This window comes from Mirounga angustirostris, unplaced genomic scaffold (genome assembly GCF_029215605.1).
Source record: "Mirounga angustirostris isolate CCGP_5_RB_7025 unplaced genomic scaffold, mMirAng1.0.hap1 SCAF_8, whole genome shotgun sequence".
NCBI classification, from domain to species: Eukaryota; Metazoa; Chordata; class Mammalia; order Carnivora; family Phocidae; genus Mirounga; species Mirounga angustirostris.
In genome coordinates, this window is record NW_026991716.1 from 27,962,993 (window position 1) to 28,238,809 (window position 275,817).

General features: G+C 47.2%; 17 protein-coding genes, 1 long non-coding RNA gene, 2 other non-coding genes and 1 pseudogene across 87 annotated transcripts; 11 read left to right on the top strand and 10 right to left on the bottom strand.

The window, feature by feature from the left end:
• Window positions 1-7,068: 7,068 nt before the first annotated feature.
• GNL1 (G protein nucleolar 1 (putative)) lies at window positions 7,069-80,574 on the bottom strand. Of its 14 annotated transcripts, XR_010413546.1 has the most exons (19): window positions 79,917-80,574; window positions 79,354-79,519; window positions 78,872-79,008; window positions 78,563-78,714; window positions 78,374-78,445; window positions 77,188-77,395; window positions 76,925-77,020; window positions 76,335-76,529; window positions 74,138-74,316; window positions 73,899-74,061; window positions 73,506-73,646; window positions 72,769-73,141; window positions 17,298-17,388; window positions 14,728-15,310; window positions 13,301-13,472; window positions 9,769-10,047; window positions 8,221-8,452; window positions 7,769-7,988; window positions 7,069-7,474 (listed from the first exon to the last, which is right to left on the bottom strand). XR_010413546.1 is itself a non-coding variant. In XM_045866491.3 (12 exons), exons 1-12 carry the CDS (start codon window positions 79,987-79,989, stop codon window positions 72,900-72,902), a joined length of 1,824 nt encoding a protein of 607 aa, XP_045722447.1. In that variant the 5' UTR covers window positions 79,990-80,574; the 3' UTR covers window positions 68,935-72,899. The 14 variants fall into 14 exon arrangements, 1 of the variants encoding a protein (XP_045722447.1); XR_010413549.1 differs by lacking the exon at window positions 13,301-13,472 and having other exon boundaries at window positions 14,728-14,975; XR_010413548.1 differs by lacking the exon at window positions 13,301-13,472 and having other exon boundaries at window positions 14,728-15,240.
• LOC123841733 (patr class I histocompatibility antigen, A-2 alpha chain) lies at window positions 7,390-9,775 on the top strand. The gene is given in 7 exon segments (XM_064597308.1): window positions 7,390-7,482; window positions 7,741-7,942; window positions 7,944-8,008; window positions 8,211-8,486; window positions 9,082-9,144; window positions 9,147-9,350; window positions 9,466-9,775. Coding segments are annotated over 7 exon segments (990 nt in total). The 5' UTR covers window positions 7,390-7,415; the 3' UTR covers window positions 9,579-9,775.
• Window positions 40,362-55,788, top strand: TRIM39 (tripartite motif containing 39). Of its 13 annotated transcripts, none has more exons than XR_010413558.1 (10): window positions 40,362-41,578; window positions 43,089-43,548; window positions 44,592-44,687; window positions 49,477-49,707; window positions 50,876-50,898; window positions 51,503-51,618; window positions 52,329-52,513; window positions 52,812-52,879; window positions 54,683-54,802; window positions 55,712-55,788. XR_010413558.1 is itself a non-coding variant. In XM_054505760.2 (9 exons), exons 2-9 carry the CDS (start codon window positions 43,096-43,098, stop codon window positions 54,378-54,380), a joined length of 1,278 nt encoding a protein of 425 aa, XP_054361735.1. In that variant the 5' UTR covers window positions 40,362-41,578; window positions 43,089-43,095; the 3' UTR covers window positions 54,381-54,802. The 13 variants fall into 13 exon arrangements, 11 of the variants coding, with proteins under 11 accessions (XP_054361735.1, XP_064453375.1, XP_064453376.1 ...); XR_010413557.1 differs by lacking the exon at window positions 55,712-55,788 and adding an exon at window positions 55,409-55,541; XM_054505760.2 differs by lacking the exon at window positions 55,712-55,788 and having other exon boundaries at window positions 54,275-54,802.
• On the top strand, window positions 55,472-57,232 carry RPP21 (ribonuclease P/MRP subunit p21). Its single transcript, XM_045866490.3, has 5 exons — window positions 55,472-55,611; window positions 55,688-55,788; window positions 55,876-55,958; window positions 56,821-56,953; window positions 57,093-57,232. The coding sequence occupies exons 1-5, from the start codon at window positions 55,555-55,557 to the stop codon at window positions 57,151-57,153; spliced, it is 435 nt and encodes a 144-aa protein (XP_045722446.1). The 5' UTR covers window positions 55,472-55,554; the 3' UTR covers window positions 57,154-57,232.
• A 47-nt stretch (window positions 80,575-80,621) lies between the features above and the next one.
• On the top strand, window positions 80,622-86,294 carry PRR3 (proline rich 3). Of its 3 annotated transcripts, XM_045866493.3 has the most exons (5): window positions 80,634-81,239; window positions 81,925-81,987; window positions 83,958-84,140; window positions 84,495-84,785; window positions 84,976-86,294. In XM_045866493.3, the coding sequence occupies exons 1-5, from the start codon at window positions 81,134-81,136 to the stop codon at window positions 85,080-85,082; spliced, it is 750 nt and encodes a 249-aa protein (XP_045722449.1). In that variant the 5' UTR covers window positions 80,634-81,133; the 3' UTR covers window positions 85,083-86,294. The 3 variants fall into 3 exon arrangements, with proteins under 3 accessions (XP_054361737.1, XP_045722449.1, XP_045722450.1); XM_045866494.3 differs by lacking the exon at window positions 83,958-84,140; XM_054505762.2 differs by lacking the exons at window positions 81,925-81,987; window positions 83,958-84,140 and having other exon boundaries at window positions 80,622-81,239.
• A 4,246-nt stretch (window positions 86,295-90,540) lies between these two features.
• ABCF1 (ATP binding cassette subfamily F member 1) lies at window positions 90,541-106,407 on the top strand. 4 transcript variants are annotated; one of them, XM_064597296.1, is made up of 25 exons: window positions 90,553-90,686; window positions 95,768-95,814; window positions 96,230-96,313; window positions 96,438-96,567; window positions 96,719-96,756; window positions 96,841-96,948; window positions 98,279-98,353; window positions 98,439-98,555; window positions 99,624-99,725; window positions 100,091-100,213; window positions 100,853-100,953; window positions 101,051-101,136; window positions 101,439-101,578; window positions 101,664-101,812; window positions 102,100-102,183; window positions 102,376-102,500; window positions 102,702-102,814; window positions 102,952-103,123; window positions 103,276-103,350; window positions 103,442-103,512; window positions 104,587-104,619; window positions 104,703-104,871; window positions 105,272-105,336; window positions 105,423-105,495; window positions 105,638-106,407. In XM_064597296.1, the coding sequence occupies exons 1-25, from the start codon at window positions 90,614-90,616 to the stop codon at window positions 105,802-105,804; spliced, it is 2,520 nt and encodes an 839-aa protein (XP_064453366.1). In that variant the 5' UTR covers window positions 90,553-90,613; the 3' UTR covers window positions 105,805-106,407. The 4 variants fall into 4 exon arrangements, with proteins under 4 accessions (XP_064453368.1, XP_064453369.1, XP_064453366.1 ...); XM_064597297.1 differs by having other exon boundaries at window positions 96,441-96,567; XM_064597298.1 differs by lacking the exon at window positions 95,768-95,814 and having other exon boundaries at window positions 90,541-90,686.
• Window positions 93,397-100,945, bottom strand: LOC135365539 (uncharacterized). Its single transcript, XR_010413560.1, has 3 exons — window positions 100,817-100,945; window positions 95,887-96,045; window positions 93,397-93,514 (listed from the first exon to the last, which is right to left on the bottom strand). It is a non-coding gene; the product is annotated as an uncharacterized LOC135365539 (long non-coding RNA).
• Window positions 106,408-111,569: 5,162 nt separating the features above from the next.
• On the bottom strand, window positions 111,570-128,211 carry PPP1R10 (protein phosphatase 1 regulatory subunit 10). 4 transcript variants are annotated; one of them, XM_045866495.3, is made up of 19 exons: window positions 128,070-128,211; window positions 121,805-121,922; window positions 121,039-121,125; window positions 120,765-120,900; window positions 120,174-120,225; window positions 117,696-117,773; window positions 117,383-117,556; window positions 117,058-117,163; window positions 116,846-116,958; window positions 116,170-116,270; window positions 115,778-115,925; window positions 115,542-115,700; window positions 115,199-115,445; window positions 114,949-115,012; window positions 114,623-114,817; window positions 114,399-114,474; window positions 114,062-114,175; window positions 113,111-113,911; window positions 111,570-112,834 (listed from the first exon to the last, which is right to left on the bottom strand). In XM_045866495.3, exons 2-19 carry the CDS (start codon window positions 121,909-121,911, stop codon window positions 112,725-112,727), a joined length of 2,868 nt encoding a protein of 955 aa, XP_045722451.1. In that variant the 5' UTR covers window positions 121,912-121,922; window positions 128,070-128,211; the 3' UTR covers window positions 111,570-112,724. The 4 variants fall into 4 exon arrangements, with proteins under 4 accessions (XP_045722451.1, XP_064453363.1, XP_064453364.1 ...); XM_064597293.1 differs by having other exon boundaries at window positions 114,342-114,474; XM_064597294.1 differs by lacking the exon at window positions 114,062-114,175 and having other exon boundaries at window positions 114,342-114,474.
• A 1,166-nt stretch (window positions 128,212-129,377) lies between these two features.
• On the top strand, window positions 129,378-136,291 carry MRPS18B (mitochondrial ribosomal protein S18B). The gene is made up of 7 exons (XM_045866497.3): window positions 129,378-129,534; window positions 130,684-130,792; window positions 130,899-130,996; window positions 131,125-131,193; window positions 133,347-133,413; window positions 134,877-134,936; window positions 135,712-136,291. The coding sequence occupies exons 1-7, from the start codon at window positions 129,457-129,459 to the stop codon at window positions 136,002-136,004; spliced, it is 774 nt and encodes a 257-aa protein (XP_045722453.2). The 5' UTR covers window positions 129,378-129,456; the 3' UTR covers window positions 136,005-136,291.
• Window positions 136,292-136,786: 495 nt separating this feature from the next.
• Window positions 136,787-151,160, top strand: ATAT1 (alpha tubulin acetyltransferase 1). Of its 7 annotated transcripts, XM_045866498.3 has the most exons (13): window positions 136,787-136,964; window positions 137,421-137,481; window positions 137,587-137,678; window positions 137,803-137,863; window positions 137,986-138,099; window positions 138,302-138,403; window positions 145,522-145,567; window positions 145,669-145,737; window positions 147,263-147,334; window positions 147,498-147,741; window positions 150,226-150,305; window positions 150,398-150,440; window positions 150,781-151,107. In XM_045866498.3, the coding sequence occupies exons 1-13, from the start codon at window positions 136,858-136,860 to the stop codon at window positions 150,953-150,955; spliced, it is 1,266 nt and encodes a 421-aa protein (XP_045722454.1). In that variant the 5' UTR covers window positions 136,787-136,857; the 3' UTR covers window positions 150,956-151,107. The 7 variants fall into 7 exon arrangements, with proteins under 7 accessions (XP_045722454.1, XP_064453396.1, XP_064453397.1 ...); XM_064597326.1 differs by lacking the exon at window positions 150,398-150,440 and having other exon boundaries at window positions 150,781-151,160; XM_064597329.1 differs by lacking the exon at window positions 150,226-150,305 and having other exon boundaries at window positions 136,789-136,964; window positions 150,781-150,917.
• On the bottom strand, window positions 140,747-170,805 carry DHX16 (DEAH-box helicase 16). 12 transcript variants are annotated; one of them, XR_010413563.1, is made up of 23 exons: window positions 170,363-170,794; window positions 168,734-168,978; window positions 168,481-168,643; window positions 168,105-168,161; window positions 164,122-164,376; window positions 163,731-163,934; window positions 163,462-163,653; window positions 162,482-162,592; window positions 162,195-162,310; window positions 160,507-160,717; window positions 160,218-160,316; window positions 159,955-160,107; window positions 158,354-158,494; window positions 158,011-158,173; window positions 157,792-157,910; window positions 157,630-157,697; window positions 156,789-156,951; window positions 156,534-156,695; window positions 156,069-156,242; window positions 151,692-152,627; window positions 149,545-149,693; window positions 147,237-147,276; window positions 140,747-141,617 (listed from the first exon to the last, which is right to left on the bottom strand). XR_010413563.1 is itself a non-coding variant. In XM_045866503.3 (20 exons), exons 1-20 carry the CDS (start codon window positions 170,567-170,569, stop codon window positions 155,424-155,426), a joined length of 3,132 nt encoding a protein of 1,043 aa, XP_045722459.1. In that variant the 5' UTR covers window positions 170,570-170,805; the 3' UTR covers window positions 155,328-155,423. The 12 variants fall into 12 exon arrangements, 3 of the variants coding, with proteins under 3 accessions (XP_045722459.1, XP_064453382.1, XP_064453383.1); XR_010413568.1 differs by lacking the exon at window positions 149,545-149,693; XR_010413566.1 differs by lacking the exon at window positions 147,237-147,276.
• CUNH6orf136 (chromosome unknown C6orf136 homolog) lies at window positions 151,335-155,133 on the top strand. The gene is made up of 6 exons (XM_045866501.2): window positions 151,335-151,564; window positions 152,880-153,272; window positions 153,565-153,653; window positions 153,839-154,039; window positions 154,678-154,747; window positions 154,825-155,133. The coding sequence occupies exons 1-6, from the start codon at window positions 151,493-151,495 to the stop codon at window positions 154,936-154,938; spliced, it is 939 nt and encodes a 312-aa protein (XP_045722457.1). The 5' UTR covers window positions 151,335-151,492; the 3' UTR covers window positions 154,939-155,133.
• Window positions 170,806-172,751: 1,946 nt separating the features above from the next.
• Window positions 172,752-182,304, bottom strand: PPP1R18 (protein phosphatase 1 regulatory subunit 18). 2 transcript variants are annotated; one of them, XM_045866504.3, is made up of 4 exons: window positions 181,820-182,304; window positions 179,127-180,765; window positions 174,757-174,967; window positions 172,752-174,121 (listed from the first exon to the last, which is right to left on the bottom strand). In XM_045866504.3, exons 2-4 carry the CDS (start codon window positions 180,735-180,737, stop codon window positions 174,102-174,104), a joined length of 1,842 nt encoding a protein of 613 aa, XP_045722460.2. In that variant the 5' UTR covers window positions 180,738-180,765; window positions 181,820-182,304; the 3' UTR covers window positions 172,752-174,101. The 2 variants fall into 2 exon arrangements, with proteins under 2 accessions (XP_045722460.2, XP_054361742.2); XM_054505767.2 differs by lacking the exon at window positions 181,820-182,304 and having other exon boundaries at window positions 179,127-181,813.
• Window positions 182,305-182,772: 468 nt separating this feature from the next.
• Window positions 182,773-187,564, bottom strand: NRM (nurim). 2 transcript variants are annotated; one of them, XM_045866505.3, is made up of 4 exons: window positions 185,533-187,564; window positions 184,768-184,964; window positions 183,982-184,158; window positions 182,773-183,637 (listed from the first exon to the last, which is right to left on the bottom strand). In XM_045866505.3, exons 1-4 carry the CDS (start codon window positions 185,663-185,665, stop codon window positions 183,356-183,358), a joined length of 789 nt encoding a protein of 262 aa, XP_045722461.2. In that variant the 5' UTR covers window positions 185,666-187,564; the 3' UTR covers window positions 182,773-183,355. The 2 variants fall into 2 exon arrangements, with proteins under 2 accessions (XP_045722461.2, XP_045722463.2); XM_045866507.3 differs by lacking the exon at window positions 183,982-184,158.
• Window positions 187,565-188,426: 862 nt separating this feature from the next.
• TRNAK-UUU (transfer RNA lysine (anticodon UUU)) lies at window positions 188,427-188,499 on the top strand. Its single transcript has one exon. It is a non-coding gene; the product is annotated as a tRNA-Lys (tRNA).
• An 81-nt stretch (window positions 188,500-188,580) lies between these two features.
• Window positions 188,581-202,372, bottom strand: MDC1 (mediator of DNA damage checkpoint 1). 6 transcript variants are annotated; one of them, XM_054505766.2, is made up of 15 exons: window positions 202,227-202,371; window positions 199,818-199,956; window positions 198,379-198,759; window positions 198,224-198,293; window positions 196,470-197,911; window positions 195,709-195,774; window positions 195,452-195,541; window positions 194,128-194,892; window positions 193,973-194,016; window positions 191,388-193,517; window positions 191,187-191,306; window positions 190,868-191,050; window positions 190,515-190,640; window positions 190,293-190,403; window positions 188,581-189,333 (listed from the first exon to the last, which is right to left on the bottom strand). In XM_054505766.2, exons 1-15 carry the CDS (start codon window positions 202,227-202,229, stop codon window positions 189,166-189,168), a joined length of 5,838 nt encoding a protein of 1,945 aa, XP_054361741.2. In that variant the 5' UTR covers window positions 202,230-202,371; the 3' UTR covers window positions 188,581-189,165. The 6 variants fall into 6 exon arrangements, with proteins under 6 accessions (XP_054361741.2, XP_054361740.2, XP_045722464.2 ...); XM_054505765.2 differs by having other exon boundaries at window positions 195,452-195,544; XM_045866508.3 differs by lacking the exon at window positions 202,227-202,371 and adding an exon at window positions 201,806-201,961 and having other exon boundaries at window positions 195,452-195,544.
• A 1,790-nt stretch (window positions 202,373-204,162) lies between these two features.
• On the top strand, window positions 204,163-208,591 carry TUBB (tubulin beta class I). Of its 2 annotated transcripts, none has more exons than XM_045866512.3 (4): window positions 204,163-204,400; window positions 205,820-205,928; window positions 206,181-206,291; window positions 206,574-208,591. In XM_045866512.3, the coding sequence occupies exons 1-4, from the start codon at window positions 204,344-204,346 to the stop codon at window positions 207,629-207,631; spliced, it is 1,335 nt and encodes a 444-aa protein (XP_045722468.1). In that variant the 5' UTR covers window positions 204,163-204,343; the 3' UTR covers window positions 207,632-208,591. The 2 variants fall into 2 exon arrangements, with proteins under 2 accessions (XP_045722468.1, XP_064453395.1); XM_064597325.1 differs by lacking the exon at window positions 204,163-204,400 and adding an exon at window positions 205,468-205,732.
• Window positions 208,592-209,497: 906 nt separating this feature from the next.
• FLOT1 (flotillin 1) lies at window positions 209,498-220,529 on the bottom strand. 10 transcript variants are annotated; one of them, XM_064597314.1, is made up of 13 exons: window positions 220,224-220,529; window positions 219,838-219,894; window positions 219,450-219,568; window positions 219,272-219,362; window positions 218,889-219,032; window positions 218,633-218,752; window positions 218,449-218,544; window positions 218,072-218,224; window positions 212,665-212,846; window positions 212,436-212,481; window positions 211,948-212,085; window positions 211,531-211,695; window positions 209,498-209,918 (listed from the first exon to the last, which is right to left on the bottom strand). In XM_064597314.1, the coding sequence occupies exons 1-13, from the start codon at window positions 220,512-220,514 to the stop codon at window positions 209,889-209,891; spliced, it is 1,632 nt and encodes a 543-aa protein (XP_064453384.1). In that variant the 5' UTR covers window positions 220,515-220,529; the 3' UTR covers window positions 209,498-209,888. The 10 variants fall into 10 exon arrangements, with proteins under 10 accessions (XP_064453384.1, XP_064453386.1, XP_064453387.1 ...); XM_064597316.1 differs by having other exon boundaries at window positions 219,450-219,525; window positions 220,224-220,364; XM_064597317.1 differs by having other exon boundaries at window positions 219,450-219,525; window positions 219,838-219,917; window positions 220,224-220,362.
• Window positions 220,530-220,773: 244 nt separating this feature from the next.
• IER3 (immediate early response 3) lies at window positions 220,774-222,088 on the bottom strand. The gene is made up of 2 exons (XM_045865962.3): window positions 221,831-222,088; window positions 220,774-221,735 (listed from the first exon to the last, which is right to left on the bottom strand). Exons 1-2 carry the CDS (start codon window positions 222,038-222,040, stop codon window positions 221,475-221,477), a joined length of 471 nt encoding a protein of 156 aa, XP_045721918.1. The 5' UTR covers window positions 222,041-222,088; the 3' UTR covers window positions 220,774-221,474.
• Window positions 222,089-242,419: 20,331 nt separating this feature from the next.
• Window positions 242,420-242,522, bottom strand: LOC123838093 (small nucleolar RNA U13). Its single transcript, XR_006789427.1, has one exon. It is a non-coding gene; the product is annotated as a small nucleolar RNA U13 (small nucleolar RNA).
• Window positions 242,523-273,751: 31,229 nt separating this feature from the next.
• LOC123836913 (large ribosomal subunit protein eL6-like) lies at window positions 273,752-274,690 on the top strand (annotated as a pseudogene).
• The last annotated feature ends 1,127 nt before the right edge of the window (window positions 274,691-275,817 follow it).

Sequence of the window (275,817 nt, forward strand, 5' to 3'; positions counted from 1 at the left end):
GGACATTGCAATGGAGGACTATCTGGAGGAGGGTGAGCCTGATTGTGGAGGAGGAACCACAATCCTGAGGTTTGGGAGCAGAGAGCCCCTGTACTGAGCCCTGAGCTCTCAGGACTTGGCAAACCTCCCTTCATGACAGCCTCATAGCTGCCCCTGTGGGCTGGGGCTTCTTGCCCATCTCAGTGATGAGTGAAGGGAGGCTGCACTTAGGGCACAGCTTGCGGTGCCCAAGACCGGTGAGGCTGCCTGAATGCAAAGCTGCACCAGGTTTGTCTGAATTGACCTGAGCCTCTACCTCTGAGGTTGCCTGTGGGAGGAGAGTGAAGTCAGGACCCTCCACATCAGCAAGCACTTCAGTAGCCTAGCAGCACCTTCCTACCTGAAGCTTTGGCCTCCCCTTCTCTCATCAGAGAGGGTTGTGCTACAGGGCGCCAGACTGTCCACCCCATATCCTCCTTTTGCTGGACCCCAGAGCCTGGCCTAGGTCCCAGTCCTGTTATCTGTGTATGCACAGCCCCCTCATGTGTCCTGGCCTTAATGCAGCATGAGTAGTGTGGGTATAAGGAGCTAGTAATAACCAGGGGCTTTTTCTGATGGACTTTGATTGTCTGCTTTCCAGGGGAATGAGATCAACCACCAGAAGAAGAATAAGGTGAGCATCTGTATCACTTCCTGTAGGGAAGGGTAACAGAATGGATATCCGATATGTCCCTGGGAAGAACATTCCTTGGCTCCATCCCCTCCATCTCACCTTTACTGGGATAGTTTGATAATAAAGAATGACAGAGATCATGCTGCTCCAGGTAGCTGCAGATAATTACAACCTAGAGTTCGAGGATCCATTTCGGGCCTGATTCCAGTCTATGGAGCGGCTCGGCAAGGAGAGGTGAGGCCCATAAGGAGCTGGTGAGGGTAGGGTGGACTCTTTCTGGTGGCCATTCCAGGGATCCTTCTTCTGTGGCTCCCTGGGCAGCCTCAGGCCTCGCCGGGGGACCAGACTCCAGCTACTGGGAAAACGGTGGGAAGAACTCCTGAACTGAAGCTCCTGGTCAACTCACAGGAGTCACTCTGTCCTTAGCTACATCTTGTCCTGCCAGCTGGAGCCCTGGTCCTAGCTGACCAGCAGCACTCAAGAACAAGTGGCCATAGTCAACCTCAGGGCTGAGCGAATATTCAGTGGCAGTGCAAGGTTTCCTCAGCAGCTGGGGCACTTGTGGTGCATGTGCCCCATCTGTTCGACACCTCTTCCTCCCATCTCTTTACTTATTTGGAGGGGCAATATTTAATTGTCTTAAATAAAGTGATAGGTTTGAATATTATTATATTAAAGCCCTTTTTCTTTTAGAGCCCAGGAGTGTCGTTTGGTTCTTTTACTTCCTACAGTAATTTAAAAGATGTACAGACTCTCATATTCATTCTTGAACTAAGAAATCTTACAGAGTCATCGGCTATTGTATGTGGGAGGAAGGAGAAGAGCCAGTCCTCCTCCCTAGCTACCAAAGGCACCCCAAGACCCCCTTTCTCAGAGGACAGGTTCATTTCAGTATAACGAATTTGGGCAAACAACAGAGACAGCCCCTCAGAACTCCTGAGATTCAGAGGTTGCAGGTCCTTTCACAGGAATATCAACAACCACTGAAATTGGGTGTCTTTAAGAGTAACACTTGCCAGGGGCGCCTGGGTGGTCCAGTCATTGAACGTCTGCCTTCAGCTCAGGTCATAGTCCCAGGGTCCTGGGATCGAGCCCTGCATCGGGCTCCCTGCTCGGCTGGAAGCCTGCTTCTCCCTCTCCCACTCCTCCTGCTCGTGTTCCCTCTCTCGCTGTGTCTCTCTCTGTCAAATAAATAAATTAAATCTTTAAAAAAAAAAAAAAGAGTAACACTGGCCAGAACTATTTCCTGCCCCAGGACCGTGGCTGCCTTTCTACACTTTAAAGGAAGGAGGACTTTTTCGTGCTTCTTTTATTGATGTGGGGTGTTTCTTTTTAATATTTTCTTTATTCATTTGAGACAGAGAGATACAGAGAGAGAGAGCATGAGCAAGGGAAAGGCAGAGGGAGAGGAAGAAGCAGACTCCCCGCTGAGCCGTGAGCCCTATGTGGGGCTTGATTCCAGGACCTGGAGATCATGACCTGAGCTGAAGGCAGACACCCAACCATCTGAGCTACCCAGGCGCCCCTATGTGGGGTGTTTTTGGTTTTGTTTTTGCTTTTGTTTTGACCCAGTATTTGGAATTTGTAGTTTTCTAGTTCAATCTGTGGAATTGCATCAGCATTAAGTGGGAAAAACATGTAAAGAGATCAAATCCTGCATGTGGAAGGGACAAGGCCAAAGGAAGATAATTTGCAGATGGACTAAGGGCACACAGGACTTTCCATCCTCAATCTCCATCTAAGGGCTCCACGTTCACCCTTTACCAAGATGAGAATCCTCCTGGGATGCTTGTCAATGATCTCTGAATTCCTTTTCCTGCTTGTTTTGTATGTAGGGGAAAAGATGTTCAGTGTACCTTTAAGACCACAGCTGGTCCTGTTTCCATTAACATCTATGCTTCCATATGAGCTAAGATTTCCAGCATTCCAGCATTTCCTTATGCAGTTATTTTTTTTTTAAGATTTTATTTATTTACTCATGAGAGACAGAGAGAGAGAGAGAGAGGCAGAGGGAGAAGCAGGCTCCAAAGGAGCAGGGAGCCCGATGTGGGACTCGATCCCAGGACCCTGGGATCATGACCTGAGCCGAAGGCAGACGCTTAACCATCTGAGCCACCCAGGCGCCCTTATGCAGTTATTTTTAAGGCAGAAATTCCCTCAAGGCCTAGCCTCTTGGTCAGATAAATGGTAGAAACTGTTCCCTGGCTGGGACCTGATGGATCAGAGGTTGGTTCTCTTGCCAGGATAATGGTCCATATCCTTGACCAAAGAAACCCCCACACTCTCCTTGCTGGCCAAGGTAACTTTTAAGTCCATGTTGTTCTGATGTCCATAGTCTCAGACATCCACCAAATTACACACTCAGTCTCAGTTTACACACTTACACTGACTTGTCCTAAATTGCTGAGCTTGACCCCACAGATCTTGTAGCCCCTGAGGTAGCTCTACTCTTTTCCACCATCTTGTGCTCTGGTTATGTCATAGGGCTCCTATTAGGAGCTTTGAAAGATGACAAATGAGAGGTGAGGATTCAGGGGGTTCCATCAGGGGAATGCCACCAAACTGATGACCAGAGCAACCAAATAGCAATAAATACATTCCTATCAATAATCACTTTGAATGTAAATGGCCTAAACGCTCTGATTAAAAGACACAGGGTGACAGAGTGAATTAAAAAACAAGACTCATTAAAATAACAACAATAAAGAACAAGAATCATATGATCCTCTCAATAGATGCAGAAAAAGCATTTGACAAAGTACAGCATCCTTTCTTGATCAAAACTCTTCAGAGTATAGGGATAGAGGGTACATACCTCAATATCATAAAAGCCATCTATGAAAAACCTACAGGAAATATCATTCTCAATGGGGAAAAACTGAGAGCTTTCCCCTAAGGTCAGAAACACGGCAGGGATGTCCACTATCACCACTGCTATTCAACATAGTATTACAAGTCCTAGCCACAGCAATCAGACAACAAAAAGAAATCAAAGGCATCCAAATCGGCAAAGAAGAAGTCAAACTCTCACTCTTTGCAGACGATATGATACTTTATGTGGAAAACCCCAAAGACTCCACCCCAAAACTGCTAGAACTCATACAAGAATTTAGTAAAGTGGCAGGATATAAAATCCATACACAGAAATCAGTGGCATTCCTATACACCAACAACAAGACAGAAGAAAGAGAAATTAAGGAGTCAATCCCATTTACAATTGCACCCAAAACCATAAGATACCTAGGAATAAATCTAACCAAAGAGACAAAGGATCTGTACTCAGAAAACTATAAAATACTCATGAAAGAAATTGAGGAAGACACAAAGAAATGGAAAAACGTTCCATGCTCATGGATTGGAAGAACAAATATTGTGAAGATGTCAATGCTACCTAGAGCAATCTACACATTAATGCAATCCCCATCAAAATACCATCCACTTTTTTCAAAGAAATGGAACAAATAATCCTAAAATTTGTATGGAACCAGAAAAGACCCCGCATAGCCAGAGGAATATTGAAAAAGAAAAGCAAAGCTGGCGGCATCACAATTCCGGACTTCAAGCTCTATTACAAAGCTGTCATCATCAAGACAGCATGGTACTGGCACAAAAACAGACACATAGATCAATGGAACAGAATAGAGAGCCCAGAAATGGACCCTCAACTCTATGGTCAACTCATCTTTGACAAAGCAAGAAAGAATGTCCAATGGAAAAAAGTCTCCTCAACAAATGGTTTTGGGAAAATTGGACAGCCACATGCAGAAGAATGAAACTGGACCATTTCCTTACACCACACACAAAAATAGACTCCAAATGGTTGAAAGACCTCAATGTGAGACAGGAGTCCATCAAAATCCTAAAGGAGAACACAAGCAGCAACCTCTTTGACCTCAGCCGCAGCAACTTCTTCCTAGAAACATCACCAAACGCAAGGGAAGCAAAGGCAAAAATGAACTATTGGGACTTCATCAACATAAAAAGCTTTTGCACAGCAAAAGAAACACTCAACAAAACCAAAAGACAACCGACAGAATGGGAGAAGATATTTGCAAATGACATATCAGATAAAGGGCTAGTATCCAAAATCTATAAAGAACTTATCAAACTCAACACCCAAAGAACAAAGAATCCAATCAAGAAATGGGCAGAAGACATGAACAGACATTTTTCCAAAGAAGACATCCAAATGGCCAACAGACACATGAAAAAGTGCTCAACAGCGCTCGGCATCAGGGAAATCCAAATCAAAACCTCAATGAGATACCACCTCACACCAGTCAGAATGGCTAAAATTAACAAGTCAGGAAACGACAGATTTTGGCGAGGATGCGGAGAAAGGGGAACCCTCCTACACTGTTGGTGGGAATACAAGCTGGTGCAGCCACTCTGGAAAACAGTATGGAGGTTCCTCAAAAAGTTGAAAATAGAGCTACCATAGGATCCAGCAATTGCACTACTGGGTATTTACCCCAAAGATACAAATGTAGGGATCCAAAGGGGTGTGTGCACCCCGATGTTTATAGCAGCAATGTCCACAATAGCCAAACTGTGGAAAGAGCCAAGATGTCCATCGACAGATGAATGGATAAAGAAGATGTGGTATGCATATACAATGGAATATTATGCAGCCATCAAAAGGAATGAGATCTTGCCATTTGCAATGATGTGGATGGAACTGGAGGGTGTTATGCTGAGCGAAATAAGTCAATCAGAGAAAGACATGTATCATATGACCTCACTGATATGAGGAATTCTTAATCTCAGGAAACAAACTGAGGGTTGCTGGAGTGGGGGTTGGGATGGGAGGGATGGGGGGGGCTGGGTGATAGACACTGGGGAGGGTATGTGCTATGGTGAGCGCTGTGAATTGTGAGGGACTGTTGAATCACAGATCTGTACCTCTGAAACAAATAATGCAATATATGTTTAAAAAAAAAAAGAAGAAGAAGATAGCAGGAGGGCAACAATGAAGGGGGGGAAATCGGAGGGGGAGACAAACCATGAGAGACAATGGACTCTGAAAAACAAACTGAGGGTTCTAGAGGGGAGGGGGTGGGAGGATGGGTTAGCCTGGTGATGGGTATTAAAGAGGGCACGTTCTGGGCGCCTGGGTGGCTCAGTTGGTTAAGTGACTGCCTTCGGCTCAGGTCATGATCCTGGAGTCCCTGGGTCGAGTCCCGCATAGGGCTCCCTGCTCGGCAGGGAGTCTGCTTCTCCCTCTGACCCTCCCCCCTCTCATGTACTCCCTCTCTCTCATTCTCTCTCTCTCAAATAAAAATAAATAAAATCTTTAAAAATAAAATTAAATTAAATTAAAGAGGGCACGTTCTCCATGGAGCACTGGGTGTTATGCACAATGAATCATGGAACACTACATCAAAAACTAATGATGTGGGGCGCCTGGGTGGCTCAGTCGTTAAGCGTCTGCCTTCAGCTCAGGTCATGATCCCGGGGTCCTGGGATCGAGCCCCGCATCGGGCTCCCTGCTCCACAGGAAGCCTGCTTCTCCCTCTCCTACTCCCCCTGCTTGTGTTCCCTCTCTCGCTGTGTCTCTCTCTTTCAAATAAATAAATAAAATCTTAAAAAAAAAAAAACTAATGATATGATGTATGGTGATTAACATAACAATAAAAAATTTAAAAAATTTAAAATACAACAACAACAATAACAACAAAAATAAAAATAGAGCTACCCTATGACCCAGCAATTGCACTACTAGGTATTTACCCTGAAGATACAGATGTAGTGAAAAGAAGGGGCACATACACCCCAATGTTCATAGCAGCAATGTCCACAATAGCCAAACTGTGGAAGGAGCCGAGATGTCCTTCAAAAGATGAATGGATAAAGAAGATGTGGTCCATATATACTAAGGAATACTACTCAGCCATCAGAAAGGATGAATACCTACCATTTGCATCCACAGGGATGGAACTGGAGGGGGTTATGCTAAGTTCAAGTCAAGCAGAGAAAGACAATATAAGGAATAGCACAGAAGACCATAGCGGAAGGGAGGGAAAACTGGGAAGAAATCAGAGGGAGACAAACCATGAGAGATTCTGGACTCCAGGAAACAAACTGAGGGTTTCAGAAGGGAGGGGAGTTGGGGATGGGGGAAATGGGTGATGGGCATTAAGCACCGAGCACTGGGTGTAATTCGCAACTAATGAATCACTGAACATATTACAATCTAATGATGTTACTATACACTGGCTAATTGAATTTAAATAAAAAAGAAAGCAAATGTGAACATTCCAGCAGTCTTCTAACGTGAGAGACTTCCAACGATGCAATATGTACAAAGATCAATATTCTCACTACCCTGTTTATTTTGGGAAATAGTTATTTTTCACAAAACAATTTTTTTGTCAACATGCAATGGTTTATTAATATCATTCAAATGAGCTCATGAAAAATTTTTAAAACCTCTTTTATTCCTAGTATGGTAAATATTGATACCACTCAGTGCAGGAAAAGAGGGGTTAGGACAAAGTCACAAATCCCTGGGCCCGTCTCTCAGCGACCCCGCGCGAGGGCGGTGCCTTGGGCGGGAAAGCCCAGTGTTAGGGAGTCCGCATCTCCCCTGCTTTCACTTCTCCGTCTCACAGCCCGTCAGGTCCTCCTGCCTGGATCCTCATGACGCGACCCCAGTTCGCACTCCCATTGCGTGTCGGGGTTCCAGAGAAGCCAATCAGCGTTCGGGTGTTTTCACCGGCCGCGGGGCGACTCAGCTTCTCTCCGGAACAGGTGGTTGCCAGTCATGCGTCCCCCAACCCTCCTGCTGCTGCTGCTGTCCGGGGCCCTGGCCGTGACCGAGACCTGGGCGGGTGAGAGCGGGAGAAACGGCTCAGCGTGGGAGGCGGGAGGGGGCTGCCGGACCCAAGCGCTGCTCCGCTCCGCCCCCTGGCACTCGGAGCCCTCACCTCCGCCCCACCCACACCTTGGTCCCGACTCTTCTCCGACCCACTGCCCCTTTTCCGTCGCGCGAACCCCTCGCCCCCTGCCCTCCCGGCCGCCTCCCCCTGGGCCCCGGCCCCGCGCCGGGAGGAGGGTCGCGCGGGGTCTCAGCCCCTCCGCGCCCGCAGGCTCCCACTCCCTGAGGTATTTATTCACTGTCGTGTCCCGGCCCGGCCGCGGGGAGCCCCGCTTCGTCATCGTCGGCTACGTGGACGACACGCAGTTCGTGCGGTTCGACAGCGACGCGGCGAGTCGGAGGATGGAGCCGCGGGCGCCGTGGGTGGAGCAGGAGGGGCCGGAGTACTGGGCCCAGCAGACGCGGGACTCCAGGACGTGCACAGACTCTCCGAGGGAATCTGAACGAAGCGCGCGGCTACTACAACCAGAGCGAGGTAGGTGAGCGACGCGGGCAGGGGACAGATCACGATCCCCATCCCCCCGGACGGCCAGGGTCGCCCCAAGTCCCCGTGTCCGAGCGACACCCCGAGGCTGCGGGACACCGCCGTCCCCCGAACGGGGAAGAACCCTTGGGGAGTCTACTCGGTTTGGTTTTCAGTTTAGGCTTTAATGACGATAGGTCGTGGTGGGCCGGGGCCAGGGTCTCACACCTTCCAGTGGATGTACGGCTGCGACGTGGGGTCCGACGGGAACCTCCTCCGCGGGTACAGGCAGTTCGCCTACGACGGCGCGGATTACATCGCCCTGAACGAGGACCTGCGCTCCTGGACCGCGGCGGACACGGCGGCGCAGATCACCCGGCGCAAGTGGGAGGCGGCCGGTGTGGCAGAGAACCGGAGGAACTACCTGGAGGGCACCTGCGTGGAGTGGCTCGGCAGGTACCTGGAGAACGGGAAGGAGACGCTGCAGCGCGCAGGTACCAGGGGCCGCGGGGCCTCCCCGACCTCCCCTCCGCTGGGGCTGGGTTCCCACCAGGAAGGGAAAATGGACTCGGTGTCAGAACACCGCCCCTCCCACGGGTGGGGAGACGGAGATCCGCCCGGGTGTTCCTGTTCCTACTAGAGAGGGCCTCACCCAGAGGGCCGCTTCTCGCTAAAGGACAATCCAGTCTCTCCCCAGAGGCAGGTGGAGACCATCCCTGAACTAGTCCATCAGCGGTCCCTCCATCCTGGCAATCACCTTGTAAACCATGACTTTCCCTCTCAAGGTCTTGTTCTCCATCTGAGAACATCCTTGGAGATCTGACTCCCGGTTTTCTGAGTCACTGACACTCCACCGCAGTCAGGACCATTAGTGTGTTCCCCACTCTAGACCTGCACTCTCCTGTCCTGGGATCTCTCGCTGCTTCTAAAACATTACTACAGATCCCTGAGTCTAGGCTGTTGTCAGGGTTTTGTGCTTTTCCCTTCTAAACCATTTGTCCTTTCCATCCTCAGGATGGTCACGAGTGCTGCTTATAGTGACCCATGAAGGTAACCCAAAGTGTGGACTTTCTGATTCTTCTTCCTCAGAACCTCCCAACACACACGTGACCCACCACCCCATCTCTGACCATGATGTCACCCTGAGGTGCTGGGCTTCTACCCTGCAGAGATCACCCTAACGTGGCAGCATGATGGGGAGGACCTGACCCAAGACACAGAACTTGTGGAGACCAGGCCTGCAGGAGATGGGACCTTCCAGAAGTGGGAGGCTGTGGTGGTGCCTCCTGGACAGGAGCAGAGATACACGTGCCATGTGCAGTATGAGGGGCTGCCCGAGCCCATCACCTTGAGATGGCGTAAGGAGGGGTTTGGGGTGGAGCCTCTTTGCAGAGAAAGTAGCTCTTCGGCGAAACATCTGCGAGGTTATGACTCAAGCCTGAGGTCTGAGCCCCTCACCTTCCCCCTTCCTAGAGCTGCCACCTGAGCCCACCATCCCCATCATGGGCACCATTGCTGGCCTGGTTCTCCTTGTGGTCACTGGAGCTGTGGTGGTGGGAGCTTTGATGTGGAGGAAGAAGCACTAAGGTAGGGAAGGGAGTGGGAGGGGAATTTGAGTTTTCTCATCCCACTGAGAGGTTTCAAGCCCCAGGTAGAGGTTTGTCCTGCCTTGTTAATGAGAAGTACCATCCACATACCTGTGCTTGCCTACTCTGGAGCCAATTGCTAACATTAACTCTTTAGTAGACTTGTGCAAATGAAGGACAAATTTTTTACCTTTATATTCTGTTGGTGGGGACCTGATCCCCAGCCGTTGAAGGTCAGGGGCAATTCCCTGATGTAGACAGACCTCCAGAAGACAGTTGGTCCAGTGCCCCTACATCCTTTCTTTGTGTTTTTCTGATACAGCCATGAGTCTTCAGTTAACAGTTCTGGAAACCTGATTTTGGTACAGGTCTAGGGTATTCCTCTGGATACCATGACCAGCCTTCTCCCTGGCCTCTAACATGATGTTTTCTTCCCACAGTGTTAAAGGAGGGAGCTACTCACAGCAGACTGAAAGTAAGTATGGAGAGAGTCATCCCTGAGACCCTGGGATAGTGTAGACAGGACCCCATGGGGAGCTCACCCACCCCATAGCTCCTCCTCTAGTCTCATCTCCGGTGGGCTCTGACCATGTCCTGTTTGTTCTACCCCAGGCAATGACAGTGCCCTGCGCTCTGATGTGTCTTTCATGGCTCCTAAATGTGAGACCCTGGAGGGCCTGGGTTATGAGGATTGTTTGAATGGGACAGTATAGCATTTAGTGGGCTGTGGAGATGTCAACATTTACATGATTGACTTGAATTTGTTCATGATTATTTTCTTTCACAGCGTGAACCAGTTGCCTTGTGGGGAACTGAGTGATGCAAGATTTGTTCACACTCCCACTTTTTTTTTTATCTATTTATTCGACAGAGTGAGAGAGTACTAGCAAAAGGAGCAGTAGAGGGAGAGGAAGAAGCAGGCTTCCCGCTGAGCAGGGAGCCTGACGCGTGGCTTGATCCCAGGACCCTGAGATCACGACCTGAGCCAAAGACAGACGCTTAACCCAGGTGCCCCACACTCCCACTTTTTTTTTACATCAAGAGCCCAGGACGTCTCTATCTGCTAATGGTGTCTGAATGTGTCTGTGTTCCTATTAGCATAATGTGAGGAGGTGGGGAAACTGGCCCACCCCTACCCATCATTACCTCTCCCCAAACTGACCTGTGCTCTCTTCCCTGATCTGCTTTCCTGTTCTAGCAGAGATGGGACTGGGTCATCTCCATCCCTGTCTTTACTTCATGTTTGACTGAGAAGTAATATTTTACTTCTCTACTGAATATCTGGATTATGAATTTGTTTTCTATTCTTGTCATATAGGACTAAGGTGGTAATAAAGGTAGTAAAGGAGAAGACTCCTAAAGTTGAGATGGGAAATAAATGGAAGCGGAGAACCTTCCAGAAGCTGCCTGATTGCTGTGCTGTCTGTTGTAGGTGGGGCAGGAGAAGCTGTGAGTAGCCAACTGTGGTCAGAACTGTGCCAGGTTAGTACTCAGTGCATTGTGGGCTTTAACATGGTCACTCCTCAGCTGAGTCATCTTCGCTATTCCCTGGTCCCTTCAGTGGAAACTTGTTCCACCAGGACCTGTGATCACAGGGACTCAGACATCACCTGTCTCTAGGACCATGGGCATCAAGAGCTTCCTTAACCAGGTCAGCCTAGGCTCCAGCTTGGATCAGGCCCTCAGCCCCCAACTTTTGGGTGGTTTATATAGAGAATTAGGCCTATGCTTATTCTTGTGCATGAGTTCTGGTCTCATGTTCCTCTGGTGTCCCCCAGTCTGTGACCACCACAGGGGTCCTATAGCCTCTCCTTGTTCCCACAAGGCCCAGTGAGCCCTGCACACAGGATTCCTGTGGTATTGCAAGATGAATTTTTTCAGACCCATCTCTTCTCCTACAGCTGTTCTGGATCATTCTTTCCATCCTTCCCCCATCTTTTTTAAAAAGCAGATTCTGGAGTTAGAGACAGGATCTGATCGTTTCTCATCCGTATTAAATTTCAGTTTGTCTTCTCTGCTCACTTACCTGCCCCCCTGACCTTAGATCTAGTGATCCTCGTTCTGGTTCCAATCCTAATTCATAGAGTTATAAAGCAGTGTGTAATTTGAATTCACATTTGTCTGGAAAATATGACCCATAAGCCTACGTACAACTTTTCTGAATGGAGAACTGTTAATTGTTTCCTGTGCTGTGCAGGAGGAATGGTGTGGAATAGAGGCAATAGGGGTGGAGCAGGGAGACCAGCAATGGGGAGAAAAGCGGTAGCTGCCACGAACAGCTGTAGCCTGAGGCTCATCTAGAAGAGAGAGGTGCTCTATGCAGATCATTCATTCAACTGGTAATTGTCAGATACAGGAACATTATTTTAGCATCTAGGACACCTCAAGTGAAAAACAGGCAAAATTTGCCTACCTTGTGGGGCATATGTTCTGGAGTGAGGGGCAGACTGTATGCTAGTAACTAAGGGAAGTGTGTGTGTTAGAGGTTGGGGAGTACCTATGGAAAGTGGTCCAGAGAGGTACCTATGCTGGGAAGGGGACGATGGCTACTTCACTACAGCAATCAGAGGGAGCCTCACCGAGGTACCTTTGAGAGGTTTGAAGGTTATGAAGGAATTGCATAAGAGAAGGTCTGGGGGGAGCTCTTTCCAGGCAGGGAACCCCCAGTGCACACGCACTAGGACAGGAGCGTGCCCTGTGTTCACGGAAGGGCGAGGAGGCCACTGGGGCTGCAGCAGAGAGCAGCTGAAATGACATCAGATGTCCAAGCCTTAGGATATTAGAACAGTTTGAGTTTTCTGAGTGACATGTGGAGTTACAAGATGGTTTTAAACAGACGATCCACCCGGTACCACCTCTCCTTAGAAGCATCTGTTTGTAGCTGTGCAGAATCAAGCAGTGCAGGGTGAGTGACCAGTAGAGAATCTGTAGGAAACCAGTGCAGTGTCCCAGGAGGGGGATGTGGGCTGTACATCTGGGGTTGAGGAAGGAAGACAGTAGGAAGTGATTGGGTTCTGGATATATTTAAAGATGGACTCTGCAGCATTTCCTAATGGATTAATTCTAGAGAGAGAGAATGAAGAATCAGGGAGGGCATCCAACATTTCAGACTGCAAGCAGAAATGTGAGTGCCTTCAGTGGAAATGGGGAAGTGTCTGGAAGTAGCATATTTGAGTACGCAGCATCACAAGCATCCAATTTAGGAAATGATTAATCTGAGATGTCTACTAGAAATACAAGTGAGGAGCACCTGGGTGGCTCAGTTGGTTAAGCATCCGACTCTTGATTTTGGCTCAGGTCATGATCTTGGAGTCATAGCATCAAGCCCTGCATCAGACACCCCACCCCCCACCCCACTGCTCAGCAGGGAGTCACTTAGGATTCTCTCTCTCCATCTCCATCTGCCCCTCCACCCTCTCTAAAATAAATAAATAAATCTTAAAAAAAAGAAACGCAGGTGAGGTTGGCAGGTGGATACAGAGTTCAGAAACATCTGGGTTGGAGAAATAGATGTGGGAGGTCATGCCATATAAACCAGGTTTAAAGCCTTTACTAGAGATGAAGAGATGAGGTCCCTAAGGGGGTGAGGGCCATAGAAGAGAAAGGAACAGGACCAAACCCTGGACTCCTCAAGGCTAAGCAAGCTGATCAGAGCACACACCCAGAGTGTACTGCATAGTTTGGTTCTGCACCTAGAAAACACAAAGACCAGGGAGGCCCACCCTTCAGTGTGCACAGAAAATTCCTGGACTATGAACATCTAGACAGTCTGGAGTAGAGCATGAGATTCTGGGTTGATAACAAGGTTGGTGCTGATGCTGCTGGTCTTCGGATCCCACACTGAGTAGCAAGCACATGAAGCAGGATCCCCACATGGCCGTGCATCAGCCTCTCCTGTAGGGATTATTAAGTAAGTGATTCCTGGGCTCACGCCCAACATTCTAAGCTGGTGGGTCTGGGAAGAAGCCTGAGTATTTGGTAACAAAGCCACAAGCCATCATGGGATTCCACAGATAGGGAAGCACTGAAGCCATTGATGAGAGCCCTCATTGTGGGACAGGGTCTTACAGACACATTTAAATAGTTTTTTTGTGGGGTGCCTGGGTGGCTCAGTCGTTAAGTGTCTGCCTTCAGCTCAGGTCATGATCCCGGGGTCCTGGGATCAAGCCCCGCATCGGGCTCCCTGTTCGGCGAGAAGCCTGCTACTCCCTCTCCCACTCCCCCTGCTTATGTTCCCTCTCTCCCTGTCTCTGTGTCAAAAAATAAAATCTTAAAAAATAAATAAATAGTTTTTTTGTAGGAAGAAAAATGCAAGACATGCTGGGAGAAACATATTTTCTCTCCCATGGGGTAAAACCAGATGAAAGATTTAGGAAGTGATTATCAGCTCAACATAAAAACTCTCATTGCTAAGAGTAGATCTTAAATGGTCACACACACACACACACACACACACACACACACACACAAAAGGAACTATGTATCATGATGCAGGTGTTAGCCAAGGCTATGGTGGTAATCAATTTGCAGTATATAAATGTATCAACAGGTTGTACACTTAAACCTACAATGTTTTATGTCAATTATTTCTCAATAAAACTAGAAAAAATTTCTGAATCTCTGCTCTCTGGAAGTATTCCCTCATGGATTTCTTGTTCCTTGTTTTGAACAACAGATTCCAAGTTGTTTTAATTGAAATTACATATATTTATAGAGAAACATGTATCTTATAATATAAATTATAAATACATAATATAAAAATATAAAGTATGAATAATATAAATATTAAAGCATATTTTAAAATATATGAAATATATAAATTACATGAATAGGAAAATATATACTATAGAGAGTACTGGGCCTCATTTTATTTCAAGGAAAGCCACAGAACAGGCCCGAGGCTGCAGAGCCAGGAACAGAATCCACCATCCCACCCTAGGTCAAGGCCCAAATAGGAATCACTGCCCCCGGTGCTGGGCACAGATCCCACTGTTCACATCACCGCACCCTGAGGCCAGGACTGCCGTCGCTGCCGCTCCTGGCAGCTGGATGACACGACGGCCACTCACGCCACCTGTGCCAAATGCAGGCAGCACTGTCCCAGTTTCCGTGTCACCACATCCTGGGTCAGAGTCTGGCTTGTGCTCACCTGACTGGTGGAGCCTCCCTGTCCACCTGCAACAATGTGTGACATCCGACTCTGATCTGGATTCCTGGGGAGTGACCAACACCCTTGGACTTGAACTCTTCATTCAGTCTGGTCTCTGCATTTCTAGCCACAGGCCTGCGAAAGGCCACGCATTCAGGTGGTTCCCAAAGTCACCCCTGTTGTAGGCAGACTCCAAGATGGCTCCAGTGTTCCCATCCTCCAGTATTCATGCGCTTGTGTAATACCCCCTTTCGGAACAGAAGCTGGACATAGTGACTTGCTGGTGACACACAGAATAGGGTGAAGTCATGCAGCGAGTATTTGGGATCACCAGGAGACAAGATGCGAGGGACCTGGAGTCAACTGTCTCAAGGTGCGCCATCCAAGGCAGCCTTGGACGTACAGAAATCTAAGAGCAGATTTCTGATGGAACCCCATGACAAGTGACCCTGCGTTCCTTCTCCATCTGAGGGGATTGATTCTTCTCCAGGTCTCGACCCCCACAGCCACCACCTTCAGACAGGAGGAGGAAGAGGAATCACCAGCAGGGATTCTCATCCTGGCTGCAGTGAACAGAGGAATTCTGGGAAAAGGACGGGAAGGGAAGAAACACAGGTCCCCAAATATAACAGCTGGTGAGCCCCCACATGCCTCCAGGCACCCCCGTGGCTACAAAGATGAGAGAACAGTCTCCAGTCTCTCTGTGCTGCCCCTGGGGCCCAGCTCTCCCTTCCTCCAACACAGAGAATGTCCAGGGAGCCCACAGTGCTGCCCCCGTGTATCTATCTCTCTGCTCATCTCCAGAACAGACCACCATGGCCACCCCATCCTGGAAGTCCTCTCCTCTCCATATGCATTAGTTCAGGGTGTGCAGCAGAAACCCAGCTAACAGTGCTGTAAGCAGGACAGCAGCTTGTGTGTGTGTGTGTCCCATGTGTGAGGCGAGCCGTTCGGGGCTGTAGGGTCGCTCTGCACCACAGGGCTGTCCGGGCACGCTGGTGCCGATGCCCTGGGAAGTTCCCTTATTAGCATGACCCAGGGCACCTAAGACCATGTCTGTGGTCCATGAGCAGGGCAGGGAGAGCAGAAAAAGAGGAAGCTTCTCTCCTTTAAGGGCAACACCTACTACCTCATTCTGCGTCACCATAATGGCCAGAATGTAGTCACACAGACAAGAGTAGCCTCCTGGGAGGCTGGTGAATCAGGCTATTTTTAATCTAAGTGACCATGTGCTCCCATGAAATTCTGTCACTATGGAATGAGGATGATTTTTGCTTCACTTAAAGTTTTGAAAATCATCAGCTACAGAACTGTCATTATCAATATCAAATCTTGAACCAGTTTGTATGTAAATAGTGAGAAAGTCTCACAATATAATATTGAGAAAAAAGATGCAGATAGAAAACTTGGTAAAATACCACCTGCTAGGGGCACCTGGGTGGCTCAGTTGGTTGGGCATCTGCCTTCCACTCAGGTTATGATCCCAGGGTCCTGGGATCGAGCCCCACGAGCTGCTTCTCCCTTTCCCCTGCCCCTGCTCATGCTCGCTCTCTCTCTCTCTCAAATAGAAAAAATAAAATATTAAAAAGCACCACCTGCTAAAATGGAAATCTCTTCCTATAATACTATTGAAACTGGTTAACAGCTGTTATGTCCAGGGAGAGAGTTTGGAAGAATTATGGATGGGATGGAGGATGAAATTTACTTTTCACTCTATACTTTCATGTTATGTAAATTTTTCAAACATTGTGCATGTATCAGTCAGTTGAAAAAAATTTTGAATTGCCAAAGTCGCACTTCCATTTAGCAGACACCTATTAGGCAGTAGTAGATGTCAGGCTCTCTGCTAGGCTCAGTGAGAGAAACATGAAGGAATTCAGAGTTGGGTGAATAACCTGGTAAATGCAACTATTATAATGAGTTTTGGGGAAACAGCCTCCACACAGAAGCTAATTGAGTGCCTACTGTGGGCCAGGTGCTGTACCACATGCTAGGGACAGAAAGAAGATACAGGTACACACCTTTGTGACCTACCTGTCTCACACTGATGAGGATCTGTGCCAACAGCTGGCTCTCCAGGAACCCTACTACTGTCTTGTCCCTGTGTGGGAAGGGGCTGAGACTGGAAAGAGAACTTTTTTTGCCCATTTGGTCCAAAAATTAGTGGAAAGGTTAAGTTAATGTAACTGACTCACGAATACAAGAGGAAATCACTAAGAAATAACCTGGATGAAAGGAAAGAAACCGACAAAGTGGAATCACAAGAAGTGACTTTGCAGGATCTCGTTGGAGGCAAACTGGCAGAGATAGTGGGAGACCAGGATTTCCCTGGGAACATGACACAGGAAAGCAAAAAAATGGTTCAGTTTAGTGATGGTGCTTTCCTAGAGATTTAGAAGGTCTGACAAGGGAAGGGGGAAATATTCAGGGAGGACGACCTCTCAGGTTCCACAAAGTTGAGACAGACCTTCCAAATGACAGCGTGATTCTCGTATCTAGGACCCTGCTTGGATAACACAGCTCAGCCCGCAGATCATCTTGTCCAACATGGAACCCAGAGTGATAATTACCTTGTTCAATGACTGTGCAGCCTGCGTATGAGCATATGCAGTGCAGAGACCTTGCTACCCTCCATTCCTGCCATCTGTCACCTGCAACATCCTGTGAAGACAGAGTTAATAAGTAAATAAGTAAATAATATAAGTAATAAAATTTATAAGTAATAAAATAAGTAAAAAAATAAGTAAATAAGTAAATAAGGCCAATGGTCCCCAACTCCTGGTCCACATGGTCCTGTGGAATCTCCTCCTACTGAGTGTGGGTGGGACCTGGAATATATTCCAACCAATAAAATGTGGCAGTGGTGATCTTGGAATATAAACGATCATGACTTCCATTTTGCCAGCTGGTTTTCTACTATCTTCTCCACTTGCACGCTTTGCTGAAGCAAGAAGCTGTGCTGGAAAGACCAGAAACTGAGGTCTGCCTCCTGCCTACATCCAGCAAGACACTAAGCCTCCAGTCCACCAGCTCACAAGGAACTACTCAGTCCTCCCCATAAGGTCGTCCTTCCCTTTCTTGAAGACATCGTATTTTTTTTTTCAATTTAAATTCAATTTAGTTAACATATAGTGTAATATTAGCTTCAGGGGCAGAACTTAGTGACTGATCAGTTGCATATAACACCCAGTACTCAATACATCAAGTGCCCTCCTTAATGCCCATCACCCAGTTATCCCGTCCCCCCATCCACCTTCCCTCCAGCAACCCTCAGTTTGTTTCCTATAGCTAAGAGTCTCTTATGGTTTGCTCCCTCTGTATTTTTATCTTATTTTTCCTTCCCTTTCCTTTGTTCATCTGTTTTATTTTCTCTTTAAAACATGAATATCAAGGGTGGCTCAGTCATTAAGCATCTGCCTTCGGCTCAGGTCATGATCCCAGGGTCCTGGGATAGAGCCCCACATTGGGCTCCCTGCTCAGTGGGAAGCCTGCTTCTCCCTCTCCCACTCCTCCTGCTTGTGTTCCCTCTGTCACTGTGCCTCTGTCAAATAAAGAAATAAAAAATCTTAAAAAAAAAAAAAATGAATGTCAAGTTCTTACTATCCTACTTCCTTTCCTCTCACTCCAACTGGGAGGCCCGAGGAGGGAGCTATAGGCAGGGTGGGAGGAAGTGCCCTGAGCAGGGGTGAGGCTAGACTTCACGGCAACTCTCACCTTGGAGAGCAGGTATAATCAGGAAGTCAGTCGGAAGAAGGCAAATCAGGGACAGCAGGGATTGGAAGGACATGAGTGGTCACCCTAGTGTCTCTCAGGCCCACACAGGCTGTGCTTTCAGACTGTGAATAAAACAGCGAGGAATGAACTCTGTCACCCACTGCTGGTCTCCCCCTTTCCAAATTCTGGACAGCCCACCTCACACCCCAGATGCAGACACCACTGATTCCCTACAGCCCAGATGTGACCTCCCTTCCTGCCACGTCCAGCAAACACACTCCATCAGCCAATGTACATGCAGCTCTCCTGTCACTTCAGACCCCATGGACTCACCTAGAAGGAGAGTGAGGAATGCCTACTCCTGACAAGACTCACTGCTGGAGAAGGAGAAGCTGCCAGAGCCACAGAATGATGTGACCCTTAATGAGGTGGGTGAACAGTATACAGGAGTCAAAAAAAAAAAAAAAAAAAAAAACAGTGGGCACTTAGGCTCAGCAGCCTGATGATTTTGTTAGAATCATGGCTCAACCAATTAAGTCACTTAGCCTCTGAGTGACCTCACTTTTCCTAACTGTTAAATGGGGTTGACAGCAATCCCTATTTCATAGGGCTATTATAAGGTTTTAAATAATTCAATTCATGTACATCCCTTAAAACAGTCTGACACTTTTATTAAGCAGAACCCAGGAAAGGAAGAGAGTCCCACCAATTTAGCTCCTGTTTTCTTCTTCCTACTATGAAGAGTACCAGCTCCCCATCACTCATCACCCCGAACCCCTCGCTTCCTGCAGATGGAGAGCTGTTCTGTCCCTTATAACCCATGGAGTAGGGGTGGGGCAACCATGAAATGGCCTGAGTAGAGGCAAGGATGAGGAATTCTCAGAGCAACACTCACACACACACACATATACACACACGTACACAGACACACATATACAAACAACCGTACATGCTCCTATGTGTTCAATTACACACATATATACAAACCTCCATACACAAATACCCATACACCAATCTATAGGATTGTGAACCCACCCAGACAGACACACACACACATAACATACTCCTTTTACATTTGCCAATTCAACTGCGGCCCACTTACTCCTACTTCATCTTTTTAAATATTTAGGGGAGGAGTTAAGATGGCATAGGAGTGGAGGACCCTAAGTTTGTCTAGTCCCACAAATACAGCTAGTTAGTTATCAAATCATTCTCAACACCTGAGAAATCATTCGGAAATCTGAGAAAAGAAATGCTACAATTCTACAAATAAAAAGCGACCACTTTTTCAAAGGTAGGAAGTGCAGACACTTGAATCTGGGGTGATATATCTGAGGATACAGCAGAGAGGAGGGAACGTGCTTTAGGAGGATACCACAAAGTGTTATAAGCAGCAGGGTGCAAAACTGGAACTTTTAGAAGTCAGCTACAGTGGCCTAAGTCCCTGACTTAAAGCTGGTCAGGTGGCGAAGTGGCACAGAATCCCAGGTGTGACAGGGTGGTCTCAGGATCCCTGGGGGTCACAAGAAGAATGGGGGGGTGCCTGAGTGTGGCAGATTCCCAGGAATAAGCGTGGGGAAGCTGGCCAAAAACAGCGAGTCTAGGTGCCAGCTTTCTGCTCTGTGTTGCCATGAACTGTGAACTGCAGTACAGTCGTGCATCCACTCTCTGCGCAAGGGCCCAGCAAGCGTCAGAAGCACGGCGAGACCCCCCTCCCTCTGCAGGGAGGAACAGTGCGTGTCCGTGCAGCAGGAGTCCGTAAAATTTAGTGACTTGAAACAGCATGCCTGAGACAAAAACGCTCCATCACATGGTGGGTGAACAGAGTTCTAATGGAAACCGGGAGACAAGAGCGATTGACTGCTTTTCTGTGAGGGCTCACTGAAGAGTGGGGGACACGAACTTTCAGCTCCAGGGCTAAGAGAGAGGGGCACCACCATTTTCATCCTGCGCATGGGTGCTGAAAGCCTTCAGGGAGCAAAACAGTGCCACCTTGTGGAATCTGGAGCCACTTAGACTGAGCCCAGCCTCCAGGCAAAGGAAGCACATTTGTAATAGGAAAAGTACATCTCAAAATCAGCGGACAAATGGCTCGCACCAAGACTGTTGATCACAAAAAGCTGCAAAGGTTCAGCTCTTGGAGAAAACAGTGTATAACGTTGTTTTTCTACCCCTTAGGCTTTCAGTATTATTTTTTCAATTATGTTCTTATTTTTTCAATTTTTTTGTTATTTTTAAATTTTTATTTATTTTTTAAATATTTTATTTATTTATTTGACAGAGAGAGAGAGAGAGAGCACAAGCCCGGGGGTGGGGTAGGAGAGGGAGAAGCAGGTTCCCCGCTGAGCAGGGAGCCTGATGTGGGACTCGATCCCACGACCCTGGGATCATGACCTGAGCTGACGGCAGATGCTTAACCATCTGAGCCACCCAGGCGCCCTAAATTTTTATTTTTATATACACATTATATATATATATATATATATTAGTTTTTGTTTCCTTTTATTGAATTTTATTTTACTTCATTTTTATGTATATGCAAGTTTTCCAAGATAGGAATCTCGTTTCTTTTAATGAGCAGAACAAAACACACCCAGGATCTAGTTTTTTGTTTTGCTTTGTTTTTTGTTGGTTTTTCTTTCGTTTTGGTTTGGTTTTGGGTTTTGTTTTGTTTTTTTTCCATTGTCGTTTTTCTTACTGTTTTTTCTCTTTCTTTCTCCTTTTCTTTTCTAGACAAAATGGCAAGATGGAAAAATTCACCCCCAAAAAAAGAATAGGAGGTAGTACTCACTGTCAGGGATTTAATTGATACAGATATAAGTAAGATGTCTGAACTAGAATTTAAAACAATGATTATAAAGATACTAGCTGGGGGCGCCTGGGTGGCTCAGTTGGTTAAGCGACTGCCTTCGGCTCAGGTCATGATCCTGGAGTCCCGGGATCGAGTCCCGCATTGGGCTCCCTGCTCGGCGGGGAGTCTGCTTCTCCCTCTCCCGCTCCCCCCTCTTGTGCTCTTTCTCTCTCTCACTCACTCTCTCAAATAAATAAATAAAATCTTTAAAAAAAAAAAAAGATACTAGCTGGGCTTGAAAAAAGCATAGAAGACACTAGAGAATCCCATACTGTAGAAATAAAAGAACTAAAATCTAGTCAGGCCGAAATTAAAAATGCTATTACAGAGATGCAGTCTCAAGTGGAGACTATAAAAAAAAAGAGGATGAATGAAACAGAAGAGCAAATCAGTGATATAGAAGATAAAATGATGAAAAATAAGAAAGCTGAAAAGAGAGAAAGGAAACTATTAGATCACAAAGGGAGATTTAGAGAACTCAGCAATTCCATAAAGCAAAATAATATCCGTATAATGGGGTCCCAGATGAGGAGTGGAAGGAAGGGGCAGCTGATACTCATATCAGACAAACTAGGTTTTAAACCAAAGACTGTAAGAAGAGATGAAGAAGGACACTATCATAATAAAGGGGTCTATCCAACAAAAAGATCTAACAATTGTAAATATTTATGCCCCTAACTGGGGGCACCCAAATATATAAACCAATTAATAACAAACTTAAAGAAACACATTGATACTAATACAGTAACAGCAGGGGACTTTAACACCCCACTCACAGCAATGGACAGATCATCTAAGCAGATGAACAAGGAAACAATGGCTTTGAATGACACACTGGACCAGATGGACTTCAAAGATACATTCAGAGTATTTTTTTTCCCTAAAGATTTTATTTATTTGTATGACAGAGAGAGAGATAGCGAGAGCAGGAACACAAGCAGGGGGAGTGTCAGAGGCAGAAGCAGACTTCCGGGTGAGCAGGGAGCCCAATGCAGGGTTCAATCCCAGGACCCTGGGATCACAACCTGAGCCAAAGGCAGACACTTAATGACTGAGCCACCCAGGTGCCCCATTCAGAGTATTTCATCCTAAAGCAACAGAATACACATTCTTCTAAGATTATCGCAACTAATGAATCATTGAACATTATATCAAAAACTAGTGATGTACTATAAGTTGGCAAATTGAATTTAAATTAAAAAGATTGGGCGCCTGGGTGGCTCAGTTGGTTAAGCGACTGCCTTCGGCTCAGGTCATGATCCCGGAGTCCCGCGATCGAGTCCCACATCAGGCTCCCTGCTCAGCGGAGAGTCTGCTTCTCCCTCTAACCCTACCCCCTCTTGCGCTCTCTCTCTCACTCTCTCTCTCAAATAAATAAAATCTTTAAAAAATAATAAAATAAAATAAAATAATAAATTAAAAAGATTATACCATGCATATTTTCAGACCACAATGCTTTAAAACTTGAACTCAATCACAAGAAAAAATTTGGAAGGACCACAAATACATGGATGATAAACAGCATCCTTCTAAAAAATAAATGGGTCAGTAGGATTTAAGATGGCGGAGGAGTAGGGGATCCTAATTTTGTCTGGTCCCTAGAATTCAGCTATATAGTTATCATATCATTCTGAACACCCATGAAATCAATTGGAGATCTGAGAAAAGAATTACTTCAATTCTACAAACAGAAAAAGAAACCACTTTTTGCAAGGTAGGGAGTGCAAAGAAGTGAATCCAGGGCGATATACTGGGAGATAAACCAGGGAGAGGAGGGAGTTTAAGGTGTCTACCGGAAAGTATTATAAGCAGCGGAGTGCAAAATCGTAAGTTTTAGAAGTCTGCTACACTTGGAGGCGTCCCTGGCTTAAAGTTGTTCAGGTGGAGAAGCGGGGTGGATTCCAAGTGGGACAACGTGGTGGCAGGATACCAGGTGTCAGAAAAAGCCGGGGGTGCCTAAGTGCGGCACAGTTTCCAAGCATTGGAGCAGGGAAGCTGGCTAAAACAGCGAGTCTATATGCCAGCTTCCTGCTCCATGTTGCCATAAACCGTGAACTGCTGCGAAATTACGCAACCACTCTCCAAACAGGGGCCTTGCAAAAGGCAGTAACCTGGCAAGACCCCCCTCCCTCACCCGGGAGGAATGGCATGAGTCCACACCACAGGAGTCCATAAAGTTAGGAGACTGGAAATTCAGTCATGTGCCTGAGATAAAAACGCTCAGTCACAGGCTGGGTGAACACAGGACAGAAACCAGGGAGACCAGAGTGATTGACTGCTTTTCTGTGAGGGCTCACTGAAGAGTGGGGGCACAAACTTTCAGCTCTGGGGCTAGAGATGGGGGCACTGCCATTTTTCAAACCCCCAAGTGGTGCTGAAAGCCTTCAGGGAGCAAAACAGTGCCATATAGTGCAATCCAGAGCTGTTTACACTGAGCCCGGGCCCCTGGCAAGGGGGGCAAAATTTCACCAGGGCAAGGACACAGGCCCCTCCCCTAGAAGACCAGCAGGAACAACTGGCTAACACCAAATTTATAGATCATAGAGAACAGCAAAACTTCAGCTCTTGGTAAAAACAGTATATAGCATTTGTGGGGTTTTTTATTACTCTGTAGTCTCTCAGTTTGTTTTTTTTTCCAGCTATTTTCTTAACTTGTCAATTCTTTTTTTTAATTCTTTTTGTATTTTTATTTATATATATATGTTACATATGTTTCTTATTTTTGGTTTCCTTTCATTTTATTTTTAGTGTATATATAAGTTTTTCTTTCTTTCTTCTTTTGGGATCTAGATTCTTTTAACAAACAGACCAAAATACACCCAAGATCTAGTTTATTGTTCTGTTCCATTTTACTTCTTGTTTGATTTTTTTCTTATTTTGTTTTCTTTCTGTTTTCTTCTAGTTCATTTAGTTTGTATTTTTCTGGTATTGTTGTTGCTATTTTTGTATTTTTTTCTCTCTTTCATCTATTATTTGCTGGACATAATGAGACAGAGTAATTCACCCCAAAAGAAAGAACAGGAGGTAGTACTCACTGCCAGGGATTTTATCAATATGGATATAAGTAAAATGTCAGAATTAGTTTTCAAAACAACAGTTATAAAGATACTAGCTAGGTTTAAAAAAGCATAGAAAACACTAGAGAATCCCCTACTGGAGAAATAAAAGAAATAAAATCTAATCAGGCTGAAATTAAAAATGCTATTACTGAGACACAGTAAAAAATGGAGGCCCTAACAGCTAGGATAGATGGGGCAGAAGAGACAGTTCTAGGAGACAAAATGATGGAGATTAAGGAAGCTGAGAAAAAGAGAAAACAACTACTGGCTCATGAAGGAAGGATTCAAGAAATCAGCAATACCATAAAACAAAATAATATTAGCCTAATAGATGTCTCAGAAGAAAAGGAGAGGGACAAGAGGTTTATATAAATAGATTATGGCTGAGAAATTCTCTAATCTGGGGTAGGAAATAGGTAATCAAGTCTAGGAGGCACAGAGAACCCCCCTCAAAATCAATAAAAATAGGTCAACACCTTCACATATTACAGTGAAGCTTGCAAATTTCAGAGAAAATCCTGATAGCAGCTCGGGACTAGAGGTCCTTAACCTACAAGGGTAGAAATATTAGACCGACAGGAGACCATTCACAGAGACCTGGCAGGCCAGAAAGGACTGCCATGATATACTCACTGTGCTAAATGGGGAAAATGCAGCCAAGAATACTTTATCAGGCAAGGCTGTCATTCGGAACAGAAGGAGAGATAGTTTCCAGGACAAACAAAAACTAAAGGAATTCATGAACACTAAAACAGCCCTGCAAGAAATATTAAAGGGGATTTCTTGAATGGAGAAAGAGCCCAAAAGTAACAAGGACCAGAAAAGAACAGAGACAATCTACAGTAACAGTGACTTTACAAGTAATAAAATGGCACTAAATTGATAGCTTTCAATAATTACTCTGAATGTAAATGGACTAAATGCTCTAATCAAAAGACACAGGGTATCAGATTGGATAAAAAACAAGACCCATCAATATCCTGTCTACAAGAGACTCATTTCAGACCCAAAGACACCTCTAGATTGAATGTGAGGTAGCGGAGAACCATTTATCATGCTAATGGACATCAAATGTAAGCAGGGGTAGCAATCCTTGTATTGGACAAATTAGACTTTAAAACAAAGAGTATAATAAGAGATGAAGGGGGACACAATATCATAATAAAAGGATCTATCCAACAAAAAGATCTAATAATTATAAATATTTATGCCCCTAACTTGGGGCACCCAAATATAAACCAATTAATAACAAACTTAAAGAAACACATTGATACTAATACAGTAATAGCAGGGGACTTTAACACCCCATTCACAGCAATGGACAGATCATCTAAGCAGAAGATCAACAAGGAAATAAGGGTTTTGAATGACACTGGATCAGATGGGACTTCAAAGATATATTCAGAGTATTTCATCCTAAAGCAACAGAATACACATTCTTCTCAAGTGCACGTGGAACTTTCTTCAGAAGAGATCACATACTGGGTCACAAATCTGGCCTCAACCAGTATCAAAAGATTGAGTTTATACGATGCATATTTTCAGACCACCTGCTTTAAAAACCTGAACTCAATCACAAAAGAAATTCTGGAAGAAACACAAATACATGGAGGTTAAAGAGCATCCTACTAAAGAAGGAATGGGTCAACCAGGAAATTAAAGAAGAATTTAAAAACAAATGGAGGGTGCCTGGGTGGCTCAGTTGGTAAAGCAACTGCCTTCGGCTTGGGTCATGATCCCGGAATCCTGGGATTGAGTCCCGTATTGGGCTGCCTGCTCAGCGGGGAGTCTGCTTCTCCCTCTGACCGTATTCCCTCTTGTGCTCTCTCTCTCTCAAATAAATAAATAAAATAAAATCTTTAAAAAATAAAAATAAAATAAAAAACATATGGAAAATAAATGAAAATGAAAACACAACATTTCAAAACCTGTGGGATGCAGCAAAGGCAGTCCTAAGAGGAAAGTATATAGCAATACAAGCCTTTCTCAAGAAACAAGAAGTCTCAAATACAAAACATAATCTTACACCTAGCTGGAGAAAGAACAGCAAATAAAGCCTAATCCCAGCAAGAGAAGAAAAATAAAGATTAGAGCAGAAATCAATGATATAGAAATCAAAAGAACTGTAGAAGAGATCAATGAAACTAGGACCTGGTTCTCTGAAAGAATGAATAAGATCAATAAATCCTTAGCCAGACATCAAAAAGAAAAGAGAAAGGACCCAAATAAATAAAATCTTAAATGAAAGAGAGGAAATCACAACCAACATGGAAGAAATACAATTATAAGAACATATTATGAGCAATTATTTGCCAACAAATTAGGCAATCTGGAAGAAATGGATAAATTCCTAGAAACATATAAACTACCAAAACTGAAACAGGAAGGAAAAGAAAACCTGAACAGACCCATAACCACCAAAGAAATTGAAGCAGCAATCAAAAATCTCCCAACAAACAAGAGTCCAGGGCAAGATGACCTCCCAGGGGAATTCTACCAAACATTTAAATAAGAATATCTATTCTTCTGAAGCTGTTCCAAAAAACAGATATGGAAGGAAAACGTCCAAACTCATTCGATGAAGCCAGTATTACCTGGATCCCAAAACCAGACAAAGACCCTATCAAAAAGGAGAATTAGAGACCACTACCCCTGATGAACATGAATGCAAAAATTCTCACCAAGATACTAACCAGTAGGATCCAACAGTACATTAAAAGGATTATTCGCCACAACCCAGTGGGATTTATTCCTGGCCTGCAACAGTGGTTCAACATCCACAAATCAATTAATGTGATACACCACATTAATAAAAAGAACAAGAACTACATGATCATCTCAACAGATGCAGAAAAAGCATTCGACAAAATACAGTATCCATTCTTGATTAAAACTCTCTCTAGTGTAGGGATAACGGGAACATACCTCAATACCATAAAAGCCATATCTGAAAAACCCAAAGCAAATATCATCCTCAATGGGGAAAAACTGACAGCTTTTCCTATAAGGTGAGGAACATGACAGGGATACCCACTCTCATCACTGTTGTTCAACATAGTACTAAAAGTCCTATCCTCGGCAATCAGACAACAAAAAGAAAGTCATCCAAATAGGCAAAGAAGTCAAACTTTTCACTCTTCGCAGATAACATAATACTCTACTAAAAACCCAAAGACTCCACCCAAAAATTGCTAGAACTCATATGGGAATTCAACAGCATGGCAGGATATAAAATCAATGCACAGAAATCAGTTGCATTTCTATACACTAAGAATGAGATAGAAAAAAAGAGAAATCAAGGAATCAATCCCATTTACAATTGTACCAAAAACCATAAGATAACAGGTAATCAACATAACCAAAGAGATAAAGGATCTGTACTCCTGAAAACTACAGAACACTTATGAAAGAAATTGAGGAAGACACAAAGAAGTGGAAAAACATTCCATTCACATGGATTGGAAGAACAAATATTGTTAAAATGTCTATGCTACCTATAGCAATCTATACATTCAACGCAATCCCTATCAAAATACCATCAACACTATTAAAAGAGCTGGAACAAACATTCCTAAAATTTGTACGGAACCAGAAAAGACCCCAAGTAGCCAAAGGAATGTTGAAAAAGAAACCCAAAGCTGGTGGCATCACAATTCCAGGCTTCCAGCTGTATTAGAAGGCTATAATCATCAAGACAGTATGGTACTGGCACAAAAACAGACACATAGATCAATGGAACACAACAGCGAACCCAGAAATGGACCCTCAATTCTATGGTCGACTAATCTTTGGCAAAGCAGGATAAAGAATATCCAATGGGAGGGCGCCTGGGTGGCTCAGTCGTTAAGCGTCTGCCTTCAGCTCAGGTCATGATCCCAGGGTCCTGGGATCGAGTCCCACATTGGGCTCCCTGCTCGGCAGGAAGCCTGCTTCTCGCTCTCCCACTCCCCCTGCTTGTGTTCCTGCTCTCGCTATCTCTCTCTCTGTCAAATAAATAAATAAATCTTAAAAACAAAACAAAAAAAAAAGAATATCCAATGGGAAAAAGACAGTCTCTTCAGTAAATAGTGTTGGGAAATTTTCATGCAGAAGAATGGAACTGGACCACTTTCTTACATCATACACAAAAATAAACTCAAAATGGATAAAAGACCTAAATGTGAAACAGGAATCCATCAAAATCCTAGAGAACACAGGCAGCAACCTCTGATGTTGGCTGCAGCAACTTCTTGCTAGACACGTCTACAAAGGCAAGGGAAATAGAAGCAAAAATGAACTCGTGGGACCTCATCAAGATAAAAAGCTTCTGCAGAGCAAAGGAAATAGTCAACAAAACTAAAAGACAACCTAAAGATTGGGAGAAGTATTTGCAAATGTCTCATCAGATAAATGGCTAGTATCCAAAATCTATATAGAACTTCTCAAACTCAACATCCAAAAAACAAATAATCCAGTCAAGAACTGCACAGAAGACATGAACAGACTTTTCTCCAAAGACATCCAAATGGCCAAGAGACACATGAAAAATGCTCCACATCACTTGGCATCAGGGAAATACAAATCAAAACCACAATGAGATACCACCTTATACCAGTCAGAATGGTGAAAATGAACAACTTAGGAAACAAGAAATGTTGGTGAGGATGTGGAGAAAGAGGAACCCTCTTACAGTGTTGGTGGGAATGTAAACTGTTACAGCCACTCTGGAAAACAGTATGGAGGTTCGTCAAGATGTTAAAAATAGACCTACCCTAGGACCCAGCAATTGCACTACTAGATATTTATCCAAAGGATACAAACATAGTGATTCGAAGGGACACCTGCACCCCAATGTTTACAGCAGCAATGTCCACAATAGCCAAAATATGGAAACAGCCCAGATGTCCATCACTGGATGAACGGATAAAGAAGTCACTTACACACACACACACACACACACACACACACACACAGAGGAATATTACTCAGCCATCAAAAAGAAGGAAATTTTGTGGGCGCCTGGGTGGCTCAGTTAGTTAAGCGACTACCTTTGGCTCAGGTCATGATCCTGGAGTTCCTCGATCAAGTCCCGCATCAGGCTCCCCACTCAGCGGTGAGTCTGCTTCTCCCTCTGACCCTCCCCCCTCTCGTGCTCTCTCTCATTCTCTCTCTCAAATAAATAAAAATCTTTTTTTTTTAAGATTTTATTTATTTATTTGAGACAGAGAGAATGAGATAGAGAGAGAATGAGAGGGAGGAGGGTCAGAGGGAGAAGCAGACTCCCTGCCGAGCAGGGAGCCCGATGCGGGACTCAATCCAGGGACTCCAGGATCATGACCTGAGCCGAAGGCAGTCGCTTAACCAACTGAGCCACCCAGGCGCCCTAAAAATCTTTTTTAAAAAAAGTAAATCTTGCCATTTGCAAGGACATGGATGGAACTAGGGGGTATTCTTTTTTTTTTTTTTTTTTTTTGAGATTTTATTTATTTATTTGAGAGACAGTGCGAGCGAGAGTACAAGCAGGGGGAGAGGGAGAAGCAGACTTCCCACTGAGCAGGGAGTCTAACGCGGGGCTCGATCCCAAGACCCTGGGATCATGACCCAAGCCGAAGGCAGCCCCTTAACTGACTGAGCCACCCAGACGCCCTGGAACTAGAGGGTATTCTAAGCAAAATAAGTCAGTCAGAGAAAGACAAATATCATATGATTTCACAAAATCAGAGAGGGAGACAAACCATAAGAGACTCTTAATCATAGGACACAAACCAAGGGTTGCTGGAGGGGTGGTGGGTGGGGGCATGGGGTAACTGGGTAATGGGCATTGAGGAGGGCTCTTGATATAATGAGCACTGGGTGTTATATACAACTGATGAATCACTAAATTCTACCACTGAAACTAATAACACACCATACGTTAATTAAATTGACTTTAGGAGCGCCTCGGTGGCTCAGTCGTTAAGCGTCTGCTTTTGGCTCAGGTCATGGTCTCAGGGTCCTGAGATAGAGCCTCACATCGGGCTCCCTGCTCGGCGGGAAGCCTGCTCCTCCCTCTCCCACTCCCCTTGCTTGTGTTCCCTCTCTCACTGTCTCTCTCTCAAATAAATAAATAAATAAAATCTTAAAAAGAAAATTTTATTTTAAATTAAAAAAAAAAAAAAGCCCAGGGTGCCTAGGTAGCTCAGTTGATTAAGCATCTGCCTTCAGCTCAGGTCATGATTCCAGGGTCCTGGGATCGAGTCCTGCATCAGACTCCCTGCTTGGTGGGAAGTCTGCTTCTCCCTCTCCCTCTGGTGCTCCCCCTGCTCGTGCTCTCTCTGAATCAGGCTCCCGCTCCATAAGAATCTGCTTCTCCCTCTACCCCTCCCTGCTGTGCACGCACTGGCATGCTCACCCTCTTTCTCACAAAAATAAGTCTTAAAAGAAAAAAGGCCCGATCAGAAAAGCGACCGCTTTCTGGAAGGTAGGACGTGCGGAGAAGTGAATCCGAGGCGATATTCGGGAGGATAGACGGCGGGGGAGGGGCCTCCGTCGGCCGCTTCTGGCAAGTGATAGAACCACGGAGCACAAAATCGGAACTTTTAAAAGTTGGCTCCGCTGAGGGACGTCACTCTGGTGGCTAAGCGGGGGGTGGAACCCTCCAGGACAGTGTGGTCTCAGGACCCTCGGGGCCAGAGAAAGACCGGGGTGCCTGAGTGCGGCAGAGCTCCCAGGTATCGGAGCAGGGAAGCCGGCTGCAGAGGCGGAGCCCAGGTGCGGGCTTTCAGCTCGGGGTGGCCATAAACCGTGATCCGTGGCACAGTCGGACCACTGCTCCTCCAGCAGACACCCAACAAGCGGCAGATCCGGGGAGACTCACCTTCCTCCCCCGGGAGGAGCCGCATGGGAGTGCACCGCAGGGATCTGCTGGGTTTGGAGACTCCACCCGGGGGTCGGGTGCCAGAGATAGAAACGCGCGGTCACAGGCCGGGTGAGCATGGAGTGCGGCCGGAGACCGGGGAGATGGGAGTGACTGACGGCTTTTCTCTGGGGGCGCACTGAGGAGCAGGGCCCGAGTTCTCGGCTCCTTCGAGGCAGAGATTGGGAGGCCGCCATTTTCACTCTCCGACTCCAAAGCTGTACGGAAAGCTCGCAGGGAACAAAAGCACCGGAGAGCAACCCGAGCAGATTACTTAGCCCGGACCAGGCAAGGGCGGGGCACTTCCGCCTCCGGCAAAGATATTTGGGAACCATGGCAAAAGGCCCCTCCTCCAGAAGATCAGCGAGAACAGCCAGCCAAGACCAAGTTTACCCATCAATGAGAACGGCAGAACTCCAGCACTAGGGGAACACTGCACATAGAATTCATGGCTTTTTTACCATGATTCTTTAGTCTTTCAAAGTTAATTTTTTTTTCTTTTTTTTTTCTTTTTTTTGAATTTTTCTTTTTCCCTTTTTCAACCAACATCTTATCAATCTCTTTTCTTAAAAAAACATTTTTATTTTTCATTTTTAGAGTCATATTCTATCCCTTCATAGTAGTTACCCATATTTTTGGCATATATATGTAAGTTGTTCTCTCTTTAAAATTTTGAGATAGTTTCTTCTAACAGATTAAAATATACCCTAAATCTCTAGTATACGGTTTTTTCTACTCCCCTGCCTGATCACATTCTCTCCTTTTTTCTTTTTTTTTTAAATCCTCTTCTTTCTTTTTTCAAACAACTTCTTATCAATTCCTTTTACAAAATTTTTTATAATTTCCATCTTTACAGTCATATTCCATCCCTTCATCATATCAACCCTTATTTTTGTACATATATAAGTTTTTCTTTCTTTAAAATTTTGGGAGGCACTTTCTTCTAAAAGACCAAAATACACCCCAAATCTAGTGTGTGGCACTGATCTATATACCAGGCTGATGATATTTGATCACATTCTGGTTTTTTTTGTTGTTGTTGTTTTGTTTTGTTTGTTTTTATCTTTATCTTTTTCTTTTTTTTCTTTTTCTTTTTTCTCTCTTTCCGTTTCTTTTTCCACTGCTTCAGGTCTTTTCTGATTGGTTTAGAGTATATTTTCTGGGGACGTGGTTACTCTGCTAGCATTTTGTTCTCTCATTAATCTATTCTCTTCTGCACAAAATGACAAGATGGAAAAAATCACCTCAACAAAAAGAACAAGAGGCAGTACCGACTGCCAGGGACCTACTCAATTCAGACATTAGTACGATGTCAGACCTAGAGTTCAGAATCATCACTTTAAAGATACTAGCTGGGCTTGAAAAAAGCATGGAAGTTATTAGAGAAACCCTTTCTAGAGAAATAAAAGAACTAAAATCTAACCAAGTCGAAATCAAAAAGGCTATTAATGAGGTGCAATCAAAAATGGGGCCACTAACTGCTAGGATAAATGAGGCAGAAGAGAGAATCAGTAATATAGAAGACCAAATGATGGAAAATAAAGAAGCTGAGAAAAAGAGAGATAAACAACTACTGGATCATGAGGGCAGAATTCGAGAGATAAGCGATACCATAAGACGAAACAACATTAGAATAATTGGGATACCAGAAGAAGAAGAAAGAGAGAGAGGGGCAGAAGGTATAATGGAGCAAATTCTAGCAGAGAACTTCCCTAATTTGGGGAAAGAAACAGGTATCAAAATCCAGGAAGCACACAGAACTCCTCTCAAAATCAATAAAAATAGGTCAACACCCCGACATCTAATAGTAAACCTTACCAGTCTCATAGACAAAGAGAAAATCCTGAAAGCAGCTCGGGAGAAGAGATATGTAACCTACAATGGTAGAAACATTAGATTGGCAACAGACCTATCCACAGAGACCTGGCAGGCCAGAAAGGACTGGCAGGATATATTCAGAACACTAAATGAGAAAAATATGCAGCCAAGAATACTATATCCAGCTAGGCTGTCATTGAAAATGGAAGGAGAGATAAAAAGCTTCCAGGACAAACAAAAACTAAAGGAATTTGCAAACACAAAACCAGCCCTACAAGAAATCTTGAAAGGGGTCCTCTAAGCAAAGAGAGACCCTAAAAGCAACATAGACCAGAAAGGAACACAGACAATATACAGTAACAGTCACCTTACAGGCAATACAATGGCACTAAATTCCTATCTTTCAATAGTTACGCTGAATGTAAATGGGCTCAATGCCCCAATCAAAAGACACAGGCTATCAGACTGGATTAAAAAACAAGACCCATCGATATGCTGTCTGCAAGAGACTCATTTTAGAACCACAGACACCCCCAGATTGAAAGTGAGAGGGTGGAAAACCATTTACCATGCTAATGGACACCAAAAGAAACCTGGGGTGGCAATCCTTATATCAGACAAATTAGATTTTAAACCAAAGACTGTAATAAGAGATGAGGAAGGACATTATATCCTACTTAAAGGGTCTATCCAACAAGAAGATCTAACAATTGTAAATATCTATGCCCCTAACATGGGAGCAGCCAATTATATAAGGCAATTAATAACAAAAGCAAAGAAATACATCGACAACAATACAGTAATAGTGGGGGACTTTAACACCCCCCTCACTGAAATGGACAGATCGTCTAAGCAAAAGATCAACAAGGAAATAAAGACTTTAAATGACACACTGGACCAAATGGACTTCACAGACATATTCAGAACATTCCATCCCAAAGCAATGGAATGAATACACATTCTTCTCTAGTGCCCATGGAACATTCTCCAGAATAGATCACATCCTAGGTCATAAATCAGGTCTCAACCGGTACCAAAAGATTGGGATCATTCCCTGCCTATTTTCAGACCACAATGCTTTGAAACTAGAACTCAATCACAAGAGGAAAGTTGGAAAGAACTCAAATACATGGAGGCTAAAGAGCATCCTACTGAAGAATGAATGGGTCAGCCAGGAAATTAAAGAAGAATTAAAAAAATACATGGAAACCAATGAAAATGAAAACACAACTATTCAAAATCTTTGGGATGCAGCAAAGGCAGTCCTAAGAGGAAAGTATACAGCAATACAAGCCTTTCTCAAGAAACAAGAAAGGTCTCAAGTACACAACCTAACCCTACACCTAAAGGAGCTGGAGAAAGAACAGCAAATAAAGCCTAAACCCAGCAGAAGAGAAATAATAAAGATCAGAGCAGAAATCAATGAAATAGAAACTAAAAGAACAGTAGAACAGATCAACGAAACTAAGAGCTGGTTCTTTGAAAGAATTAACAAGATTGATAAACCCCTGGCCAGACTTATCAAAAAGAAAAGAGAAATGACCCAAATCAACAAAATCATGAATGAAAGAGATCACAACCAACACCAAAGAAATACAAACAATTATAAGAACATATTATGAACAACTCTGTGCCAGCAAATTAGATAACCTGGAAGAAATGGATGCATTCCTAGAGATGTATCAACTACCAAAACTGAACCAGGAAGAAATAGAAAACCTGAACAGACCTATAACCACTAAGGAAATTGAAGCAGTCATCAAAAATCTCCCAAAAAACAAAAGCCCAGGGCCAGATGGCTTCCCAGAGGAATTCTACCCAATATTTAAAGTAGAATTAATACCCATTCTTCTGAAACTGTTCCAAAAAATAGAAACGGAAGGAAAACTTCCAAGGTCATTTTATGAGGCCAGCATTACCTTGATCCCAAAACCGGACAAAGACCCCATCAAAAAGGAGAATTACAGACCAATATCCCTGATGAACATGGATGCAAAAATTCTCACCAAAATACTAGCCAATAGGATCCAACAGCACATTAAAAGGATTATTCACCACGACCAAGTGGGATTTATCCCTGGGCTGCAAGGTTGGTTCAACATCCACAAATCAATCAATGTGATACAATACATTAACAAAAGAAAGAACAAGAATCATATGATCCTCTCAATAGATGCAGAAAAAGCTTTTGACAAAGTACAGCATCCTTTCTTGATCAAAACTCTTCAGACTATAGGGATAGAGGGTACATACCTCAATATCATAAAAGCCATCTATGAAAAACCTACAGCAAATATCATTCTCAATGGGGAAAAACTGAGAGCTTTCCCCCTAAGGTCAGGAACACGGCAGGGATGTCCACTATCACCACTGCTATTCAACATAGTATTGGAAGTCCTAGCCACAGCAATCAGACAACAAAAAGAAATCAAAGGCATCCAAATTGGCAAAGAAGAAGTCAAACTCTCACTCTTTGCAGATGATATGATACTTTATGTGGAAAACCCCAAAGACTCCACCCCAAAACTGCTAGAACTCATACAGGAATTCAGTAAAGTGGCAGGATATAAAATCAATGCACAGAAGTCAGTGGCATTCCTATACACCAACAACAAGACAGAAGAAAGAGAAATTAAGGAGTCGATCCCATTTACAATTGCACCCAAAACCATAAGATACCTAGGCATAAATCTAACCAAAGAGACAAAGGATCTGTACTCAGAAAACTATAAAATACTCATGAAAGAAATTGAGGAAGACACAAAGAAATGGAAAAACGTTCCATGCTCATGGATTGGAAGAACAAATATTGTGAAGATGTCAATGCTACCTAGAGCAATCTACACATTCAATGCAATCCCCATCAAAATACCATCCACTTTTTTCAAAGAAATGGAACAAATCATCCTAAAATTTGTATGGAACCAGAAAAGACCCCGCATAGCCAGAGGAATGTTGAAAAAGAAAAGCAAACCTGGCGGCATCACAATTCTGGACTTCCAGCTCTATTACAAAGCTGTCATCATCAAGACAGCATGGTACTGGCACAAAAACAGACACATAGATCAATGGAACAGAATAGAGAGCCCAGAAATGGACCCTCAACTCTATCGTCAAATCATCTTTGACAAAGCAGGAAAGAATGTCCAATGGAACAAAGACAGTCTCTTCAACAAATGGTGTTGGGAAAATTGGACAGCCACATGCAGAAGAATGAAACTGGACCATTTCCTTACACCACACACAAAAATAGACTCCAAATGGTTGAAAGACCTCAATGTGAGACAGGAGTCCATCAAAATCCTAAAGGAGAACACAAGCAGCAACCTCTTTGACCTCAGCTGCAGCAACTTCTTCCTAGAAACATCACTAAAGGCAAGGGAAGCAAGGGCAAAAATGAACTATTGGGACTTCATCAAGATAAAAAGCTTTTGCAAAGCAAAGGAAACAGTCAACAAAACCAAAAGACAACCGACAGAATGGGAGAAGATATTTGCAAATGACATATCAGATAAAGGGCTAGTATCCAAAATCTATAAAGAACTCATCAAACTCAACACCCAAAGAACAAAGAATCCAATTAAGAAATGGGCAGAAGACATGAACAGACATTTTTCCAAAGAAGACATCCAAATGGCCAACAGACACATGAAAAAGTGCTCATCGCTTGGCATCAGGGAAATCCAAATCAAAACCTCAATGAGATACCAACTCACACCAGTCAGAATGGCTAAAATTAACAAGTCAGGAAACGACAGATGTTGGCGGGGATGTGGAGAAAGGGGAACCCTCCTACACTGTTGGTGGGAATGCAAGCTGGTGCAGCCACTCTGGAAAACAGTATGGAGGTTCCTCAAAAAGTTGAAAATAGAGCTACCATAGGATCCAGCAATTGCACTACTGGGTATTTACCCCAAAGATACAAATGTAGGGATCCGAAAGGGTACGTGCACCCCGATGTTTATAGCAGCAATGTCCACAATAGCCAAACTGTGGAAAGAGCTAAGATGTCCATCGACAGATGAATGGATAAAGAAGATGTGGTATATATATACAATGGAATATTATGCAGCCATCAAAAGGAATGAGATCTTGCCATTTGCAACGACGTGGATGGAACTGGAGGGTATTATGTTGAGCGAAATAAGTCAAACAGAGAAAGACATGTATCATATGATCTCACTGATATGAGGAATTCTTAATCGCAGGAAACAAACTGAGGGTTGCTGGAATGGGGGGTGGGGTGGGAGGGATGGGGTGACTGGGTGATAGACACTGGGGAGGGTATGTGCTCTGGTAAGCACTGTGAATTGTGCAAGACTGTTGAATCTCAGATCTGTACCTCTGAAACAAATAATGCAGTATATGTTAAGAAAAAAAAAAGAAGAAGGTAGCAGGAGGGGAAGAATGAAGGGGGGGAAATCGGAGGGGTAGACGAACCATGAGAATCGATGGACTCTGAAAAACAAACTGAGGGTTCTAGAGGGGAGGGGGGTGGGAGGATGGGTTAGCCTGGTGGTGGGTATTGAGGAGGGCACATTCTGCATGGAGCACTGAGTGTTATGCACAAACAATGAATCATGGAACACTACATCTAAAACTAATGATGTAATGTAGGGGATTAACATAAGAATAAAAAAAAAAAAGAAAAAAGGCCCAATTTGGCTTTCCACTTATAGAGGGAAAAAAAAGATGTGGTATATATACAGAATGCAATATTACTCTGCCATCAGAAAGAATGAAATCTTGCCATTTGCAACAAAGTGAACTAGAGGGTATTATGCTATGCCAAACAAGTCAATCAGAGAAAGACAAATACCACATGATTTCATTCCTATGTGGAATTTTCTAAACAAACAGATAAACATAGGGGAAGGGAAGGAAAAATAAAATAAGATACAGAGGAAGGCAAACCATAAGAGACTCTTTAACTATAGGGAACAAACTGAGGGTTGCTGCAGGGGAATTAAGCGGGGAATAGGGTAACTGGGTGATGGGCATTAAGGAGGACACTTGATATAATGAGCACTGGGTCTTACATGCAACTGATGAATCACTAAATGCTACTCCTGAAACTAATAATACACTGTATGTTAACTAAGTTGAATTTAAGTATAAATTTTAAAAAATATATTACAATGTATATATATTTTTAATTTTAATTCTCCTTCTTCTCATTACTGTAATGAAATTTTGCATACTCCTGTGGTGGAAATGCCTTGATATAAATAAATCAACATTATAACTCAGCATAATTCCACATCTCCTGAACTACAATCCCTTTCAATTCTGAACAAGGAATACACTTTATTTTAAAGAATGTACTTGTATCCTACTACGTGCATAAATCTCAGCTTACCAAGTTTCACAAGTCATAATAACAAAATGTGAGTTAAGATTTAAGATTTCCTTTATTATTATTTTGTGTATTATTATATAGACAGCTGGAAGTAAGATATCACAGCATTGTGTTCACACTTGTTCCCAATTACTTACTCTCTCTTGAAACATCCTGGGTACTTCATTATTGTTCTATGTCAGGGGTCGGTCTAAGAATGGTTTTTACATTTTTAAATGATTGGGGGTTAAATCAAAAGAAAAATAAATATTTTATGACACATAAAATTCAAATTTCAGCATCCATACAAGAAGTTTTATTGGAACAAAACAATTCTCATTTATTTGGTATTGTCTAACACTGTTTTCACACTACAAATACAGAGGAAAAGTATGAGCCTCAAAGCAGAAAATACAGCTTACCTGGTTCTTTACAGGAAAGGTTTGCCAACCCCTATTCTGTATCATAGTACATGACCTACATAATTTTATATTTTTATCTAAACATTCTCTCACCTTTCCTTCCATATTCAGTATAAAATCTTAATAATCAGTCTCCAGGCAAAAACATTCTTAACAGACCTTTGAAATACACTTCCTCCTCAGAATGGTCACCTACAAACAGGAAGCCAGAATGGAATGCTAGCAACACCTTAAAAGTTACAAATGAACAAATCAAAACCAGAACCAAACCTCACCATCATCACCCACCCTCCAAAGCAAAGCTAAAGTGGATGACCCCCCAGTTAGTGGCTTTCAAACTACCCTATCTTAGAACTGAGGTGTTTTGGGCACCTGGGTGGCTCAGTTGGTTAGGCTTCTGCCTTCCACTGGGGTCATGATCCTGGGGTCCTGGGATCGAGTCCCTCATTGGGCTCCCTGCTCAGCTGGGAGTCTGCTTCTCCCTCTCCCTTTGCCCTGCTCCTGATCTCTCTCTCACACGTGCTCTCTCAAATAAATATATAAAATCTTTAAAAAAAAAAAATTGAGGCGTTTTGTAAACCAAATTTTACCACTGCTAAAATTCCTAACAGTCAAATAACAATGAGAAAAAAAAAAAATAAACGTAATTTTCCCAAGTTTAATCCTCTTCAAATCATTGGCTACCAGAAAAAAAAAAAAAAAGGACAAGGAGACCAATTATATTAGTATGCCTGATCCTAAATCCCTGTACCTCACACATTTGGTATTTTCTGCAAGTAAATAGTTTCTGGCTCCCAGGATGAAAGGTTAAATACTGCATTGTGTTTATAAACAACATCACAACTTACACAGGAACAAGATGGGCCATTGGGCCATTTCCTCCTAGAAATGGGTACACTAAAATCTGCCCATGTCTTTCATTCTGCATGCCAAGTGTTGTGGGAGAGAAGGTGTGGGATAAGCTGCCTTTTCCATGAACAATATCAGACACTCCTAGCACTAACTCCTCCCCAGTCTCATCACACCTCTACCCTGCACTAGGTCCTCCCCAGCTCCATCACCTCTATTCAGCACCACCTCCCTATTTCAACACACTTCTTTGAGCAGGCTCTTCCTCCAAAGTCACAGGCCTGCAAAGCTTCCAGCAGCAGAAGAGGAGAGCAGGGAGGCTATAATGCAAAAGTCTGAGTCCCCACACAAGCATCATCTGTTCTTTGGGACAATCTCAAGTCAGAGCCCGCAAAGTGGGAAGAATGGGCGTTAGCTAGCACCCACTTTAACAGCTTGCCTGCGGCGGGGGCCGGGTGAGAAGTTGAGGATAAACAGGTGAGCAGCAGAATGGCAGGACTTCCACTCCACCGGGGAAGATAAACAATGTCTTTAAGCCCTCTTGGCGAGGGTAGGGCGAGGAGCATTTAAAGCCCACGGCAGGGAGAACTTACCTAATCCTGGAATGTTAAAAGGCTAAAACTCAAACAGTCGGAAGTGACGTGCCAGCTGAGACCCGCAGGTCCGCCACGTAACTGGCCGCCTCAGCTCGCCACCTTCTCTCTGGACTGGCCTGAAGAGAGGATAAGTGTAGCTCAAAGTCCGCAACCGCCCTTGCCCTGCCCCCAGCGGCTCCTGGCCCCAGCCAGGACCAGCAAGCGCGGCCACAGCCGGGCCCCGGAGCCTGGCGGAGCAGCCTCCGTCTCTGGTGCCCGTCGGTGCCCTGCGGGCAAAGGGGCTTCAGCGCTCAACCAGGCGCATGCGCGGCCCTCTTTCTCCAGAGGATTCCTCCGGTCACCTGGACGACCACATTTCAGACACCTGCCCCTCCCGGTCCCTTCTCGCTCTTGACTCCTCCAGCTGGTTCTCACCTCTGGCCCCCCTCCTTCTCCTCCCGCAAGCACCGCTAGGCCTTCCCACGGCAGCGAGCCGACACCCGGGCTTCCACTGACACGAGCTTCTCGGCGCGGCTTCCGCTTCCGGCGAGTATTGTGTGTCGCGCTGCGGGGCGGGGGCGGGGGGAGGAGGAAGGAGGGAGGCAGCGCTCCGGCGGCTCCGCGCCCCGCACTCCCGGACCTGAAGCCGGGAAGGTAGGTGCTGTCCCGCCGCCGCGCCCGGGCCCTGGGGCCTGCCCCTGCCGGCCGGCTCCGCACGCCGCGTCCCAGCGCCCCGCGACTGCGTCACCGGCCCCCCGCACGTAACCACAGCTGCCTCCGCCCGCCTCGGGCCCGGGCGGACGTTTTGCCGCCCCGGCGACGTCAGCGCGTCCGGCGTTGCTTGGCTACCCCGCCGTTCCCCCGTCCCGCTGCCGCTCGCCTCCCCGGGTGAAACTCTGACGCCGTCACCGCGGGCCTCGGCTGCGTCATAGCGGCGGGCATCCCACCTTCACGTCACACCTCCTCCTCACCTGGACACGCATTCCTCCCTCCCTGTCAACCACGACGTTTCCTCTCCCCCTCTCCAATCCCCTTACGCCAGATCTGGCGAGAGAAGATGGAGACGAGGGTGGGACTGAGTTGTGGACGACGCTCAGGAGAGGGTCGCAAGGTGGGACCCCGGACAGTGGTAGAAACAAAATGAGGACGTCCCTGAAGTTTGCCCTTCTACTGAGACACGAGGAATAGAGGGAAAGAAATGACCAACCCAGAGGCACCCGAGGCCTCACTATGGCTGTAAAGTCCTCTCTCTGCTTTCCTAACCTTTTCCCCATTTCTCTTTCACACCACTTCTTTGCCAGTCTAGATCCATCCTGGTCCCTAAATCTGCGTACAGTTCAACTCACCCCAGGTGAGGAGGCCACCTTATTTCTAGAAGAAAGGGGCAGGTTCACTAGTCAAAGTTGGTTTCCCTTCGGTGAAGAAGAATCATCTGACTGAACTTCTCTCCTGGTTGAGGGAAGAGTTCAGGTCCAAATAAATTATGAGCTCCTACTCCAAATTAAAACACTTTTCATGTGTGCCATCAGTATATACAATAATCATTGTTAACCCAACTCATTACATGGCCACTTATCTCATAGCACTTAGACCTACCAAATTTCCTTTCTTCTGTTGGGTCCCTTGGTGTGGAGGGGAAGGGGGGGTGGATAGAGAAATCAACTATTTCATGGATAAAAGTGTGATTTTTTTAAGGAAGGAGTGGGGGACCAGCCTTCTGCTTTATAAATCCCTTTGATGCATTTCCAGTATTTTGAGCCTTCACTTGAGAGAGACTTTGATTGACTCTTTACTTTTTTTTCTCTAAATCCCAACCACTCCAGAACCTATTAGTTGGAGGCACAGTACCTCCAAGGAATTAGTTTTCAGTAGCTATTTCAAAAGACTCCAGTCACTGCTGAATATTTAGAAAAGACTTGTCAGCCCTCTTTTCAAGAGCATATATTTTTCGAGAAGTATATACTAATAAACTTTTTAGTGTAGTTGCCACATATTTATCACTTTTCAGCAGCTCCAAATGTCCAAATGCACACAAAGAAACGGGATGTTGTGTGAATCATTTCATTCCAAGAAGGCACACTTCCTCTAGACTAGTCTGATACAAGAAAGAATAATTTCAAATTTTCCTGAAAAGAGCTTATTACTCTTGCCTAACTTATTCCTTTTCTTACGCTTTGAAAGAGTGACAGAACAGTGGCAGAGAAGCTTATGCTTCAAAGAGCTATTGTAATAAAAATTTTTCTGTAATATTAAACTTTAAAATATACTTAAGAAATCTTAATTAATATTTTGACTTTTATGGCACTTTCCAGTTTCCCAAGCTCCTTTCTTATCTATTAGAAAAATATGTCAAACTAGGGATACATTGGTCTGTTTTTAAGATACATGTGGGATAAGTCTGGATTAGGAAAAGTATGCTGGACTAGAGTTGAAGGAAGCCTCTAATGAGAAAGCAGAGGTAAAGACAAAAGAGATTGGTGGTTGGGTGTCAGTGTGCTGAGGAGAAAAAAAAAAAATAGATTGATGGCTGGGAGTCACAGGTTTTGGAAACAGAAACAAAAAAGAGGTTGAGGGGGACCTGGATGGCTCAGTGGGTTAGGTGTCCAACTCTTGACCTTGGTTCAGGTCTCGATCTCAGGGTCCTGAGTTCAGGCCCTGTTTTGGGCTCCACACTGGGCATGGAGCCTACTTTAAAAAAAAAAAAAAAAAAGTTGAATCTAGTGGAAGAGAAGATGTAAAATACCAAAATAGGGCTAACTGGAGTTAGGATTTATCATGGGAGTAAATGTCAGGCCAGGGGTACAAAAAAATTAAACCTCCAACTAATATTTTTCTCTCTCTGCCCCCTTTCCATCCCTAAGTTAAATAATGGCAGAGACAAGTCTGTTAGATGCTGGGGCCTCTGCAGCCTCCACAGCTGCAGCGCTGGAGAACTTACAGGTGGAGGCGAGTTGCTCTGTGTGCCTGGAGTATCTGAAGGAGCCTGTCATCATTGAGTGTGGACACAACTTCTGCAAAGCTTGCATCACCCGTTGGTGGGAGGACCTAGAGAGGGACTTCCCTTGTCCTGTGTGTCGAAAAACATCCCGCTACCGCAGTCTCCGACCTAATCGACAACTAGGCAGTATGGTGGAAATTGCCAAGCAGCTCCAGGCTGTTAAGCGGAAGATCCGAGATGAAAGCCTCTGTCCCCAGCACCATGAGGCCCTCAGCCTCTTTTGCTATGAGGACCAGGAGGCTGTATGTTTGATATGTGCAATTTCCCACACCCACCGGGCCCACACCGTCGTGCCACTGGATGATGCCACACAGGAGTACAAGGTGGGGAACCAGACACATGATGCCAAGGTGGGGCAAGAGAGAGGAGCACAGAGGATGGCAGACTGCCTGGGTAGAGGATCCTAAGCTGAGGGCAAGACTGTATCTGGTCCTTACTCTCTAGTCACCTCAGAGCTATATACACAGAGGGCACACTACATCTGATCAGTTATCCTCAAGCATGAAGAAGAGCAGTTTTGAGGAGCGCCTCAAAATTGCTTTCTGACTTTTCCTAACATCATTTGAGTCTTATGGGTGAATATTGCTTTGTGTGGTCTTATAATGTATCATTTTTTATAAATGAATGAAACCACTTGGAGATGGTCAAACTTAGGAGGAACTGAAAAGTGGTCTGATTTCGGTCTGTCCCCCGGCTCAGAATGTTCCTTATTTTCCCATCGGTATTGGGAATACATAACATTAGTTTAGACTGATCCCCACCAGACTAAGCTGAACTTGTCTGCCATTTGTATCTGGCTAGATAATAGATAATGTGGCATCGGATTTAATTACTGTTGGGACACAGGGTAAATGTTCGAGTAATAGGAACTAAAGATTTTAATATCTTAGCACTGATCAAGTATTTTGTTTAATTATGTTAATAAAATCTTGGACACAAGATTTAAAGTTGTTTACAGTATAAGTAATAAAGACTTTATTATATTTGTAGGTGCTTTGAGTTGGATGGGAGGATAAGTCTAAAGAAGGATATCTGAGTACAGAAAGTCACTTTGACCATAATAGGCAGTCACTTGAGTAAGAAAATGATAGGATTGGGGAAGGACACGGAGTTGGTGACAGCTGGACAACTGTGAGATTCAGTGAGAGGAAAGTTTGGAGAGCAAGGAAGATGATGGGGACAGGCTGGCAGCAGGAGGAAGGACCAGAAATTGACACCCCAAATGACAGGCAAGGAAGGGAGTGGGATCAAGAGGTGATGAGATGGATAGGAAGCAAATAAATGGTTTAAAATAAATGGGTTAACCTCTGAATGTAGGATGTACAAGGCAACCCTAAATGCCACCTCTCCCACTTCCCACCCTCAGGAAAAATTGCAGAAGTGCCTGGAGCCCCTGGAGCAGAAGCTGCAGGAGATCACCCGCTGCAAGTCCTCTGAGGAGAAGAAGCCTGGAGAGCTCAAGGTAAAGGCAGATGATTCCATTTGGGCTGCTCTGCAGGCAGTTAACCACACATTAACCACACATTCTTTAATCCACCAGTTCTGATTCATTCGAAAAATGCTGTTCTCTCAAAAACAATGGTATTTTATTAGGCTTCTTTGTCATTATACATTGTACTTAAATTATTTGCAATGATTTAAGTATTGAAGAGAAGGATGTAGGAAGTGAAGGAAGGGCAGACAGCATCTTACGTGTGGCAAGTTGAGGGAGTTCACGCCCATTGGTCTCCTTTTTTCTTGTAAAGCAGGGAGAGAGCAGGGATAGGAGTTTCTTAGAGAGACTGAGGAGAGAAGAATTTGGAAAGGTTCACTGGGGAGAAAGAAAGAAGAAGCTAACAAAAGAGCTCCCAGAACTGCCCAGTGACTTTAGGACCACATTCTCTTAAGTAAGTTCAGGTATGCTAGATGATGTTGGTTCTCCTAGACTGTTGCTCTCTCCATCCTACATCTATAGGATCCTATCTATCCTTCATGCAGGATAAAAGCCACTTCCTATACAGCCTTCCTTGACCCTTCAGAAATTAACTTTCTTAATTTGCATATAATTTTGCTTCTCTTTCATAGCATTACCATATTTGTAGCATGAGATTTTGGTATCTGTCTTATTTTATTGGACAGTGAACAATTCTTAATAGTGGCAATAATAACTAAGTATTTATTGAGTCCCATGTATGAATTCATTGGGTGCCATGACATTCCAAACTTACAGGGTTGCATTAGGTTTTAAGGTTCTGCCCAGGTTAGAGTTCTAAGAGTTCAGGCCAATGAACATGTGGGACCTAGAGGAGCTGTAAGACAAAGGAAAGGGAGTCCTGGAGGTCATCTTTAGCAAAGATGAACTTAGATACCTTGTAAAGTGGGTATTATTACCCTCAATTATCACAGGAGGAAACAAAACTTGAATAAGTATCTAGTCCAAGATCACACAGCCAATATGTAGCAAAATCAGGGATACTAGCTCTGCATGAATCCATAAGTATGTATTAAGCTTCCAGTATAGGCCAAATTCTGACACTGGGGAACAATGATGAGCAAGAACACAGTCCCTGTCCTACTTGAGCTTACAGTCCGGTGGAGAAAATAGATAATGACATGGCACGAAAGTACAGTTGCAAATTCATAAGAAGACAACATAGAAATTTGACCTCATTAAAAGCTTCCAGAAGAAATAATGAATTTTTGGAGTTGAGATTTAGGGATCACCAGAAATTAAACACAAGTTTGAAAATAGTAGAAACACTAATTTTTTAACAATAACAACATTTTGATAGAAAGCAAGTATTATTAAGTATTACTAAGTACTACCTTAGTCCTTTATATATTTGAATAAAGCAAGCATTTGAATTTTTTAAAATTATAACTAATTTTGATTGCAAAGGTGAACTTTAAAAAAAAGTTCTTTGTTCTTTTGGAGGGCTCCTGAGAAACTTAAAATATGTGAAAACGAAGCTTATTCCCAGTCATTAACTTTCCTGTTCCTGTTGATCACCTTCTTAAAGGTAAAGGATAAAGAGGGGAATAAAAATTTTTTAAAACCTTCTAAATGCTTGAACAGATCTGTGGTGTTTTTAAAAATTCAGTGGTCTCTGAAACTACCACCAACATTCCTTTTGTGACCATTTAAATTCTCCTTCCTACCTCTCCCTCATCCCTACTTCCAAAATCAGACCCAGTGCCCCTTTTAAACATAATTAGTAATTAAGCATGCTGAAGGGAAAATTATAGATAAAATAACTTCCCTGCATAATTTTAAAAAGAGACTTATGCTCAAATACACACACACACACACACACAACATAAAGGAAAGTGATTTATATAAAATCTGATATGTAAATATTTGGGCACAACTACCCTGAAAGACACCACAATGTAGTTTTATCCTTGTACCTATATGTGACATCATCAACAATGCAACAAATACAAATTCAGACTGAAATAATTGCATAGTAATGTTGACAAGCACCACAAGCAGCTTAGCTCTTGGTGACATAATTTTTCAAAATGATAAGTAACTTTTGGTAAAGTTCTAAGAAAAAAATACAGTCTTAGTTTTATTCAGCCATTTCTGAAAAATTCAGGTATATTAAAACTGGGTACAAATTAACTCTGTTTAAATTACTATGTATAAAATGACATTCAAGTCCAGGCCTATGTTTTTAAATATACAGCAGAACATAGAAAATGGTGCAGGACGGTGCATGTTGCAGAGTCATCTCACATATTGGAGTGCTAGCAGCCTTACTAGAGTACCCCCAGTTATGGCAAACAAAAAAATGCCCCTTGTTTCCAAAATATCCCTAGTGGGAAGTAAGAACCTCATTAAGAACCACTGCCCTACATATATAGAGTGAAAAAAAAAAGAGAAGGGATTATGGGATTATATAAAAGACAGCCCTTTTGCTTCCTATTTACCACAGTTATGAATCCTAAACTCTACCCATACATCACCTCTCAACATACACCAACACACACGTGTGTGTGCACACACACAAGGAAAAAAGTTGTATTTTACTTAGGGGTTAAATAAAATTCAGTTACTTTACCAGCATAAATGAATTTATTCAGGAATAGCAGAGAATTGCAATTCAGGACAAGCAAGCTAAGGCAAATCCATAGGCAAGTGTAGAGAACAAAGGAGAGGACCACTCTTCTAAAGAGGAAAGGAGGTAGTTGGGAGGGGCTCTTATAAATGAAGAGTCCTTGAAGTGACCTGGGAGTTCAGAGTATAGTGACTTTTCATTGGCTGGGTTGTGACAGTTTGTCACTGGCTGGCTTGTTGCCCTGCAAAAAGGAAACCTTCCTTCCTCCTGTTGGGGTGGTTAAGATAGGATGGACTTGCAAGGTACATCTCTTCCAATTGGGTCTACAATTGACCAGGGGTAGGGTGTGAGTGCTCCCCCTGCTGGCGTCCTGACTCCATTTTAGTGAGGTTTCCTTTTATAATTTTCACAGGGTAAATGCTGTAAGAATATATTTTGTTCCAGTGTGCACCTGAGAATGCAGCAGTGGAATGGGAAGCAGCAGCAGCTCCAGAATTAGTGCTAGCCAGCCTCTGCTGAGAACTAGCTTGAAATCCAGAAACACCAGGCTTCGATGGCCCACACTGGCTTTGCAGCCCCTCTCTATTCACCCTCAGCCCTGCCTTTCCGCCCCTATCTACTTTTTACTTCCAGATTCCCTGTCTCTGCTTCTCTTTTACTTCCCTCTTGGGTTTACTTTTCCCCATCAGTCACGTGACACTTGGGAGACTCCATCTGGGCAGATCATTTGTTGCAGTGGAGGTACAAAAGGAAGGACATGCTAGGTGATAACCTTCAGAAAGTATTATGGCTGGTGTTTTAGTACTATATTATCAAATTTCAGGAAGGTTAGAGCTTTAATTCTGTGTGGTAGCTGAGAGAAAACATATTTCAAATTTCAACAATTAATTCACAAACTTTTGGAACTTATTCCTGGGATGGGAACTGTCAGTTCTCTGAAGTGACTTGAAACTATTTAACAGGTTCTTCCCTGAAATCTATATACAGTTGACCCTTGAACAAGGTTAGCAGTGCAATGGAAAATCTGCATATAACTTTCAACTCCCCAAAAACTTAACTCTTTTTTTTATTAGTTTCAGAGATAGAGTTTAGTGATTCATCAGTTGCATATAACACCCAACACTCATTACATCACGTGCTCTCCTTAATGCCCATCACGCAGTTACATCATCCCCCACCCACCCACCTCCCCTCCAGCAACCTTCAGTTTGTTTCCTATAATTAAGAGTCTCTTATGGTTTGTCTCCCTCTCTGATTTCATCTTATTTTATTTTTCCTTCCCTTCCCCTATGCTCCTCTTGATTTGTTTCTTAAATTTCACATAGGAATGAAATCTCATGATATTTGTCTTTCTCTGACTGACTTATTTCACTTAGCATAATACCCTCTAGTTCCATCCATGTCGTTGAAAAACTTAACTCTTAATACCTTACTGTTGACCACAAGCATTAGTGATGACATAAACAGTGATTAACACCTATTTTATATGTTATTTGTATTATATATTGTATTCTCACAAAGTGAACTGGAGAAAAGGAAATGTTATTAAGGAAAGCATAAGGAAAAGAAAATACCTTTATGGTACTATACCCTATTTATGGAAAAAAAATCCTTGTATAAATGGACCCTCACAGTTCAAACCTTTATTGTTCAACAGTCAACTGTATGTATTTTGTAATAACCCATTACTAAAATCTTACTGATTCTGATACTATTCTGGTTGGTTCTCTGGTTTTTAGAGGGTAGATGTCTGGCAATATACAAATGATCACCATCTCATCTCTAACTTCCCAGTACTTATTTCTTTCCTTTTCTTGATAAATTGCATTAGCTAGAACTTTAGAGTTGGAAATAGCAGATATATCTTGTATCCATAATAGTAGATGTCATTATATTATTGAGTTCTTATATCTTGCTTTTTTTTCACTAAACCATAGAAGTACAGCTTTTTTAAGAAGTTAATAAAATTAAAATTTTTTTAAACACTGATTTTTTAAAATTCCCCAGTGGTCTTCATTCCCGAGTAATCAGTAAGGGTGACATTGGGGAAGGAGCCATTACTTACAGAAGGAAATTTCAATGGAGAGAAACATGAGTATCCTGTTAAGCTATTTCCATTGACACTGGAAGTCTGTGTTAATTCATACACATGGTGGGTAGGGTAAGGCCCCACTGGCCCTGCTAAATATAACACCTTCCCACTTTTCTCAGAGACTAGTGGAATGTCGCCGGCAACAGATCTTAAAGGAATTTGAAGAGCTTCATAGGCGGCTGGATGAAGAGCAGCAGATGTTGCTTTCACGACTGGAGGAGGAGGAACAAGACATTCTACAGCGCCTCCGAGAAAATGCTGCTCACCTTGGAGACAAGCGCCGGGACCTGGCCCACTTGGCTGCTGAGGTGGAGGGCAAGTGCTTACAGTCAGGCTTCGAGATGCTTAAGGTTCGACCTTTGCCCCTGTATAGCCCCTCAGATCAAGTGCAGTATAGCTTTGCACAGGCCATTCTGTCAACCTGGGATGCTCACTCTTCTGCTCTGCTTCTCTAATCCAGTTCTTTATTCCAGACATACTCAAAGGATCTTTTTCTATAGAAAGGCTTCTCTGATTTCTCCCATCCCCTTCTAATCATTTCTATGTTCTTATGTCTTGTGAACAATTTTGTGCTTAATTTGTACCAAAGAAAAAAATTCCATTTGAAAGGAGGGAAATCGAGTCTGAATTAGTGAAAAAAACTATACATTAAAAATTATGTAAATGTAGTTGCCATTACTTTTAGGTCCTGGAACTTGATTTACCTACTGCTAAAAAAAAATACAAACCTAGTTTGAAGGACACTTGAAATTATGTATAAATAATATATTAATTTTGATATGTAAATAATGCCTCTAAAATGTTTGAAATAATTTGTTCTTTTAAGCAGATGAATGGTGTTAGCAAGGCTGTAGGAAATATGTCTCTTATTTTAGAGATCAGATTACCAACATTTGAATCAGTGAGGCTTCGTTGTACATTTATCTGCATGTTATGTATTGCTTGGTACTTATTCTTGTGTCCCTTCATGTATGTGTGTTCTGCCTTCCACATTAAACTGGGAAATCCTTGGGGGGCAGAGATTTCTCTTCTTTGTCTGCTGGACCCCAAGTATTCACAAATCAGGATTGGCACACAGTTATTAATATTTATTAACCAGTACCAGACAGGGATAATAAACAACAACAGGAAAGTGTGATTCATTCCTATGCCACCAGTCTATACTGATCCTCAAGGAGACAGGTGTGTGGTTGGTACTTGGGGGACAGAGTAAAGAGCAGACAATGCAAATGTCCTTTGCATTGAGCTCCCAGTGTCCTTAAGGAGCAAGACAAGGACACAAGAAACCATTTGGAAGTGATAAAAATTACCAAGCTTCGTGCTAACCAGAAGTTGAAAATAGGGATCAGGTCGAGAGATGTACTCAGATCCCTCTGTAGCTCTTCCCCTTGCATTGTGACCCTTAGTTTGCCCTATTCCTATTGTATAGATCTAAGACTTTGGGGAGGGGGGAACCTTTTGCCTGTAGGACCCTTGACTACCAGGACCAATATTGCTTTCTTTTCTCCTTCCCTCTAGGATGTCAAAAGTACCCTGGAAAAGTAAGTGATTCTTGCATCTCTTTGAGTGAGTTAGGTCTTAGGTTAGAGACCAGGAGTACAGTAAGGAGTTAGGGGAGAAGGATAGGAAAGTCACGCAGTGTCTGGGTAGGATGTGGGAGAAGATTCATTGCATCCATGAAGCCAGTTAGAGAGCAAATCATTGGGAGTAATAGTCCATTACCTTTTCCCCTTTGAGCATCAGGACTAACCTGGTAAGGAAGATACCAAGGTAATGTAGAACCAGATTCTCCCTGTGCCTGTGGGTGGAAATGTGTCCAAACAAGACAGACAAAGGAAGGGGTTGGGAGAGTGGGGAGAGTGATTACTACTTGCATGAAATATAGTCATACCCCCAGAAAGTTCTGAGACTCATTCTTAAAATAAGGCTCTGTTCAGGGAGCCATATGGCTCTCCATAGATTGGCAAAAGAAAGCGGTAAGTGAGTACTTGTCTTCAGAGAGAAGGGAGAAAGTGGGAGGATGGAGAATTTTAGTTTCTCCCTAAAGAGAGGGACTATCATTCATCTAAAATAGTCTGCATACTCACTCAGCTGGAGCTTCCCCTGACCCTGCCCTTTCTTCCCCTATCTCCCTATCCCTCCTAGATGTGAGAAGGTGAAGACCATGGAGGTGACTTCAGTGTCTATAGAGCTGGAAAAGAACTTCAGCAATTTCCCCCGACAGTACTTTGCCCTAAGGAAAATCCTTAAACAGCTAATTGGTGAGTTGTTCCCAAAAGTAAACTAGCAGAGGGAATCAGCAGAGAAGAAAGTCTTTAGATCCCACTTTATCTGGACTTAACTTATCCCATCTGTCACTTTTTGTGCCTATCCCTTTACCTGGCTTTCAGTTTCACTATGAGTAACAGAGCTTAGGAGTCATCTACTCTTAGGTCCACACTTTTCTAAATAGGCACCCAGAGAGGTTAAATAATATGCCTAAACTTGTCCCCCCGCCCCCCCGGCCTTGAGAGTGAAAGGGAGTATCATTAATATTTACTCAAAGAAAATTGTCGTGAACCAGTTCCAGATACATGGTCACCCTATCCCTAGACCATAATGCTGTCTTGCTGTGTATCCTTCTAAACATTTTCTGTTCTTTCTGGCCCTTAGACTGTGACTTGTGCTTCTTCACATAGTGAGATGATGTCACAGGGTGGTGGAGAAGGGATCAGGCAGGAGCCTAAACCATCAGCCCTTGCAGAATCAAGAGATCATTAGCTGTTTACTTTAGGGCCAGGGTGAGAAGGGAAGCCATTGTTCCCTCCTTTCCCTTAGGTGAGACCATGGATTGAGAAAGTTAACCAAACCCCACGGTGTTCTGGGGACCTTTAAGGAAGCAGGCTCTGTAAAGGCAGGCTGGAAGAGTGAGGCAGGGGCATTTAGCTATTCCCATCCTCATCTAGCTCCCCACTCTGGCTTCTCCCGCCAGCGGATGTGACCCTGGACCCAGAGACTGCTCACCCTAACCTAGTCCTGTCAGAAGATCGTAAGAGCGTCAAGTTTGTGGAGACAAGACTCCGGGATCTCCCTGACACACCACGGCGGTTCACCTTCTACCCTTGTGTCCTGGCTACTGAGGGCTTCACCTCAGGCCGACACTACTGGGAGGTGGAGGTGGGTGATAAGACCCACTGGGCAGTGGGCGTGTGCCGGGACTCCGTGAGCCGAAAGGGCGAGCTGACTCCACTCCCTGAGACTGGCTACTGGCGGGTGCGGCTATGGAATGGGGACAAATATGCAGCCACCACCACGCCTTTTACCCCTTTGCACATCAAGGTGAAACCCAAGCGGGTGGGCATATTCCTAGACTATGAGGCCGGCACACTGTCTTTTTACAACGTCACAGACCGCTCTCATATCTACACTTTTACTGATACTTTTACTGAGAAACTTTGGCCCCTCTTCTATCCAGGCATCCGGGCTGGTCGGAAGAATGCTGCACCACTTACCATCAGGCCCCCAACAGATTGGGAGTGACAGGTAGGGATGTGGGAATAATTGGGGTGAGTCAGGGTCAAGAGCTATGGGCCTTCCTTCCTGTGACCTGCTGGAACGTCTTCGTGTCTGCCTGGTTCCAGTCCTGCACTGTCTAGGAGAGGCATCTTGGTTTCTAGAATGGTTTATATGGAGGAGTAGATAGGACTGGTCTGGGATGAGAGCACAGCTGTGTCTCCCTTCTGTCAGAGTGGGGAGCTAGTTCCCAGGGGTTGTCTCCCCTGAAGTCCATCAGGTTTTTCTATTGCACATGGATAGGTTGGGAAGGAAGGAGAGGCTTTTCCGGAAACAGAAAGTCTGTGGGAGGGTCTGACTTGCTCAAAACCAGAAGAGGAAACAGAAACCCCTGTACATCCTTTTAGGGGGTTCTTTGACCCAGAATGGTCTTATTTCTTGAGGAAGATCAGAGGGGTCTGTGTACCTCTAGACTAAAATAAAGATGAATGATAGTTGCTCTTATGGGTCTAGAAGTTAAGGAGGTTTTTTTTGTTTGTTTGTTTGTTTTTGAGGGCAGAGATTGAGCATCAAGATTAGAAAGAAAGTTGGGAAAGGGGCTAAAGGAACAGATTCCTAGTGACCAATGAAGGGGAAAGGGGTTTCTTTGGTCTTCCATTCCCAGAGTAAGTTGCCATTATGAGTAGGATTGGCCAGAGGTAGGAATGTGGGGAGGAAAGGGTGAGAAGAAAGGAGAGGAGAAATCGGGTCCCTCTCTCAGCCTTCAGCAAAGCTGGCTTAGTGCCTGCCTCCTTTGAGTTGATTGTCTCTAAGATGTCAGTCAGTCACCTTTCTCCTGCAGAGATGAGGTACCAGAGACCCCTCAAGACACATCTACCCTTTCACTGCTTTCCCAAGGGAACCTGGAAAGGACAGTCAGGTATTAGAGGAAAGAGAAAGGTTTTTCTATCCAAAGCCCTGGCCTTAAAGAATGTTACTAAGTAGCTGCTCCCAAGTTGTCAGCCTTGTTCCTTGGCTAAGGTGTCCAAGCCAAAAAGGGAGAAAGGAAATAGAGTCTTCCTCACCCTGAGGACAGGGTAGAAGAGAGGGTGTGTAGAGGGAAGGGTAAGATAGGCAACTTCCTTTAGCCTGTGTGCATATGGCCTGGAACTAGTGTTCACAGGAGCCAGTCTTTTGCTTATTTGTTGCCATCCTTCACCTTTTGCCATTTCCCCTATCAGAGAATGTAAATCATTTTAACATTAGGCCAAAATAAACAACTTGTAGGGTACATATGTTGTCAAAAAAGGTTAAAGCTATGCATGCCAAACCGAACTAAAATGATTTGGAATATCTGCTATTTGGGTGATCAGGGGTTCACAGAAGATTGGGACAACAAACTGCAGTTTATTGAGGGTGTTTCAATTCCTCCTACCACCTCAACAGGACTTTGTCCAGACTCTCCTCTTACCTTTGTGCCTTGACTGTGGTTCTTTGTGGCAAGATGCTTTGGTTGGTAAAACAATATGGAACAAAGGATCCACTGAAGTGATCTCTGTGTTGTGTGGTAATTTGACGATGGCCTTGTGTTGATGTGTAAGAATCACTGGTGTTAAGAATGCATGATCCTGGGGTTTGCCCTCAGTGATTAATCAAGGTCTGGGGTGGGCCTGGATGTCTACATTGTAAACATACTCCTCATTTGAATTTAGGGATCCTTGTGAAATTAATCCCAGAGGAGGTTTTGGCCATTTCTTCTGAGCTGGAGGCCTGGTTTCCTGCATGGCCTGTTGGGGTTTGAGAAGGGAGAGAGGCCTTTTTCTCTCCTTAATGCTACCCTTTCCCTGTCTCAAGGTTCATTCATGTTCTGCCGCTCCAGCTCACATCCCTCTACTTCTGACTTCAGGAACTGGTGGTCATTAACTATGAGGCAGAAGTAAACACAGGATGTCAAACAGAACAAACAGGAGACAGGTCAGAGTAAGGGATGTGAAGTATATGATTGGAATAGGGGAGGTGGAGGAGGGGTGAGTTTCAGGAGCAGGAGATATCAAAAGTTTCTGTGCTCCAGTACCTAAGACTAGAAGTTAGCTAGGATCACCTACTGTGTGTCCAGCACTGCATAATAGGAAGTGGGGTGTTTTGTTTTGTTTTTTTTTGGTAAGTGGAAAAGAATGGGAATAAGCTGTGCTTCCTTCCTTTGACCACCCTCATGATCCTTTCCAATTTCACTCCCACTGGTACCAGTGCTTTTTTTGAATGTATAACTTCTGTTCCTTCAGTCTGTAGATCTTTCAGGCATCTGCCTTTGGCTTCAGGAGCGTAGGGCAGAAGTTCTAGCTGGGTATAAATTGCACATAAGCATCTCCCCAACCTATCTGCATAAAGAGACCAGTCTTGTGTCCTAAAAATGTTTTGCAGTTTAAGGTCTTCCCCTGTTCACTAGACTTTCCTACCTAGTATAACTGATCATGGGCTTGAGGAAGACTAGAAGGTAGCCAAAACTCAGAAAGGGACCCTGGACTTGGGTTGCAGGGGTGGGTGTGGGTTTACAAATAACTGGGGTCCCTGAGGCCGCAGGGTGGCGCCGGAGTAAGGATCGCGGAGGGAGCCTCGCGGGCCCAGGAACTACACTTCCCAGGAGGCCGTGCGCGGGCGCCTGAGGCGGGGCTATCGGAGGGGCGGGACCTGCGGACTGTCGTGTGTGAGGGACTCGCGCGACGCAGATGGCTGGGCCGGTGAAGGACCGCGAGGCCTTCCAGAGGCTCAGCTTCCTGTACCAGGTGAGTCCGCGTGTCGGGGCGTACGGGGAGGCGGCCGGATGTGGCCGGCCACGAAGTAATGGTTTCCTTCCCCCAGGCCGCCCACTGTGTCCTTGCGCAGGACCCCACGAACCAGGCGCTGGCGAGGTTTTACTGCCACACGGAGAGGACCATCGCAAAGCGGCTGGTCTTGCGGCGGTGAGACGCTCAGGGAACCTGGCGGCGGGCGCGAAGCAAGGGAGAGGGAGCGCGGGCGCTCGGACCACCATCCCCTTCCGTCCGCAGGGACCCCTCGGTGAAGAGGACCCTCTGTCGTGGCTGCTCTTCCCTCCTCATCCCGGGCCTCACCTGCACCCAGCGCCAGAGACGTGAGTGCTCCTGATGATGTGGGGGTGATTGAGGAGCACCAGTGGGCTGGGGAGGAGACCCCCTTCCTCGCTTTAGATGGGCGTCGGGCGTGGGATTTACAGCAGCCGGCTCTTTCCAGCTCTGGGTTGAATTGCTAACTTCACTTGGACCAACTAAGGAAAGGCAGTAGGGAATGATGTTGCCATAAGGCGTAACCCACCCATACATACTAATAGATGTTATTTTGTATGGTGGAGGACAGGATTCACATCACCATTCGTTCATTCATTCGACAAATATTTTTCTGAGATGAGTCAAGTATTGTACAAGATCCATTATTCTCACTGAAATTATAGTCTGATAGGACAGACTAAGAAACAAGATAGTGTAGAAAAATGCTTTACTTGAGGAAGTAAAATGCTAAATTACTTATACTAGTAGTCGTGCGGTTCATGATAAGCAAACGGAGTGAGAAATGGAAATTCTAGGCATGTGTGAGGACTCTGAGACAGGAGAGCTTGTGGTGCTGTCAAGGAGACCAGAGTTCAGGAACCTGGAGTTTGAGATAGGCAAGGGCAAAAAAACATGAGGCTGAAGAAGGAAACAGGGCAGATCTTGAAGAGGCTTGTTAAGGAGTTCGGACTTTATCTTAAGGGATACCAAGAAATTGACAGACTTTAAGCAGAGGTAAGATGCGTCAAATTTGTATTCAAACTTGGGGAGTGTTGGAATTCTTACTGAGAAACAGTGGAGGCAAAACTGGGTGCAGGAGACCTTTTCTTCTCCTAAACCTCAGAAAGGGACCCTGGACTTGGGTTGCAGGGGTGGGTGTGGGTTTACAAATAACTGGGCACTTCCCTCCTCCTCTCCACTTTCATCCAGGCTGCAGGGGACAGCGCTGGACAGTACAGACTTGCCTAACATGCCAACGCAGCCAGCGTTTCCTCAATGATCCTGATCATCTACTCTGGGGAGACCGGCCTGAGGCCCAGCTGGGGAGCCAGGCCAGTGACAGGTTTGTAGAGAAAAATTGGGGATGCCCCAGGAAGATAGGCTTGATGGGGGGCATAGAGGTGAAAAGAACACACAGGTGGATTCTGGATTGGTGTGAGAGGTGCTACAATCTTAAAAAACTCAAATTCTCATCTACCCAGATCTCAAACCACCACAGCCCCTGCCAAATGCAGCTCACCCCATTCCAGCCCACCTCCCTGAGGAGAAAGTGTAGCCTCAGAGCTCCAGTCACCAGTGATGGATTCACCCTATCTTTCAAATAAAGTATAATTGTGTTTCACTTTGTGTGCTTCTGTGAGTATTTCAGCTTTTTATTCTGTTTTCCTCTGTTTCAGTTTGTATTTTTCTGTCACTGGCTAAACTCTCTGTCTTTACCCATGCTCATATTCCTACCATTAAGGGAGATCCTGATTTCCATAGACCACTTGACCCCACTAAGCAGCTTCCATTTCCAGGGCCCTGACCCCAGTGCTCCTTCATCCCTGCTTCCTCAGTACAGTGCCACATTTGGAACTCATGGTCCAGGGTTGTCTGTAAGAGCTTGAGCCTTCATAGAGCATTTTTTATTTAGGTAGCCCTAACTGTTGACTAAAGGGCTAGACAGACTACTGATACCACTGGTGGTGTTTTTATTTATTTATTTTTTTTAAGATATTTATTTATTTATGTATTAGAGAGTGTGAGAGAGAGCACAAGTGGGGGCAGGAGGGGAGGGGCAGAGGGAGAGGGAGAAGCAGACTCCCTGCTGAGCAGGGAGCCCAACTTGGGGCTCGATCCCAGTACTCTGGGATCATGACCTGAGCTAAAGGCAGATGCTTAACTGACTGAGCCACCCAGGTCCCTGGTGTTGTTTTTATTTATTTATTTTTTAAAGATTTTATTTATTTATTTGACAGAGAGAGACACAGTGAGAGAGGGAACGCAAGCAGGGGGAGCGGGAGAGGGAGAAGCAGGCTCTCTGCGGAGCAGGGAGCCTGATGTGGGACTCGACCCTGGGACCATGACCTGAGCCGAAGGCAGACGCTTAACGACTGAGCCACCCAGGCGCCCTCTGGTGTTGTTTTTAAACAAGGAAAAAAGTTTAGCGGTCAGAGTGGCTTCAGATCCTCCAGACTCACTCAGCCTTTCCCAATCTCGGTTTTCTTTTATAAACCTAATAAGGGAATTGTACAAATCTGAACTAACAAGGTCAAAGGTGCTAATGAAAGGACACTGGTGAACACTACACAAGTATGCCCCAAAGGTAAACCCTCAGGGTTTTCTTGAGAATAAGTAAATAACAAAAATTTTTTTATTTGATATCCCTAGGAAACTTATTCAAAGATAGAATTTCAGACTGACCACTTTGCTTGGTGCCAGCTAATCAATTTACCTCAAACATACAAATAAAATTCACTGTTCTCAGAATGCAGTGTTTTTTTGTCCCTTTCTCTTATAAATCCTGTGTTGTACTTATTTATTGCTGCATAAAAGTCACTGCATAATGCAGCTTCAAACAACGATTCTGTGGACTAAACTGTCTGAGAGCTTGGCTGGGTAGTTCCTTCTGTTCCATATGGCATCAGCTGGAGTCACTCAGCTGCATTTAGCTAGTGGCTGTGGCACCTGATCTGGAAGACCCAAGAAGCCTCTTTTGCACCTCATTGCTTTTCAGTGTGGCCTAGCTACATAGCTGGTTTTGAGGTCCTCACAGCATGGCTGGCTCAGGGTGGTTGAACCTCTTACATGCTGTGGCTTCCACAGAGAGCATTTCAAGAGGACAAGCTCCAAGGTGTAAGTACTTATCAAGCCTCTGTATTCATCACACTTGCTAATGTCCCCTTGACAAAGCAAGTCAGGTAACCAAGCTCAGGTTCAACATGTAAGGGGCATGGATACTGAGAAGTTCATTCATTCCCTGGGGACCACCAATGTAGAAATTTACCACATCTTTATTTTGCCTTCATCCCTGACTCAGTCTCTCCACTGATTGCTTCATCTGTCAATAAGTTAGGTGCATGAAAAATGGTAATTAGTGTGCAAGTAACTAAATGCTTCTGAATTACTTTCTGATCACTTATTTCTAGAGATAATGTCTACCTGGGTCAGGGTAGATCTGGGCCCTTTTTGTCTTCAGCTCATATTCCTTGGCTACACCCATGAGTCTCATTTCTGAGCTCATTGGCTCTTGCACACTAGATCTGATTTTTGGCTAAGTTTGTTTTAAGTGTGCTGTTGGTTGCACATGACTGAACATGCCCACAGTGGGATAGTAATGGGGGAACTTGTGAGATCTGATTTCTTGGCTGAATCATAAAGTGATACCTCTCATGTGGGAGACTATGGGAAGAATGTCCCAATTAGGAAAATAGGTGAAACAATGCGGAATGTGGTTCACTTAGGAGTTTGTGGTTCATTCATCTTTTTTATGTTTTTATCAGTATACGTTCCTCTAACTAGAGGTCATACTCCTATTCCTCCTTTCTAAACTCTGTCCTTTTTCATGTTTTGGGGTTTTTTTTAAGATTTTTTATTTTTGGGGTGCCTGGGTGGTGCAGTCAGTTAAGCAGTTATTTAAGCATCTGCCTTCAGCTCAGGTCATGATCCCAGGGTCCTGGGCTTGAGCCCTGGGTCGGGCTCCCTGCTCAGCGAGGAGTCAGCTTCTCCCTCGCCCTCCCCCCACACACACTCATGCTCTTTCTCTAGCTCTGCAGTCTATCTCAAATAAATAAAATCTTTAAAAAAAGATTTTTTATTTTCAAGTAATCTACACACAACATGGGGCTCGAAATTACAACCCCGAGATCAAGAGTCACATGCTCCACTGACTGAGCAGGCCAGGTACCTCTCATGTTTACTTATAATAAGATAGTTGTCAATATATGCAAAAGTGGACTCCCTATAACAAGGAAATCAAATCCTAGTATGCAATAGCTTTCCTTAATGTTTCTAAACAATTTAATAATTCCAAATGTGTGCCCTTTGCACTGGGTGTTGTATATAAGTGATGAATCACTGAATTCTACTCCTGAAACCAATATTGCACTGTATGTTAACTAGAATTTAAATGAAAGTATTTTTAAAAAGCCAAAACAAAACAAAATGTATGCCCTTTTTGGTTTCTTTTTTTAATTTAAATTCCATTAATTAACATATAGTATATCATTAGTTTCAGAAGTAGAGTTTAGTGATTAATCAGTTGCATATAACACCTGGTGCTCATTACATCAAGTGCCCTCCTTAATGCCCATCATCCAGTTACCCCATACCCTACTCACCTCCCCTCCAGCAACCCTCAATTTGTTTCCTGTAGTTAAGAGTCTCCTGGGGCACCTGGGTGGCTCAGTCAGTTGGGCATCTGCCTTCAGGTCAGGTCATGATCCTGGGTTCCTGGGATCAAGCCCCACATTGGGTTCCCTGCTCAGTGGGGAGCCTGCTTCTCCCTCCCCACTGCCTGCCGCTCCACCTGCTTGTGCTCTCTCTCAAATAAATAAAATCTTTAAAAAAAAAAAGAAGAAGAGGGGCGCCTGGGTGGCTCAGTCATTAAGCATCTGCCTTCGGCTCAGGTCATGATCCCAGGGTCCTGGGATCGAGCCCCGCATCGGGCTCCCTGCTCGGCGGAGAGCCTGCTTCTCCCTCTCCCACTCCCCCTGCTTGTGTTCCCTCTCTCGCTGTCTCTCTCTCTGTCAAATAAATAAAATCTTAAAAAAAATAAAAAGAAATAGGATCAAGTAAGTATGAAAATTTGGTATGCCAGTAAAGTGGAATCTCAAATCTCTGGGGGAAAGATAGGCTTTTTAATTAATAGTATTAGAACAACTGGATAGCCTCTGGGAAAAGATAAAATTAGAGCCACACTTCACATCACACACTAGAATAAACTCCAATAGATCAGAAATTTAAATATAAATAATGATACCATATAAGTACTAAAAGAGCACATTGATTAATTCTTCTATAACCTGTGGATTGGGAAGACCTTTCTAACCATGATTCAAAATACAGAATAAAAGAAAATATTAACAAACATTATATAAAAGTAAAAATATATGTGTTTTGGAAAAAAATAGACAAAGGACAAATTACAAAGATGTGTAACATAGTACAAATAACTTGTAGCTTATCTTCCTGCTCCAGTTCTTAAAAATCCAGAACACAAACACAAAGACCAAAAAAAGAAAACGTTTAAGTAAAAGACATCAGTGGAGATTTCATTGAAAAGGAAAGGCAAATGGCCTTGATACATATGAAAAGATGCTCAGTTGCATTCATGATAAAATAAAACTACCAAGATAACAATTTCCCATTGATCAGAGTGACAAACGTGCCAAACTTCGTCAAAGCACCCTGTTAGTAAGGCTGTGGAGAAATGGTCCCATTATAACATTGCTGACTGGGGGCAAAACGTTTAATAGAATCCCTGTGGAGTAGAATTCAGCACCATCTAACAAAATTACATCTATAATTACCCTTAGACTCAGAAACTTCATTTCTAATAATCTACTCAGTATATATTTCCACGGTGAACATTCATGAGGCATTATTTGTCATAACAAAACACTGGAAATGACACAATGTCCATCAGTACGGAGACTGAATAAACTGGTACGTCCAGACAACAATGCTATGCAGCTGTAAAAAGAATGAAAAAGACCTGCATAACTAATATGGAGCAATCCTCAGGATATATTATTAAATGACAGAAGTTGATGTGGGAAACACAGGCAGAAGAGAAATAATTGAATTTCCTTACTATATACAGTCCATTGACAAGTCCTTGAAACAGGCATAGCGACATTCCTCTAGGGACATCCAACTGCCTGGATGTTAATACTTTGGGCAAAACACAATCCTAGCCCAACCCCTCCCCCTTCAAGGATCCTGTAAATTTACTTTAATTTTTTTTTTTAAGATTTTATTTTTTTGAGAGAGAGAACACATGACAGGGGGAAGGTCAAAGGGAGAAGCTGACTCCCCACTGAGCAGGGAGCCCGATGCGGGGCTCGATCCCGAACTCCAGGATCATGACCTGAGCCAAAGGCAGTTGCCCAACTGAGCCACCCAGGTGCCCCTAAATTTACTTTAACATATAAAAATTCCTTTGGAAACTTCCTTTATCTCTACCCCCCAAGATATGTGTTGGCAATCATCCCCCAAGTATATGGCCCACCGATATACATCTGCAGGGTCTCATGTCTAAGGTTTTATTAGACTGTAATAAATGACCTTTTCCCAACAATAGGTAGCCCCTTCAGGATCCTGGAAACCTTGCTTCCAAAATTCCTTAGAGACTTATGCTATCCCTAACCCCCTCCCAACTTGAAAGTATATAACGGGCCACTCCTCCTGACCCCATTGCAGCTCCTTCTGCCCACGGGTTCTGTCCCTGTGCTTTCATAAAACCACCTTTTTGCACCAAAGATGTCTCAAGAATTCTTCCTTGGTCATCGGCTCCGGATCCCACCCCACCAAACCTCACCTACATTCCAAAACCAAATCAAGGTCATGATCCCAGGCTCCTGGGATCGAGCCCCGCATTGGGCTCCCTGCTCAGCGGAGAGTCTGCTTCTCCCTCTGCCTGCTGCTCCCCCTGCTTGTGCTCTCTCTCTCTGACAAATAAAAATCTTAAGAAAGAAAGAGAGAAAAAAGAGAAATAAATGAAAGAAAGAAAGAAAGAAAGAAAGAAAGAAAGAAAGAAAGAAAGAAAGAAAGAAAGAAAGAAAGAAAGAAAAAAGAAAGAAAGAAAGAGGGGTGCCTGGGTCACTCAGTGGGTTAAGCATCTGCCTTCAGCTCAGGTCATGATCCCAGGGTCCTGGGATTGAGCCCTGCATCGGGCTCCCTGCTCTGCGGGAAGCCTGCTTCTCCCTCTCCCACTCCCCCTGCTTGTGTTCCCTCTCTCGCTGTCTCTCTCTCTGTGTCAAATAAATAAAATCTTAAAAAAACAAAAAAAGAAAGAAAAAAGAAAAGCAACCACTTTTTGGAAGGTAGGTGGTGCGGAGATGTGAATCAGGGGCAATATATAGGATACCACAGAAGGGAGAGAGCCTGCCTAAGGAGGCCACCGCAAAGTATTATAAGCAGCAGAGCGCAAAATCAGAACTTCTAGAAGTCTGCTCCAGTGGTGCTCAGGTGGCAAAGTGGGGCAGATTCCAAGTGGGACAGCATGGTCTCAGGATCCCCAGAGTCACAAGAAGAACGGGGTGCCTGAGTGCGGCGGAACTCCCAGGCATCAGAGCAGAGAAGCCAGCTGAACACAGTGAGTCTAGGTGCCAACTTTCTGCTTGGTTTTGTCATAAATCACGGAAGGCTTTACACTTGCACAACTGCACTCCAGGTAGGAGCCTGGTACAAGGCAGAAGCCTGGAAAGACTTCTCTCCCTCTCCACCAATCCCCCACAGGGAATGGCTCAGGTCCACATCACAAAGCCCGTAAAGTTCGGAGACTTGAAACTGGGTCACATTCCTGAGATAAAAATGGTCAGTTACAGGTGGAGTGAACACAGAGTTCAGATGGAAACCAGGGAGACAAGGGTGATTGACTGTTTTTCTGTGAAGGCTCACTGAAGAGTGGGGGGCGTGAACTTTCAGTTCCATGCTAGAGATCCTGGTGCCACCATTTTCATCCCCCTATTGAGTAAGGGACAGGTGGGGCTAGGTAGGGAGAGATGGGGGCTACATGATCAGGCTCACAGAAATCCCAAAAATGCAGAAGTGGAAGGAAGCTAGAATAAGGGAACACTCCAGACCACCCTGCCCTAGGTGTCCAAGGGGGAAGTCTTATTTATGACAGTCTCCTGTGGTCAACAGAAAATAACCAAACCCTAAAAAGAAGTAAGCCATTAACGATGTTATCACTAGTCCTTAATCAGTGGTCCTGCCAGTAGAGAAGTCAAAAAGATTTAAGTTCCCTGGTTAGCCTTCAATACAAGACCAACCCTAAAAGCCCTCAGTTGCAACCCTGTTTGAACTCCTCTCACTCCTGGGAGCTTTTTCTGTATCCTTGCTTAAAACTCTATCACTTTACTCACTCTCCTTTGTCCGGGAGATTCATTCTTCAACTCCTTGAGATAAGAACCTTCTCTGTAGCTTCACCATCAGTGCTGAAAAGCCTTCAAGGAGCAAAATAGCACCACATGATGGAATCCAGAGCTTCTTACACTAAGCCCGGCCCCTTTGCAAGGGAGGCCCAATTCCACCAGGGCAAGGACACCTGAGAATCAGCACAACAGACCCTTCCCCCAGAAGACTAGCATGAACAACTCGCTAGCATTAGGCTTACTGATAATAGAAAACTGGAAAACTTCAGCTTTGGGGGAAACAGTATATACCATTTGTGGGTTTTTTTATTATTCCTTAGTCTTTCAATTTTATTTTTTTCAGCTATTTTCTTATTTTTTCAATTCTTTTCTTTACTCGATTTTATTTTTATTTTTATATATGCATTATATATTTTTTCATTTTATGTTTCCTGTCATTGTATTTTATTTTATTTTTGTATATATATAAATTTTTCTTTCCAATTTTGGGATCTAGTTTCTTTTAACAAACAGACCAAAATACACCCAGGATCTAGTTTATTGTTTTGTTCTGTTTTATTCTTCTTTGATTTTTTTCTTATTTTGTTTTGTTTTCTTCTGATTTGTTTGTTTTTTTTCTGTTGTTATTTTTGTCTTTTCTCTTTATTTCTTCTATTCTTTTCTCAACATAATGATGAGACAGAGGAACTCACCCCAAAAGAAAGAACAACAGGTAGTACTCACTGCCAGGGATTTAATCAATATGGATATAAGTAAGATATTAGAACTAGTTTTCAAAACAATGATTATAAAGATACTAGCTGGGTTTTAAAAAGCATAGAAGACACTAGAGAAACCAGTACTGAAGAAATAAAAGAACTAAAGTCTAATCAGGCTGAAATTAAAAAAATGCTATTACTGAAATGGAGTAAAAAATGGAGGCTCTAACAGCTAGGATAAATGAGGCAGAAGAGAGAGTCAGGATACAAAAGACAAATTGATGGAAAATAAGGAAGCTGAGGAAAAAAACTACTGGATCACCAAGGGAGACACTGAAATCAGTGATACCATAAAGTGAAATAATATCCAGATGATAGGGGTCCCAGAAGATGAAGAGAGAGAGAGGGGCAGAAGCTTTATTTGAACAAATTATAGCTGTGAACATCCCTAATCTGGGGAAGGAAATGTGTATTCAAGTCCAGGAGGCACAGAGAACCCCCCTCAAAATCAATACCTCCACATATCATAGTGAAGCTTGCAAATATCAGAGATAAAGAGAAAATCCTGAAAGAAGCTCGGGGCAAGAGGTCCTTAAGCTACAAGGGTAGAAACATAAGGCTGGCAGCACACCCATCCACAGAGACCTGGCAGGCCAGAAAGGACTGGCATGATATACTCACTATGCTAAATGGGAAAAATATGCAGCCAAGAATACTTTATCCAGCAAAGCTGTCATTCAGAACAAAAGGAGAGATAAAGAGTTTCCAGAACAAACAAAAACTAAAGGAATTTGTGTACACTAAAACAACCCTGCAAGAAATAGTAAAGGGGATCCTTTGAGCAGAGACAAAGCCCAAAAGTAATAAAGACCAGAAAGAAACAATCTACTATAATAGTGACTTTACAAGTAATAGAATGGCACTAAATTCATATCTTTCAATAATTACTCTGAATGTAAATGGGCTAAATGCTCCAATCAAGACATAGGGTATCAAACTGGATTAAAAAAGACAAGACCAGGGACGTCTGGGTGGCTCAGTCAGTCAAACATGTCTTCAGCTCAGGTCATGATCCGAGGGTCCTGGGACTGAGTCCCACATTGGGCTCCCTGCTCAGCGGGAGCCTGCTTCTCCCTCTCCCACTCCCCCTACTTGTGCTCACTCTCTCGCTCTCTCACTCTCTGACAAATAAATAAATAAAATCTGAAAAAAAAAAAGAATAAACGAAGACCCATCAATATGCTGTCTGCAAAAGACACATTTTGGACACAAAGACACCTCCAGATTGAAAGGGGGGGGGCGGAGAACCATTTATCATGCTAATGGACATCAAAAGAAAGCAGGGGTAGCAACCCCTATATCAGACAAACTAGATTTTTTTAAAGATTTTATTTATTTATTTAACAGAGAGAGACACAGCGAGAGAGAAAACACAAGCAGGGGGAGTGGGAGAGGGAGAAGCAGGCTCCCCGCGGAGCAGGGAGCCCGATGCGGGGCTCGATCCCAGGACCCTGGGATCATGACTTGAGCCGAAAGCAGACGCTTAACGACTCAGCCACCCAGGCGCCCCAGCAATCAAGTGATTTTCACTTTGATATTTCAAAAGACACATTAAGAAACATATCCAAACTTTGTTCTCTTTACCCAAGTTTGGTTTTAATATTTTATTAAAAATTCTTGAATTTGTAAATATTCAAACACTGCAACTTAATGGCACAAGAATGACAATGTACTAGCAATAAAATAAAAATAGAAGCTAACTATTTAGAAGCAGTAGCAACTCCATACTTCAAAGATAATTTAAACAGGCAATTTTAAAGAGTGCTTCATATATGTACAAAGCCACTCTCCGCCTGCAGTGGTGCTGCCCCACCAGCAGAGGACGCCGCTGCTAAGCGTCTCAGATGCCGCTGCAAACCTTTAACCAATAGCTGTTGCAAGCTCTTAATTAGCTTGAATTGAGAAGTTCATATCAGATTTTATTAATTATGTTTACTGCTTATTGCACTTACCTATACTAGGTACTAACTGGCACAGAAGTGTTCTAACAACTGGTTGAGCCGTACCAGAGGAGACCAGCTGAATGTCAGTGCTGTTTCCTTCTATTAAGACAGAAGCCACTCGGCTCCTGCAGGAGGGTACTCTCTGCACCCGCACTCTCAGTACCACCAGCTTCTGCTCTCCAGGGCTTGTCCCATTCTAATTCCCACTTTCCTGCATTTCCAACTTTTCTGCCTCACTTGATCCTTCTTCTTAACAGCATATTAAAACACTCAAAACTTTAAAAAAAAAAAAAGTTTCCTCAATTCTATATACTCTGCTCCCTCCATTTTTCTTTCCTTGCAAATACGGCCAAATTTATTGAGAATTGTATCCTTTCCTCCACTGCCTCCATTTCCTTCCTCCAAATTATTCCTCCATCGTCTGACATCTGGGGCTTCTGATCTCACCTGTCCAATCGAACTGCTCCCACCAATACCATCAAGGCTCCTTGCTGCCAAATCCAGTGGCCACTTCTCATTCTTGATGTCATCACTCCCCAGGAGCATCTCACACTTCGCCTTCTTACCTGGGCTTTCACCGCACCACACTTTCCAGGTTTCACCCTGTCAGCTGGCTTCTCTTGCCCTGCCTTCCCTTTGGTGTATGTTCTTTACTTTCTTCCTTAGCTCTCTTCTCATGCTACACATTTTCTGAGGGCTATCTCCATTACTCTCCTCCCGCTGTGTGTTGATGCCACCCAAATCTGTGCAGCCATGACCCCCTCCCTCCAAGCTCCACTGGAATAAACCCTGTCGCAGAAAATGGTGCCACCCACCCAGTTGTCAAGTCACAAACAGGGTACGCAATCTTGTCTCTCCCCCTCCCCCACACAGCAAAACGATTCCCCAGACATTAACTTTACCTCCTAAGCACCCCATAAAACTACTTCTCTTCCGGGGCGCCTGGGTGGCTCAGTCGGTTAAGCGTCTGCCTTCGGCTCAGGTCATGATCCCAGGGTCCTGGGATCGAGCCCCACATCGGGCTCCTTGCTCTGCGGGAAGCCTGCTTCTCCCTCTCCCTCTGCTGTTCCCCCTGCTTGTGTTCCCTCTCTCTCTGTCAAATAAATAAATAAAATCTTTTTTTTTTTAAAGATTTTATTTATTTATTTGAGAGAGAATGAGATACAGAGAGAGAGAGCATGAGAGGGGGGAGGGTCAGAGGGAGAAGCAGACTCCCTGCTGAGCAAGGAGCCCGATGCGGGACTCGATCCCGGGACTCCAGGATCATGACCTGAGCCGAAGGCAGTCGCTTAACCAACTGAGCCACCCAGGCGCCCCAATAAATAAAATCTTAAAAAAAAAAAAAAAAAAAAACTACTTCTCTTCCATCAGCCACTGCCTTAATTCCAGTTTCCATTCTCTTCCCCTGGGATCACTGCAAAAGCCTTGGATCTCTCTCCCCTTTCCAAGCCAGTCTCTATACTGCAAAGTGATCTAAGTCACAAATCTCTCCTTGTTTTTAGGCTTAAAGTTCTTCACTATTCCTCTGGATAAAGCCTCCCTCTTTAGCATGGCTGACAAGGCCCAAGCCTCCCTCTCCTGCTTCACCTTTCCCCACCTCTCCCTTGTACAATAAGCCCCTAAGTCACGCTGAATACATTGGTCTTCCCAGTTTGTCATGTGCTTGTTCCTTAACCTTGGCTGTCCCCTCTGGAATGCTCTTGCCCTCTCAATGCCTGGCTAACTCCTAATCAGTCTTCAGGCCTTGGCTTGGACCTCTGTTCCTCTAGGCTTCTTTTGACTCACCCAGACTGGTTTAGCTGCCCCTGTTGAGTATCTTCATAGCAATTATTTACCATAGACTACCGACTTTTTCAGTCTTACATAACTTGCTATACAAACACAGCTTCCAGCCCTGTCCACCACTTCTTGCTGATAAGCATCCCAAGACAACCCCCACCCCCATGGAGCCACCACTAACCCATGGGACCCTATATGACCCTTCTCACAGCATTTATTATACTTTTTTGGTAATTGTCTATTTGTTTCCATTCTCCAATAAATTGTGAGCCCCACAAAGGACCACTTTTTTTTTTTTTAAGATTTTATTTATTTATTTGACCGAGACACACAGCAAGAGAGGGAACACAAGCAGGTGGCATGGGAGAGGGAGAAGCAGGCTTCCTGCAGAGCAGGGAGCCCGATGCGGGGCTCAATCCCAGGACTCTGGGATCATGACCTGAGCCGAAGGCAGATGCTTAACAAATGAGCCACCCAGGCGCCCCCACAAAGGACCACTTCTACATCACTTACCACTTAGCAGCAACTGGCAGATAGTGATTGCTCAACAAATGTTCAGTGGGTGAATGAATCCTTGGGGTGATTATAGTTCTAGCCAGCTTAGTTATGAAGTTCAATGGACACATGTAATTAATTTACATAGTGCTATAGAATTATTATATTATTAGTATCTAGCTGTTTTAGTCCTTGAGGGTACAGTCTATGCCTTATTCAATTTCTTTGTTCCAGAAAACTCAGCATGCCTGGCACATATTGTTTTCAACCAACTTTTGTTGATTATATCAGTGATCATAAAAAATTAAGAAACAGAGGCCCAGATAATTGAACAACCCTAGACTGCACATTGTCCCAGAAGCAGGATTAGAACTCAGTCTGATGTGGCGCCTAGGTGGCTCAGTTAGTTATGCGTCTGCCTTTGGCTCAGATCATGATCCCAGGATTCTGGGATTGAGCCCCTCGTCGGGCTCCCTGCTCAGTGAGGAGTCTGCTTCTCCCTCTCTCTCTATCTGCTCCTACCACCCCCAACCCACTAGTGCTCTCTCTTCTAAGTCTCAAATAAATAAAATCTTAAAAAAAACTCAGTCTGAAAACAGGGACTCCTGGAAGGAAGTTTCTCAGTGTCTAAACAGAATGCCAGTATGAATGAGAGAAGCACTGAGTTCTCTCCATCAATAGACTGACCAGAGAGGTGCCTGGCTGGCTTAGTCGGGAGAGCATGTGGCTCTTGATCTCAGGGTCATGAGTTCAAGCCCCACATTGGGTGTAGAGACTGCATAAATAAATAAACTTTGAGAGAGACAGACACTGGCCAGAAGCAATGGGAACTGCCAGGGCCCCAGACCTCCATGGTCAAGTATCCTCATAGTAGATGTGACATTGGCCAAGGAATGTGAGGACAGGGGTCTTGGGTATTTCAGCATGGAAGGGAGATTGGACCCCTGATTTCCTTTGTCCCTTTTAGTTTCAACTCTTAGCCCCAGGTACTGTTATTGGGGTATTATTTGTCCTTCTCTGAAATCTGTTTGATGCTAAGATAGTTCTTTTCCCAGTCTTTCTTTGCTACAATGAGTGAGTCACTGACAGGTGCCTGGAAAGAATCATTTACAGTATAGCCCATGGGGATGTTACCTCCTTCTAGGTGTTCAGCATAAAAATCCCCCCTCTTGGGGCGCCAGGGTGGCTCAGTCGGTTAAGCATCTGTCTTCGGCTCAGGTCATGATCCCAGGGTCCTGGGATCAAATCCCACATTGGGCTCCTTGCTCAGCAGGAGCCTGCTTCTCCCTCTGCCTGCCGCTCCCCCTCCTTGTGATATATCTCTCTCTCACTCTCTCTCCCTGACAAATAAGCAAAAAATAAATAAATGAAAAATAAATGAAAAATTTAAAAAAATAAATAGTAAAATCTTAAAAAAAAAATCCCCACTCTTCAGCTTCCCCTTCAGCTCCAGGTCTCACCTTTTCATCCCCACACCCAGACTCTCCCAATAGCCCTGGTAAATTCATGACACACCAAAGAGATAAAAGTGCAGAGAGGCAGCATTGCAGAGGAGGTGGGGAAGGGACAGGTAGAATTCTGATTTTCTCCCTTTCCTCCATTTCTTGAGAACACTCCAATGTCCCTACCTCTAGAAGCGGATAAATCCTCTGCTTCCCTAAACATCATGAACCCTCAGAGGAAGCTGAGCCTTAGCTCCTTTCTTCCATCAGAAGAGTCAGCCTCGAGGCTCAAGAGCCCAAGATGGGAGATAGGTGGGCTTTTCTCTAACTGGGACTTTTTCTTTTACCACACATTTTAAGTAACCTTCAAGCACATTCACATGCTGATGGTATTTTATCTTTGCACTGGACTAGAAATTCCAAGACTTATGTCTTCACTGGGACCAACAGACGGTGAGCTTGGGGATATGTGACCAGGACTCAAAAGCCAAACAGGTCAGCCTCTCCTAAATGTTCTTCCTTTCCTTCACTCCTGGATTGACCAGGTTTCTACTGGCATTACAAAAAACTGCCCTGGGTGGCTCAGTTCGTTAAGCGACTGCCTTCAGCTCAGGTCATGATCCTGGAGTCCTGGGATCGAGCCCCGCGTCGGGCTCCCTGCTCAGCAGGGAGTCTGCTTCTCCCTCTGACCCTCCTCCCTCTCATGCCGTCTCTCATTCTCTCTCTCTCAAATAAATAAATAATCTTAAAAAAATAATAAAAAATAAAATTCTTAAAAAAAAAAAGGACCCAGGGACCCAGATCCTGCAGGGGATGCTTTAGAGTGAAGAGAAGGAATCTGGTACTCCATCTTCTCCTCACCCCTGCACCTAACAGTATAGGTTTGTCAACCTGTTGAAAATACTTTTTGCTACCACTTAACTCAGACAACACTGTGGCAACCAACAAAACAAATCCCATTCTCCCTTTTCTCCAACAATTAAGTCTAGGAGTCCAGTTGCCTGCTTAACAAAGAAGTACAGAAAGTCTTCAGTTGCCCTGACTCACAAGATAACTGACTGCTGCTGAGATGCACAGGACTCCATAAGATAGCTTTGGCTACCTGCTGAGTTCTAGCTCAGACCCTGCACTGATCATCTTTGCTCTGTCCCCAACCAGGCTAACTGGGATTCAAAACACCAGCTCGGGGCGCTTGGGTGGCTCAGTCGTTAAGTTTCTGCCTTCGGCTCAGGTCATGATCCCAGGGTCCCGGGATCGACCCCGCATCGGGCTCCCTGCTCTGCTGGAAGCCTGCTTCTCCCTCTCCCACTCCCCCTGCTTGTGTTCCCTCTCTCGCTGTGTCTGTCAAATAAATAAATAAAACCTTTAAAAACAAAAACAAAGGGCGCCTGAGTGGCTCAGTCGGTTAAGCGTCTGCCTTCGGCTCAGGTCATGATCCCAGGGTCCTGGGATCGAGCCCCGTATCGGGCTCCCTGCTCAGTGGGAAGCCTGCTTCTCCCTCTCCCACTCCCCTTGCTTGTGTTCCCTCTCTCGCTCTCTCTCTGTCGAATAAATAAATAAAATCTTAAAAAAAAAACCAACAAAAAACAAACCACTGGCTCTGTGCCCTCTCCTATGAATCTCATAGACCTTTAGTGCATGTGGGCCTTTAAATAATAAAGCTTAACACTGTACTTAAGGGGCTGGTCTGCTTAAATCATAAATGTGCACACTAGTTGTTTGCCAGTAGTTAAGATGCTACTTGTACACATTTAATCACCATTTTCACAAACATTGTCTTAACTAAAAATTTCTATCAACAGGAAGTCCTAGAATTATAGTGTATGAGCCCCAAAGATTTGGAGAATATCACACACCCTTCTTGGGTGCCTGAGAATGGGGTCTTAATCATGGCCAGGCTGCATGCACATTTAGGTCAGGCCCTGTCTGCGCATCTTTATATGCTCAGTGCTTAGCAGAGATCCAGACACACAGTTGGTCCTTGATAAGTATTTGTTGAATTTGAATAAATCCTATAAGAAGCTCACACGGAGACATCAGCTTGTCACACCTCTTATCACTTCTGCTCCAAAAAGCTCCTTACTAGTAGACCTTAGTAGACCCAGGTCTAGCAGCAGGGGGGCACACAAGAGAGAAGGAATGGCACAAACTCCGAAAGAGGGTTGGATTCAGACCAGGCCTCAAAGCCTGAAGTGACTTACCCTCCCCATGTTGATAATGGGATTCATACGGTGCAGAGTGGGAGAGTGAGCAGAGACAGTGGATTTCAGGGCCTTACAACCCAGTGAATTAACCCCTAAGAGAACTCTTCCTTCCCCAAGAGGGGAAAGAAAGAAGAGGAGAGAGGCGTCCCACAGCTGGTGGCTAAAACAGCCGCTCTCACCTCAGTCCATTCGGGGAAGGGGCTACAAAGCAGACAATCTTTATTCACAACTGGGGCAGCAGAGGGGAGGTACCCCCAGGTCAGTCCAAAAGCAGAGACGCTGGGTGGAGCAGATGGAGCAGGGTAGGGACTCAGCACTCGTCCTCTCCCAGTAGGGCATAAGGGTTTCGGGCAGCCAGGCTGGACCCTGGAGCTGAAGTTGGGGTGTCCTCATCCCCTTCCCCCTCCTCATCCGCATCCCGGTCCTCCTCTCCCTCCTCCTCACAGGAGCTGCTCAGCTCTTCTTCTTCCTCCTCCTCCTCGTCACCTGCTGGCCCCACCCTGCCCTGCAAAACCACCAGCTCTGTGGTCTCCGGATGGGACTCCCAGGTGCCTGGGGAACCAAAACAAGAAAGGAAAGTTTTAAGCAAGGAACTAAAGCCAAAGAAAGGTGGGGCAGAGGCAAAGACTAAGAGTAACAATTGGTTTTGCAGCCGCCAGCATTCGCCCATTCATTCATTCAGACTCCCAGGTGCTAGGCACTGAGCAGCAGCTCCGCCTACATGAGCTCTCCACCGCCGCCTGACCAGGGGGCAACTACCACCCTGCCTTTGCGGATCAGGAAACTGTCTCAAAGACGCTTAGGAACACAGAGTTGGCCGACAGGTACAGAATCCAGGCCTGACCCTCGTTCTGTGTGGCCACAAAGCCCACACCCTTCTGCCTACAGTATAGCACAAGAACACTGGCTGTCTGACCTTTCTGTTCACTGTAGCCCGGGGGATGAAAACACAGGCTGAGGCGGCCGTCCAGTGCCAGCCGTAGGAGGCTATTGGCTGCTCTGTACACATCGTTCCGCGCTGCCTTAGCTGTCTTATAACCACGCTTCTCTGCCCAGGCTGGAGAGAGAGAAGACAATAGTGGGGAGGGAAGCCATTAACTGGGCCCAGTCACCACCACCCCATTCCCATAACACAGCTCTTCCAGTTTTCTCCAAGAACATCCCAGGCCACTGATCTTGCAGGCCCCCCGACAGAAATCCAGGCATGAGTAGCCAGGTGCTTCACCAATGGCAGAACCTCTGAGGAGCGGTGAGGAGATAGGGCAGGGTTCAGGGTAAGGGGAGGGGAAACCAGGAACATGGAGCCCACCTTCACAGATGTCCCAGGCACACCAGGGGTGTTCCGCTGAGGGATCCTTGGCCTCTGGGTGGCGCAGGCGGAGCAGGACCTGCACAGGGATTCGAGAGGCCAGGTAGCCCACGGCAGTGTATGGCTCCTGGATTTGGGCAATGGGGTAGATCCCTGCCAGAACCTGAGGGGAAACAAAATGCTCAGTCTGTTCCTGACCTCCTGCCTCTTCTCCCTCCCTGCCCCCTCTGCCCTCATACCTGTAACTGCCTGGGCAGAAGGGATGGGAATATGAGGCCAGGGCAGTCACAGAGCTTCACAGAGGGGGTGAGAAAGTAGGTCTGAAAATATCTGGTGTGGCCAGGAGTTCTGGAGACACTCACAACCTTCCTGCCCACCAGCCCGTTGATCAGAGAGGACTTGCCCACATTGGGGAAACCTAAGGAAGGCAAGAAAAATTAACATTGGACAGTTCCCTACTCTGCGACAGGCAGGATGCAGTACTGTAGCCATAGATAAAAAGGGAAGTAAGGCACAGAAATTAAGGAAGCAGTATAACCCTGCAAATTTCAAATCAGACTCTGGGCCACCAGGGCTGAATCCTGGCCTCTCCACTTATCAGTTTTGTAACCTCAAAGCAATTTACTTCATTTTCTGAGCCTCTGTTTCCTCATTTTACAAGTGCAGATACCTTCAAGCTCAAAGTGGTCAGGATTAAATACGACTGTGTGGTTCAGTGCCTGCAGTACACTAAATGCCCAATACAAGTGAGACATGCAGCTCATAATCATCGGAACTTCTCCAGGGAAAAGACTGGAAACCCTTGAGGCTCACTGCCACTCTCTTCAGGACCACCTCCATCACTCTGGGTGACTTTGGTATCTGCACAGGTGGCCTGTTTAGCACCCTGGCCTCTCAGTGCCAGCATCTATCTTCCAAAGGTCATTTCCAACTACCCACTGCCATGGTCATACCCTGGATCTGGTCAATTCACACCTCCAAAATCTCAACTGCAAGCACCACTCTCTGCCCTGATATCCTATCATTCCAGCTCACTTATTCTGTTCCTCAGTTCCAATAAATCTTCACTATTCCATACAGGACTCATGTCCTCACTTCCCTTCTTACCCAACTGAGATACCATGACCCAGCTCTACAGCCAGCCCCTTTCACAGACCATGAACTCCCAAGTCCTGCCCCTCTTCTCCATCTTACTTATTCCCATGGCTCCCATCTCCCAATGCTCTGACACTCTGGCTTGTCCCATAATCACCAAGGTCGCTCCCACATCAAGATCTTTTCATTTACTGATCCCTTGGCCTGGAAGGCCCTTTGCCCCTATCTCCAAATGGCTACTTCCTCTCAACATCCCGGGTTCTTCCCAGAGGGGGCTTTCCATGAGAACCCTCCTCTCTAGGTCACTCTCTACTCCCTTTCATTGCCCCTAAATAATATGATTTCAAATCATGAATCAATTCACTTCCAAGGCAATAAGCTCTGTGATAGTAGGGACTTTCATGGCAGCTTAATGTGCTCCTGGAACACCCCCTGGCACTTAGTAAATATTTACCAATAACTAGAAGTAAATCTAAGCTCAGGACTGCCTGTGCCACAGAAAATGCTCTCCCTTACATAACTGAACACAGAGAAATTACTGCAGATGCTTGAAAGAGTGGACACCCCACCTCCCACCCTTGCCAGGGAGAAGCAGGAGGAAAGGACTGGAAAGGGTGCCATCTGTCAGCAGTCAGGTAGGTTGTTCCCAGGACAAAAAGAAGACTAAAGTCAGGAGCGTTTCCAAGGAGCCCAACTAACTACTCTACTCTCCTTAATTTGATTCCCCTATCACCTCAGATGCCACAACTTTGCCCAAGTCCCTTCTTACCTCTCCCACCAACAAAGGAAAGAGGCCCTGGGCCCTAATCATACATTCCTTTCTTCCCCACCAAGAGCAGGGACAAGGCTCTTAATTCAGGGAAGATTCTCCTTGACAATAGACTTAAAGGGATAAGTCTCAGAAAGATACTAATGCTAACTAAGCTCCTGCTAGGACTTAGTGATTTCTCTACTACAAATTGATGAATACCATGGAACAGTTAAGACATATGTCATTTAGAACAACGCCTGGTACTTGGTAAGCACCATGTAAATATTAAATTTTAACAATTGTGATTATTACTATTAACACTATTGGTCAGTCATCATAGGCTATCCCTATGCTATTCTCTTCATTCCTCACATCTGTTCTTCTAATTGGGTATCAGCATCCTCATTCTAAAAATCAAAATAACTAAGACTCAGAGTGAGTAAATAACTTGCTCAAAATCAGTATAGAGCTAAGAAAAGCCCGAATTTAACTCAAGGGTGCCAGGATCTTTCCACTATTGCCGACACTTTCCTTTTCTGAAATTCTGTACTTCAGAGGAGGCCGCCATGCATGGGCCACCACTTCCTTACCCACACAGCCGATGGTCACCACCCCATCTTTGTAGCGCTCCCGGGTTGGGCCGGTCGGCTCCATCGCTGAGTCAGTCTGCTGCTCCACCAGGACTGCAGGTCCATCCTCCTCTTCCTCCTCCTCCCCAGAGCCATTTCCCCAGGTGGCCCCTGCCACATCTCGGGCAATCTTCTCCCGCCAGCTGCTCAAATCCACTGTCAGGGAAGGAGAAGATGAGGAAGGTTCTCCCCAGGGCCCATAGAGTTCTATGCACTGCACAGCTGATCTAACTGGCACCCTCTGGAGTTGGAAAGTGCCAACCTACATGACAGATTCTCCCTAGCCTTCACTTGACCCCACCCAGAAATCATGTGAATTTTTGAGTTCCAGAAAAATACTGGGAAGACTGAAGGCAACAGACCACTGGGGCTCCTGCCTATCTGCTGCCTTTGTTGCCACCAAGTCAGTTTGCTCCCTCTTCTATCCCTCCCCCTGGCTGCTCACCTACATCCACAATAGAAAGGACGAACTTCAGGGAAGGTAAGCAAAATGACTCCAGGCCTTGGGTCACCCCCAAATCCTTCCACAGCTCCCCTCTAAGAGTATATACCTTTCCCTGCAGTGATGGCTTCACAGGCTCTCAGCAACTGCTCTGGCCCCAGGGCCCGAGTCCAACCTCTCCCCCGCCTCCGACTCTTCTTCAAAACTGAGATCAGAGGGCACAAGTGTTAGTGCATGGGCTTATGCACCCCATCTCACCCACCACCCTTAGGCCCAAGATCAGGTACTCCTTTGTCAACGAGGCTCTCTGTTCTCCCTGTTGTCCCCTGCCACCCCACCTCTCCCATGCTGCCTTCTTCATTGCCCACTCACCGCTACTGGGGTCCTCTGGGGTGCGGGGGTCCCGAGGGAAAGAGGTAAAAAGGACTATGTGGAGCTGGGGATAGTGTTGGTGAAAATAATGCTTCCAGGCAACCACGAGAGCCGGTGGGGCTAGATCCACCTTGTTCAGGACCAAGATCAAGGCCAACCCAAGTTCTCCAGTCACGTACTCGTAAAGTGCTGGTGGGAAATTCACAACCTGGGACAGGGTTGGTGAGAGGAGGGAGCAATCAGAGGTCAACGCAGAGTTCTCTGCCTCCAGCTCCCCACTCACCAGGCACCACTCAGAGACAAGACTCTGGTGGTAGCGGATTCTGGGGCAAAAGGGTAAATCAGCAAAACTGAACTAGAAAAATAAAGTAGCAGTAAGCAATACCTGTGCATCTGTCTCTGGGGGACTTCTTACAGGTCCTGATTAGGGATAGAAATGAGCCAAAAACAGGACAAGGAAACAGTGATACCTAGCACACTGGCGTAAAGGTTGGGGTCAGGCATGGGGGTGGGGGTTGGGATAAAACTTAATACCTGTTTTTGTGTGCACACAATGATCTGCATGTATATACATGCACATATACTCATGCACATGTCTGCAGGCTTGTGATGAGCATGTGTGGCTGTGTGAGTGCGTGTGAGCACACACATGTCTGTATGTGCACGAGGGCATGTATACGTGCCGTTAAGGACTTCCAACCTAAATGTCCCCAGAGACCTCTCTTTTTCCCACTAGAGGACAGCAACGGAGTGGCAAAGCCAGGTTAACACAAGGGTTGCCCAGCAGCCAAGTTTAGAGCCTTAACCACTATCCTAGCCTTCCATGTAAGGCTGAGCTCTGTAGTGACTGATGTGGCGGGGCAGGGGAAGCCCCCAGCTGCCTTCACAGAATCCCGGGGAGCACCACACTAGAACTTTCTATTGGTTTAGCTGTGGTGGAATGAAAACGGGATACCTAGTTCTTTATCAAAGGAAGTAAAGAAGAGAGTCTGTTAACCAGAGCAGGAGTGACAAGCTGTGACACTGATGAATGAAGGACTGAGTTCCTCACTGCAGACATCACTATGAGGTAGAGAAGACTAAAAAAGAAAGATACCTCTCCATCTCCCAACTCCTGCCTCTGCCCTTTACCCCATAAGAATCTTCCTCCCCCATCCCCCTTGTCACCCTCATCCCGAGTACTCACTGGATGTCGGGTATCAGTGATAAGCAGAATAATGTCAGACATCTCCAACACACGCCACAGCTGCCTCCATGTCTGAAAAGACAAGATCAGTGGAAGAGTACCTAAGTCCAGAATTCCTCTCCTGACTGACCCCAGACCAACTGGACCAAAGGTCACTATGCCCAACTCCTGTCCCCATTCCATTCTCACCTCCAGATTATGTTCAAAGTAGCTGAGTTTCTCAGAGGTGTAAGCCCCATGAATCTTCCCAAGATACTCCTGGAAGCTCCGTTCCTCCTGGCTCATTAGCTGCTCTTTGGACATCTCATAGCTCCAAGGAGGACGTCGGGGAAAGTCCAGGACTGGGAAGTTAAGAAAAAGTCCAAGTAAGTCTGAGAATAGTTTCAGGGCTCAAGAGTGGATCCCAGACCTCTCACCCCTCACAGTCAGCTTTTCCTCCTCCAACCTCCTTCCCCCAGCCCATTGCCTCTCCCAAACATCCAGGTGTTGAGCTCTCACCTGAGCCAGGCTGATAGACCTCCCGGATGTCCAGCTCCAGCAGCTCAGCACCGCCCGGCTGTAGCACTTGCTCGCGGGCTGCCCTCTTTCTCCTTTCCACCTCCTCGCGGCTATCTCGCTCAAAATGCAGCCGGTATCTAATGGGACAGGGACCCAGCATTTCTTGCAATCCCGTGGCCACAAACTCCCCTCCGTAGAGCTTTCTCTCCAGAGTTTTCAAGTCTCCTCTCAGTCGACTCTCCCTCCAGTACCTCTCCCGCAACACTCGGCCTTCCCCTAAACCTCGCCCTTTTAAAAGCCAAGAACTCTCTCCAGCCCCTCCGGTAGGGAGGATTGTGGCCCGCTCCAGTGAGCCAGCTGCCTGCGGAGACTCGGCATCCCAGTCCCTCCTCCTCCACCAGCAGCAGCCAGCTTTTCCCCCCAACACTCTCACTTCCGGGTAGGCGGGGATGCCCCGGCCAGCGCCCCCTGCCTGCTCTCACCGATTTGGGTCATAGCTTCGAGGACCCAGCCCCTGGGAAGGCTGCTGGTTGAGCCTGCGGATTTGATGGGTCACAGATTCCCCGTCCGAGGTGTCGGTCTGCTCCTCCCGCCGCTCCCGGCTCCCGCTGCGGCTGTTGGAACTGGATCGCAGCCCATCTTGAAGCCCTGCGGGGAGGAGGCGGTGACGCCAATATGGGACGGCTCTAAGGGGCCGTAAGACCCCCTCCCCGGTCTGTGTGCTTCCCCTCACACCACCCCACTTCTGTTGAGGCCCGATCCTTCCACCATCCTGCCCAAGACCCTACCGGATGTGCGTTGGGGGGGAGTCATTCCTCCTCCAGGGACTTGCGGGGATGGCGCCCCGTTCGAGCTGGAGGGATTCCCCTCCCCCAATTCTCCATCCTTTCCCACCCCTTCCAGGGAGACTGGGGTGAGAGAACCCCGATCGTCGGCACGCGGCCAACACCCACTCCTATGCCCCGCAGGGATGCGGCGGGCACACCCCTCCTTCCAGAGGTGCGGGAGCCCGAGCCCCGCCCCCTCCCCTCGCTACCGCACTGACCTCGCTTCCGCTCCCGCTTGTCCTGCAACTGCTTCTTCTTTTGCTTCACGCTGAAGGGCTTCTTTCTCGGCATGGCCCGGACCAGTCACCTGGCCCACCCGCCGCCGAGCTCCCGCCGCCTCAACTGACTCCCCCCCCACCCCCCCGGGCAACCCCCGCCGCAAAGGCCTGGGACCCTAGAGGGGCGGGGCTATGAGGTGACGTCAGCGGGCGGGCCTGGCCGATTTGCCCCCCCGTTGCCTGGGTGAAGGCGAAGGAAATACGGCCACTTCCTTCTGGGAGCGAGGCGAGACGAGGATGCGGGGTGGGCTACCCGCACGTGAGAGTCAGTGGCACGGAGAGGGCGCAGCAGCTGCGAGGAAGGAGGCGCGCGTGGGAGGATCAAGCTAACTTCGTCACGGACGCTACCAACTCGCGTTCGGAGGAGGGGGGAACGTGTGTCACCACTACCTTTCGCGCTGGGGGGGAAGCTACCACTCACCTGGAGGGGGCGGTGGAGCGGAGGGCGGGTCCTACCACCTGGGAGAAAGAGGAGCGGGGATGCGCTGAACCTACTCTACCCACCCCCACCCCGGGCTTGACCCTAATGGAAAGACGGGACTGCGCGTCCCGGGAATGAAGTCCAGTTGCTCGTCTACGCTGGGGGCGGGGTCAGACGTCTCGAGGGGCGGGTAGCGGTCTGAAGAGTCCTGGGACCCAAATTCCTTGTGGGAGCGATAAGGAGCAGGTTTACAGATCATAAAGGCAAGCGCAGGCGAGGAAGGAAATCCAGGTGGGACAAGGATTTTTGGAGAGAGGTCAGAGGGCATGAAGTTGTGACTGCAGCCGTTACCATAGTAACCGGGAACCGGATGTGGCGATCTTAAGGGGCGACAGCTCTCTCAGGTCTTCTGGCCCGAGAGCCTATGGACTCTATGGCACACAATGAGGAGCCGGTTGTGGGGTTTTTTTTCAGAGAGGGGATAAGAGAGGAATTCTTCAAAGCATTTATAGGAACGCAACAAAAAGAAGGCTTGAGACTGCCTCTGTGCCTGGCAGAGACCGAGGGAGGCGTTTTATGAGAGAATGAGCCGCACAAAAGCTCCTCGGAGCCTTCCGGAAGTGAAATGGCGGGAGCCTCAGCCTTTCCATCCACCCCCCGGAAGCGGAAATAGAATCCCAGCGTGCCCCTTCCTCACTGCCCTCCAAATCCCGCTGCAGCCATTGCCGCAACCACGATGCCGAAACGAAAGAAGCAGAATCAGCAGCAGCCGCCGCCACCGCAGCAGCCCCCGCTGCCAGAGCGGGAAGAGACTGGAGACGAGGAGGATGGGAGTCCTATCGGTGAGGAGCTCGGGAGGGGTGTGCACATGCCTGTCAGCTGGCCGAGGCGAGGGGTTAAGGTCTGAAAAGGTGCGGGGGAGGGGGCTCTAACGGAAGGAGGAAGGGCGCAAGCGCTGGGGCGGGGATAGGAGGCTGTCCGGTGTGGAACCCTGAGCGAGTTCTCTTCCTTGACCCCTCAACTTCGATCCGGCCTCTAACCTTTCTGAAGAAGGCAGGGGAGGAGAGGATAAAGAGCTCGTGTGCGCAGTCGCAGAACGCCAAGGGAGAGGGGGCCCTAGAGAGGTTGCAGATTGCGATGACTAGGATAACAATTTGTTACCAGACTTGCACGGGGAAGGTAGAAGTGCTGCCTTCCTTAAACTACTCTGGGGCGGGGGAGATCGTTCTGATTGGCCAGCAGTTAAAGAGAGGGATTGGATTACTTCTGGAATCACCTGGGATGTTTTGGGTAGCAACTATGTAAGGGAAAGAGAAAGATACCCTTCCCGCATTATCTTTTTTTTTTTTTCAAACTAGAAACGCTTTTTTGAGGAAAGGGCAGGGAGATTTGCCTGAGAACTTGTAACACTGCTGAGAATGTATCTGGCTTTACTGATTGAATTAAGAAATGAGTAGTAAAAAAACATAAGAGGATCATCGGTACGTTAGTTCATTCTGATGACTATACTTTCATATCTACTCTTAGGACCACCCAGCCTTCTGGGCCCTCCCCCCATGGCCAATGGAAAGCCTGGTGACCCCAAGTCAGGTGAGGATGAGGGGGCTCTGAATCTTTGATTAGGTCCTGGAGAAGGGAGCAACGGAAGGACTAAAACCCAGGAGGACTTAAAACCAGAAGATCAGGGATTCTGTACAGAAATGAATGGAGAGATGTTATATATTCACAGATTGGAAAGCTCAATGTTATACAAATGTCACTTATTCCCAAAATGATCTATAGATTCAATGCATTTCCAGTTACAATCCCTATAATGGAAATAAGCATTCTGTGTTATTACATGGAAATGCAAAGGATCAGGCTGAGAGACTGCAAATACAATCTTGAAGTAGGAGGACTTACCCTGAATATCACTATTTACTGTAGACCTATATTAGCTATGGTGTGGTACTGGCACAACAACAGACCTAAAAGTCAATAGCCCGGTACAAAAAGTCCAGTAACAGGCCTGCACATACGTAGACACCTCATTTATGATGAAGATGGAGCTGAAATAGTGGTCATTTCAGTAAATGATGCTGGATTAATTGGATATTCACGGGGGGGGGGGATGAATTCTGACCTCCTATTCATATTGTATGTAAACATCAACTCCAAGTGAACTGTAGATCTAAGTGTTAAAGGTAAAGAAAAATATTTTCATGGTCTTAGAGGAGATAGGAGTTCCTAAACAGACCAGAAACATTATAAAGATTGATAAACTGAACTACATTAAACTTTTATTAATCAAATGACACCATTAAGAAATTAATAGGAAGTCATAGAATAGAAAATATTTGCAATAAATAGAACCGATAAAGAGCTTGTATCTAGGATATACACAGGACTCTTTTAGACAACCTGTTAGAAAAATGGGCAAAGTATCAGAACTCTCTCAAAAACAGATCTAAATGACTAAGAACATGTGAACAAGAACTCAGTATCATTAGTTGTTAAATAATCACAAGACGAAAACATAACACTTAAGACCCTTGTGCATGTTGGTGAGATTGTAAAATGGTGCAATTCTATGGAAAACACTACGGAGTTTCCTCAAAAAAAATTAGAACTAGAACTACCACATGATCCAGCATTCCCACTTCTGGGTATATGTCCAAAAGAATGGAAAGCAGGATCTTGAAGAGATACTTGCACACTCATATTCATAACAGCACTATTCACAATAGCCAAGAAATGGAAGCAACCCAGATGTTCATTGACAGATGAATAAACAAAATACATATATATATATATTCATACAACGGAATATTATACAGCCCCCAAAGGGAATGGAATCTTGTCACATGCTACAGCATGGATGAACCTTCAAGCCATCTTGCTAAATGAAACAAGCCAATCAAAAAAAGACAAATGTATAATTCCACTTATGAGGTATTTAAAGTAGTCAAATTCATAGAAGCAAAGTAGAATGGTGGTTACTAGGAGCTGGGTGGAGGGGTAGAAGGAGAGTTGTTTAGTAGCTATAGAGTTTCAGTTTTGCAAGATGGAAAAGTTCTAAAGATCTGTTTCACAACAATGAGAATTTACTTCACACTACTAAAACATGCACTTAAAAATAGTTAAGATGGCAGATCTTTGGCACCTGGCTGGCTCATTCAGTAGAGCATGCCACTGTTGATCTCAGGGTTGTGAGGTCGAGCCCCACGTTGGGCATAAAGTTTGCTTTAAAAAAAAAAAAAAGACAGCAAATTTTACGTTACATTACATGTACAAATTTAACGTTACATGTTCCACAATTTAAAAAAAAAAACCTCTCCAGAGTGGCAAAAATGAAAAAAATCGACAATACTAAGTGTTGTCAAGACTATGGAACAATTGCCGGTGGGAGTGTAAATTGGTACAGCCACTTTAAAAAAGAAAGTTTGACTTCATTAAACTTTAGCATACATATACCCTAGGACCCAACAATACCTCTACTACGTTTATACTCAACAGAAATGCATACATATGTGTAACAAAGACATGTATAAAAATGTTCATAGCAGCATTTTTCGTTATAGCCCCAAACTGGAATCCACCCACATGTCCACCATCAGTAGAATGGATAAATAAGTTGTTGTGTGTGCATGCAATGGGATACTACACTGCAATGAAAATGAACGAACTCCTGCTACAGGCAACCTGGATGAATCTCACAAACACGATGTTGAGCGAAAGGAGCCAGACAGAAAAGAATGCAGACTGTATGATTCCATTTATGCGAAGTTCAAAAACAGGCAAAAACTAACCTATGGTGCTAGAAGTCAGGATAGTGGTTACCTTTGGGGAGGAGGGTGGAATAGTGGGATAGGAGGGGCACAAAGGGGGGGAGGAATTGCGAGTATAAGAAGGCTCTATCCCTTCACCTGGGTGGTAAAAACACAGGTGTGTTTACTTTGATGGTAATTGAGTTGTACACTTAAAACTGGTGTATTTTTCTGTATGTATATTGTACTTCAATAAAAAGTAAAAAAACAAAAACACAGGGCTTCCTTATCCGGATTAAGCTGGCCACTGATCACCTTTCCATGTCTTTCTTTCTCTCTCTTTCTCTCCAGCTCTTCACAGAGGTCCTCCAGGATCAAGGGGACCAATGATTCCACCACTGCTGAGTCTCCCACCTCCTCCCCGGGGCAGAGGCCCAATTCGGGGAGGCCTAGGCCCCAGGTGTGGCCCATATGGTCGTGGTTGGTGGGGGGCCAATACTGAACCTCCTTTTCCTGGACCAGGCCATGGGGGTCCTTCCAGGGGAGGCTTTCACAAAGAGCAGAGAAATCCTCGAAGGCTCAAAAGTTGGTCTCTTATCAAAAATACCTGCCCGCCCAAGGATGGCCCCCAAGTTGTGGAAGGTGAGGTCCATTTTTCAATGCCTATACACATTTAATACCCATCACTCCCAGAATGCCTGTGACTCTACCATTCTAAAATGTCTGGAAATGGCAGGGAGTAGAAAATCTGACTGCCCTCTCTATCTCTGCTTTTTGTTACATTTGTTTCCTTTCTTATATTTTAAACTTACCAATTTTCACTTGTTTACAGACAAATCCAACCGCCCTGTCTGCCGACACTTTGCCAAAAAGGGCCACTGTCGATATGAGGACCTCTGTGCCTTCTACCACCCAGGCGTCAATGGACCTCCTCTGTGAGACTGTGCCTTCCCATCGAGGCTGGAAGGAGCCCTCTGACCCAGCGGCCATATATTTCCCTGTGGCCCTGTGATGGCTACTGTGAGGCTGTTCCACCCACCACCCTCAGTCAGTGACACCCACCCCCATCCGCCACCTCCCCAATTTGGGGTCCAGAGCTGTGTTTCATCACTGGTGCCCAGTGTGTGGGCTTTCTTCTGATCCAGCCTCCAGAGACTCGCCTTCAAGACCCCATCTTTGCTCCCTTCAACTCCCTCCTGGATCCTCTTCCCCCTCGCCAACTGACTGCTGAACAGGAAACCTCTTTGGTGCTGTTTCTTGTGCATCTGTCCACCCAGCCCCCGGTACTGCCCTCGATTCCTGAGAGCCCTGGAGCAGTTTCCTACCATTCCCTTCTTCTAGCTGCTTGTTTTAAGTCCTTTTTATGTGACAGCCCCTACCCCCGAAGTTGCCAGTTGCTCTGTGAAACTCACCAGGTTGACCTGGGGTCAAGTATGGATGACGGGTGCAGAGTTACTCCCTGAAAGGCCACTCTCCCTGCTTTTGGATTTTGTAGTTTCTACATCCGTAGCATGATCCCCACCGCTCTGGTCTGTGATCACTGTGCTTTGTGAAACTGTGCATCCCCTCATACGTAGCCTTTCTCAGTGTCCGTGGCATCTTTGTGACTTCCCAACACTAGAGTAAGTTTTTCTGCCAAAATGAGTGAGGCTCTTGGTGCCCTCTAGACTTTCCGCACCTCCCAACATGGGAGAATTGTGAAACTTTCCACAAGACTGCCTCCCTGTTCTCCCCATTCTCCTGGTGTCGGTTTTTCTGGGTTTGACACAAGCCCATGAGATGTCCTCTGAAGCCTCTGACGGGCTACCCTATTTCCTCTCCAGCCCACTTTAGTTAGAGTATGTCATTGTGAGGCCACCAGCCCTTTCGTCTGAATTCTGTGAATCTCCACCCGGCCTACCTTTGGGTGGAACCTGGACAGTACTGTCGCCCTCATCTAACCTTCTTCCCTACATCCCTGGCACTGGTTGTTTTCTGTGAAAACGGCAGTGAACAGGTTTGGTTTTGAACTGGCCCTGAGGAAATGGGTCAGGAGTTGTGTGGGCAAGACGGAAGGATGAGAGCCGTTGGAGAACTGAGAATGAATTTTTTTTCTTTTTAACATTTTTTTATATTAGTAATAAATGCAGTGGAAACAAGCATTTTCTTCAATCCCTGTGTTCCAGTCATCTCTGGAGGTGCAGATAAGGCTGTTCTTGTTGTAGTCACTTTATTCTTCCATTTGTTCATACACAGTGGTGATGGAGAAAGGAAAAGCTTGAGTTTCAGTCTGAAGGAACCAGCAAGGTCCCATTAACCTGTAAGCATCAAACACACCAGGCTGCATTACGTTCGAGAGTAAGGTTTTAGAGAACGGAAAGGCCAAGTATCCATGGAGTAATTTTTTAATATTCTACCCATGTTTGTAGGTTTGATGTTTTTGGAGTTGTAATGGCTAAAATGGTCTTTCAACAAATATTTGTAGATTTGAATGTGGCCCTGACAATATATTAGACACTAGAAATAACAGAACTAAAACCAGTGAATTTAAATCTACAGGGGAGACACGTTTATCAAAAAATCATGAATATGTGTAAGGTCACACCTGTCAAAAGTGAGACATAATGAAAAGAGAGTCGGTAATAAAGGGAGACTAGGAAGGTGACATCTGAGACAAGCTCTGACGGACAAGCAGGAGGCCTGAGGTGGAAGAGTAAAGTCCAAGCTAAGGTGTTTGCTAACAGATGGGAAGAGTAGGAGACGAGGCAGAAGGAAGAAGAGCGAAACCACTCAGGGCCTTGCAGAACATAAAGATTTGGTTCTTTTTCTTAATACCAAAGCCTTTGAAGGGTCTTAGGCAGGTTGATATGGATTAGATTCGTTTTTCAACAAGATTGACTCAGTGTATGGAGCTGACCAGGCTTGGAAGTGCCTTCAAAGGTAACCAGTAGTCCAGGTGAGTTATAGTATAGACTTGGGTAGTGGAACAGGAGAAAAGTAGATATTTGAAAATAGGTCAAAATGAAAGTATTTTAGGTTTATCAGGGTAGTTCTGGCTTGCATAACTAACATTTAAAAAGAAAGGGAGAAAACAATGCTAGGAATTTGTTTGAAATAACTGAGTTTGAGCTGCCTTTTAAGATCTCCGATAGGAGAAAGAAAATAGGTGGGTATACAGGTTTGGTATTCATATTAAAACTAGTGACATAAATGTCTTCTGCATATCTGAGTGTTTTACAATATAGGTGGTAGTTAAACCATAAGCATGGAAACATTGATTATTAAGTACCTACTATGACCCAGTTTATCAGCTTTTAAGTTCAGTTGTAACAGAAACCAAAGGTAGTCTTAAAGCAAAATAGAAGTTTATTTCGTACAGTTGGAGAGGTAGACAGCCCAAGGTATCAGGCCACTACCTCAGGTATTCAGAACCCCTCCCCCCAGGTTTCAGCTCCACAATTACTGGGGTCAGATCCTCCTATTCATGGTTTGGAAAGTGAAGATAGCTTATCCATGTTCCAATTCTCAGTATGCACCAGGAAGGGCAGAGGACACCAGCTGTCTTGGAGGAAATTTCCTTAAAGCTAATACAGCTCTTCAACTTTATGCCACTGACTGTAATAACTAGTCTTCCTGGCTGCCACTGAAGCTTGGATAAGTGATCTTTATTCAAGCAGCTATGTGCTAAGCAAAATACTGGACTTACAGGATGAACATCCTCTATTAGCCCCTCTGCTAAAATTTCGGGGTGCAGTAGAGAGTAAGACTAAAAGTGTCAATGCCCTCCAGCCAAAGACCACCAGGAACACACCCATAGTCAAGCAACTGGATATATTAACTCCGCAGAGGTTATCTCACTAGAAGAGGTTAGGAATGACAGGACTAGGGTTTGTGCTAGGTGATTTGGGGGGAAGGTTCAGGGAACGAAATTGTTCTGGGTTGGGTGCTATCAGGAAGTGAGGGCAATATAATCTCATATAGAAGGAGGGAGAAATGAAACATGGCTAAAAGTATAGCTGGTCAAAAAAAGCCATCATTTTAGTGGAGAGGGGGCTATTTAATATTTATGGTGTTTGCAGAATGACCTTGTCTTTGTGCTTAGAGATTATGAACTTTGTCATACTTCATGACAGTCACAGTAGCCTTGGCTGACATTGGTGTTCTGTGAGGTTATGTTCAACCTGAGCACCATGGCCAAGCTGTTAGAATCAGGCCAATTCCAGTTGTCAGGGGCTGTTCTTCTCAAAAGTGAACACATGAATAATTACAGGTTGTGATTAATGATATGAAGGAAATAAATGAGGTACCGTATAGAGAATAATGGTCGGGGGCTACATAGGATGTGGTGGTTGGGTAGAACTCTCTGAGGAATCCGTTGCTGAAGTCACCTGAGAGGAGAATGTCAAGTGGGAAGAAGAGAGGGCCCAGGAACAGCCTGGAGGAGGCCTGACATTTGGTGGCCAAGTAAGAATGAGGATGAAACCGACAAGGAGATGGAGGAGGGTTGGCCAGAGGGGGTTGGGGAGATATCTCAGAGTGTAGTGTCTTCTCTTTGCTTAATAAATATATTTTTTGAATAAATGAAGTAGACATGGCTTGCTGATGAGGGGGAATGAAGAAAGAGAATGACCTTTCAGTTTGGGCCCAAGTAACTAAATGAAAGGTGGTGTGATTTCTTGATGGGAAATCTGGAAGAGACAAAGGGTTAAGGAGTAAAAACAAGAGCTCGGTTTTATACATATTAATTTGACATATTTATTAGAGATCTCAGAGAGGATGTCCAATGAGCAGTTGGATTTGTGAGCCTGGAGCTTAGGGCAGAAGTTGGGGTCAAGAAGAGAAATTTGGGGGGTGCCTGGGTGGCTCAGTCGTTAAGCCTCTGCCTTCGGCTCGGGTCATGGTCCCAGGGTCCTGGGATCAAGCCCCACATCAGGCTCTCTGCTCGGCGGGAAGCCTGCTTCTCCCTCTCCCACTCCCCCTGCTTGTGTTTCCTCTTTCACTATCTCTCTCTCTGTCAAATAAATAAATAAAATCTTTTAAAAAAAATTGGGGGATCTTCATCAGTTATGGATGGTATTTAAAGTCATGAGACAGGGCACCTGGGTGGCTCAGTCATTAAGCGTCTGCCTTCGGCTCAGGTCATGATCCTGGGGTCCTGGGATCGAGCCCCGCATGGGTCTTCCCTGCTCCGCAGGAAGCCTGCTTCTCCCTCTCACACTCCCCCTGTTTGTGTTCCCTCTCTCGCTGTGTCTCTCTCTGTCAAATAAATAAAATCTTTAAAAAAAAAAAAAAAAAAGTCGGGGCACCTGGGTGGCTCAGTCGTTAAGCATCTGCCTTCGGCTCAGGTCATGATCCCAGGGTCCTGGGATCGAGCCCCGCATCAGGCTCCCTGCTCCGCGGGAAGCCTGCTTCTCCCTCTCCCACTCCCCCTGCTTGGGTTCCCTCTCTCGCTGTCTCTCTGTCAAATAAATAAATAAAATCTTGAAAAAAAATAAAGTCATGAGACATAAGTGGTAAGTCTAGATAGAGAATGTCAAAGAATGTGCCTCAAAACATTTAGACCTAAGGAGAAGCCAGGAAAGGAGGGAAAGGGAGCAGCCCTTTAATGGAAGGGAAACCCACAGAGAGCAGGATCCCTGAAAAAAAACCAAAGAAGTGAGAATGATCATGTATGTGTGTCAAATGCTGCTGGGAGAGTAAGATAAGGACAGAGAATTGGCCCCCTATCTGTTGATCTTGGCAAGAATGGACTCATAATGGTATAGAGACAAAAGCATGGTTATAATGGTTTAAGGGGAGAACGGGAGCTGAAAGAGCTATGGGAGCATCTTGCTCCCACTTCTATTAAGTGGTACAGTTAGAAGCAAACCCAAATCTTGACTGTGGTGGTGGTTTAATGGTTATATATATGTCAAAACTTTGATCCAATTGTACATTTTGCAGTTTATTCCCCGACAATTTATTGTATGTGCAGTTTATTGTGTATCAATTATACCTCAGAAAAACTGTTAGCCCCACCACCACACCAAAAATGAACCCAAGCTTCACCACTGTTAGGCGACAGTTCATCGTTTACGACTCTACACTTGATGGCTTTGCGACATATCTCAACACCAGGCCTCTTCCTAAGTAGATGGACTGCGTCTTTCTGCTCCTACCACTTAAAAAACAAAAACAAAGGAAAAAAGGATACCTCTGCTCCTCCGCACTAGCCCGAAATTACTACGTTCAGTACTTAGTCATGCAGCGTCGTGGAGTCACCGGCTCAGGATTCCCCGACAGCCCTAAGTGCTTTGCTGACGTTGTGGGACTAAGCGGACGCCGGCTCCGCCCAGTCCCCGCAGGCACGCCCCCGAGATGACGGCGCGGCGCGCACGTGCACCGCCGAAGGACGGGGCCGGCGGTGGAGAGCCCGCCCCCTTAGGGACCCCACGCTGCCGGAAGCGGAAATAGCGCCCGGCGTCTCCAGAGTAGCTGCAACTGCCACCGAGATGCCGAAGGGACCCAAGCAGCAGCCGCCGGAACCCGAATGGATCGGGGATGGAGAGAGTACGAGCCCCACAGGTGAGGCTGATAGGCAGGGAACCAACGAGGGAGAAAAGGGGAGAAGAGAGTACGCGTGTTTTAGGAAGGGGTCACGGGGTGTGTGACAGACCGGGCCGTGAGGAAGGCCACTGCGCATGCGTATAATGGGGCTGGAAAGTGTTTATCCAGGCCGGAGGGAGTTGGGTGGGAACGAAAGAAAAAGTGCCGGGCTGTCGCGAACGAGTTTCAGTGGGACTGGGCAAGAGACAAGGAAAAACATATGGTGCTTTGGGAGAGATGGGGAGAAATCAGAAAGTCCCCTTTCTCTTTTGGACATCTTCCCCATCATACTGTATTCCACATTCCACAGGGATCTGTAAGCAGTGCCTCATACCCCTCCCACTGCGCGCTCATGCACGCACGCACACATACCACGCCACCCACCCATACCCGCTCGGGGGCGAGGGGATGACTTCCTCTTGAGCTATTGCATAATACACATCAGGTTCATCTGGAGCAGGAGTGTAGTGTAGCTAGCTACTGGGTGTTGGAATGAGAGTTAAGGTTTACTTAAAAGTAGCGAATGTTTGTTGAGCAGCTGCTTTTAATCACGATATGTACTGTGCTTGGGGCCCGGGGAGAAAAAAATACGAAGACATACTCTCAAATTTGAAGGCACTCCAAGGGGAGAGAAAATGGATACAAATAATTACTAGGTACACAGTGACTAATTTTACAAGCATTCATTGGATGCCTCTTGTATACCTGGTAGAGAACTGGGAACGTAGAGATTAAAAAATAAGACTTGCCCCAAAGGGGCACCCAGTTTAATGGAGGGGACAGCATTAATCAGAAAGTAGTTGACGGAGTGATGAATGTACTTGAGAATGCTATGAGACTAGAGCAGAGAGGAGAAGCATCTATTCAGACAGATAGGGTAGGAATGTCCGCATATCCTCTCAGGAATATGTGGTAGCTGAGTTGATTCTGGAAGGATCAGTGTGTGTTAGCCAGGGGAGAAGCATTCCAAGCAGAGGAAGAAGTCTGTGCAAAGGTAAAGACAGGTGAGCCTGGCTGGTTCCCAGTATTGAGTGACTAATGTGATGGGGTTGGAAAGATGTGCAGGAGACAAATAATGGAAGACTTCATACACTATTTTTTTTTTTTTTTAATGAGAGACAGAGAGCATGAGAGGGAGGAGGGTCAGAGGGAGAAGCAGACTCCCTGCCGAGCAGGGAGCCGGATGCGGGACTCGATCCCGGGACTCCAGGATCATGACCTGAGCCGAAGGCAGTCGCTTAACCAACTGAGCCACCCAGGCGCCCTTCATACACTATTCCAAAGACTTTAATCCTGAAGACATTAAGGAGGACTCATTAAAGTGCTTAAGGAATGATCTGATCAACTCATCCCGACAACACTGAGCAGTGGAGAATGGCTTGAATTGGTCAAGATTGGAGGCAGGATGACCATGGAAGAGGCTCTGGCGATGATTTAGGTGAGAAGTAGTAAGAGAGTAAGCCAAGGCAGTGAAGACTAAAGAGTTACTGAGGAAATAGCATTGAGCAGGTCTGAGAACTGACTGAAGGAAGAAAGAAGAAGAAGGACACTCAAGTAACTCAGTGGGTAGTAGACTATTGCTTGAAATCAGGAATGGGCTGTAGGATTGGGAGTGGGAAGAGATAAGGTCAATTTTTGAATGCCAAGTTGGGGATTTCTGGGAAACTTCTAAGGCAGATGGCAAGAAGAGAGATCTTAGGCTGGAAGTAAAGATACAGGTGTGTTGTTGAAACATTGGATGCAGAGAAGTCTGCTAGGGAGAGTATGCAGATTGAAGCCAAAAGAGGACAGAAGACAGGAACCCGAAAGAACCTCAACAATTAAAGGAAGTAAGGGAAGGAGGCAGAAGAGATGAGACTGAAAAAGGTGAGCCGTCAGAGAAACTAGAGGCAGACCAGAAGCAACAAGATCCCTGAAATTAAGTAAAGACAGGAGGGAAGTAAAACACTGACGAGGTGGTAGCATAGAATGTTGCAGAGAAGTATTGCAAAATCAGGACTAAAAATACACTTTTTGGGTTGAGCACCTAAGGGGACATGGCAACTTTGGCAAATTGGATTTGAAGTATGTTCGGAAAGGAGTGGGAAATGAAGCAGAGCTGGTGTGGATTGTACTTTGGAGACTTCTGAAGACAAGGGTAGCAAACAGTAATTGGGCGAGGAGATGTTAAGGTTAAGGGAAGTGTTCTGTTAGGCTTTGGAGTTAGGAGCAGCTTAAGTGGTGTACTGAAGGGGAGGAGCTGTTTGTTAGAGGAGGAGAGATGGAAGATACAGCATTGCTTAAGCCATACTTAGCTTTTTCCTGGACCAAAGTGAGGTTTAAAATTCAAAAGAGATTTAAAGGAAGGAGAGTTGATGTGGTTGTGTTAGGCTTGGGGAGAAATTAGTACCTGGGACGAGTCACTCCTCAGCGTTGTCAAGGTGAGCTGATCATGCCATTCCTTCTTCTGTACGGCAGTGGGTCCTCTGTCTTAATATCTTTAGGATTGGGGCGTCTGAGTGGTGCAGTCGGTTAAGCGTCAGACTCTTGGTTTTGGCTCAGGTCGTGATCTCTGGGTCATGATATCGAGCCCCGAGTCAGGAGTCAGGCTCCGTGCTCAGTGCGGAGTCCGCTTAAGACTCTTTTTCCTCGGGGCGGCTGGCTGGCTCAGTCGGTTAAGCGTCTGCCTTCAGCTCAGGTCATGATCTCAGGGTCCTGGGATCGAGTTCCGCGTCAGGCTCCTTGCTCAGTGGGGGGCCTGCTTCTCCCTCTGCCTGCTGCCCCCGTGCTTGTGCATGTGCCCGCGCACTCTCTCTCTCAAATAAAATCTTAAAAAAAAAAAAAATAACTCTTTCTCCCTCTCTCTCTGCCCCTCCCCCTACACTCTCTTTCTCTAAAATAAATAGAATCTTTAAAGCAACAACAACAAAAATGTCCTTAGGATTAAACTCTTTGGAATAGCATATAATACCTTTCATTATTTTTTCTGCACATCTTTTCAACTCACGATGTGGGGATCAAATTTTGAAATATGTTCTGGATGGAAGACACAGATTAAGCAAAGACAGACTACGTGTGCCTGGGAAAGAGAGGTCAATGTCCAGAACATAGGTGTGGGTAGGGAAACATATAGCAGAAAAGGTAGGATAGGGCCCTTTTAGTTTGCAAAGCCTTAAATTACAGGGATTGTCCTTTGATAACTCCAGTTTTAGGCAGAGTGGATGTTCAGTAAAATGTTCTTGAATAATGGATTACTGTGGACTATGGAATTTTAGCCTAAAAATACTTAATGTGGGGGACGTCTGACTGTCTCAGTTGGCAGAGAATGTGACTCTTGATCTCAGGATCAGGAGTTCAAGCCCTACGTTGGGCATGGAGTCTACCTTAAAAAAAAAGAGAGATGGGGCGCCTGGGTGGCTCAGTCGTTAAGCGTCTGCCTTCAGCTCAGGTCATGGTCCCAGGGTCCTGGGATCGAGCCCCACGTCGGGCTCCCTGCTCCGCGGGAAGAAGCCTCTCCCACTCCCCCTGCTTGTGTTCCCTCTCTCACTGTGTCTCTCTCTGTCAAATAAAAAAATAAGATCTTTAAAAAAAGGGGGGGGGGGCACCTGGGTGGCTCAGTTGGTTGGGCGACTGCCTTCGGCTCGGGTCATGATCCTGGAGTCCCGGGATCGAGTCCCGCATCGGGCTCCCTGCTCGGCGGGGAGTCTGCTTCTCCCTCTGACCCTCCCCCCTCTCATGCTCTGTCTCTCTCATTCTCTCTCTCAAATAAATAAATAAAATCTTAAAAAAAAAAGGGGGGGGGCGCCTGGGTGGCTCAGTCGTTAAGCATCTGCCTTCGGCTCAGGTCATGATCCCAGGGTCCTGGGATCGAGCCCCGCTTCGGGCTCCCTGCTCCGCGGGAAGCCTGCTTCTCCCTCTCCCACTCCCCCTGCTGTGTTCCTGCTCTCGCTATCTCTCTCCCTGTCAAATAAATAAATAAAATCTTTAAAAAAAAAAAAACTTAATGTGGTAGGTAGTAGAAAGCCTTTCTTTCCTTCTTTCTTTCTCTCTCTCTCTCTCTCTCTTTCTTTCTCTTTCTCTTTCTTTCTAGCTAAATGGTTACAGGAGTGCTCCTGGATAGAACTGGATACCAGTGGATGGATGGGATTGTTTGGAGGGGAATATGATGGTGGGTAGGCCTGGACAGGAAGAGAGGTTTTGAGGCTCCTGGTTGCGTCCCTGTCTGATGGGGGCAGGGAGAGAGGAAGTTAGGCAGAGTAGTAGAGGGAGTTGCCTTCAGGGAAACAGGGTTGGATAGAACGCGGGGGCTGGAATTTGTTCAGTCAGGTTTTATATAGGACATCCCACTTTCATCCATGGGAACCCAAGCCAGACAGTCTGTCAGGTTGTTCTCTGGGATGAAAGACTGATGTACAAACAGTTAAATAAAACGCAGTGTGATTTGTGCTAGAATGTGATGTGAGCAGAGAAGGTGGCGCATAGACCCAGATACTCGTTTACTTACCAGAGAGCTCTGTTCACATGATCCTGTGCTTTTCACAAATGATACGGGAAACTGAATTTATAATATTTTTGTCCTACTTTTCCCCTCATGGGCGGCAGGGGTGGGGAGAGGGGACCTTCCCTTCCAGTATATTCTGAGTTAATAAATAGTACCACTAGTGCAACTAATTTTGCCAAGCTAAAAATATAGGAGTCATTGGGGCACCTGGTCGGTGGAGTGTAGGACTCTTGATCTCAGGGTTGTGGGCTTGAGCCCCATGGTGGGTATAGAGATTACTTAAAAATAAATAAAATAATAAAATAAAATAAAATAAATAAAATCTTTAAAAAACAAAAAACATAGGAGTCATCTCTGAATATTGTGGCTGCTTACTCCCCACCTCTGTCTTTACCGTATGAATTCTCCTTCTCCCTTCCACTGCCACCAAGGCACCATTGTCTTTTGTGGGACAGTGCAGATGCCTAGGGAATGATAGAAAATAGTAAAATAGGGTGGAGCCACTGAGAGCTTTGCAGGGAAGGTCATGCTGCTTTGGAATTTGTAGATAAGCATTCACAATGTCTGCTTAACCTTCTAGACAAAGTGGTGAAGAAGGGGAAGAAGGACAAAAAGACCAAAAAAACGGTGAGGAAATGAGGGTTGTGGGTGAGAAACGACCATGGGTGTTTCCAATCAAAATATGACCATGTGGGATACCTGGGTGGCTCAGTTGGTTAAGCATCTGCCTTCAGCTCAGGTCATGATCTCAGGGTCCTGGGATCGAGTTCTGCATCGGGCTCCCTGCTCAGCGGCGAGTCTGCTTCTCCCTCTCCCTCTGTGATCTCTCTCACTTTTGCTCTCTCAAATAAATAAAATCTTAAAAAAAAAAAAAAATATATGGCCATGTGAAGGAGGTGGGGGGTTCAAGGGAGGAGGAAAGATCTTGTCAAGAGAGGAAGGAAGGTGAGAGTGGACTGGAGGGTCAGTGGGCCTGTGTGTGGCAGAGAAGGGCTTGGTTGGTCTCAGAGACACATTTACCTGTATCTTAATTCCTTTGCAGTTCTTTGAGGAGCTAGCTGTAGAAGACAAACAGGCTGGGGAAGAAGAGAAAGTGCTCAAGGAGAAGGAGCAACAGCAACAGCAGGTTCAAGTGTTAGGGGGTCCATCCACCAGCCCCTGCCTAGCCCACGTTGGTTCCCTGAGCTCATGGGGAACTCTCTCAGGCAGAGATGCAGCAGGGGACTGGGCTTACTCTGTTTTCCTTTCAGCAGCAAAAAAAGAAACGAGACACCCGAAAAGGCCGGCGAAAGAAGGATGTGGATGATGATGGAGAAGAGAAAGAGCTCATGGAGCGTCTTAAGAAGCTCTCTGTGCCAGCCAGTGATGAGGAGGATGAGGGTAAATAAATGACCTGAGGGGAAATGGGTTCCCAGAATCCCTGAATCATGAATAGTAAAGTGCCTCATTCCTTGTTCTTTGAGTTGGATTAGACTGAAGAACCAGACATTATAATCATTTCCTACCTCATCGTCTCCCCTTATCATTTCAGTCCCTGCCCCCGTACCCCGAGGAGGGAAGAAAACTAAGGTAAGCCATATGTGTTGTAAACAGGGACCCCAAGGGGGCAACCTTGACCATCCCACTGACTTCTCTGGCCCTTTCATTCTCTAGGCTGGTAATGTTTTTGCAGCCCTGATTCAGGATCAGAGTGAGGGTGAAGAGGAAGAAGAAAAACATCCTCCTAAGCCTGCCAAGCTGGAGAAGAATCGGATCAATAAGGTGAAAGTGGCAGCTCTGCTGGTCACTCCCACCCCACGTAGCGCCTTCTGGCTGTGGTGTGATAATTGCTTTGCTTTTTTCCCTGCGTTTATTTATTTAAATTTTTATTTTTTTTAAGATTTATTTTTAAGTAATCTCTACACCCAAGTGGGGCTTGAACTCACAACCCTGAGATCAAGAGTCACATGTTCCACTGACTGAGCCAGCCAGGCCGCCCTTTTCCTGCTTATAAACCAGTTCTTGTAGGGGTATCTGGGTGGTTCAGTTGGGTAAGCATCCAGCTCTTGATCTCAGCTCAGGTCTTGGTCTCAGGGTCGTGGGTTCAAGCCCTGCAAGTTTAAGCCCTGCTTTGGGCTCCATACTGGGCATGAACCCTGCTAATTAATTAATTAATTAATTCATACATACGTACAAACTAACTAACAAGTTCCTCTAGGTCTGTCTTCCTGACACTATCAAATTAGCTTTTTAATATCTATTCTCATCACTCAGAAGTCTGCAATGATTCTGTGGCCTTCAGACTCAAAATCTGAAACAAAGGACCTCAAGTCTTTGCTCTTCCACTTGGACCCTTCTGCAGGGTTACTTGGGATTCTTCCATGTGTGTGTTTTAGATCAGCCTGTTCATACCTCAGCATTCATTTCTATGTCTTTTGAAGCATTTTTTGGAGGCTTTTGTTTGTTCGTTTTAAGTAATTTTTATATCCAATTACATCCAAAACCCCAAAGTCAAGAATCACATGCTCTACCAACTGAGCCAGCCAGACACCCTGAAGCCTTTCTTTGTTCTTTATGCTGTGTCTTCCCTTTTCCTTCGAATGCCTTTTCCAAGCTCAACATCCATTATCTCCTCTCAAGATTTGCCCTCTGAAGCCCTCCAGTGCTAGTGCCACCCCACCCACATTGCTTGTTTTCCTGATTTCACGGTCCCTTAGCTTTGCTAACATCATCTAATTAGCTCTTCACTGTTACATCTCAAGCCGGAAGCTAGGGTTTTCCTAGATCTCGTTTTGTTTTCAGCAGCACTTGGTATAGTTAATTCCCAGTTCTAGATTCCTTAGAAATGCTTAGTAAAGGGGCACCTGGGTGGCTCAGTCAGTTAAGCGGCTGCCTTTGGCTCAGGTCATGATCCCAGGGTCCTGGGATCGAGCCCCGTGTCGGGCTCCCTGCTTAGCGGGGAGCCTGCTTCTCCCTCTCCTCCTGCCTGCCTCTCTGCCTACTTGTGCTCTCTGTCTCTCTGTCAAATAAATAAATAAAATCTTAAAAAAAAAAAAATGCTTAGTAAACAACAAGGTAGTAAATTAATTTTCTGTCTGTGTGTGTTCTCCAGGCTGTATCTGAGGAACAACAGCCTGGGCTGAAGGGCAGAAAGGGAAAGGAAGAGAAGTCAAAGGGGAAGGCCAAGGTGAGGGAGTATTGGCAGGAGGAGGGTCCCCTGCTGGCTCTCAGGAATTAGAACATTTCATCAGACCTGCTGTCTTCCCTGTTAGCCTCACAATAAATTTGCTGCTCTGGACAATGAAGAGGAGGAAGATGAAGAAGAAGAAATAACAAAAGAAAAGGAGCCACCCAGACAAGGGAAGGAGAAGGCCAAGAAAGCAGAGCAGGTGTGTATTTTGGTGTTGGGAAAAGATGGGCTGAGGGACTAGCACTCTGTGGCCCTTGTTTTGGGGAGGGGAGGAGAACCTGGGGGTGTTTTTACTACTACAGGAGTTGACAACCATCTGTAAAGGGCTACATAGTAAATATTTCTGGCTTTGTGGACCACATACCATCTCTGATGCATATTCTTTTTTTTAAAACGACTCTTTGAAAATGTAAAACCGGGGCACCTGGGTGGCTCAGTTGGTTAAGCGACTGCCTTCGGCTCAGGTCATGATCCTGGAGTCCCTGGATCGAGTCCCGCATCGGGCTCCCTGCTCGGCAGGGAGTCTGCTTCTCCCTCTGACCCTCCTCCCTCTCATGCTCTCTGTCTCTCATTCTCTCTGTCTCAAATAAATAAATAAAATCTTTAAAAAAAAAAAAGAAAGAAAGAAAATGTAAAACCATTCTTAGCTTGTGGGCCATATAAAAATAGGCATCAGGTAAGCTTTGGCCCATGCCCCATTCAGCTCTTGATTCAGAGAGGAAAGGACCCTGGTGTTAGCCTCAGATGATCTGGGTTCTGGCTCTGCCATTCACCAGCTGTGTGACCTTTGCACCTCAGGGGGCTCAGTTGTCTGTGTGATCTAGTGATTTGTGAGGTCCCTGCACCTCTAGCACTTTCTGATTCTGGATTCACATAGATCACTCAGTGCTGTATGTTAGGGTTCCTGGACCTTTTCTTTGCATGTTAGCATGTAAGCCACAGAAATTCATTTGATACATGAAGAAAGGAACCTGTTTCATTTATTCCCCTCCCTCCCAGTGGTATGGGTAGTTAAATTTGTAGGTATGTAGAATTGTTAATATTTTATACATGCATGTTCATACCATTTGTCTTATATAATTCCTGGTGGCAGAAGTGGCTGAAGGACTCGAGGGAGCCCAGGGGTGTGTATGAGAGCGAGAGCACCCAGCAAGATATTTCAGGACTCGGGGTGGAGAAGGAACAAGCTGTGGGACTGGGTGAATGACATGAAATCTGAGTTCTAGAAGGAGTCTCTTGTTTTTTTATCACCCCCTGGTTCTCACAGGGTTCAGAGGAAGAAGAAGAGGAAGAAGAGGAAGGGGAGTCTAAGGCTGATGATCCTTATGCTCACCTTAGCAAAAAGGAGAAGAAAAAGCTGAAGAAACAGGTAAGACCTTGGTCGATGTTAGGAGCATTTGGTTTTTTTAATATTTCAGTGGGGGTGGGTAGTGCACCTGGCTGGCTCAGTCGTTAGAGTATGCGACTCTTGATCTTGGGGTTGTAACTTCAAGCCCCGCCTTGGGCATAGAGATTACTTAAAATCTTTAAAAACATATGTTTTCAAATAGGGGATCTCTGAATTGGGAGGGCAAGAAAAGAGAGCTTCGGGGGTTACTGCAAGAAAAACAGTTGGAATAAGGAAAGAAGTGTATCCTGTTAGCTTTTTTTTTTTGGTGGCTGATGACATGTGACTGTGTTGTGACGGATAACTGGCAGACAGTGGCCTCATAAGTGATTTTCCTTCCTTCTCAGATGGAGTACGAGCGCCAGGTGGCTTCATTAAAAGCAGCCAATGCTGCTGAAAATGATTTCTCCGTGTCCCAAGCAGAGATGTCCTCCCGCCAAGCCATGTTAGAAAATGCATCTGACATTAAGGTAAGGTCTGAGGGAGCTCCCGCCCAACCATTTTGCTCAGGGAAGTGCCACCTTTCCCTGAGTAGCCATGGCAGCCGAGGAAGTAAGGTATGAGTGGCTTAGTCCACTGGAAGAAAGCTGGGAGGGGTGTTCCATACCTTGAGTTCTGCCACCTTCAGCGAGAAAATAAGAAAATCAACAGAAGTAGAGGGGTCCGCCCTTGGGGGCTAAGTAGGGTGGGATGGGCTAGACTGGCTTAGAATCTGGGAGACTGGGCGCCTGGGTGGCTCAGTTGGTTAAGTGACTGCCTTCGGCTCAGGTCATGATCCTGGAGTCCCGGGATCGAGTCCCGCATCAGGCTCCCTGCTCAGCAGGGAATCTGCTTCTCCCTCTGACCCTTCTCCCTCTCATGCTCTCTGTCTCTCGTTCTCTCTCTCGCAAATAAATAAAATCTAAAAAAAAAAAAAAAAAAAAAAAGAATCTGGGAGACTGCTGTCCAAAGCAGTGGACAGGAAGGAGACCAGCGTGGTGAGGAGAGGGCCATGCTGGAGCTGTCTGTCAGAGGCTTCTCAGCAGGGAGAAAGTTGCAGCTGCTGTGTGAGAGGGGGGCTCTCATATACTTACTCCTTCCCTCTGCCACTGTTTCCCTGATGACGACAGCTGGAAAAGTTCAGTATCTCGGCCCACGGCAAGGAGTTATTTGTCAACGCAGACCTGTACATCGTAGCTGGCCGCCGCTACGGGCTAGTGGGGCCCAATGGGTAAGGAGAGGGGCTGGAGCTGTACAGGGGAAGGGGCTGGAAGGAAAATAAGAAAATTTTCAGGGGTGGCTTGGTCCCAGTAGTTCTCATTCCCCAGCAAGGGCAAGACCACTCTCCTCAAGCATATCGCCAACCGGGCCTTGAGCATCCCTCCCAACATCGACGTGCTGCTGTGTGAGCAGGGTGAGGCCAGTGGTGGGACAGGGGCTTGTGGGGGAAGTGAAGCGGGTCTGAGGGGTGGGCAGTTGGGGGAGAAGAGTCAACCAAGAATAGAAGAAATTGTGGTTATGGTGGGGCAAGCGTTCTGGGGGAGATTGGGGACAGGGAGATGGATGCTAAGGAGAGGAGAGACTAGAGAATATTTTATTTGGAACAAGTACAAAGTGTTGGGCAAGGTCAGGCAAACCAGAAATAGAGCGGAAGGAAAGAAGGAATGGGAGTCTTGGCTCTCTGGGTGACCTGTCTGTTCTCCCCTTGCCCCCCAGAGGTGGTAGCAGATGAGACGCCAGCCGTGCAGGCTGTTCTTCGAGCTGACACCAAGCGACTGAAGCTGCTGGAAGAGGAGCGACGGCTCCAGGGGCAGCTGGAGCAGGGAGACGACACAGCTGCTGAGAGGCTAGAGAAGGTAGAGGACATGGCGCAGGGGACATGGGCTAAGTCTTGGGGGTTTCTGGAACCTTCAGACATGTGTCCTCTTCTCCCTCCTCCAGGTGTATGAGGAATTGCGGGCGACTGGGGCAGCAGCTGCAGAGGCCAAAGCCCGGCGGATCCTGGCTGGTCTGGGCTTCGACCCTGAAATGCAGAATCGGCCCACACAGAAGTTCTCGGGGGGTTGGCGCATGCGTGTCTCCCTGGCCAGGTGGGCCACCCACATCACCACCCTCCCCCTTCCAGCCTCCATCTGCTGGGGGGCTTTCCCTTCTTCCCGTTCTAAGGCCAGGAGGGAGTTTTAAGGCTTTCTACTTCCTCCCATATTGTCTGCATTATCAGACTCAAGATCTTTCCTCCCTACCTGGTAGTACATTTTCAATGACATCTCCTGCACAGGAGCTTCTCTGAGGAGAGATGGGGAAGGAGTGTTCTGTGGGATTTTCTGAGCAAAGACCTTCCTACCCCGATCCTACATTCTGCCACCCCACCCTCTAGGGCGCTGTTCATGGAGCCCACACTGCTGATGTTGGATGAGCCCACTAACCACCTGGACCTCAATGCTGTCATCTGGCTCAATAAGTGCGTCACCCTCGATTACAGTCTTTGTGTCATTGGTTCCCATTCTGTCCTTGTCTCCTCTAGCTGTTCACACTCTGTCCTTACAGTCTAGCACTTCCTCTTTTCCTCCCTTTTTTCATTGTCTGTCTACTTCCCCTGACTTAACCCTAACCTGACCATTGTGACATGTCCACACTCTTTTCCAAAACCCAGCTACCTCCAGGGCTGGCGGAAGACATTGCTCATCGTCTCCCATGACCAGGGCTTCCTGGATGATGTCTGCACTGATATTATCCATCTTGATGCCCAGCGGCTCCATTACTATCGGGGCAATTACAGTAAGTAGGATCATTTGTAGGAGGAGGAAAGAGATGAGGCCTCAAGAAAGGGCCTCAGAGGAAGGCCGCATAGGGATGTAGTGATAAGCTAAGTCTTCAGAGTCTAGACAGTGATGCCCCCCTCTGTCCTTACTGGTCCCAGTTGTCCCTCTGCTCGGGAGAAAGACAATGGTTGATGCTCATCCTCCTTTTCTGCCGTAGTGACCTTCAAGAAGATGTATCAGCAGAAGCAGAAAGAACTGCTGAAGCAGTATGAGAAGCAGGAGAAAAAGCTGAAGGAGCTAAAGGCAGGTGGCAAGTCCACCAAGCAGGCGGTGAGCACCTGGGGATCTTCCTGGCCTGGGGGGGCTCTTCTGTCAGTACGGAGAAAGGGGGGCCTCTGGGACACCACCCTTCATTTCAGGGACTGCTGTGAAGGGTGCGGATTTCTCCTTTTCCCCTTCCTTTCCAGGAAAAGCAAACAAAGGAAGCCCTGACTCGAAAGCAGCAGAAATGCCGGAGGAAAAACCAGGATGAGGAATCACAAGAGGCTCCGGAGCTCCTGAAGCGCCCCAAGGACTACACTGTGCGCTTCACTTTCCCTAACCCCCCGCCGCTCAGCCCTCCTGTGCTGGGTCTGCACGGTGAGCGGCTGCAGAGTCCGGCAGCACAGGGCGCAAGCATGTGCACCCCACGTCCTCCACCCAGCATGGGATCCATTCCTCTTCAAGGCCAGGACAGGACCTTCAGGGGGACCCTGAACAGAAAGTGAATCACTTCTTTTCCTGGTTCTCAGGTGTGACGTTTGGTTATGAGGGGCAGAAACCACTCTTCAAGAATCTGGATTTTGGCATTGACATGGACTCAAGGAGTGAGTTGGTGTCGAGTGCTTGGGGATGGGGAGCTGGACTGCAGGGACAGTTTCTGGGGACCTCTTTAACTACCTGTCTTCCTCCTTGCAGTCTGCATCGTGGGCCCTAACGGCGTGGGGAAGAGCACCCTGCTCCTGCTGCTGACGGGCAAGCTGACACCCGTAAGTCCTGGAGCCAGGACAGGAGAGCGGGACAAGTGTGAAAAGGCGCTGTTCACCAGATGCTAGAAGCAGGGAGCCCCCTTCTGTGCTGGAGATTTTAATACGGAACTCACCATCGAGGACTCACTGTCCTGAGAGGTGCTATAGAGGAGAACACTGTAGATCAGCGTCGGAGGGGAGAGCCAGGAGAAGAGGAGCTGGACTGGGGGTACCCCTCCCCCACGTGTGTTTTGGTTATACGAGAAATGCAAGTCCATTATAGAATGCTTAGAAATTGCATTAAGTCAGAGAAAACTCTAGAGATCACTGGTATTAATTTTGATGGATTGCTTTTTCTTTTTTCTCTGCAAATGTGCATATAATTTTTTTTTTTAACAAAAATGGGCTCTCAGATGAATTGTTTTACAGCTAGTTCTTTCAGGTAATATACATTAAGCATTTTTCCATGCCAGTAGTTATCTGTGTCTTTTGTGGGTCTACTATGATTTATTTGATGTCAGTCACTTCGATCATTTCTGTTTTTTCACTGAAGGTCAGTTGTATAGTAAATATTCTTACCGTATGTGTTCATGAATGTAGTGTTTTTTTAGGATATCCTCCTTAGAATTGCTTTTAGGACTTTTACAACACACTGCCATACTGTGCTTTAGATTGGTTGTAGCCCTCTTTACTCCCTCCAGGAAAGTGTTGAGAAGGGCCCTTTTCTTCACACACCACACGGTGTTTTTAGATCCTCTCACAAACTGTCTCTTAACCCCTATCTGAGGCTGAAAAAGATGCCATTGGTGGGTCTTCCTGGGTGGGAAGGGGGTGTTCTTTGGTTGTGGTCAGTCCGCTCCTGGTTCTGAATCTGTGCTTTTTGTCTCCCCTCTTTATTCTCCTTTCACTGCCCTTTGGCTCTGTGCTCTTCTCCTTTCTCGGGTGTGCCATTGTCACATTAGGGAGAACATCCGGGTTCCCTTTCCTGCATGGACTACCGATTCCGGTATCTGTCTCCCCTTCAGAAAAGTTGGGATATGGAGCGGCAGCACCTCTCCCCTTTTCCTTATCTCCCCACATACTTTTTCCTTGCAGACTCGTGGAGAAATGAGAAAGAACCACCGGCTGGTAAGTTGGCTTTGGAAATTAAGGAATAAAGAGTCTGAGAGAGGAAGTATGATTTTCACAGACCACCTCCCTCTCTTGGGCAGAAAATTGGCTTCTTCAACCAGCAGTATGCAGAGCAGCTGCGCATGGAGGAGACGCCCACTGAGTATCTGCAGCGGGGCTTCAACCTGCCCTACCAGGATGCCCGGAAGTGCCTGGGCCGCTTTGGCCTTGAGAGTCACGCCCACACCATCCAGATCTGCAAACTCTCTGGTACCACTGTAGGGGGCTAGGGAAGGTGTCGTCCTCCTTAATTTTCACACTTCCAGACTATACTTTGAGTCAGAAGAGAAGAGGGGCTACGACTTGGGGAATCTCTGCATACACACATTCAGCTTATCTTCAGAAACATAAGGCAGTGGGCGCCTGGGTGGCTCAGTTGGTTAAGCGACTGCCTTCGGCTCAGGTCATGATCCTGGAGTCCCTGGATCGAGTCCCGCATCGGGCTCCCTGCTCGGCGGGGAGTCTGCTTCTCCCTCTGACCCTCCCCCCTTTCATGTACTCCCTCTCTCTTATTCTCTCTGTCTCAAATAAATAAATAAAATCTTTAAAAAAAAAAAAGAGAAACATAAGGCAGTGAAGTGTGATGGCCCTCCTCTTTCCTTTGCTACAGGTGGGCAGAAAGCCCGAGTTGTGTTTGCTGAGCTGGCTTGTCGGGAGCCTGATGTCCTCATCTTGGTGAGTGAGGTGGACTGCGGGGGGGGCTAAATGTGACAGTAATGAAAGGAATTGTAATGCTTGGTCACGGAATGTCTCCTCCGTAGGACGAACCCACCAATAACTTGGACATCGAGTCTATTGATGCTCTCGGGGAAGCCATCAATGAATACAAGGGCGGTAAGTTGGCTCAGGGTGTGCCCTCTTCCTTTCCTTGGGGACCAGGCTGTAGTGTCCCTTCGCCAGAGCTCCCTTCTTTCAGGTTCTGATTCCCCTCTGCCGCCTCCCTCCCTGCCCTCCATTCTCTCATCTTTTTTCAAAGCTGTGATTGTCGTCAGCCACGATGCCCGACTCATCACAGAAACCAACTGCCAGCTGTGGGTGGTGGAGGAGCAGAGTGTTAGCCAGATCGATGGTGACTTCGAGGACTATAAACGGGAAGTGTTGGAGGCCCTGGGCGAAGTCATGGTCAACAGACCCCGAGAGTGAGTTTTCCTTCTGGAAGTCTCCTGAACGACAAGCTTGCGTGGCCTACAAGTCCCCTGTTGTCTCCCTTTCTCCGCTTGGACACCTTCCTCTGGTCTGCAGCTGACCCAGCAGCTACTTAGGCACAGGAAGGCGGAGCATGATCTTGATGTGACCAGGGTACCACTTTGATCGGTTCCTTTTCTCTGAAAGACCAGTCTTGTTTCAGTTTTCTTCAGATAACTAAGCTGGCCTTATCGTTGACGTCCCTCCGTATACAGAGGTGACCTTCACTGTGTAGGCTCCATCCAGCCAAGCTTAAGTGGCCAGTTGTCTCGAGACGCTTTTATCATTAAGAACCCTGCCTCTGGTCCACCTGAAAGCTTCAGGCCCAGCTGGTCTCCTGGTCTCTGAGTGGTGCTGCTCGTTTCTGGTGGATTTAATTTTGACTTACCGACACAAACAGCTGTTGCAGTGCAGTGCTGGAGGCAGGTTCTGAGGTTCTCAGCCCAGGGTTTGGTGCCTGCAGTCACTTGTCTAGTTGGGGACTTGGGGGCAGGAAAGAATTGCCACTCAACTTGAATCTCCCTTTACAAGGGGAAGAAATAAAGGAGTTGTTGCCGCTTAGCTGTTTGGAGATTTCGTGGGAATTGGGACTGTTCTCCGTTTTTATTTGCTTTTTGTCTGTTTGCTAGCAGCGTTCGGTATCCACTCTTCCCCACTAATACTGTTGGCTCTAACTTGCAGTCTTAATGCATTTTAGATGGTGCTTGCTGTTTGAGGGGCCTCCCTCCCTTCCTCCAACCCTTCAGGCAGTAAGGAAAAGGTTCATCCCTTCCATCTGGGACTCTTGGGCCTCTCACTGTCCAAGCTCTGCCCTGTGGCAGAGTACCGATCCTCTCAAAAGTTTCTGAGTCAACCATTGTGTACAGCACTGTGGGGTATACAAAAAGGAAAAGACAAGGTCTACATCCATCAATAGTGTAGCTACAGAAGACTTAGAAAATGAGACTTGAGCGTAAAGGTGATTTAGTTAGTTGTCCAATGTGTGGTACTCTAGATTCTGTAAGTTGCCATATGCTCATAGAAGGGAAAGATTATCCAGAACTTGATTATTTGACTGACAGGATCACTTCAGGGTGGGCCTTTTAAAAAAGAAGAGGAATTTGAATAATGAGAGAATAGGGAGCTATTTTTGGAATCTGGGAAAAGAGCAGACCGAAGGCCTGGAAAGAAGAAAAAACTATTTTGGGAGTTAATGAGAAAGCATGGCTGGTGTGGCCATTTTTCTTGCTAGAGTTAGTTTGGAGAGGTAGCTTTGGAAAATAACCAGTGGCGAGTGGTTGGTGAGTTTAGGTGGTGGTGTGACTGTTAGAAGCATGTGAAGTGGAGCCCATGACTTGTTGCAAGTGAGGTAGCTAATGCTTAAGTGGGCTATGGGAGGGATGGGGAGGAAAGGACAGGAGAGAGGTGTGGGAATTGGGGAGAATTCCAGAAGAGAATGATCTGATGTGTCCAGCTCCAGAGGGAATATGAGGAGCTGTTTGGTTAAGACTTAGCATGGACATCTATTTTTGGTGAACTATTTTTTGACCATGTGAATAAATAATGGGCGTGAAGGACAGATTTTATACTGGAAGTGCAGGTTTGGTGTGGAGATATCATTGTTAGGAAACACCTCAAATTAGAGAGGAACCATCCCTCTTATGGAATTTGAGGGGAAAAAAATCAGGGTCTTGAACCAAGCACCTGAGTAAGATGTTTCATGTAAAGTAATTTCCACACTTCTGTGAAGTAAATCTGTCACAGAACAGTGGGAGCCAGGGTTCAAGTCCACTTACTAATGGCATGATACTGGACAGGATACTTCACCTCTTGGTACCTCTTTCCTCATCTGTGAAATGAAGATGATAAAAAATACCTACCTCATAGGGTTATTAAGGGATTAGATACGTAATTATTTTGTAAAGTGCTTTAAATTTTTGCTTTTGTTACATGTGTTTCACGTTACACATTACACTTAAAATTTTCAGTTCACTAGTCTAGAGGAGATGATACGTAAAATATGTAGGACTGTTATTTATAAAATGAATGCCAAAATTTTGCATTTCAAGTTTTTGATCACTAATTTCACTGCAAGTACTTCAGGTGCTCCAAAATAGCTCCTGTCCGTGGACACAAATTGCACTTTTTCCTTCAATATACATACTTAATAATGGAATTATTAATAATGCACTTAAATATGGGCCAAAGGCTCCTCCTCCTCCAAAAAAAAAAAAAAAAGCAGCAAAGAAATTAAATGCAAAAACAAAACAAAAAAAGCAAAAAAAAAAAAAAAAAGAAATTAAATGCAAGAAGAACAAAAAAGGTGTGCCTGGATGGCTTAGTCAGTTGAATGTCCAACTCTTGCTTTTGGCTCAGGTTGTGATCTTAGGGTTGTGAGACCGAGCCCCGCGTTGGGCTCCCCGCTCAGCACAGAGTCTGCTTGGGATTCTCTCTCCCTCTGCCCATCCTCCTGCTTGTGTGCGCACACAAGTGCACACTCTTTCTCTCTGCCTCAAATAAATAAATCTTTTAAAACCATACAGTTTACATGGTACAGTATATATGGGTAACCCAAAGCCTGGAAAATGGGATTTTGTTAACAGAATTAAATATTCATAAGCAACTTTTGTTTTCTGTAAGTCATGCACTAATGTACATAATAAGTACCATAGAAATGTTTTTGAAAAGCAGAGTCTTCTGCACACCTTCCTAATGAAATGAAGACTCAGAGGACAGGGACCTGCCCACAGTGACCCACCCTCAACGGAGAGGGTTGTTGCTGATATGATGGCTCTTGGGGTTTTTTTGTTTGGTTGGTTTTGTTTTTTTTTTTTAAAGATTTTATTTATTCATTCGAGACACAGAGATAGAGAGCGCATGAGCAGGGGGAGAAGCAGAGGGAGAAGCAGGCTCCCCGCTGAGCCAGGAGCCAGACGTGGGGCTCGATTCCAAGACCCCGGGATCACGACCTGAGCCGAAGGCAAATGCTTAACCATCTGAGCCACCCAGGCGCCTTTTTGTTTGTTTTTTTGCTTTTATGATGGCCCTTGTTTATCTGACTCCAGTATCCTGGACCTCTTCACTCTTTGTGTAAAATGTGGACAAGGTGACCAAAGCATGAGTCCTGGAGGGGCATGAGAACCAGGATAGCACTGTTTTAGGAACACACAGGGGGGTTTTAGGGAACAGTGTCGTACTACAATTGGAAAAGTGAAAACCAGGAGAGAGCCCTGTGGCCATACAGCACTCAAACGAGGCCTGGGAGTGTCTGAAATTGCCGTTGTGTGGCCAGTGCTAAATGCAACAACGGAGACACTTGAACTAGCTGCTCTAGGGTAGTGGTTTTCACAGTGTCCCGGGCCAGCAGCATGAGCGTCACCTGGGAGTCTGTTAGTGCAAAGATAGGAACTCTGGTGCCTTTAGAGCATGTCAAAGGAAACATGGTGCTAGGAAAGTAGGGGGTCATCTTTAAATCACGTGACTAAGGAAGACATCTCAGGAAGTAACGTTAAAGCCAAGGCCTGAAGGTGGTGAAGGAACTAGGTGAGTGGGAAGGAAGAGCCCTGGGGAATGTGCAGAGGCCCTGAAGCTGGGAGGAGCTTGACATAGGCAAGATATGTGGCTTGAACTTAAGCAGGGGGGCCAGGACGCTCCAGGCTTGTAAGTCTTGATGGGGGTGGGACACAATTTGAGGAGCAATGGGAGGCCACTGGCATCTGCACAGTGGTGAGAATTGATCTGTTTTCATTTTTACAAAAATTGTTCTGGTTGCTGGGTGGAGGACACAGGAGATACTGAGAGAAGGGTTGAGCCTTGGAAAAGAGCTACCCTTCTTCCTCTAAGAAAATGTAGACTCCGATATTTTCAGGTGAAGGGGAAATGGTGCTCACATTGAATGGGGCTCACTCAGGAGTTTTGGTGCCAGACGAGCAGCACTAAGTGTTGAGTTGGTGCTAGCAATTTGTACTGAGCCAAGATGGTAGGATTTCGTGTTTTTGCAACATTAGGTTTACTGCCCAAGAGTAGGAATGGGAGAATTAGAACAATGATTATCCAGAATTGGAGATGGAACTGGTGTGCCTGGGGAGGGATTGACAGAATGTTTACAGCGGGAAGGGTATTTGGGGGGGGGATGGGAGCAGAAAGAACAGACCAGCTGCAACGGAGAGAAGTGCCTGTGGGGACTTGTTGAAGGTGTGGAAATGGGTCAGTGGCTGAAATGTAGATGATCAGCCTTGTCCAAAAACAAAAAAAACTCTTTTAACAGGTTACTTTGGATTTTCATGGAGAATTTGAAAGCAAAATGGCTGAACTCATTTTTAAATTAAAATAGAAAAAACTTTGAGTTCTCTTTAAAGGTTCTTGTGGCCTGATGCCAGAGATAGAAACACAAGTCAGAGAATGACCCACTAGGTCGTGACATGTTTGTTCACTTTTTCCACTTGAGATGGGTACTGCCTATTTAAAAAAAAAAAAAAAACTTAATCTCTACCCCCATCGTGGGGCTCCCGCTCACAACCCCAAGCTCCAGAGTTGCACCTTCCCCTAACAGAGCCAGCCAGGCAGCACTGCTTCATATTTTACCTCTTAGTTTGGCCCTTACGTTAGGTGCTCTGCTCAGGTCCTGAGTGCACAGAGCCGCTATAGGACTGAGCATAGTCTGGGCGGGCCGGGCAAAGGGAAGATAAAGATAGCTCCATTGGCCTTGCTGAATGTAAAGGAGGCCTGTGAAATTTTGGTTATTGCCCTCCTGTGGCCAATCCTGGAAACAGCAGCCGAGAAACTTGTGTTCTATTTTAAGTAATCTCCATGCCCAACATGGGGCTCCAACTCGTGACCCCAAGATCCAGAGTCTCACATACACTACTGAGCCTGCCAAGTTCCCCAAAATGAGCTGTTTGTAGTGTTTTGTTTTTTAATCTCTATACCCAACGTGGGGCTCAAAACTTCGACCTAGAGATCGAGTCACATGCTTTACTGACTGGGCCAGCCAGAAACCCCTGAAGACCACTCCTCTTAACCCATGCCCCCATAGCCCCCCTCCCTCCTCCCCAAAATGCACTATCCTTCTAATTTCTAGTTTCAAGAATAGCAGAAATTCCTATTTGAAGTTAATCCTGTCCATGTTCTGATCTCCAAAACCTGTCTCTCAGACCTTACTCCATCAACACAACACCTGTCCTTATGAACCCAACACCATCAGGCAGTAGGCCTAGTGAGGTCTCCTCCGCAGAGCCACTTTCTGGGGCAAGAGCAGCCTACGCTGTTCTGTGCTTCTCTCTTTGTCCACTGAAACTGCTCTTAAAAGGAGCCACCAGTTTTTTTTCTTCCCCCAGAAACTGCTCTGGGGGGGGTTTTCCTCCTTCCACTCTCCCTCACTTAAATTCCTTTCCTAGGCAACTCCACAGGGATGGTAGGTTCAACTGGAGGTGGAACGAATGTCCACCCACACCATTGGCAGGCAGCTCCAGTGATCTGTGAAAAGCTATTTCCCTAGGTCCCAAGGCTTGCTCAAAGAATGTTCACCCATGGGATTTACTCTGTACCTGTGGTCTTTTATGTTCGAAGTATTCCTTCACCAGTATTTCACTTAATACCCACACTGACCTCACAGCAAAACAAATGTTAGCTCCTCAAAGGGACTGAATAACGGATTCCACGGAGGGTTGTACTAATGTACTTAAGGCAGCAGACAATGGCTGGGTTTTTGTTTTTTTAAACAAAGAGCCCAAACACACTAGGGGTTAAATAAGCTGCTTCTCTTTCCACTGTTTATTATTAATGTACAAAATATACAAAACCAAAAGAAAAAAAATACTCATCCCTCAAATCCATCGTGGCTCTAACCCAAGACCCTGCACAAAAGCCAACCAATCCACTGTTTTCATAGAAAACAAACTGATGCCGAGACCTGGGAAGGAGAGGGCTGGGGAAGGGCACGTCAGCTTGCGGCACCCACCCAGGAAGGCACCTGGTGGGACCCGGAGGTGGCTGACGGCAAGGGAGCTGGAGGCCTCGCACCAACGAGGTTCCAGCTGGGGGCAGAGCGCGCCGCGCCAACTCCTGAAGGCAGTGCGTGTAGTGTGACTGTCAGGCCCAGAATGCGGGCAAGTTGATGGAAAGCTGGTCTCACTGAAGTGTTTTTACAAAGTTTCCAGAATGAGCTGCAGGCAAGGGCGGGCCACCACCCCCAGCCTCACCCATGCCAGCTAAAACTTCCACTGGATGTGGACGTGAATTGACCATCACTGAACCTAGCAGACCCATGATGCAGACCTGGGTGTTCACAGAAGGTTGCAAAGTCGTACTTGAGAAGGGACTCAATGGAAAGCCTGTGCCAGGGCAGAAGTGGGGAGGATGTATTCCAGAACTCAAATCCAGCCTGATTGAGCCCTCTCAGTGCAGTGGGGTATCTAATACCCCTTTTACCATCTCCCCACCCCATGAGAAGAATGAACTTGGCTGGGATGATTTCATAAGTGCAGCTGATCCCGTGTCAGTTCTGTGTGCATGTGGAGGACCCACAACAGGAGAGTAGAGGTGTTCTCCAGGATAACCAGCTTTAGGTTCTCAGGCATAAAGGGTAATACTGGAAAGGGGCTTGGGGTTATAGGGCAAATCTCCTCAAAAAAATGAAGCCAACTGGGTCTTCTCTTCAGCAGTCCAGGGTACAGAACGTATCCAGTCTCTCTCCTCCTCAGACTGGAGGAAAGTATGTACATCAATGCGCACCAGTGATCAGAAAACCCCCAGCAACCCAAGCAGGTGGGAACTGAGGGGGCCGGCTCCTCCTCAGCTGGGGACAGGGGAACATGGGCCTCACAGAAGCCATAACAGGGCGGAAGGAGCGAGGCTGCAGTCCACAGGGGTGTGTGTGGGTGGGGCAGAGGAGGCGGTCCCTAGGGCAGGGGGGGCCCATTGACCCCCGGGTGGTAGAAGGCACAGTTGTTCTCGTAGCGGCAGTTGCCCTTCATCATGAAATGTCGGCAAACAGGGCGGTTTGACATATCTGTGGGAATGATGGCGGAGTCGTTAGAACACGGCCAAGAGGTCAATGCCACCCTCGCACGCCATCCCCACCCCGTCCATAGCATCCTGAAAACTATCTTTCAGGGAGACATGGAATCCTACGGATTTGAGGAAAGGGCCAAGGGTAGCAACTGCCAGGCATACTGAAAACAGGGTGATTTCATGTCTGGCCTAGCACACCCAGGGTAGTGATGCTCCCCCAAAACTTGCAGGGGACACCAAAAGCCATGTAGTACCGAGCAGGAACCATTCTCACCTCCTCCATGGCTGTGGCCTCCATCGTGCCCTCGGTGGCCCCCTCCTCCGTGGCCAGGGCCATCATGGCCACGGTGCTCATGAGGTGGTGGCCCTCGATGGTCATGGCCTCGGTGACCAGGGACATCATGAGGCCGGTGGCCATGGGGCCCCCCATGTCCAGGACCTTCATGGGGGCGATGTCCACCACTTCCACCCATGCTCCCACCAGGGCCTTCATGGGGGCGATGTCCACCTCCAGCACCCATTCCTCCACCAGGACCTTCATGGGGGCGATGTCCACTGCCTCCACCCATGCCACTGCCAGGGCCTTCGTGGGGGCGATGGCCACTGCCACTGCCCATGCCACCACCAGGGCCTTCATGGGGACGATGTCCCCCACCTCCACCCATGCTACCGCCTGGGCCTTCGTGGGGGCGGTGCCCACCACCCATGCCACTGCCAGGGCCTTCGTGGGGGCGGTGTCCACTGCTGCTGCTCATGCCCCCACCAGGGCCTTCATGAGGACGATGCCCACCACCTCCAACCATGCCCCCACCAGGGCCCCCTCGTCCATTTGGGGGTCCTCCTCCAGAGCGACCTCCTCTGGCCCCCCGGAAGGGAGGCGGCGGCGGCGGTTCATTTCCTCCTCGGCCACCACGGCCTCTGTGGTATGGTCCAGGACCTGGTCCTGGACCCCCCCGCATTGGGCCACCCCGCATGGGGTCACCTGGGCCATCCCAGAAGGGATCACCCCCTCGTGGAGGGGGTGGGGGACCCAAGAGACGTGGACCCACTGGCCCACCAGGGCCTCCGTGAGGACCTGTGAGGGAAAGGGAGACATTATCAGCTACCTGTTACACTCAGGGACGGCCCCTCCCAGCCTAAACCACCTCCCACCTTTGGGTCAATCCTACACGATTACCAGGCCAAAATTAAGCAGGTAAACCCATTCCAACCTCTCACCACCTACCTGGCATAGGTCCCCCAGGCCCAGGGGGGAAGTGTTGCATGGCCTTGGGGCCCCCAGGGCCTCCTGGTGGGAAACCATTGGCTATTGGACCAGGGCCTAAGAGTCCATGTGGCACTATTTAAAAAAAAAAAAAAAAAAAGTAGAGCAAGAGGATTCTAGAAGAGGCATGACTTCCTACTTAGGTGTGCCTCTCTGGCCCTCTCAGACCAACTTGGCAGAGCAATGCTCTGTCCAGTCTTGCCCTCCCACCCAGCGGCAATACCCCTGGCTTCCCACTCACCCCCAACTCCACAGTAGGCTTCCTCCCCCAGGCCCCAGGGCTGGCCCTGGTGATTACCGAGCATCTGCTTAATCTTGTCTGAATAGTCTGGTTGCTTGAGCAGTTCCTCTGAAGGATGACTATTTGGGCTACCCTGTGAGGCAAGATGATTAAAGAGCAAGGTCAATAAAATGCAAGGCAAAGAAGAGAGCCAGATGAGGAGGTAAGTGAGAAGACGAGTACTGGGGTAAAAAGAGAGGCAGATTCCAGAGACAGTGGCAAAGAGGAAGGCGGGCTCATACCATGATGGAGGTGAGGATCTCTTGCACATTGATGCCTCCTCCTCCAGGACCCTGGGGGCTCTTCCCAGCACCCATGCTTCCCATGAGATTGGCCAGGACGGGAGGCAACTTGGAGCCGCCTGCCCCATCAGGTGAGCCACCAGCTCCTCCAGGCTCCAGGGTCTCAATATACGGGGTCTCATCCATGGAACACTCCTGCAAGAACAGGAGAACGATCAGGACTAACTTGAAAGAATGAAGAGACATTCCATTTGAAATGGAAATGAAATGTTGAAAGACACATTAAAATCGGTCACAATCTCCACCACCACATAGCGTGTGCTCACCTCATCTAGGGGGATGAGCTTCGGGGGGACAGGTTCATAGGGCTCAGGATCAGGTTCATGAGGACTATTAGGAATGCCACAGGTGATGGGAAAAAAAAGAATGACAGTCCAATTATTTATTCAAGCCCTCACATTCCCTCCTAGCCTCCACCTGCATCTTAATTACCCAGGGCATGTTCCCCTCAGGGGCCCAAGCACTTAACACGAACTTGGTTCATGCCGCCCAGGGTGGGAACCGTGTTTTGCTCACCTTTCCTTGTTCAGGAAGAGCTCCTGAAGGATTCCTTTCTCCCGTTCAGCCTGGATATATCGCTCCTGGCTGTTGCTTCCAGGGGTGACAAGGGGTGAGGGCAGAACCAGGGGCCGCGGGCATACCCAGGGCACCTTCTCCTCCATGTTGTCATGGCTCAGACGCCGGGCCGTCTCAAATGCATGTCGGTCTGACAGTATCTCTCGCTTAGCTGCCTCACCAAAGTCCTTGATCTTATTCACATTTACTATTGGCAAGGAGAAAAAAGAGAAAAAGTAAACACAACCCAGTCCTTTTTAAACTCTCTATACCCACTTTCTACACAAGAATCTTGAACGCTAACCTCGTTCAGTTTCATCCAGTTCAAAATAGAAATATTCTCTCAGTTTGCCCTCCTCAGGCCACGTCACAGTCTTCCTCTTCCTGCCTTTCCGGGTCAGCTGGCTGGGATCTCCAGGACTCTCTACTGGCTTTGCATCCAGTGCTCCTGGCTCCAAAGAGGCTGTAAGCAGGAGAGGTTTCAGACCCAGGTCCTTCCTTTTAGAAAACCCCCAAACCTGAACCAATTTCTAGACTTACCTGTATCCATGAGCTCTGGGACTTCAACAGGGGGAACTGGGGTGCCTGGGCGGTCTGTGTCCATAGCCTCACAAAGAGGTGCTGGTTCTGGGGAAGAAGGTTTGGCTGTGCTTGGTTCTGTGCTCGTTTTCCCTTCAAATGGGCTTGGCTATTGTGAAAGAAAAAGAAGTTAATGAGCGGACATGAAAGCCAAGGTTAAGGTAAGGCAATTAGTCCAAGGTCCTAGACAGGATCCCCCATGAGTTCTTATAAAGGAAGACTCTGCCTCTCATACTGCCGACCCATCCCCACCCCAGTGGTTGTCCTCCCCAACCACTCCTAGCTGCTGAGCCCTTCCTTCTACTTGACTTTTGACACCCTGTCAAGTGACACCTACAGCCCAGGGCTCAAACCTTGGCAGCTGTAGGTGACAGCACCTTCTTCTTCTTCTTAATTTTGATGCCTGGAACAGGGGCTGAATTGAGCGCATCCAGAAAGCCCAGGCCCTCCATTGCTATAAAAGGAAAAAGCATAAAAGGGAATCATCAGACCTCTTTCACAATCCTATTCCTCTAGACAAAGTCTGGGCAGGAAGTGGGCCAATGGAGACCCTGCCCCAACTGAGGACATAGTAAGTTCAAGGTGACCAGGAAGCGTATGCTGGATTCACACAAGGAATTCTTGTTATTCTTTTGTTTTTAAGTAATCTCTACAAACAGTGTGGGTCTTGAACTCCCGACCTGGATAAAAAGAGTTGCACGCTCCTCCAACTGAGCCAGCCAGGTGCCCTTTCTTTTAAAGGCAGGCAACTCGAGGCTCTGAGTATGAATTGGAGCTCAGGTAACTGAAGAAGCCAGCCCCCGTGGACAGGACAGAATATCCCAAAGCTGGGAGTACCCCTAAATCAGTCACTGAATAGCACACCTCCATACCTCATCTCTATAGTTACTTTTAAGTAATCCTACGAAAGGGGAGCTCCAGAGGTGCAAAAGTTAATTAAGACACCAAGAATCCATCCCCTACCACCCCCCAACATTCATTCCCATGAAGAGTTTGCTCCCAAAGTGCATTCCTCCACTTTAGACTCACGCTGTGGTGGGATGATCTTCACTTTGATCTCTTTGGTGGCATTCGGTGTGGTGTTCAGTGGCTTGTATTTCTTCTCTGCAGGAGGTGCAGCATCTCCTGGAGCAACTGTGGTGCTGTCAGAAGAGGAACCATCAACATCTCTGACTCACCCCTTCTTTCTCCCTCATGTCCACAGACCTAACCCATGCAGAAACCCAGGTGGTGGTCCATACCTCTGACGCTTGAGGGGGATGGGTTTAAGATTGTACTTGTCAGAAACTACCACGGCACTGGCATTCTTCTTCACAGGCACCAAAGATGGGGTCTCCAGCTCTAGCCCTGTGGGAAGAAACATGCTGTTGGGGTTGAACTCACTCCCACTCCCACTCTCTTAACTCTTCCTCCCTGGTCCAACCCTAAATCTTCATCTAGCCCAAGTTTCACCCACCAATCCTCCCTCTTCCATATGTGTGCCCTATCATAAATCAGCTATTCTACTACAAGGTCCTAGGTGTACATCTGCCCACAGACCCTCCCAAGACCAGCCAACAGCCCTACCAGTGGAACGGAATTTGGCGTGACTGGGTGCCGTCGTTCGGAGAGACTTCGGCTTCTCTTTCTTCTTCTCTGGGGCCTCCTCAGCCCGGGTCTCAGCCTTCACCTCAGTCAAGGGTCGCTCAGGAGGGGTGGTTCGACTCTTCCCCTCTTCTTTACGTTTTTTCTTATCTTTCTCTGTTATGAAAAAACAAAGTAGAAAAGGATTTTACTTAAAGAGAAAGACTGTCAGAGGTGAAGCAGGCTAAAGACACTTGAAGGCCATGTCCCAGTGGGAACGAAATAAATACGAGGGATAAAAGACTAAGGAGCTTACCAGCAGGCTGGGTACTGCTCTGGGAGCGGATGACAGCCATCCAGTCACTGACAAGGACTGAAGCCAATTTCCGGAGCTCTGCAGGTGAGAGTATAAGGGGGAATGCCTAAGTAGCTAAAAACACTATTCTTCCAATAACAGAAAATAGAGATGTTTAAAGATATACTGTGAAAATCTATGTAACAGAAAATGTAACCAAGAGTTTTAAGAACATGACATAGGCTCACAAACCAAACTCTTCAAAATGGAACAATGAATCACACAGCAGTCTTCCATTCCAATCCAACCGGGGGGGGGGGGGGGGACACACGACATTAATTACATACATAGTACATTATAAAAACATCAGTGTTAATAAATTAAAAGAAACCGACATCAGTTTTTTACATAGATCTCATGTGGCTGTTATAACTTGAAGATTCTTATTCCTCCTTCACAGACAGACAGCAGCATAAAGATCAGAGTCAGAAAGCTAGGAAGCTGCAGAATGAAGCCAGTGCCGAACTAAAATCAGGAAAAAGGCAGGCAAGGTTCAAGTACCTGAAAAGCTAAGAACAGTATCACTCTATGTTGTCCTAAAGGCAAACCAAGTTTCAAGGAGGCAGATTTAGATCCATCTTTTTTTTTTTTTTTAGATCCATTTTACAGAAGATTTCCTAAGCCATTTTTCTTCCTAGAATGCTACTAGTGATAATGGCTTAAAAAAAAAACAACAATTAAGTGTAGCAAAGGCGAAGAGCTTAAAGCAGACCACTTCAGGGATGGGGAAGGCTTTGTTTATTTGAAGAAAAAAGATGGGTAGAGAATTTAAAGATAAAGGATAAAATGGGTTTCCAAATATATAGAAAAGAACAAAAACCTTTACAGCTCTTGCCTTTTGTACTTGGCAAATAACATCTCTTATTGTGGCATCCATCCTCTTGCCAACATTTCCACTTATAGACTCATTTAATAATGATATTGTTGAAAACATTAAACCACAACTTTTCAAATACACAACTACCAATTTCTATACTTAAGGCAACATAAACTCCAGTGCATCCCCAATACAGGGATATCCTAAACCTTTTTTTTTTTTTTTTTTAAGATTTTATTTATTTAATTGACAGAGAGAGAGAGAGAGCGTGAGAGGGAACACAAGCAGGGGGAGCGGGAGAGGGAGAAGCAGGCTTCCCGTGGAGCAGGGAGTCTGACGCGGGGCTCGATCCCAGGACCCTGGGATCATGACCTAAGCCGAAGGCAGACGCTTAACGAATGAGCCACCCAGGCGCCCCGATATCCTAAACCTTTTTGGACCAATTGATACTATGGTCTATTGAGACTTTAAGGTCTATAAGGAATGTACAACTTTCAGTATTCAAAGAAGTACAGAACAATTAAACCTATATTCAAAGGTGGCAGCACAATTGAGCTAACTGGAAAACAAGGAACACTATACCCGACAATAAAGAAACAAGAGATGAGCAATGATTTAATAGGACATTCTGTAATACGTGTTACATTACAAATTATTATTCAAGATACTCTGTAATGTCACAAATACAGAAGTTGCTCAGTATCTTAAAGGACCTAAAACCAAGAATGAATACAACTAAAAGAACAGAAAGCTAGAGAATGTTTTTCACTTAAACACTATGAATTAAACCCTTTATCTTGGTAAATATTCCCAGTGTTTTCTCCTACAGCTAAAGGAACTTCAAATAGGCTTACCCAGGCCTACATGCTCCTTCCACACCAAACTGCCAAAGCCTCTTTCCAAAAGGACCTAGCACACCATTCCCTTTAGACAAAAGAGTAAGCCTATATTCTGATCAGGGGATTAGCTCCGCTAGAATACTGCTCACCTGTGGCACGCCAGTGTCTTCACTAGTGGTTTGTGCCCTGGGTATAAACCCTTTTCTTCACTAAAGAAAAGGCTGTGACTTTCTGGAGCCAGGCCCTGTCTTTAAGCCAGAACTGTATGGCCCTTGCCAAGGGCTCCAATACCCTTGTCTTAAGAAAAAGAAAAACTCTGTTGCTACCAAAGCTATGATCTACTCCAGCAGTCAGGATTCTTTCTGCCTATGTCCTAAAGGAAGGTGTTTATTGGTACAACTATATGTCTATTGTTAGGAAAACACATACTGAGGGTCCCAGAATATGCTGTATTTATTCAGAAAAACAAAAGGAAATGATGAGGACACTCTCTTGGATGACACTATTTTTCTCCAAAGAATTTTAAGTGTATACCTTTTACACCAAGAGATATTAAGAATCAGCTTCTTGTTGAAGTATGGGATCTTGTCTTACATTCAGTAGTAGAGAAATGGACAAATCCCATTCGGAATTGAGAACAGGAAAGGGTGACAGGTTAGAGAGGCTCAATTTTTAAAAAAGGAAAGTAAAAGTGAAGTAAGAAGGAGTGACAGGGCAGTTCAAGGATGGGAGTGAGACATGAAAATAACGAAGAGGCAGTCATGAGGAAGGACTGGCCCCTACCTTCATCCTCACTTGACTTGCTCAGCTGCTTCACCAGTTTGGCTGTGTTGTTCTATGAGAGATGGGGAGAAAGGTTAAGTACAAGGAGGAAAATGAGTCGTCTCGGAGCTAAGAACTGCACAAATTCATGCACAGTTTCTTTTTTGTGACACTTTATTTTTAAGCCGTCTCTACACCCAAGCGTGGGGCTCAAACCCACAATCCCAAGATCAAGAGTCGCACACTCCACCAACTGAGCCAGCTGGGTGCCCTGCCCACAACTTCTTAATAGTCCCTAACTGCGACCACCACTACTGTAGTACTTTACCATTTACAAAACCTTTGTAGGCACAATCTTAATCCTTAAAACCACCAGTGTAGATAGGTACAATCATTCCCAACGATAGACAAGAAAACTGAGGCTCAAATACCTGAACTGCCCTAACCACACACCTATTAATGTACATAAACCAAGTCTTCTGATACTAAGTTCCTGTTTTTTCTACCACTCTCCTGCACAGGCCCAAGAATGCAACCACATCAGAGTCCATGTATTTTATCTATTAGGCTAAAGCAAAAAGGAAGCACTAGTGTTGTAGAGACGTAAGGTACCTGCTTGAGATGGTCCACAGTGAGCGGGAGGTGCTGCAGGGTCAGCAGAATTTGCTGCAAGAGGGGAATGTTGTTGGTTGTCTTTGAATAGGTCAGCCAACTGTTAAGCAGCTTGTAGCCACCAACATCAATAAACCTGCAGACAGGTAGGAGAATCTGTAATGCCCTTCCTGGGTTTTGGAGCGCCATGTCCCATACTCCTAGTCCCCCATGCCTCCCCTCACCCACCTTCTAAGTACATCTTCCCAGCCCAGCCACCCAGATCCCCACTTACTTGACCAATATTTCTGGTGACTGGGTCTGCAGGAGAATGTTCAAGTAAGTGCATCGACTCACCATCTTTCGTGCTTCCTTCATCAGGCTGTAGGAGAGAAATTAAGGTTAAAAATGGAGCAAGAGGCTCTTCTTTCAGCAGAACCATCTCTGATCTGTGGGAGTGCCTAAAAATCCCTGATGACTTGGGACTTTGCCACAGAGTGGGAAGGTCACACAAGCCTCTCGGGGGATGGGATGGATCCAGAGTGAAATGGAATCCTATGAGAAGATGGAAGACAACTGAGGAGACACTGAAGTCTGTGATCTGGGGAGGTGAGCATCACTGCTTCCCTAACCTACAGGCCACACTTGATTCTGCTTCCCAATGAAGTATCCTAGCACTAACAGCCATCCATTGGTAGTCTGTTCAGGACTGGCTTAGTCTTTTGCCTTCCCCTGGGAAACTGGAGGATCCCTGAAGGAAGACAGCAGTTTGGGTATATGGAATGTGATCCAAAACAGAACCAAGAATTCTGTCACCTGGCTCCCCTGCTCCCTTCCTTCCAAAGCGTGACTTCCTCGAGACTGTGGATATCCAAACCCCGATTCCATTATCGCGAGGAACCAAGGGATCACCTTTTCCTATCTAAAATTATTGGATACCAATCTTATTCCACTGACTCTTTCCCCTCCAAAAACACTCATTCTTGTCAGTCTTACTTATAGTGGTATTACAACATACAGTATCCTCTGCTCACAGTGAATCCAAAGATAAGCAGACTCACCTGAAGATCTTGGAAATCCCATCCACTGTCTTGACTTCCCCATCTCGGTTAAGGAAGCTATCCAGGCCCTTGAGAAGCTCTTTGGGATCTATGGGACCCGAACCCATGATCGAGGTTTCTAAGACAAGGACAAAATAAACCCACAGAATAAATGGGTGTCAACGACAGTCCCACTATACCCTCTAATAAATTCCATTTCTACAGTTGACAAAATTTTGTGACAAAATTTTTCAATCTATATTCAACTACACTCACCATTGTCTAGGTAAGAAAAAATCAACCATCACTACCACAGAGGAAAAAAAGCCCTGGCAAGTTAAGCACGGTGTTAATACAGGACTCAATGGGAAGACAATTAGACTGGAGGACTGGGCAGCACACCTTTCTCTCTCTCTCCCAGTTACATCCTTTCTAGATAGCTGAACTTCACTAAATTGTTAGGGCTGAGTCGAGTTCCCATAACAAAACACTCAACATTCCAAGGTATTTCTGCTTATTGTTAGGTCCTATTTCTTCTTAGCTGCTGATAAATAAGCTTGAAAAAAAAAAAGCCTATAGCTTGATAAGAACTGGGACAATCTTGGACACCTGGGCTAAATAAATGTCTTCTAAGATTAGTCAGTTACTTTTTATCTTAGTCTATTAACAGTCACAGTCACCTCAAGCAGAATATGCTCTGTTTGCACCAGGAGACAATCAGCTAAAGTGGTAAGTGATAAAAACTTGAAAACATAATCTTTCCCTCAAGAGAGTTGTGGGTAGCTCCCAGAAATGGAAACAAATGGATATAAAGAAAATCAAGCAGGTACTCCTAAGCCGTGAACAGAACTGTCACTCATTAACCAAATACTGCACAAATTTTTATTGTTTTAAAGTTAAGACTGCTTTGTAATTTCAAAAGCAAAGATGTGCATTTGATTACTACTCCTCTCCAAAATCACACTACCATCCAAGATCCCCAAAAGAAAGGCCTGAAATTAGAAACCACGGAGCCAAAAAAAATGGAATAAAACTGGAAGCTGGAAAAACGCCATTAAATTTTAAGTAGCTACTTTAGACCAGGTTAGAAAAGGAGCTCATTAAAAGCTAAACTGCTGTTATAGGATAAAGTGTGAAGCAATTTCTAGGCCAAAACCCAAGGTAATTTAGAATCAATGTGGCTCTGACTGGGATTTTTATGCCTCTAAACACAGGCTTCTGAGAACTGAAAAAGAAAGCTACCTCAGTAATATTTGCGTTTGGAATGTAAGGTTAATGCTGGGTAGAAAGGAGGCAAGAAGAAAACAATTTCTTGCCTTCTGCTTATAGTACAGATAACAGACATGATCCCAGCAGAAGGGTGGGAAAATCAGTGTTTTACAAGCTGTGTTTTGTGCAGTAAAGAGAACAAGTTTCTTATAAAACAACAAAAATTTGTTCTATTTGTTCTCAGACAAATCAAAAAAGAAAAACAAGCATAACAATCTCAACCTTTTAGTCCTCCCAACAAAAAGGCCAATAAATTTCTAAATAGACAGGCCCTAACCACCTAGGGAAGCAGCAGCAGAAGCAGGGAAGAGGCTGGTGCTTGAGCTCTGTGGGCTGAATACGGAGAGGAGGTAAAAAACGCTGAGGTGGGCAACTCTGGGTTAAGTGTGCTATTGCACCTGCTGTGGGACCTCCACAGGGACAGGGAGAACCTGCGGTCAGAGGAGAAATACTGAAGTAGAATACTGGATAAGATTAGAAGCCCATGGGCCAAATCCACTGAAGTGCGGTGATTCTTACAAAGACAGACACGGAGAGAAAGGCATTCCTCCCATGTAGTAAGACACCATACAGGGATATAATATAGACACTATACCAAGAGATACATACAGAGATAAAACAAAGGGATAAAACAGACTTCCCATCTATCGGAGACTGGAAAAGCAGTGAGTGAGTCCAAAGTAATACATATCATCAGCAACCACAATATACACAATGTGACAAAAATTAAATTAACATCACTTCAAACCAGCACCACCGCCCCCACCAGGCCAAATACTGCTGACCCAACTGATTCAAACCCAGAGTAGATATACATCACCTTGGAGAACTACCTTTTGCATATCCAAGTACGAGCTGAGCCAAAAGGACTGCTACCCCTACTTCCTTCAGAAACTCAAGTGTCACCTGAGCTCAGATGTTCCTCTTCACGTAAGAGGGTGGGAAAGAAGAGGGAATAACCATCCCCAGAAAGAGACCAATGAGTACAAAGCTAAATTCTGTCCAGTGCCCTCTGCTAGGAATGGGACCCAGGGACAACTTTTTCATTCCCATTCACAAGCAAGAATAGTCAGGGGAAGCTAGAAGACAAAGCAGAAATGTTAAATATTCATTCCCCACTAATATTTTTCCTATAATTTATATTTTGGAAATACAATTAATAGAACTAAGTTTCGTCTCACAAGTACCAATCGAGACAAAATGTAAATGGGTTTTTTCATGGCTTTCCTAAAGGCAAATTAGTTGACTCATTTAAAATTAAGGACTCCAAGTGTCTTACAACCAAATTTCCTTACTTTGCAGTCAGTACATTTTGAAAGAAGCTACAAGGCACTCAAGTGGAAAGGGATGAAGAGCCCAAATTCCTGGCACAGGCCTACAGTGGAAAAGGCAGAGTTGACCAGGGAAGGAGGGGCAGTAACCAAGTGTCAACATTACCTAGTCCTATCTGGAGCCTGGAAAGAACGCTTAAGGAAGCTTTCTGGAAGCAAAAATAATCTAGGGCATGGTATGTTTGCTTTTAATTTCCTTGAAGATAGAACATACAGAAGGGGTGGGGGGGAGGGGAACCCCCCAGCCTTATCTCCACCTCGTCCTACACTGTGCGTTCCTTCTCATGGAGGATTTTGTAGAGATGAGCACTGCTGACACACACAAGGCCCTGGGGAATGTTCTACATTCCTTACCAGAGAGAAACTTCAAAGTTCTTAAGTGACACCAACTCCTGCCTCCCAAAGGAGTTTTACTTGAGGGTTATTAAATTAACAGGGTGAAAAATATCTAGCTTGGTCAAAGTTACTCCATACCTATCACCAAGAAAAAAGAACTTAATTGGTTCAGGACAAAATCCCTATGCAAATTGGAGCCCTTTTAAAAACAATCATTAACACTCTTGTAACAAAGGAGAAAGGAGTCTGAATTTACCTTAACTTAGAAGCCTTAGCACTTCAGGAAATGAAAATGCTTTGTACCTGACCCCTGACATTCCCCTTCCTTTTCTTAGGTGTTTGAGGTTATGTCCTAATATGACTCAGTGGACTGAATTAGGTCTCTCAGGTGATGCACGAGGTCTTACCTCTCCTAAGGAGTAAGCCCCTACCCCTCAAACTCACTTTGAAAACCTGGTACAGTGATCTCCCCAAAACCTTATCTGACTCTCAGTGAGAATGTACAATCACCCCCCCCCCAAGCCCCAGCGAAAGATCCCAGAATATAACTGGCCACAAACTATAAGGATCAGGTTCTCCGAGGTTCTCTGGATGGATGTGGTTTCCCTAGAAGACCTTGTTTCCCCATCTCCCATGTTAAGGAAGATCTTATTAATCCCCTGTTCACTAGAGATCAGGAACCCCAATGGGTGGAATATTCAGCTCCCAAGGAAGGTATGCTGCAGAAGCACAGGGCAAACTGCTTAAAAGATAAAAAACTTGCGGTCAATAGACATGTGGAAGAGTCCCTCCCACCCAATCCAGAAGTTTAAGTACTAATTTGAGAATCCATACCCAGCAGAAAATTAGCCCTGAAGTCTCACCAAGTCACCGAAGACAGCTGTACAAAATGGCTTTCCAATTCTGCCTAGAACCTCCACACTTCAAATCAGGACTTTAAAAAATGAAAAGTATATGGAGAGTCTGACAAAGATTTGACTTTGAAAAAGTTGGAGGAAGATAGAGAAGGGACAGGACACCCAATACCACCCTCAGATTGGGCATGGCTTGAACATGCACCCATTGCAAAAGCACTGCACGAGTTAAAAAATGAAGACATTATTCTCCCATTAATGTTTTTAAGGAATTTCTTTCTAAAGGGAAGAAAAAAGAAATTCAAAAAAGGTGGCTCTTTGGAAAAAAGAAATGAAGGTTGTGAAATGTAATACCAGAAAGGTTTTGCTTACCAGACACCGTAGCTCGCATCCCCCTGCCTTGAGTTTACAACTGCCGCCTCCTTTCCTATTCACTTCTCATCCTAGTACCAATGTAGAGGAGCTACGCAACTGGAGAACGTGACACAGCACTGAACACAAAGAGTTTATCCCCAAACCCAGAGGTGGGAATAAGGGTGATTTAAAAGGAAGTCCTGAAGTACCCACCCTCCCCCAGTCTCATTATACAAAGCGACCAAATGCAGGCCCAAGGACTAGTTCCTGAGCAGCAATGGCACAGTTGTGTCATTAGGCCCCATTTGTCTATTCAAGTCACTTTCACAAGTCCTCCTTCCCCCCCTATCCCCCACCACACAGATCTACATACACACAGCTCACACACACACACCACCAGAAGGCTCCCAGTCTTAAAGTATAGTTGGTTTGACTGGTTTTCCACCCCTGGCAACTGAAGCGGGGAAAATTTCCAAGCAGTTGTGATGAGTGAAGGAAGGTGAAAATAAAAGCAACAGGCTCTGATTGTTAAATATAAAAACTAGAGCTGCCCAGGAGATGGACAACTTCAAGACCTAATTCCTATAAGCTTTTTCCTCTTAAGATTATAAAAGATATTCTAAAGAAAAGGTCTTTTCCTGTCTAGCAGCAGCGTGCACAGGAGTCCAGAAAGCATCTGCTCAGGGGTGGAGTTTCAAGAGGGTGGAGAGGAAGAAAGCTGATTACATCACCTTTCCATGCTGCTCCTCCCCCTTGACCAAGTTTCTAGGGCGGCCCTAAGCTCGGGATGGCAAAAGAGGGAGAAAAAAACAACAAAGAAGCAGGGACGACGCCATTTTGTAATGGAGAAGAGGAAAACTCAAAAAAGCTATCCCGGCACTGCCGGCAGCTAGTTAAAGCAAAAAAACACCCTTTTTCAGTAAAATACCCCAAACCAGCACCCATCCTGAATGGTCTTTGACCTAATTTGAGTAAGAGAGTTGTGAAAATAAAACCAATTAAAATATTTAAAAGAACAACTTTCTGCGGGGAGGAATTGAATTTGCAATTGAGGTTCAACCTGCTACCATCGACCACCCCCATCCTCCCTATAAAGGGAAAGGGGGGAGGATTTGGACCCCGCTCAACAAATAGGGTTGAGGTGGGAGGACAGGAGAAAAATGGGCCAAGACACAACCTGCAACGCCGCTTGGAAGACAAAAGGACAAGGAAAAGTCGCCATATTGAAGCAGGGAAGAAAAAAATTCCTTTTAACGACACAAATCTTTTAGAAAGCTAGCATTCAATTGCACTAAATGGCTTTTAAAATTACTCCTGAATTCCACATTTCCCAACCTTTCCACCCCCTATTAGACTGTATTACCACCCACCAAAACGTATCAAGTTAAAATGTTAATCATTTTTGCTCTTAAATAACCTATGCAACCTGCAACAATTACAAAACATTACCTCCCCATTATCTTGTATGTACTGGCACTAAGATTATATTTTGTACTGAATTAAGTGTCTTGCAATCTTTATTCCTAGATTGCCACCTATTTTAACCACACAAATATACCCCAAGCAAATTACATTAAAATTGAGAGGATTTAACAATCATTTAAAAAGTCATAGCCAGCTATTATTTCTCTGCCCATCTCCTTACCCTGCAATCTTTATGTACAGATTGCTTATTAATCTGGCAAATTGAAAGGCGCCCTGCTTGTCTCACACACAAAGAAGTGGGACTTCTGGGCCACAAGATCCACCATCTTTTGTATGTGAGCTCATTAACCCTTTTGAAGACTGCTAACAAGAGGAAGTTAACCATTCCTCCTTATAAAAAGCAAACACTTATGGCTTTGGCAGTCTGGAAATTGGCTGGATTACGAAGGGTTAACCATCAAAATCCTCACTTGCTGGCCCTCCCTCCACCCTTTCCTTTCCTGCAGCAGGGCAGGAAGGTAGGTGGTAGGGGAGAGAGAACAAGACTGTTTAAGACCAAAGGCCCTTTTTTAATGGAGATTAAGTGACCGGCTTGGTCCTTCTCCAGTTCTCTACTTTGTTCTATTGGCTCATTTCTTCCTCTCATTATTTTTGGTTTCACAACGGGAAACGTTGATTTCTTGTTGCAAGGCTGGTTTTGGAAAATTCGACACTTACTATCCAATTTTTTTGCGACGTCAGCACCTCGGGCTCAGGGGGGGAGGGGGTTAAAATTTTGGAGAAAAAAAATAAAACAACCAACCAGGACCCAAAACTCAATTATTTGGGGGGCCTCATTGGATCAAAAAGTCTCTTAAAAAAATGAAGGCCAACTCAGCATTCATTTTCCCCCCACCCAACTCCATTTAGGGAGGGGGGGTCGTAGAAAAAAAGTTCTGAGTGGATTCAAAAAAGTAAACGCTGGATGAGTGAATTTGGGTGGGTTTGGGATGGGTGGGTGGTTGATTATTTTTGAAGTTATGTGGTGACGGTCCTTCGGCCACAGATTTCAAGTCCCATGCAGCGTGGGCTGGTGGGGTGGGCAAGATAGGTGGGAAGGGGCAGAAGACACAAGTGGTTGGGCTGGTGGCTGCTGTTTTCCCTTTCCCCCCTCAGGATCCTTTCAAGGGCTTAGATGGTGCTGCGGCTTGTTTCTTTTTTTTCCTCGTGGCCGGCCTGTCTTTCTCCGAGAAAATTCAAACCTGGGATAAAAGGAACACAAGGGAGAAAGATGTAATCAATACGGGTTGCTTTAAACACCCTAAGTACCATATTTGTTGTCTCCGAACACCTCCATGACCCATCCCGAACACAGCCGCCTTCTATAAGCCATGGTCCTTAACAGAACTCATGCCTAACCCCTGCCCCAGTCCAACGATCTTAACAAAACTTTACCCTCCAACCGACAAAACACCCAAACTTACCTCTAAACGAACCCCAGAATGGCGGCTGCCTGCTCGGGCGGAGTCTTTTATACCCAGACGCCGCCCAACGCGCCCAAACATGCTAGTGAAACGCCCTTGTCGCGAGACATTGTGCGCGAGGCGTGAATTCATTGGCCAACCCGAAAGACAACTCGCTAGCTGATTGGCTATCCTTCCTTCACCTTCGCTCAGCCCCTTCCCCCCAGTACCTTCTTCCGCCTCCTTCCTGGCCTCCCCCACAAGCGCGTGACCGAAGAGCCCAGCACCTCCCTTTCCTCTGCTTCCACCACTTCCGTCCTCGAGAACACTTCTCACCCTGGTTGGTAGAACCGGGCCGGCGCATGCGCATTGAGAAGATGTCGGTAGAAATCTCCTTCAAAATTGCTTAAAACGCAAGCATTAAGTATGAGATCTAGAAGTCGTAGTGACTGGTTCGAGAAAAACGCAATTTTGAGGCCGAATTCGATTGTGACGCAGTTGAAATTGGCCTCTCCCCACAGCCCCCCCTTTACGCTTCCGTACTGACGCAAGTGCGCGGCCGCCTCCCGCACTGCGGGCTCGCCCTTGGCCCTACCCTAGCCAGTTTCTTGGAGCATGCGCAATTGCCTTTCCGGCCTTTCCTGCCTTGGGCGTACGTCAAGATGGCGGCCTCCGTATTGCGTTCATTGCGGAGGCGCCTTCCTAGCTTTTCGCCCTTCAGAGGTGCCTACGGAGTTCAGGTAACTCCTTGGAGCACATTTTTGTACAACCGCCACTTAGTTATACTTTTTTTAGGTCATCGCTCCATTGCTGGGAATCCAGGAGCGGAGACTTTCCCAAGTGCTTATTATGCCTTGGCTGTCTAGGCAACACTGCTTCTACCACCCTTTACCTTCCCCTCACCCTCCTCAATACTGCGCGGATTTTTAATCCCCGGCCAAGGGAAAAGAGTTAGATATCCTTTTCCAAGCTACCAACTCGGCTAAAAAATTAGGGGAAGGATTGGGCCTCTTGGTCGTACACAACCAGCTCTTAAGTATGCATATAATGTTCAAATGTGTGATGCCCTGGAGTGTCCTTGAGTTGAGGGACACTAACTTCTACCTGCTGAGATATCTCCCGGTAAAGCCAGGATATGTTCTCACGACCTGGGGACCAGTTTCTTAGCTCTCTTTTTCTCACTAGATTAGTTTTGTTTGTTTTTTTAATCAGCGCATACATGAAACCTTAACTTAGTCCTTTAGATTGAGGTTTCCCTCCAGCCTCATGTACTCACCACACTGGAGGTTCTTGGTAGGGCAGGATAGGTTCTTGGGGTGGGCACGGTGAGATAGGAAAGCTTTCACAGCTGTCACTCCCTAACAGTGGTGACAGGGGTCACTACAGAGTTAATAACAGCCCTGCTAGCTTTAAAGCTAGCGTTAGGACTCAAGTTTGTTCTGACCTGTGGAATGTTGACCTTCAACTTTTGTAAGGCTGGGCAATTCAGTGATTCAGGGTTGGATTGGCTTGGAGACTCACCTGTCATGCATCCTCTCCCCACCAGACATCTTCCTTCCAAGAAGCTAGACACCCTCCCTTTTCCTTTCTTCTTCCTTTTCTTAGTACATCTTCAAAAGCACCAACACATCATGTGTGTCTTCTCAAATAAGACTGCTTCCCAGTCATCTATCCTAGTTACCCTCTCACATTAGCTTCTCCTTCAGGATCCACTCAGAGACAGGAAGAGTGGTTGTTGATCTAAGTTTTACCCTAAGAAAAATGCTACTTTCTGTATATATTCCTGCTATTCCATTAATACAATGGGCATGTTCTTGTCTCTAACATGTGGGCAGTGAAACTATCAGGTCCTTTCCTTGAACTCCTTTTCTCATTTTTTGCCTTTATAGGTTCCCCTCCAGAGCCTTTGCACCAAAGGCCCCCCTGAGGAAGATTCTTTGTCCCCAGTTCCCATAACCCCTTATAAGAATGAACCCTGGAAATATCTGGACTCAGAAGGTACCTCTGAATGGGAAAGGGGAGGATCATGTGGAGTCTGAAATAAATGGACAGAGACACTTCTACCATCCCCACCAGGAATAACTTGTGTGGTCTTTCATTTCAGAATACCAGAACCGTTATGGCTCTCGCCCCGTCTGGGCTGACTACCGTAGAAACCACAAAGGTGGAATACCCCCACAGCGGACTCGAAAGACATGTATTGTGAGTTTCTGAAGGTGGTACATGGCTGGAATGTGGAGTGGGGCTGGACACCATAGTGACAGTAGCGGTAGCACTTTTTCTCACAGGACTTTGAACATTCTTCACCTACTAGTTTTTTCTCTCCACAGCGTAGAGATAAAGTTGCTGGGAATCCCTGCCCCATCTGCCGGGATCACAAGCTGCATGTTGACTTTAGGGTAAGGACAGTCTTTTTTCCAGGGTAAGGATTTGGAGCATCTTTGTAGTGCTAAAGAGATTACCATGGGTGCCCCACTCTTCTTCATAAATTAGTTTAGCACCCCTACAGTCCATTTTGCATTGACTTTCTAGTAGTATAAAAACATTCCTCTTTGCAGCCTTTTGTCCTCTACTGTGGCTCATACTAAATCTTCATTTCTTACCTATGAAGTTTACAGTCTAAATTGCGAGGCCAGAAAAATGTCTATTTCCTTTTTTTTTTTTTTAAAGATTTTATTTATTTATTTGACAGAGACAGAGACAGCGAGAGCAGGAACACAAGCAGGGGGAGAGGGAGAGGGAAAAGCAGGCTTCCCGCAGAGCCGGGAGCCCGATGTGGGGCTCGATCCCAGAACCCTGGGATCATGACCTGAGCTGAAGGCAGTCGCTTAACCAACTGAGCCACCCAGGCGCCCCTCTATTTCTAATGGGAGAGCAATATCCAAAGGTTCATTTATATCCATTTGCAATTATTGGCAAGTAGATTGGGTTAGTTTTTTTCTGAGGTTTTTTTTTTTTTTTTTGAGAGAGTGAGGGAGAGAGTGCATGAGCGGGAGAGGAGCAGAGGGAGAGGGAGAAGCAGACTCCCTGACAAGCAGGGAGCCCAATGTGGGGCTTGATCCCAGAACCCCAGAATCATGACCCGAACCGGAGGCAGACGCTAACAGATTGAGCCACCAGGCACCCCTAAGGTTTTGTTGTTGTCGTTGTTGTTGTTGTTTTTAAATTTTTGTCATGTTGATGTTTGGTAGCATGCCAAGATTTAAGGCTGGAGGGCAGATACATGAAGCCAGATACAGAGTTTATTTTTCAAAAACCGTTTATTGCAAGGACGGACAGGACTTGCTCCTTGAAGAGTTCAAAAAGCATGTAAAAATAGTAATGGGAAAAATGCTCTTCTGAGTTTGCAGTAAAGGTATTGGAGCAGAAGCTGAATGATTGGTCATCAGGGGAGTTGGAAGGAATTCATATATCAGTCAGCAGATTGGGGTGTCTGACTGCTCTCAGGTCCCTTCTGACACCACTGTACAAGAGTCCCATAGATAGATAACTTCTCCATTTCAACTGTGTATGATTGGTTATAAAAATAGAACAGGCACCTGGGTGGCTCAGTCCGTTGAATGTCCGACCCTTGATTTCGTCTTAGGTCATGATCTCAGGGTTGTGAGAGTGAGCCCCTCATCAGGCTCCATGCTCAGCGGGGAGTCTGCTTGAGATTCTCTCCTTCTCCCTCTGCCCCTCCCCCTACTCACACATACACATACTCTCTCTCAAATAAATAAATCTTTAAGAAAAAAATAGAATGGGGCGCCTGGGTGGCTCAGATGGTTAAGTGTCTGCCTTTGGCTCAGGTCATGAGCCCGGGGTCCTGGGATCGAGTCCTGCATCGGGCTCCCTGCTCAGCGGGGAGCCTGCTTCTCCCTCTGCCTCTCTCTCTCTCTGTCTCTTATGAATAAATAAAATCTTTAAAAAAAAAAAAGAAAAAAATAGAATGTAACCAGTTGTATACAGTTTAGAATCAATCACATGACCAAGGAAGAAAGATTATAAATTGAATAGTGCAGATGATTCTGCTTGCTCTTTCACTCCACAAGTGCATCTACTTTTTTCAATGGATGTTATCTCTTGTGATTAACCTGCTGGCTGATAGTCATTCTACATAATTAGACCTCTAAAACTGATGTTAGTAATATATATGTTACATAAAGCATGCTATCATGTACGTTCATATTTATACGTGCACATTATAAACACGTACTATATTTTTTAGGTGATTTCAGGGATTGCCACCAATTTTTTGCACAAAGGGCTGATTTTAGAACCTAATCCCTGTAGAAGAGGGTTCTATGTGAGTCTCAGTGACAGAATGTAGGGTATGCATGTGAAATGGTTGCAAGACCAAGAAAGGGGAAATGTTTGCTGGAGTTTTCAAGAATGTATTCAGCAAATTGATGGAGCTAAAACTGGGACATGAAGGAGGGTAGCACCTGGAGAGACACAGAGGAGTTAAGGGCGTCCGTGCACACGTGAAGGGATTGTGCACTTCTAGGTTCTCAAGGTCTTGCTGCTCTCCCTGCCCTCTCTTATATTTCCCCACCACTTTCCTCCACAGAACGTGAAGCTCTTGGAACAGTTTGTCTGCGCCCATACAGGTGTCATCTTCCATGCTCCATATACAGGTTAGTCTGTCGTCCTTGTCACCACCAGAATAGCTTTTCCTTGGAGCACTCCTCATTTATTCAGTGATACAGCAGTTATCTGGTGGCTGTTCTGTAAGGCATAAAAAGTGTGAATGAACTTTTTTTGGAAATCTTGCCTTAATGGATATATTCACACGTGGACAAAAGGTACAAGCCAGTACCAATGTAAGTTATCTAAATGTAGCTGTTAGAAGTGGTGGTAATTATTTCCTTTCTGTAGGGTCTCTTTGCTTTTGCAAAAGGCTTTCTAGCAAATTGACTGTCCTGTAAGTTCTTTTTGCCATCGACAATCCAATTAGATCTTCCAGATTTGGAGTTATAATCCTAACAATTCAAGATTACATCTATTCCTTAATGAAGGCCACAGGACAAATCTGGCACACCGCCATGTCCACTTATTTTCATATTGTGTGTAACTGCTTCCAGGCTACAATGGCAGAGTTGAGTAGCTGAGACAGAGACTGTAGGACTTGCAGATCCTAAAATTTATGTGGCCCTGCACAGAAAAATTTTGCCAACTCCTGCTCTAAAGCAAGATAAATTTGCAAAGAATAATCTGAATCCCCCATTTTGGGGATGGCAGCATGATCAATGGAGTTTGGTTTGTCAGGGAGTTTTAAAGAAGAGCTTTATAGTCGAGATGCCTGGGTGGCTCAGGCGGTTAAGTGTCTGCCTTCGGCTCAGATCATGATCCCAGGGTCCTGGGATTGAGCCCCATGTCAGGCTCCTTGCTCAGTGGGGAGCCTGCTCTCCCTCTCTCTCTGCAGCTCCCCCTGCTTGTGCGCTCTCTCTGAAAATAAAATCTTTAAAAAAAAATGCTTTATACTAAAGCTATAAAAAGCTAAAGGAACTATTTTGCTACTCTCTCAGATCACCTTCTCCAGATCGGGAGCCCTTTCTTCCTTTACTGAATCTTTCTCGATGGATTGTTCAACCCAAACCTTTAATTAACCACACTTGCCCTATGAATTGTTTTCTGCTTTCTGTCTTGGAGGTTTTACCATGAAATAGCTTTTCTGTAGTGGCTAGACCCTCCTAAAGTCTTTTTTTTTTAAGATTTTATTTATTTGACAGACACAGCGAGAGGGGGATCACAATCAAGGGGAGCAGGAGAGGGAGAAGCAGGCTCCCCAGGGAGCCCGATGTGGGGCTCGATCCCAGGACCTCGAGATCATGACCCAAGCTGAAGGCAGACGCTTAACAACTGAGCCACCCAGGTGCCCCTAGACCCTCCTAAAATCTTAATCTCAGCTCTCAGAGGGGGGATTTTTCCCATTGGGTAGATGGGGAAACTGAGGCCAATCGAAGGGTCAAGAGAACTAGGGTTATTAGGTAGAGCAAGTTTTCCAAACTCAGCTCTTTATAACCGTATAGAAGCAGTTGTATACTCTATTTACTGTGCTTTCTAGAATGAGCACTGAGTTTTCTTTTTCTCCCTACAGGGGTCTGTATGAAGCAACATAAGAAGTTGACCCAGGCCATCCAGAAAGCCAGAGATCATGGTGAGCATGAGAAGGGGCCCGGTGCATTTTTCTTAGCCATGAAGAAGGTGATTTAGGGCTGGAGGGTGGATATAAATACTCCTTCGTGTCTGAGGAGGTGGCACCCACATCTCCTTTCAGTACTCCACTGTCCCTTTTTCTCTCTCCTGAGTCTCTTATCTTGTCATTGCCCTGTTGCCTTAATCCTCTGTCCTTTTTCTTCCCTTTTATAACTATCAGTCCCAATGCCAGGGATAGATCATGGGAGATCTTTGTATAAATTTCTGGCCCTGGGCTCCATGACACCTTTGCAGAAATTAAAAAAGGTATGCTTCGGGGCGCCTGGGTGGCTCAGTTGGTTAAGCGACTGCCTTCAGCTCAGGTCATGGTCCCAGGGTTCTGGGATCGAGCCCCGCATCAGGCTCCCTGCTCGGCGCGAAGCCTGCTTCTCTCTTTCCCACTCCCCCTGCTTGTGTTCCCTCTCGCTGTCTCTCTCTGTCAAATAAATAAATAAAATCTTAAAAAAAAAAAAAAAAGGTATGCTTCTGCTAGGGCAGATGCAGCTTTATAGCCCTAGGGCAGGGCTGCACAGCTTGGCAGACTAGAGTCCCAGCAGTAAGTATGTCAGTCCACATTACCCCCTTGGCCAGTTGCCTTTGTGCAGTGTAGAACATGGATAAATATATTCAGTGGTTCTGACTGGTTCCTCCCTCCCTTTATATGTCATTTTACATATTATCTTAACCCAAACTACCCTTCCTTGCTTCCCTCCCTCACTTTCTCTTTAATTCCCTAGGTCTCCTCAGTTACCACATTCCTCAGGTTGAACCTCGGGACCTTGACTTCAGTACCTCTCATGGAGCTGTGAGTGCTACTCCACCAGCCCCCACCCTGGTTTCAGGTGACCCCTGGTATCCATGGTATGGCTGGAAACAGCCACCAGAGAGAGAGCTGTCCCGCCTTCGACGGCTCTATCAGGGACATCTCCAAGAAGAGAGTGGTCCCCCACCTGAGTCAATGCCTGAGGTGCTGCTCACAACCCCAGCTGAAGCCGCCTCCACTGAGCAGAAGCCCCAGAGTGCTCTGTAGACTGGGAAGGAATTAAGAGATAGTGCCTAGGAATTACATGATGGGATTTCACTCTGAAGAGTTGTGTCTGTATGTGGCCAATGGCAGGCCTAGGGCCAGAGAGAAGTAATGATGGCTGTTGAAGGGAATAAATGCTTCTGAGGCTTAGGGGAGGGCAGGACAGATGTGTATGGGAAACCCCAAACCCTATATATTGTAAATAGTAGATAGGCTAAACATTCTGTACTTGCTTCAGATTTCTGCTAACTTGGCTTTCCCACAATAAAGCTGTATCTCCTGTTTCTGGACTGAGTTTCAAGATTAATGCCATTTGTGTCAGGGATCGGGGAATTGGGGAATGGGTGCTGCTGTGGGGAGAGGAGGGGTCATGCTTGAGCCAGACTGGCCAGTGATTCTTGGGACCAGAAGCCACCAGATATGAGCAGTTGGGCCATTATGTCAGGATCACCTTTCTGGCCTCCTGTGCCCAACGCAGTGGCAGCGTCCCCACCATACCTAGCAATTTCCTGATTGGGACGGGGGTGTGGGGAGGGGCAGTTGAAAGGGTTGGAGCATGGGACACTAGGCTAGGAAAAATGCGTTGCTATGGCACCCGCGGGGTGGGGGGCGGGGGCGGGGGAGTGGCGTTAAGGGACTGGCCTGGCGGGAGTTTGGGGAGGAGGAGGGGTGGGGGCGCTGAGGGGGGATGGGCAGGAGGGTGGGGCGGGCCCTAGGGGCGGGTCCTGAGCCCCTCCTGCGTAGCGGGGAAATAAAGCCTCCCTGAAGTGCTTCCTCTCCTTCCCCCAACCTCCTCCTTTCAGGGAGGGGCGGAAGTGACGTGCCACGGGGCGGGTCCGTCCACGCACAATGGGCCATGGAGTTCTCGTTCGATGTGGATGCGCTGCTCCCGGAGCGGATCACGGTGCTGGATCAGCACCTGCGACCCCCAGCCCGCCGACCCGGAACCACAACGCCGGCCCGGTGACATCTCAAACCCGCCCCAAGGCCCTTCTCTCCTTGTGCTTCTAAAAAACCTGGTCCAGGCACCACGCCCCCTTCTCACTGACTAGTGACCTCCTTTTGTTGCTCTGGCTCAACCTTCTGGTGACCTTTGACCCTAGACCTAGTGGAGTTGATGGGCACTTGCATCTGTGACCTTTCACTCCTTGGCCTGATTTGTTCTAACCAAAGGATGTGGTTGACACGCCCTTCCTGCTTCCCCACAATAAACCTCAGGGAGGGGGGAGTGTAATGTATTGAAAAAGAGGTGTGGCAGAAGTTTGGGTTCCAGAAAGGTGGGGTGGAAAATCAGATCGGAGGTCTCCAAGGTAAGGTCAGAGAGTCTTAAGTGCTGAACCTGGGTTGAGCTTGTGGCCAACGTTCCCAGGACCCTCTAATTCAGTGAGTATCTGACTCTTTGTTTCTTTTTTTCTGTAGTGTTGATCTGCAGCAGCAAATTATGACCATTGTAGATGAACTGGGCAAGGCTTCTGCCAAGGTATTGGGGAGTCTTTAGATGGAGGGGCTCTCTGGGGCCAGTAGATAAGGGAGGCATAGGTCCTTTGAAATGGACTTGCAGAAAGTCTGTCTATCTTCCTGGCAGGCTCAGCATCTTCCTGCTCCCATCACCAGTGCATCAAGGATGCAGAGTAACCGCCATGTTATGTATGTGCTCAAAGACACTTCAGCGCGACCGTGAGTGCCAAATGCCCTTCCATCCCATACTTGATTCCTTCCTTCCCCAACCCCTCTTCCTTTTTTGACTCTCCCTTACAAATAGTTGCTACTAGCTTGTTTTACTATTTTCCCCATCCTACAGGGCTGGAAAAGGAGCCGTTATCGGCTTCCTTAAAGTTGGATACAAGAAACTCTTTGTACTGGTGAGTATTACTGGAAGCTGAGAGTTCACATGCCTTGGCTTCTAAGAATAAAAGTGCTGGGAGTTGGGAGGCGGCAACGATGTCTGGGTCCTAAAAGGTACTTGTTTTTCTTTATCTCGTAGGATGATCGTGAGGCTCACAATGAGGTAGAACCACTTTGCATTCTAGACTTTTACATCCATGAGTCACTTCAGCGCCATGGCCATGGGCGAGAACTCTTCCACTATATGTTGCAGGTGTAACTTACTTATCTTTTCACCAGTCCATCCAAAATAGAGATCAAAGGCCCCTTTGCGCTGAGCCCTCCCAGAGCCCTTGCCTTCCACCCTCCTGCCTGCCATGTTCCCATATCCTCCTATTCCCTTCCCAGGCTGCTGGGTTCCTGTTGGCATGCTCTCCCCCCACCTTCTCCTACCCTGAGTCTCCTGTTCCCTGCAGAAGGAGCGAGTTGAACCACACCAACTGGCCATTGACCGACCCTCACAGAAGCTGCTTAAGTTCCTGAATAAACATTACAACCTGGAGACCACAGTTCCACAGGTTAGAGGTTTCAGAGGGTAGATCCTTACTGATCCTTACTAATGCTCAGCAAAGAAGTGGCATCCTCCAAGCACTTCTTATTCCCCATTATATAGGATTCATTTCATACAGCTAAGCTCTTCCTTTTTTTTTTTTTTTCCTTTTTTTGTGGTAACATCTCTCATTCTGCAGCTATTCATAGTCATCTATTTTAATTTTTTGCTGTTCTGTATACCCAGTAATATGTTTGTGCCCCAAACATAGCCAGCTCATTTGCATCTCCTTGTTTTTACAGAGGTCTTTACTCAATGTTTATTAAGGCCCAGAAAAGTATATATTTCTTATCCTTTGGGAGCTTTGGCTTTATATGGAGAATGTGGTTTGTGTATAAGTAAATACAGTATAACGTTACTAATGCTATCCATTCATTTAGCAAGTATTTATTGAGCACTTGACACTATTCTGGACACTAGGAATACTTGACAAAACAAATAAAAGTTTCTGGCCGTGTGGAGCTTATATCCTAGTTGGTGAGACAAACATAATGTGTGACTATTTACTATGGTTGATGATAACGTGCTCTGGAAAGATGAGAGCCACTAAGAAGGCTTGCGAGTACCGCTGTGGAGATGGGAGTGCATGGGCTTGTGAGTCAGATAATGGAGAGTGTAGAGAGGGCATCCCAGGCAAAAGGAATGGCTCGTGCAAACTCCATGAGATGGGGATGTGCCTGAGCAAGTGAATTGGCTGGTGTGGCTACAGCAGCAGGAGTGAAGGGGAGTGTGTAGATTAGATCACGCAGCAGCGGGGGAGGAATAATATTTCCAATCTGACAGGTTATTGTAAAGGCTTTGGCTTATGCTCTGAGTGGAAAGAGGAGAGTCATAGTAGGTGTTTGAGCAGAGGGATGATACCATCATACTTTTAGCCAGATCACTTTGGCTGTTAAGGATAGCGAGCAAGTAGACCAGTTAGGAGGCAACAATCCTGATGAAAAATGGTGGTGGTTCAAACCAAGATGGTAGCAGTAGAGAGGGTAAAGGGTGGTCAGATTTTAAATATTTTGAAGTTAAATAAGATTTCCTGGTAGATTATCTGTGGAGAAAGAGAAAGAAGGAGTGAAGAATGATCCCAAACTCAGCCTGAGCCATTGGACAGATGAAGTTTCCGTAACAGAGATGGTAGGTGGAGCAGCCTTGGGAAGATATAGTAGGAGTCCACTTTGATTTTGTTAATCCTAGGTTGAGTAGACAGTTGGGTACTTCTCTGGAGTTTAAAAAGAGAAGAGGTTTGGAACAGAAAGGTTTCTGCATACATAGGGTATTGAAAGCAGTGAGGCAGAATGAGGTCACCAAGGAGTGAGTGAGTATAGAGAAAGACAAATGGTTCAAGGACTTGCGCCCTTGAGTACTCTTTTTTTTTTTAAGATTTTATTTATTTATTTGACAGAGAGAGACACAGCAAGAGAGGGAACACAAGCAGGGGGAGTGGGAGAGGGAGAAGCAGGCTTCCCGCTGAGCAGGGAGCCCAATGTGGGGCTCGAACCCAGGACCCTGGGACCATGACCTGAGCCCAAGGCAGACAGACGCTTAACGACTGAGCCACCCAGTATTCTTTTAAGAGGTGTCATGGAGCATGAGAACAGCACTAGGGAATTAGATGAAAATTTTTAGGTAGGGTGCCCTGGAAGGCCAGTGAAGAAGGTGTTTCCAGGAGACAGAAATGGCTTACTGAGTAAAATGCTGCTGATCAGTGAGGTCAGAAGAGGCCTGAGAGGTGACCATTGTATTTAGTCACCTGAGGCCACTGGTGATCCTAATTAGCCTTTTCCCTGCAGTGGTGGGTGGAAGTCTGAATGGATTGGGCTTTAGGAGATTGAGAAGCTAGGAAGTGGAGATAACAAGAATAGGCCACTCTTTTACTTTTTTTATTTTTTATTTTTTTAAAGATTTTATTTATTTATTTGACAGAAAGAGACATAGCGAGAGCAGGAACACAAGCAGGGGGAGTGGGAGAGGGAGAAGCAGGCTTCCCGCGGAGCAGGGAGCCCGATGTGGGACTCGATCCCAGGATCCTGGGATCATGACCTGAGCCGAAGGCAGACGCTTAACCGACTGAGCCACCCAGGCACCCCAGGCCACTCTTTTAAATGCTGATTTAATGGGGGCATGTGGGTGGCTCAGTCGGTGAAGTGTCTGACTCTTGATTTTAGCTCAGGTCATGATCCTCAGGGTCCTGGGATTGAGCCCTGTGTCTGTCTGGCTCCATGCTCAACGGGGAGTCGGCTTGAGGATTTCTCTCCTTCTCCCTCAGCCCCTCCCCCCACTCGCCCTGCAAGCTCACTCTCTCTCAAATAAGGAAGTCTTTTTTTTTTTTTTAAGATTTTATTTATTATTTGAGAGAGAGTGTGAGCGCACAAGTGGGGTGAGGGGCAGAGGGAGAAGCAGGTTTCTTGCCCGGCAGGGAGCCCGATGCAGGACTCGACCCGAGAACTCCGGGATCGTGACCTGAGCCGAAGGCAGGTGTTTAACTGGCTGAGCCACCCAGGTACCCCTTTCAAATAAGTAAATCTTAAAAAAAAAAAAAAAAAATTGCAGCTTTAAGGGGAACAAAGAAAAAGAGCAAGAGGTAGAGGGGAAAGTGGATTAAGAGAGGGTTGATTGTTTTCAGTTGGAAGCACCAACAGCATAAGAATGCCTTGGTAGAGAGAAAATGTGATGATGTCAGAGAACGTGAGGAGAATTGCTGAAGCAAAGTCATGGGCAGGAGGGGTTGGGATTGGGTTGACAAGTTTGCCTTGGATTCAGAGCATGGACATTTAATCCACTCTAATATGATTTGATTGATGTGCTTACAAAGGAGGCATAAAGACATGGTGAGTGCTACCTTGGGGTGGGGATTGGGTAAAGGAAGGCTTGACTTAAGCTTAATCTTGAAAGGTGAATGTCATGGGGACAGTGGACAAGTGGGCAGGCTAAAGTGCATTTCATATACAGGAACCAGCATGAGCAAAAGCAGGTATTCAGTTATCTTCTGGGGTATTGCAGGCAGTTTGGTGTGGCAGGAGTGCTGGGCATGTGCTTGTTTCTAGAGGAGGGTGGGTGGCTAGACAGGGTCAAGGCAGGAAACAGGCAGGGTCTATTTATACTTAGAATGTCCTCCCCTTGTACATTGTTCCATTAAGAGGCAGTGGAGAGCAGTGGAAGGAGCACAGTATTAGGCATGGCCAGGTAACCTGTAAGACCAAAACATAGAGTATAAATAATCATGTAAACAATGTAAACAATGATTCATGAGCTCTGTGTGCTATCTACGTGAATCATCTCAGTTGATCCTTATACATCTCTTTGAGGTGGGTACTTTTATTGACTCCATTTGAGGTTTATACAGATTTAGTGACCAAGCTAATAAGTGGCAGAGCAAGAATTTGAACCCATTGCCACTCTTTTTAAAAAAAATGTTAAACATTTTATTTGGTTTGTTTTTTTTTTTAAGATTTTATTTGACAGAGAGACACAGCGAGAGAGGGAACACAAGCAGGGGGAGTGGGTGAGGGAGAAGCAGGCTTCCCGCCCAGCAGGAAGCCCGATGCGGGGCTTGATCCCAGGACGCTGGGATCATGACCTGAGCCGAAGGCAGCCGCTTAACAGACTGAGCCACCCAGGCGCCCCTATTTATTTCTTTATTGCTATTTTTTAAATTTAAATTTAATTAATTAACCCACTGCCCACTCTTGATGACTACACTGTATTATTCCTGGCTGAACTGCTACAGCTAGAGTCTGGGGCCCAGTTCTGTCGCTTGTTAGCTACTTGGCTTTGGGCAGGCCATGTCTCCAAGCCTTTACTCTTTAACACAGGGACTCCAAGGATTGTTGTGAAGGCCAAATTGAATATGATAATATAATGAAATCACTCTAAGTCAATTACTAGTTATCAAAGTGGCACCCTGTCCTCCAGCATGTCTTCCCTTGACAGTTCCACCCATTTGAACCCTAGTTAAAGCTTAGTTATTCTCAGTATTTGTATACTTAAGCCATTTGGCCTGGTGTGTTTATGTGTGTATGTTTAAGCTTCTGTTTTGAAAGTTTTGGATGCCTCTTCTTTCCTGGTGTTCTGTACACCCTGTCTCCATTAGCCTGGGTCCTGGGAGAATTAAAAAGTAGGGTACAGACTTTTGGTTTTTGAGATAAAATGCACTTTTACCTATCTAAAATACACCGTTCAGTGGTTTTTAGTATATTCACAGTGTTGTCTGATTATCCCTGCTAATTCCAAAACTTTTCCATCACACAAAGAGAAACCCAGAACTCATTAAGCAGTCACTTCCCATACCCCTTTCCCCAGCCTTTGTCAACCAGTAATCTGCTCTCTGGCAATTTGCTTATTCTGCACATTTTATATAAATGGAATCCTACAATATGTTTGGCTTTCACTTACTATAATGTTTTCAGAGGGTTCATCCATGTTGCAGCATATATCAGTACCACATCCCTTTTTATGGGTGAATAATATTCTATCATATGAATATACTACATTTTGTTTATCCATTCATCAGCTGATTCACATTTGGTTGTTTCCATGTTTTGGTGATGAATATTTGTAAGATTTTGTTTGCACATATCTTTTCAGTTTTCTTGGGTATATACCTAAGAGTGGAATTACTGGGTCATATGGTAATTCTTTTAATTTTTTGAGGAACTGACAGAATGTTTTTCCACAATGACTACAACATTTTACATCCTCTACCAGCAATGTACGAGTATTCCAATTTCTCAACATCCTCACCAACATTTGTCATTTTCCTTTTTTTTTTTTTTTTTTAAGATTTTATTCATTCACTTGGGGCGCTTGGGTGGCTCAGTCGTTAAGCGTCTGCCTTCAGCTCGGGTCATGATCCCGGCGTCCTGGGATCGAGCCCCGCATCGGGCTCCCTGCTCAGCGGGAAGCCTGCTTCTCCCTCTCCCACTCCCCCTGCTTGTGTTCCTGCTCTCGCTATCTCTCTCTCTGTCAAATAAATAAATAAAATCTTTAAAAAAAAAAAAAGATTTTATTCATTCACTTGACAGAGAGAAAGAGAGCATAAGCAGAGGGAGTGGCAGGCAGAGGGAGAGGGAGAATCAGGCTCCCCATGGAGCAGGGAGCCTGACATGGGCCAATCCCAGGACCTGGGATCACAAACCGAACCCAAGGCAGAAGCTTAATTGACTGAGCCACCCAGGCGCCCCACCTTTTTTTTTTTTATATTTTAATTAGCTATGGTAGTGGGTATGCACTGGTATCTCTTTGTAGTTTTGATTTACATCTCCTTGTTGACTAATGATGTTCAGCATCTTTTCAAGTGCTGATGGACCATTTGCATATCTTCTTCAGAGAAGTGTTTATTCAAGTCCTATGCCCATTTTTTTTTTTAAGTAGGCTTTACACTCAGCCTGGAGCCCAGCACGGGGCTTGAACTCATGATCCTGAGATCAAGACCTGAGCTGAGATCAAGAGCCAGATACTTAACCAACTGAGCCACCCAGGCACCCTCCTTGTGCTTTTTTTTTTTTTTTTAAAGATTTTATTTATTTTGACAGAGAGAGAGACAGCGAGAGAGGGAAGACAAGCAGGGGGAGTGGGAGAGGGAGAAGCAGGCTTCCCGCAGGGCAGGGAGCCCGATGCGGGGCTTGATCCCAGGACCCTGGGATCGTGACCTGAGCTGAAGGCAGGCGCTTAACGACTGAGCCACCCAGGCGCCCCCTTGTGCTTATTTTTAAAGTGTGTTCTTTGTCCTTGAGTTGTAACTGTTCTTTATATGTTCTAGATATAATACCCTTATCAGATGTACGATTCGCAAATATTTTTTTAAATTTTTATTGTTATGTTAATCACCATACATTACATCATTAGTTTTTGATGTAGTGTTCGCAAATATTTTTTCTATTCTGTGGGTTTTTTCATTTTCTTGATCGTGTCTTTGGAAATACAAAAGATTTTGCTTTTGGCCAAGTCCAGTTTATTTTTTTTTCTTTTTTTTTTAAAGATTTTATTTATTTTTTGAGAGAGAGAGAGAATGAGAGACAGAGAGCATGAGAGGGAGGAGGGTCAGAGGGAGAAGCAGACTCCCTGCCGAGCAGGGAGCCGGATGCGGGACTCGATCCCGGGACTCCAGGATCATGACCTGAGCCGAAGGCAGCCGCTTAACCAACTGAGCCACCCAGGCGCCTATTTTTTTTTTCTTTTGTTGCTTATGCTTTGGTGTCATATTTAAGAAACAATTGCCTAATCCAGGTCATGAAGATTTTCCCATTTCTTTCTTTTTTTTAGAGAGAGAGAGTGCATGAGCAGGGTGGGGGCGCAGAGGGAAAGAATCTTAAGCAGACTTCTAGTTGAGCACGGACAGTCTCATGACCTAAGCTGAAACCAAGAGTCAGCCGCTCAACTGACTGAGCCACCCAAGCACCCCCGCCCCCATGTTTCCTTCTAAGAATTTCATCGTTTTAGCTCTTGACAGTTAGATCTTTGAGGTGCCTGCCTGGCTCAGTCTGAAGAGCATGTGACTCTTGATCCTCCAAATTGTGAGTTTGAGCCCCATATTGGATGCAGAGATTACTTAAATAAATAAACTTTAAAAAAATTTTTGAAACCCAAAACATTTAGGGTCTTTGATCCAGTTGAAATTATTTTTGTCTGATGTGAGGTAGAGGTCCACATTCATTATCTTGCATGTGAATATTCAGTTGTCCAAGCACCATTTGTTAAAGAAGCTGTTTTTCCCCCCATTGAATCGTATTGGCACTCCCTTGAAAATTGACCGTAGACACATGGGTTTATTTCTGGACTCTATTCATGCCATCGGTCTGTATGTCTAGCTTCAGGCCTCTTCCACACCATTTTGATTGCAATACCTTGTAAGTTTTGAAATCAGGAAGTGTGAATCCTCCAAGATTGTTTTGGCTATTTGAGGTCCTTTATAATTCCATATCAACTTTTAGGATCAGCTTACCAGGGTCTGAATTTTTGACTGAGTCTGTCAACAAGGACAGGAAGGCTGGCTTCTGTTCCTCCCACTGTGGTTTTTATGGGACCAGGTTGTGTCCCCATGTAGTGGTGAATGGCTGAATGAACAACGTATATTTCACTTGTTTCATCTCATAGGTCAACAACTTTGTGATCTTCGAAGGCTTCTTTGCCCATCAGCATCGTAAGTGTTGGCCAAGTAGTTGGGGTGAGGGGAAGGACAGAGGTGGATTCTTGATCCCACTGGCACCCTCACTGAGGGGCACCACCGCTTCCTTCTCACAGGGCCCCCTGCTCCCTCCCTGAGGGCATCTCGACACTCTCGCGCTGCCATGGTTGATCCTACACCCGCTGGTAAAGCTGCAGTGAATGGGCGGAACTGTAGGCTATGGTGGCTAGTTCCTCTGGAGGCCACAGGGGGCACAGTGCAATTGTGGGCAATTTGGGAAAATTCTCAAGCAGCCAAAGTCTCCAGCAGTTGTTACCCATCTGCTTTTGCCCTCATGAGCTTAGTACATCTTACGCTTGTCAGAACTTTTAACTAAGTGAGCTCATTGGGACCTGTTTGATGATTGATATTGATGCGGTCTTTTGCCGCTTCAGGCCCATCAAAATAGGCCAGGGTCACCTTCCTTTGCAGACCCCTCAGGTTTCTGTCAGTCAAGGGACAGACAAGTGCGGTCAGCCCTTCCATTTCCAGTCATAGAATAGTGACATGAATGGTCCAAAGTTAAACATTAGTTTTAGAAAATAACGCTCAGATTTTATAATATTTCCAACCAAATAATGAAATCAATCTGGAGAAACCAAATCTAGGAGGTACTGAAATGCTGCCCAAGCTCCCCATTCCCTCCTCATACACACATATTCCCTGGCAGTCTGAGCCCCACTCCTTCCTCACTGCCTCCCACAGCTTGCACAGAAGTGCCCCCATGCTGAGCTAGCTGGCTTTGTGGCTAGCTCGCCCCTCCTCCGTAGCCAGGAAAGGGAGTAACCACTACCCAAAGAACAATCTGTTACCATTTACTAGCTTTGACCAGTGTCGGGCACTGGGAGGCAGTTCATATCCAGGACTCGCTTTGCTTGCCAAGGCCTCCCCCATCCAGCTCCTGCTGACTACAGGCTGTGAGAGGGAGTGAGGGCCCACAAGGGCGGTGAGGGCCCAAGCCCACAGGGGAGGGGACCATGGATAAAGCTTAAGTGGATTTGCTGAGAAATCTCTCCTTTGCCACACACAATAGAGAACCTCTTGAGAGGGAAAGGGAGGGAGCAAATAGAAAAGCGAGGGCATGGGAAGCAGAGCTTTGGATAGTATGTTAGCCTCCCATTTACTCTGCTAACTCCAAATGTCTTTGTTTTCTCCTCAAACTTTGTTTTTCCTAATAAAGCTTCAATCTTGCCCTAGAAGGAGAGGTTCTGCCCTACCCTAACCTCCCCTGAGCTCTCCAAAGCAATTCCTAATTAACCAAGGACTTTGTCCATCTCATCTAGAGGGCCCGGCTGGGACCATTCCACTGCCCCAGAATCCCAGGGGGGCCTGACAGCACCCACTGACAGTAAGAGCTTGCCTCCCTTAGCCACCTTTCTCCTGCATCTCCCAGGCCCGAGTCTCCCCCTAGAACTTTTCCCCCAACTCTGCATTTGGCCTGCTCCTTCTGGCTCCCCTCAAAAGTGCTCCAGCATTTCCCCTGAATTCCCTCTTGGTGGGAAGGCATTGCCACAGCTTCTGCGATGGAGCTGAACTGAACTCTCTCCTTCCCCAGGAGGAACTGTGGTGTGAGGGAGCAGACGTTTGGGGTCAAGGGGGTAGTAAACTGGGAGGAGGGGTGCAAAGTATATCTTCTAATGCTTACCTTGTCTGTGTCCTGTCCACTGTCAGCTCCAGCAAGAAAGCTGCCACCCAAGAGAGCAGAGGGAGACATTAAGCCATATTCCTCTAGTGACCGAGAATGTAAGACTCGGGTAGGGTGGCTGGGCTTGGGGGCCTTAACCCAGGACAAGTAGTTCTCTCTAAAGGCTCTGATTTCTCTTTTTTCTACCCAAATCTTTGCTGTCATCACTCTTTCTCCTTTTTCTTCTTTCTCCGTCTTGCTCTGTATTTTCCCTCTTGCCAGTTCTGAAGGTAGCTGTGGAGCCTCCGTGGCCCCTAAACAGGGCCCCTCGCCGTGCTACGCCTCCAGCCCATCCACCCCCCCGCTCCAGCAGCCTGGGAAACTCACCAGAACGGGGTCCCCTCCGCCCCTTTGTGCCAGAGCAGGAGTTGCTGCGTTCCCTGCGCCTCTGCCCCCCACACCCTACCGCCCGCCTTCTGCTTGCTACTGACCCTGGGGGCAGCCCAGCCCAACGTCGGCGCACCAGGTAATAGGAGTTGGAGGGTTAGGGAGCCTCAGAACTGTCAAAGAAGGTGTTAGCAATGGCAAAGGGCAGTTTGGATCTGCCAGAGATGAGAAGCAATAGGACAGGGAGATTGGAGAGTCCTGACACCTTTTGAGAAGAGTATATTAGACCAGATTTGTGGGAGCAGTCTGGAAATAAGTTACATGAAGGAGTAGAATAGTACTTTATATGGAGTCTAGGGACTCTATAGTTTTTAAAGTGAGAGATGGGAGAAAGGATAGAAATAACAGATCCATTGGGTTGGGGGGAACTGAGTCTCTCGTATTGGGGAAATCTTGGTTTAATGCTTACTGGGAAGATGCAATGTTTCTGACAGTTTGGGGAGCCACTGGCCTCATGTTAGTCCTTTGTGTAGCAGGAACCCATCCCAGCAAACAGAGGGGGCATCTCCTTGATTTCTCTCCCTAGCTTTCTCTTCACCTCTGACTTCTCTTTCTGTTTTTCTCTCTCCCCCATTTTCCCTTTCCCTTTTCTCCTGTCCATAACACCCTTCCACAGCTCCCTTCCCCGCTCTGATGAGAGTCGATACTGACAGATAGTTACCCCCTTCCCTCCCTGGGAGACCTGGGGTAGGCAGAGCCCCTTCTCCCTGAGAACCCCAGGTCCACTCTTCCATTGTAGTCCCCAGGTTCCAGTGGAACCTGACAGAGCTCGTAGGATTTCCTCTTCCTCTTTCTTGGGCAAAGGTGTTGTCAGGGTCCCAGATGGCCTAATACTTTGTAGCTTTTCTTACTGTAGAAAGCACGCCTTTTTTCCTAAGTGGGCTCTGAACACTCCCACAAGATAGCCTGATTCGCTGCCAGATCCCTTGGTTGGGTGGCTCATACTCATTATCCAGAGAAGCACACTCTTGCTTGCTATTAGAATCTAGAACACCTTAGGAAGGTCCAAGGGCCTCCTGTGCCAGGGAAACCTTTTTAGGAGTCTTGTCCATGGAGTAAATCCCATAGTCCTTCTACAGTGTTACTGGTGGCTCGAATACTGTTTTGTGGTGCCTACCATACTTACCTTCTCAGCCTGCTGAAGACAGCCAACGAGCTCTGCTTCAGAGCAGTTCAGTGATAAAGACAGTCCCCAAAGGGATCCACTCAACATTGCCAAACTCTTAATCTCCCCATTTTTTGTGTATGTGTCTGGGAACCCCTAAGCTGATGTCTGCTTTGAGGCTCTAAAGACTCCCCACACTTCTAAAGATACCACCACTTCCCCCAGATCCAGATTCTGTGAGGAAGTTTGTTTCTTGGCAGTAGATCCCCACTGAGTATCCTGGGATCACTCTTAGCCATGTTTCAGAAGACAAGCCCTGAGTCTCAAGTTATCTGTTAGCTTCTGGGATCCTCTCTCGCATACACCCTGCCCCAGTAGGTAGGTGATTATATATTGCAGTCTTGTGAGATTGTCTCGAGGTGATAGGGGAACTCTTCCTCTGGCCCTTCCTCCATAGCAAGAACCTTCCCCTGCTCCGTACCCAGGGTATGGGCCATCTTCCCCCTCCCTACTCTCTGAATGTGTGGTAGATCAGGTACCCCCACTGTGTTCCCCCATCCCAGTACTTGGGAGCAGGATCTCCCTCTCTCCCAACTCCTTTTCCTTCTCCTTTTCAGTGTTGTCTGAATAAAGTGTGCATTCTTTTGTGTTTTTTAAATGGACATTTTCAATGAAAAAAAAAAAAATCAAAAAAACCCCAAACTTCAGGTCTCAGCCTCATTTGTGTGTCACCTGATTTTTTTCCCCTGGGATCCCTGGTCCTCTGATCTTCCTTACCTTTGTGATCTGCTGGATCTTCTGCGGATTCTGTCTCCTGTCAGTCCCTGGATCCCTCTGTATAGGCTTCTAGGGCTACTCCTCCATTCCCTCCAGAAACCTCCAGCTCTTCCCGGTGACTTCTACCCTTTAGCGTAGGCCAGCCATTGCTGAAATGTCAAGATTTAGCAACATCTCTGGGATCCACTTATTGTCTCCTGACTATTCCCTGAATTATTCTTCCCATTCTGATTTCTTGCCCTCTCCCCCATCCTTGGACCTCTCTCAAGACAATTCCTTTTCCTCCTGAATTCAGCCTTGTCACTCCCTATTTCCCTCTGGTCTGATGTATCCTATAATTAAAGTAACCATGTTTTCTAAACCAAACACCAGGGCACCTGGTCCAACAAATTTTTTTGCCTGAGTCTGGTTTTCTGGCATAACTTGGGTCACATTTAGCCTTACTTTTAACACATTTGACCTTAACAACAACAAACCAGAACTGCTCCAGAAAGTCTTGGGGTATAAAATGAGCTCCCTCCCCTTTTCTGAGGCACAGCTTAGTTTAAAACCCCATAGGAATGGTAATTACCCTTCTCTTTTTCCTGTACTATTCCTTTCATTCCTCTCCTCTGATTGCTCCATACCCACTCATCTTTCTTCCTATAGCCTCTTCCCCATCATCTCCCATTTCTTCTACAGGGGGGCTCCCCCAGGGCTGGTAGCCCAAAGCTGCTGCTACAGCCGCCATGGGGGGTTGAGTTCCTCATCCCCCAATACAGGTAAGTATTCATCCCTCTTTACCCTCAAATCAGGTAGGCCATATTCACTACCTACTCCAGCCTTCCCATGCACATGCCTGGTGTTTCCATAGGCAACCAAGAATCGAAGCAGGGGGAACAGGAAACAGAGAATAGGTGAGGTCTGAGCCCCTCCTCCACCAGCCTCCCACCACCTCTGACTCCTTCTCCTAACATCACTCTCAGCTCCTTTCTCTTCTGAACACCAGCTCCTCCCACAAACTGTTCTACCTAACATCCTAATATCCTGAAACCCTCTTTCCCCATAGGCTCAACTCGTGCTTACCTTTGGTACTGAGGGGTTTCAAATTTGGATGTAGCACTGACGGTTTCAGCCTCATATGCCATCATATGTCCTACTCTACATCAGGGCCCGACAGACCTTGAAGAGTCTCTGCTCTTAATTGCCACTTTAATATCCCTATAACCCACTCTCCATCTCCCTCCCACCTACCAGGTCTGCCAGCGAGGAGCAGGTCTTGTCACAGGCTGGGTCTGGGGAAGAACACACGCACACAGTTCCTCCCCAGGCCCAGGCCCTACCAGCCCAGGCCTGGACAATGGGTGGGGACATATTCAACGCCAGGTTCATTCGAAACTTGCAGGACCGTCGCAGCACCAGGCCTTGGTGACCGCAACACCCCCTCACACCTTCAAAGTCAGTATTCTCACTACAGGAGGTAGCCAAAGCCCGCCGTCATAAGGATGTATTCATGCATTCATTCATTAATTCAACAGGCTTTATCAATGCCAAGTCACTTGTATTTTATTTTTAACCTGAGTAATAAAAGTATTTATTTTTATCACGAGAGCTACTGCAAGTTGATGGTCATTATTTCAACCCCACCCCTCGCTCTTCGTTGTACCTGGTTCAGGCCCGTTTTCTCCCAGGTTTTTGCGCAAGCGCCACCGCCAGGACCTAAATTACTGCGCAAGCGCTCTGAGACGGCCTCGAGAGCCGGCAAGCGCAGGCGCACTCACTGCGGGCAAGTGCCTCACCACCGCCCTGGAACCCGCTGCAGTGCGCAAGCGCGCAACATCTCCGTTTCCCCCCCTTCAACCCCCACCCCCCCCCTTCCCCTTCAAGAAGCCGGCTCCGGGGCGCGCTCTCCCCTGTGAGGAGGCCAGAGGCCGGACACTGGAGGCGCTGTCTCCGCTCCCGTTAGATCATGTACCAGCCCAGCCGAGGGGCGGCCCGGCGTCTCGGCCCCTGCCTCCGCACGTACCAGGCTCGCCCCCAGGTGAGAGCAGAGGGGAAACGGGGAGGGAGGAGAGGGGGCGGGGAGAGACCCTCCTCAGAGCCGGCGTGTGGGGCGGAGCGCGCGCCCCTAGGCGCAGGCGCAGTGGCGTCCTATCGCCCCTTCTCACCTGTGCAGGGCGGTGTGTGGAGGGGCGAGGGGTCGCGGGGACTCCAGGACGGCGCAGCGCGACGTGGCGTGCACGGGATGTTCTCCCGGGTCTAGGGCGTGCAGGCGGGAGTGAACCAGGGACGGCGGGGCGCGGCCGCATTTCGCCGGCGTTTCCGCGGTTACCTGTGCCTGGAGGTGATTTGAAGGACAAGGGGCGGAGAGGTTCGCAGCCTGGCCGCGGAGCCGCCCCGGAATTCCCAGGTCCCGACCAGACAGACCTGCCGGCCGCCCTCTGCAGCCGGCGCATCTTACAGCGGGATAGCGGTCAGGGCAGGAAGGCCGGCCTGGGTGGATCCGGTTCGGACCCCTGCGCCGGGCCGGGCCAAATGGCCACGCCCCCGGCGGAGACGGCGCCTCGGGGACTGAGGTACCCGCAGGGCCAGCCAGCCTTCCCGGAAGTGAGGCCCCCCCGCCCCCCAGGGGCTCCCTGAGAGCGGAGGGACCCGGGCTAGGCCTGACTTTGGGTGACCTCCCGCCCGTCGCACTTGCAACGTCGGTAAACCAGAGGAATGGAGCCCAGCCTTTAACGGTCTCGGCTTGTTTGTGTCGTTAGAGGAGCCCGAAATGATAGTAGCTTACATTTGCATACAATTTACAGATGGCGAAGTTTTATTTACATTTATTACGTCATATGGTTCTCAAAACAATTCAGTGTGGCTTCATCGTCCTCGCTTATAAGAGGACATTCATGAGATAGGCATAGGGAATGAGAGTGCCCAAGGTGTCACAATGTAATCAGAGCTAGGAGAAGTGTCTTCTACTTACAGTTGGATGTTTTTTTTCCATCACACACTTAATGGTGGAGTTTTGTTAAGGGCTACATCATTTCATCCACAGTACACTAAAATCTGTTGCTCCGTTCCTTTGTTCATTTTTCAGAATATTAGGATTCTTTCTGTAAGAGAGGTGTAACTGCCCCTAAACAGTGTTGGGATCTTAAACAAATGTAAATGTATTTACTAACGTTTTTGGGGGAAGTACTTGTACCTGTTTCCTCTTTTCAGTAGAGATGGAGATGAATTAATCCCATTTTCCTCCTGTCAGGAGGAGCAGGTGGGATTGGAAGCGTGTTAATGAACAGAGTTTAGATGAGGGGGCATCAGGCAGCTAGATTCTTATATTTTTCCCTTTTATTCTTCCTCCTTAGGACCAGCTTTCTCCACGGGCTCTACCATTCCCACCCCTTTGGCCCCCCTCCACAACAACCACTTCTCCATCTTATCTTCTCTGGTCTCCCCCACCCCCACCCATCTGGCTGCTGCCACCAGCTCCCCCACTACCTCTCCCTCAGATCCAGGCCCTCAGCTCACCATGGGTGGTTCTCCCTCCAGGAAAGGGGGAGGAGGGGCCGGGACCTGAGATGCATAGCGGCTGCCTGGATGGGCTTAGGAGCCTATTTGAGGGACCTCCCTGCCCCTGTCCTGGGGCTTTGATACCTTTCCAAGCCCCTGGGACCTGCTGCCCTTCCCCTGCCACTCCACCAGGAGATCCGAGTATGGAGGAACACCTGGCTGTCATGTATGAGAGACTGAGACAAGAGGTAAGTCAGCTTGAAAGTGGCTTTCATCTGCAGTGAGAAGGGATGTAGGTAATACTTGGAAGTAGAGGGTTAGTCAACTGGATTTTCTTGGAATTAACGAGGCAGGCATGTATATATCTTATAAACATTTCCCAAGGAAATGATGTTCTTCAGTTTGGATTTAAGGGAAGTTAAACATGCAATGAGATGACTTTTTATTCAGAGGGGAGTAAGGAAGCATCAAAAAGAGAAAACTGAGAAGTAGGATCATCTTTTCTTTCCTACTGGGCTGATGCCTTCTTCTTCCACCTAGCTTCCCAATCTCTTCCTTCACTCCCACGACTATACTCTCTACTCATCGGATGTGGAATTCATCAATGAGATCCTGAACATCCGTACCAAGTGAGAATCCAGGCACGGGTAGGGCCTTGGGGAGGAAAAGCACTGCGTGCTTTCTACTTGATCTTTTTCATTTACCAGAGAAGGTCCTGCCACTTCTCACAACTGTTTCCCGTTCCCCAGACAGAGGCCAGTTTGGTTTTCTGATTATGCCATCATGAGCGATCTTTCCCATTCCTTCTTCCCAGGGGCCGGACATGGTACATTCTGTCACTGACCCTCTGCCGCTTCCTGGCCTGGAACTATTTTGCACAGCTTCGGTTGGAGGTTCTACAGCTGACCCGCCACCCAGAGAACTGGACCCTGCAAGCCCGCTGGCGGCTTGTGGGGCTGCCCATCCACATGCTCTTTCTGCGTTTCTACAAGCGTGACAAGGAAGAGCTTTATCGGTAAGAGGAAGTGAGAAAAGATCCAGTTTCCTAATCCTATCTTTAGGACTCTGGTCTAGTCTTCCAGACAATCCTTGATCTACCCTGACTTGACTGCAGGCTCCTTGAGGGCAGGGATTTTGTTTTCTCTATTTTAATATAATAGTGCTCGCTTCGGCAGCACATATACTAAAATTGGAACTATTTTAATATAACAGAAATCGGGGACTTTGAGTGTGTTAGGAAACCTCTAGACTCAGTTCCTTTTTGTACATTATGTGGCACATGGTAGTCATTCAAGTGTTTAGTGAACAAATGAAAATTCCTGTCTGCTAAGTTGAGCCTCACAACCTTAGGTAGAGTATTTGGTAAATTTCTGGCATAGAATAGAATCCCAGGAAATTGTTAGGCTCAGCCCAAGCCAGTGATTCTCAAACTTTGCTGCATGGTGGAATCATCTCAGGATCTTTAAAAAATATTGGTGCCAGACATTCTGATTTAAGTGGGACAGGGTACAACCTGGGCATCAGGAGTTTTTGGAGTTTTCCAGGTGATCTAATATGCAGCAAAATTTAGGAACTATGGCTTAAACAAATGCTTGCATTAAACTTTGGGACCAGTCACCTCCCTCAGTAAGCCTCTCTTTTTCCCTTCACCAGGACCTATGATGCCTATTCCACCTTCTACCTGAATTCCAGCGGCCTCATTTGTCGCCATCGCCTAGACAAAGTGAGTCCTTAGGCTGGGTGGGGATGGGGTGAAGGTGTAGAACATCCACCAGCTGGCATTAACCTCTGTCCCTGCAGCTGATGCCTTCACACTCGGCCCCAACGCCTGTGAAGAAGCTGCTAGTGGGAGCCCTGGTGGCTCTGGGACTGTCAGAGCCAGAACCCAACTTACACGTGTGTTCCAAGACCTGATCCAGGAACTGGGATGGAGGCAGCACTGAAGACTTCGCTATATACGCACAAGAGGAAGAGGTGGGGGCGGAGGCCGAGAATCTCAGGAGCCAGCTTCCTCCCCTCTTTATTCTCCTTTTTTTGCCATCTCATGCTGTGTAAAGCTGCTGTGTAATTTAACTTGTAAATAATAAAGTCTAAGTGAATATATGAGAATTTCCTGTCACCTTCTCTGCATCTCAGAAGTTCCCATAAGCTTGGGGCGCCTGGCTGGCTCAGTCAGTAGACCAAATGACTCTTGATCTCGGGGTTGTGAGTGAAGCCCCATGCTGGGCACGGAGCCTACTTAAAATAATAATTCTCTCGCTCCATTTCTCTCTCTCAAATAAATAAATAAAATCTTTAAAAAATAAAGTTCCCACAACCTTTATTTCAAAAATAGAAATTAAATAATGTTACAGAAGGAAAAGGAGCTGGTGTTGGGTTCTATTTGTGTCCCCTCCCCTTTAGCCTAGTTCTTCTCGTGTCTTGCCTGTTTTTTTTGGCATTTTCTTAGAATGGGGATCTTCTAGCTCCTTGGCCTTATAATAGTGGGGAGCCACCTCCAGAAGCCAACTGCTCTCAATCTCCAATACCTACAAGAGGAGAGAAAAAATCCGTACGATTCCCCTTTTTCCAACCTAGACTCTAATGTATGTGTGATCAAAAAAGTTTCTTTCTTCCACCTTTGACTACAGGGCTAGGGGAAAGGTGCCAGGCTCTAAACACTATATACCCCAAGGGCAGACACACCTCTACACGTCATTCAGAATCCCCAGTAAACTATCCCTAAAAAACCTGATCATAAAGACTGTAAAGTACACTCAGGACAGAGATCCCATCTGCTTTGTTCACCATTCTCACCCCAGCATCTGAACCACCAGGATAATAGGCATTCAAATATGCACTGAATGACTATGCAGTTCTTCAGCCTTAGCAGATGCTGACACAACTGGCAAGACACAATGCTTTTCTGTTTTATCCCACCTTACACCACTGTGTTTTCCTGTTTCTCTGCCGGTCTCAGCAACTCGAACCTGGGTTTTTAGCTTGTGAGGACTCCCCCCGCCCCCGCCATCTTCACTGTCCTGGGCAGGGGAAGGTGCCCTCACCTGTCTCATGAACTCCTTGGTGGTCAAGACAAGTTCATGGTAGAGCAGCCAGCGTGGCTGTTCCTCGAAGAGGGAGGAGTTGGGGTGAATGAACACTGTCTGCCGCTGTTTGACCGTGCGGTAGCCGCTCCGGGTCAGCCGGGCCGTGTGGTAGAAGTAGCCAGCGGTGATGGCCTGAGGGGCGGGCAGGAAAGACAGTCACCCGGAAAGCCACATACCTGGGGACCCTAACACGCACTGCCTTTTTAGTTCAGGCTTCTGGAGAATCAGATAGGTAAGGAGTGCACGAAGAATCCATTGAGAAGGAACCCTCAGTGGTCTGGGGAAGACAGCCCAGAAGAGCACACCTTCCACAGGGTAACAGGGCCGACCCTCAGGCTGGAGGGACTGCTGCAGGCCCCCAGAGCAGCTTTGCTCTGCAGGCGGAGGGGGTGTGGGCGACAGGGAGACTAGGCAAGCGCTGACCTTGCGGACACGGATATAGTCCCCCTGGCAAGAGCTGAGACCAACTTCCACGCGCTCCAAGAGCCCCTCCAGCTGTTCCCGCACATCCCGGGCTCGGCGCATCGATCGGAACTGTACAAAGTTCTCATAGCACCACTGGGAAGAGTAACCACTCTCAGCCCACTGGGAAGATGTTACAAAAAAAGTGGGAGTTTAGTGTACAGAGAAACAGAGCTCCCCAGGCCTCTGTCCTTCCCGTCACCCAAGCCCCGTGACCTGCGTATAAACGTTCAGCAGAACCAGGTGGTCTCCACCAGGGAGGAAGAAGTTGACCCGGGCGTTGTCGGCATGGACAAGCTTGTCCTTGGGCCGGTAGAAGATGGAGCTGTTCACACACAGCATGGCAGCCACCGTCAGGATCTCTTCCGAACAGCTATACCTGCGGCAGGAAGGGCGACGCGTGAGGGTTCCAAGGAAGACACAGAGGAACAGACACACGGGAAGGGGAAAAGTGATCGCTGTGTGTAGGTGTGTCCTCACAGGGAGCCTGCCGTTGGGACAGTGGCTACAAATCAGAGCGGACAGATTCTGGTGGTGGCGATGGCAATATGGGTGTCGAGGAGGTGGGCTATCCATGCAGGTGGGGGCAGGAAAGCGCTGGGGACTTCGGAGGGTAGGCAGGACTTCTGCAGGAGGAAGGGGTGTATCGTGCATCAGGGAAAGACAGCACTTCAGGTTCATGGAATGACCTCTGCCCTCAACTACGGCAGAGGACTGGCATTTAAAGGTGGTCCCTCCACAACCACATCTAAATGTTAAGAGCCCCAAACCTTCGGAAGGAGAAAGTCCCCAAACCAGTACACACAGCACTCCTCACGGGTGCTAAGTCTTCCACATCCATTCATGCCCCCAAATTTTGTCAATCTTACTCATTTGGTAAGTGTCTTACTGCCCCTTTGGAGGCAGTAAGAGCTTTCTAGTAACTTATTTGTTAAAGAATAATACAGTAGGGAGAAAAAGAGGAAAAAGAGCAAGGTAACAAAGATGGCACACAGCCAGTTGGTGTGCCGGGGGCCCAGCCAGGGTGGCAGGGGTGGGGGTGGGGTGTGGCGCTTACTTCTCAGAGGCCAAGATCATTTTAGATAACATGGGGTCCACCGGTAGCTCTGCCATCTTTCGACCCGACTAAGGAGAGGAAAAGAGTTGAAGCCAGTCCTCCCTCAGGTGTCCCTCCCCCACTCAAGAGGTCACCCCAGCCCACGCCGCCCTCCCACCTCACCGTGGTGAGCTCCCCGAGGTGGTTGAGGGCTCCCAGGGCATACAGCTGCTCCAAAGCCAACAGCAGGGTCTCGTACGGGGGAGGGTCCAGGAAATCAAAGTGCATTAGGTCATGGATCCCTGAGGAAAGACGCGAGGGGCTAGAAGTTTCTCTGCAGGGATCCGTGACTCTAGCCCCACCTCCTTCCTCTCTCGGGAGGCCCGGGGGACCCCAAGTAACCTAAGCTCTTGAGCAGCAACACAACATTGCCCAGGCTGGTCCTCTGGATCTCCGGCACGGTGGTCTCCTCCAGCTCGTGCTGATAGGCCCAGGCCGTGTACAGGCGGAAGCACTTTCCGGCAGCCACCCGACCGGCCCGGCCAGCCCGCTGATTGGCTGAGGCCTGGAAAGGAAGGAGAGGCAGGCCTGCTGACAATTGGAGAGGGAAAAGGGAAAGACCAATGCTGATGCAAGAAATCTGAGCGGAGGTAGGCTGCTTATTCCCTGTCCTCTAAGCAGCTCCCACAGGCTTCTGAGTTGAACCTTCCCCACGGAGACCCTGCGGGAGCCCAGCCAGGCTGACCTTGCTGCAGGGCGTGATAGTGAGGGATTCCATGCCCGTGCGAGGGTTGTAGCTCTTCTGCTTACAGAACCCTGGATCCAGCACATAAATGATGCCTTCGATGGTGAGTGACGTCTCAGCGATGTTTGTTGCCACAACCACCTGAGTGAGAGGGTGCAGAGTCACCCGGAGACCCCACCCACCACGTGACCTAGAAAAGTCATCCTGGAAGATTCGAGTAGAGAAGCAGCTGCAGATAAAGGACAGGAGCCTAGGGGATTAGCATCTAAAGTCAGGAGAGGGGGACAAGGCCAGGCAGGAGCGAGGGAGGCGAGGGATGAACAGGGACATAATGTGGAAAGGAAATGGGAGAAGAAGGGTTAGAATTGTTTTCAGAGATGGGAGAGGGGGTCCAGGTCCCTGCCTCCATCTTTCCCACCAGCACTTTCACACGCATCCTCAGCCAGGACTTGCTGCAATAGCCTCCTCATGTGTCTCGCCGCCTATACTCCTGGCCCTGCTGACCTGGCATCATTCTGGCATCCAGATGGCCCTTTAAAAATGTAAACCTGTCACATCACTAACCCCATCCATCAGAGGCTTCCCGTCCTCCTCGAGAATTATACGCATCCCCTTAAGGCCCTGAGTCCTCTAGCCCTGGCTACCTTTCTGCCCTCACCTCCGAGCATTACGGGCTCCCTTGCTCCACTCCTGCACACTGCTGCTCCCTGGCTGGGTCGAGCACTCTCCTCCCTCGGGTCCTTGGCATGAGCTGTCCCCTCTACTGGACACCCTCACCTCCCAGATATCAGCCTGGCTCCCTCCCTCACCGGGTTCAGGCCTCAGCTTCCCTTTGACCTTACTGGAGGAGAGGCCCTCCCTAGACCCCAAGGAAAATACCTTCCTGCCATTCCTCACTCCCACTCCCCTGGGGTCAGTCTCCATCTCCTCAGGTGGCACTATATCTCTCCATAGCACTGGTCACAAGTCAGCATTGTGTATTTACGTGTCCACTGGCTCCTAACTTACGTTAGACTGTATGCTCTGTGAAGCTAGGGACTTTGCTCTGTTCATCATTGTCTCTTCATTCCCTAGAACAGTACCTGGCATGTGGGAGGGGCTCATTAAATATTTGTTGAACGGAAGTCTCATCTTTGCTCAAAACCCTTTGATTGCCACCCAATCGTCTAAAGTCCAAATGCTTCCAACTGCTATCAAAGGCCCTCCCTAATCTCAGTCCAGAGTTGTTTTCACCATGTGGACCATCCCCTCAACCTTCTAGATTACACTCGGACCTCAAACATACCTTAGGCCTTGCTCTGGAATTCCCTACCTTTTTTCTTAAAGATCCAGATCAAATCCCACCTTCTGGCACACCAAGGACTTCCCTTCTCCTCTGTGCCTCCACAGTGCTGACTTACCCAGGCACGTATTTGGCTGTGCCTCAGTTCATGCTGAATTCATGCTCTCCCCAGCTCTGGAGGCGAGGGACTGACTACTGCTGGGCCTTGTAGCTGCAGCAGGGCCCAGGACACATCTTGCATAGGGCGGGCACATAGTCTCTTTTTCACTACTAGTTGTATGAACTACAGGGGTGAAGAATGTGGGTTTCTCCAACTGACCTTTCGTGCCCCAGGGGGTGTGGGCTGGAAGATACGAGCCTGCATGTCAGAAGGCAGGTTGGCATAAATGGGTAACACCAAGAGCTCCCGGATTTTGGAGCCCAGGCGGCGGCAGCGATCCTGGAGCATCTCACAGGCGGCCTCAATCTCCTCCTGGATTTGGGATGGAGAGAGCAGGACAGGTCCCCGAGTGACCTAAGGCCCACATGCCAGCTCCGTCTTCCCCTGGGACACATCCTTGCCCCTCCCCCCACGCCTCACACCTGTCCCGTCAGGAACACCAGGATATCCCCAGGGGGCTGGGTCACATGGATCTGCAACACAGACACGACACAAGCCTCCAGGTAGTCAGCCTCTGGAGCCTAGGGAGGAGGAGGAGAGGGCTCACAGCAAGGCCATCCATCTGGGAAACTTCTCCTCCCAGCTCGATAGCCAGTTTATCCCAGTTCCCTTGTGGACTCTCCAATTCCCCTTCCCTCCTTGGGCCAACCTTCTCCGAAGGCCCAGGCTTTGCCACCTCACGCTTAAGCCCACCCTCCCTGAGGGGAGCACCTTGGTATAGAAGATGTCAACTGGAAACCTGCGTCCAGGGATTCGGAAGACAGGGGCGTCATCAAAGAAGGTGGAAAAACGGGCAGCGTCCAGTGTGGCTGAAGCCACCAAAACCTTCAGCTCAGGCCGGAAGCGAGCAACATCTTTGATTAACCCAAAGAGAATGTCTGTGTGTAGGGTCCGTTCATGAGCCTCATCTACCATCACCACACTGGAGAAAGAACAGGGGAGCAGTGAGCCAGGGAAGTTGGCCAGGAGAGGACGATAGGATCCCCTGGACGAGGGCACAGAGGGAAGCAAAGAGCCAAGGGTGAATGTGGGGGAGGGGGTTCCAAAGAGAAGCCAATCACCCCAGTTAGGGAAGACAAACAGAAAGTTAAAGAAGACCAAGACCCCGAAGTCTGCAGCTCATCCCAGCCTAGGAAGACAACAACAGTCAAGATTTGGAGGCCGGAAGCCAAGGCCAGGACAAGTCAGACATCCTCTCCGGGTCAGAGTTACGGGTCTGTTGGAGTCAACAGAAGTAAGTGTACGTTTTAAAGGGGAGAAAAAGTGAGAGCAGGGCCTCTTTGAATAAGGCTGGGCTCCCCGGGCTGGCTGGGAATGAACAGCCAGACCCAAGCCACCATGATTCGAACAGCCTAGGAGCTGTCGGGCATCCCTGTTGGCCCTGCTGCCTCCTTCTAGGGACAGGGACCAGGTAAGCCTTTCTACCCCAACCTTAGAGGGCTCTGCAGGATTTTTGGTCTCCTCCTTAGTTATCTGGGTGCCACGTCTTCTTTATCCTTGCTCAAGTCTTTGGATTTCCAGGTGACAGCCAAGCCTGCAGGAGCTCACCCCTGACTATGCTGGTGAAGTCCCCGGCTGTTCTACAAAGCAGGCTGGCTTGATGGGAAAACCCTATGCCCCAAACACTCTTGCACTGGCTAGCCTTCCATGGGTTCTGAGATTTTTGCAAGGCATGTGAAGGTTCAAATCATATTTATCCTATTGCTCCATTTGTGATCTTCTAAGACCAGAACTTCACAGCCTCCTAAAAGTTGAGAAAGCTCATATTGCTCGGCTGGCCTGACCCCACCACCAGCCACGCACAGACCCCTCCTCCTCCTCCAAGCCACTCCAAGACCTGGGCCAGAGGCCCAAGAGTGAGGGCCCCAACACAGCGACAGCCCCTCCAGTCCCCACCACTCTGGCTCCATAGTACTGCGCTGAAATCTGTCTCCCTGTAACCTCTCCCATCATTGCTAGTTGCGCTCTCTGGGGTCACGTGAAACAAGTCTGACTTTCCATGTGAACCAGGAGGTCTCCCCTGAGTTTCTCCTCTCTAAGCTGAACATTCTAAGTTTCTTCAAAGGGTCTTCATGTGGCTTTTTAAGTCTCCACAGCACCACTCTACCTCCCTGGTGTTTTCTAAACTCTGGGGAGCGAGGGAGAGGACTTCTCTGCAGTCTCTTCTACCTCATCTCCATGGCACCTGCAGGTCAGTCCTAGGACCGTCCACACCATAAAGATTCAAGAACTGGTGGGCTAGTCAGAAGACAAAGGCCAAACTAGCTGGATGAGAAGAAAGCAGAGAGAGGCCAGAGATTAAAGGAGCCAGAGGAAGGTGCTGAAGGGGAGGAAGGCAGTAGACTGGGTGGAAGAGAAGCTGGTGGCTCTCTTGTGGGAGACGGGAACACTATGCGTACCTGTAACTTGCAAGGTCGGGTTCAGAGAGGAACTCCCGGAGGAGCATCCCGTCCGTCATGTAGCGGAGGGCAGTTCGCTCTGATGTGCAGTCCTCAAAGCGGATGCTGTAGCCAACCTGTCAAAAGGGCCATTAGCAATCGAGATTGGACTGGTGCTCCCTGAAGGGAGTGCAGGCCTAGGGGATGAGGGGTCAGTGCCTGGACCTGTGGTGTGAAGCCCTGCGCAGTGTGGGGTGTGTCTCAGACCCTACAGGCTCCCCTCCCCCCTCAGTCCCCATAGATCTTACCTCATTCCCAAGCTTCACACCCATCTCCCGGGCCACCCGGGCAGCCACACTCATGGCCGCTACTCTCCGGGGCTGGGTACAGGCAATCTTCATTCCCTTCTTTGTGTAACCCTGAATGACAAGAGGTTTTCCCTTGGCTAAATACACTCCTGGGGGGGAAGGGGGAGCACCTGGGTGGCTCAGTCAGTTAAGTGTCTGCCTTTGGCTCAGGTCACGATCCCAGGGTCCTGGGATCAAGCCCCGCAGCGGGTGCCCTGCTCAGCGGGTGCCCTGCTCAGCGGGGAGTCTGTTTCTCCCTCTCCCTCTGCCCCCCCACCCCTGGCTCGTGCTCTCTCTCTCAAATAAATAAAACCTTTAATAAATAAATAAATATGCTCCTGGGGCCCAAGATAATTCAGAGAAAGAAGGTATAAATGTACAACAGGGCAGGGGAAAAGGAGGGAACAGAAACTGAAAAGCAGACCACCAGGGCAAACATAAGGATGGCAGACCCTAGGGCCCTCAAGGGCATCCTCACCCAGCCCTGAGAGTCCCAGTCTTTTGGGTAATCACATTCAGGCTCACCTAGATTTGAGTTGGAAAAGGACAGACCAGCTGGGGCAGACCCAGAAGCAAAGGGGAACAAAAAAAGGTGAAAAAGCAGGAAACCGAGTCCTCTGACTCCTTGTTCTTTGGCCCTTGCAGAGGAACGATGGCTGAGCTGGTTGGTGTGGGAAGGTCCCCAGCCCACCATCTATCCGTCTACAGGTCTTTCCGATAGGAACGTTGGAACTAGACACAGACATGGTAGCAGAAGTGAGAACAGAAACATAAAAAGGGTTTGTCCTTATTCTTAAGAAACTCACAATTTAGTGGAAAAGACTAAATGACTAAAGATGGAGAAGCTAAGTGACTACTCAAAACATGTAAAAGGAGGTCTGACAGGACTGTGCTTGTCAAGGGTCAGTGCTCGGCAGCCTGGAGGGTGTGGATAACTGTACCTCCTCAAAGAGATACTGCGGGATCTGGGTGGTCTTCCCGGAGCCCGTCTCACCCTCGATGATGAGGACCTGATGATCAGCAATAGCTGCCAGGAGCTCCTCGCGGAAGGGGAACACTGGGAGGCTACGGCGGACAGCCTGGATGGACTCCTTCTGCTGGGCCTGGGTTGGAGGCGGTGGGCCTGATGGCTCCTGAGGAGAAAGAGGGGCGTGAGCTTCAGGGCCGGCTTCCCGACCTCCTTAGAATGTCCCAGAGTTCTCCCGCTCACCTCGTCGCCCTGGAGCTGAGTGGCCCGGACAAACTCGATGGTCTCCTCTTCCTCCAGCACCAGCTGATACTTGGGCTCCTGGGAAGCAGCATCTCGGGCCCCAAACTTCAGGGATGCTGCCCCCAGCCGGGCCTCCTCCCAGCGTCGCTGCTCCTCCCCAGGGGCGCCTGATTCCTCCTCCACTAGATCCATAGCTCGTGCTGGCTGTGGAAAGAAGGACATGTGAAGACAGAGGAATGCCCTCTTCCCAGGCCTCTCCTTCCCGGTCACTATCCCCACCCACTGGGAAAGGCAAGACAAAGGGGTCAGCCAAGGCACTGTCCAGTGCCCTGAAGACTTCCCTCCCCTCAGCTTGGGGAGCAGGGCTGAAGTGGACTCCGCTTTGCCTCACCTGGCCTCGGGTCTCCTCGGGCATGTGGTAACGATTGGTGGCCTCCAGCTTCTCCTGCTCCCCAGCCGCCCGGTACTCTCGGGCCAGATCCCGAACTCGCCGCTTGTATTTGAGCTCCCGCCGTTCATGTCGGCTCAGCTCCACATCCCCAAAAAGGAACTCCTCATCAGCCAGCTCTGCCTCCAGGTCCTCAAGCTTCTCGCGCTCCCGCTTAGCCAAGTACTCTCGGCGGGATTTTTTCCGCAGCTCAGGGACCTGGGTTAGGACAGGGCAGCCAAATCTTCATCTCGCTGGGACAGCAACCCCTTCCTTACCTGTCCGTAAGCGTTACAAATTCCCTGACAGGCCAGCAGTGGCCCTTGGCAATGTCCAACCTGACTAATGGTGTGCCCCAAGCTGGGCCCGTCTGAAAGCCACACACTGACCCTACACACTATCTTCTAGCAGCACAATCCTGCTGGAAGGTCCTTCGGGACAGCCTCACCATCTTTGTCAACATAGATACACTAGGGCAATTATTTGAATATTTTAGATTTTCTTCTTACTATTTTATTCGACTTAGTGGAAAGGAGGAAAACAAAAGGGCTAATACCAGCATTTAGAAGCACAGGTCTCAAACTGAAAACAAGTGGGACTATTAGAAACCACTGGATGTGCCAACAGGAGGTAATCTTCAGCCTCGGTTAGATGCTCCCTGGTCTGAAATCAAATGACTATAGTTTGGGAAAAGGGGGAAAATACACTATATACAAAAAACTGGAAGTATAGCATCAGAGAGTGTTATAAAGCAAGATGTAATCAGAAATGCTTAGCCTCTGGGACTAACGTCTCCCCGATTCATACAATGTGTCATCTGGCTTCTACATGTTTCCTTTGACAGGTGCTTTTCGGGACAGATTATGGATGATAGTAGAAGACTGGGCACATCCGTAAGGCCTTTCTCAGCTCTCACCATGAGCCCTCCCACTGTGGCAACAGTGTCTCCTCCCTTTGATCAAAACAACGTCCTCTACTATGGTGGCAAAACCTCATCAAGCCCTCTCCTTGGGGGCCCCAATCCTATTTAATTGCTTGGCTTTTCTTGTTTGTTCTATGAAGACTTAAAAGGAGCTCATGCTCATGATCTGAGTACCACAATCAAATACTCTTTCAACCTGATGGAGGGAGCAGATGCATGTTCTTTTAAAATATGGGCAAAAAAACCAGAGCAATTTGAGGGGCCCCTGGATGGCTCAGTCAGAAGAGCATGCAACTCTTGATCTCGGGGTCCTGAGTTCGAACCCCACACTGGGTGTAGAGATTACTAAAAAAAAATAAAATAAATAACCACCAAAAAAAACAAAACAACCCAACTCAGTGCAATTTATCAAAAAGAAAAATGATATGCAACTATAAAACATTGAGAAATAAAAATTCATGAGTCCAATGTGACACACATACACACAAAAAATGGGAAAAAAGCTTTTGTTACCAGTGAGGTGACTGTTACATCAAACTCCTTTCTCTCAAAATTAGTAATTAAACGTTTCCTCTGCCCTTTTTTTTTTTAAGATTTTTTTGTTTATTTGTTTGCTTATTTATTTATTTTTCAGAGAGAGAGAGCATGAGTGGGAAGGGGAAGAGAGGGAGAGAGAGAATATCAAGCAGACTCTGCGCTGAGCTCAGAGCCCAACGCAGGGCTCAATCTCCCAACCCTGAGATCATGACCTGAGCTGAAATCAATTCAGATGCTTAACTGAGCTCCCCGGGTGCCCCATTTGCTCTGCCTTTTAAGAAGGAATTGTAGCTCATGCCTAGTTTTTTTTTTTTTTTTAAAGACTTATTTACTGGGGCACCTGGGTGTCTCAGATGGTTAAGTGTCTGCCTTTGGTTCAGGTCATGATCTCAGGTCCTGGGATTGAGCCCCACATTGGGCTCCCTGCTCAGCGGGGAGTCTACTTCTCCCTCTCTCCCTGTCTGTCCTCCTGCTTGTGCTTTCTCTCAAAGGAATCAATAAAATCTTAAAAAAAAAGACTTATTTATTTATTTGAGAGAGAGCGAGAGAGCAATGCAAGCAGGGGAAGGGAAGAAGATGAGGGAGAAGGAGAGAAGCGGACTTCTCCCTGAGGGCAGGGTCCCACGTGGGGCTGGATCTCACCACCCTGAGACCATGACCTGAACCGAAATTAAGAGTCTGACACTTAACTGAGTCACCCAGGTGCCCTGCTCATTCCTAGTTGTTAAGGAAAAGTTCTTCTTTACATAAAAAGCTTAGCCAACAAATGTAGAATGAACGTCAGGCTCTAAAAATCACCTTGTTGCAATCCCCAGTGAAATAGCAGATTTAGGAAAGGATTAGTAGTGGTTATACTAAAACCATTAGATGGGGCGTCTGGGTGGCTCAGTCGTTAGGCGGCTGCCTTCGGCTCAGGTCATGATCCCAGCGTCCTGGGATCGAGCCCCACATCGGGCTCCCTGCTCGGCAGGACGTCTGCTTCTCCCTCTCCCACTCCCCCTGCTTGTGTTCTTGCTCTCGCTATCTCTCTCTCTGTGTCAAAAAAAAAAAAAAAAAACCCATTAGATGAAGGGCTGTTGGCAGAAACGCTACCTGCACTAACAGGTACACAGTCAGTGCGTCCCCCCGATGTGGTGTAATGTAAAGTGCACATCGCCACCCAAGAAGTGTTCTGTCACAACTTTTTAATCTGAGTTGAGACAAGATTTAGACTCAACTTCCACTTTAAAGGAAGCAGGGCATAGAAGAACTCAACACCAAAAGGTAAGAGTCAGATAAATCCAGAATGTGGGGCATGGTACAAGATGAGAGTGAGAGAGGATAGAAAACAAATAAACATAAGAGACTGAACCACCAGATGCAATGCATGAAACCTGACTGGGTTCTGGTTTGGAAAGAGCAGATACTAAAGACATTCTGGGGAAACTTTATTGTGAACAGGTTCCTTATTGATACATGAGAATTACTGTTCATCTTCTGGGGTATGACAATGGCACTGTGGTTTTAGAGGACAGAGTCTTCATTCTTAGGAGAGACATACTGATGGGATAAAATGCCATGATGTCTAAACTCCTTTAAAAAGCTGACAAAGAAAAAAAAAAAAGCCCACACTTACACGGCCATGGCAAATACTACACATGATATTAACCATTTCTGAATATTAGTAGTTTCTATATGAGAGTTTATTATATTCCTCTCTTAACTTTCCTGTTTGTTTGGAAGTTTTCATGATTGGAAAAGGAAAGAAAAAATAAATTCTGGCAAATAAAAACATTGCGCCCATACTGACAGATGGCTCAGAAGTCTCTGACCACAGCCATTCTGTGGGGTGGGTCCTGAGATGGCTTGGCCAGGAGAGACCTGAGTTCCACTAGGCCGTTTTTAGGACATCAAGAGTCTCAAAATTCTTTTGAGAATCCGAAGTGTGACCTTACTTGGGAAGACCAGGCCTTTGGAAAACCGCTTACCCTACCAAAACTCACACCATGACAAGTTCAGTTCATGAATTACAAGGGCTGTGTCCCCATTCAGAAGCAAGAAACTCAGGAAACTAGAGGAAGATCACTAGACCATGTTTGGGATGGAGGGATTAGGTGGCAGGAAGGTATCTGGAATTGGGTGTGCCCAAGCTGACTGGACAGCACACACCTCAGCACTGGGACGGCTGCCCTGCCCCCGTCCTCCAGCCAGCCCCTTGGATGTTCCAGCTGACCTCTGATTACATCTCCTTAAATCTCAGGGCAAGCTCACATCTCCCTCACGAACACAGTGTGATTCAGATCCTAACGAGTAAGACGGTTTGTGGGCAGCTTCTTCCCTTCTACAACTTAAGTAAGTCCTTGGCAGGCTCCTGTCAACACAGACCTGACAGCCCATCAGCATCCCCACTGTACTTCCTTTGTGTCCTTTTTCCCTACCCCAAACCACTTCAAAAGAAAGTTTTTTCTTTTGCCTTCTGATGGTTGGCTTCCTGGGCACTAGGACTCACCATGGATTTCCGGTCTTCCTCGGCCATCTTGAGGCGCTTCTGAGCCTCTTCATAAGCCTAGGAGAAGAAACCAAGAGTGGAGGGCTGTAAGGCCAAAATCTCCCACAGCCACTCCCCCTCTAGAATCACAAGGCTCATTCGGATTTACCATTGCATAAAGAAATGGCCCTTCTCAGTGAGGAATCTCAAGGGTTACAGGTTCGGCAGAGGGTCGCCATAGCCAGAGGACCCACAAAGGTCCTCTTACTATAGAGATGAACACCACCAGAGGCCATCCTGGTCTTCCCAGAGATCGATATCTCTGCAATCACACCCAACCTCAGATTTGACCCAGAGATCTTCCTGCGGATTTACGGAACATGCTGCTCTTATGTACCTTCTTGTCTGACCGCTCCAGGACATTGCGAGTTCGATCCTTGTCCCGCTGCCGAACCCGCTCAGCGAAGGCATCACGTTCCTCCAGGTCCTGAAGGCGCTCTCGCTCAGTCCGCTCCCACTCATCCTCCGACTCTGGCTTCCCAGTCTGCTGTTTACTCCCCCTGCAGCCCAGCCCGAAGGATTACATAAGGCCTCCTAGGAGGCTTATTGCCCCCTCATCCCCTGTCCCATCCTTTCTCATTCTGACTTACCCTGTCTTTCTCTTCCCTTTCTCAGAAATCTCTTCCTCCTCTTCTTCCTCCTCCTGACATTTCTTCCTGAGGTGTTTCCGTTTTTTACGCTTCTTCTGGAGACTGCTCCCAGCTCTACCTATGGTCTCCTCGCTGCTCTCCTCACTGTCTTCCAGCAACTTATAGGATCGGTTCTTCTCCAGCAGGGCTCGTGCCTCTCGCTCGGCCACCCGAGCTGGCTTTTCTACCACTGCCTTCCGTGGTACCTATCAGAAGGGAAGATAATGGGATGTGAGCAACTCCTGATCTCTGCCAACCTACTTTGCCCCATTCCGAATTTAAGGAATGACCTGATCTTAAACCAGCCTTGTCTCTTTTCCCCATGGCTTCACACCATGTTCATCAGCCTGAATTGGGCTTCTCAGCTTCTGAATCTCCTTGCAGTCATTCACTTAACAAACATTTATTGAAGCCTGTGTGATGCACCAGGTACTTACTAGGGACCAAAAGACAACAATCCCTGCCCTCATGGAGTTTATTTTACATTCTCAAAACCAATTCTCAGTTGTTCAGCCTCTGTTCTTCACCACGACTAAGTCATCCCAATGCGAGAACTGATATGCTACAAGAACTGGTTTGCAGAGGCCTGTCATAAGCTTGGCACTGTACCAGATTCCAGAATACATGCTAAACAGATATACATAAAGTCCCTATGCTCATACTACTTAGGTTCTAAACTCATCTCCCGCCAGGCACCAGATGTGACAACCAAAGCAGGCTATTTGCCATTCTATGAACATGTTGAACACTTTCTCTCTTGCATATACTTAACTAAGCACCTGTTCTGTAAGGTGCTGTCAGGTAGGAGAAATACAAAGACAAGAAATACAGAATCCTGTCCTCCAGGAGCTCACCTTTACAGCTTTATTCCTTCCCCCTTCTCTATCAGACAGATTTTGGGGAATCTTTGGGGCTGCTTCCCCTGATCACTACCCCTACCTTTTTATTTCTTTCTTTTTTTTAAAGATCTTATTTATTTATTTGACAGAGACACAGCGAGAGAGGGAACACAAGCAGGGGGAGTGGGAGAGGGAGAAGCAGGCTTCCCGCGAAGCAGGGAGCCCGATGTGGGGCTCGATCCCAGGACCCTGGGATCATGACCTGAGCTGAAGGCAGACGCTTAGCGACTGAGCCACCCAGATGCCCCACTACCCCTACCTTTTCTGCCTACAGCACTTCTCACACATCTTTTCTATAGCCTCACTATTCAAAGTGTAGCCTGTGGACCATGGGATTCACCTGGAAACTAGTTAGAAATGCAAAAACTAAGATCCCATCCCGAAACTACCTAATCGGAATCTGCATTTTAATAAGGGTCCTGGATGAGTCGCATGCATATTAAAGTTCGAGAAACACTACTCTATAACACTTAACGCTCCTTGAACTTCTTCCCAGAGCTGGACGTCCAGCACGTAGCACAGTACCCAGTCGACAACGGACAAAAGCTAGGTGCTTGCGAACTGAGCTTGCTTAATTCCCGGAAGGACAGTTAGCCCAGCCTCACCTGGACGAATAACCTGGGGCCCCTCCCCTGCTCCACCTTCTCTCCCACCACTCCCACGCCTGGCCCCGCCCCGCCCCTCTCGACACCTTGTTCCAGAGCCTCAGGGCGAAGTCCCGCGCTGGCCCGCTGAGGTCCAGAGTATCGGTGTCTCGCAGGCGCTGCACAAACTCCTCGGCCGAGGCGCAGCGCTGCGCGGTACCAATCAGGAACTGGGCTACGTGCCGCTCGCTCAGCCCCAGCACCGAGTGCAGCTCGTCCTGCACCCAGCGCTCCAGCCCAGCCGGCGTCGCCATGATGACCCACGCTGGCCCGTTTCCGGCCCTGAACTGTCTCGAGTAGCCACGCTGGTGGTTGGGCCCGTCGGAGGCCCGGAGGCCTGGAACCCTGGGCTGGAGTCTGAGTTCCGCAAAGGACCTGCCTTAGGACCTTGGGGTTCGGTTTCCAACAGCCCGAAACCGTCTTCCCGGATCGGGGAGACCGGAAACGGCCGGTCATTTCCGGCCTAAGCACTACGGTGGCCGAGCGAGTTCAAACTTAACGGAACCGCACGTGAAGCTCGGGGTAAAATTTTATTTCCGCCTCCAGTAAGTCTCTCTGTCGCCCTCTGGTGGCCGGCCTGTGAATGCCTCGCTCATTCAACAGACGCTGTGTGCTAAGCACAATTTTAGTTGCTGGGGATATGGCAAGGAACTAATTAGACAAAAATCCCTTACTGAAGGGAGGGGGAAAGACAAGATACATAATAAATAAAACATATAAGTCCTATGGAGCCAAAAATAATGCAAAGTTTGTGTGTTGGGGGGGAGATTATATCTCAAACTGGAAGGTTAGGCCCATGTTGATGAAAGATTAGCCCATGCCGATTAGAAGTAACCTTTGCTAGTACGGGCACCTGCGGCAGGAATGAATACAGGTTAGACATAATCGGAGACCTCCAAGCAGGAAGAAACAGGATCTGGGGGGAAAAACCAAAGGTGCGCTCTCTTCTTGGTGCTCTCAGAAAGGTGCCTTTTTTTTTTTTTTTTAAGATTTTATTCATTTATTAGAAAGAGCACGAGTGGGGTACGGGGCAGAGGGAGAAGCGGACTCCACACAGAGCAGGGAGCCAGACGTGGGGCTCCATGCGGAGACCCCGGGACCATGACCTGAGCCAAAGGCAGACGCTCAACCGAATGAGCCACCCAGGCGCCCCAGAAAGTTATTTTTCAAAACCTCCAACTATGGAATGCGTAAACTGTGTTCTGTGTTTCTGCTAACAGCTTGATTAATTCACTGGTGGTGCTTATAAGCAGAGCTGGGGCGCCTGGGTGGCTCAGTCGGTTAGTCGTCTGCCTTCAGCTCAGGGCATGATCCTGGAGTCCCAGGATCGAGTCCAGCATTGGGCTCCCTCCTCAACGGGGAGTCTGCTTCTCCCTGTGCCCCTCACTCTGCTCATGTTCTCTCTCTCTCTCATTCTCTCTCAAATAAATAAATAAAATCTTAAAAAAAAAAAAGCAGAGCCTGTTACCCTATTCTGCTTATCTGATGTCGATTTGACCCCCCTTCATACTTCTATGAGTAATTGGACTTATCAGACACTACTGTTGGGAAATGAAATACTGCTATTCCAATAGCTCCTTAGCATTGACTTCTTAGATGCATTGTTTTGTTTCTGAGATGGACTGTGGGCACCCCTGGCATCTCAGAGCCTCCAGCCTCTCTGGTTTCCTAGGTCAAAACTGATTAGGATCTTTACCTAATTAGCTACTAGTGTAAGCATTGTTTCCCTCCATACTCATACCCTCTCTGAACTGGCTCATTGTTTTAACACCTTCATTGTTCCTTTGCTAGTAAATTAAAGACTTTGGTATATGTTTAAGATCAATTTGTCTTATTTATTTTGTACTTAGTAAAAGGGAGTCTCCTCTGACTAAGCTGAGAAAAATTCCTGTAGTGGTAGGACTATAACTACTCAAACATGTCTTTACTACCCTAGCAAACTGAAAAAACGAAGAAAAAAAGAAGACCTGATAAGTAAACTATAGACCTGCCACATTTGTAGAAGAGAGAAATTCTTTGAAATGGGAAAATCTCCCTATTAACTATAGTTGGGCAACAAAGCCATGAATTATCAATGGTTCTTAATTAAACCTTTAGGAATATAAAACCCATTGTCAATGAGAGACCCTTTTTCAGGAAACTACATATACTCTATTGCAGCAGTTTTAGGCTTATTATTTATGGTCTTGAGTCTTGGAGTAAATGCCCCCAGATTAGCCATTGTTATACACGAACTAGCTGGCTGCTTCTAGCAGGCTTCTAAGTAAATACTGGAATCCTTCAATTCGGAGTGTCCTCTGCTTCCAGTATTTTAGCTCTTTTCATCTATTCATATAGTTGTTCATTCATTCATTCTAGTAATCACTTTGCAAGCGTACTAGGAATAATTTTGTGCGGCGTGGGGATGCTTCATTAAACCCGACTGACAGTCTGCTCTTGCGGCACTCCCAGCTTTTTTTTTTTTTTTAAAGATTTTATTTATTTGACAGAGAAAGACACAGCGAGAGAGGGAACACAAACGGGGAGTGGGAGAGGGAGAAGCAGACTCCCTGCCAACCAGGGAGCCCGATGCGGGACTCGATCCAGGGACTCCAGGATCATGACCTGAGCCGAAGGCAGTCGCTTAACCAACTGAGCCACCCAGGCGCCTGGCACTCCCAGCTTAGCGGATTCCTCCTACCCTCCCTCAAATCAGTCCTTTTCCTGCCAGTCCTTTGAGAAACAATGACGGGGCTCTCCCAGAGCCCTTTCTTGATGTCAACGCTGAGTTCCTGTTCCATCTCCATCATTTTTCCCTCCCGCAGCCCTGGCCACTACCTCTTCATGGCCAATAGGAAGATGGGAGAGGCTTGGAATGAGGAACACACAGCCTCCCCCACCAGCACTTTTTTTGCTAAAGAAGGAAAAGCAGCAGGAGAGTTGGAGAGATCTCCATTTTATTATGGAAAACTTAAAAAACAAACAGGCAGTGGATGAGGAAGGAGAAATGGGGAAGACGAATTGAGGTGCCTTGTTAGTCACCCCTCACCCTTGCAATTCAATTCAGTTGTGGACCACTAGGAGGAACAGAATTAAATAACTGGATGGGGGTACAGGGCTAAGATTCCCAGCCTTCCTTCTTGGGGAAAACTGAGGTACAGTAATACTGAGCAAAAGTGGAGGAAGCCACGCCCCCAATGAGGCAACTGCCAGGGACAGGGGGGAGGGTTCCACATGGACTCAACAAGTAGGTATGGTTGTAAACCTGGGACTTTGGCAGGTGGGGCTGGGAGCTAATGGGGTTTGTAAACCAGGCTGGTGGTCAAGAGAGGAGGCAGGAGGTGTAAACAAAGGGGCAGTGGCCTAAGGAATAGGAAGGAGAGGGGCCTGTAAATGGAGTGGGGGCAGGCTACCCAGGATGAGTGCTTAAATCCTAAGAGCCCCCAGGGGGTGGTGGGGAGGCAAGGGAGGCTGAAGGGAGAGTGTACCTGCCCGGGGAGATGGAGGAGGTGCTCCACCTCCAGCCCCAGTGAGCACTGTGATCTTCCTCAGGACTTGATGCTCACTTTTGAGTCACCTCGGATGCCACCAGCATGTCTGACACACTCATACCAGGGACCTTTGGTGAGGGTGGAAACTGGGTGACTAGCTCTGCTCCCATAAACAGGATGAGGAAAGCAAGTTGGAAGATGTTGGTTGCTCTTCCCGGCCAAGCTCATGTTCGGGGTCTCTCTGTTCTCAGTCTTCTGGGCTCCAGGATCTTCAGTTCTGGGAAAGGGTGGGTATAGGCCCTATGTTGAAAGAGGGTCACCTCCGGCAGGACTCATCTGTGGGAGAGGAGGCAATAATGGTAGAGAATGAGTGAGGGCCTCTGCCCCCCATCTTCCCCACTTACTCTCTGCACTGATCTTCCATGCCGAGCGCTTGCTACTGCAGGAACAGTGGCCATCACCCATTTAGCCTGCGTTCTGTGCCAGGCCTTCTTACAACTTGTTTAATCCCACAATAACCCCAGATGAGGCGAAGTCATTTGATGTCCAGCCATAGTTCCAAGGTGCTTCACAAAAATTACTGAACCCTCTCAGTAAACCCCAGGAAGTGGTTATTATTAACCCCATTTCATAATTAATAAACGGAGACCAGAGGTGAGTGCTTTCCCGGAGGTTACATACACCACAGGTAAGAGACAAGATGGAATTCAAATGCAGGCCTGTCTGACCCAAACCCTGTGTTTTAACCACACTAGAGCGCTCAGAAAGAGTCCTGGTTTTGAAATCTGGATACCCCTTGTGCACTTCAGTTCCCAAGACCTCGATTTCCCCACTTGTAAAGGAGCGGGTGGGGCTAGAGGTCAAGTCTCTTCCAAGCACCAACGTTATTAATTCCTCCCCTTCCCTCCTGGACCGCAGTGTCCGCTATGAACACCAGGGGGTGCCCTCGGCCAGGCCGAGCCTTCGCTCACCCACGATCAGGGCCTTGGTGCGCAGCCCGCCCTGGAGCTCCCGCTGTAGCAGCAGCAGGTCCTCCTCATCCTCTTCGTCTTCGGGTTGGGCCGCTGGGGGGCTGGGGGCACTGGGAGCCTCAGGCTCCGGGCCCAACTCCTCCAGCACCGAACTCTCGGAGGGGTATTGGTACGTGGTCTCCAATGCTGTCTCGCTGAAGGAGATCTTGAGCTGAGAGTGGGAGAGAAACGGGGAGGCCCCGAGTTTAGCCCGGGGAAGCTCCCAGGGGGGCACACGCAAGGTGGGGGAGGGGAGCTGGATTTGGGCACCCTACTGACTTTGCCCTGCGCATCCACTCTGGGACCCAGGGGTCGAGTTTTCCTTTTGACACAGGCTCTCTAATCCCAGAATTTCCCTCTTCTATGCTATCATTTCCAAAACATCAGACTGGCCTGAGCTTTGGCAGAGGTGGCAGAGGTGGGTAATACAGGACTCGGGTCCCTACTTTTTAGACTGTGGGTGGTGGAAGAGTAAAAAGAAATGAAGATACATGAAGATAACTCCTGTAATCAGAACTGACTCTTTGGGCATCGTGAGGGCAACCAGGAAGGCTTCCTGGAGGAGGAGGGAAGTTTGACTGGCAGGAAATAGCTGGCTGGAGGGAGTCCCAGGCAAAAGCAAAGCCAAGCACTTTGGTTTCCACACCCTCAGCCCCTTGAAGTTCCTGGGAAACCCAGGACCCTGGACACCTGTGCCCTCCTGCTCGCCTCACTCCTCTATAGCTGGAGTGGACCGACAACAAAGTGGGGCTGGGGCCTGGGAGGAAAGAAGAGACCTATCAGGCCCAGAGGAAACAAGACTCTCCCCTAACACGCAGGGGAGATGGGCCCTTGAGTCCCTGCAAGGTACAGCTGGGGGAGGTGACAGGGGCAGAGAGGAAAGTCCATGCAAACACAGGTTGGGGTGGAGAATGCACCAGGAGAGGCATGCAGAGACACAGGCAAAAGGCCAGAGGGGACCTGGAGGGGGCAGAAAATCCACAAACACACTGTCCCAAGAGCAGGCGAGCCCCAGCTGTTCTCACTGCCTTTCTACCCTTCCCCTTGCCCTTTTAAGAAGCTCAGGGGGCAGGGGCAGAGTGGGATTAACTCTGGGAGCCAAAGCGATTAAGGAGACAAACAGGAGGATTCCATGTGAACTACTTGGAAAGGTCCGGATGATCTACTCAGGCCTTCCCAGGCACCTGTTTGGGAAACTCAGGGCTTGGGCCCTGCATCCTTGCATCTCCGCATGGGCTGGGGTGTGAGAAGAGAGAAGCCGGGAGGGTGGCTGGACAGGTGGATGCTAAGGGCTGTATGGAATGTGAAACCTGGGCCCCCAAGGGAAGCTGGAACTCAGAGGCTCCAAACCATGGTGGGGGCCGGACGGCTGGTAGGGCCATCTCACTGGGAGGAAAAGCCAGAGCCTGACTAAGGCCCACAGGGTAGTCCCACTGTGCCATGCCCCACCTCACCTCTCATCTGCTCTCGCTCTGGCCACCCTGGTCAAGGTTCCTCGAAGCAGGGGCACTCACGTCTTGGGGCCTTTGCACTGGCTATTCCTTCTACCTGGAACACTCTTCCCCCAAATAGCTCCATGGCTCCCTGTCTCCCAGTCACCCTATTTAAAGTTCATATTCACTCCCCCAACTTTCTGGTCCTCAAGGTTCCACTTACCCTGTTCTAATTTTTTCCCCCCATTATCATTTACGACCTTCTAACATACCAGAGAACTTACTTATTTGTGATCTGATCTTGTGTCTGCTGGCCATAAGAGCATGAAAGTTGCTACAGGGAGTAAGGAAGGGTTGGTCCAGACCTCAGATGTGGTCCCCACAGAGAATCAACACTGGGGAACAATGTGGGAGGTACACAGTCTGTCTGTGGAGCTGCTGGTAGAAATGAGTGACAGCATACAGACCCTTTACATCCCAGCTTTTCAAAAGGGACCACTTCTGGTTCTGTTACTGACAGATTTACCCAAACTTCTGGGGCCCCATTTGTTTTCTTTTCACATCCCCTTTTGGGATAACAAGCTCCACAGTTTATTATCCACTCTGAAAAAGGATTCATTTTATTTGCTCTCAGTCATGTTTTCTTTCTTCCCCAACCCTGCTTCTCTCCTCACCGCCCCCTTCCACCCCTCACCCCCGCCCCAACTTCTGACTGGGCTTCTCAGGAATGCACAGACTGCATGGGAGTTGGGGCGGGGTGGGGGGGTGGGGGGGGGGGGACAGAGGGGTGTGACTCACTTGCTCCTCTCCCATCAGCTATATAAAGTCACAAGGGGGCCAGAGAGGGGAGGAGCCCATCTCTCAGCTAGAAGGGCCTCTGGGGAAGGGCACCAGCCACAGGGCAGGGCTGGGATTTCTCTCCATGGCAAGGATATGTTTGATGGCATTAGCTTGCAAACAGAAGTTATTTAGGGAAGGGGGGGTGGTCCTCTGGTCCCCAAGCAAGTGGGTTGGGTCAGAGCTGGGACAAGGCATTCTAGTCCCTGCTGAGCAGGGTGCAGAGAGAGGGGAAGGAGGCCTGACACAGGGTGGAGGGGGAGGTGTCTGGGTCTAGAAAACTCTGTGCTGCTTCTCCCCACCCCCACCCCCAGACCAGCCAGGGCTTCCTTATTCTCTCACCACATCCTGAGCAGTTCTGGCAGGCCCAGGGCCCAGCGGTTCCCCACTCAGCCCTACCAGCCTTCCGGCCCCCACCCCCAGGCTTCCTGTTTGGGTGATCTGCTTCCGGCTCCCCTACTCCCTGACCTAGGTAGGGTCACTATCACAGGTCCTGCCCTGCACTCATATGGTCCCCAGCTTTGGGCCCCAAACTTCATGCCTCCCTCTGCTCTTCCTCCCCAAAGGCACAGGCCAACCTCAGTAGCAAGTGACTTGTCTGAACAGCTAATCCTGGCAGCTCCAGACCCACCTCCTTACACCTGCCCAGCCCGAAGGGGACGGGGTTGGCAGCAGTCAGAGTGCTCAGGCTAGACGCTGGTACCATGGCTCAGGATGGGAGCATGAGCTTCACATGAAGATGAATTGGGGGACCAAGTGACCCGCAAGCTCCATCTAGGTCTTTGGTCCCTGTGGTTTCCCACTGACAGGACACACGAAAAAACCAAATCTGAGGATGTCAGATGAGATGAGGACTGGAGACTAGGAAGGGCTTCCCGGTCTCTGGAGAGATGTGTTAGGTGCAGGGACCTCTCTCTCCTTAGAGATTTTCAAGCTGGAAACAAGCTGGTGTGTAAGGAAGGGGTTGGGCTGAAGCCAGGGCGAGAAGCCTGGCTGCTCCCACTTCCTGCACTTTGTCCTTTTTCCAGTTTTAACCTCTGACCCTCTGCTGGCCTCAGCCCCCACCCCTGTCCCCAACTCCCATTGTATTCCCTGCTCTCAGCACCGTGCCTCCAAATTCACTTCTCTCTTCTGCTACCCCAAAGGGAGGGACAGGCCAGGGCAGCAGGAAGAGAGGGGAAAAAGGGGAAAACCAACTGCTGAGCCAGTCCTGGGGAGGGAGGGGAAGCCCAGGGAGGAAGGAAGAAGGGGAGTAAGGAGCGGGGGTATTTTGGAAGAAGAGAAGGCTTTTCTTGTCCCAAGAGAGAAGGGAGCACTGTCTAAAGCAGTGGCCCAGCTGGGGGTGTGCAACCCTGAGGTCACCCACTTCAAACGGCCTCTGTGTGCGCCTCTCCCATGGAGCAGACTCGGGGTTCAGAAGTCTTCTCTCTGTTCTCCAGCCCTATTCCATTCCCCTGCCCCCACCCTAGGACGTCTCCTCATTCAGCTCTGGCCTGCCTTGGGACTGAGACCTTCCTCCACTCACTTCTCCCTGCCATTTCTCCCTAGAACCCCAAAGCCACCCCCTGTGCCTCTTGAGGCTTCCTGCCCCAACATTCACTCCCTTGGAAGGTTGTATGTGCTTTCAACCTGATAACCCTGCTCTCATAGATTCTAGGCTGTAGCCTTGGTTCAGGTCTCCCACCAGAAGGGCTGTGTTCGGTCACAGACTCAGAGGAAAGGAAGGGAAGAAATGGGGCGGCGGCAGGGGGTGTGGGGGGAGCTGAGGGGGCGGGGAAGATGGGACCCAGAGCCTGAGGGAATGAAGAGTGAGCAGCCTGGGCACACCCTGTGAGACACACCCAGGGGCAGCACTTGATTTGGGGCAGGATCCTTGGGCTTGGAAATGAATGGAAAATGAACTCTCTAAGAAGGAAGGGTGTGTGTAGAGGAGGAAGGGTGGCGGCAGGAATTAACACGAAAGAATAGAGGAGGACAAGAATACAGGGATATAAAAAAGAAAGGAGGCCGGAGAGAACTGAGGAGCGGGCTTCTGAGAGGTCTGGCTTGGCTGCTCCCTACCTGTTTGTGGTGCCTTTCAGGGGACCCCTTGGCAAGGCAGCTGCGGCTGAGGCGGAGGTAGCCCCCCAGAACCAAGATCTCCTCGGCAGTCGGGTACCGCTTCTTCCCAGCTCCAGGGACCGCCGCATCAGCTGTGGCTGGGGTGGCGGGGGTGCTGGGGGCCGCAGGGGGCACGGGCCGCCGGGGGTTGACTGTGAAGGTGTGTCCACTGCGGCGAGGGGCCCCCACCCCCGGCCCTGCCTTCACCCCATAGAACAGACGGTTCATGAGGGGATCCCCAGGGGACTGGGGAGCAGGTGGGGCTGGGGGTGGGGGAGACAGAGGGGCTGCTGGTGGGGGCCGGAGATCCACTGCTTCCTCTTCCTGCCTTCTAGAGCCTCCAGTCCCAGCGTGCTCTGGTGGGAAGGGGGAGGGCACAGAGCTGTCGTTCTGCAGGGTTCTCAGAGGCCTGCCCTGAGCCCCCGCCTTCTCCTTCTCAGCCTCCCCTTCTCCAGCCTCGGTACCAAGAGGCCCCAGATACTTCTCAGCAGACTCTGGGGGGACTGGTTTCTGAGTTTGAGTCTCTGTGTCCCTGGGTGTCCATTCTCGAACCTTTCCAGAGTTCAGGGTCCATTTCCATCCTTCTGTCAGCCTCAGGCCCCTCTCACCATCCTCCACAGGGCTGGGCCTTTGCTCTGCTGCCTCCGCTTCTCCGGAGCTGCTGTCTGGAGCCTCCCTTGTCAGGGTCTCCGGCAGCTCTGTAATCTCTTCTGAGGCCAGCCTTGGAACTGGTCTCTCTTCTTTTCTCCCACATTCCTCCGAACAGTCTTTTCTTTCTTTTTCTGAGCTCAGCCTCCACTCTGATGCCTCCAGTTGTACCAAACTCTGTTCCTGAGACTCTCCAGAGTCAGGCCTCCATTTATGGGACTCTGTCAGCCCCAACTTCTGGGTGGGCTCTGCTGGGCTCAGTCTACTTTCCACCACATCTTTTCTCCTGGGGCTTTGTTCTCCCGGCTCTGCCAGTCTCAGACTCCACTCTGGATTTTCTCCGGGGCTCAGCCTCCACTTCCGGGCCTCTGGCAGTCTGGAGCTCCTGTCTCCAGCCTCTCCTGGGCTCTGCCTCCAGTCCAAAGCCTCTGAAGGCCTGGGGTTCAACTCTCGGGCTCCCCCTATCCCCAACCTCCTCTCTCTGGCCTCCCTGGGACTGAGCCGCTCTTCTTTTGACTCTCTTCCCTTGGGGCTCTGATCCCGCATCTCCCCAGGGCTGGGTCTCCGCTCCCGGGCCTCCAAAGGCCCAGGCCTTCTCTCTGCAAGTAACTCTTCATTCCGCTGCTGCTGCTGCTGCTGGCGCTCCTGCCGAATGAATCGGTTCTGGTGCACCGGCCCAATGGCCTCCAGGAGGACGGCCGACTCATCTGGGTCTGGAGGTCCAACCTCTGTAGTCCCAGGTGCAGGGCTAGGTTCTCCAGGAGACAGACCAAGCTTGGCCCGGCGGCGCTCCAGCAGCCCCCGCTTCCAGGCTGGCATCTGGGACAGACGCTCCCGTTCTGCCTTCTCCCGGCCACGAAGGGCTGCCTCCTCCTGCCGGCGCCGGGCTAGCAGCTGTAGCTTCCAGTCTGGGATGGTGGCCATGGTCGCGCTGAGGTGAGGGTGGGGAGTGCTGGGGCCAGAGAACAGGAAAGAGAGGCTCCAGGGGGTGAGACTGGGGGTGGGGGGAGAGGAAGTAGAGGGGGAGAGGTGGGACACGGAGATGGGCACAGGAGCTGAGGGTAAAGACAGACGGAAGGAGTGAGAAGATGGAGGGCAAAGAAAGGGGAAAACAGAAAGTGAAAAAGCTGTGGGCCAAGTGGGGGTGGGGTCGTGGCCCTGAGAGGAAGAATAGAGATTCAGGGCAAAGAGGCAGGAGTCAGATTTGGCAGCGCAGGGTTAATGGTATCAGAGACAGTCCCAAGGATGTGAGAGGAGAGGAGGGCGGAAAAAGAAGTCGGAATGAGAGAGGAGAGAGAAAAGAGAGGCCGGGGGTGATGGAGGTAGGGTTCAGGCGAGGTTTCCCCACCGTTACCCCAGAGGCGGTTAGAGTGGGAAGGGAGATCAGGGAATCCCGCCCGAAAGGGGGTGGTGGGACCTGAGGGGATGTCGGGGAGGTGAGGAGGGGCGGGGAGTGGAGAGGTCTAAGGGAGCAGGGGAATCAGGGGGCAGAGGGGAAATGGAGCTCCGCGGGCGCCCGGGCGCGTCTCAGCGCGGGCTCGGGAGGTCCCGGCTCCCCTCCCAGCTCCGCTCCGGCCACGCCTCTCCGGCCCCCCAGCCGCCACCCGGCACTCCGCCCCCAGGCAGCTCGGGGCGGGGGGGGGGAGGGGGGAATACCCTCCCTTGGGGACTTTCGGAACCCGGGTGTCTGGGCTGCCAGCACGTTCCCAGAACCCTGGCGTCCACCCCCACCCCGTCCCGTCCCCGCCGCCTGCCTCTCCCACCGGCCGGGCCCGGGGCCGTGGCGTGCGGAGGACCCGCGCCACGGCTCTGCTCTCCCGAGCCTGCCAGTCCAATGCCCGGGTCTCCGCTCTCAGGGAACCCTGACATAGCCGGCCATTCCCACCCAGCTCGGACCGCTCAGACAGGCAATCTCGGCACAAAGAGGAGACAGCCCAAGGTCCGGGCCGGGGACGGGAGACAGGAGACACCCCCTCCCCAAGTCTGAGGCCCCTCAGTCAACTCACAAGGCAGCGGGGCTCCCAGGGGAGGGGGTGCGGAGGAGCCTGGCGTCCGGAGGGAGGAGGAGAGAGGAAGAGGAGGAGAGTGGGACCGAGGGAGATCCGGAGACAGGAGAGAGGGGAGGAGGGAAGGAGAGGAGGAGGAGGGAAGGAGAGGAGGAGGAGGGAAAGAGGGAGTCGAGGAGGAGGGACGGAGACAGAGAGAGACCTGGGGGCCGGGCGGGGGGCGGCGACCGCTTTGTCTGAGGACAATGGGGAGAGGGAAGGGGGCGCGGGGCGGGGCCCGAGGGGCGGGGCCTCGCTCCAGAGACCCCCCGCGTGGGGCTAGGCTCGCGGACTCCCCTTTTCCCGCCGCAACCCCCGGCCCTCCATTTCTGTCCCCGGGGACCACACCCCGCTCCCTCTCGGTAGCCCTGGAGAACCCAGGTGTCCGGACCCTCGCCCCGAGCTCGCCGACCCAAGGCAGCCGCCCGTGACTCAGGCCCCTCGAGGGACTTGCAGAGGAAGCAGCAGCTGCTACAGCCGGGCCCGCCCTTCCCATCTCCTGCCGCTCCTCCCCACGCTTTCGCCTCCCCCGGCGAGCCTTTGTTACTGCGGGGTCCAGGGCCGCCACCAGGCTGTGGTGGGCCCGTGGAGAGGGGGTGGCAGGAGAGGTACTCAGAAGCCAACGGCCATGGAAACTGGCTCCCCCACCTGAGCCGCTGCCCCACTCTTTAGCTTCAACCTGTCTCCCATGGGTCCCCTGGTCTGCAGCGAGGGAAACTGGGGGATTTGGAGGAAGGGGGACTGGGCCGACCTGGGGAGGTGGGGGTGGGTCTGCCCGAGTGGCCGCCGCTCGGCGGTCGCCAGAGGGCGCGGTGGCTGCCCAGACTCGAGTTTGGCGTGCCGGGCTCCGCTTGCCTTCCTTCCCAAAGTCAGCCCTCTAGCTAGAGAGACACTGATAGACTGCATATCATATGTAGAAAAAACAGGCTGAATTTTATTTTTCTGCTGTGCGTGTTCCTCAGGACAGCAGAGAGCTCTTAGTCACCCAAAATGAAGAGTGGGAGGATCCTCTCAACTAGGTTAGAGGACAGAGCCCAGGGCCAGGGCCTAAGGAGATGGCAAGGCTAGCCAGGGGGCTGGCACTTGGAGCCTGGAAGGGCAGGCATTACCATCAAACCTGCAGACCCTAGTACCACTCCTAGAAAGGGAAGCCAGAGGAGAAGGGGATCCCTGAGGTGCAGAACAGTGGGAGGGAAGTGGTCAGGCCCACCCTTCTTCCTTATAAGAGGTTCTTAAGGTGGGGGGTGGAGGAGTCAAGCCCTAACTGAGGAGACAGATAAGTTCCCCACCCCCTCTTCCTGGTTGGTGAGAAGTAGATGTTGGAGTCCAGTGGTTGAAACTCAGAATTTAGGGTATGGAGCTGGGCCCAAGGAGTGGAGGCTCAAGCAGGGGAAGGGATAGCCCCTTCAGTCCACAGATTTGGGCCTCTGGTCTGAAGCAGCCAGGGCCTGGATGTTAAAGGAGAGGAAGTGCAGGGCTCGGAACCAGGTTAGCTCCTCACTCGGCCTCACCTTCCTGGGGCCGGGAGAGCAGGTGGAGTTTTCTTTGTAACTGGGCCCGGAGGTAGCGGAGGTCTTGCTGGTCAAGTCCGTGAGCCAGGCCCAGATAGAGGGTAAGGAGGAGAGCAAGGAGGAGGCGGTCAGTGCCCAGGGTGGGCACCACCCACAGCACCGTCAGCAGCTCCACACACACTGGGTGGCGCAAGTGGGAGAAGAGTCTCAGAGCCCGGGGAGACTTCAGGGCCAGAGGCTCACCCAGCCCCAGCACATGGTAGTACACCTAGGAGGGAGAACAGCTTAGAAATGGGATCAAGCCCCTTTTGCACCTTAGTTACCTCTTTCCTCCCCTTCCAGGAAACTTCCCCTTCTGTAACTCAGGCCCAAGAACCACCCTTCTGAGACGTGGGCCCCTGATCCTCATCTCTGGCTCATGAACCTTCCCCAGTCCCAGGAGGCCCATGGTTTCAGGCTGAGGGGAGACTATCTTATAAGAAAGGGAAGTAGGTGAGGGAGTTGAAAGAAGAGGAAGGTGGAAGAGCACGGGAGGAGGAGGGAAATCCTTAGAACGGAAAAAGGCATTCTAGAAGGAATCATAGGTCTCAGGTAGGAATCTGGCAGCCTCACCTGCTTGAGGCCCATGAGCTCGGCGTAGTCAAAGACGAGAAGGATGCTGAAGATGAGGAGCCAGGATATGACGTGGAGCACAAAGCAGAGCAGGGGCACCCAGGTGGCCCATGGTTCAGCCCGAGCCTCCCACAACACAGGGCCTCTGGGTACAGGTTCCCAGTACCGCATCACCAACTGGGGAAGGATGAGCGGTTGGGTATCTCAGCAGCCTACCCTTGAAAGACCTAGACCCAGAGGCTGCCCCCACCCCAGGCTGGTCTGCAGCTCTCTCCACCTCTACCATGAGCATCACAAACAAAGAGTCACCACATAGAGGGTGCTAGGTGGGGTCCCAAGGATGTAAGGATGACCTGTATCTACCCTGAGGACTTGCAGAACGGATGGGGTGACCGGATAGGTACATAAAGTAGCTTATGCCAAGCACTCACTGAGAAGACAAATGAATGCTAACTGGGAAGCCTTCTCTTGAAACTGAGGGAAGTGGTTTTGAAGAAAGGGTAGCACTGAAAGAGGTGTTACCGAGGGGATCTCAAGCAGAACAACATGAACAAAGTTGTAAAGGTGAGAATGCACATATCTGCTTGGGGAATGAGGAAAGGTACACCGTTCTTGATAAGGAGGATATGTGCTGTGGAGGAATGGAAGCTGAGATGAGAGTCCTGAACACTCTCAGTTCTCTTCCTAAACCCACATTTTCAGAAGGCTAAGGTCCTTGCCCCTCCAATCTAGGACACTCTTCTCACAGATAGTTTCCCTTGGGACTCAGTAGCCAAAGCCTCATACCTGCAAGGCCAGGGCAGTGCATGCGACATACAGTGACCTCTGAAGGACCCCAAAATATCGAGACATCCACGCCTTCACTGTGTCAGTTGCCATGAGGCTGTGCTGCCCCACAAATAGTAGGAGGAGACCCAGATCCCAAGCCAGGGGGACAAGGATGCTGCGGTCCTGCACGGCAGCCAGCCATCCCTGGCGGGCATCTAGGGGGAGTTGAAGAAAGGGACAAAAGATCAAGAGGCTTGTGGGAAACACCCCCAATCCTACTCTCCTTTTGGGGACCCAGGCCATATCCCCTTAATGCTTTCAAGAGTCTTAATGCTTCCTCTCCAGGCTTTGCCCACCTTGCTTTTCCATTCCCTGCTTCTTCCTCCTTCAGAGTGGGGAGGAGGATTCCTATACAGTCACAAAAAGCATGGCTGGAGAGGCAACCGTTGGACTGACCCTCTTCTTTCGGTACTCCAAATGCTCCCTCTTTTGAACACTCTCCCCTCCATAGTCCTCTCTTTAAAAGCACTTTCCTTTCCTCTGCTTATCGCCCTTTTCCACCCCACTCAGTCCTCACTCTCTTGCCTCTCCAAACCGCTAATCCCTGAGTTCCTAATTTAGCCTTCTGGTCTGTCCTGAAGCTTCTCCGGCTTCTCCGGCTTTCACGGTTCTAGTTCCCTCTCCCGGACTTCCCCTGTCATTTGTCTCCAGGCCCCGCCCTCCCTCCCTCTCGTCCGGCTCCACCTCCAGCCCTAGAGCTCATCCTCGATCCCTCCCGCTCACCCGGACCACGAGGCTCCGGGATCCCTCCAAGAAGTGGCCGAAGAGAGGTAAAGCGCACGAACTCCACTCCGGTGCCAAAGGCCAGGATGAAAGAGGCGAGGGCAGCAGGGATCAGGAGCAGAGCTGGGGCCATGGCGACACACGGAGGGGTGGGGAAGGGGACGGGCTTGGGATTCCCGCGGCTACAGGCCCCGCCCCGCCCCCGCCCCCTCCCGGGGTCCCTGCCCAGGAAGGCGGGGCGCCTTCGCTCAAATGCCAGGGCTCGCGTCCGCGGCGCGCCCTTTTCTCTGCCCGCAGGGCGGGTCCTGGGTGCCTTTATGGAGCTAGCAGTCGCTGCGTCACAGAAGGGAAAGTTAGAATTCCGAGTGGCAAGAGGAAAGGGCAGCGGCTCTGCAGCCACTCGAGTGGGTTGAGTCGCAGCTCGGCTGGTTGTCTCATCTAAAATGAAGACAGTTCCTCTCTTTCAGGGTTCTTGTAGAAACCGAGAATTATCAGTCCCCTTTTCTGTAACCTTAGCCAGAAAACCTAGCCAGAGTCAGAGGTTACAAAGCCTCAGTTAACACTTCAATTATAAACGGTGAGAGAACGGAAGACTGTTGACCTAGGCTGAGAACCCAAAGCTCTGAATCACCTATTACATCTTGTTAAAGAGTTAGTGACTATTTTACCATAAAGTAATGTTTATTCCGTAACTTACTCTCTCCACTTGCCAAGGACAGAAAACTTCTCTGACACTTACAGATGATTTCTAATAATGCCAAAGGCTGTTGATTTGTAATCATGAGAGTAACAATGTTAAAATATTTGTGATAGAAAATTTTATTTGTTGTAAACTTTGTAGTAGGCTAATTTTATCCAAGCCTGTGATAATTAACTATGACTTCACTCTGCAAGCTTATTAGTCTGACCCCACATACTAGTGAGAAATCGCTAAGACCTTTTGTCTGAACATATTTTTCCTTCCGACCTGTTTGTAATATCTAGACTAATATAGCTGAAAAGCAAAGTAAAAGGTTTTCCTCCATCAGAATTAAAGATCATGTTGCTATGGACCTAGTCACAGTAGCTATGACCATCGCAGAGAACTCAGACATCATTAAGTGAAATCCCTTGGCTTATAGACAGAAGAAATAGAAAATTTACCAAGATGAGAACTAAGTTGCTGCTAGTCATGTGGGCTCATGAATGAAAAAATTGCCAGGCAGCATCCCACAGCCTTTACATTCCTCCTCCCACAGGCTCAGTACTCCTACTCTCCTCTTAATCAATGCTGTTGTAAACTGTTACCAGACATATTTTCCCCTCCAGGTGCAACCACCACCCTGCTTTCTGCTTCAAGAGGTTGTCCTGAATGGACTAGATCAATGAAAATCACAGCTTTTATTGAGGAAGCCCTCTGCAAAACCGCTTCCTCCTCTCAACCTTTAGGACTTAGAGGTGGTCACAATAGAGCTGTGGGTACTGGAGTACTGCAACATTATGATTTCTCTACACTCTCCCAACTTCTTTGTAAATTTCACTTTATTAAACTCTCTCCAGGCGCCTGGGTGGCTCAGTTGGTTAAGCGACTGCCTTCAGCTCAGGTCATGATCCTGGAGTCCCTGGATCGAGTCCCGCATCGGGCTCTGTGCTCAGCAGGGAGTCTGCTTCTCCCTCTGACCCTCCCCTCTCATGTGCTCTCTCTCATAAATAAATAAATAAAATCTTAAAAAAACAAAAACAAAAAAACCTCTCTCCAAATTACCCTAATTTGACTGTGCCGTCATTTCCTGCTAGGACCCTGAGTGACAGAGATACTTCTTATTTGTGCTACAAGCTATCGTATTTTTTGAAAGTGTAAGAAATTTAAACTGGGGCACTTCCATGTCACTAAGTAAGAGTGCACATGAGTGCTAAAGGGGGATATAGAGACAGCTGGTACTGTAAGGAATCCCCTGGACCTGCAGGCCATAGACAGGTTTCACACAGTACAGACTCTGAGTTGTGCAAGGGGACTAACATTTATTTGGGTCCTACCACATGCCACACCTACAATGGCTGTGCTTAATATATATTAAGACATGTTTATATGTTTAAAAGTCAGCAGTGTTAAAAGTCAGCAGAGCTCGCACTCATTCTACTACACCAAAGTTTTACAAACTTAAGTATAATTTACTTGCAGAAAAGTCACAAACTAATCACCCATCTTTTTTTATTGAAGTGAAATTCACATAACATAAAATTAACTAAAGAGAAAAATCCAGTGACATTTAATACATTCATAATGTGTGTAATCACCACCTCTATCTAGTTCCAAAGCATTTTCATCACTCCAAAATAAAACCCTGAACCCATTAAGCAGTCACTCCCCATTTTCCCTTTCTCCCAGCTCCTGGCAACCACCACTCTACTGTCTCTATACATTTACCTATTCCAGGTATTTCATGTAAGTAGAATCATCCAAGGTGACTTTTTGTGTCTGGCTCCTTTCACTTAGCATAAGGCTTTTGAGGTTCATCCTCAAAACACTGTAGCACGAATCAGTACTTCATCCTCTTTTATGGATGAATAATATTCCATTGTGTGGATATGCTGCATGTATTTATTCAACTGCTGATGGACATTTTTCTTTTCACCTTTTGGTTCTTGTAAACTGCTGGTATGAATATTTGTGTACAAGTATTTGTTTGAACACAAGTTTTAGTTCTTTTGGGTATATGCCTACTAATGGTAATTAGTATGGTAATTTGGTAATTCTATGTCTAATTTGCTAATTCTATGTCTAATTTTTTGAGAAACTGTCAGACTACTTACCACAGCAGCTGAACCATTTTATCGTCCTACCAGCAATGTATATAATAAGGGTTCCAATTTCTCCACATCATTGTAATCAACCAACTTTTAATTTAAGGGGCACCTGGCTGGCTCAGCTGGTGGAGCGTGAGACTTTTGATCTCAGGGTTGTGAGTTCAAGCCCCATGTTGGGTATAGAGCTTACTTTAAAAATAAAAATAAAAAAATAAGTAAAATTTAAATTTCAAATATGTTTAAAAAAACTGCACTACACCATAAGGCACAGAGTGAATATTTATTTATCAGAGGTTAAACCTAAGCTCTAATTTTATAAATACTGGGAAAGCAGGCCAGAAAAGTGTAGAGATTAGCTCAAAGTCAAAGCTAAAGAACACTTCTATCAAGATGGAGTGAAAAGAAAAGATTTTAGAGCATTCCACAACTCCAACCTCAAAATTACCCACTGCAAGCATCCCTTCAAGTTCTTGACACTAAAACTGTTTCCACTATCTTTCAGAGGACGAGTAAGAATCCCAGTAAAAGAGGAAGAGAAATGGCTTCCAAACAAGAGGCAGGACACTGTGTGTGCCACAGAGCAGTAACGACATCAGTCCTGCTAAGGGTAGCCACTTAAGATATCTGAGTATGGGATTACCCAACTCTAAGTGGCCCTTTAAGAAATCAGTGGCTCCAACTCTATCTTTTTGTTTACCCATAAGCCGTTTCAGCCCCACCCATGTTCCAAGACAAATCAGGTCAGTATACCCCAATCCTTTCTAGAGCCCTAGGTTCTTTCTTCCAATTCTTTTCTAACACTTTATTTACTGGTCTGGGAGAGAAAAGAGTACTGTGGTGATGTTTTCAGGAGGATGACATTTCCAAAGTGGACAGGATGAAGGCCTCTGGCTTGGCCTCCTGCTTCAGCACTCCTGTCAGCAGGAACTCAGGTGAGAGGATGGGCAGGCCAACCCGAAATGGAATAGAGCATCGAGGGAAGTCCTGGGAGCATGTAATCACAATTCTCTGTGGCTGGGGAAAGACAGACAGCAAAGACAAAGTCAGGGGTGAAAAAGAATCCTAGAAATAGGTTCAGAACCCACTAATCAGTTTCAGCATCACTAAAATAGACCTCCTGATATGAAGCATACTTGTCAGAAGTACTCTTGCCAGAAAAGCTGAACCTGAATTTATTCAAGCTTTTAAAATTAACTATAGTTTACAAGGAATGTAAAAGAAGAACAAGACAAATCGCACAGCAAAGGAGCAAACAGAAAAACCCAGACTGGAACATTCTAAAGAACAACTGACCTAGTTTCTGTAGGAAGTCAATGGAATAAAAAAAAAAGGCTGGGTGGGTTGGGGGAGATCTTTTCTAGAGTAAGAGAAAATTAAGAGATATGCAATTGTGGCAATACATGGATCTCGTTTGAATCCTGACTTGAACCGCAAAGAGACATTTTTGGCCAACTGGAGAAATCTGTCTAATGGAGTATAAGAAAATGACCAAGAAACTATTGTTAATTTTGTTATGGATCAATAATGGCATTGTGATTATGTAAAAAAAAAAAAAGTACATAATTTCTTAGAGAAGTGTACTTTAAGTATGTAGGGGGAAATAATATGATGTTTGCAGTTTCCTTTAAAATGGTTTGGCAAAGAAAAAGAAAAAAAGCAATAAATGGAGAAAATGTAGCAAAGTCTAAACTACCTTGTTAAATCTGAATGATTGATATATGGAGGTTCGTTGATAATAGAGATTCTCTCTCCCTTTGTGTATATTTGAAAAATTTTAAAATACAAAATGAAAATAAATCCACTCGGAATCAGCAGACTTCTTCATTCCTATCCCTTTACACACTACAGAGCTTCCCCTCACCCTCTCACTACTCTTGTGTTCCCGTCCATACCCGTTTGGTTCTCCAACCTTTTCCCATTCCAGCCACCTCTTTAAGTGCCACCTCACCAGATCCAAAACATACCACCCATACCTTATAGGACCGGGGCATGCTGGGTAGAACAGTGCCTCCACAGCAGCTGATGATCTCTCCCATCTGAGGTGGTGGTGGCTGGACTCCTGGGGTCACGTGGATTTCATAGCCCTAAGAGGAAGAGAATGTTGGAGGCCATAAATGTATGCACTGAGAGGCCATGAACAGCTGGGGAGCCTCTGGAGGGAAGGCTGAAGCATGGGGCAGAAGACAGCCTCTCACCTCCAGCAACCTTCGCTCCCGAGCCCGGCTCAGGGCATCTCGAAGGCTGAAGCCAAAGTTCTTCTCCTGCTCAGGATCAGTCACCACATATTCATCCGGGGGCAAGAAGCAACCAGCCTTGCGGGACTAAGGACAGTAGCAGTCAGCACCAAAGCTCAGCCCAGCCCACCACCCAGCTCTTCTGCCTAGCATTTGGAAGGAGCTTATGAAATGTTCTTTGAATTAAGCTTTCCGCCTCATTCACCTCCCTTGTCCTCCTGTACCCCCTTTCCCCCGACTACTTCCTAGAGCACCACGTGAGTAGTTTTTCGCCATCAGTATCTCTGATGATATGTCACCTCTTAGACTCTCACCTGGTGCAGCCAGTCCAAGGAGAGGATGGGGATCCCCCGCCCCAGGGCACAGAGGAACTTGACCGTGCGTCGGACTCGATCAGTCACCAAGTGGGAAGCCTCTGCCACTGAGCTGGCCAGACTCCCTCCCAGGGCCAGCACTGCCCGCTCTCCACGGGCATCCACCACTCCTGTGAAGAGTACCTGTGGAAGGGGTGAACCTGAGATGGTCACAGCAACCCATGCCATCAGCACCTGTCACCAAACCCCTAGGTCTCCTCCCATCCTCCCATCCTCCCATGTCTGTCTCCCACCAAGCCCCATGCCCTTTCTCTCCTACTTTGGGGGCTGTGGACTCTTGGTTAGGTTTGGTCCGTCGAAGGCTGCGGCTTGGGATTCCCTTGGGCTCCTCCTCTGCTTGGTCTCTCTTTCTCTTGCCTGGTCCTGGAACCACTACATCCTGGGATTGAGAAAGATCTTGCTGGAAGTTTCTGAGCCTCTAAGCCCTTTCCTAGCTTCACGGCCCCGGCCCTCTCCTCACCTCCTCCTTCCTTGGCCTCTCCATTGGATCTTCTTCCTCTTCCTTGAGGAAAACTGTCTTCCGGGTGACTTCCCCTCTTTGGAGCCGTTTTTGAAGTGGGGGTGAATCCACCGTAGCCAAAGGCCTCTTGCGGGTCTGAGAGGCCTTAGGCAGGGGCTCTGGGGTGAACTCAGATCTTCCTGCTGCCTCTACCTTTTGGATCTGGGTAGTGTGAGTGGGGGCCTCAGGAAGCTGGGCAAAGGCAGGCTTGGGAATGGTCCTGAGGGACTCAACTACTCTCACTGTTCCTTGTCTTTGGTTCCTTGAGGACCGAGATTTAGGTTCAGGGAGTGCAGAGTAGGGCTCACGGACAATGGGAGCTGTGAGGGACTCATGCTTCCTAGTGGCCCTCAGCCTCCTGCTGCAACTGGCTTGAGGGATGTGCTCAGGGGGAATAGGCTGGTCTGTGGGGACAGGAGACTGGAATTCAGGGGTGGTAAGAACTGGCACAGCACTTATTGTAGAAGACCTCAGTGTCTTATCCTGACTATCCTGAGCCTTGGGGATGACCAGCTGATCTGTGGGGGTGAGAGATTCAAGGTCAGGGGCTGTGGGCTCAGTTGGTTGGGGGAGCTTGACAAAGGACCTCCGTGTCCTGCCCCGAGTGGCCCGAGATGTGGCCTCAGGAGTGACACGCTCATCTGTGGAGACGGAAGGCTGGAGTTCAGGGGCTGTGGGGGCAATTGGCTCAGGGGTCTTGACAGAAGACCTCGATGTCCTGCCCCGAGATGTACGTTTGGGGGTGACAGGCTGGCCTCTGGGGGTGGTAGGCTGGAGCTCAGGGGCTGTGGGGACAACTGGCTCAGGGGTCTTGACAGAAGACCTCGATGTCCTGCCCCGAGATGTGGGTTTGGGGATGACAGGCTGGTCTGTGGGGATGGAAGGCTGGACTTCAGGAGCTGTTGGGACAATTGGCTCAGGAGTCCTGACAGAAGACCTATGTGTCCTGCTGTGAGTGGCCCCAGATATGGGCCCAGTGATGACAGGCTGGTCTTTGGAGGTGGAAGGCTGGAGTTCAGGGACTGTGGGGACAGTTGGTTCAGGAGTCTTGACAGAGGACCTACGTGTCCTGCCCCAAGTGACCCGAGATGTGGGCTCAGGAGTGACAGGCTGGTCTGTGGGGATGGAAGGCTGGACTTCAGGAGCTGTTGGGACAACTGGCTCAGGGGTCTTGACAGAAGACCTGTGTGTCCTGCTGTGAGCGGCCCCAGATGTGGGCTCACTGATGACAGACTGGTCTCTGGAGGTGGAAGGTTGGGGTTCAGGGACTGTGGGGACAGTTGGTTCAGGAGTCTTGACAGAGGACCTATGTGTCCTGCCCCAAGTGACCTGAGATGTGGGCTCAGGGGTAACAGGCTGGTCTTTGGAAGTAGAAGGCTGGAGCTCAGGGGCTGTGGGGATTACTGGTTTGGGAGTCTTGACAGAAGACCTATGTGCCCTGCCCTGAGTGGCTGTGGAGACAACTGGTTCAGGAGTCTTGACAGATTTACGGGTCCTGCCCTGAGATATAAGCTCAGCAGTGAGAGGCTGCTCTCTGGAGGTGGAAGGCTGGACTTCAGGGACTATAGGAACAACTAGTTCAGGGGTCTTGACAGAGAACCTATGTGCCCTACCCCGAGTGACCCGCGATGTGGACTCACGGGTAACAGGCTGGTCTTTGGAGGTGGAAGTCTGGAGCTCAGGGGCTGAAGGGACAACTGGTTCAGAGGTCTTGACAGAGGACCTACGTGTCCTGCCCCGAGTGACCCGAGATGTGAGCTCAGGACTGAGGGGCTGGTCTGTGGGGATGGTAGAGTGAGGTTCAAGGGCTAAAGAAGAAACTGCAGAGGGTGTCTTCCTGGAGGACCCTCGGAGCCTGACTTTGGATTTTGGGTGGAGAGGCTCCATCTCTGAGGACAAGGGAGTCTCTAGAACTTCCTGATTCCCATTTTGTCTGGTCCTGGGAATGGGCTCTAAAGAAGATGGAGAGGGAGAAAGGAAGGGCTGGGGCACAGGATGTTTTTGACTTTGAGAGAGGAGGGTATTGTGGTGTGGGGTTGAGGCTTCAGGCACTGCAGGAGGCAGACAAGCATCTGCGGATTCCTGATCACCCTGAGGAGAAACAGAAGCAAGTGAGGGAGGAAGAGGCAGAGAGAAGAGAGACAGTACTTGGATATGTTCTTAATACTTGGGTACGGTTAGTGTTCCTGGCATTTCACTTGTCTATGACCTCCCTTCCATGGGACTGGGAACTTCCTAGGGTGGGAGCAGTCCTCGCTCCCACAGACCTCTCCTCATGCCAGCATAGTGTTCTCCACAGATGGCTGATGGTAGTAAGAGGATGGTTGGAAAAAGAGGGAAAAGACATGAAAAAATGGACATTCTGAGTCAGGTAGAGGGAGACAGAACTTGGGAAACAGATATCGAAAATGACAGGGGTAAAAGGAAAGGCACAGAAGCCAACTAAGGAGTGGTGACAACCAAAGAAAATTGGGAAGATTGAGGAGTAGATTAAAGCAAGGTCAGGGGAAAGGGCAGTGAACAGAGGTAGAAAAAGCAGCTCTCACCACAGAGGACTTCTCAGCAGATGGCATCTTGCAAGTCAAGTGGCCTAGACAGAAAGTAAAAACAAGTGGAGCTGAGGTCTAAGCAGTCAGACACTTAGGGGTTGAGTAGCACAAGGGCTGTGCACCGCCTTGGGTTTCCCTCTGCCTTCACTTACCTCTCTGCTGCCTCCTGGGGCTCATGGGGGCTCCACCTGACTGGCTCCCAGAAGCTCCTGGGGCTGAAGCAAGTCCCTGATGGTCCCCCGTCCCTGCTCTAGGCTCTGGTGTTAGACTGGAGGCCTGCCCTTCCTTGTCCTGGCTCCCTTTCTCTGTCTCCCCTCTCTGGGGGCCTCTCTCCAGTTTTACTTCCGGTATCTCGACGCCTAATCCACTTGGCTCACCCCCTCTCTCTAGTATTAGTTTCTTTGCTTCTCTCTCAAATATTTCTCTTGCAGGAGTCTGCTTTCCTATCTCTTCCTCTTGTACTTCCCTGGGTATCTCCATTTCTATGTTTAAACTCTCCATATTCCTTTTAATACCTGTACTTTTCACCTTTTGGTCAGACTCTTGTCCCTGATTATCTCTAGCTAACACCTGTCTCCCTCTGGTTAATTCTTCTTCTCCTGTCACATCTCTCTCTTCTGCTGGCAGGTTCTTGGTTTCCCTGTTCAACAGTCCTCTCTCAGGGGCCACCCCCTCTGCTGCTTCTCTTGGTGTACCCATGTCTTTCTCCACAGTCTGCATCCCTCTGCCTTGAATCCCCAGTGGCTCTTCATGAACTGGGCTCTCTGGATGTTGGGCTTGTGGTGTTGTCTTAGGTGTAGAGGGGCAAGATCCATGGGCATCAAGATGGGCAGCACTGGGCTGGGGCTCAGAGGCCTCAGACTCTCTCGGACAGAATGGCTGTGTTGCCAAGACTTCCCATGGCTCATCCAGGGCACCTGGAAGTAAAGAGTGAGAGAGAGAGAGAGAGAGAGAGAGAGAGAGAGAGAGAGAGAAATGCAGATTGAAAATGTAATAGGTTGAGAAAAGATTACGATAAACTCATGAATAATAGGGGCACCTGGGTGGCTTAGTCAGTTGAGTATCTGCCTTCGGCTCAGGTCATGATCTCAGGGTCCTGGGATCGAGCCCCACATTGGGCTCCCTGCTCAGAGGGGACCCTGCTTCTCCATCTCCCTCTGCTCCCCACCCCACTCGTGTGGGTGTGCTCTCTCTCTCCCTCAAATAAATAAATAAAATCTTTAAAAGAAAAAATTCACCAATAATAAACCTAAGTGAATTGTTAAAGGAAAGTTGGTAATAAAGAGGACAATCATAACATTTAGTATTTGTCTAAGTTAAGACCCCACATGCATATAGAAATTCTCATAGCAGCCTTTTTAAAAATGATGGAGATGGAGAAACATTAGCAAAAGAGTCAAAGAATATGAAAGAAACATGTAGAGGAAAAAAGCAATGATGCCAAGTTAGGGGCATGAAGGATAGAGTTTCTTATACCTGAGGCCTGGAAACTGCAACAAGAAGGGCCAGGCTCCTGGGGTAGAGTAACCAGGAAGGCCTGGGTAGCTTCATCCTCCATGCTCTGGACTGCTGCATAAGAAAAGCTGACTCAAGCACAGCTCCTCTACAGAACTCTGGGTCCCATTCCTGGCCTCCTGCCCCACTCATGCCTGTTTTCACAACCTTCAAGGACCACCAGTCTGGGCTCCCAGCTCCCACTTGTGCCAACATCCATATGACATGGATGTCCTCACCTTCTGGGCTCTGATTCTCTCTCTCCACAAAGCACTGGGTAGCCTGTAGGTCCAGGTCTTCAGAATCTGGGAGGGGAAGAATATAAGATAGATAATAAAAGTCATATCTGGGGCACCTGGGTGGCTCAGTCGGTTAAGCATCTGCCTTCGGCTCAGGTCATGATCCCAGGGTCCTGGGATCGACCCCACACTGGGCTCCCTGCTCAGCGGGGAGCCTGCTTCTTCCTCTGCCCTGCAGCTGCTCTGACAAATAAATAAAATCTTAAAAAAAAAAAAAAAAGGTCATATCTGAAGCTTAACTCCTTACTCTTTCTTTACCATTTTCTCCCCAACCCCAAGCCCCCTGCAATGGACCGAATGTCTGTATCCCCACCCACATTCCTATGTTGAAACCTAATTCCCAATGTGATTTTATTAGGAGCTGAGTTCTTTGGGAGATGATTAGGTAATGAGGGTAGAACCCACATGAACGGGACTAGTGCCCTTCTAAAAGAGACCCCAGAATTCCTTTTGTGCCCCTCTGTCATGTGAGGACACAGGGAGAAGACAGTGCCTATGAACAAGGAAGCAGGGCTTCACCAGAACATGACTATCCTGGCACTCTGATCTTGGACTTCCCAGCCTTCACAACTATGAGAAAAAATTTCTGTTGTTTATAAACTACCCAGCCTATGGCATTCTGTTATAGCAGCCCAAATAGACTAAGATACCCTATAAGCATTCTTTCTTTTAGGGGTCAAGGGAGGAAGGCCAGCACTTACCCCCATGGTTGTCCCCAGGGTCCTCGGTCTTGTCCACATGTGGTTCTCTCTCCCTTTCTGTGGGGGTCTGGGCTCCCTCTCTCTGTGGCTGGATGGGTTCCCCTGAAGTACCTGTGTCTACCACCAGATCTATAAGGTTCTCCCTCGAGACAGGGAGAAGATCCTGTTCCATCTGTGACACAAGGGACTCACCCTGGGCCCTCGCCTCACGAGCCCTCTCCCGCTCAAGAACAGCTGCATCCCCTTCTGCCGGAGGCTGGCACTTTCCTCTATCTGCCACCACTGAGGCTGCTAAGGATGTGCCCTCTTCTGCATCTATCTCACAGTCCCCAGGTGGAGGAGGCTGGGCTTCCTTCAGATGCACCACAGGCAGCTTTGCTTGGCCCCCTTCTACTTCCACATCTGTTTGATTTGTCCACACCATAGGCACCTGATGCTTCTCCACAAGTGTAACAGCTGGCCCTGATAGGACTTTCTCCTCCACTTGTTTGTTGATGTCCACTGTGGCAGAGGCGTGGCTTCTCTCCAGGTGGACCCCAAGTGAGCTCTTATCTTCATCCACCCCTAAATCACTGTCTTGGAGAGGAGACTGCCTCTTTTCTGAATGTGCCTTGTCTGTATGACACTTGGGAACAGTTCCTCTCTTTTCCACTGGGAGCCCCTCCTCCTCCACATCTGTGTCACTGTCTCTCCCAGCAGAGGTTTGGCTTTGCTCCAGAAGGGCCACAGGGTGGGCCCTACCCTCTTCCACATCTGTATCTCTGTTCCATGTATCGACTCGGCTCTCTTTCAGACGTGCCAAAGTGAGCGCTGCTAAGACTTCTTCCTCATTGTCTGTATTGCTGTCAATCACCACGGAGGCTTCGTTTCTCTCCGGAGGGACTGCCAGTTGGAGCTCCCGTTCCTCCACATCTGTATCACTACCAGCTGGGCTCTCCTGTAGATGTACCAAAGCAGGTGCCTGAGGACTCTTTGTACTATCTCCATGGAAGATTTGCCTCTTTTTCATAGGAACTACAGCTGGGGTTGCGGGGATCCCTTCTTCTTCCACATCAGTATCACTGTCTATGAAGCCAGAAGTCTGGGCCCTTTCCAAATGGACCTCAGCAGGCCTGCTTTCATCCACATCCGTGTCACTGTCCTCCCCAGCAGTTTGGTTTTTCTCCAGAGTGGCCCCAAGTGGGACCACCCCATTCCTTGCATCCGCCTCAACTTTTGTGTCATTGTTCCTCTCTTTCACTGAACACTGATCCTTTTCAAGCTGGATTTCAGTTGCCACAGCTTTAGGCTGTTGTGTCTCTGCGGTGGGGCCTCTTCTGGCAGCTAAGGAGGCCTCTCCTGCTGCTGGATGCTGATTTTCTTCCTCATCTGTGTCGCTGTCCAGGTTGAAGGCAAATGGTGGCCCAGGGCCATCTGGGGCAGGAGAAGGCCCCTCTTCATCACTGTGAAGGGAAGAGAAGGGAAAGAGTCTATAGCATCTATTTCCCAACACGGAATACTCCACTCAACTATGAGCTCCTTAAGGGCAGACACAAGGCAGTAGATGTTTGTTTTGGTTTTTTTTTTCTCTCTCTCCAGCAATTAGTTCTCTACTTGGCACAATCAGAGGTGCTCAATAAAAGTTCAGCTGAGCAAAGGAGTATGTGCAATTCCCCAACCCCATTTTCATGATAAGCATCTCTTGCAGATGGATCCTACAGTCCCTGGTTCCTCCCCCTTTTGAAGACTCAAGTATCTGGCCCTTTGGCACTCACCTCTCTGGAACTACTGCTGCCAAAGGGGAGGTCCTTAGTTCTTTCTTCACACACCTTTCAGAAGGAGAATCTGTCAAGAGTACAAAGGAGTAAGTTGACTGTTTTACACTCACCATCTCCATCTTCTCACCCACCCTCCCAATACACAAACATACCTACTTCCTCCTCCGAGTCCTCAGCCAACAGGAGCCTCTGGGGTTGAGTTCCTCCCTGTACCCTGGGTGTCTCTTCTACAGTTAAAGGGCCCCGAGAAACAAAGGGCAGGGGGACATTCAGGCGATGGTACTGGCAGGGCAAGTCAGCAAAGAGAATCAACTCCTGGTCCCTCAGCCGATGACTCACCCCTGGGCTTAGGACCTTAGGAGGCCTTAGGACTTGAGTACCATTGAGGCTGCCACAATCTTGGAGGACAGGTGCCTTGTTCCAGGCCAAGATTTCAATCACTGCATGTTGTTTGGAGATGGATGAAAAGGGCAGGGTCACAGAGCAATCAGGCATTCGGCCCACCATATTCTTCCCGAGGTACAGGGGGAAATCTAAGAATTAGAGAGGCAGATAGGTTAAGGCCTGAGTCTTGGCCTGCTATCAGGAACATATTCCTGTTAAGTACCCCATTACTAACTTAAGGTCCTCATACACGTAAGAAAAATAAGATGGGGGCGCCTGGGTGGCTCAGTCGTTCAGCGTCTGCCTTCGGCTCAGGTCATGATCCCAGGGTCCTGCGATCGAGCCCCGCGTTGGGCTCCTTGCTCTGCAGGGAGCCTGCTTCTCCCTCTCCCACTCCCCCTGCTTGTGTTCCCTCTCTCACTGTCTCTCTCTGTCAAATAAATAAATAAAATCTTAAAAAAAAGAAAAAGAAAAGACGGGCAACCCTGTCGGGACCCCTCTCACTCTTAAGAGCTTTTTCTGTATCTTCACTTAATAAACTATCACTTTACTCACACACAAAAACAAAAAAAGACAGTAGGATATCTAAGTATTGAAAAATATAAGCAATGTGTTATCGTCAATACCCCATCCATCCACATTGGATTTTTTCTATTGTGGTAAAATATATGTAAAATTTGGGCGCCTGGGTGGCTCAGTTGGTTAAGCGACTGCCTTCGGCTCAGGTCATGATCCTGGAGTCCCAGGATCGAGTCCTGCATTGGGCTCCCTGCTCGGCGGAGAGCCTGCTTCTCCCTCTGACCCTCCCCCCTCTCATGTGCTCTCTCATTCTCTCTGTCTCAAATAAATAAATAAAATCTTTAAAATATATATATATATATAAAATTTGCTATTTAACCATTTTTAAGTGTACAGTTCAGTGGCATTAAGTACATTCACATTGTTGTGCAACCATCACCACCATCCACTTCCAGACCATGCTGGATTTCCATTTGAATCTCTTCATTTACCAAAGTAAAATTGAGCCCACTGAGTCCAGGGCACTTGCCTAGAATAATCAACTCAATCAGCCCCCTCCTCTGCATTACCAGTGAAAAATTTTTTCAGATCTCCTTGAAACATGTATAAGCTTCTTACAACCCTCCAACTACCTCCCCACAAAAATAAGAGGCCTACACCAGTACTTTAACATCCAATAACCTCTGACCTTTTTCTGGTCCATGGGCACTACTGAAGATATGCAATCGCCCTACGGGCTCCAAGCTACACCCCAAGGATTCACTGGATCTCTCTGTCTCCTCCTCTTCTTCAACCTCCCAGTTAATAGCCTGGGTGTCCTCCATGACCTGGGAAGGAAACACATTATCATCATCTCTATCATAGGTTCACACACACAGCCTCAAAGAGGGGGTTATAAGTGGGGGTAAATCTGGAGAGTTGTGGAGGTTGACATTTCTCCTTCTGACAATCATTCTGTTATTACCCTTCTGAAACATTTAAAAAATATTTGTGACTATAATAAAAAATAAATATTATGGGGGAGGGAATAAATATTAGAAGGTCCCAAGTACACAAACTATACGTAAGCATTTGCTTATGTATAGAGACAAACATTTTGAGAAACAATGCTTAGCCTACGGTATACAATACACTGATAGTTTTCATTCTTTTTTTTTTCCCCATCCACTATTGTTTAAATGCTGATCTACAACCTGCTAAATTGATTTCACTATCCACTACTGGGTTGGAACCAACAGTTTGAAAAAACCGTTTTAAAGCGAGCTAAATTTTGCCAAGCGTCAACTGTGTGTTGGGCATTGTGTTATGTGTCAGGCATAATAGACATCTGAGACATGCATTTGGGAAACTAAGGCTAAAAATATTAAATGACTTGCTCAGGATAACAGCAGGTAGGTGGAAAGGACAGGAATAAATGTGCTTCTGGAGGCAAAGCCCATGCTTTTTATATTTTACCAGAACATCACAGTGTGATCAAACTAAACTGCAAAGAATCCTAACAGCTGACATACACAGAGGCTTGCTATGTGTGAAGCACTGCTCTAGTTACTTTATAATGACAGACTCTTAATCCTCACAAGAACCCGGTAAACTATTATTATATTCTATTTATCAGATTAAGCATTTGCAACATAGATGGGTTAAGGAACTTGCCCAAGAGCACCAAGATACTGTCTGTCCTCTGTTTAATATTTGATGGCTTTCCATGCCCACATGGTAAAATAAAATCTCAACTCCTTGGCAAGGACCCTCTATGATCTGAACTTCAGGTCCTGTTCCCCTCCCCCAAAGCCTATGGTTCAGCCACATGGACCTTCTCCCCAATTTCTGAACACACTGCTCCTGTTGTTCCCCACACCTGCATGCCTTAGCCAGTTCCTTGGCCCTTCACTTAGTTTTCTGGTCCAACTCTTACCCATATTTTATGATTCAGTTCAAATGTCACTTCCTCAATAAGGCCTTTCCTGGAATCTTCCCTGCTTTCTGGTGTTCTTTGTGTACCCTCATGGTCCCCACTGGTCAGTGAACTTGTACCTCCCCTAATCCTTCTCACTATATTGTAACCATTAATTTCCATTTCTGCCTTCACAGACCCTCCTGGAGAACTGGACCAGCAGAACTCTGTCTTTTCCCCTAGGGCACTTCATTTTCTTTTTTTTTTTTTTTAGGGCACATCATTTTCTTTCGACAGTACCTACTGCGCACCTGGTACTGTTCAAAGAGCTCGGGATACATTCACAAACCAAACATAAAATTAACCCTGCCCTCCTGATAAAAGGACAAAAGAAAGGTGATGAAAACTCCAAACAGCATGGGTGGAATTCACTCAGAAAGATGCCACCACAGAGGTTAACTGTTGACAGGGAAAGTAGGACGCGCCCACGGGGATAGTGCTAACTCCCTCCTTAAGAATGGCGAACGCAGCGGGAGCCCAGGACCCTGGGCTCCCATCCAGTGGGCCACCATCTTTGATCTCCACCCCAGGGGTTCCCTCCAGGCCCAACGTCTTCATACCTAACTCGGGGAGGGGCGTCAAGTAAAGATGAGTACTATAATCCCGAGAAACAAACTTCCAAGTATCCTCCGCCCAGGCGCACCCAAGGCACGCCCCTCCCGCCCTCCGGGAGAACCAAAATGGCTTCCGAGGAGCCGTGGGCGAGGCCCCCCAGAACTCACCTACTTTGAGTCCCCGCGCGCGCGCCACCAGTAACGGCCGCGACCCAGTGGCGCAGGAGCGCGTGCGGAGAGGGCGCCGATTCGCTGATTGGCTCCTGCTGCTGTCTTTCACAGCCCTGCTGCCCCACGATTGACGAAGCTCCCAACCCGGAGGCCCAGCCAAAGCCTCGCCCCCAGCCTCGCCCCCAGCCTTGCCCCCGCCCCTTTAACAGCTCAAAGGGGCGGCTTTTCCTGGGCGCCTGAAATTGGTCGAGTGAGGCGGTAATCGGAGGCTACCGTGCGCGCACAGAAAGGCGCACTTCGATTGGGCGGCTCCAAGGCACAACCCACCACCGCTTCACCACCCACCGCCCACTTCCCGCGCAGATTTCCAAACCGCGACCACAGAGTCTGGGTGCCGACGGCGGATAGAGGGGCTTACCATAGCTGTCGCCGGATGCGTCTACTGCAGTCGGAGAGCCCTTCCTCGGTCCTCCCAGACATGGAGTCCGCTGACTCATGAGAAATGGAAATGCGGTGCAGGTTGCAGTCGTGGCCGGAGGCTGCAGTTGGAGAACTGCCCGTAGGCGTGGCGCTTGAGGAATCCTCATCGCAGTGGAACTTCATCTCCTATTGATTTGGCTTTTTTAGTAGAAGCCCTCCCTGTCTTTTCCTCCCTGAGATTACATCCCTGATGGACATTTGGAGGTCATTTTCCTAAGGATCCGTAGGCGAAGAGGGAGAACTGTTTTGTTAACTATCTTAAAGGTTGACTGAGGTCTTTCAAGAGGTTGAGGAAGGTTGATAAAATCATCTTATTTCATTATCTCATACTAAGACGAGAATAGTAACAATTCGATTATGTGTATACTTCAGGAAGGCCTTTTCATTCATTATCCCACTTTCTTGCGACCACAACAATGAAATAGGAAAAAGTAGATTTTTACAGAGGGAATTGAAGTGTGCCAAGTTAAAGGACCTGCCGAGGTTCCTACTGCTAATGTAAGGGAGAGACAACTTGAAACAAGTCCTCTAATTCTAAATTCTGAACTCTCCCCCACCCCCACAAAATAATTGCTTTCATTGTGATCATGCCCTGAAACATAAAATATTCTCTTTTAAGTGGGTAGAGAAGGTCTTACACAACTTGGTGTTTGTTTTTTATTTAGGTGAGGAGAAATGTGTTGAATGCACTGTGAATTAATGATGACCTTGATATCATACGTCTTACAGTGCTTACCACACTCCATTGTTTATACACTTCCCATCAAATTGCAAAATCCTGAAGACCGGGGAACCAATTTTTACTCATTTTGTATCCCTAGCTTCTGGATTGGTGGACACTTAGTATCTATCAAATGAATTAACCCCTAAGAAGCACCACTCTGACTTGAGCACATTCTGTTTTCTCCCATCGGCCCCCCTCTTTTGTTTCAATCCTGAGGCTTTTGAAAGATTGCAACAGCCAGCCACCTAGTCAGTGAATTCAGCAAACTGAAAAACACTTTCACCAAAAGGTCTAGAGAGGCAGGCCGGAAGGCACTGAAATTCTGGCACCTCATCCATAGTTCTCTGACAAAAGCAGTGTCTTCAATGCTGCTCTAAGGCCCAGAACCCCTTACATGGACAGAAACTTCTGACTTCCAGATACCAGTTTTTCTAAACCATTCAACTTACTCTTGTGAACACACCCTCAGACTCAGACAATTACATCTCTATTCTGAAAAGCCATTGCTGCAATTTTGTTTCTCTTTCTGAACATTATCACTAGAAAACTTCCAAGAAAATAGCAGGAGGGCAGTCTCCTCTTCCTATCTGGGAGAGCAGCGGCTTACTGGAGTTCATGTCTTGGGTCACCAAAGGACCAGCTGTTAGATAGCAGAACAGGGTGCTGCATTTCTCCCCAATTTTCGCTGAACTAAGCAGCCCTCTCTTCCCAAGAGCTACCGCAGCAGGGAGCGTTCAGGGCGTGCCCACTCCACCTTCCAACGCCTGGCACCGTAGGGTTCCCAATTCCTGTATCCCCGAAAACTACTCCCTTTTAGTACAAAACACTCAGGCATAGGGGAAAGAAAACTTGCGCAAGGTCATTTTTCATAAACTAAAAAACCCCCCAAACCAAAAATCCAGTATCCACCCATCCCTCCCTTCATTTTGCAGCGTGGACAACAATGGAGGACTACAACTCCCAGTGAGGCCTGCATTCGTCCATCCGAGCAGAGACCAATGGACGTCTCAGACGTGACTGGCATCGACTAATCAGGTCCAGCCTCGATAAGGCTTTGTCTCCCGACCGCGGCGCGGGGCGCGTTCTCCCGCCTCCCAGCCTAGGCGCACGCGCGCCCCGCCCTGCCCGCCTTCCCTCCTTCGCCCTCCCCTCTCTTTTCTCCCTCTCAGAACCTTCCTGCCTCTGCGTTCGGACCTCGCTCCTCCAGCCTCTGGGACACGTCCCCTCCTTCCAGCCTGCGATTAGCAGTACAGAAAAAAAAAATTCCATATCATTTTCTTGCCCCGTACACACCTTGAGGCGAGCAAAAGAATTAAAAATAAATTTTAACAATGAGGGAAATCGTGCACATCCAGGCCGGTCAGTGTGGCAACCAGATCGGTGCCAAGGTAAGGATTTTAAACCTCTTCTTTTAACTATATTTCTTTTGAGAAGAAAAAAAATCCAGATAAATGATGAATGGTTGTGATATATATTTGCATACCATCCATAGTCAAGCTTTGCCCCTCAAAAGTTTTCCATATATAATAGACGTTTGTAGCTAGAATTTGTTTTTGAAAAATGGGGGAATTAGTCTTGGCTGGCTCATTTGGGGGAAGCTGTTAAGGCCCTTTCGGGTTTGGCGGTGGGAAGACCGTGGTTCTGTTAAGATTTTACTTGAAAGTGTTCTAACGGTCCGAGGACCGGGGAGGGAGGGAGATGCGGAAACGGTCCGAGACAAAGCGAGGCGAGGTTTCCCCCATGTACATCCCCCTTGGCTGGGCTTCGCCGGAGGGGGGAGGCTGGGCGGCGGCTGAAGGGAGCCCGGATCCCACGGTGGGGTGGGGGACGCGGTGCGCCAGGGTGGGCTGCACTGCGCGGTCCCCTTCCCAAAAGATAGGCATCTCGCGCGCCCGCGATTCCCGAGGGGCGGTCCCGTAGTTCTTTGTGGATGGAAAACTAGTAGCTGCTGGATTAATTTTATTTCCTTTCATCTCCAGTAAAGAGACCCTTTTAGGGCGTGAACCAGTATGGAGAAAGAGGGCAGGAGGGTCCTTTTCTTTAAAAGGTCCCTCAGGACTAAACGGTGGGAGAAAGGAAGAGAATCCTTATTTAAAGCAAGGGGTAAAAAGCTAGCAAAAGAAGAAAATTCCGAGGCCAAGGCAAGGGGTGGGTTTTTTTGGTGTGGTTTTTTTTTTTTTTTTTTTTTTTTTGCGCGCGGTTACAGTGTAGCGGGGGAAGGGCAGGGAGGAAGTGCTGCTGCTACGTTGTAGCAGAAGGGCGGGGCCGGGGCGCCCCTGGCGCGCCGGGACAATGCGGCCCTGCCGGCCGGCTGGGGGCGCCCTAGCCCAAGCCGAGCCCCGCCTCGCGGGCCGAATTCAGGCCCCGCCCCCGCCCACGCGCGACGCCTCCCTTTGTCAGTGGCACGGCGGGCGCGGGCGCCGCAGTCACGTGGAGGGCGGGGTGGGGGGTGGTCGTTTGCGGCAGCATCTGGTCTGTCGAACCCCGGCCCATTGTGCTCGGCGGGAAGGTGTGCTCGTCCCGTGTGGTCGGCCGCCTCTCTCCCCCTCTCCTCACACTCCCACCCCACAATTTTCTGCGATCGCCGGGCCTCCTCAGCTGCACCTCGTCTCGCATTCCAAGCAGTGAAAGCTTCGGCTTCCCCGGGGTTGCGGGTGTCTAGTGGAAGGGTGTGGCAGGCAGACCGGGAATGCCAGGCCCTAGAACCAGGCTCACCACGGGTGTGTCTGGGATTAAAATGTGTAGGTCGGGTGGGCATAATTGGCCGGGACCAGAGCTGTGGAAGTCTCATTGCTTTCCCTCCGCAGTTCTGGGAGGTAATCAGTGATGAGCACGGCATCGACCCCACCGGAACCTACCACGGTGACAGCGACCTGCAGCTGGATCGCATCTCCGTTTACTACAATGAAGCTACAGGTGAGGTTGGGAACCCGGGGAAGCTTGGGTCCCATCTCCTCTTCCGCTTCTCTAGGGTCTTTCACCACCTTTGGATGGATTTGTCCTTTCTCTTTTTAAGGAGGCCTTGATTTGATTGCCCACCGTGGGGCAGAAGATTGACTCTTCTGCCCCCTGGTGGCCGCACTTGGAATCACAAGTTAGGGTCCCTGGCTCTCTCCCAGCCCCAATTGATCTCTTTTGCCAATTTGTACTCTACTTTATTCCATATAGGTGGCAAATACGTTCCTCGTGCTATCTTGGTGGATCTAGAACCCGGGACCATGGACTCTGTTCGCTCAGGTCCTTTTGGGCAGATATTCAGACCAGACAACTTTGTTTTCGGTGAGTTATATACAATGTGCTGTTCAGTGTATTTGGGTAAAGGAGACAGCAAGGAGATTATTGTTATACTGGAGTGCTTATCCAGGGCTGTATTCTGAAATCTCTAATGCAGGGTGTTGGTAGGGACTGCCTTAGATGGTAAATAATGGGGGAGGGATGTATCACAGGTGAGTGAGAAAGAAGGCACATTTGTGTACATTATTCCAAAAGTTGAAAGGTGGGAATTTGGTCCTTTATTTTCCATGCTTTACTAATCAGGTTTGCCTCCCGACCCCTTTCCAGGTCAGTCCGGGGCAGGCAACAACTGGGCCAAGGGCCACTATACAGAGGGGGCTGAGCTGGTTGACTCAGTCCTGGATGTGGTGAGGAAGGAGGCTGAGAGCTGTGACTGCCTGCAGGGCTTCCAGCTGACCCACTCGCTGGGTGGGGGCACAGGCTCTGGAATGGGCACCTTGCTCATCAGCAAGATCCGAGAAGAGTATCCTGACCGCATCATGAACACCTTCAGTGTGGTACCCTCACCCAAAGTGTCTGACACGGTGGTCGAGCCCTATAACGCTACCCTCTCCGTCCATCAGCTGGTAGAGAACACGGATGAGACCTACTGCATTGACAATGAGGCCCTGTACGACATCTGCTTCCGCACTCTGAAGCTGACCACGCCAACCTACGGGGATCTGAACCACCTCGTCTCAGCCACCATGAGCGGTGTCACCACCTGCCTCCGCTTCCCTGGTCAGCTCAATGCTGACCTCCGCAAGCTAGCCGTCAACATGGTGCCCTTCCCACGTCTCCACTTCTTCATGCCTGGCTTCGCACCTCTGACCAGCCGCGGCAGCCAGCAGTATCGGGCCCTCACTGTGCCCGAGCTCACCCAGCAGGTCTTTGATGCCAAGAACATGATGGCCGCCTGTGACCCCCGCCATGGCCGTTACCTCACCGTGGCTGCTGTCTTCCGTGGGCGGATGTCCATGAAGGAGGTAGATGAGCAGATGCTCAACGTGCAAAACAAGAATAGCAGCTACTTCGTGGAATGGATCCCCAACAACGTCAAGACAGCAGTCTGCGATATCCCACCTCGTGGCCTCAAGATGGCAGTCACCTTCATCGGCAACAGCACGGCCATCCAGGAGCTGTTCAAACGCATCTCGGAGCAGTTCACGGCCATGTTCCGGCGCAAGGCCTTCCTCCACTGGTACACAGGTGAGGGCATGGACGAGATGGAGTTCACTGAAGCTGAGAGCAACATGAACGACCTGGTGTCTGAGTACCAGCAGTACCAGGATGCCACCGCAGAAGAAGAGGAGGATTTCGGTGAGGAGGCCGAAGAGGAGGCCTAAGGCAGAGCACCATCACCTCAGGCTTCTCCGTTCCCTCAGCCTTCTTCCTCAGCTGCCCCTGTCCTCTCCCTCAGAATTGCATTTTCTGCCTCTATCTCATTTTATTTTGTTTTGTTTTCCTTTTTTGGAGGGGGGATCCTAGAACAGTGCCTGGCACATAATAGGCGCTCAATAAATATTTGTTGTTTGTTGAATGTCTCCTCTCTTCCACTCTGGGAAACCTAGATTTCTGCCATTCTGGGTAGCCCTGTATTTCCTTTTGGTGTCCACTTCTCCCATCTGTCCAGTTGATATTTCCCTTTGTTTTTTAAGGTAATTCTCCAAGAAGCTGGGTCTCACCAGATCCCATTTAGATCCCATGTGCTGAAAACCCAGTAGATGGTCACCATCCTAAGCCCATGTGGTAGCCCAGGGGAAAGGAAATCAAGTTACCTCATAGCAGTAGAGGTGTACCTATAAGGAAGGGGTAGGGTTTTCTATTCTAGAGCAGTTTTGGAGAGGGATATTCAGGCTATTGAGTCCTAATTTCCAGGGATTTCCTTGCTCCTCTCAGCTTCAGGAGAGGTGTTAACAGTATTATCTCTATTTTTCGTCTTCTTCCAAGCTCTGTCCTGAGCTGTTTTTTTTGCAGGGGTCTGCCCCACTCTGTTAAATAGGATCTTCCCTCTCCTATATAACCTCCTTCATGTTGGATTCCTTCCTTTTCCCCTGGTTGGAGAAGGGGGCCAAGAGGGGGAAGAGGGACTAGCCTCCAGAAAGACCCTCCCCCTCCCCACCTTTTCTTAGCAAACACCCAGCTCTGCTGTGTATATATGGAAAGGTGTGTATTGCCACCTAAATCTTCTGAATCATTCTTCCAGAGAGGGGACAAGGAGACCCTCCATCTTGGGCAACATCTCATTTCTTCCTTTTGCTATTCCCTCCCCCCGCCCTTGGCTTCATCCTGTCCTACACTTCAAATTTCTATTTTGTGTTGAACTTGCTTTTTTTCATATTGAAAAGATAACATTGCCCCAAGAGCCAAAAATAAATGACAACTGAAAAAAAGTTGTGAGATGTGTGCTCATTTAGGGAAAGCCTACCAGTGGTACATGAGGTTCATGTTCAGCTACACATAAACTTTGCTCTCCATAAACTGAGACTATCTTTATACTTAATTGACCCTCATATCTTAACCCCGGTACCCAAACCACCCCACCACCTTCACTAACAGCCTCAATAACCAGGATAGGCACAGGCTCAAATACTGGATCAATGGACAGAAGCGGGAATTGAGATGAATGTTAAAATAGGGCATAAGTAGTTCCCAGACCATCGACATCCTCTTGGAACTTGCAGAAATGGAGATCTTCAGGCCTACCCAGAAGTACTGAGCCAGAAACCAGTTAACTAGCAATCTATTTTAACAGTACTCCAGGAGAATCTTGTAAGTGCAGAGTTGAAAGCTATTACTGCCCCACTTCCAGTGTATAGCACATCCAGGGTTCATTTGGGTTATGGTATCTTGCGGTTTTCTCTTACCCTTTGGGATTTTCTCGTTAACATAAAGGAAAGATAACCAGTGGGGGATATCACGTAATGGTCCCATTCTAAAGTAACACTTCCACCTAATACAACGTGCTTCTAAAGTACACAAAGTAAGTCTCAGAGCTACCCTGGAAATTTAAGTCTATAATTTTCCTTGGCCCTATTTTCAGTAATTGTGGGGACTAGTTCAAGTCTCCCCACTTCTTCCATTTCAGTATGCTTTTTCTGCCTATAACCAAATTTTGCAGAAAAAAAGTTGTACAATTTTAACAGTGTACAAGGTAACTTCCTTCTCCCATTCTAAAAAGTCTATTGAAGGGAATAAGCTACATTCCAGCGTTCATTTTGAATAAGTTCTGCTTTATTAAGTTAATCAGCATTACTACCTTTTAACAGCAGTTGATTTGACAAAGTTGAGAACCTCCAGGCCATCCCTCAGTTTTGGTCAGGAAAATTCAAGACAAAGGTACACACAGTCTAATTAGGAAGTTAAATTGGGGGTGAGTAGGATAATCCGAAGGCTGGCATGGAACCCCTGGGGGACTGGTAGTCTTGGCAGTGTGGGGTTGGGAAGAGTAACCCTTCCCCTCCAAGGCAAGCCACAAGACTATTTGGCAAGGAGATGAGGGATGAAACCCCACTGTCAGGGGCATGCTCAGGGAAGCCAGCTCTGCATGCAGTATGGGGACCATTGTGGCAACCATGAGGCTAGGCATTGGCAACGGTTGGCTCAAGCTGTTCGCAAAGGCTTGTGGTTAACCTGGTAAAAAGACAAAAGGGATGACACTTGGGAACCCTGTACCCTGTTCTCCCAGATCCCCATTTGGATGAGGGCTGCAGGGACGACACACATTTCCAGAAGTCTTCTAAGATGTTTTTTTCTGCCGCCCTACCTTACCCTCTTGTCAAGCAGTAATTAGGACCAATATACAGCAACAATCACTGAAAAGGAGTGGAGGGGGCTAGAGCCCTGCTTGCACAGACCCTCCTTAGCTCCTAATCTTTCAGTGCTTTCAATGCCGGCCTCAAGAAGGATCCAAGGAACCCAGCTTGAAGGTCACTGGTATGGTCTACTGCTTTCACTTATATATATATAATTTTTTTTTTAAGATTTTATTTATTTTTGACAGACAGAGAGTGCACAAACAGGGGAAGCAGCAGGCAGAGGGAGAGGGAGAAGCAGGCTTCCCGCTGAGCAGGGAGCCCGATGCGGGGCTCGATCCCAGGACCCTGGGATCATGACCTGAGCCAAAGACAGACACTCAACCGTCGGAGCCACCCAAGCACCCCTGTAATTTTTTTTTTTAAAGGTACTTTGAGAGAGAGAGAGAGAGAATGTGCACAAGCAGGGGGAAGAGCACAGGGGGAGGGAGAGGGACAAGCAGACCCTGCACTGAGTGTAGAGCCCAACGCAGGCCTATCCCAGGACCCTAAGATCACGACCTGAGCCGTAACCAAGAGTTGGACGCTTAACCAACTGAGCCACCCAGGCGCCCCTATATAACTTTTTAAGCACACTCATATATAGTATGTGCCAAGCGCTGTCCTAAACACTGAAAATATTTACTCATTTAATCCCCTTAACAATTCAGTAGAGTAGATGCTATTATTAACCTGATTTTAAGGTGAGGAAAGAGGTACAGAGAAATAGCTAACTTGTCTAAGGTCACAGCTAGCATGCACTGGAGCCAGGATTCACACCACAATAGTATGGTTCCAGAGCTGGCTCTCTGACCTCTATCATAATCTATAGGTGAATAAACAGGCACCAAGAAAAGCCGTGATATGCCTTGGAATCAATTGTCAACAGGCTGCAACCAGTTGCTTGTACTGGTGGGGTGACCACAAGGCTCTAGAAGACAGTCAGCCTGGGTTTTTGAAATCTAGCTTTACCAGCTAGCTATATGACAGGGGCACAGTTCCTTAACATATTGAAAGTTGTTTCTTTACTTTGTAAAATACCATACACCCAAAGGATGGTTTGATTTAAAAAACCAACCATTTGTGTAGAAGCTTAGCGCTGTGGGGGCGCCTGGGTGGCTCAGTTGGTTAAGTGTCTGTCTTAGGCTCAGGTCATGATCCTAGGGTCCTGGCATCAGGTTCTCTGCTCAGCAGGGAGTCTGTTTTGCCCTGTCCCCCGCCCCCACTCATGCTTTCTCTCTCTCTCTGCAGTAAATAAATAAAATCTTAAAAAAAAAAAAAAAAAAAAAGCAGCAGCAGCTTAGCACTGTGTCTAGCATATAGAAAGCAAAAATGTCGGTGGCTCCCTGAGCCTCCTTGGTGCTGGTCTAGTACTAGGCCTGCTGCATCACATGCCCCAGGAACCCAGAAACTCACAGAAAATCCACAGCTCCCACCCTAGAGACCCTCACCTGGGAGATGCTGATGCCTGTGAGTCTCTCCACGCTCTCTGGCAGGCGGCTCAGGATGTCCAGTACTTCCCCAGTCACCTTGGCTGCCCCCATGGTCCCACCTCCACTGGACACCAGTGTGATCTTATTGGCTGAGGTCAAGGGACCACTGATCTCCTCTGCTACCTGGTAGGTGAGAGATGCCCACTCAGCACCTGTGGTCTGACCATACCCCTCCTAAAATGCCTTACCCTGGGCTTCAAGAGCCTTGATCTTCTTCACTTTCTAAGGATCATTCTTCCTCACTTCGGTCACTGGCTTATAATTCCCACCCCTAATCTAGAGTCCCCTAGCCTGGTTCTCCCCAAGCCCCTCATTTCCCCCCACCCTACAATCCCTGGTTCTGTTCCTCTCCTGGTGCCCACACAACCTCCAGACCTGGGGCAGCTTCTCCAGCAGCATGTCCAGCTGAGCAGCCTCCTGGTACAGCTGGAATGCTTCTGCCTTCTTGGCCATCTGCTCAGCCTCAGCCCGGGCTCGAGCCCCTATGGCAAAGGCCTCGGCCTCCCCACGCATCTGAGAATGGTACAGGAAACCGTGGTACTGATGGCTGTAGTTTTTTTTTTTTTTTTAATCTTCTTTATTCTTTTTTTTTATTCTTATGCTAATCCCCTACATTACATCATTAGTTTTAGATGTAGTGTTCCATGATTCATTGTTTGTGCATAACACCCAGTGCTCCATGCAGAATGTGCCCTCCTCAATACCCATCACCAGGCTAACCTATCCTCCCACCCCCCTCCCCTCTAGAACCCTCAGTTTGTTTTCCAGAGTCACTGATGGCTGTAGTTAAGGACAAGTAACCCCAGCTCAAAGAGCAACCCCCACTCACTCCACAAGCCAGCAAGAGCCACCTCTTAACTCACCCTCACAGACTCAGCTTCTGCCTCAGCCTGCATAATCAGCTGGGACCTGGGCACAGAAAGGGAAGTGGGGGGAGGCACTGAGGAAGGGCAAAAGGCAGGCCCCGCTGGAGAGACACAGGCTTCTGTAACCCGAGTTCCGTAGGAGTTCAGGTAGGGAGGGCCTCAGCTCTTCATATGGGGGCACGCAGGTGGTAAAGGACTAGGCTGGGGCCTGGGAGGGGGCATTTACTTCTCTGCCTCAGCTAGGCGCTCCAGCTTGTAGCGCTCAGCTTCCGCGGGCTTCCGAACTCGGGCCTCCAGCTCCTTCTCTCGTCGGGCGATCTCCTGTTCCTGCACTGCCACCTGCTGGGCCCGCTCCACCACCTGCACCTGTACCCGCTGCTCCTCGATCTGCTGCTTAGTTTTGGCCACCTGGGTAGGAGCAATGCTCAACATCAGAGCTGAAGAGCAAGCTCCCAGGCACCACGCAGAGAAGCCAGGGCCAGGGCTCCAGGGTGAGATATAAAAATAGAGCAGGTACATGAAATCAGTCCCTGGTGGGCTCAGCCAGCCCAGTGGAGTCCATTTCCCATATGGATCCCAATCATGGGTTGGGGGATGGCCTGATCCTCCTCAGAGGCAGCACTGAGGGTAGGACATTTTCCAAGCAACCTCGGCATCAAGAGCTGGATAGGGCTGGCATCCGGTCCCTGTTCTCCCTCAGGCCAGGCTAAGTGTCCCTCTGTTGAGCTCCCATAATAGTCTATTTCTCCGCAGTGTCCCTCTCTAGAGTATGAGCACCTGGAGGGCTCTGATGCATGGTGGCCGTCTCCCACCTCCAGCCGCACTCAAATCCATCCACTTCTCTCCATCTGGGCTGCTGTAACCTTCCTGCAAGCCACCATCCACTCCAGCCCTCCCTGCAATAGCTTCCTACTGGTTTGGTGGTGTGTGTGGGGGGGTGTATGTCTCTTTTCCATTTTTATCTTTTGTAGATGGTACACATTCAAAGAAAAAAAAAGAACAGTGAGAAGCAAGGTTTCTGTCCACTTATTTCCTCAAACTACCTTGTTCCCTTCCCCAGAGGCAACCATTATAACCAGCTTCTTCTGTATTCTTCTTCCAGGGACATTCTAAACGTTGACAAGAACAAGTACATATAGAATTCCTCCTATTTAGGCATATTTCATTTTCTTATTCCTGTGGAGTACAGAGATCTGAAGGCTCTTGCCAGGATTTTGGTGAGGAGAGGTACCAGAGAGGAACATGCTTCTTTATTGCTCCGCTGCTCTGGCTCAGCCATGGACCATCATCGCTGCGGGTCTTATCAAGAGCAGAGATGATGCCCCTGTCTTTACTGCACCCATGTGTTCACTCCACAGGAAAGGTGCTTCTAGATGTGGCACCCTGTGCTATCTCTGACCCTAAAATTTCAGACCGGTTCCAAACTGGACTAGTTGCTCTCTCCCTCAGTGTGCAGGATCTCTCTCTCTCTGTTGGGAGCCCCTCCTGCCCACTTTTTGATGAAATAACCCTCAGTAGCTTCCTTGGAAGAAGTACATGGGCAGTAAGGTTTTTGAGATCTTGCTTTTCTGGGATTTTTATTCTTTCTATTTGAGTGACAGATTGAGTACAGGTTACTATGTTAGAATTCATTTTCTATCTGAATTTTGAAGGCATTGTTCATGGTCTTCAAGCTTCTTGAGAAATCTGAAGTCATTTTGATGCCTGACCCTTTGTGACCTGTTCTTTCTCTCCGGAAGCTTTTAGATCCTTTGTTCTCCATGTTAAGAAATTTCACAGGGTAGTTGTTTTATTGTGTATTTGGTGGACTATTTCAATCTAGAAAGTCATACCTTTCAGAACAGATAAAACATTAAAAATTTTTTTCCATTGGTGATTTTCCTCCCATTTTCTTTATCCTGTTGATTTATTAGATTAATAAATCTGTAGATTAGGATTAATAAATTTATTACAATTAGAATCTATTAGAATTAGATTAATCCATAGATTCATTAGAATTTCTTCACTGTGTTTTTTTCCCCTCATTTCTGCCATCCTACTGATTTCTAAGAGCTCTTTTTTTGTTTTCTGTTCTATGCCCTGATTTTCTAGATGTGAATTCTTCTCTTATTTCACTGAGGATATTAAAAAAAATTTTTTTTCTTCTCCCTTCATAGTATGTATCCTCCAAACTGTTTTGCTGTTCGTGGTTTTAGTCTCAGACTTTAACACTGCAGGATTCCCTCACATATCAGGTAATCCTTGGCTGGCTGCCCACAGTGAAGGAGGTCTAAAACAGTGAAAGGAAACTGAGCGTGTGGGTGACTGTGGGCAAGTGGCTGAGGCTTGCTGACTCTGAGCTTTACTCTAAGCTTTACTCCAGGGTGATCTGGGCAGGTCATCTGCTGAGGAACCCATGATTCAGGATCCTTAAAGTCTTTCCCTTTGGATTGGTCATGTTCCTCAGCACAGTCTTCTGATGACTTCTTTGGAAGATGGGAGTGTCTGGGGGCCAAACGCAGTAAGGGGGTTAGGGGAGGCTGTCAGCATTTAGATTCAATGGTCACATCGTGCCGACCACTGATAAAGTACCACTGGCTTAGTTACTTTCGATGTCTTTCCGGCTTCCAAAACGATACTATGCTTTCTGTTCCTTCTGATCCTATTCTCTCCATCTGTTTTCTCCTTCTCCATTACTCTGTGTGGTTTTAGTGAGGTTTTGGGGGAGTGCAATTAACTGTATTTTTTCAATCCATCATCTCCGAAAAATCTTCCAACTTATCTTCCTGCTTCCTCTCTTGTCCTCTGAGAATCAATTCTCCACACAACAGCCAGACTGATCCTTGTAAAAATGTAAATTAGACCATGGCACCTCCCTGCTTAAAGTTCTCCAATAGCATTCCACTGGGCTTTGAATTCTCTTCTAAGTCTCCAACACGGCCACCTGAACCCTATGTGAACTGGCCCTGCCTGCCTCACCATCTTACTCACAGCATACCAGCCCCACCAGATCAGAACCCTCCTCTCTGTTCTTGGGACACACCAAGCTCTTTCCTACCTCAGGGCCTTTGCATGTGATGGTCCTCTGCCTAACCACATATGGCTAGTTATATCTAAAATTAATTAAAATTAAATAAAATTTAAAATTCTGTCTTCAGTCACATTTCATTAGCCACAGTTCCACAAGCCACATTTCACACACTCAATATCACAGCACAGATTTACAGCATTTCCATCATCAAAGAAAGTTCTATCTGAACAGCCTAGAATGCTCTTGGCCCACAACTCTTTACATTGCTGGCTCCTTCTATCTTCAGGTTTATCTCATAAATCACTTCCTCACTGAAGCTTTTTGGATCACCCCCAACCTAATATAGTACCTCTCCACTGTTTTTTTCATCACTCTATTTCCTTCATAGCATTTAAACAAGATAATCAGAACCTATGAAAGTTATTTACTTGCTTATTAGCTGTTTCCTGTGTTATACGCTCCACAAGGGCAGGAATCTTTTCTGTCTCATTCATACTTACATCCTCACTTCCAAAACAATGTCTGGCACATAGCAGGCACTTAATAGGTATTTGTTGAATGAATCCTTATTTCCCCAAGCACCCAGCACAAAGCCTGGCACAAAATAAAGAACTGATAAAAGTTGGAACAGAGCCAAAACCAGCCCAATCCTTTGATTTACAGATAAGGAAAGCCTATTTAGGTTAAGGACCACGCAAAAGTTAATGGTTTCCACTTGTTAATGCTTCTCAAACTCCAATGTGTACATGAATCCCCTAGGGATTTTGTTAAAATGCAGATTCTAGGGGCACCTGGCTGGCTCAGTCTGTAGAGCATGCAACTCTTGATCTCACGGTCATGCATTCAAGCCCCAGGTCGGGCGTGGAGCCTACTTTAAAAAAATCAATGCAGGGGCGCCTGGGTGGCTCAGTCGGTTAAGCGTCTGCCTTCGGCTCAGGTTATGATCCCAGGGTCCCGGGATTGAGTCCCACATCGGGCTCCCTGCTGGGCGGGGAGCCTGCTTTTCCCTCTGCCCCTTCCCCCTGCTCATGCTCTTGCTTGCTCTCTCTCAAATGAATAAATAAAAAATCTTTAAAAAAAAAAATAATAAAAACAATGCAGATTCTAATTCAGTCAGTAGGACTGGAGCTGGAGATTTTCTATCTAATAAGCTCCACAGTGATGCTGATGCTGCTGGTAGGCAGACCACACTGAGGAGCCAAGTACTATGCCACACTCAATTACCTGTCAAACCACCAGGAACTTAACATCATAAGCTAAAGCCGTTTTGCACTTCATCATCCTTTAAGCCTATACCAACTCTTGGCAAAAACAAATTTCCTAATATTGCTATCCTTCGGGTAAAGGTCTCAAAGTACAGTTGATTCTCATTATTCATGGTAGATCTGTTCTATAAAGTAGCCATGAATACTGAATTAGCAAATACTTATTTTGTTATTAGGGGAAATATACGGTTAGGTTCCTGTGAGCCCCTGTTCATGACAGATCAGTATATATCCTTGCTATATATGTGTTTCTGTTTAAAGATACCTTATGTGATACACACTGTTGATTCATTAACAGTGAAGTTGCTGCCCACAGCACTATAACTCATGCCTGAAAGCTTATCTAACACATGTAATTTCTCTATAAGGCATATCATAACCTCCTTGCACTTAGGAACACTTAACACTTTAGCAGTACGTTTGGGGGCCATTTTAAACAGCAAAATCAAAAAATGTAGCAGTAAATATACTGTGAAAATGACACTTTATATCATTAGAGCTGAAACAAGAAGGCAGAACATCTTGTTCAACCTCAAATGCACATCAGGCAACTCAAATTTTTCATTGCTCTGTGCATGTCTGCAAATGATCACAAAGGTGCCACAAGGACTGTTTCTGGAGTTACCAGTAAATTTTAGTGAGTAGGCAAATTCTCAAATACAGAATCTGCAAACAAGGAGGTCTGACCATGCCACCTTGCAATATCAAGGGCTGCCCATATCTCACTTTGCAGGATTCAAAGCCCAAGTCCATGTTTTCCTTCCCCATGCCCTTCTTGGATCACCAGGGCTGCTACAAGCCCATGGAAAATCAGAAAAAGGTGCCCCCTCACACAGCATGGCGAGTGTGGAGCATGGGCTGGATCTTAGCTCTGCTTCAGCCACTCATCCAGGTGCCCTTACCCAGCGGACAATCTGCCCAAACATATGATCCCATCCTACTGACCATATCCCTTCTTGGCCTTTACTTTTCTTTTCTTTTCTTTTTTTTTTAAAGATTTATTTATTTATTTATTTGACAGAGAGAGAGAGAAATCACAAGTAGGCAGACAGGCAGGCAGAGGGAGAGGGAGAAGCAGGCTCCCCGCTGAGCACAGAGCCCGATGTGGGGCTCGATCCCAGGACCCTGGGATCATGACCTGAGCCGAAGGCAGATGCTTAACCATCTGAGCCACCCAGGCGTCCCTTACTTTGCTTTTCAACTGAAATGCTTAGGTCTTTCAAATCTTCCTCATATGGAGGAGTTGGGTCAGAAATGTAGAGCCAGAATAGAGGGATCAGAGTCAGAATATGAGAAAATGTGGTGGCCTAAGATGGAGGGCTTGAGAGGAACTAACTGCCCAGTGTGAGAGCTCTGACCTGAAGTTGATAGGCCAGGTCAGCCTGTGCTCGGCGGGTGTTGACCTCGATGTCATATGCAGCCTTCTTTAGCTCATAGTCTCTCTGCGCCTTGGCCATCTCGATCTCACTCAGGTACTGAGCAGACACTTTTTCCTGCTTAGCTTTGGCTTCCTGTCCACACAGAAATCAGGGAGGAAATTAGAGCAGGGAGAAGAAGGCCCCAGGGGGAGAGCCTGCTCCTCACCAGGCTCCCCTGCACGTGGCCTCATCTATTTCCTCTGCCAACCCGGTTCTACGAGCCCTCACTCAGTTGTGCCCCTTCCATCCCCTCTCCCGCTGCATGCCCAAGAAGCCCACGGTGACCAAGTGATTCCCCCAAGTGGAATCTCTCTCACCCGGATCCCAGCGTCTCTTTTGGCTTCTGCTTCCCCAATCCGAGCATCTTTTTGGACTTGAGCTGTTCTAGCCTTCCCTAAGGAGTGCAAATAGTCCTGTGAGAGAGAAGCAGCATTCAGAATCCTCGGGAGGGTTTAAGAGATGGGGGCAGGGAACTGGAGAGGATCAGCTACCTAAGTTTACCTGATCATCATGAATGTCCTTCAGGGTGTAGCTAACCACACTGATGCCCATGTTGACCAGGTCTGAGGAGGCCACTTTGAAAACTTGCTCTGAGAATTTCTGCCTGTCCTTATAGATTTCCTAGGGTAACAAAACGGTGGGAAGTAGGAACTTAAGCTCTCAGTCCTCTGGCTACTGTCTCTTAGAGACTAGCAGGGTCCTTAGGTGCCACTCACTCTGGCATCTCTTCCAGATCTTTCCCTGCCCTCAAGCCCACCTCCACAGTCATGTGAGCCATGATAGCCCTCTGGTGGCCCTCCAGAGTCTCCAGTGCAATGTGGGCAATCTCAGCCTCCGTCTTCCCCAGGAACATCTGGCAGGCAGCCGCCAACATCTCCTTGTTCTGCCCCTGGATTTTCACCTGTAACCAGAGTAGGGATAGGGAAAATGTGGTGAAGGTCTCATGAAGCTAGGTAGGAAGCAGGAAGAGAATGGAAGAGTCAAGTGCCCTGGGAGTCCCTGAAGAAGGTGAGACTTAGCAGAGACATTTCTCTGCAGCCAGAGATTGGGAAGGCCATGCTCAGAAGATTCGTAATGTCTGGGGACAAAGAAGGTGATGAGGGAATGGACTCTGGTGGGGAAAGGCTCTGAAAGCCTCACCTGGGCAATGCCAGTGACTGAGATGGGGACCCCATGGCGAGTGTAAACCTTTTCACTCTTGACATTGAGGGTCAGTGTGTTGAGAGAGATCCTATGGGAAAAAGAAGGAGTGGACAGTGAGAAAAAAAGAAAAGAGAGAAAACTGGGGTTCCCCTTCCCTGGTACTTTTTCTACCTACCTCTGGATTTGCTGGATGCAGGGCAGGACAAAGACACGTCCTCCAGCCACCATGACTGGGGGGCTTCGGCAGAAACCTGCAAGGTGCGGGGGCAGTAAACCGCAGTGGCAGAGGCAGGGCTAGAATATGGAAGACTGAAAAACTGGAGTGGGCGGGGGGATAATCCCCACAAGGAAATCTGGGAGCTGGAGGGGAGGCAGTCTGGGCCTTGGAAGGGTAGCACTGGGAATCACAAGTGGGTGGCTTGCAGCCATGAGGTGGGGTGTGTGTGAGGGGGGGGGGTGGACAGAAGGCCCGGGCCTGGGGAGCTGGTAGGGAGAAGGGTAAGGGGTAGAGGCCGGACCACAAGGGTTTGGGGGGCACTGGCTGAGAAGAGAACATTACTTACCGGAGACCACCATAGCCTCATTTGGGCCACAGGTAAAAAACATGGCTCAGGTTGAAGCTGGAGGAAAGGGAGAGAAAGCCCTTGCGGGCGGGGTCCACAGGAGTGAATGTTCTCTCTTTCCCGTCAGTCTCGCCCAATCTCCAGCCACCAGGGCCCAGTCCCTTCCGCACCCGTGGGTCCGCTAAGGCATTTCCCTGTTAAGTCGCACAGGTCCCCAGCGGCTCTCTCCGCCTCCCGCCGGCTTACGGCCACTCCCTTCCCCCTCCCTCCTTCGGTGAGGAGTTTCTCGCTCCACTGATAAAGCTCTCCCGCGCCTAGAGGCCCCCAGACCTTGCGGCACCCTCCCTGCTCCTCCGCAGTCCGATTACATCCCCTTCCCCACCTACCTGCCCGCACGCGGGCGGCGGCCCAGCCGGGGCGCGCAGCGGGTCTGCGAGCGGAGCGGCGGTCGCGGGGGTGGAGGGGACAGCCTTCCAGCCAGCCCGGCCGACGCTCGCGCCCCTCACTCGGCCGCACCCTGTTGCTGCGGCAGACGCGACCCCGCCCCCCCGCGGCGGGCCACCCTCCGCCCCGCCCCTTTCCCGGCAAGCCGCGCTCGCGTCCGCAGCCCGCCTCCGGCCGGGCCTACCCCCGCCTGGCCCGCTTGCTGGGTGAGCAGCCAGCCCCGCCGCCCCCATTCCCCGGCCGGGAGCTCCGCCCCGGGAAGCGGGACGTGACCTCCGTGAGCCTGCAACCCAGGGCCGGGGAGATTGCCCCATCTCTGGTTTGCCCCGCGGTAACTGGGAAAACCACACACTGGGCAACGAAAGACTGCATCCGGTCACCTGGGGCGGAGCGCCTGCTGGGGACGTGGCCCCAGCTCCGCCCGCCTGCCCTTGGCGCCGGAAGGCGGGGAGGGGTGGGGAATCGCCGCTAGCAAAGATTCGTACACTCAGATGACTGACAATAAATCGACTTTATTTGTGTTCACAGAACATACCGGGCGACCCACAGCCGCCCGCTGACAGCCCACCGACCTTCGACACCCTAGCCACCCCTTGGGGGCAACTTCGAGAAGATCGAAGGCCAAGGACCTTATCCCCAATGGTCCGCCAAAGCCTCACGCAGTAGATCCAAGGAGTTGAAATCCTGGAGGACGGAATACCAGCCCCTAAACTACGACCCACCACCATCCTTGAGTCAGCCCGGGCGCTCTCCCAGATCCAGGACCTTTCCGTTCGTTCTGAAGGAGAACCAAAGCGCCCAGCCTCCACCTTTCCCACAAAGCTCAACAAATACCAAGAGTTGTGCATTTTCAGCAGGGAGGCACATCTCACACCCCTGCATAAGTTAAAATAAATATTACATACACCCCTCCATCACCTAGGGGGACATACATAAATACATATAAATATTAATTAGGACCAGTAAGAAATAAATTAATGACGCTCTTCCCCACGCGGCCTAGCCCGGGAGTGTCGGTGCGGAGTGTAGTTGCTCGTTTCATCCCAGGCTTGGGCTGGCGTCTCCGCTGCAGTGTTTTGAGTTTAAGTTGCCTCGGAAGTCCCAGTTTGGGATACGCTCTCGCGCACCAGGTACACCTGGTGTTTCTTTGGTTTTTCGGATTCTTTCGAGTGGGGGGATGTGGGGAGTCCCGGTTAGAAGGCGGCCGGGTGTTGTTGTAGGAAAGTGCTGAGGTCCAGAGCGTAGTCCGAGGGCTCAGAGGTCAGATTAAGGGGCTCGAGGACCGGGGGCGCCGGGGTGGGCGCGGGGGCTGCGCCGCTGTGGGGGTCCTCCGAGGCCAGCGGTGCCGGCACGCCCTCTTCAGCCATCAGGATCTGGCAGAAGATGACGGTGAGCAGGAGAAAAAGGAGCCTTTTGGCAGGGTTCGGATCCTCGACTGGCAGCTGGCGCCGGACCTGAAGAGAGACAACAAAGGCGACAGGTTGGCTGAGGACCCCGGCGTCCGGCCGTTCCCCCTGCCCCTCCGGCTGCCCACTTCCACGACACTCACCATTCGTGGGTAGAGGACCCTACGGCTGCGCTTCCGATGCCCGCGGGAGGCGCTGGGGCGCGCGGCAGGGGCCACCGCGGGCTCTGGGAGAGGGTCGAAGGTGAAGATCTCAGGACCAGAGCCCCGCCGGGGTCCGGGGCTGGCGGAGGAGACCGGGGTCGGGGCCCGCAGGACGGTCATGGTGGGGAGGGAGCTGCGAGAGTGACACATTGCGCACTGAGCGGAGCGGAAGGCCGACTGCGGACCGGCAGCGGTGCCGAGCAAATTATGTGCGCCCCAGAATTGGGCGGGTCCTTCTCGACTCCACCCGCGGCTGGGAGTGGTGGCCGGAGCAAGCTGGAAATTCCGACGGTTAAGCAAAGAAAGGGGGTGGTGACTTGGCCTGTGCAACCTAGCGCTGAAGTGTGTGTTGTGAGTGTGTGAGTTGTGAGTGGGATGGGTGAGATCCTGGGCTGCAGGCACATGTCAGGGCATGTGGTAGCTGGAGATCGGCCAGCAGAGAGCTTAGGAGGTGGTTGGGCCGCTGGCCCCATCTCTGGGGGGGCAGGAGGACTGACAAATCTGGCCATTCTGGGACAATAGTGACCCAGCAGAGTCAAGGAATTACGGTTACACACGCACATACATACACTTGTAGCTACACATAGAAAACACACGCTCGCCAAGAGGAAAGTCATTACAGAAATAGCCAAGAAGACAGAGAAATGAACACACTAGTACACACAGACATGATGTTGCCTGTCTCAGCACACACCACATTGTAGGGGTAGAAAAATAGTCCTTTCTTTCCTTCTAGCTTCTTGGGCTGGTCTAATAATTAAATTGATGTAAGTAACAGGAGAAAAACATTTAATTATGTACTTCAGGAGCCCAAGAAGCCAGGAGATTCAAAGGCAATTGAGGTTTATAGGCCATCTCCAGCTAAGGAACGGAACAGGGGCCTGGGGCTTCAAAAGAGAGGAGGGCAATTCACCGGCAGATGTTTGGGAGTCAGATGTTTGCCCTGCCTAGCAAGTAAGTCTTTTAGATAAAAAGTTAGCTCTGGTAATAGCTGTCTTTGTGGTTCAGGCCCCTATCTAAATTCTTCTAGGCAGTTAAGAGAGAGGTAAAAAGCTTTTCCCCCCGAGTCTGCTGGGTGTTGATTGCCTTCAGCTCAAAATAATTCACATGCCAAAGTGGCACATTTTGGGGTGGCCTATCCTGCTCCCCTTTACCATGCACATACACAGAGCAAAAGTGCAGAGACTTCGCAGGGGCAACACAATAAAGCTACCCACGCAGATGTGTGCAGAAAAGCTCACATAAGGCTGGTGCCACAAAACAAAGGCAAGAGGTTAGCAGCTGCCCAGATTTGTCCTTGTCGTAATAGAAAAAATAACAATATCTATGTAAAGACCACTTTAAACTGTGAGACATTATGCAAATGTGGTAATGGTAATAACTTAAGAGAAATGGTGTATTCTCATAACTGCCTTAGAGACAGCTGCTCATGGACACACAATTTAACATCCTTTGAGCATTTACTGGTGCCAGGCACCCTGTTAAAGGTCCTGTTGAGGGGCACCTGGGTGGATCAGTCATTAAGCATCTGCCTTCGGCTCAGGTCATGATCCCAGGGTCCTGGGATGGAGCCCCGCGTCAGGCTCCCTGCTCGGCGGGAAGCCTGCTTCTCCCTCTCCCACTCCCCTCGCTTGTGTTTCCTCTCTCGCTGTGTCTCTGTCAAATAAATAAATAAAATCTTAAAAAAAAAAAAAAAAAGCTCCTGTTGAAAGTACTGAGGTTGGTTTCAGTGTATGGGCTGCTGAGTGAGGCAAGCCAGACTCAGCTGGCACCTCACCCTATGCGTGGGGAGGGACGCCGACCAGGAGAACTCTCTTGAGGGTCTTTTTTTTTTTTTAAAGATTTTATTTATTTAAGAGAGAGAGTAAGAGAGAGAGAGAGTGTACGAGAGGGAGGAGGGTCAGAGGAAGAAGCAGACTCCCCACTGTGCAGGGAGCCCGATGCGGGACTCGATCCTGGGACTCCAGGATCATGACCTGAGCTGACGGCAGTTGCTTAACCGACTGAGCCACCCAGGCGCCCCTCTCTTGAGGGTCTTAAGGAAACTGAACACTAAGTGTACAGGGGAGACCCAAAGGAACTAGTGTTCCCGTCTGCTAATCAATCAGAAGAGGCTTCATGGAAGAGTGGCATTTGAGATGACTTTGAACAGTGGGTTCACAGGGTAGGATACCACAGAGTCAGATGTGGAATATGACTGTGAGGAAGAGAATGGAATCAGCAAAGGCCTTGAGCTGGAAAAGTACAGGATGTGTTTGGGGAATCACAAGAAAAACAATCTTACAGTAAGTTTCCTGTAAAGGAGTAGTGGGAAATAATGATTTGGGAAAGGAGGTGGGCAGAGTGGGGAGAGCTTAGCTGAAGCTCCAGGCCAGGAGATCAAGTTTGACTCTAGATTCTGGATTCTGAGGGTCACGGAAGGATATAAAAGGAGAGTAGTTCAAGCTGGGAACTAAGTAGGATGACAAGTATGCCCTGGATGGGGAGACACTGAGGCAGGGGATAGGAGGCTATTGGAAGGGTTCAGGTGGAAGGTAACAAGGGCCTGAGATGGGCCATGGAAGAGGGAACCAAGAGGAGGGGTGGCAGTGAGAGACATTCCTAGCATAAGACCACAGCGAGTTAGCAATGAGATGGGAATCATTAGAACCTGGGAGCGTGGAGAGTGGGGTGCCGACAGCAAGAGCGTGAAGGCATCAAGGCTGACTCCAGGGATTTGACAGGCATCTGGCTCGGTCTTTACTCCAGATCACATTATGCCTGGTGCACATGAGTACACGTATGATCGCTTCCGTTACAGGCTGTGTCACCCGTGTCTCTGTGCCCTGCATGAAACCCAGCGCAGTGCCTTACCTGGAGCAGTTGCTCAACAGTCTTGTTAAATGAAAGCTGAAAATGCAGAACCATAAATGCACATATGGTATTCACACCCTGGCTGGATCATCCTAAGCTTTGAGACACAGATACGCTCTTTCCAACCCCACCTACAAATTTTTAGCATCTTTTTTTTTTTTAAGATTTTATTTATTTATTTGAGAGAGAGAGAGCTCATGAGAAGGGGGAGGGTCAGAGGGAGAAGCAGACTCCCTGTTGAGCAGGAAGCCCGATGTGGGACTCGATCCCAGGACTCCAGGATCATGACCTGAGCCAAAGGCAGTCGCTTAACCAACTGAGCCACCCAGGCGCCCCAAATTTTTAGCATCTTTTTTTTTTTTTAAAGACTTTATTTATTTATTTGAGAGAGAGAGAATGAGAGAGAGCACATGAGAGGGGGGAGGGTCGGAGGGAGAAGCAGACTCCCTGCAGAGCAGGGAGCCCGATGCGGGACTCGATCCAGGGACTCCAGGATCATGACCTGAGCCGAAGGCAGTCGCTTAACCAACTGAGCCACCCAGGCGCCCAATTTTTAGCATCTTAAGAACAGCTGGAACAATTCTTACACACCAAACAAGGAACACCTAATGGCATTTCTCCAGCAAGGACGTGTGGGATGCAAATAGGGACATCCCCACATTTGGGCTCCAGGAGATACATTGTTGCTCTATATACAACTGCTTCCTGGGCCTCTATGTCGCTTTATTTTATACCCATGACTGCTATCTACACTCCTGGGTTACAGACTTCTTCCTGACCAGCATAAAACACACCTCTTCTACAGAGACAAGTCCCTTTCCCATACCTGCCTTTCACACCTGCCATCATCATTGTTTTTACACCCAAGCAGTGAGCCTTCACGCTGACCTACACCCTTATTCCAAGGCAACCTGCATACTACACAGTGATTAACATGAATACAAGACTACTTGCATATGTGGATGGGCCCACATACATGCTCACACAGATATAAATTGGGGGTGGGGGAGGATAGTGATGATGGAAGAAAATGGCTTGGTGGGAGGCAGGGTGGGGGGCACCCAAGGTCAGGAATGCACAACTTGTTTATGATGGAAAATTTCTCTAGGGCATTTGGCAGGGGAGGGGAAATGAAGAGGGATGTCAGGATCTTGTTTCACCACTACCTCCCACATCTGGAATCTGGGCCTCCAGCTGGGCCTAGTTATCTTTACCGTCCTCCTGGCACAAAGAGACCTTTCTTTGTGGCAAGACCAGAATGGGACAGAGAAGAACCAGAAAACTCAGACTGCTCGCCATTCCTTCTCAACCAATCTCATCCCTGTTCCTCCACCCTCAGAGACCCATGGCTCTGCCTCATCCGCCCCGCCTCCACCATACAGGAAACTAGGGAAAGGTTGAGAGTGAATCATTAAGCCAATGAAAGGGTGTGGGGGTGAGTGCTGGGGGATGAGTTAAGGCCAGGAAGGGCCAGGGGCTGAGACCGGCAGCTGGACCAGTTCTCACTGCCCTAATCCTGGGGAAACAGGCCCTTGGCCCCTTTCCATTTCACTGCTCTCACTGCTCCTCATTTCCTCCCCATCTTCCCCAAGATTTCTATGATCCTTCCTTTCCCTCATTTGACCTGTGATCTTGACCTCCCACCAACCTCTTTCTTAGCCCCTTGTTCATTTTCTTACAACACTTGCTACATGGGGAATCATTTTATGTATTTGTTTACTTTTTGTTGTTTGTCTCCCCCCACTGGAATATAATCTCCATAAATATACAGGACCACATCCGCTCTTTTTCTCATGGTATCTTGGTGGTATCTCCAGTACTTGGCCTTTCATCCAGTAGGGGGTTAACAAATATTCTTAAATCCATCTCCTCTGAGGAGCTACCCCTCACCCTCAGAGGTGTCTGTTTGTCCAGCTGTGTGTCCTTTCAAAGGTTCCCCCCTCCCCCGCCCCACCCACCAAATGCTTCCTCTCCAAAGAGAAGATGCTGGATGCTCAATTGTGGCTCAGGAGGATCTGCCATTAAATTGGGAATAACTGTGCAGGTGACGGATGGCAAAGCACTGGCCCTCACTCTGTAAATCCCTGGCATAAGAGTGAGTCATGCCTGCCGGCCCACCTAGAGTACTGCTACATTGCTGACCGAAGTCTAGAATGGGGGACAATGGTAATGGGAAGGAGACAGATATTTAGAAGTGGGAGCATTTGAAAAAGGGAAACAGGTAGAGAGCTGGAGTCAGGGGACTCAGGAAATATGAAAGCTCAGCGGCACCTGGCATTTGGTAGATGTTCAGTAACTTTGTTGACTTGAGATGGATTTGTGATAGAAAGGAGACATGGTGTAGTGAAAAGAGCATATTAGAATCTGGTGGTGTTAGAGGAAACTGGGTTTAAATTCCGGCTCTGCTACCTATTAACTACATGATACTGGGCCAGCTACTTCTCTGAAAATGTCTCCTTAATTGCAAAATGGGCATATTGGTTTTAAGGTTTAAGGTGAGGATTAAGGATACGAGTGTACGCTTCTAGGCACATAGCAGGTGCTTCTTCTGTGACAGCCATTATTATTATTATACGAGGAGGGACTGCTTTGGAGGAGATGTGGACAGCAGTGAGCTAACCCGGGAGTAGGAGACCAGGATGACAAAATAGCCTCCAACTGCTAAGATCATCAGGAGATAGAATTTCTCTTTCTGTTTTCATTCCCCCCTTCCTTCCCTCTCCATCTCAGGGTTTTTCTTTTCTCCAAAGAAGCAGAGACTTCTGCATTCCTAGTTCTTGTTGGGCCAATGTGACTGATTTTAAATACCCTCCCCCTGGCCCCATTGCACACATTCTTGTTGGAACAATTCTTGCCAGAGGCATGGCGGTAGGGTGGGGTGGTGAGTTCTTGGCAGCAAGTTAATAAATGGCCATCAGAGACAATGATTTGGGCCTTAGGAGGGTCAAGATCAGTCCCTGGCAGTTTTCCCTGATGCAAAAGGAAGGCAAGCGTGCGTGGAGCACCAAGGCAAGGTCACAAGAGAACATGGTATCCCCTGCCTTGGGTTGCAGGTTGGCCCCTCCTAGCTCAGCTCAACTCAACCCAAATTCCCTGGAGGCTGCTGAGAGTGGGGAGCTGAGAAGGGACCCAGTGTGCCTGTTGTTCTGCCAACGCTGGCTTCCCAGGGTCCAGTGTTGTAGCTCCTCCCTTTGGCCTCAGTTTCCTACCGGGTAATAACTTCATGAGAATAGGACTTTATCCATCTTGTTCACTGCTCTGTATTCAGTGCCTAGAACTGTGCTTCTCCATCACTACCAGCTGAATGCAAAGGCTGGGAATGTAGGGCCCTTTAATCCATTAATGTTACAGAGCTGGGACTTCATATGGGAAGCAGCTTGCCTCTCTCTATAGAGCGCTCCCATATCAGCATTGGAGAGTATGATGGTGATTTAATTCAAAGCACAACAGGGGTGGTGAGGGAGGGTAAAGTGCAACAAGTAAAGTATTTCCCCCTTTGTCCTGCCTTTTCAGACACCCTGTATTTACTGGATGAGTTGATCTGTAAAGTCAACTGCTTAGATTAAAGGCTCTCTCTTTCCTCTGCAGCCCCATGATTCAACAACGTCTCCCATAGGTTCTCAAAAGTTAAACTAAGTCTCCCTCCTACTTCCAACACAGCTGCCATAGGCTCTTTTCTTTGAAGGTTGGGAGAGGCCTCTGGGGGTGGGATGAGTGCTGCCAGCTGGCAGGTCTCCAGTTCCTGCCTGGCTGTCTCGCGTGTTAGCACTGGGGCTTGACTGGCTGCCCCGGGGTGAGCCCTGAAGCGGTTTTCTGGGAAGGGTAGGTGCCTGTGTGACTCAGAACCAAGTTAGGGAAAAAACACACTCACTCAATCTCTGGCCCCCTCCTGCCCGGCCTGGCTTTTTACCATGAGCTCATGAAAGAGGAAGCTGGGCCAGGACGACTATAACCCTGCTTTCCCTCATGTTTTCTCTCCATGGCCTCACGGATTCCCTGGAGTGTCTGGGCCTCATGTTGCCGTCATCCTGGCTCCGGGGTGGCCCTGACCCTACCCTTCTATGACAGTCTCCCTTCCCAGACATTGGTCAGTTTTTTTCCCCAGGTTGGAAATCCCACCCAGCACAGAAGGGGATTGCTCACAAGGGGAGGCTGAGAATACTGTGTCCCTTGGGCCTGTTGATCTCCGCCATGAACCCTGACTGTTTGGGTTTGCTCCTGTAACTGCTGTATCTGAAACAGACCCAGTGGTGCTACCCCTGGGAGCCTGAACTAAGGTGTTGCTTGGGAGCTAGGGTTCCCCAGTTCAGGAAAGAAACAGGGGCTCCCAAAGTACTGGACAGGTGAGCTACCCTCAGGGCTGATTTATACTAACTGAGACTTACCTAATACTTTTGGCATGCAGAACAGTCCACTACCAGAAAGGCACATTTTATTTCAGTGGAAATTATGACAAGGATGGGCCACGAAGAACCTTCCTAACTCTCCTGCCCACAGTCCATCTTCTTTGTCTTCCCCAGAGCTTTCTGTTAAAAGATGGACTTGACCAAGTCAGTGCCTGCCTACCGACTTCTGTGCCCCAAACTCTCTAGCGGGGCTGCACTGGCTTCTCAACCTGAATCCGGGCAACTTCATCCAGGCTTTCTCTCTCAACTCCCCCAAAGCTGTCCCTGTGCCCGAGATAAAGCACTACGTCTGATTTTGTGCTTTCTCTCACATGTGCCGAACTCTTACCCCCTGGGCCCTTCACACATGTGATTTCTTCTTTTTCCTCTCCATTCTCCTGAGAAATCTCCTGAGTCTCCTGACTCCCGCATGCAGTATTAGTTCACCTATTTTGTACATAAACCTCTTGAGGCATCAAACACAGTTATAGTCATTTGTCTATTGATTTTTTTTTAATGCATTTATTTATTTGAGAGAGAGAGAGCACTATCGGAGAGGCAGAGGGGGAATCTCAAGCAGACTCCCTGCTGAGCATGGAAGCTGACTCGGGGCTCCATCTCACAATCCTGAGATCATGACCTGAGCCGAAAACAAGAGTCGGACACTTAACTGGCTGAGCCACCCAGGTGTCCCTGTCTATTGATCTTTCTGATTGTCTGGACATGCTATTACCCTTTCTGGTCACCACCACCAGATACTGTAATGAAGCCATTTTGATGCCAGGAAACTTTTGACAAGGCAAAAAAAAAAAAAAGTTATTAAATTGTCAGCATTTAAAGAAAATCAGAAAGAAATGTATAAAGCCGATATTCCCAACCCGTCCCTGTGGGTTGTGTTCATCCTGTTTCTGACTCCTACTCTTTCACATAGGATTTGCTATTGCTGGTGATATTGCCTTTTTATTAAAAGCCAAGCATTTTGAAGTATAGCTTACATATAGTAAGATGCATCCTTTTTAGGAGTACAGTTTGATGAGTTTTGACAAACTTGTACATTGTGCAAATGTCACTACAATCATGATATTGAGTATTTCCATTGCCTCATGCCCCTGTGTAGTCAATATCCTCTCTCTACTCCCAGCCCCCAGCAACCACTGCTCTGATTTCCATTTCTGTAGTTTTGCCTATTCTAAAATGCCAGATAAATAAAATTATACTAGGCACTCTTTTGTGTCTGGATTCTTTTGCTCAGTATAATATCTCTGTGATTCTCCCATGTTCTTGCATGAATCAGTAGATCTTTCTTTTTGATTTCTGAATAGCATTCCATTGTATAAACATACTACATTTGGCTACTTTTTCACCATTGGTGGACATTTGTGGTTTTTTCTTCTTTTCGGCTATTATGAATAAAGCTACTATGAACGTTTTATACAACTCTTTTTGTGGACATGTGTTCTTATTTTTCTTGAGAAAATATCTAGGAGTAGTATAATTATGTGTAGATTTAACTTTATAAGAAATTGCCATGGGAAAAAAAAAAAAAAGAAATTGCCATGTTGTTTTCCAGAGCAGTTTACCACTTTATTCTTTGACAGAACTGTTTAAGGAAGCTGCCTCAAAACATCTCTGTTGCTGGGGCGGCTGGCTGGCTCAGTTGGTAGAGCATGCAACCTTTGATCTCAGGGTGGTGTGTTCAAGCCCTACTTTGGGCTAAGTATAGCTTACTTAAAAAACAAAACAAAACAAACAAAAAAATCCCTGTCTACCAAATCTGCCAAGTGAAAATTATTTCTTCCTCAGAGAACAGGTTCTCAGGTTACCTCAGGGGCCAAGGATGGGCCGGAATGCAACTATCTCCTTGGTTAGCAGCCTCTCCCCTAAAGAACCGGCGCGTCCTCAGGATGCCGTAGCAGTTTCCCTTGGATCTGCAGCAGGTCCAGGAACATACCCTGCCTGCCCCCCCAGGCCACCGTATGGCTCAGTATCTCTGTCTGCCTCGCACCCCACTCAGTTTCTGCTACGTGGCTCTGCACAAGTCCCATGGCATCATGTACAGTAACACGAGCCCACACTGTTAGACTTGTAGGCACTGTTCTTTCTGACTGCTATGCATAAATCAATTCATTAAGCCTTCACAAGCCCCTACTATTATTATTTTTAAGATTTATGTATTTATTTGAGGGGAGTAGGGGCAGAAGAAGAGAGAGAATCCCCAGCAGACTCCCCACTGAGTGTGGAGCCTGACACGGGGCTCAGTCTCACATCCCTGAGATCATGACCTGAGCCCAAATCAGAAGTCTGATGCTTAACTGACTGAGCCACCCTGGCGCCCCCCCTACTATTATTATTTATACCCTCATTTTACAGATGAGGACAATGAGAGGTTCCACGAGGCAGCTCCCTTTCCCAAGACTGCATAACTATAAAGTAGTTAAGAGTTAGATTGGAACTCTGGTCGACCTCATTCTGAAGCCCAGCAGTATGGCATATTGGCCAGAGAGTGGAGTCTGGAGCTAGTTCACCTGGGTTCAATTCCATGTGCAAATTCATCTAGCATTCATGGCAAGCCTCTGAAAAGAGGGCCATTATAACATCTGTTTTACAAGTGAAGAGATGGCACAGAGGCTTTACATAGCAGGAGAGGGGCAGAGCTGGGATTGCCATCCAGGAAGTTCGGCTCCAGAGACAGAGCAACCAACCTCTATGTTTTCCTGCCCCTCAACAATCCTCATTATTCATGTTATTATTTGGCTTGCTGCCCTGGCTCTTGGTGTCTTTGGGGTTTTACACTGCTCTGACATTTGCATCCTTGCTTGTGTTTCACTTTCCAACTCTGAATATGTTGTGCACTCAGCCCCCAGGATAGGATAACCTTAGTGGGCAGCCCTGTTGGCCATATCACTGGCCTCTTACCAGCCCTTGAGAACTGCCTCTAGCTCAGGCAAGGATTCTAATACAGCAGGTGAAGTCAGGAAGGTAAGTTATCTGCAGGGTGACCCAGTCCTAAGAAATCTCCTCCAGCAACTTACCTCAAGAGGATAAGGACTTGAGATCATCTCAAAGGATTATTTGTTTCCCTAAACAATTTTTGAGCTCTTTCAGATGAGAGACAATCATTCAACCCACTGTCAGGGCTTAGTACTGTACCTGACACATATTAGGTGCTTAAGAGATTTTGATTGAATGATGAGTGAATGAATGAATAAAGAGACCCAGATTCTCTTAGTTTAGCTCTGTGCTGTTCCATGGGGTAGCATGTGACTATTTAAATTTTGATTAAAGAAAATTTGAAATTCAGTTTTTCATTTGCATCACCACATTTCAAGTACACAATAACCACACGTGGCTAGTGGTTATCATATTGGGAAGAGCGGATATAGCACATTTCCATCATCATAGAAAGTTCTATGAGACAATACTGGGTTAGATGATGAGGTGAGAGAAGGAAAAATGGTGCATAGGGAAAACATTTATCACAGGCTGATGGCTTTATCTTGCTTTCAGCACTTCTAAAACAGCCTAGGTCAGTCCTCTCTCATTAGATTATGTTGCATACTGCCCATTCACAGGTCTAGGAGTCACTTCAGAAATCTGTTATTGAGAAACATATCTCTGATCATATCCATGACCCAAATTTCCGAGAAAATGAAGACAAGAGATTGAAGGAGGAACTAAAGCCACAGTGTTCTTTGTGTCATAGGCCACAAGAAACTAACCCATCCAGGGTGCTTTGTGCCCATTATTTCATCTGATCCTCCTAGCAGCCCTGTAGGACACAGAAGGGCAGTGAAGGTAAGTGGCTGAAAGTCATGTACTTGTGAAATGGTAGCAGTAAGTCCCCACACTCAAAACATCAGTAGATTGACAAATGTGTTCCAACTAAGAGCAGTAGAAAGCAGAAAAAATGGATAAAATATGCCTCAAGAAGCTTATAACTCAGTGAAGGGAAAACAAGAGAAACACATAGTAACTATATAACTGTACATACACACACATGTATTTATATATTATATGTATACATGTATACACTAATATGTATATATTATTACCTTATATATGTGTATAGACACATCACACACACACACTAGCATAATAACTAACATTTGTTTGGTATATTAGAGCTTACAGGTACTTTTCCTCAGCAAATCACTGTGATGAATGTCAAATGAATGGAATGTTGATACAGAAAGCAAGCGTTCTAAGAATTCAGAGCAGGGTGAGATCACTGCACGATGGGGTGAGGGGGGGAAAGTTTTGGTTGAGGCACAGAACTAGCAAGAATGCTGGGCATTCCCCCAAACCCGAATACAACTTCTGGCTTCCGTATTACAAACTTGCCAGATTCTCCATTGCTTCTAGTTTTTAATGAGATGATTATAAATTCGTTTTACTTTCTAGAGGATAAAATGTTGACTGAGAACTTAGTAGTCTGTGTTTTCTCTCTGATCCTCCATCCAAATGATCAACATATTAAAAACAACAACAACAAACCTCCCACACATTTCTTGTGATTCTAGACACATAGAGTAACTTCAACACTCTAGATGTAAAAAGATTTGAGTTGCCTTTACTTAATTACCCTGTGATGAGCATCCTGTGGTATAGCTCCAATGCCTACTCAACACTCAGGGTTATGTAATGTCAATTCTGCCCATAATTCCTGCCGTGTAGAATGTAAAACTCCTGCCCTGCATTCTGACTGGGCTTGCCTCGGTTCTCCTTATATAATCATGGCCACCTTCCTGCTGGTAGTGATTTAGAAATGTCTTTCTAAGGTTCTGTGCACTTTGCCTCAGCTCCTTTAATTTTTTCTAAAGCTTCTTTCTTTCTTCCTTTGGATTTCTTTGGTTTCAAGCCACAGAAACTCATTATGGCTAACTTAAACAGAAAAGTTGAGTATTGGGAAGATACTGGATAGCTCACAGAATCAAAGGAAGGCTAGAGAACCAGGCTTAGGGGGCATGGCAATGAATGCAGCTCCAGGGGATTCAGTGGCAGGAATCAACTCTTGCCCTTGCCACCTGCTGAAACGAATGAGAAACAATTAGATTTTTCCATCTCTCCCATTCATGTTCATCATCCCAAGCCCCAGCAGAGAGAGTCTGGTTAGCCTAGTTTAGGCAGGAGCTAGGGAAAGAAAGGACACCTTATCTGACAGTCATTACCACCGACCACAAAGAGGTAATTCCCCAATGAATCCAGTGACTGTTGTCAGAGGAGGAGAGGGTGTGTGCTGGATGATCAAACCCCAGTGCTCGCTTCGGCAGCACATGTACCAAAATTGGATGATCAAACCCCAGAACACATCCACCATACCCCATTTTCTCTTCCTAACCTCCATTTCCAATTATCCATAATAAGAGTGACCAATATATCTTCCAAGGTTATAGAAAAGATGTTTTTTAAAAATCCATTTGGGGGCGCCTGGGTGGCTCAGTCGTTAGGCGTCTGCCTTCAGCTCAGGTCATGATCCCAGGGTCCTGCGCTCGAGAGCTCCGCATCAGGCTCCCTGCTCGGCGGGAAGCCTGCTTTTCCCTCTCCCACTCCCTCTGCTTGTGTTCCCTCTCTCGCTGTGTCTCTCTCTGTCAAATAAATAAATAAAATCTTTAAAAAAATAAAAATAAAAATCTATTTGTATTGGAATTTTTCCCAAAAGGTATTAATGGTTGGAGAAATTTGGCCTTGCCCCTCAGGAGTTGGGTAGGAGGATTAAAGAAGCTAATGTATGCAAAATGCCTATTACAGTGCCTAGCACGTAGCAAGGTCCATTAAATGTCATTGCCATCCCAACTCTTCCCCAGTGGTTTGCAGGAACCCGCTCATACCAGCTCACAAGAGCCAATCATTATATTTTGGGGGTTTTTGTGAGCCAATTGACATTACATTGGTAGCTTGAAGTTGACCTTGATGGGAATATTTACGCCATGGAAATTAGAAATATTGCAAATGAGGACTTGCCCCCTACCTTACTCCCAAGGTAGTTGTTAATCATTTACCTGTACACCACTGCGTCCACTTCTTTCATCACAAAATGTGAGTAGAACCATGAAGGATTGAATGTCAGTTAGGTTTAGACTAAACTCTGAGTAAAAACAACAATAACAACAGTAGTTTACTACATATAAGTTCATTCTCTAGATTTGGGTAGGTAGTCTGGGCTTGGCTAGCAGCTCTAGTTTGTTGGCTCCCCATCCTCAAAACATGACTTTTACTTGATGATCTAAGATGGCTGTTGTAGGGACCAAGGGCTGGCCGCCCCAAGATAGACCAGTTTGTCATGAACATTATTTTGAGTTAAAAGCAATCAAAATGCAGCCGATTAGGAGAAGCTCTTCACCTCTCGCTCATGGCCTGATTGTATAGAGAGCGCTCTTTTGTCCCAAAGAGAGCTATTTACAGAGATTCCTCTTTACCTAAGAAACTTATCTGCAAAATAGGGAGACCTTTGTTTTCTAAATACCTCCTTTCACCTTCCTGCTGATGGTTTTTCACTCCTTTGTATCCTCAGACACTACTACTCTCCCAAGCTCATGTAAGTGCCATGTTGCCTCATTGTCTTTGGAATTTCATATGCTATCAAATTTTATTTTCTCCTGTTAATCTTTCTCATGTCAATTTGATTCTTAGTCCAGCTAGAAGGACCTTGCAAGACAGAGGAAATTCTTCCTCCTTAACACTGCTCAAGCTCCAGATTACAGCCAGTAGGGAAGAGAAAGGCAAAGAAACACACTCTCCTTTCTACTAAGGCCATTGACAGAAGTAATGCACAACATTTCTGCTTATATGAAATAGGTTGAGGTGATGTCACTTAACCATATCTAGCTGCAAGGGAGGCCTGAGCATGTTTATTTGCTCCAGGCAGCCATGTGCCCAGCTGGAAACTGGGAAGAAGGAGCAAGTGGATACTGGGAGGCAGTTGGCCATCCCTCCTGTCACTAGCTAGAATGCAGGACTTGACCTTCACTGACCACTGGCTTATATTCACCAACATTTGTCCCACATTTTTCCTTGAGCTCTTCTTTCCAGCTTATCTCTCTTTCTTTTTAAAAAAGATTTATTTATTTTGAGAGAGAGAGAGAGTGCACGCGCAAGCAGGGGAAGGGGCAGAGGGAGAAGGAGAAAGAAAAACCCAAGTAGCAAGGAGCCCGATGTGGGACTTGATCTCATGACCTTGAGATCATGACCCAAGCTAAAACTAAGAGTGGGGTGCTCAACCAACTGCACCACCCAAGCGCCCCTCCAGCTTATCTCTTAACTCCGGCAAATGGAAAGCAAAACCAGCCCTCGAGCAATAGCAACTGCCCTGACAGGACCTCCTGCTGGCCCAGACCACCCAGACCAGTTTGAACCTAACCCCCAACTCACACCCCCACAGATGGATGATGGAATGACCTCTGGAATGACCTGCGATTACGTTTACCTCATTATAATACTGAAACCTCCACCCAAGGAGGAGCCTCAGTCTCATTTACATAACATACAATGTAGGCATAGGCATGTTTCCTTAAGGCTCGGGCATGGCCTTATGCCCGCCTCTACACTTGATGACAAGGCTTCCCTATCTAAATATTCATTCCAACCCTAAATAAAAGGAACTCGTCGCCCTTGCTCAGGGAGTCATATCTTTGGAAGCTGTTCCCCATGATCTCTTTATTTGCTGCAAATGAAGTTTTCTTTGTGGGACAACCTGGTGCAGCTTCTGATTCACCGAGGAGTGAACTCACGTGGGTTCCAGTTACACTCTCAGGAAAGTATAGATGACAGGGGAAAGTCCTGCTGGTGTGATAGGAATGTGTGTGGTTTGTGGAACTCTAAAGGAGTTGGCTGGAATAGAAAATTAGAAATACTGAAAATGAGATTAAATAAACAAGATGGAAGCCAGATCTCAGTGAGGGTCCAGGAAAACAGACAAAAGGATCTTTATCTGATACCATTAGAAACAGGAGGCATTGAACTTTTGGGTAGGGGAGCTGTACAATTGGAGGCATTTAAAACATTTTAATCTGGCACATACATGCTAGACGTGTAGAAGAAGGGTGGAAAAACAGGAAGCATCAGGCAGGGTGGAGGGGAGACTGATTTCACAATCCAGCTGTGAGGTAGGAGTCCATCTGAGAGGCATTTGCTAGACAATGTGTTCAAATTGATGTCTGGCCTGATAGGGAGTTTCAGGCTGGGGTGGCCAAGACACAGCACTGACAGGGTAAACAGAGCAAATCTGCCTTGATAGGTATTTTGATTGGGTCACTTAGCAGCAGAACCGGGCCCGGGACTTCTGTTCAAGGGAGTGATTAAGGGAGGAGAAGGAGAGTGAGGGAAACGGGATGGCAAAGGGCAAGAGGCTGAGGCTCTTGGCACAGATGGCACAAGAGTGGGATCCAGCTGGAGGCAAGGGGGCTGGAGTTTTGTAGCCCCACATCAGGCAGTCATTGACCCAGGTCTGCCCCAAGTATGTGTAAGGGGGGAAAGTTTGGCTCCCCTTTGGTCCAGGGCAATTCATCAGAAAAGGGGACACCCTGGGCGCCTGGGTGGCTCAGTCGGTTAAGCAGCTGCCTTCGGCCCAGGTCATGATCCTGGAGTCCCTGGATCGAGTCCTGCATCGGGCTCCCTGCTCAGTGGGGGGTCTGCTTCTCCCTCTGACCCTCTTCCCTCTCGTGCTCTCTGTCTCTCATTCTCTCTCTCAAATAAATAAATAAAATCTTTAAAAAAAAAGAAAAGAAAAGGGGACACCTATGTGTGGTTATTAGACCACGTGCTTGTGAGTCATGAGTGAACCAGCTGCTAAAAAGGATCTGCGTGAGGCCCAGACAGCATCTGTTTCAATGGGCCCATTTTTGGTGTGTTGGATTTGAGGTGGCAAAGAAGTAAGGTATTGGTATATGACCAGTGGGAAATGGGAGCTACAAGATAGGAGTTCATGTAGAATAGAGCTAGCTATGCAGAGACTGGAGTGAGGGACTCTGGCACACAGATGATAGTTTCAGCAAGAAAGAATGAGCTCTTTGAGGGCCATGGAGAGCGAGAGGGGAGTAAGCCTTTATAAAGTAAGTTGGTTCTACCCTAGAGGGAAGGTAGGTGGGAGAAGAGGAATTAATGAATAGAACAAAGCAGAGATCAGTAGAAAGGTATGTTAGTGTGGTAGTTGAACTTCTATTATCACTGGAAGTCAAGGGAAGAAGACATTGAAGAAGAATGAGCATGGAGAAAAAGTTGAGATGTTTTGTTTTTATTTTTTGTTAGTTCAGTTGTTGGTGAGGGAACAACTTCACAGCAGAACTGGCTTAGAAACCACGCGGTGAGAGCTAGTAATGCTTTCCATACTTAATGCCATTCCATTCTGGTTCTTAACTCCTCTAGGGCACTTCCTGCTTCAGTTGATATGTGCTCATTCTTGCTTGTCCTAAGATTACTCTATGTTCTGGTTACCTAATGTTGCCTAACAGATTACCCCAAGACTTAGCAGCATGAGACACCCTTTGTTATGTTCATGGGTTCTGTGGGTTAGGAATTTGGATAGAGCACAGCTTGTCTCTGTTCCATGATGTCTGGGGGTGCCGCTGGAAGACTCAAAAGCAGGGACCCAGAATCATCTGCAGGATTCTTCACTCACATATCTGACAGTCGATGCTGGCTATTGACTGAGGGCCTCAGTTTCTCTCCTGGTGGTCTAGATTGGGTTTTTCCTGCATGGTGGCTGGGTTACTGAAAGAAAGAAGCAGGCATGAACTGTATTCTTTTTATGACCTCACCTTTTTTAATGATCTACATTGTTCTTCCTGTACCCCATTGGTCAGTGGAGTCACAGCCCTAGCCAGACTCAAGGGGAGGGAATATGACCTTACCCTGGGGTCTGCAAAATGACAGAAGAGCAGGGAGGGGAGGGGCACTCATCTTTGGAAAATGCCATCTGCTATACTCTGCAAAGCTCTCCATTTACTTCTTATGACTGGCCCCTTTATTCAACAACCGTCAATAATAATAGCAATGGAAGGAACTACCTGAGGCTTAGAGAGGTAAGTGTGCCAGCCCAGAGGACTCAGCAAGAGCTCTGCTGTCACATGGACCCAGGGCTTCTGGGTTGATGCTACTTTTATTAAGAACTGGATGCCTCCAAAGAGCAAATAAAACTTGTGGAGACTGGGACTGTTTCTTCAGTGCCCCTGCTTCCTCCATCCTCACAACTGCTCAGGGTCAACAACAGAGATCCCTCAGCCACTTACCGATTGGTTCTGCATTTGATAAACCCATTTAATATGATGATTTAATATAATTTTGTATCTCTTTGGAGAGCAGGCAAGGGCTAGGACAGGGACCCTAATGCTGCATTCAACTTCCTGGCTGGAAGGCCAGGATGAAGTTGCTTTTCATCCCTCTGTGCTAGCAGGAAGTAAGGCAGCACCCATGAGGGGAGTGCGAGGTGAGAGGGAGATGCCAAAAGGAGCGTTCAGGTGGAGCAATTAGATGGTGATCTCAGGTAACTGCATAAGGAGAGCAGAGCGGGCCGCTGGAAGGGAAGCAGCTGAGGCAGTTCCTGTGGGTCCAGCTCAGAGAGGGGAGAGGAGCCAATTTCCGCCCCCATCCCCAACTCACATCCCAGCCCTAAACATGCTTCACAGCCTCAGGGGGAAACTCTGGCAAAGGATCCAGTGGGGGTGGCGGGGGTGCTTATCATGATCAGGAGTGGGTGGGATCAGATCTTAGAACTTACATCAGGTCTCAATTTTCCAGACCTTGCCTGTGCCCTGCCACCCTTTCCGCCCATAAACCCATCTTTGACTTTATCTCTTTAGAAATGTCTTCGGGCTAGCAGTTTCTTTCTCAGAGATTGCAGATCAGGAAGGACCTTCGGAAACCACAGTTTCTACTTCCACTGTAGGGGCAGAAAGCATGGGGCAGCCCAACCCCTCGATGCCTGGGAAGTAACAGAGGGCCAAAGCTGGCTCTGTGTTGTAGGACTACCGCCCTTACCAGGTCCCTGGTGTCCTGTACCCGCTCTGCAGAGCCCACACAGGGGGTCTTTATGCCTCTGGTTTCTCCCCATCCTGCTTGCCTCTGCTAAAAGGTGTGTTTTCCCTACTCAAGCCCCCTGAAAGTAGCTCCCTGTCACTTCTCATCTGACCCCCAACTCCTTGGCCTCACCTTCATGGACCTTGGCGGACTGGCTTCAGCTCTATCATTTGTGAGTCACCCTTGCTGCTTTGTTCCAGCCCCACCAATGTGCTTATTGCTCTCTCCCACATAGGAATTATTCACTGCTTATGTCACCAATCCCTCTGGAATGTGCTCTCTCCTCCATGACACCCATTGTCTCTGCATCATTTATTATTTTGTGTAAACTAACAATGTTGTTTTTCCCCCTCTGATAATCTAAACAATACATGTTTGTTGTAAAAAATCTGTAAAATGGAGGCACCTGGGTGGCTCAGTCATTAAGCGTCTGCCTTTGGCTCAGGTCATGATCCCAGGGTCCTGGGATCGAGCCCCGTATCGGGCTCCCTGCTCAGCGGGAAGCCTGCCCCACTCCCCCTGCTTGTGTTCCCTCTCTTGCTGTCTCTCTCTCTGTCAAATAAATAAATAAAATCTAAAAAAAAAAAAAAAGAAAGAAAGAAAATCTGTAAAATGAAAAATGTATACAAAAGAAAATTGAAAGTACCCAACATTCTGCAACCTGATTTTAACTAACAGTACCATTTTGGTGGGCTTCCTTCTAGTATTCTCCTCACCAGAACTCCTTCCTGCCTCAGGCCTTCGTGCATGCTTATTATTCCTTCTACCTAAAAGTCACTCTCTCTCTCCTTTTCCCCTCTTCCTGCTCCCCCTCTTCTTCTCTTCCCTCTTCATTCTGTGAGTAAATCCACCATGTGTATAATCATAAAGATCATTCTTGCAGAGAAATCTTTCCTTTACCCCCAAGTTATGTCTCTCTATTACACACTCACAGTACCCAGTACTTTTCCTTGTAGCACTTACCACAACTAGAAATAAACCATCATTTTTGTCTTCATTTGTTTAATGTCTGTCTAAGCTACTTGACTTGACGTAAGGTCCATGACTTGCTTGTTTATTCTGTGGACACCAGCATCCACCAGTGCTCCGTACACAGAAAACATACAACACATTGCACCAAGACAATAACCATGTATCTGTCCTCTTGGCACTTTAAAATAATCAATTTTAACAAATATAATGAATCAATCACCATATGAGACCTGGTTCCAGGTACAGGATACCTGGTTCTTGCCCCAAGGAGTCCTCAGTCTTTTGAGGGAGACAGACAAGTAAGTGGAGGATTCTGATATGTCCTTGATGATCAGTTATAAGTATATATGATCAATAGTGTTAAGTAAAGCATAGGGGAAGGGTCCCCAAACTAGCCCTGAGGGAGATGATGCTATGGCTTTAATTTGTCCTCGTTAATGCATTTACTTCATAGAATCCTAGGATAGTAGAATTGGATGGAACTGCAAGATCAATAGGCCCCAACTCTTTCTGCAACGTGAGGAAACTAAGGCAGTGAAGGGCAATAAAGTGACTTGGTCAAAGCCACTGGGTAATTTATTGGTGGCAGATCTGTGATTAGAGCCTCAATCTTGAGACTCCCAGCCCAGTCCTCTTTCTACCTATATCTTAGGGGCCTTTGGAATCTGCCCCCCTGCTCTTTCTATTCTGTTAATCCCCAAGTCCTGATGATTTGACCTTGTACAGGTTTGTCCAGTCTGTCTGCTTTTCCTCCACTCCCCTCCACCATGTTTCCAGCCTCCATTGTCTCCAGGTTGGGTGCCTACACTCACCTCCGACCTCATCTCTCTGCTTCTAGTCTTGTCCTGCTCAGATTCCTTCTCTACTTTGCAGCCAGAGTGAACCTCCACAGGCCTAAGTGTGAGCATGTATATCCCCAGCTTAAAGCCTCATTGAGGAGCACAGCCAGTTAAGCATCAGACTCTTGGTTTTGGCTCAAGTCCTGATCTCATGAGTCAGGAGATTGAACCCCATGTTGGGCTCGGCCAGCGTGGAGTCTGCTTCAGATTCTATCTCCTTCTCTCCCTCCTGCTCATGCTCTCTCTCTCAAATAACTAAATAAATCTTAAGAAAAAAAAAAAAAAAGCCTCATTGAGCTTTTAGTTCAAAATTCCCAGTATGGTATATTAGCTTAGGCTACCATAACAAAATACCACGGACTGGGTGGCTTAAACAACAGAGATGTATTTCTCACAGTTCTGAAGGCTGGAAGTCCAAGATCAAGGTGCCAGCAAGTAGGTTTAATTCTGAGGCTTCTTTTCTTTCCCCACATCAGGCAGTAACATGCCAAGGTTGTAATAAGGTTTGAGAAAGGCATATGTCACACAATGGCATGAACACCCAATTGTCACTCTTATGAACCACAAATGGATCAGAGGCCTCTGCTTTTGACTTGCAGGTGGCCACCATCCCCCTTGTGCTCATATGGCCTTTTCTCTGTGTGCTCATGAGAAGACAGAGCTCCCTTGTATCTCCTCCTCCTTTTATAAGGATACAAACCCCATCAAATTAAGGGCCCATTCTTCGGATCTCATTTAACCTTAATTACCTACAAAAGACCCTATCTCCAAATACAGTTACATTGGAGTTTAGGGCTTCAACAGATGAATCTTGGGGGCACACAATCCCATTCATAGCACATGGTCTACCAAGCTTTTCTTTCTTCCTTCCTTTCTTTCTTTCCTTTCTTTTTTTTATTAAAGATTTTATTTATTTATTTGACAGAGAGAGAGAGAGCACAAGCAGGGGAAGTGGCAGGCAGAGGCAGAGGGAGAAGCAGGCTCCCCACTGAGCAAGGAGCCCGATGTAGGGTTCGATCCCAGGACCCCGGGATCATGACCTGAGCCAAAGGCAGTCACTTAACCAACTGAGTCACCCAGACACCCCTACCAAGCCTTTCTTAACCTAGCCTACTTTATGAGCTTCATCTAAGCCCCACTACCCTCTCTGACTCCATGCTTCTGTATCTCGAATCTCTCTTGGTTCCTTGAACTTCCTCTGTTCTCTGCAGCTCTGATCCCTCCATCACCTTCCCTCTTTCTCTACCTGTCTTACTCTTATTTCTAGTCTTTGTAAGGAAAGATCTACCTAGCCTTGGAGCAAATGGATATGGTTTTGCCTGCTTTGGCTCTGAGTCTCCCAAGACATCACAGTACCTATCTTGGATCTCTTTGAGAGCTGCTTGCTTTTTTGAGAACTGAGAGGACCGATTACAAAGTAGAGTGTACAGCCCCCCAGAACTCAGTCCTGCTTTATTGGTTTCCCCCTTTTGGACCTACATCTTGCCCTTTCAGTTTTTGCTTGGAGAGACAGCTGAACTGATTTCTGGGCGGACATGGCTCTCACTTGTCTGGTAAGCAGTAAACTCAGCTTCCCTCCTCTGCCAGCTCAGATGTCTTTGTATTTTGGTTGCTTTCAAGTCTCAGTTTAAATATCAGTTTCCGGCCGGGCGCGGGCGGCCCCGGTGGGCGGCGGTGGGTGGCGCGCCGGGGCCGGGGCCGGGCTGGGCGCGGGCGCTGCCCTCTCCCCTGCCCGTTGGCCTCCTCCTCGCCGCCCTCGGTCCCTCGGAGCCGGGCCGGGGGCCGAGCCGGCTTCACCGGTGGCGGGGAGCCGGGCCGGGGTCCGAGCGGGGCCGGGGTCCGAGCGGGGCCGGGGGCCGAGCCGGGCCGGGGGCCGAGCCGGGCCGGGGTCCGATCCGGGCCGGGGTCGGAGCGGGGCCGGGGGCCGAGCCGGGCCGGGGTCCGAGCCGGGCCGGGGTCCAGCGGGGCCGGGGTCCAGCGGGGCCGGGGTCCGAGCCGGGCCGGGAGCCGAGCCGGCTTCACTGGTGGCGGGGAGCCGGGCCGGGGTCCGAGCCGGGCCGGGGTCCGAGCGGGGCCGGGGGCCGAGCCGGGCCGGGGTCCGAGCGGGGCCGGGGTCCGAGCGGGGCCGGGGTCCGAGCGGGGCCGGGAGCCGAGCGGGGCCGGGGGCCGAGCCGGCTTCACTGGTGGCGGGGAGCCGGGCCGGGGGCCGAGCCGGGCCGGGGGCCGAGCCGGGCCGGGGGCCGAGCCGGGCCGGGGGCCGAGCGGGGCCGGGGGCCGAGCCGGCTTCACTGGTGGTGGGGAGCCGGGCCGGGGTCCGAGCGGGGCCGGGGGCCGAGCCGGGCCGGGGTCCGAGCGGGGCCGGGGTCCGAGAGACAAAGGATCTGTACTCAGAAAACTATAAAATACTCATGAAAGAAATTGAGGAAGACACAAAGAAATGGAAAAACGTTCCATGCTCATGGATTGGAAGAACAAATATTGTGAAGATGTCAATGCTACCTAGAGCAATCTACACATTCAATGCAATCCCCATCAAAATACCATCCACTTTTTTCAAAGAAATGGAACAAATAATCCTAAAATTTGTATGGAACCAGAAAAGACCCCGCATAGCCAGAGGAATATTGAAAAAGAAAAGCAAAGCCGGTGGCATCACAATTCCGGACTTCAAGCTCTATTACAAAGCTGTCATCATCAAGACAGCATGGTACTGGCACAAAAACAGACACATAGATCAATGGAACAGAATAGAGAGCCCAGAAATGGACCCTCAACTCTATGGTCAACTAATCTTCGACAAAGCAGGAAAGAATGTCCAATGGAACAAAGACAGTCTCTTCAACAAATGGTGTTGGGAAAATTGGATAGACACATGCAGAAGAATGAAACTGGACCACTTCCTTACACCACACACAAAAATAGACTCCAAATGGTTGAAAGACCTCAATGTGAGACAGGAGTCCATCAAAATCCTAAAGGAGAACACAGGCAACAACCTCTTTGACCTCAGCCGAAGCAACTTCTTCCTAGAAACATCGCCAAAGGCAAGGGAAGCAAGGGCAAAAATGAACTATTGGGACTTCATCAAGATAAAAAGCTTTTGCAAAGCAAAGGAAACAGTTAACAAAACCAAAAGACAACCGACAGAATGGGAGAAGATATTTGCAAATGACATATCAGATAAAGGGCTAGTATCCAAAATCTATAAAGAACTCATCAAACTCAACACCCAAAGAACAAAGAATCCAATTAAGAAATGGGCAGAAGACATGAACAGACATTTTTCCAAAGAAGACATCCAAATGGCCAACAGACACATGAAAAAGTGCTCAATATCGCTCGGCATCAGGGAAATCCAAATCAAAACCTCAATGAGATATCACCTCACACCAGTCAGAATGGCTAAAATTAACAAGTCAGGAAACGACAGATGTTGGCGGGGATGCGGAGAAAGGGGAACCCTCCTACACTGTTGGTGGGAATGCAAACTGGTGCAACCACTCTGGAAAACTGTATGGAGGTTCCTCAAAAAGTTGAAAATAGAGCTACCATATGATCCAGCAATTGCACTACTGGGTATTTACCCCAAAGATACAAAAGTAGGGATCCGAAGGGATACGTGCACCCCGATGTTTATAGCAGCAATGTCCACAATAGCCAAACTGTGGAAAGAGCCAAGATGTCCATCGACAGATGAATGGATAAAGAAGATGTGGTATATATATACAATGGAATATTATGCAGCCATCAAAAGGAATGAAATCTTGCCATTTGCAACGACGTGGATGGAACTGGAGGGTATTATGTTGAGTGAAATAAGTCAAACAGAGAAAGACATGTATCATATGATCTCACTGATATGAGGAATTCTTAATCGCAGGAAACAAACTGAGTGTTGTTGGAGTGGGGGGTGGGGTGGGAGGGATGGGGGGACTGGGTGATAGACACTGGGGAGTGTATGTGCTCTGGTAAGCGCTGTGAATTGTGCAAGACTGTTGAATCTCAGATCTGTACCTTTGAAACAAATAATGCAATATATATTAAGAAAAAAAAAAAAAAGAAGAAGAAGAAGAAGGTAGCAGGAGGGGAAGAATGAAGTGGGGGAAATCGGAGGGGTAGACGAACCATGAGAGACGATGGACTCTGAAAAACAAACAGGGTTCTAGAGGGGAGGGGGGTGGGAGGATGGGTTAGCCTGGTGGTGGGTATTTAGGAGGGCACATTCTGAATGGAGCACTGGGTGTTGTGCACAAACAATGAATCATGGAACACTTCATCTCAAACTAATGTTGTAATGTAAGGGGATTAACATAAGAATAAAAAAATTAAAAAAAAAAAATAAATATCAGTTTCCAAGGGAGCCTTCCCTGATACCCCATCCTGTGTTTAGTCCTCTGGCTCTCCAGCAGCCTGTGCTCCCCCTTTAGTAAGAGTCACTACTTCATCCCTGTATGTTTCATGTCTGTCCTTCTGAGCTCTCTTGGGCAGGATGCCTCTCTGCTTGGTTGCAGTATCCCCAGGTGAGTGCAGAGCCTGGCTCCTAGTAGGCTATCAGAAACTGTTAGCTTTTTTAGTAGATGCCCCATAAATATTCATTGGCTTGAGTTGTTCTCAAATAGTTTCTCAGATAGTCGTATATGCATTTTGTTGTCTAAATTGGACTGAATTTTTTTTGAAGATTTTTAAAATTTATTTGACAGAGAGAGAGAGAGCACGCGCACAAGCAGGCAGAGGGAGAGGGAGGCAGAGAGAGAGAGGCAGAAGCAGGTTCCCTGATGAGCAGGGAGCCCGATGTGGGACTCGATCCCAGGACCTTGGGATCAGGACCTGAGCTGAAGGCAGACGCTTAACGACTGAGCCACCCAGGCGCCCCTTCATAAATGATTCTTAACTGATTTCCCACAGTAACTTTCCCAAAAGGCAGCATATTCTAAGAAAGGATCAAATTCAAAAGAGTATATATGTGGCAGGACAATTTATTGTGAATTTCTTCTAACAATCTATTAAAGATAAAAAAAAGAATGAAGATATTCTCCTCTCCCTCCTCTGCATAGCCAGGACTTTGTTTCCTTGAAGTTGTGGGTTTCCTGACCCCTTGAGGAGTTTGGCTTTCTTTAGTGTGTTTTATTATTTATTTATTTATTTGATTTTTAAATTATTTTATTTTACTTGTGTTTTTTTCATCATGGTAAGTGTACTCTTAAATCCCCATCGACTATTTCACCCAGCCTCCCACTCACCTCCCTTCTGGGAACCATCAATTTGTTCTCTATAATTAAGAGTCTGTTTTTTGGTTTGTCCCTCTCTCTTTCTCTTTTTTCTTCCTTTGCTTGTTTGTTTTGTTTCTTACATTCCACATATGAGTGAGATTATATGGTATTTGTATTTTTCAGACTGACTTATTTCACTTAGCATAATACTCTAGCTCTATACATGTCATTGCAAATAGTGAGATATTGTTCTCTTTTATGGCTGAATAATAGTCCATTGTGTGTGTATATATATATACACACACAATGGAATATATATATATATTTCACCCAGCCTACCTAGCCTACTAGAACTATTTCTAGTTCTGTGAAAAATGCTGTTGGTATTTTGATAAGGATATATATATATATATATATATATATATTCTTTGTCCATTGATCTATTGATGGACATCTGGGCTGCTTCCATAGTTTGGCTATTATAAATAATGCTGCAATAAACATAGGGGTGAATGTATCCCTTTGAATTCGTGTTTGTGTATTTTTGGGTAAATACCCAGTAGTGTGATTACTGGATCCTAGGGTAGCTCCATTTTTAACTTTTTGAGGAACCTCCATAGTGCTTTCCACAGCGGCTGCACCACTGCATTCCCAACAGTGCAAGAGGGTCCCTTTTTCTCCACATCTTCACCAATGCTTGTTGTTTCTTGTGTTTTTGATTTTAGCCATTCTGACAGATGTGAGGTGGTATCTCACTGTGGTTTGGATTTGTATTTCCCTGATGATCAGTGATGTTGAGCATCTTTTCATGTGTCTGTTGGCCACCTGGATGTCTTCTTTGGAAACATGTCTGTTCATGTCTTCTGCCCACTTTTATTTTTTTTATTTTTTATTTTTTTTAAAGATTTTACTTATTTATTTGAGACAGAGAGCACATGAGAGGGGGGAGGGTCAGAGGGGGAAGCAGGCTCCCTGCCGAGCAGGGAGCCCGATGCGGGACTTGATCCGGGGACTCCAGGATCATGACCTGAGCCGAAGGCAGTCGTTTAACCAACTGAGCCACCCAGGCGCCCTCTTCTGCCCACTTTTAATTGGATGATTTGTTTTTTGGTGTTGAGTAGTATCAGTTCTTTACATATTTTAGATACTAACCCTTTATCAGATATGTCATTTACAAATGTCTTCTACTCATTCAGTAGGTTGCCTTTTAGTTTTGTTGATTGTTTCTTTCGCTGCCTAGAAACTTTTTATTTTAATGTAGTCCCAATAGTTTATTCTTGTTTTTATTTCCCTTGCCTCAGGAGACATATGAGAAAATGTTGCTATGGCCGATGTCAGAGAAATTACTGCTTGTGTTCTCTTCTAGGATTTTTATAGTTTCCTGTCTCACTTTTAGGTCTTTAATCCATTTTGAATTTATTTTTGTGTATGGTGTAAGAAAGTGGTCTGGGGGAACCTGGTTGGCTTAGTCAGTTAAGCATCTGCCTTCGGCTCAGGTCATGATCCCAGGGTCCTGGGATCACATCCAGCTCCCTGCTCAGCGGGAAGCCTTCTCACTCTCCCTCTGCCACTCCCCCTGCTTGTGCTTGCTCTCTCCCTCCCTCTCTCTCTGTGTCAAATAAATAAGTAATCTTAAAAAAAATAAAAAAGAAAGAAAATGGTCCAGTTTCATTCTTTTGCATGTAGGTATCCAGTTTTCCCAACACCATTTGTTGAAGAGACTTTTTCCCATTGGATATTCATTCCTCTTTTGTTGAAGATTCATTGACCATATAATTGTGGGTTTATTTCTGGGTTTTCTCTTCTATTCCATTGATCTATGTGTTTATTTTTATGCCAGTACCATAATGTTTTAATTACTACCACTTTGTAATATAGCTTGATATCTGGAATTGTGATACTTCCAGTTTTGTTTTTCTTTTTCAAGATTGCTTTGGCTATTCAAGGCCTTTTGTGGTTCCAAACAAATTTTAGGATTGTTTCTTCTAGTTCTGTGAAAAATGCTGTTGGTATTTTGATAAGGATTGCATTAAATCTGTAGGTTACTTTGGGTAGTATAGACATCTTTTTAAAAAAGATTTTATTTCATTTATTTGAGAGAGAGAAAGAGAGAGCAGGGAAAGGGGCAGAGGAAGAGGGAGAAGGAGAGGGAGAGAAACAGACTCCCCACTAAGCAGGGAGCCCAACTTGGGACTCGACACAGGGCTCAAACTCCCAACCCTGAGATCATGACCTGAGCTGAAATCACGAATTGGACACTTAACCGCCTGAGCCACCCAGGCACCCCTGGGTAGTATAGACATTTTAACAGTATTTGTTCTTCCAACCCATGAGCATGGAATGTCTTTCCATTTCTTTGCATTGTCTAGAATTTCTCTCATCAGTGTTTTATAGTTTCAGAGTATAGGTCTTTCACCTATTTGGTTAAATTTATTCCTAGATATTTTTTTGTTTTTGGCACAATTGTAAACAGGATTGTTTTCTTAATTTCACTTTCTGTGGCTTCATTATTAATGTATAGGAATGCAACAGATTTCTGTACATTGATTTTGTATCCTGTGACTTTACAGAATTCATTTATCAGTTCTAGCAGTTTTGTGGTGGAGTATTTAGGGTTTTCTATATATAGTAACATGTCATCTGCAAATAAGGAGAGTTTTACTTCTTCTTTACTATTCAGATGCCTTTTATTTATGTTGTCTGATTGCTGAGGCTAGGACTTCTAGTACTTTGTTAAATAACAATGGTAAGAGTGGACATCCCTGTCTTGTTTCTGACCTCAGGGGAAAAGCTCTCAGTTTTTCACTATTGAGTATGATTTTAGTTGTAGGTTTTTCATATATGGCCTTTATTATGTTGAGGTATGTTCCCTCTAGATCTACTTTCCAGAGAGTTTTTATCATGAATGGATGTTGTACTTTGTTTAATGTTCTTTTTTGCATCCATTGAAATGGTCATATGGTTTTTGTCCTTTCTCTTTTTGAAATGACATAACATGTTTACATCCTGGGAATAAATCCCCCTTGATGGTGGTGTATGATTTTTTTAATACATTGTTGGATTCAATTTGCTAATATTTTATTGAGGATTTTTGTGTCTATATTCATGAGAGACATTGGCCTGTAGTTCTCTCTCTCTCTTTTTTTTTTGTGGGTGTGTTTATCTGGTTCTGGTATCATGTTGATACTGGTATCATTGAATAAATTTGGAAGTTCTCCTTCCTCCTCTATTTCTTGGAATAGTTTGAGAAGAATAGGTATTAACTCTCTTTAAAAATTTGGTAGAATTTGCCTGCGAAGCCATCTGGTCCTGGACTTTTAGGGGAGTTTTTTGATTATTTATTCAATTTCATTGCTGGTAATTGGTCTGTTCAAAATGTTTATTTCTTCTTGCTTTAGTTTTGGTAGATTATATGCTTCTAGGAATTTATTCATTTCTGCTAACTTGTCAAATTTGTTGGCATAATATTCTGTTACCATTGTTTATGTTTCTGTGGTGTTGGCTGTCATTTCTCCTATTTCAGCAGTGGTTTTCTTTATTTAGGTCCTCTCCCCCCCTCTCTCTTTTTCCTTTTCTTTTCCTTTTTTCTGTTTTGGATGAGTCTGGCTAGAGGTTTACCAATTTTGTTAATCTTTCAAAGAACCAGCTCCTGGTTTTGTGATCTGTCCTATTTATTTTTATTTTAGTTTCTGTATCATTTATTTCTGCTCTAAGCTTTATTATTTCTTTCCTTTTGCTGGGTTTAGGTTTCATTTGTTCTTCATTTTCTAGCTCCTTTAGGCATAAGGATTTTTGTGTATTTTAGAAGGAAAGGAAAGAATCAGGCTGAGTGGGACTCTAAAGGAAATCCACCCCTAAGTAGGCTTTGGTTTTGCAAGGTACTGGATGTCTGGTCTGAGAGGGGAGGGTGTGGAGACAGTAGCTTACCCCTTGGTTGACTCTTAGACCTCTAGGAACTCAGAGAGAAGATAGGGGATGAAACTTCTCCAGGGCATGTAGAGCTCTAGGCCTCTTCCAAAGCAGCCCCTCAGATGGAACTGGCTGCCAGGTCCATGAGAGCTGGGCTGGGGTGCTCTGGATAGGGCATTTTCAGAGCCTCGGCAAATGGCCCCAGCCCCCAGGCAAGGCCAGATCAAGACTGTAGAGAAGCACTAAAATTTTACAGTACTCCCCCACATATAATTAAAAATGAAAGAGCTATATGAAACCAAAAACAACTTAAGGATGTACTATAGATTTGTGATTTTTCCTAGTATATAACTGCTTTCATGTTCTCCTCTCTCTCCATCTGTTTCTCCTGCTCCTCTTCCTCCTTCTTCTCAAATATAAAATTATTTCCAAAGTTGGGTTTTTTTTCCCCCTCTTCTGGCTTTGTGGGTGTCATGCGTAGGTGATTAGGACCTGCCTAGGCTTGACTGAGTGGCTTGACTTCTGATGGCCCCGATAGGCCTGGGCAAGGAATAAGGCAGTGCTGACCACCATGGTCAGAGCAGGAGACTCTCCTCTGTTTCCTCAGGATGGCATGAGCCTAGACTTCCTTGTATGACCCAAGCGGGCAGTCTGAAAACTGTTAGACTCTAGAATTCTGGTCTGTGATGGTCAGGGCTAAAGCCAGACTTGATATAAGTGAGTCCATAAAGACAGAAGACATTGCCTGTGCCCCAAGAGCTGTGGATCAATTCATTCTTACCTGTTAGTGTATATGGACATATACATAAATGTTTCTAGATAGAGAAGGAACCAGTAACTGTTGTGGCTTCTCAGAAGTAGGACTGAGTCTGCCTATTTGTTGTTTTTTGACCGAGTTTTTAAAAAACATTGAACAGATGTTATTTTTATAATAAAAATGTACTTCAAAAATTAAAATGACAGCAGTAATAAACTCATCAGATTCCTAATATCTTCAGATTTCAAACTATCGGACAGATGGAGATTCTGCTATGGGCTATGAGAAGGGGACCAGTGATGCCTTCCAGCTGTGGTGTATCCAGTGCATCTGGAAAAGAGGCTAAATATAGACTAGACTGTGCAGTACCCCAGGATGAATCAGGGCTACTGCTAGAACATTCCTTCATTCTACCCACCTTATACCTAATCTCCAGGCACAAGGATGTGGAAGTAAACAGAGCAGGGGTGCCTGGCTGGCTCAGTCGGTAGAGCATATGACCCCTCATCTCAGGGTGGTAAGTTCAAGCCCCACACTGGGTGTGGAGCCTACTTTAAAAAAGAAAAAAAGAAAGAAAGAAACAAAGCAGACTGAGTCCTTGACCCCTGAATTTGGAGTCTAAAGGAGGTGATGTGTGGGTCACACTGGCATAGCAGGAGAACCAGGAGGGAGAGTGTGAAGCATAGGGCCCAGGAAAATCCCAATGGGGTTTGGGGTTAGGGTGGAGGAAGGTGGTGGCCTTTCCAGGGCACTTAGTTCTTCAGTGCCTCTCTCCTCAGGGCCCCTTCTGTGCTATTTGAGGGGCTAGAAGGTATTTATTTATTTACTTATTTACATGGGGCTTGAACTCATGACCCCGAGATCAAGAGTCACATACCCCACCGACTGAGCCAGGCAGGCACCCCTTTCTGGCTTCTTTCTTTCTTTCTTTCTTTCTTTCTTTCTTTCTTTCTTTCTTTCTTTCTTTCTTTCTTTCTTCTTTCTTTCTTTAAGATTTTATTTATTTGTCAGAGAAAGAGAGAGAGAGGGCACACACAAGCAGCGGGAGCGTGGCAGGCAGAGGGAGAAGCAGGCTTCCTGCTGAGCAGGGAGGCCGATGCGGGCCTCCATCCCAGGACCCCGGGATCATGACCTGAGCCGAAGGCAGATGCTTAACCTACTGAGCCACCCAGGTGTCCCTCTTTCCTTCTTCCTTCCTTCAAGATTTTATTTATTTATTTGACAGAGAGAGCAAGAGAGCAGAAGCAGGGGGAGCAGCGGAGGGAGAGGGAGAAGTAGGGTCCCCACTGAGCAGGGAGCCTGATACGGGGCTCGATCCCAAGACCCTAGGATCATGACCTGAGCCTAAGGCAGATGCTTAAGGGCCTGAGACACCCAGGCATGCCTTAAAAGATTTTATTTATTTGAGAGAGAGATAGAGAGAACAAGCGGGCAGAGAGGAGGAGCAGAGGGAGAGCGAGAGAGAATCTGAAGCCACCTCCACACTCAGCACGGAGCCTGACATCAAGATATAGAACAGTTCTACTGCCCCCCAAAAATCCCTTATATTATTCCTTTGTAGTCATATCCTTCCTCCCATCCCCCACAAACCTCTTGCTAGTTTGAATTGTTCTCCATGACTATTGCTTGTCTTTTCAAAAATGTCACATAAATGGAAAAATGTAGCATATAACCTTTTTAAAAAGATTTTATTTTTTTGAGAGAGAGCGCAAGAGAGAGCATGAGTTGTGGGGGAGAGGAACAGAGGGAGAGGGAGAAGCAGACTCCCCACTGAGCAGGGAGCCCGTCATCATCGTTGTCATAGTGGGGCTCCATCCCAGGACCCTGGGATCATGACCTGAGCCAAAGGAAGATGCTTAACTGACTGAGCCACCCAGGCGCCCCTAAGGGTTTTATTTTTAAGTAATCTCTACACCCATCATGGGGCTGTGCCCCAAGGTTTGTGACCTACTTGGTTTTGTCTTAGAAAAAAGAAGTCTCCAAAAACCTCACTCTCTCACTTTGGAGAGAGATGCCGATGCCCTTTCCAGATGTGATGCAGAGATTGGTGAGCAAAGCAGGGTTTCTTATCATCTTGCTTCTGGCATGCCGTCAAGCCACAGCAGGGCCCAAAAACTTGGTAGAAAATGGCAGAAAAGGTCTAGGCACGCTAAAAATCCAATTACGTGGGAAGAGCAGAGCGTCAGGAACCCAAAGGCATGGGTTCAGCCTCCCTCTCTGACATTTCCCGAATGTCCTTGAGCAGACTACATCAACTTCTGGAACCTCAGCCACTTCATCTGTAAAGTGGGAACAGTTATAGCCACTGTGCTTATCAGGCGTGTTCACAGACAGATGAATCTCTTTCTCCTTCCAGGTTCCTAGGAAGACTGTACTTTGTCACCCCATTTAACTCTTACCGATTAGCCAGGCATGGCTATGTAACTGACTTTGACCAATTAAGATGTGTCTCTTCTATGTGGAAGTTTTAAAAGCCAGTGTGTGCTTTTCCACATTCTCTCCTACTTATGGCAACTGGCAGTGTTTTAGATAGTGGCTGCCCTGTCAGCCTGGGTCCTGGAGTTAGGACTATGATGATTCAGAGCAGAGCCTCAGCCAACCCATACTGCAGGAGCAATAAAAAAATTTTCGTTGCTGGGTCCCTGGGTGGCTCAGTTGGTTAAGCAACTGCCTTCGGCTCAGGTCATGATCCCAGGGTCCTGGGATCGAGTCCCATGTTGGGCTCCCTGCTCAGCGGGGGGTCTGCTTCTCCCTCTGACCCTCTTCCCTCTCGTGCTCTCTGTCTCTCATTCTCTCTCTCTTTCAAATAAATAAATAAAATCTTTTAAAAAAATTTTTTCGTTGCATAAAGCCATTGAGATTTTGGGGATGTCTATTCCAGAAGCATAACCTAGCTTCTTTGGGTGATACAGCATATTATGGATGTTACCAAAAATAAATGAAATAAAAGGTATGGAATTTCTGGGGACATAACAAGGTTTGGTTTTCTTCCTTTCAAAATCTCTTTCTTTCTTTCTGAAGTCATGGGAGTACTCTAACCACCCAGAACGTTTGATGAGCTGTTAAGAGAACAGACATCCATTCAACCACAAAAGAAAGAAGAGGAAAGGATACAAAGCAACAAAGGGTAAGAAATATGACACAAGACAAGGAAGAGAAACAAAGTGAAAAAAGTGAGACAAAGTATAAAAGGGCAAAGAGAGGTACAGAGGATGCCTGAGACACAGACAGAGGTGATTCTAAGACAACTGGTGAGGCGGATGGAAACTGTATCTGTTTGAGATGCTCAGCCCAACCCCAGGCAAGCAATGCCATCTGTGATGGTAGCTGAACAAACAAGCTGTATTGGTTCCTGGTCATCCATCCATCAGTCTTGGCACCCAGTGTTTACTGAGCACCCGTGCTTGGCTGAGTTTAAGGAGCTAAGTACGACCCAGTGCTGGCCGCTGCTTTCAAGAATCCCCCAGTCGGTTGTGAAACAGTCACATGAAGAATTGCGATAAAATCTGCCCTGGGCCATGATGGACGTGCCTTCAAGGAACCAAGCCCTGCACAGGACAGTGAAGAAGGACTCTCTGGGAGACATGAAACTAAAGGTCTTGAAGAATAACTAGCAGCTGGCAAAGGCAGGGTGGGTGAGGGCATGCTGGGCAGAAGGGTAACGGGGGCCAGGGGGTGGAAGTGAGAAGCTGCAGGTAGTTTGGGGTTGCTAGAGCCTTGACGAGAGGCAGTGGGCATCAGGATATGAGGCTGGAGAGGAACTCAAGGGCCTATCTCAGGGGCTTGATAGCTTTCACTGGGTTGGCCAGGGCAGATTTGGGTAGTTAAGCAGAGAAGTGACATGGTCAGATTGTAGCTGAATTGCTTTGCCTGCTGTGTGGACAGTGGATTCGGGGCATAATCTCTTTTTGTGAGATCTCTTGGGATTAGACTGAATGCCCAGCCCAGGTCCTGGAAGTGCACAAGATGGCCTCTCGAATAATCAGGTTAGCCAGGGCTTGATGAGTGCTGCCATGAGCTGGGCAGTGTTCTGCGTGCCCATGTGCTCTATGTGGAGTAACTACTCCCCCTCCTGACAACGCTGTGATGAGGGTATACTTATCACCCCCATTTTTAAAAAAGATTTTATTTATTTATTTGAGAGAGAGAGAGAGAGAGCATGAGATGGGGGAGGCTCAGAGGGAGGAGCAGACTCCCCACTGAGTGGGGAGCCTGATGAGGGCTCGATCCTGGGACTACGGGATCATGACCCGAGTCTCCTGGAACTCTGGGATCATGACCTGAGCCAAAGGCAGACGCTTAACCAACTGAGCCACCCAGGCGCCCTCTTATCATCCCCGTTTTGACCACCAGGAAGCTGGGCGCAGCGAGGTTAAGTTATGACTCCCTGTCCCAGGGCTCCTAAGCAGCACAGCGGCTTTCCAGCGCAGGCTGCTTGGCTCCGATCAACCTGTAACCACTCTCCCTCCAGCCTCCTCGGGGTCTGCTGCTGTCAGGAAGGCCCTCATAGAAGCACACTTTGGTTTGGGCATCCTGCTTCAAGTGTATGAAATCTTCCACAGAGACGACCTCACTTAAGCCTTGCAACAGTAACTTCTGTGAGGTAGGCAGTGTTATTCATAGCTAAGAAAACTGACCAAGGAAATGGAATGATTTGTCAAAGGTCAGAAGTTAGGGGGCAGAGCGCCAACTCAGACTTGCGTCTTCCAAGCCGGGAGTCCAGGGTCAGGTCTCACGCTCATTTGTCAGTCAAGACTCTGGCCAGCCTCATGTTGTATGGTTGTGTGGTTCAAGGGTCAGAACGCTTTCCACTCCTACTGCCTTCTGTCCAGGAAAATGCTTTTCTGAACCGAGGGAAGGAGTCACAGAGAAATGTGTTGTTGGCATCGGCTTCCTATGGTTGGGCAATGGCTTCCGCCATCCGGACCAGGTGACGTCAGCGGTCTGGATTTCTGCCAGTGTTCTTCTGCCCAGGAAACAGACTTCCGGCCAGGGCTCCCAGCCGTCTCTGGCTTCCTGGAGCAGCAGACCTCTCAATTTGCAGTGAGACGGGGAAGAGGAGTTGAGAAGACACTGTCTAGGGATGAGCATGGAGTCCCCCCACCTGAGGTCTGAGGTTTCTCTTCCAGCATGAGGGCAGGAGCCAATGATCAGACTGGGAGGTTTAAGACTGTGACCAAGAGGGACACGGGGGTGGCTCAGTCTGTTAAGTGTCTGCCTTCAGCTTGGTCATGATCCCAGGGTCCTGGGATCGAGTTCAGCATCGGGCTCATTGTTCAGTGGGGATCTTGCTTCTCTCTCTGTCTGCCGTTCCCCCACTTGTGCTCTCTTTTGCTGACAAATAAATAAATAAAATCTTAAAAAAAAAAAAAAAAAGGACTGTGACTAAGAGACTTAAATAAGTTGGGGGTGGAGGGGAAGAAAAGCAGGCAAAGCTAAGGAAATCTGGAAAAAATTACACACAGAGATATAAACACAGAAGGTCAAACATAGGCCAAGAATAGAATGTTGATCCCAATCCTCATGCACTTTTCTGTGGATACTAGGTCTTGAACAAATCAGTAATGCCGGAATATAAGCCACCCTCATTCCTTTTTTTTTTAAATTCTGAAAGTATACCAGTTATAAAAAATCTGAAAAATAGATACATGAATTAAAGTAGAAAGTTAAAGTGTCCCTCCACCATCCCGAACTTCACTCTGCAAACCTGATTCATAAATGATGTTACACACTTTAGCCATTCCTTCACCCAATATTGATCTCATTTAATCCTCACAACAACCCTATGAGATAAGAACCACTACTGTACCTTTATTATTATCATTATTATTATTATTTTTTTTTGAGAGAGAGAGAGAATGCATGCATGCAATTGGGATGGGAAGGGCAGAGGGAGAGGGGGAGAGAGAATCCCAAGTGGACTCCCCAGCCAGTGCGGAGCCCCGTGTGGGGCTCGACCTCACAACCCTGAGATCATGACCTGAGCTGAAATCAAGAGTCGGATGCTTAACCCACTGAGCCATGCGGGCGCCCTGCCTTTGTTACTATCTTTAATTGTAGTAAAATATACCTAACATAAAATCGACCATATTAGGGATCCTGGTGGCCACTGGAGGTGAGTGGCCATCATGGCCTTTTGCCTAGCTGACCCGCTGGCAGCCAGGGCTGCAGCTTTATGAGCGGATGCTGGGCCACCAAAGTCGTGGCGCATTCACAGGGACAAATACTGGTCCTTTACTTGTTTGACAAGAAGCCCATGTGAGGAATATAAGAATGAAAAGGATTTGGGGAAGGCTGCCCAGCTGCTGACGGAGGCGGAGGAAGAATTCTGGCACAGTCGGCCTCCACCACCAGGTACCGTCCCTAACCCTCCCGTGGCACCTCCCCTGAGAGATAGGGCTGTCACAAGGCTCCTCGTGGTGCACAGATGACTGGCATCCTTCTGAGAAAGCAACGGATTGGGATTTCTTTGCCAAGAGAGCCGTGGAAGACACTGTGGAGGGAAAGCTGGGCACGAGCAGCTAAGGTGGCTGCGCCTGCTGGTCCTAAGACTGCAGCTTGGCCCCTTGCCCGAAAAGAAGATTGTATGTTTTTTCTCGTTGCATATTCTTCCCTCTTCTGTTGTAGATTAATTGACCATATTTATTCATTTCTGGTTTATTTCTGGTCTCTCTATTCCGTTCCCTGACCTGAGTCTATTTTGTGCCAGTTCCGTACGATTTTGACCACTAAGCTTTGTAGCATAGCTCGAAATGTGAGATGGTGATGCCTCCAGCTCTGTTTTCCTTTCTCATAATTGCTTTCACATGTGCTTTGTTTCTTTTTATTGCCAAATACTATTCCATGCTGGGCATGTATATACCACAGTTTATATAACCATTTGTCAATTGATGAACTTCCGTGTCGTTTCTACATTTTGGCTGTCATGAATACTGCTGGCATGAACACTCACGTACAAGAATGTCTGTGGATATATGTTTTCATTTTTCATGGGTATATACCCGGGAGTGGAACTCCTAGGTCATATGGTACCTCTGTTTAACCTTTTGAGGAACTTCCAGATTATTTCTAAATTGACTGCTCTGTTTGACATTCCCACTAGCAGCGTTTAAACGTTCCCATTTCCCCAGTCTGTCTTTTCAATTCTAGCCATTTTAGTGGGTATGAAGTGGTATGGTTTATATTTGCATTTACCTGATGACTAATGATATTGAGCAACTTTTTATGTGCTTTTGGCCATTTGTGTATCTTTGGAGAAATGTTTATTCAGATCCTTTGCCCATATTTTGAGTTGTAAGAGTTCTTTTTTAAAGATTTTATTTTATTTTATTTTAGATTTTATTTATTTATTTGACAGAGAGAGAGAGATAGTGAGAGCAGGAACACAAGCAGGGGGAGTGGGAGAGGGAGAAGAAGGCTTCCTGCCGAGCAGGGAGCCCGATGTGGGACTCGATCCCAGGACCCTGGGATCATGACCTGAGCTGAAGGCAGACGCTTAACCAACTGAGCCACCCAGGCATCCCAGAGTTGTAAGAGTTCTTTATGTAGTCTAGATATAAGCCACTTATCAGATATATGATTTACAAGCATTTTATATCATTCTGTGGGTCATCTTTTCATTTTCTTGATTAGTGTCTTTCGAAACACAAAAGTTTAAATTCTGATAAAGTCCAATTTATCTATTTTTTCTTTTGTTACTTGTGCACTTGGTGTCATATCCATGAAGCCATTACCTAAGTCAAGGTCACAAGGATTTATGCCTATGTTTTCTTCTAAGAGTTTAATAGTTTTAGCTCTTACATTTAGGTCTTTGATTTATTTTGACTCAATTTTCATATATGGCACGAGGTGCGGATCCAACTTCTTTCTTTTGCATGTGGATATCTAGTTGTCCCGGCATTAGTATGCCTTTTTACAGATGAATACATTGTAAGCTCCATGAAAAAAAGGACAGTGCCTAGTTTTGCTCACCTTTGTCTCCTCAGGATTCATTTAGCCCCTGACATATAAGATGCTCAATAAATATAGGTGGAGTGAATGAATATATGAGTGACTGAGACTTAGAGAGTTTAAATAACTTGCACGGGTCAGTCAGTTGGAAAATGGCCATTCATGATTCAAATCCAAGGTTTCCCATTCATTTCTAATAAAGAATTTTTGTGCTTCCAAGTTTCAAAACTGTCTCAGGTTACCAAAAGCTCTTTATCACGAGAAACCAGATTTCCTCCAAGTTTCGTTTGATGCCCCCTCTGTATCATTCCGATAATTCCATTGTTTGTGAATAGCCACACTTCTCAAACTGGTGAGCCTCCTGTTCCTTCCACTTCTGACTCCCCTCCTCTCTCCACCCTTCCCAGCCACAGACAAAGACTCCACTTCCTTCTTTGGTGGTTTTATAGCTGGAAAGCTCTTCTAGATATCTGACCACAGCCTTCTGCTGCACAATTTTACCATAAATCCCTGTGAGTGTTAGGTGTAACCGTTTATTATGGGACCTGGTTTGGTGTGGGAGGCATTTTGGCTGTTCAGAAAGCTTTATGAGCTCTGCACTGTGTGAAGTACAGTTCTGGTGAAGGCCCCTGACCTTGCTCTGGTCCTGACGTGGTTATCCCTTCATGGACCATGGTTTCTGATTCGGGGTATAGCTTGCCATCTCAGAGGAGAATGAAGCCAGGTGGCGTAAGCCCCGGTTCTAAAACATTTTGATGGACTCACCTCTTTTGGGATGAGGACAAGGGAGAGCCTGGAAGAGGAAAAGCTTTGCTCCTCAAAGCTTCCCCAGTTAAAGCCAAGACAGGTGAGAGAGTTGGGCTGAATTATCAACCCCCACCCTGACAGTGTTGAGTTTGGGCTCCCCCTGTTGGACCCCTTGGAAAATAATTATGTGAACTACAGGAAAAATCAAAACAAGGGTGGGCACAAAAGAAAGAATATTTATGGAGAGTTTGCTATATATTAGGCATTTTATTTAGGCATCTCATTTCATTCTTCAAGTGACCCCACAGGTAGGTTTTATCAATTCTCTTTTGCAGAGGTGGAAGCTGAAGCTTGCCCAAGTTACACAAGGATTTGAACCCAGAGCTTTGACCCCCTAAAGTCCATACCCTTTCCAGTACTCTGAGCCAAGGGAGCCAGCAAGCAAAAATGGCATGTGAGGGTTCTTTCCTCCCTTCACTTCCACTGAACCTATTGTTCGTTTTGTTGAGACATTTCCGGAGGCCCAAGAATGCTCTGGAGATCCCCCTTGAACAGTGGTGTGCTTCCACCAGCTCCGACCAACTGGTGGGAGCAATTGTTAGACTGTTACCAGCTGGTTGTTAAACCATTGTAGTTGGAAAAGGGTCATGGCGGGAGGGAGTATTTACATCATGGAAACTGATAACCTTTACAAATCAGGGATTCTACCCCCCTAACCACTCATACTGGTTTATCAGCACACCGTTGTAACTGAACTCTCCTCTGAGGTCACAAATGCCCTAACAGAGCATTAACTTTGAGGCCTTGAGTGAGAGCCTGAGATGACAGGGCCTGCCCCCACTGGTCACAAACCTTCAACTGCAGGCTGAGGAAGGATAGACACATCAGTTGGAAAAATGAGAACGTGTATACACGTGGGAGAGAGAAAAGAGGCTGTAGAATATTGGTTATTCACATGTAAACAAAATACCAATGTTTTTAATCATGGGGATTTCCGGGGGGAGGGGTGGTGACTTGTCATTCAGAGTTCTTTTCTTTCAGAGCAATGGAAGAGGAGATCCAATTCTTGTGGGAACTAGAAAAGTGCCCTGGATGGAGGGTGGGGGGCTCTGCACAACACAGAAGAGGGGAGATCTCATTTGTGAAAGGAAAGGCAACTTTGAGCCTCTAGGTCTTGAGGTGGGAGGCAATTTGTAGACCACATTCCTGACTCTGAGACTACAGTTGGGATCTTTTACCTCCCTGGTGATGACCTTCCTCCATCAAGTCCCCCAGATTACCCAGGGCTACAGGAGTCTGTGAAGAGCAAAACAACTCTAAGCATCAGGAGAACAAATCTCCAGAGCCAACTCCGGGTGCTTTTGGGTCATCTCCATTTGAGAACTGGAGTCAGGGGCCTTCCTCGGCTGGTCTAGATGCTGCAAAGAAAGAGCCACCTCCCATAATAAAAGAAGAGGAACATCCTAGGGGGTGCAGTTGGAGGGAGCATCTCCATGGGCAGGGGAAGGACTTCCCAGCCCTACCATGTCCCCGCAAGTTTCCCTGTCCCTTTATGCTTGCGAGCAACCACATCAGCACTGCAGAGGCTCAGAATAATTAAATAATACTTCCCTAAAGGTCTAGAGTTAAGAAAAGGAAATCAAAGAATTGAGTAGCAGGCAACCAGATAATCTGATTCACAAGACACAGCTGATTTATCTTCAGCCCACAGGCAACTGCAGGAATTGCTCCTCCTTTGCTCCTAGCTTGCTGCCTCCATCTCAAAAGAAGCTCCCTGAGTCTAAGGGGAGAAGGATAGACACCTGCACATTCCCACCCATGTCTGCTTAAGGCTCCCATTCTGAGTTCCAGGTCCCTGCCCTTGGACCCACCTCACTTATGCCTGCCTGATGCCAGAATACGCATCTCTAAGAGATCCTGCCTGCATGTGACCTTAGCCCCCAGGGCACAGCAGGCCAGCCGTCTCCAGGTAGCCCCCCCACAGTGAGGGGTAGAGTGGGGTGTTGTCCTTTGTTCCAGGTGTTGAGACTCTCTTGAGGTTCAGCCTAGGGCTAGAGATTGTGATCAAAGAGACACCCGGATTGGATTGGATCGGCCAGAGCTATGACAGTGATGTGATTCTTAGGATTAATTAGCCCTTTTGACAGGGCAAGCCTCCACCCACTGGTATAGCTCCCGGGCTGGGCGGGCCTGGGCAGACCTCACGGTCAAGGCAGACACCGGAAGGTGTGTGCAGAGGGAGAGAGGCTTGAACTCAGAGGCTGCCGGTTTCTGTTAGGCAGAGATTAGCACCCTGTGGCACAGACAATATAATCAGCTAACTACTGGCTGGTAAAATACCTTCTCTAACCTTTGAGAGAGCCTGCTCCCACTGCCTATTCACATCCATTCCTTCAACAAATATTAAGTTTCTCGTAGGTGCCCCGTGCTACACAAGACACTGGATATAGCAGTGAATGGGACAGCCATCTAGCCCCCGTGGAGGTCACAGGACACTGGGGTGAAAGACACTGAACACATAATTAAAGGGTGATGAGTGCTATGAAGGCAAAGCCCAGGATGTGGTGGGGTTCGGAATTAGCAGGAGGCTCCAAGAGGACGGGGACCTTGCCTGACCTGTGGACCTAGTGCCAGGCTTGGTGTGCAGGAGGCACGGACATGTTTGGTTGAGAGGATGAAGGAGTCAGGCTGAATAAAGGGGGTGTGTGTGGGTGGGTGTGTGTGTTGTGTGGTTAACCCTCCTTTACTTCAGCTCGGTAAGCAGCTTTTATAAAACTGCTGATGCTCAAAATCTTTAAAAAAAAAAAAAAAAAGGGCGCCTGGGTGGCTCAGTTGGTTAAGCGACTGCCTTCAGCTCAGGTCATGATCCCAGAGTCCTGGGATCGAGTCCCGCGTCGGGCTCCCTGCTCTGCGGGGAGCCTGCTTCTCCCTCTCCCACTCCCCCTGCTTGTGTTCCCTCTCTTGCTGTGTCTCTCTCTGTCAAATAAATAAAATCTTTAAAAAAAAAAAAAAACCTGCTGATGCTCTGTGTAATTAATGATAGGTAAGAGAGTGATATAATGAGATGTGTACAATTAGGGGCAGCTTACTAATAGGACAAGCCCTGACACAGATTCCTTCTCACTTGAGTTTGAACTCTGAATCTACCACATGCTAGCTACGAGAATCTGAGCAAGCTGCCCACGTTTCCTGCGCCTTGTTTCTTTAAATTCTATCTCTCCGCATTGTAAGCATACAAAACAATGTATATAAACTGGAATGTTATGGTATACTATAGCATTCATACTATAACTATTACTGTAATATATCTATATCTATCATAAATAGTATAGTATTATATAGAGTATAACTAGAGCTTATATCATAACTGTTAATATAATTAATAGCTGTAATACTTGGTAGTTACTTATTATTCATGTACACCAAGCTTATATCCAAAAGGACTTTGGTAGTCAAAAGACATAAACACGATAAATCTGGATTTGATAGACAAGAGTAGAATAATAAATCAAGGAGGAAGGGAGGAGAGGGTGTGTACGCAGTGCTAGAGAATATCTATGTAGAGAGAGGATGAGCCCTTGGAACGTGAGTCAGAAGCCTTTCCTTTTGGGGAGGGGCCAATATGCTTGGCGTGGGGGCAGTTTTACCAACCTTCCTCCCCCCAAGACAATCTCATTCCAGGGAGTTTAGAATTTTTTAACCTCCAAAACCCGTTTGTAGAAAGTTCTGACTGAGGGCTACTGCAATGAAAGGGGGACTGATGTGTATTCATGCAGTGGCCATGTTTGCAGAAAGGATAGCAGACCCTTTTGACCTTTATAAGCGGCACCAGAGATCTTTGCGTATCTCCAAATTAGATGATACATAAATATTTATCCAGATTTTCTGGACCTTTCTCAAATACATTTATGTTGAGAAGCTGCTAGTTTCCTGTCTACAGTCTCTTTACCATGAGTTAACCGCTCTTCCTACTTTCACTTAAGTTTTGTATCTTGCTCTGTGAGAAACTTTCGAGCTGCCTGAAAATATTTCCTGAAATTGTTTCACAAGTCTCTTTTCAAATATCTGCATTTATTGAGGATTAATAAAGCTAAGCTGCCATCAAGATCAAAATGCCTGTCTTTACCCCAATTTACAATTCCTAAAAACCATTATTTTCTCGGAACTCTTCACATTTTCATTACTTCGATTACCAGCGTTAACCACTGGCTTTCTTTCCAGGCAATTTTCACAAAGAAATAAAGTTAAAAAAATTTTTTCCCCCCATAGGTCTCCGCCTACTGGACTATCTGCTGAGAAACACAAAGCTGCTTCCTGAAGCTGGGTGGTCTGCTCTCCTCACCCAACCAGACCCAGCTGGGGAGCACCATTCCTGCTGTGCCTCAGTAGGATCTTCACAGACAACTGAAGCAACCTGAATGTCAAATTTACAGACGCCCTGTGTCCTGAGTATCAAGTATCAAGTATCAAGACACAAACAAGTAATGAAGCCATGCACCCCATCAGCGCCTCATTGCTCCCCTGCAATAATTCTAGATATGATTAGTTGTAGCTACAGAGTTAAGCCCCATTGTTAATTATTTTTTGGTGTTTTTGGGGGGCCAAAGTCATGGGCATATAATTCAAACGTTGTTCCTTTACTGGGGTCAGACAGATCTCCCAGGACATCATTTGCTTCTCTGCCTCGTGTGTCAGTTCTTCTCCCTCTTCTGTCATTTTCATTAGGCCATTATTGACTTTTCAAGGCATGACCCTTGTTAGGAAATGATGGAAACAGTGCAGTTGCTCTGTGATCCCCAATTACATTGTGACTTCTTACAAACAAATGCACTCAAGCTTCAGCATCACTCAGTCATTGTAAAATTGTAAGAGGTCCAACATGTTTAGAGATGTGGTTCATGATTTGCTTGCTCTACTTCCTGGAAAAGCATCCAGAATAGTGATGGCCTGATGAGACACTGTGAGGGGAGCAATGGCTGGTCACGGGTCACATCACACACAAAACCCTGACTGGAGAAGCGTGGCATCTTCTGGACTTTTGTAAAGATGACAGATTTCTTTAGATAGAAACGTTAGATGGAAGAAGCTTTGTTGACTGTATTGTGGAGGTCTTTGGCCTTAGACCTCCCACAGATGTAGGGAAATCTGCTACATATCGTATGAAACTTCAGTTATTATGTATAATTGCCAGGTGTTTAAAATAGGAAACAGGTAAGAGATGTATTCCTGAGAAGAGGGAGTGAAGTTGCCTTTGAGAGGAGGTTGAGGGCATTACCTATTTGGTTGTTGAGGGTATTAAATGGGATGGTGCATGAAAAGGACTTAGCCCAGCACCTGGCAGGTAGTAGGAACTCAATAAATGTGAAATTATTATTATTGTTATTATTATTATTATTATTATCTGCCTCGCAGCTTCAGCCCCCTTGGCTTCATGTCTAGCAACACTTCCCAACTTGTTCATTTCTTGCCCTTCCTTGGGTTCTTTTGTTTATCTTAAGTTCTTCTTCTGTCTCCTGAAATAATCATATCTCATATCTACGGTTGAAGAGCTAAGAGCAGTGAGGGACCTCAGGGGTAGGTGTAGTCATAGATGGGGATAATGGCTAATTCCCAGGTCTTCTGACTTAAGAGTATTCAGGCCCTAGGAACAGGGTTTTTACCTTTTTCAAGATGGAGTCCTGTATTACATAGTTTATAGTTATTCTAGTCCGTGGGGTTGCTGGTAGTGGTATTGGTAGAGTATCCTAACCTCCTCCCTTTCTAAATCAGGCTCAGTTGTGATCAGGGATATCAGCTGACTTCACACAATCAGAACTTTTTCATTTGGGGCATCCCGAATGCTGCCAAAACTTGTGGTCCAGATGGGCAAGAGCCTGAATGAGAACCACCTCAAGAGAACCTCCTGCCTGGAGCCTCATGCTGAATTGTTGAATGTTTTTATATGGGAGAATGGGGAGGTGGGGGGCTGAGAGGGAAGAAGAGAGGTGGCCTTGTTATGTAGACTCTTCCTCTGACAGCAAAGAGCCAGTTGGATGGAGCTGTTCCAACTCTAGTTCTGGGCTCTGAAGTGGTCTTTACTTACAACAGCAGCAATGCCTAGGCTCAGACCAATGGGGAAACATCCTGGAATTTAGGAGCCTCAGATTTTCTTTTTCAGAGTCCCCCAAATGTCTCATTAAAAAAAAATGAGTTTATGTTTTTGTGAATCAGGATTGAAATAAAGGCCATACATTATTATATTGGTTATTTTTATGTGTCTTTTAATGTGTAAGTTCTCTCACCCATTCTGTTTTACCCTTTGTAATGTATTTGTTGAAGAAACTGTATTGTTGTCGTTTGTTTGATTGTTTTATTTTTGTCCTATAGAATTTCCCTCAGTCTGTGTTTGGCTTATTTTGCAGGATTCGCCAGAGAACGTCGTGAACTTCCAACAGAAGGTGCATAATGTCAGCTTGTCTCTCTTTTGGTTATGTTATCAGGTATTGACTAATCCATGCTTGTCTTAGTGGTTGCAGATTGGTGGTATTGGAATTCTACCATTCTGTTCTTCATTTACTACCTGGACTATTTCTGTAAGAGAAATTCCCTCATCAACCATGTGATCAGGTATGGTTCCTATAGGAAAGGCAGGATAAATGTTGATTTCTCTTTATGACCAGTTTTCAAATTATTGAGATGACTGCCTACAACACTCCAAATGTGACCAATTAAAAAAATCATTATGAAGTCATGGGTTTATTTTTATTTTTTTTTAAAGATTTTATTTATTTATTTGACAGAGAGACACAGCGGGAAAGGGAACACAAGCAGGGGGAGTGGGAGAGGGAGAAGCAGGCTTCCTGCGGAGCAGGGAGCCCGATGCGGGGCTCGATCCCAGGACCCTGGGATCATGACCTGAGCCGAAGGCAGGTGCTTAACCACTGAGCCACCCAGGTGCCCCGAAGTCATGGGTTTAAATATACTTGATCTACTTCAGTTTATTGCAACCCATTGCAATTATTATTCTTATGAATGCTTGAATTGTTTCATCTTTGGCAAGTGGGAGTCTCACCTCCCTTTGATATGGTCCTAAGATACTTTGATAGCTTCTTGAATTTTTTGTTATGATGAGATATCCAAGCACATCTTATATATTTCCTTCTCTAAGCTGAGAACCAAACATTTCTTTAAGGTTTCCATCAATGGGAAATTGCAACTAGAGACCACAGTCCGGGTGGTAGGGACGTTCATTGCTATTAGGTTGATCCTTGTTTTCAAGGACCTTCTGGTGGACAGGAAATACAAGCATATATGTTTTCACATAAAGTTATTCTTTGTTTATACTAACACTTTCGATTCAAATAGAGACTCCCACTATTTTACATGACTTCATCTTAGATCTGCTCTTTCTCCTAACCAAGTATCTCAGTTCCCAAACACACCAACATTTGTGTTATCTTTCCATATTATCACCATTAATTGATTAATCATTAATCAATTAACATAAAAATGAAAACCACTTTTCAATTCTTTTTTTTTTTAAAGATTTTATTTATTTATTCATGAGAGACAGAGACAGAGAGAGAGAGGCAGAGGGAGAAGCAGGCTCCCAAGGAGCAGGAAGCCCGATGCGGGACTCAATCCCAGGACCCTGAGATCATGACCTGAGCCGAAGGCAGACGCTTAACCATCTGAGCCACCCAGGCGCCCACCACTTTTCAATTCTTTTTGTCCTTAGGGTATATCTCACTGGGTATATACACTGAAGTTAGTGTTTAGTGTTTAAATTTGTTTGAAATAGTTCTCTTTGTGATTATATCACTAACTCACTGTGCAGATAGATTTTGTTTTCTTTCTTTCTTTTTTTTTTTTTTTAAAGATTTTATTTATTTGTCAGAGAGAGATACAGCGAGAGAGGGAACACAAGCAGGGGGAGTGGGAGAGGGAGAAGCAGGCTTCCCGCCGAGCCAGGAGCCCGATGTGGGACTCGATCCCAGGACCCTGGGATCATGACCTGAGCCGAAGGCAGTCGCTTAACCAACTGAGCCACCCAGGCGCCCGATTTTGTTTTATTTCTTTTGCTTTTTAGGAAAAGCTGTTTTTTTTTTAAAGATTTTATTTATTTATTTGACAGAGAGAGAGAGATAGCTAGAGCAGGAACACAAGCAGGGGGAGTGGGAGAGGGAAAAGCGGGCTTCCCGTGGAGCAGGGATCCCGATGCAGGACTCGATCCCAGGGCCCTGGGACCATGATCTGAGCTGAAGGCAGAGGCTTAATGGCTGAGCCATCCAGGCGCCCCAGGAAAAGCTTTTTTTTTTTTTTTTTAAAGATTTTATTTATTTATTTGAGATAGATAGAGAAAGAGCATGAGCAGGGGTGGGAGGGAGGGGCAGAGGTGGGGGGAGAAGCAGACTCCCCGCTGAGCAGGGAGCCTGATGTGGGGCTCAATTCCAGGACCCCAGGATCATGATGTGAGCCAAATGCAGACACTTAAGCGACTGAGCCACCCAGGTGCCCCTAGAGAGAGCTTTTTAAGTTAAAGTTAATTTTTTTGTAATTATTTAAAATATTTACATAGCTTCAAAGTCAGATCTACAAAACAAAATGTATCAGAACCTATTTTCTATCCCTATCTACTCAATTTCCTCCTTCTCCCACAGACATTTTAAAGATTTTGTCTTATTCTTCCATTGTTAAAAAAAGAAATATATATATATTCATTTATTCTTGGATATATAGTAGCATTCTATGTGATTTCCCCCACCTTTCATTTAAAAGATTATTATTATTATTTTATTGAGATATTTACATACAGTTCTAGCAATATATGGTAATGGTCTCTCCATGGCAGTCTATAGAGACTTTTTTTTTTTAAAGATTTTATTTATTTATTTGAGAGAGAGAGAGCAAGCACAGAGGGAGAGTGAGAGAGAGAAGCAGACTCCCTACTGAGTAGAGAGCCCAATGCAGGGCTTGATCTCAGGGCCCTGGGATCATGACCTGAGCCAAAGGCAGACACCCAACTGACTGAGCCACCCAGGTGCCCCATAGTGACATTTTTTTATTCCTTTTTTTTTTTTTAATGCTCCATAGTACTTCATGTTTAATTCAACCAGTTCTCTATTGTTGTACATTTGGATTGTTTCTATGCTTTTACTATTACAAACAGGGCTGCAATAAATAGTCTATGTAAACATTTTTCCATATTTTTGCCCTTAATTTTTTGGGATAGATTCTGAGAAGTGGTATTGCTCGATCAAAGAGGAAATGCATATGTAATTTAAAAAGCATATACTAAAGTAGTATATTTTACCTATCAGATTGGCAAAAATCCAAAAGTTTGTCAACACACCTTGTTAGCAAAGCTGTTGCGAAACAAAGAGGAAATGCATATGTAATTAAAAAAACATATATATATATATTCAAATATAGTTGGAATTGCCAACCAAATCCCCTCCATAAGGGTTGCCTCCTTCTGCATTCCCACCAACAGTGTACTAGAATGCCTGTTTCCCCTCAGCTTTGCCAACAAAGTGTGTTGACAAATTTTTGGATTTTTGCCAATCTGATAGGTAAAAAATACTAATTTAGTATAGTTTTGATTTGTATTTTTCTTATTAGAAACAAAGTTGAACATATTTTTATATGTTATGGAGCCCTTTACATTTCTTTGTGTGAACTGTTTGTTCGTGTCTCTTCCAATTTTTTTTAAGTTTTTAAAAATTTATTTAAGTAATCTCTACACTCAACATGGGGCTCAAACTTATAACCCCAAGATCAAGAGTTGCATACTCTTTCGACTGAGTCTGCCAGATGCCCTGTTCTTCCAGTTTTCTTTTTCTGAAGACTTATCCATTTATTTGAGAGAGAGAGAGAAAACATGCATGTGCATGGGTTGGGGAAGGGGCAGAGGGAGAGAATCTCCAGCGGACTCACTGCTGAGCACGGACCCCATGTGGAGGATCTATGAAATTGTGACCCAAGCTGAAACCAAGAGTCAGACAGATGCTTAACTGACTGAGCCACCCAGGTGTCTCCGTTCTTCAAATTGAGTTTGTAGGGGCAGAAAAAATTTCCCTTCTTCTTTCTAGGCTCTGTGGCTGGCCTAATAATTAAATTGACATAAATTAAAGAAGAAAAACAAATTTTGTACATATGAGAGCCCAATAAAAATATGATACTCCAAGATAGTCAGGCAACTGAGGCTTATATGTTGGCCTAAGCTAAGGAATGGAACAGGGGCTTAGGGCTTCACAGGGGAGGGGGACAATTCATAGGAAGATAAAAAGAACAGATGTTTGGTAGTCATATGTTTGTCCTGCCAAGCAGGTAAATTTTTCAGGTAAAAAGTTACCAGGGTACCTGGCTGGCTCAGTTGGTAGAGCATGTGACTCTTGATTTTGGGGTTGTGATTTGAGCCCCACGTTGGGTGTAGATATTACTTGAAAAAAAGAAGTCATCTTTGGTAATAACTCTGTGGTTCAGAACCCTATCTAAGTTCTTTTAGGCAATTGAAGGAGAGGTAAAAAGCTTTTCCTGAGTCTGCTGGGTGTTGATTACCTTCAGGTCAAAATAATTCACATGCCAAAGTGGCACATTTTGGGGTGGCCTATTCTGATCCCCTTAAAGTTCTTGGTTCTTTTCCCTCTAATTTTAGAAGTTCTTTATGTATTAGGGATGTTAGCCATTTGTCTGTGACATGTTTGTCATTTTACTGTGCTCATGGTAATGTTTTCCTTAAGAAAGTGTGTGCTTTTACATTTTTTAAAAAAGATTTCATTTATTTATTTGACACAGAGAGAGAGAACATGAGCGGGGGGTGGGGGGAGCAGAGGGAGAAGCAGTCTCCACGCTGAGCAAAGAGCCTGATGTGGGACTTGATCCCAGGACCCTGGGATCATGACCTGAGCTGAAGGCAGACGCTTAACTGACTGAGCCACCCAGGTGCCCTTTTTTAAAATTTTTATGTAGTTAAATTTATCAATCTTTCTCTTCAGTTGAAGCTGGATTTTTAGCCGTAGTTATGAAAGTCTTCTCTACTCTCAAGTTATAGAGAAATTCTGCCATTTCTTCCCTTGGTACTCTATAGTTTCAATTTTTTTAAAAGATTTTTTTATTTATTGGACAGAGAGAGACAGAGTGAGAGAGGAAACACAAGCAGGGGGAGTGGGAGAGGGAGAAGCAGGCTTCCTGCAGAGCAGGGAGCCTGATGGGGGCTCGATCCCAGGACCCCGGGATCATGACCTGAGCCAAAGGCAGACGCTTAATGACTGAGCCACCCAGGCACCCCTATAGTTTCAATTTCTTAAAAAGATTTATTTATTTATTTGAGAGAGAGAGAGAGAGTGTGTGCAAGCAGGGAGGAGGGGCAGAGGGAGAGGGAGAGGGGAGCCGGATGCAGGGCTCCATCTCACAACCCTGAGATCATGACCTGAGCTGAAACCAAGAGTCGGACGCTCAACGGATTGAGCCTTGCTATAGTTTCAATTTAAAAAATATATCCTATGTAGAAGTTATCCTTTTGTATGCTATGATAAATGGATCAAATTTATTTTTTTATATAGAGTCTCAAATTTGCTATTATTAGCTCCCTTCCCTCCCTCCCTTCAGCTTGCCTTTTCCTGGACATTGTATTCTTTTCTAGGTTTGCCAAAACTGGACATGGATCAAAATAAACATCTGTTCAACTCCCTGCACTTGTTCTATTTTGTTGCCTGTTTTTCTTTCCTGGACTCTCTGTGATTTCTGCACAGTGTTTTTCCAGCAGCTCAAGGGAGTGATGACCTTTCGGGCTCTAGGAAGAGTGGGCTGAAGATCTGTCCAGAGAGTGATTCAAGCTGGAGCAGGTCCTGCAGAGGCCTCTCTGCTGGGGGTCCAAGTGGCTTTGTGGGGGCAGGGCGAAGGTGCTACTCAGGAGCACTCGGGAGGGAGCTCAGTTGTTGTTAATGACCCACGTTTCCTGTCCCCACATACCTCCTGCTCTTGTTTCTATGTTAGGAAGTGTCAGTTTTCTAACTGGAGAAGACTGGAGACAGAGGGAAGAGAAATGGACAGCAAAAGGGAGCAATGGGGTATGGAAATTGGAACCTCTCTTCCTCTGTGTTCACATGCTATCCAGGGCATCTCTGTATCATTAATGCCAGTTCCCACTCGCTATTTTCTACAACCAACTGCCAGGTACTCTACTAAATGGAGTAAAGCATCAATCTTGACCTGTTCTTTGGCTGAGGTTGTTACTGCCAGAAAGGAAAAGAGGCTCAGAGTTAAGGTCACACGGTTGATAAGTAGTAGGATTTCGGTCTGTATGACATCAAATTCCAGGCTCAATGCTCCTAAGTCTGTGGCCCCCATAATAAAAGGTTCATAATACCCTGTAGTTAGGTTTCCTTTTCAATCTGAGCCCTAGCCTCATCCCACCTCATTGCCCAGATCCCCTTAGCTCATATGTGGGCACTGTGGTTGCCTCTACACTGAGGCCCTCATGCTGGGTTGCAAGGCTCTGTGGTCAGGAGGGCCCCATGCTGGCCAGCTTTTATTCTGTTCCCAGCATGGTGTCTGGCCCTTGGCAGATACTCAGTACATATCTGCTGGATGCTTGAATAGTTGAAAAAGAAGGGGAAAGAGGAATGTGTGTGGGAGATGAAGGGGCAGGAGTAGAGAAAGCACAGAGGGAGAGAGGCAGATTTGGGGGTAAGATGGTGGGGCCTGAAGATGCTGGTGGCTGGAAGGGGCCCATGTTGCTGTTGTTTAGAAGCACAGACAAGATGTCACTTGCATCTCAAGGAGGATTTCAGTTTGTTTGTTTTTTTTAAGACTTCTATTTATTTATTTATTTGACAGAGAGAGACACAGCGAGAGAGGGAACACAAGCAGGGGGAGTGGGAGAGGGAGAAGCAGGCTTCCCGCGGAGCAGGGAGCCTGATGCGGGGCTCGATTCCAGGACCCTGGGATCATGACCTGAGCTGAAGAAAGACACCTAATGACTGAGACACCCAGGTACCCCAGATTTCAATTTTTTAACAACTTGGTCATGAGGAAATGACCTAGACTGTGGGCCCAGGACTGAAGAGAGCTCCCCTCTTTGCAGCAGAATATGCACCTCTTCTTCCATCCTTCAGATTCTGAACATTTCCATTCTACATTCAAACATCCTCAACTTTCATCCTCAGCCTTTCAACTGAGAAACAAAACATGCAAACACAAATCCTGACTGTATTCTACAAACAAGGTAAGATGAAGAAGGTATTGAGCTCTTTCAGATGGCAAAGAACAGGGAAACACCCAAGTTACCTTCAGGGAAGCCCTTTTTCCAAGGCTACACAGGTGAGTAAGAAAAATAGGAAATGGCTCTTTTCCATCTTGCAAGATGGTGGGTGAAAAAGCTGAGAAGCTGGATACTAAGAAGAAACCTGAAGCCAAGAAGGCCGATGCTGGTGGCAAGGTTATGAGAGTAACCTCCAGGCTAAAATACCAAAGAAGGGGAAGACCCACTGCAGCCGATACCCTGTCTCAGTCCCAGGGATCCTCAGATATTCCCCACTGGGTGTGTATTCCAGAAGAGCGCTGTGCAAGAGGAAATAGTCAACAGCTAAATCCAGGGTTGAAAAGAAAAAGGAGAAGGTTCTTGCTATTGTCACAAAACCAGTTGGTGGTCACAAGAACGGTGGTACCCAAATGGTTAAACTTTGCACAATGCCTAGGTATCATCCTACTGAAGATGTGTCTCAAAAGCTGTTGAGCCACGCAAAAAACCTTTCAGTCAGCATGTGAGAAAACTGTGAGCTGGTGTCACTCCTGGGACCATTTTGATCATCCTCACTGGGCGCCACAGAAGCAAGAGGGTGGTTTTCCTAAAGCAGCTGAGCTGTGGCTTGTTACTTGTGACCAGACCCCTGGCCCTCAATCCTCTGCATAGAACACACCAGAAATTTGTCATTGCCACCCCCACCAGAACATCTCACTGATGCTTACTTCAAGAAGAAGAAGCCATGTAAACCTACACAGAGGAAGGTGAGTTCTTCAACACGGAGAAGGAGAAATGTGAAATTACAGAGCAGCGCCAGGTTGATCAGGAAGCTGTGGACTCACAAATTCTGCCAAAAATCAAAGCTGTTCCTCAGCTTTGAGGCTATTTCTGCTCTGTGTTTTCTCTTACAAATGGAGTTTATCCTCACAAACTGGTGTTCTAAATTTCTTAGAAAGAACCTAGTTAAGTAATAGATCCATTAAAAAAAAGAGAGAGAGGGGCACCTGGGTGGCTCAGTAGTTAAGTGTCTGCCTTCAGCTCAGGTCATGACCCCAGGGTCCTGGGATCTAGCCCCACATCAGGCTCTCTGCTCAGTGGGAAGCTTGCTTCTCCCTCTCCCTCTCCCCCTGCTTATGTTCCCTCTCTCGCTGTGTCTCTCTCTGTCAAATAAATAAATAAAATCTTAAAAAAAGAGAGAGAGGAGGGCACCTGGGTGGCAACAGTCAGTTGAGCATCTGACTCTTGGTTTCAGCTCAGGTTGGGATCTCGGCGTCATGAGATCAAGCCCCACATTGGGCTCCATGCTCAGTACAAAGTCTGCTTGGGATTCTCTCTCCCTCTCCTGCTGCCCCTCTTGCTCATGCTTGTGCGCGCGGGAACTTGCACTCTCTCTCAAAATAAGTAAGTCTTTAAAAAAAAAAAAAGAAGAAGAAGAAATTATCTGTGTAGGCCTTGAGGAGAGCTGGAGTGCCATTCACGCTATAACAGCCATGGGACGTTATGGCCTGGCAGAGGAGGAAACCACTCTCTGTCCTTGAGGAAGGTGACAGTAACTCCTTCCTTCCCTCCTCTCCTTCATACCTTCCTCCCTTCCCTCCCTCCTTCCTTCTTTCCCTCCCTCCTCCCTTCTCTCTTTCCCTCCCCCCACCTTCCTTCTTTCCTTCCTTCCATCCTTCCTTTGTTTTTGCTTTAGGGTATGATTGTATCATTAATTTGGGGGAGTATTGCTCTTTTGTAAGACAAAACTCTGCAATGTATCCTTTGATTACATGAAATTAAGGTAGAATCTGAACTGAGAGGCTGATCAAAGAGGTGTTCCGTTGCTGACCACAACGAAAAGAAAGGGTGTCTTCCTTGAGCAGAGAGATGAGAAATGTCCAGAGTGGGTCCCCTGAGACTGAAATCATTTTAGAAACAGTCACCTTTGATATGGAATTCTACCATGTCCCTGCTCTGGGCTATAATTTTTTTTTTTTTTTTTTTTTTTGAGAGAGAGAGTGCACACATGAGGGGTGGTGGGGAGGGGCAGAGAGAGAGGGAGAGAATCTTAAGCAGACTCCATACTGAGCA

What these genes read in the sequence shown, in the direction of transcription:
- TRIM39 (XM_064597303.1), top strand. Translation starts at nt 43,096, where the DNA reads ATGGCAGAGACAAGTCTGTTAGATGCTGGGGCCTCTGCAGCCTCCACA. An exon ending in CAGGCTTCGAGATGCTTAAG is followed by an intron (nt 49,708 to 50,875) that starts GTTCGACCTTTG and finishes CCTTCCCTCTAG; the next exon opens with GATGTCAAAAGTACCCTGGA. An exon ending in GTCAAAAGTACCCTGGAAAA is followed by an intron (nt 50,899 to 51,502) that starts GTAAGTGATTCT and finishes TATCCCTCCTAG; the next exon opens with ATGTGAGAAGGTGAAGACCA.
- RPP21 (XM_045866490.3), top strand. Translation starts at nt 55,555, where the DNA reads ATGGCTGGGCCGGTGAAGGACCGCGAGGCCTTCCAGAGGCTCAGCTTC. An exon ending in GGCTCAGCTTCCTGTACCAG is followed by an intron (nt 55,612 to 55,687) that starts GTGAGTCCGCGT and finishes TCCTTCCCCCAG; the next exon opens with GCCGCCCACTGTGTCCTTGC. An exon ending in GGGAGCCAGGCCAGTGACAG is followed by an intron (nt 56,954 to 57,092) that starts GTTTGTAGAGAA and finishes TCATCTACCCAG; the next exon opens with ATCTCAAACCACCACAGCCC.
- GNL1 (XM_045866491.3), bottom strand. Translation starts at nt 79,989, where the DNA reads ATGCCGAGAAAGAAGCCCTTCAGCGTGAAGCAAAAGAAGAAGCAGTTG. An exon ending in CAAGCGGGAGCGGAAGCGAG is followed by an intron (nt 79,520 to 79,916) that starts GTCAGTGCGGTA and finishes TCCTCCCCGCAG; the next exon opens with GGCTTCAAGATGGGCTGCGA. An exon ending in TTCTGCCCAGGCAGTTACAG is followed by an intron (nt 74,062 to 74,137) that starts GTATGAGGGCAG and finishes GTTTCCCCTCAG; the next exon opens with GTTCTGGCAGGGATCTACCC.
- PRR3 (XM_045866493.3), top strand. Translation starts at nt 81,134, where the DNA reads ATGCCGAAACGAAAGAAGCAGAATCAGCAGCAGCCGCCGCCACCGCAG. An exon ending in GGAGGATGGGAGTCCTATCG is followed by an intron (nt 81,240 to 81,924) that starts GTGAGGAGCTCG and finishes ATCTACTCTTAG; the next exon opens with GACCACCCAGCCTTCTGGGC. An exon ending in GCCTGGTGACCCCAAGTCAG is followed by an intron (nt 81,988 to 83,957) that starts GTGAGGATGAGG and finishes TTTTCGTTATAG; the next exon opens with CCCCAAACTGGAATCCACCC.
- ABCF1 (XM_064597296.1), top strand. Translation starts at nt 90,614, where the DNA reads ATGCCGAAGGGACCCAAGCAGCAGCCGCCGGAACCCGAATGGATCGGG. An exon ending in ACAAAAAGACCAAAAAAACG is followed by an intron (nt 95,815 to 96,229) that starts GTGAGGAAATGA and finishes ATTCCTTTGCAG; the next exon opens with TTCTTTGAGGAGCTAGCTGT. An exon ending in TCCTGTGCTGGGTCTGCACG is followed by an intron (nt 103,124 to 103,275) that starts GTGAGCGGCTGC and finishes CCTGGTTCTCAG; the next exon opens with GTGTGACGTTTGGTTATGAG.
- PPP1R10 (XM_064597293.1), bottom strand. Translation starts at nt 121,911, where the DNA reads ATGGGTTCGGGTCCCATAGATCCCAAAGAGCTTCTCAAGGGCCTGGAT. An exon ending in CCCAGAGCTCATGGATACAG is followed by an intron (nt 115,701 to 115,777) that starts GTAAGTCTAGAA and finishes TCCTGCTTACAG; the next exon opens with CCTCTTTGGAGCCAGGAGCA. An exon ending in AGCTCATCCCCCTAGATGAG is followed by an intron (nt 114,818 to 114,948) that starts GTGAGCACACGC and finishes CTGTTCTTGCAG; the next exon opens with GAGTGTTCCATGGATGAGAC.
- MRPS18B (XM_045866497.3), top strand. Translation starts at nt 129,457, where the DNA reads ATGGCGGCCTCCGTATTGCGTTCATTGCGGAGGCGCCTTCCTAGCTTT. An exon ending in GGACTCGAAAGACATGTATT is followed by an intron (nt 130,997 to 131,124) that starts GTGAGTTTCTGA and finishes TTCTCTCCACAG; the next exon opens with CGTAGAGATAAAGTTGCTGG. An exon ending in CCAGAAAGCCAGAGATCATG is followed by an intron (nt 134,937 to 135,711) that starts GTGAGCATGAGA and finishes TTAATTCCCTAG; the next exon opens with GTCTCCTCAGTTACCACATT.
- ATAT1 (XM_064597326.1), top strand. Translation starts at nt 136,858, where the DNA reads ATGGAGTTCTCGTTCGATGTGGATGCGCTGCTCCCGGAGCGGATCACG. An exon ending in ACAAGAAACTCTTTGTACTG is followed by an intron (nt 137,864 to 137,985) that starts GTGAGTATTACT and finishes TTTATCTCGTAG; the next exon opens with GATGATCGTGAGGCTCACAA. An exon ending in GCCCAACGTCGGCGCACCAG is followed by an intron (nt 147,742 to 150,225) that starts GTAATAGGAGTT and finishes TTTCTTCTACAG; the next exon opens with GGGGGCTCCCCCAGGGCTGG.
- CUNH6orf136 (XM_045866501.2), top strand. Translation starts at nt 151,493, where the DNA reads ATGTACCAGCCCAGCCGAGGGGCGGCCCGGCGTCTCGGCCCCTGCCTC. An exon ending in CGTACCAGGCTCGCCCCCAG is followed by an intron (nt 151,565 to 152,879) that starts GTGAGAGCAGAG and finishes CTTCCTCCTTAG; the next exon opens with GACCAGCTTTCTCCACGGGC. An exon ending in GTCGCCATCGCCTAGACAAA is followed by an intron (nt 154,748 to 154,824) that starts GTGAGTCCTTAG and finishes CTGTCCCTGCAG; the next exon opens with CTGATGCCTTCACACTCGGC.
- DHX16 (XM_045866503.3), bottom strand. Translation starts at nt 170,569, where the DNA reads ATGGCGACGCCGGCTGGGCTGGAGCGCTGGGTGCAGGACGAGCTGCAC. An exon ending in GTTGCTGCTCAAGAGCTTAG is followed by an intron (nt 157,911 to 158,010) that starts GTTACTTGGGGT and finishes GTCTTTCCTCAG; the next exon opens with GGATCCATGACCTAATGCAC. An exon ending in ACTATATCCGTGTCCGCAAG is followed by an intron (nt 156,243 to 156,533) that starts GTCAGCGCTTGC and finishes CCCGCCCCTCAG; the next exon opens with GCCATCACCGCTGGCTACTT.
- PPP1R18 (XM_045866504.3), bottom strand. Translation starts at nt 180,737, where the DNA reads ATGGCCACCATCCCAGACTGGAAGCTACAGCTGCTAGCCCGGCGCCGG. An exon ending in CTGAAAGGCACCACAAACAG is followed by an intron (nt 174,968 to 179,126) that starts GTAGGGAGCAGC and finishes TCCCACTCTCAG; the next exon opens with CTCAAGATCTCCTTCAGCGA. An exon ending in CACCAAGGCCCTGATCGTGG is followed by an intron (nt 174,122 to 174,756) that starts GTGAGCGAAGGC and finishes CCTCTCCCACAG; the next exon opens with ATGAGTCCTGCCGGAGGTGA.
- NRM (XM_045866505.3), bottom strand. Translation starts at nt 185,665, where the DNA reads ATGGCCCCAGCTCTGCTCCTGATCCCTGCTGCCCTCGCCTCTTTCATC. An exon ending in GCACTGCCCTGGCCTTGCAG is followed by an intron (nt 184,159 to 184,767) that starts GTATGAGGCTTT and finishes ATCCTTCCCCAG; the next exon opens with TTGGTGATGCGGTACTGGGA. An exon ending in AGCTCATGGGCCTCAAGCAG is followed by an intron (nt 183,638 to 183,981) that starts GTGAGGCTGCCA and finishes TCTCCCTCCTAG; the next exon opens with GTGTACTACCATGTGCTGGG.
- MDC1 (XM_054505765.2), bottom strand. An exon ending in AAGAGTCCACAGCCCCCAAA is followed by an intron (nt 191,051 to 191,186) that starts GTAGGAGAGAAA and finishes CCCCTTCCACAG; the next exon opens with GTACTCTTCACAGGAGTGGT. An exon ending in CCTTGGACTGGCTGCACCAG is followed by an intron (nt 190,641 to 190,867) that starts GTGAGAGTCTAA and finishes TACTGTCCTTAG; the next exon opens with TCCCGCAAGGCTGGTTGCTT.
- TUBB (XM_045866512.3), top strand. Translation starts at nt 204,344, where the DNA reads ATGAGGGAAATCGTGCACATCCAGGCCGGTCAGTGTGGCAACCAGATC. An exon ending in GCAACCAGATCGGTGCCAAG is followed by an intron (nt 204,401 to 205,819) that starts GTAAGGATTTTA and finishes TTCCCTCCGCAG; the next exon opens with TTCTGGGAGGTAATCAGTGA. An exon ending in ACCAGACAACTTTGTTTTCG is followed by an intron (nt 206,292 to 206,573) that starts GTGAGTTATATA and finishes ACCCCTTTCCAG; the next exon opens with GTCAGTCCGGGGCAGGCAAC.
- FLOT1 (XM_064597314.1), bottom strand. Translation starts at nt 220,514, where the DNA reads ATGGGGGCGGCGGGGCTGGCTGCTCACCCAGCAAGCGGGCCAGGCGGG. An exon ending in TGCATCCAGCAAATCCAGAG is followed by an intron (nt 219,363 to 219,449) that starts GTAGGTAGAAAA and finishes TTTTTCCCATAG; the next exon opens with GATCTCTCTCAACACACTGA. An exon ending in CAGAAGCTGAGTCTGTGAGG is followed by an intron (nt 212,086 to 212,435) that starts GTGAGTTAAGAG and finishes TACCATTCTCAG; the next exon opens with ATGCGTGGGGAGGCCGAGGC.
- IER3 (XM_045865962.3), bottom strand. Translation starts at nt 222,040, where the DNA reads ATGTGTCACTCTCGCAGCTCCCTCCCCACCATGACCGTCCTGCGGGCC. An exon ending in GGGTCCTCTACCCACGAATG is followed by an intron (nt 221,736 to 221,830) that starts GTGAGTGTCGTG and finishes GTCTCTCTTCAG; the next exon opens with GTCCGGCGCCAGCTGCCAGT.